General features: G+C 43.1%; 2 protein-coding genes and 1 pseudogene across 2 annotated transcripts; all 3 read right to left on the reverse strand.

Moving 5' to 3' along the window:
• Nucleotides 1–127,608: 127,608 nt before the first annotated feature.
• Nucleotides 127,609–236,898, reverse strand: LOC126456869 (cell division cycle protein 123 homolog). Its single transcript, XM_050092691.1, has 8 exons — nt 236,577–236,898; nt 173,892–174,110; nt 152,092–152,187; nt 151,893–152,006; nt 147,742–147,850; nt 147,374–147,496; nt 143,937–144,256; nt 127,609–127,884 (listed from the first exon to the last, which is right to left on the reverse strand). Exons 2-8 carry the CDS (start codon nt 174,096–174,098, stop codon nt 127,846–127,848), a joined length of 1,008 nt encoding a protein of 335 aa, XP_049948648.1. The 5' UTR covers nt 174,099–174,110; nt 236,577–236,898; the 3' UTR covers nt 127,609–127,845.
• On the reverse strand, nt 138,330–138,447 carry LOC126459661 (5S ribosomal RNA; annotated as a pseudogene).
• LOC126456870 (mothers against decapentaplegic homolog 3-like) lies at nt 226,030–237,067 on the reverse strand. Its single transcript, XM_050092692.1, has 2 exons — nt 236,976–237,067; nt 226,030–228,014 (listed from the first exon to the last, which is right to left on the reverse strand). The coding sequence occupies exon 2, from the start codon at nt 227,683–227,685 to the stop codon at nt 226,915–226,917; it is 771 nt and encodes a 256-aa protein (XP_049948649.1). The 5' UTR covers nt 227,686–228,014; nt 236,976–237,067; the 3' UTR covers nt 226,030–226,914.
• Nucleotides 237,068–288,358: the final 51,291 nt, after the last annotated feature.

Genomic DNA, 288,358 nt, shown 5'->3' on the forward strand with positions numbered 1-288,358 from the left:
GGAGGCCATCAGACAGATGTAGTTGATAGGAAGGGCGTAGGTTTGGAGTTTAAACAGGAGACCGGGATGCCGGACACGGTCGTAGGCCTTTTCGAGGTCAAGGGAGACAAAAATGGCGGAGCGATGGGAGTTAAGCTGGAGGGAGAGGAGATGAGTGAGGTGGAGGAGTTGGTCATCACCAGAGAAGGAAGGTCGAAAGCCACATTGGGTGCTGGGGAGGAGGTGGTTTTGGTGGAGGTGGTGATGGATGCGCCGGGAAAGGATGGATTCCAAGAGCTTGCTGAACACCGCTGTGAGACAGATAGGATGATAGGAAGAGGCATCAGATGGAGGCTTGTTGAGTTTGGAGAACATCAGGATATGGGAGGTTTTCCACAGGTCGGGATAGAAGCCAGTGGCAAGGGTGACATTGTAGAGGGTGGCAAGGATTGAAAGGAAGGAGGGAGGGCAGTGTTTGAGGTGGCGGTAGGTAATGCAGTCGTGGCTGGGAGCAGTGTTGCGTTTAGTGCGGAGTGTGAGGCTGATGCCCTGTGTAGTGATGGGAGTGTTCAGTTCAGATGGTGGTGTGTGGCCCAAGTACTGGAAGCTAGGAGCAAGGGGAGGAACAGAGGTATTCGTACGGTCCAAGACGTCAGGGAAGAGGGAATAATCAAAGTGGGGATCATCTGGAATGGAAAAAACATCGGAGAGGTGAGAGGCAAAGTGGTTGGCCTTACTGAGGTTGTCAGGAAAGGGACAGTCATTAAGGAGGAGAGGGTTCTAGGGGGTGGGGCGGTTCCCAGTAAGGCGGTGGAAAGCAGACCACTACTTGGAGGAGTTTATGGGGAGCGTGGTGTTGAGTTGTGTACATGTCTGGCGCCAGGCACAGCGTTTCTTCGCTGTAAGCAGGTTGCGGATGTGTCGTAGTAATTGCCGATGGCGAGTAAGTGTATCCCGGTCACGAGTGCGGAGAAAAGAGCGGTAAAGGCGGCAGGACTCTCGAAGGAGGAGGACGGCCTGTGGAGGCAGGGCGGGGCGGTGAGGGTGGATGGCTTTGGTGGGGATATGGGTGGCGACGGCGTCAGACAAGGTCTGGTGCAGGAAGGCAGCAGTGCGAGAGATGTCATCAGGAGATTGGAGGGTAAGGTCGTGGCCGGCAACCTGGGTGTGAATGGAGTCCCGGTAGGCATCCCAGTTGGCATGGGAGTAATCATGGGCAAGTTTAGGAGGGACGTCAGGGTGAGGAGTGTTGCGGGGATGGCGACCATTAGAGATAGTGAGGAGAACAGGAGCATGGTCACTGCCAATGAGGTCAAGGACATCTGCGGTGATGTGCCCAAGGAGGTTGGGAGAGGCAAGGACCACATCGGGAGTGGTGTAGGATTCGGGTCGGGTGTGCTGAGGCAGGGGAACCAGGTCTCCCTGGAGGGTGGTGAGAAACTGATGCCACCGCTGGAGGTCGGCAGGATCACAGCTGTGGATATTGAGGTCAGCGGTAATCACGTAGGTGGAGAAGGTGTGGTCAGTGTTGGCCACGAAATCGTATGGGATGGGGGTGCGAGGGTGGACATAAATGGTGGCACAGGTGATGGTAAGGGTGGGGAAGAAGAGGCTGAGGGTGAGATGCTCGGCAGGATTGTTAAGGAGAGGTTGGGGCCGGACAGGGAGGTGCTTGAGGTGGCCTATAGCAACTCCGCCACACGCCAGAGCGTACAGGTTGTCAGTGTGGTGAAGGGTGTAAGGAGGAGGAGGAGGATATTAGTGTTTAACGTCCCGTCGACAACGAGGTCATTAGAGACGGAGCGCAAGCTCGGGTTAGGGATGGATGGGGAAGGAAATCGGCCGTGCCCTTTCAAAGGAACCATCCCGGCATTTGCCTGAAGCGATTTAGGGAAATCACGGAAAACCTAAATCAGGATGACCGGAGACGGGATTGAACCGTCGTCCTCCCGAATGCGAGTCCAGTGTGCTAACCACTGCGCCACCTCGCTCGGTAGGGTGTAAGGAACCGTGGAGATGGAGATATGGGGTTGAAGGAAGGTTTCATTTAGGGCGAAGGCATCCACGCGGTGCTGACGGAGGGTGTGGAGGAAGAGGAGTTTGTGGGTGGGCAGGGAGCGAGTGTTGTGGTACAGGATACGGTAGGGTTGTTGTACCATGGGAGGGGAGAGTTAAACGAGGGTGGTGAGGGGGGTGAATGTGAAGTGGGCCTGGTTGTGGGAGAAAGTGGCATAGGTGGTAAGATGGAAGATGGAACGGGCAGCGAGGGCGATTTGGGAAAGGGTGTGGGAGCGCTGGAAGGGGTGGATGTTTTGGAGCACAATGGTGATGAAACGGATGATGTCCTCTGCAGTAGGTGGAGGGTGGAGCGAGTTGTTGGGGTGGATGGGGTCATCAACAGGACGGACAGGGACGGTGAGCTCAGAGGTGACTGGAGGAGGTTTCGCTTTACACTTCGAGGAGTAGGTAGGATGTGGTTCGTTGCAAGTGTTGCAGGAGGGAGGAGAGGTGAGGTTGGGGCAATTCTTGAGGAAGTGGGAAGCTTTACAGTGGGGACAAGTAGGGGGGTTCTTGCAGGCAGAGGTAACGTGGTCGTTGTAGGTGAGACAGCGTTGGCAGCGGTAGGATTGGATTGGGGAACGGGAGGGGTCCACCTTATGACGGCGACTATCTATAATCATATTAGAGCGCACATATTGCAATTTTTTTTTCATAGCGGTACCGACATCATCGGAAAAAACGCACACGGAGCAAATAGGACACTGTCTATAAGTTAACTAAAGAAGGTAATTCAAGGACGGTTTAATTTCAGCGTGTGCAGGACGGATGTTAGAAACGCGCACAAAAATCTTCGACGATGAGTGTTTCGAGATTTTCCGCCATCGCTGCTTTTGTGTTCTTCGTCGCTTTTGACGTAACAAGTTGTCCGGGCGCTGTCTGCGACAGCTATTTCGTAACAGGCAGCGCGGTGGGATGGCGCTGCCCTCATTAGCACAGACGTGGGGTCGACCTCGTTGGTCGCCTCACGTTATTTATCGGGCTTTCGGGTCGCAGCGCTGGCTCTGTCCGGCGGGCGTTCGTAAGCCCGTCACGGTCGCCGGCCGTGCCGCGGCTTTGCGAGCCACAGGCTGGCCACTGCGCATGCGCGAGTGCTCGTGCTCGTTCGCGCAGCGACTTGTCGGCCGCATCAGCCGCTACGACGCGGCGGTGGGACGCGGCAGTGGCGCACGGCCCTTGTTAACCCGCAACGCTAATCCGCGACCCGGCCAGCGCCGCTCCTGATTGAGTTGCCACTTGTACTAATTTAGCTAATTCGCCGCGAGCTCACCACCCACTCGACGCCGCCGGCGCTGGCCGGATCGCACCCAGGTCAGCGCTGCTCCGCGCACCAGCACGTCTCTCACGCTGACACACGTTCTCTTCTTATTACAGCTTCCTTCCCTTAATATCATATGCTACATTTTTCGTTAAAATTCGTGGTGAAACCTTGAGCTGTCCTTTATTTGGCATAGTTCGCTATCAGTTTCGCTCAATGACCATTATCAAGCTCAGCCTTTGACCCTGAATTTTAATCCCACTCTTGAAACTTTGTTTCATTTGCGTCATTCCTTCTTCGATGTGTAGACTGAGCAGTAGGGTCGAAAGAACACACCCCTGTCTTGCATCCTTTTTAATCCGAGCACTTCGTTCTCTGTCTTCCAGTCTTATTGTACTCTCTTGGTTCTTGTACATATTGTATATTAACCGTCTTGCCCGATAGCTTACCCCTATTTTTCTCAGGTCGCCGAAGTGGCGTCAAATCAAAAGACCTGCACCAGGCGAACGGTCTACCCGACGGGAGGCCCTAGCCACACGACATTTCATTTCAATTTACACTGTCGAACCCTTTTTCCAGGTAGACAAATCCTATGAACGAGTCTTGACTTTTCGACAGTATTGCTTGCAGTATAACCGCTACGCCAGAATTGCCTCTCTGGTGTGTACGGACTGAATTATGGAAGGTTGCCAAAAAATCAAAAAGTCGCTGAGGTATGAGTATTAGCTGTAAGTCTTTTAACCTAGCTGGAGGTGCACAGTGCAAGCAGCGTTCGTCAGTCCATTAGAGGCCATACGCACTGGGAAACGGCTGATTACAAGCGCGCTGATTGCGAACTGAAGGTCAAAAGCGATGTAGTCATGTATCATCTACAAGCAAACAACCTCAACACCGTTTATAGATGCTCTCAAGCGCCACAAAAGCGTATTTCAAGGCATCTAGTGACATCTGCCTCAGATTGAGGAATCTACAATAAAATCAGCAGTCAGACTCAATGAACTTCGTGCATGAAGAAGGACTTTCCATGTTTACTTGTACTTGCCTTTGTCTGTTTGTCACTTACATTGAGGCTAAGGGTTCGACTAGAACAATAGAATCTGGCTCCTCCATGGTTCGTGGTCTGTAGTACCATACACTACTGTGTAGAGCCAAATTTTAATCAAGTTGCAGGCCGGGTTGGCTATATGTGCCGGCAACTGAATGGAGAATCTAGTAAGCCTCATCTATGTTTTTATATACCAGTGTCTATGCTCTTCAGTATGTTCGTTGCTCACATGTGAAGAAAGAATAAAAATCAGACCAGTAAGCCAACCCAAAGTCTCATTTTCCACATCATCACCATATCTATTTCCTTAGCTTCACATTCTAGTCCTTCTGTATTGTCCTCAACCACAGAGACCTGAAACATGTCAGTATGACCCCGTCACTATTTCAGTGTCGTACGCAGCTGCTCGTATACCAAGAAACGGGTGACCAAAAATTCCGCTTCACAACTGATCTGACCGTGAACTTCTAAAGTAAGTATGTCGCCACTCACGTCGGGTTACAGCATATAAACCTGATGTCAGATGTGGGATTCAGGCTTCAATTCCTGGCTACCTTTGCTATGAAGTAAGCCGCCTTAGTGCATGGAAGAAAGGATTTTCTCTTAGAAGTAGCAAGCTCCATTCTTAACGAATAGACTTCAGCTTTCGAGGTAGGCCAGGTACAGTGCACAGGCAGAATAGACCTTTTTAGTGTACAGCAGGAGCGAGGCAAGAAGAAGAAGCCGAGAAGAAATCACCGTCCCACGATTCCAAGGCCGCAACAACCAGCCAACAGCTGTAAACAAGACAGGATGCCGTCACAGCAGTTACGACACCCAAGGTCGGGGCACAGACACTTGAATGAGCGGCACGTGTCTGATAGCCGCACCGGATTCCAACCGCACGTTTGCGAAGATGTCTGCACAGCACCGCCGCCTGACCGAAAAACAGAGTGGATGGATCACAACGTAGTATGGAAACGCGGTATACAGCTGCGAAAAAGGACAAAAAAACATGCAGTACGAATATGGAAAGTAGTGAGATTCCCGTTCAGCATATAGTCTAGTCTGACGAATTTAAGTTAATCCCGAGAGTTTTTGACGGAAATAAAAATGAACTTTACAGAATTCATGCCAACGGCCTTGCCGCAGTAGTAACAGTAGTTCCCGTCAGATCACCGAAGCTGTCGGGCCTGGCAAAGACTTGGTTAGGGGACCGTCGAGGGTCTGCTGAGCGCTGTTGGCAAGCGGGGTGCAGTCAGCCCTTCTGAGGCCAATTGGGGAGTTGGTTGACTGAAAAGTAGCGGCTCTGGTCACGAAAACTGACAACGGCCGGGAGAGCGATGTGCCGAACATATGCCCTTCCATACCCGCATCCAGTAACGCCCGTCCGCTGGGAATGCCACAGCGGTTGGTCAGTACCGTTGGGCCTTCCGAGGACTGTTCCAACGGAGTTTAGTTTTAGACATTTCGTAGAAAATTCTGACCTAGCGCTCGAGTTAACGCCAAGCCTTGGTCACAGTGTGCTATTAAAATTTGTTAAAACTAGGATTGTGGATGAAGCTCGGAGTAAACTACTCGTACGCCATTTGACAGCAACTTGCACAGATGTGAAAGGAATTTTATTGAAGAACTGTGAGTGAAAACGGCCTTGGATTACCATGCGTGTTTATTACGCTCTAGTTGACAGAAAATGCCGAAAGTATGCCAAGAAGGGTGAATACGTTGCAACTCCTATTTCGAGAAGACGCCCACGGAGTGATGAGGGCATCAGACATTCCGGGCAGCCATGCTCTAATTGGGAAGCCGGCGCGAGCAGAGTTTGTACAGGAAATGGAAGATGAGATGATAAAATCGGTGGTGAGAGCAAGAGGATAGGATTTAACGTTAGTGCAAGCAGTAGTTCTGTTAGAGGAAGCATCCATTGCGTCTTGTAAAGAAAAGTTTGATGAATCCACTCGCCCAAGAGATTACTGTTCTAGGCGTAAGGGAGGAGTCCACCATGCGAGGAATTGCAGTATGCCGAAGCACGTGAGGAAGACAGAGGCCATTCAACCGAGCTGTAATGGAACACAGAAACGGGCACCCTACCCTCCACCGCGGCCGAGAAAACTAGAGGAAACACTAGGCACAGGTCGTCACAGGGAAATTGCAAACAAGTCACCGACGGTGAGTTGTCGATGCGATTTTCAAGCGCATCAAGGACCTTGTGATCAGGCGAGACTTGTGATTTGGTACACTTAGTCCGAGAGTGCAATGCCGCTGCTATCCTAGCGAATACGAAGACTCTGAAATCTGGAAACACAGGAACGGTATGAGTAGGTCGTCGACCCGTGCCACAGAATTGTCACCAGTAGAGTGCAAAGGCAGGATGATTTTGTAAATATGACTTGCGCGCACGGGAGTGCAAGAACCACAAGTTTCGTTCTATATAGTGCTTCTCAGGTGTGTGTAATAAATAAATCAGCATTGAAGGATACGCTGGGCAGTAACGCCGATGAATGAGTAAAAGTTAGAGGGATGCCGAAAAGAAGTAAGAGACATATGCGGAAGAAAATTCATGTAGTAGAGGACGAATTTGATGTTCCGTATCAAGGATTTTTAGGCAGAGATTTCTGTGTGAGTTTAATATTACGCTACGCGATGAAGACGCTATGGGTCGAATCCAGACCGGTACGGTTAGAACAAAAGACGAACTGGCGAATCTTGTGGACCCAGAGAGAGCAGCTCCGAGAGGAACGAGTCGCAAGGGCAAAGGTAACGTCAGAGGCACCAGGCAGTGTCGGACTTAGTTCCGAAAGTGAAGAGAGACCTCCAAAGTGAGGAACCAGAAGAGATAAAAAGCGTTAGGACGACGCATGCAAGGGAAACGAGGAACTGAGATGAGCAGCAGGTGGAAAGGATGTTACACGAATACTTCTATGAGAACAAATTTTAGGGATTAAAGTGTCGAACACGTATCCGGCCGATGGGAGAGAAGCAGCACTTGCAAACGGGAGCACACTGATGAGCCAAAACATTACCACCACCTGCGCTTCATAACTTGTTTTTCCGTCTTTGGAACGAAATACATAACTAATTCTACATATCAGGGATCAGCAAGTTTGTTGGTAGGTTTGTGAACGTTGTAAGGTGGCTACAATTTGGCACCTACAAGAACTCATACACATACTTTGCCGTGAACTACAACGACAATTAGGTATCATTTGATAGGTTCTACATCATATATATCAATATTTAAAAGAGACTGGCATTGTCACGTAGGCCTTGTTAACACTTATTGCATGAAAGGTGCCGGATTGTCTTTATTATCAGAACAGCGTTATGAATGATTGCCTGAACTAGTAGAGGTTGGAACGCCAGTGGAGATGAATCGGCAGGCAGAACTCAAGCTCGGTTGGAAGGCCCCCACTTGTGTTGGTCCTGCTTAAACACAGGAAGTAGCCAGACGAACCTCGTGGCACCTGAGCTCTGGAGCACAGTAGGCTGACGGCTGGCCACTATTGTAGCTGGACCAGAGGGATAACCGGGAACTCTGCAAATCTAGGACGCAGGTGAGAGGAACGAAGAAGCGGGACCTCGGAAACCACGCAGGCTGGGTTATTTTCAAGGATTTTTACTCAGAAGCGTACCATTGAACAAGTATAGGTTTTTCCTCGCAAGCTTTCCGCGCTGGACGACAAAAGACTAAAATATGGTTGGTCGGCGTTCGGAAGAATATGTAGAGAGGGAAAATATTCCGTGGTTCGAGAATATGATTCGTTTTCGGAATTACGAGGGTGAGTAGCTGAGCCTTGTTGGGAAGCCAGCGGTGGAGAGACGAGGTCTTCTGTTGTGAGCGCCCATGTGTAACGGTCGTTCGGTATCAGCTTTGTTGGTACAGAGGGACTTGCTGTACCTCACCTCCGGGTTGAAAGTCGTCGTTGAGATTGCAGCGTTCAGTAACTGAGAGCACTTCTTCTGCCTATACTTACGTTGAGACGTTATCTGAACTCCGTCCTTCTGGCTTGGAGTTCGCGTTTGTCGTCAGTAGAACACAGAGGTGAGAAGACAGTATTAGAGTATAATAGTCGTCGCCTTCTGGCGTCCTAGTGTTGAAAGAGTTTATTTGTGGCTGGAGTTCTTCCATCGTCGCAGACGAGTACGAGAACCATCACTTCGATGCAGCTGACGCAGTACATATGGTGATATCGCAAATTACTTCGACTTATTAGTACTATAAAGCTAAACAGCTGTGATTACGTTAGTTTATTTCCACTGAGGTTCCACACCACCGTAGATCATCTTGGAAAGTAGTGTCTTCTAGTGTTTGGTACGTAGATGATGCTAGTCATTTCGCGTTATTGATATTAGATGGCGCAGTGATAATAATGGACAGAGTTGGGCAATTGGTTGATAATGTTAGTTAGGAAACATAGACAATTGTACTTAAAGGGTTGATTTTAACCCATAATAAACATATATTGAACAACAACGTTTATTATTTAGTGGCGGAAGTAAAGCTGTGAGGAGGGGGCGTGAGTCGTGCTTGGGTAGCTCAGTTGGTAGAGCACTTGCCCGCGAAAAGCAAAGGTCCCGAGTTTGAGTCTCGGTCCGGCACACAGTTTTAATCTGCCAAGAAGTTTCATATCAGCGCACACTCCGCTGCACAGTGAAAGTCTCATTCTGGAAACATCCCCCAGGCTGTGGCTAAGCCATGTCTCCGCAATACCGTTTCTTCCAGGAGCGCTAGTTCTGTAAGGTTCGCAGGAGAGCTTCTGTGAAGTTTGGAAAGTAGGAGACGAGGTACTGGCGGAAGTAAAGCTGTGAGGACGGGGCGTGAGTCGTGCTTGGGTAGCTCAGTTGGTAGAGCACTTGCCCGCGAAAGGCAAAGGTCCCGAGTTCGAGTCTCGTTCCGGCAAACAGTTTTAATCTGCCAGAAAGTTTCACGTATGATATTGACCCAAACGGCTTCCATTGGATTCACATCAAGTAAATTCCGTGGCCAAGACTTCAACATGACCACTGCTCTTCAAACCACGGTAGCGCGGTTCTGGCTTTGAGGCAAGAACAATTATCTGCTGGAAGATGACATTGCCAGCGGGGAAGTTATCAAGCTTGGAGGAGTACAAGTGGTCCACAGCTGTCAGCGTGTCTTCGATTGCTATTACGGGACCCATGCGAGCGCAGCAGAATGTCTGCCACAGCATAATACTCCTCCCAGCGCGGAGCACATTTCGAATCGCTGTTCACGTGCATGACGGCGTTTGTGGAGACGACCATCGATCTGCTGTAGAAAATCGTGATTCATCCGACGAGGCGACTCGTTTCCATTTACCCACGGTCCAATTTCGACGATACCGTGGCCACTGCAATCGTAATTGCCGATGTCGTTGGGCCAACATGTGAAAACGTAGGGACCGTCTGCTGCGGAGTCTCATGTTCAACAAGGTATGATGACCGGTGTGCTGCGAAACATTTGTATGTGCACCAGCACAGTGTGTTTTCGGTAGAGATGCCACAGGTCGCCACCTGTCCACTTTCTGTGAAGAGTCGTCCAACTACTTACCGCCAACTACTTATTGTCGTTCTACCACTTTCCGTAAATGTTCACTACTGTAGCACGTGAACATTCGACCGGCTACGCAGTCTTCGAGATACTAGTTCACAGGCTCTGGGTAATAATAATATCACCTTTGTGAAAATCACTTAGGTCAGTAGACTTCCCAATTTGTGGCAGTGTCATCACTAGAATGATTCCCTATCCGTCTCAGATCCACTAACATACTTTCCTTACCGTGTCACGTGCCCGCAACGCCACCGGGCGAATCCAACCTCACATTGGACAGTAGTCGTAAAATTTTCTCTCGTCATTGTAGGCCTATATTTGTTTGCTTGCAGCCTGGATGACTGTGCAGAGAGGTACATTTGACACAAGTATTTTGATTACCACAGAAGAAGACGTTATATTCGAATGTCCCAAAGTGCAAACAGAACAGAGAATAGAAGTGAGGAGGCAAGGCACGCCGCATGGGTAGCATTGCTTCAGTAGACCAAGATACAAGGTTGGGAATGAGCAGATTAAAGGAAATGGTACGAGTCGATTACGTAAACAAAGAAGAAACGACTTCGATTATTTACCTGTGTATTTCACCTGCCTGGATAAACATTAACGTACACTGAGAAGGGGAAGCATGAAATTCATTTACATCCACATCGTGCTCCGCAAGCCACCTGATGGTGTGTGGCGGAGGGTACTTTCGGTACCACTATCTGATCCCTCTAACCCTGTTCCACTAGCGAATAGTGCATGGGAAGAATGATAGTCCGTAAGCCTTTACATTGGTTTTAATTTCTCGAATTTTCTCCTCGTGGTCAATACGCAAAATGTGTGTGCGGGGAAGTAATATGATGTCCGATTCCCCCCGAAAAGTGCTGTCCAGAAATTTCAATAGTAAATCTCTCCGTTATGCACAACGCCTCTCTTATAACGTCTGCCAGTGGAGTTTGTTTGGCATCTCCGTAACGCTCTCACGCCAGCTAAACGATCCCGTGATGAAACGTGCCACTCTTCGTTGGATCTTCTCTACCTCCTCTATCAGTCCTACTTGATAGGGATCCCAGATATATGAACAATGCTCAAGAATCGGGCGAACGAGCGCCTTATAAGCCACTTCTTTCGTGGATGAGTTACATTTCCTTAAGATTCTTCCGATGAATCTGAGTCTGGTATCTGCTTTTCCCACTACCTGTTTTATATGGTCATTCCACTTAAGGTCGTTCTGGGTAGTTACGCCTGGATATTTTACGGAAGACGCTGTCTCCAGCTGTCTGTCACCAATAGTGCAGCTGTACAGGATTTCTTTTCCTCTGTACGCGCAATATGTTACATTTATTTACCTTCAGGGTCAGCTGCCAGGCCCTGCACCATTCAAATTTTCTGCAGGTCGTTCTGCAAATTCTTACTATCTACTGGCGTTGCTATTTTGGTATAGACGATTGCATCATCTGCGAATAGCCTTATAGAGCATCCGACGCTTCCTACCAGATCATTTATATGTATTGTAAACAGCAACGCTCCTATCGCACTTCTCTATGGTACTCCGAATGTTACCTTTACATCTGTTGATTTTGTGCCGTTAAGAGCGACGTATTGAGTTCTATAATTAATAATTATAAATTAATAAATTATAAATTCATGAATTATAAATTAATTTGAAACCAGAAATGCAAGGAAAAGTAATACATATCTGATCATATCGAGTATCAGAAGCCCTCCGAAACGGGATATATGATGTGTGAAGAGGAAATACCACTAACCCGAGAACAAGTGGTTGGAATTTTCCAATGTTGGTGATTCCAAAGGAGATATACGCTTTCGGAAGGCGAAAGGGGAGAGTAGTAGCGGACTATTGGGAATTGAATGACATTTGTATAAGCACTGTATTTTCGCAGCCCTGTATTGACGAGATTTTACATGTCTTAGGAAAAGCCAACTGCTTCACTACTAGAGGCTGTACAAAGGGGTACCACCAGATACTGTTGAGTGACGATTATAGAGTGAAAACCGCCTCCTCTACTCCAGAAGGACATTAAGAGTTCAAAAGATTACTGATGGGAATAACAGATAGTGGAACCACTTTTCAGAGACTGATGAACACGGTATTAACCAAACTTCAGGGATACAAGATGTTTGTATTTTATATGATGAGGTCGTGTTGGGAGCTACGTTAGAAGAGCATAATGCCACCTTCTAGATGCGTTTGAGAGGCTACAATTGCTAAATTTAAAATTGCCGGTTGACAAGTGTGAGTTCGTACGGAAAGAAGTAACTTACTTGGGTCACATAACTACGTCAGAAAGATTAAAACCCGATCCACAGAAGGTGAGGGCCGTAAGAGGTTGTTCAAGACCCAGCACCAAGAAGCAATTAACGAGCTTTATAGGGATCATATCATTTTATCGTAGTTTTATGAAGGACTTCAATCTGACAGCGAAACCGTTATATGAATTACTGAAGAAAGGAGCAAACTACGAGTGATCGACTAACAGGAAGCAGATTTCCAGGAGTTGAAAAAGAAAACAGTTAGCCCTCCGATCTTATAGCATCCTTATTTACGAAGTAGTTTATAATTACAATAGGCGCTAGCAAGCAGTCGATCAGTGCCATATTGAGTCAAGAAGAATTAAGACAGTACTGGACAGTAGCCCTTGCATCCACAACGCTGAACTGCTCCGAGAGTGGGTACAGCAAGATCGAGCGAGAGCTCTTAGCTCGTGTGTGGGCGTTGAAGCACTACTGATCTTACATCTACATCTACATCTACATTTAACTCCGCAAGCCACCGAACGGTGTGTGGCGGTGGGCATTTTAAGTGCCACTGTCATTACCTCCCTTTCCTGTTCCAGTCGCGTATGGTTCGCGGAAAGAACGACTGCCGGAAAGCCTCCGTGCGCGCTCGAATCTCTCTAATTTTACATTTGTGATCTCCTCGGGAGGTATAAGTAGGGGGAAGCAATATATTCGATACCTCATCCAGAAACGCACCCTCTCGAAACCTGGACAGCAAGCTACACCGCGATGCAGAGCGCCTCTCTTGCAGAGTCTGCCACTTGAGTTTGCTAAACATCTACGTAGTGCTATCATGTTTACCAAATAACCCTGTGACGAAACACGCCGCTCTTCTTTGGATCTTCTCTATCTCCTCTGTCAACCTGACCTGGTGCGGATCCCACACTCATGAGAAATACTCAAGTATAGGTCGAACGAGTGTTTTGTAAGCCACCTCCTTTGTTGGTGGACTACATTTTCTAACGACTCTCTCAATGAATCTCAACCTGGCACCCGCCTTACCAACAATTAATTTTATATGATCATTCCACTTCAAATCGTTCCGTACGCATACTCCGAGATATTTTACAGAAGTATCTGCTACCAGTGTTTGTTCCGCTATCATATAGTCATACAATAAATGATCCTTCTGTCTATGTATTCGCAATACATTACATTTGTCTATGTTAAGGGTCAGTTACCACTCCCTGCACCAAGTGCCTATCCGCTGAATATATTCCGGCATTTCGCTGCAATTTTCTAATGCTGCAACTTCTCTGTATACTACAGCATCATCCGCGAAAAGCCTCATGGAACTTCCGACACTATGTACTAGGTCATTTATATATATTGTGAAAAGCAATGGTCCCATAATACTCCCCTGTGGCACGCCAGGGGTTACTTTAACGTCTGTAGACGTCTCTCCATTGAGAACAACATGCTGTATTCTGTTTGCTAAAAACTCTTCAATCCAGCCACACAGCTGGTCTGATATTCCGTAGGCTCTTAGTTTATCAGGCGACAGTGCGGAACTGCATCGAACGCCTTCCGGAAATCAAGGAAAATTGCATCTACCTGGGAGCCTGTATCTAATATTTTCTGGCTCTCATGAACAAATAAAGCGAGTTGGGTCTCACACGATCGCTGTTTCCGGAATCCATGTTGATTCCTACAGAGTAGATTCTGGGTTTCCAGAAATGACATGATACGCGAGCAAGAAACGTGATCTAAAATTCTGCAACAGATCGATATAGGCCTATAGTTTTGCGCATCTGCTCGACGACCTTTCTTGAAAACTGGGACTACCTGTGCTCTCTTCCAATCATTTGGAACCCTCCGTTCCTCTAGAGACTTGCGGTACACGGCTGTTAGAAGGGGGGCAAGTTCTTTCGCGTACTCTGTGTAGAATAAAACTGGTATCCCGTCAGGTCCAGTGGACTTTCCTCTGTTGAGTGATTCCAGTTGCTTTTCTATTCCTTGGACACTTATTTCGATGTCAGCCATTTTTTCGTTCGTGTGAGGATTTAGAGAAGGAACTGCAGTGCGGTCTTCCCCTGTGAAACAGCTTTGGAAAAAGGTGTTTAGTATTTCAGCTTTAAGCGTGTCATCCTCTGTTTCAATGCCATTATCATCCCAGAGTGTCTGGATATGCTGTTTCGATCCACTTACTGATTTAACGCAAGACCAGAACTTCCTAGGATTTTCTGTCAAGTCGGTACATAGAATTTTGCTTTCGAATTTACTGAACGCTTCACGCATAGCCCACCTTACACAACTTTGACATCGTTTAGCTTCTGTTTGTCTGAGAGGTTTTGGCTGCGTTTAAATTTGCAGTGAAGCTCTCTTTGCTTTCGCAGTAGTTTCCTAACTTTGTTGTTGAACCACGGTGGGTTTTTCCCGTCCCTCACAGTTTTACTCGGCACGTACCTGTCTAAAACGCATTTTACGATTGCCTTGAACTTTTTCCATAAACACTCAACAATGTCAGTGTCGGAACAGAAATTTTCGTTTTGATCTGTTAGGTAGTCTGAAATCTGCCTCCTATTACTCTTGCTAAACAGATAAACCTTCCTCCCTTTTTTTATATTCCTATTTACTTCCATATTCAGGGCTGCTGCAACGGCCTTATGATCACTGATTCCCTGTTCTGCACTTACAGAGTCGAGAAGTTCGGGTCTGTTTGTTCTCAGTAGGCCCAAGATGTTATCTCCACGAGTCGGTTCTCTGTTTCGGATAGTGCACTCAGTATAATGTCACTCGATGCTCTATCCCTACCACCCGTCCTAAACATATGAGTGTCCCAGTCTATATCTGGTAAATTGAAATCTCCACCTAAGACTATAATATGCTGAGGAACTTTATGTGAAATGTATTCCAGATTTTCTCTCAGTTGTTCTGCCACTAATGCTGCTGAGTTGGGAAGTCGGTAAAAGGAGCCAATTATTAATCTAGCTATTAATCAGTCTATATCTGATAAATTGAAATCTCCACCTAAGACTATAACATGCTGAGGAACTTTATGTGAAATGTATTCCAGATTTTCTCTCAGTTGTTCTGCCACTAATACTGCTGAGTTGGGAGGTCGGAAAAAGGAGCCAATTATTAATCTAGATCGGTTTTGAGTATACCCTCCACCCATAATAATTCACAGGGACTATCTACTTCTATTTCACTACAGGATAAACTACTACTAACAGCGACAAAGACGCCACCACCGGTTGCATGCAATCTATCCTTTCTAAACACCGTCTGTCCCTTTGTAAAAATTTCGGCAGTATTTATCTCTTGCTTCAGCCAGCTTTCCATACCTATAATAATTTCAGCTTCGGTGCTTTCTATCAGCGCTTGAAGTTCCGGTTCTTTACCAACGCAGTTTATACAGTTTACAATTACAATACCAATTGCTGCTTGGTCCCCACATGACCTGACTTAGCCCCGAACCCTTTGAGGCTGTTGCCCTTTCTGTACTTGCCCGAGGCCATCTAACCTAAACGCCCAGCCGACGCCACACAATCCCTGCTACCCGTGTAGCCGCCTGCTGTGTGTAGTGAACGGAAGAAAATTCATCGTATGTACTGATCACAAATTCTTGAAATAGTTGGCACATACAAATGATCGGTCGTCAAGATCAATGATATTCAGGAACAAACTGGCAGATTACGACTTTGAGATGATACACAAGGAGGGATCGCAGGAAACAGTAGCAGATGGATTGTCCTGGACATAATATCCAGCTGCAGTCATTAGGAATGTGGAAGAGGTTGACTTGGAAGAACAAGACTACGTGCAACCAATTATTAGCGAAGAGGAGAAGCGAGACATACTGAAGCAATTTCATGACTCGCCAATAGGTGGACACCAAGGGATCATCCGTACTTATGACCGCGCTAAAAGGCATAGACCATGGAGAGGTTTTAAGAAAGACATAGAAGAGCATATTCGAAATTGAGAGAATTGCCAGAAAAATAAGATGAATCAGAATAAAGTGAAGATTCCCTTAGTGCTGACCAAAATACCCAACTCAGTAATGGCTCATGGTGATACTGACATAGTCGAGCGGCTTGAGATAACAAAGAATGGAAAGAAATGCATCCTAGCGTTTCAGGATGCCCTCACGAAATTTATGTAGCAGAGCCTATAGTACAACAGGATGCTACTAAAATGTAAACTTTCACGGCCGGAAATATCATGTCCATTATAATTATCCGGGCTGTTGTGCCGTGGTCGGTTGATGAATTCTGTGGGAATCACCACAAAATTCATTAACCGACCACGGCATAACAGCCCGGATAATTATAATGGACACAACAGGATGCTGACATAGATGAGCGAGTCTTAGTACAGGGAATAATTTGAAATTATGGAATACCGCCAATATTATTGAGGACCAAGGAACAAAATTCCTAAGTGACATGTTAAAGAGGGTTTGCCGTTTACTGAAGATCGATAGGATTCATCTTTTGTGTACCACCCCCAAACGAATGGACGCTATCAGAATATCTACACCATAATGTGGGAACAAAGGACTTGGATGGTTGATACATTTTGCCACTTTCGTATATAATACCTCACCTTATTCATCAACTTGGTTCACTCAGTCCGACTTATTTTTCCGGAAAATATGCAACATACCCGGGATCCTACAGTGGGAATCGGCCAAAGTACAATGTAACTACGATGATTATATCCGCAGCTCGTGGTCTAGAAGATAGCGTTGCTACCTCTGGATCACGGGGTATCAGGGTCAAGTCCCAGCAGGGTTAGGAATTTTCTCTGTCCGGGGACTGGGTGTGTGTGTTGTTCTCATCATTTCATCACCATTCGTGAAAGTATCTAGATTGGACTGTGTACAGACTGGGATTTTGTACGGGCGCTCATGACTGCGAGTTGAGCGCCCCCGCTCCCCCCCCCCCCCACCCCCACCCCCCACCCCAAAAAAAAAAACTGAACATCATCATCGCTACGATGATTACGTAACGGAACTAGAGGATGGGCTAGATGGCAAAGAGTTTTAATATGAAACGTAAGGAGAAGAACAAGGAGTAGTATGACTATACTCAAAAACCACACGGAATTAAATGCAGGAGTGACAAATGACAGATTATTATTACCCAGAGCACGCGAACGAATATCTCGAAAACGGCGTGGCTGGTCGAATGTTCAGGTGCTACTGTAGTGAGCACCTACGGCAAGTGGTAGAATGACTGTGAAACTACCACCGGGTGATACGTTGTTAGACGTCCACGACTCTTAACAGAACATGGGATTTGCTGGCTCGCCTGCTTTTTATAGCAGCATAGATGGCGTTCTGTGGTCAGAAAAGCACAATGCTGGTGCTCGCATAAGTGTTTAAGAGCACACCGTTCATCGTACATTGTTGAACGTGGCGCTCCGCAGCAAACGACCCTTATGTTGGCCCAACGACATCGTCAGTTATGATCGCAGTGGCCACAGGATGGTGGAGATTGGACTTTGGATCAATGGAAATGTGTCACCTCGTCGGATGAATCACGTTTTTGCTACTCCAGGTCGATGGTCGACTCTGCAGACGCCGACATCCACGCGAACGGTGGTTCAAAATGTGCTCCACGACATGGACACAGGCCGGTGGGAACTGTATTACACTATGGGACTCACAAGGGACCTGTGGTACTAATCGAAGACACACTGACTGCTGTGGACCACCTGCACCCCGTCATGCTTGATGTATTCCCCACCAGCAATATCATCGCCGAGCAGGATAACTGTCCGTGTCTCAAAGCCAGAACCTTGCGGTAGTGGTTTCAGGAGCATGATAGTGTACTTACTTTGATGTTCTGGCCACGAAATTCACACTCATTTGGGTGGTTATCGGGCGCCGTGTATACAAATCAGCGGGGTGCATGGACATCTGGCGCAACATACCTCAACAAACCTACCAATGAACTGTCTAATCCATGATACGCAGAATCGTTGACGTATTGCTTCCCATAGATGGACCAACAACTAATTAAGCAAGTGGTCAGTGTTTTGTCTTGTCAGTGTATGCGTGTGAGCTGTGTATCAGCTAGTGGAAACATCTCACAAGAAGTGTGCCCCCTTAAGTGAACTTATTCCTAACTCCAGTGCTTTGTCACTGGATACACAAGTTCACTGATGAAGACTGGAGAAGATGTGATTACTTATTGTACATATTTGTGTTCCAATGATGTGTTAATTGTATCAGTAGCAAAATCTATGTATGTATGTTTATAAGAGGTTCATTCAAATGAAATCCGGTCAGTGAATCAAGGTAGCATCACGTAACTGCAGGTATGGTGCCACCAACTATTAGTAGAGAGACTGACACGTGTGCACCATTTGATGTTACATACTGCCAGTGTGGTTTCACGCCGAAGAGAAGGTGGTCACACAGGTTATCGTCCACTACAGAACATGTAGCAGAATAAGCAGGAACAACAAGGAGTTGAGAGAGGGCAAGTCATTCTCTCACCTATTTTTCGTATACGGAAAATTATTAAAGATTTTATTACAACCTGATGCACCTTGAGCGAGACTCTAGAAAGTTAATGGCCTGAGCAGACGTTGATGGAGCTTGGTAGAGCGCTAAAAGCATGAGGTATTTTTATGGTTCTTAGCTCATAGAAATGGCGAGTTTGGAGTTGAAAGCAGTGGCGAGCCCATTCCTCAGTAAATCTTGCTGGACAGGTCCACAGCCATACAGGGCATACAGAGCAGCCCCTCATCGAGACAGGTCTCCAACAGAACAATGCCGCGATACCTGCATTGGCGCCACCCGAAGGCTCTACTGGGGGGGGGGGGGGGGGGGGGGGCGACGGACCGAATGGAGTGGAGTTGTAAATCAGGCATTGGGTGTAGAGCCACGCCTAATAAAAATTCACAAGTTTTCATGTTTGCCGCTACTGCAAATAGGCCTGTGACCTACTTCCACTGGCCACCTCGGTTGTATAAGAAACTCTGGTGTCTGAGGGACGTTTAGAAATAGAATCTTTATTGCACCTGATAGTTAGTACTAGCAAGCTGCAAGGCACAGGCGATTTAGATAAAGATCTATAAGAATGTGTCTGTTCACTTGTTGCCATGGGAAGTGACGCAACTTCAGAGAAAAATATCTTCCCACTCCATGAAAACTGAAAAAGACCAGTAATTGGCGGTTTCCTTTTTTTTCCAGAGATGCAGGTTTCGTCACTCTTGCCCTGTTTCGACATGAGTTTGAGCTGTCATGTGGGAGGGGAGATTTAGCGCCTCTAGAGCACTATGATTGGCTCAAGACAGCGCGAAGGCGGTGACGTTCGGGGTGTCAGTCGTGCGCTTTACGGGAAAACGGATTCTTTTTTTCTGAAGAGGTGCGAAGCAATGGGGTGCTAGACTTTGGTCTGGTAAGAGCAACTTCTGGTCGATGCTCTGGCATGTGTGGTTGGTGCTTGGGACCTGTCCTCAGACTGATTTCACTTGTGGGTAGTTTAGACTAAGGAGCCTGTGGTGAAGTTCTTACTGTACCAACAGTGTGAGTTCAGACATCTCGGAATACTCGTTTGCCAAGGGCCACTTATTCGTTTTTGGTTTACCAGTCTTGACGTTTGGTATCCTTGTGTGCTCTGTTGTATAAGTGAGCCAAATTGGTCACACACTGAAATCTACCGTGATTTCAGGGCTCTGTCAGAGAGTAAATTGCGACCCGTCTGCCTAATCGCTAGACTATGAGATTTCTGCATTTCTTTCATGGCCGCGATCGATTCACAGGCGCTGCTTCACTTCTCATCTCCACCGCACCCATCTCGCCAGCTGCAAGTTACATGGCAGTACGAAGCAAACAGGGTAATTTACTGAAACTTCCCGGCAGATTAAAACTGTGTGCCCGACCGAGACTCGAACTCGGGACCTTTGCCTTTCGCGGGCAAGTGCTCTACCAACTGAGCTACCGAAGCACGACTCACGTCCGGTACTCACAGCTTTAGCCAGTACCTCGTCTCCTACCTTCCAAACTTTACAGAAGCTCTCCTGCGAACCTTGCAGAACTAGCACTCCTAAAAGAAAGGATATTGCGGAGACATGGCTTAGCCACACCGGGCGTGAGTTTACTGCTGCTCTGGCCTTATCAGGGTGCACAGATCTCAAACGCCACTTGCTCTCAGCTGCACCCATATAGAGAAAATTCTGTAGATTTGAACAATCAAAGTCTGCTCAGCCTCAGATCAATTCAGATTCCGTTACCCACATTTTTAGAGCCAGAGTACTTGACTCATTTCTGCCACCCAGGATCCTTGTCCATTGTGGTCTTAAACCACCTGTTAGTTGTTTACGGTATTCAGTCATAACTTGTTTAGCACAATTTATGTCTGCCTCTGTTTTGGGGAAATAAATGTTGTCAGCAAACTATATTTTGCATACATTCTGAATCATGTTATACAGGGTGTTACAAAAAGGTACGGCCAAACTTTCAGGAAACATTCCTCACACACAAAGAAAGAAAATATGTTATGTGGGCATGTGACCGGAAACGCTTGCTTTCCATGTTAGAGCTCATTTTATTACTTTTCTTCAAATCACATTAATCATGGAATGGAAACACACAACAACAGAACGTACCAGCGTGACTTCAAACACTTTGTTACAGGAAATGTTCAAAATGACTGAAATGTGCAGGAGCTCCATCGTGCATGAACCACATGTTGTGTCGTACTTGTAAAGGCACATGTTCTAGCAGCACAGGTAGAGCATCCCGTATGAAATCATGATAACGTGCTCCATTGAGCGTAGGTGGAAGAGCATGGGGCCCAGTCAATACATCACCAACAATGCCTGCCCAAACGTTCACGGAAAATCTGTGTTGATGACGTGATTGAACAACTTCGTGCGGATTCTCGTCAGTCCACACATGTTGATTGTGAAAATTTACAATCCGATCACGTTGGAACGAAGCCTCATCCGTAAAGAGAACATTTGCACTGAAATGAGGATTGACACATTGTTGGATGAACCATCCGCAGAAGTGTGCCCGTGGAGATCAATCAGCTGCTGATTGTGCCTGCACACGCTGTACATGGTACGGAAACAACTGGTTCTCCCGTAGCACTCTCCATACAGTGACGTGGTCAACGTTACCTTGTACAGCAGCAACTTCTCTGACGCTGACATTAGGGTTATCGTCAACTGCACGAAGAATTGCCTCGTCCATTGCAAGTGTTCTCGTCGTTCTAGGTCTTCCCCAGTCGCGAGTCATAGGCTGGAATGTTCCGTGCTCCCTAAGACGTCGATCAATTGCTTCGAACGTCTTCCTGTCGGGACACCTTCGTTTTGGAAATCTGTCTCGATACAAACGTACCGCGCCAAGCTATTGCCCCGTGCTAATCCACACATCAAATGGGCATCTGCCAACCCCGCATTTGTAAACATTGCACTGACTGCAAAACCACGTTCGTGATGAACACTAACCTGTTGATGCTACGTACTGATGTGCTTAATGCTAGTAATGTAGAGCAACGAGTCGCATGTCAACACAAGCACCGAAGTCAACATTACCTTCCTTCAATTGGGCCAACTGGCGGTGAATCGAGGAAGTACAGTACATACTGACGAAACTAAAATGAGATCTAACATGGAAATTAAGCGTTTCCGGACACATGTCCACATAACATCTTTTCTTTATTTGTGTGTGAGGAATGTTTCCTGAAAGTTTGGCCGTACCTTTTTGTAACACCCTGTATAATAGCCCCACAGGGTTAACTTTCTGAGTGATTCGAGTTTTGACGGCGGAGGGAATTGGAGGCCTTGAAACGTAGCGATGGATGAAGGCTGCGTACAGTGAGTACAGTCTGAGTCGTTCAAGGAATCAAAGGCCGTGCACGCCAGATCTGGGAAGGTCACTACGTCCTTCCTTTTTGACCACAACGAGCCACTGCCTGTCGAGTTCCTGGAACAGGGAACCACCATCAATGCCCAGCGTTATCAAGCCACATTACAGAACCTTAGACGAGCCATCAAATCGAAACGCCGAGGCATGTTGTCCAGAGGCGTTATCCTCCTGCATGAGAATGCCCCCACACACACAGCCAATGGTGACGACATTGTAGCAGTTTCGGTGGGAAACGCTGGGACATCTACCGTACAGCTCCGACCTTTCACCGTGTGACTGTCATGTGTCTCGACCTCTAAAACAAGCTATTCGCGGACATTGATTCGCAAAGGACGACAAAGTCTGTGACTGGGTCCAGCCCTGGATCCGACCGCAGCCCACTAGCATCTTTGAGGATGAAATCGACCGGCTAGTGTCGCAATGGGATAAATGTGCCAACAGTTTTGGCGACTATTTTTGAGTATGTGTGCCGTATATAACTACATTTTCGAGTTAATAAAATCTTTACCTTTACTTTACACTAGTGACCGGGGATTCATTTGAATGCCCCTTATATATAAACAGAATAGAGAAGCCCACATATTTATGTACGCACCAACGAAACTTTCATAAGAAAGGAGTGTCTAAGATTCAAGGGTGAATCTTCTCCCGATTAGGAAGGTGTAATGACTGAATCATAACAGGTTGCCAGAAAAAAAAGAAAAAAATCACCCAAGTACGAATATTAGCTTTAAGTCTTGTAACTTAGGAGAGACGCACAGTGCAAGCCGCTTTGGTCACTCCATTAAGAGGTAATACACACGGATAAATCGCTGATTTCACGTGCGCCGACTGCTAAATATCGTTTGTTATACATCACTTTTCCTGTCATAGGTGTATGGCACAAAGCCAAAAATACACATTAGCTGTACTTTATTGTAAGTAAATTTAAGTGTCATATTCTGTGAACGAAACGTCATGCTGCCGGCCGGTGTGGCCTCGGGTATGGATGTATGTGATGTCCTTAGGTTAGCTAGGTTTCAGTAGTTCAAAGTTCTAGGGGACCGATGGCCTTAGATGTTAAGTCCCATAGTGCTCTGAGCCAATACGTCATGCTCTAAGGTAACTAAAGTAAGAGAAGCCGTGGGATAGCGATATGCACATATACAGATGGTCGTAGTATCGCGTACACAAGGTATAAAAGGGCAGTGCATTGGCAGAGCTTCATTTGTACTCAAGTGAGTCATGTGGAAAGGTTCCCAACATGACTAAGGCCACATGACAGGAATTAGCAAATCTTGAACGCAGAATGGTAGTTGCAGCTAGTCGCATGGGACATTCCATTTCGGAAATCGTTAGGGAATTCAGTACTCGCGTTCCACAGCGTCAAGAGTGTGCCGACAATACCAAATTTCAGGCATTATCTCTCACCATTGATAACACAATGGTCGACGTCCTTCGCTTGACGACCGAGAGAAGCGATGTTTTCCTGTAGTTGTCAGTGCTAAAAGACATGCAACATCGCGTGAAATAACAGCAGAAATCAGTGTGAGATGTACGACTAACTTATCCGTTAGAGCAGTGCGACGAAATTTGCGTTAACGGACTACGGCAGCAGACGAACGACGCAAGTGCCTTTGCGAACAGCAAGAGATGGTCTGCAGCACCTCTCATGGGCTCGTGACCGCATCAGTTGGACCCTAAACGACTGATCAGATGACTCCCGATTTCAGTTGGTTGGAGCTGATGGTAGGGTTCGAGTGTGGCGCAGAACACATGAAGCCATGGACCCAAGTTGTCAACAAGGAACTGTGCAAGCTGATAGTGGCTCCATAATGGTGTCAGCAGTGTTCACGTGGGATGGACTAGGGTCCTCTGGCCGTGCGGTTAAAGGCGCTGCAGTCTGGAACCGCAAGACCGCTGCGGTCGCAGGTTCGAATCCTGCCTCGGGCATGGATGTTTGTGATGTCCTTAGGTTAGTTAGGTTTAACTGGTTCTAAGTTCTAGGGGACTAATGACCTCAGCAGTTGAGTCCCATAGTGCTCAGAGCCATTTGAACCATTTTTTAGGGTCCTCTGGTCCAACTGAGTCAATCGATGACTGGAAATGGTTATGTTTGGCTACTTGCAGACCATTCGGAGCCATTCACAAAAGAAGACGAAGTAAATATCCCAGAATTCGAGTCGACAACAGCTTCCAACATGAGTAACGTAGAAGTAAATATGCTCAGAGTAGTGAAGCAACTTAAATCACTTAATACATGCAAGTTTTCTGGTCCAGACTGTATACCAATTAGGTTCCTTTCGGAGTATGCTGATGCATTAGCTCCGTACTTAACAATCATATACAACCGTTCGCTCGACGAAAGATCCGTACCCAAAGACTGGAAAGTTGCACAGGTCACAGCAATATTCAAGAAAGGTAGTAGGAGTAATCCACTAAATAACAGGCCCATATCGCTAACGTCGATATGCAGCAGGATTTTAGAACATATATTGTCTTCGAACGTAATGAATTACCTCGAAGAAATCGACCTATTGACATACAGTCAACATGGGTTTAGAAAACATCGTTCTTGTGAAACACAACTAGCTCTTTATTCACATGAAGTGCTGAGTGCTATTGACAAGGGATTTCTGATCCATTCCGTATTTCTGGATTTCCGGAGGGCTTTTGACACTGTGCCACACAAGCGGCTCGTAGTGAAATTGCGTGCTTATGGAATATCGTCTCAGTTGTGTGACTGGATCTGTGATTTCCTGTCAGAGAGGTCACAGTTCGTAGTAATTGACGGAAAGTCATCGAGTAAAACAGAAGTGATTTCTGGCGTTCCCCAAGGTAGTGTTATAGGCCCTTTGCTGTTCCTTATTTATATAAACGATTTGCGAGACAATCTGAGCAACCGTCTTCGGTTGTTTGCAGATGACGCTGTCGGTTATCGACTAATAAAGTCATCAGAAGATCAAAACAACTGCAAAACGATTCAGAAGAAATACCGAAATGGTGCGAAAAGTGAGTGGCAGTTGACCTTAAATAACTAAAATGGTTCAAATGGCTCTGAGCACTATGGGACTCAACTGCTGAGGTCATTAGTCCCCTAGAACTTAGAACTAGTTAAACCTAACTAACCTAAGGACAGCACAAACATCCATGACCGAGGCAGGATTCGAACCTGCGACCGTAGCGGTCTTGCGGTTCCAGACTGCAGCGCCTTTAACCGCACGGCCACTGCGGCCGACAAAAATAACTAAAAGTGTGAGGTCATATACATGAGTACTAAAAAGAACGCGCTAAACTTCAGTTACACGATAAATCAGTCTAACCTAAAAGCCGTAAATTCAACTAAATACCTAGGAATTACAATTACGAACAATTGAAATTAGAAGGAACATATAGGTATAAAATGTTGTAGGGAAGGCTAACCAAAGACTGCGTTTCATTGGCAGGACACTTAGAAAATGTAATAGACCTACTAAGGAGACTGCCTACACTACGCTTGTCCGTCCTCATTTAGAATACTGTTGCGCGATGTGGGATCCTTACCAGATAGGACTAACTGAGTACATCGAAAAAGTTCAAAGAAAGGCATCACGTTTTGTATCATCGCGAAATATGGGAGGGAATGTCACAGAAATGATATAGGATTTGGGATGGACATCATTAAAAGAAAGGCGTTTTTCGTTGCGACGGAATCTTCTCACGAAATTCCGATCACCAACTTTCTCCTCCGAATGCGAAAATATTTTGTTGTCACCGACTTACATAGGGAGGAACGATCACAAACTTAAAACAAGGGAAATCAGAGCTCGCTATACGAGATTGGAATAATAGAGAATTGTGAAGGTGATTCGATGAACCCTCTGCCAGGCACTTAAATGTGATTTTCAGAGTATCCATGTAGATATAGATGTAGATGTAGATGTAGATGTAGATGTAGATTCATGGACTACAACGACGGATTTTTTATAGATGACAATGTGCCATGTCACCAGGCAAAAATTGTTTGAGATTGGTTTGAAGAACACGAGCGAAACATCTGGCCACCCAGATCGCCTGACATCAATGCCGTCGAATGTTTATTAAAGCAATCGAGAGGTCAGGACGTGCACAAAATCTGGCACCGGTAGCTCTTTTGCAATTATGGACGGGTATAGAGGCAGCAGGGCTCAATATATCTGCAGGTGTCTTCCAACGACTTGTTGAGTGGGAGCCACGCTGAGTTTCTGCACTACGCCGGACAAACGAGGTCCGACCCGATGTTAAGAGGTACCCCATGACTTCTGTGACCTTAGTGTTTGTGTGCAGTGAGTGCACTATGTGGGGAACCTGTAACCCCCATCGCATATTTTAACACATTAATGTTAGTAATCGATAAAAAAGTTTTTATTGGTAACTTAAATAATCAATACTACAGACCTCACAAGGGAACCTCCCCATCGCACCCCCCCCCCCCTAAATTTAGTTATAAATTGACACAATGGATAGGCCTTGAAAAACTGAACACAGATCAATCGAGAAAACAGGAAGAAGTTGTGTGGAACTACGAAAAAATAAGCAAATTATACAAACTGAGTAGTGCATGTGCAAGATAGGCAATATCAAGGATAATCCGAGCTCAGGAGCGCCGTGGTGAGCAACTCCGGAGCGAGAGGTCCTTCGTTCGAGTCCTCCCTCTAGTGAAAATTTTACTTTCTTGATTTTCGCAAAGTTACGATCTGTCCGTTCATTCGTTGACGTCTCTATTCACTGTAATAAGTTTAGTGTCTGTGTTTTGCGACCGCACCGCAAAACCGTGCGATTAGTAGACGAAAGGACGTGCCTCTCCAATAGGAACCGAAAACATTTGATCGCAAGGTCATAGGTCAACCGATTCCTCCACAGGAAAACACGTCTGATATATTCTTTACGACACTGGTGACGGCATGTGCGTCACATGACAGGAATATGTTGTCGACCCACCTAACTTGCACACTTGACGAATGGGTAAAAAGATTCTTCTACCTTGCCCGATTTAGGTTTTCTTGTGGATGTGATTATCACTCCCAAAAAAGTGTTGAAAACATAAGAGTTTGTGACATAAACTGCAACAAATGAAAGCAACAGTTTCACAGTCGCACAGTTTTCCCTGTGCTCTGTCAAAACATATGTTTTTTACGTTTTCAAATGTTTCCGTGCGTAGACCGTCAAATCCTGCATATGTCCAAGCAAATCTGAACATGTCCTGGAATTTTGGAGAGCGAAGTTGATTATGTGTGAGTGACTGAACTTTGATAATTATCTGAAAATAAAAAATTAAACTTTTCACTCGAGAGAAGATTTGAACCAAGGACCTCTCGTTCCGCAGCTGCCCATGCTAACCACGGGACCACGGCGCTCGCAAGCTGACACTCTCCTTGATGTTGCCTACCTTGCGCATGGACTACTCAGTTTGTATATTTTGCTTATTTTTTTCATGGTTCCACACAACTTCTTCCTGTTTTCTCGATTGATCTGTGTTCAGTTTTTCAAGGCCTATCCTTGTGCCAACTAATAACTAAATCTGAGGGGGGTGCGATGGGGATGTTTCCTTGTCAGTAATAAAAGTACACTAATGGGCATTAAAATTGCTACACCACGAAGATGAGGTGCTACAGACGCGAAATTTAACCGACAGGAAGATGCTGTGATATGCAAATGATTAGCTTTACAGAGAATTCACACAAGGTTGGCGCCGGTGGCGACACCTACAACATGCTGACATGAGGAAAGTTTACAACAGATTTCTCATACACAAACAGCATTTGACCGGCCTTGCCTGATAAAACGTTCTTGTGATGCCACGCGTAAGGAGGAGAAATGCATACCATCACGTTTCCGACTATGATAAAGGTCGGATTGTAGCCTATCGCGATTGCGGTTTATCGTATCGCGACATTGCTGCTCGCGTTGGTCGAGATCCAATGACTGTTAGCAGAATATGGTATCGGTGGGTTCAGGAGGGCAATACGGAACGCCGTGCTGGATCCCAACGGCCTCGTATCACTAGCAGTCGAGATGACAGGCATCTTATCCGCATGGCTGTTACGGACCGTGCAGCCACTTCTCTATCCCTTAGTCAACAGATGGGGACGTTTGCAAGACAACAACCATCTGCACGAACTGTTCGACGACGTTTGCTGCAGCATGTACTATCAGCTCGGGGACCATGGCTGTGGTTATCCATGACGCTGCATCACAGACAGGAGCGCCTGCGATGGTGTACTCAACGACGAACCTGGGTGCACGAATGGCAAAACGTCATTTTTTGGGATGAATCCAGGTTCTGTTTACAGCATCATGATGGTCGCATCCGTGTTAGGCGACTTCGCGGTGAACGCACATTGGAAGCGTGTAATCGTCATCGCCATACTGGCGTATCACCCGACGTGATAGTATGGCGTGCCATTGGTTACACGTCTCGGTCACCTCTTGTTCACGCTGACGGCACTTTGAACAGTGGCAGCTGAAGTGCGAGTGTTTTGGCTGTTGATGTATCCATTAAGTGGAACCATACTTCATCAATGACAAACGTATTGTTCGGCTTATTATTACGATAATTAAGAGCGGGTCTCTTAAACCACTGACAGTAGGCGACACACTTTTCTGAATCCAAAGGACACAGTTCTTGAACTACTCGAACTCGCTATGACCGCAACCTCAGACGTTTTGTGGCTCTGTGGCAGGTTGAATAAGATGCTCCAAGCTGTTGGGACTACTGACGAATTGATTTACCGAGAGATCGCAGCAGAGACTGTTGAATATGCTCCTAAAAGTATGGCGTTAACACGTGAGGCTGAAGGCTTCGAGAGCTTTCATTAACACTTCCTATTTATCGTGAAACGCATTACTCTAATGGCAATGCTTTTAAGATAAAGCTTTTTCTCGGCAACTGTAGCCAGACTTTTCTTAGTTTCGCAAGCAGTTCGGTGAAGATTACAGAGTTAACGAACGCTTTCTTTCATAAGTGTACAGTACACTAAAACACATTGTCATAAACTGTTGTTTTTCGTGAAATACGGACATAAGGGAACTTCTCGTGAAAAAGCTCAACGCGCCGCTTGTAAAATTTACCTGTACTTTTGCTTGAGCATCGTGGGGGACTTAGTAGCCGCCACCTTTTTACACCAGCGACACAAGCGCCAGTGCGGGGGGAATAATGCATTACTACACAACGATTCCCAAGGTCATCGCTATGAACAACAATCTGACAATCTACCCAGAGAGACAATTATTACTTCTGAAACAAACTGCGTAAATATTTATGGTTCTGACTTACCTGAATCACCCTGCCATTACAATATTCTCAGGAGCAATGTGGATGCATGTAGTTCGAAATAGTTGCGCACAGGGAAGTTTGGAGAAGGATTTTATCCAGCACTCGATATTGAATCGTCGATGATGTAATATGTCGGTGCAAGAAAAATGGAAAAAAAATCTGTGAAGTAAATAAATTAAAATTGTTGTTGTGGTCTTCGGTCCGAAGACTGGTTTAATGCAGTTCTCCACGCTAGTCTTCCCTGTCATAGCCTTCTCACTTCTGCATGACTGCTACACCCTACCACCATTTGAGCCTGTTTGCTGTAATCAAGCCTCCGTCTACAATCCCCTTGCCCCCTTTGCCTCCCCCCCCTCCCGGTAGCCCTTATTTGTGAAAATGTATGTGAAATCTTATGGGACTTAACTGCTAAGCTCATCAGTCCCAGCCCTTAATTACCAAACTGCCGATTTCTTCCATGACGCCTGAGGATGTGTGATATAAATGAACTCTTCTTTTAGTCAAGTTGTGCAATAAATTTCTTTCCTCCCCATTTCGAGTCAGTACCTCTTCATTACATAATCTCAGCAATCTTGTGTAGCACCACATTTCAAAATCTTTTGTGCTCTGTATTGCCGATCGGCCACGTTTCACTTCGCTACAAGGCTGCATTACAGATAAATTCTTCCAGGAAATACTTTCTAACTATAAAATTTATATTAGATGTTAAAATGTCTCTTTTTCGGAATCGCTTTTCTGATGGTTCCACTTTGCGTTTTATGTCCTCTCTGCTTGATCGTCTGTTATGTAGTTGTCTAAATATCAATTCTCGCCAACTGCTTTAGTCTCATTTGCTAATGTAATTTCCTCGGCCTCACCTAATTTGTGTTCACTCCATTAATCTTTCTATTATTTTTGTTCATGTTCAGTTAATAGCATCTTTTCAAGATACTATCCATTCTCCTCAAGTGAGCTTCCAAATCGTTTGCCGCCTCTGGCAGGATTACGCTGTCGTAGGTTAACTTCGAAGTATTTTTCTCCCTGAACTGTAGCTCCCTTTTCAAATTTTTCCTTAGCTTTCTCTACTGCTTTCTCGTTGTATACATACTGGAAACCCCCTTTACCCTTCTCCCTGCCTACTGGGATATTGGCTGAAAAGAAAAGAATATGTAGTTCTGCAACAACCCACCAAACTCTCCTGAGTTAGGAAGTGAAATATGTGTAAAAAAACTATTTGCTTTGTATAGCGCTTCTGTGTATTCCTTCCACATTAATTCCCTTCTCTGCTTAGTACATCTGAACATTTCAGCCTTTGATATTTCATATGGCTGCTTCCCTTTTCTCTAAATGTTTCTTTAATTTTTGTATTGGCATCATCTACCTTTCTAATAGTCATGCACGCTTCTACAACTTTACATTTCTCCTCTAGCGATGTCTGTTTTGTAATTTTGCGCTTCCTGTCTTTCTCATTTTATTATTAATCTTTCCTATTGCTTTCTTCATTTGCAGTATTGTAATATTTTCTCATTTCGTCGATTAATTTCAATATATATTCTGTTATCCAAGGATATCTATAGCGCTCGTCTCCTATTGCACGCATTTCCCAGTGTTTTATTAAATCGCTGACTAACGATCCCTATGAAACTCTCAACAACCCCTCAGGTTCATTCAGTTTATTTAGACCCCATCACATTAATTGCCTCACTTTTAATCTGCATTTCATTATGAATTAATTGTGCTGAGAGTCCACATATGCGTTAGAAAACGTTTTACAGTTTAAAATCTGGTTTACAAATCAAGAGATTACGTAATAAATCGGAAACCTTCCTGCGTGAATAGGTGTATTACACGTATACAAAGTTGTTGCGAAATTCTACAAGGCAGCTTCTCGTTTCATTCCTTCCTCCCGGTCTATTTTCTCCAGCTATCTTTTCTTCTCTTCTTTTCCCACTATCGAGTTCCAGTCCTCCGACAAAATTAAATAATCGTCACCCTTAACGAACTGAATAATTTCTTTTATCTCACCAGACATACTTTCAAGCTCTTCGTCATGATCAAAATAAAGTATTTTGATGAAATTGTACTAATTAGTGGATTGGAAAGAAGATGAAAAGAAAGACAGCGATGAAAACTATTAACAACAACAAAAAATCAATCTATAGGACACTGAAACACTACAATACATTGGTCGTACTGTTTTAAAATGTGATAATACGAGGCCTGTTCAGAAAGTAAGCTCCGATTGATTGCCAAATTGAAACCACAGTGAACATCAGAAATGTTTTACTTGTAACAATTAGCTACACCTTTCAGCTACTTCTCTACGTAGTCGCCGTTCTGACTTAGACTTTTGTCATAGCGTTGTACCAACTTTTCAATAGCCTCATCATAGAAGGCAGCCGCCAGTGCTTTCCGCCAATTCTCCACGCTGGCCTACACCTCGTTGTCTGTGTCAAAATGTTGTCTTCAAAGACAGCGGTTCATGTGACCAGAGATGAAACTCAGGGGGAGACAATTGCGGACTGTATTGTGGGTAATCTAACATTTCCATTTGAAAACGATGCAGGAGCATCTTCATTGCCCTTGCAGAATGCGGCTGAGAATTGTCGTGAAGACGAAACAGCACGACAGTTATGTAATGTTAGCTGCATAGCTTCAGGCGAAATTTCTCACCAGGCCCTCGTACTTGGCGGCAGACACTATTTTCTAGACATCTTTACGCACTCACTGCGAGCTCAGAAATGAGAAGAGCGACGTGATGCTAACTGGGGTTATACTAGAGACACTACCCAACACATCTGTGCAAAGCTTTATCGGATTTTCATAGTCGTTTCCATTTCGCGACCGATCGGAGCTTACTTTCTGAACGCCCCTCGTATATGAAAGGTTATAAGTGAAAGAAAGAAAGAAAGAGAGGAAGAAAGAGTGCGGGAAATATTTTAGGAAGTATTCAACATTTCAAATAGCAAGTGACAAATACCAATAATCAGTATGTCGCGGAAAGTAAGTTGCCTTACTCACTTGCTGTTGAAAGTCACAGACCAATAAATGAATGTTGGGTGCCGGCATGGGAATCCCACATTACTGTCCTGAACAAGCCATAGTTGAGGTGGTTTGTCGTTGTCTTCCTCCGATAACGTCCCTATCTGACGGACGGATTACCATTGACAGCATTACATGCCACCAGTTCATGTGACGCTGTGAAGAGAGTTGCAGTTTAATCTAGAACACTGGTGCAAAGTCTGTTAATTAGGGACTTAACATCTTCCTCCCCTTACTAGTCAAATACTAGAAGTGGTGAAAATTTCTCCCACCAGCAGGATTCGGAGCAGCTGCTTGACGTAGAGAGCCACCGCTGAAGTGCATGTTAGTGACTTCGGCTACAGCGGTTGTGTCACTTTCTGTCTTCGTCGGTAAATATTTTTGACATTAAAATACCTCTACACTGGGAACACAAAATTACTCTTCAAACATTTTGTTAATTGTGTGAAACAAAACGTTTTCGGGCGACAGTGAGCTAAGACGTACTGTCCTACGCATTCATCAAATGAATATCGGTGCGTAATGGTAGAAATACTTGTGTGAATCACAGTGCACGTTTTACTTCTTTACTGAGTGGAATGAGCTTGATATCATGGGAAACAAGCAAACAATAGATGAAGGGTTATTTGATATCGAGATCAGCTTTGTCACAAATTATAATGCTGAAATGAGCGAATAAATGGGTCGCTAAGTATGTGCACATCGTACCACAGAACCGGTCGCAGCTGGTGAATGGGCCATGTGGCAGCAGAATAGAAATTACTGTGAATGGTAGGCGACATTTCTGCTATAAACTGATTCTCTTTACCAATAAGCAACAATGCAGCTCTCTCAATACTCTTCCGCAGCGATGGCGATCTTTTCGTAATGGAAATGCGCGAGTCATCAGCGGGAGGAAACTCGTTTACGCAAATGACATGATTCACAAGGCCTTCTAGCCGAGATGGCAGCCTCGGTAATAAGGATTATGTGCGGGACCAGCGGCGTAATCCTCTTACGCGCAGCGGCGTGCGTATAGCGCTTCAAAGAACCGACCGGCGCCTATCACCTCGGCCTGTGGCCGCGTGGGGGACGAGGGGATGTTAATCCTGTTTGGACGGACGCACTGCCCTCCCAGATGGCAGGCTGCACTTCTTCTGCGTGGCTCTGTGGCGGTCAGCTTAGACACCAAAGATTACATTTATCGGCGGGAAATTAAGTGCTTGTGGCACGCTGCAGCCGGCAAAGGACGATACGCTCTGCCTCAGGGCTGGCCATGCTGTTCCCACTGAACAATGTGACAACATAAACTGCGCACACTTAACCTTTACTGGTTTTAGAGTCATGAGTGGAGAGCACAGGAAGGGACCTCTCTCTTGTTCATGGAGTGCTGAGGTGGGAGAATCGGTGTTCAGGGAGTAAGCTCCAAGTACACCAACTAGCGTTACGAATGAGAGAAATGACACATACTATCTGAGTAGTTTACAACCTGGGCGTAATTAACCCCTGTATTCTAAAATGAAACTTTCTGCACCGCTTAAACCAAAATGATTTCTTGTGTTTGTCATCAAACTAAATTACACTACTGGCCATTAAAATTGCTACACCAAGAAGAAATGCAGATGATAAACGGTTATTCATTGGACAAATATATTATACTAGAACTGACATGTGATTACATTTTCACGCAATTTGGGTGCATACATCCTGAGAAATCAGTACCCAGAACAACCACCTCTGGCCGTAATAACGGCCCTGATACTCCTGGGCATTGAGTCAAACAGAGCTTGGATGGCGTGTACAGGTACAGCTGCCCATGCAGCTCCAACACGATACCACAGTTCATAAAGATTAGTGACTGGCGTATTGTGACGAGCCGGTTGCTCGGCCACCATTGACCAGATGTTTTCAATTGGTGAGACATCTGGAGAATGTGCTGGCCAGGGCAGCAGTCGCACATTTTCTGTATCCAGAAAGGCCAGTACAGGACCTGTAACATGCGGTCGTGCATTATCCTGCTGAAATGTAGGGTTTCGCAGGGGTCGAATGAAGGGCAGAGCCACGGGTCGTAACACATCTCTTAATTATCTTAATAATAAGCCGAACAATACGTTTGTCATTGATGAAGTATGGTTCCACTTAAATGGATACATCAACAGCCAAAATACTCGCACTTGAGCTGCCAATAATCCTCACACATTACTTGAGACTCATCTTCACCCACAAAAAATTGGAGTATGGTGAACCACACCTAGGCAGGGAATTGTTGGACCAACATTTTTTAACACAACTATTACATCAGCTGTTTATGCACACATCACAAATCAATTTATAGCCATGCCTGAAGTGAATGAACGTTACTGCTGGTTTCTACAAGGCGGTGAAACGTCACATACTTCGTACGAAACGATGACGATGCTTCGTGAGTTCTTCGGTGGAACATTAATCTCCAGAAATATGTAGCCCTTACGCTTACCAGAGCTGACTTCCCCAGACTGCTCTTTGTGTGGCTACCTTAAGGAGAATGTGTACTGCAACCACCAGAGGACGCTGAAGGATTACCTCTGCTATAAGGGAAGCCACAGTCGATGTACGAAGACGGGTATATGCTAACATTTACTACAAAACGAAGAACAATTTTATTGTTGTCGTGTTCTTCAGTCCAGAGGCTGGTTTGATGCAGCTCTCCATGCTACTCTATCCTGTGCAAGCTTCTTCATCTCCCAGTACCTACTGCAACCTACATCCTTCTGAATCTGTTTAGTGTATTCATCTCTTGGTCTCCCTCTACGATTTTTACCCTCCACGCTGCCCTCCAATACTAAATTGGTGAGCCCTTGATGCCTCAGAAAATGCCCTACCAACCGATCCCTTCTTCTAGTCACGTTGTGCCACAAAATTCTCTTCTCTCCAATTCTATTCAATACCTCCTCATTAGTTATGTGATCTACCAATCTGATCTTCAGCGCCGGCGGTGTGGTCGAGCGGTTCTAGGCGCTTCAGTCTGGAACCGCACGACCGCTACGGTCGCAGGTTCGAATCCTGCCTCGGGCATGGATGTGTGATGTCCTTAGGTTGGTTAGTTCTAAGTTCTAGGGGACTGATGACCTCAGAAATTTAAGTCCCATAGTGCTCAGAGCCATTTTTTTTTTATCTTCAGCATTATTCTGTAGCACCACATTTCGAAAGCTTATATTCTCTTCTTGTCTAAACTATTTATCGTCTACGTTTCACTTCCATACATGGCTACCCTCCATACAAATACTTTCAGAAACGACTTCCTGACTTCCTGGCACTTAGATCTGTACTCGATGTTAACAAATTTCTCTTCTTCAGAAACGCTTTCCTTGCCATTGCCAGTCTACATTTTATATCCTCTCTACTTCGACCATCATCAGTTATTTTGCTCCCCAAATAGCAAAACTCATTTCCTACTATTAGCGTCTCATTTCCTAATCTAATCCCTGAGCATCACGCTAAAACTTGCAGCTGGTGTGGCCCTTTTAGTGTTATTGTAAGATCTATACCGTTCTTCTGGAGGGCTCTATCTTTCAACATGGGCTGGGGGGTAGTCCTGGCGGTTACTTTTCGTGGTGGGGCAATGTTTTTAACGTTTGCAACGTAACAGATACGCGAAAAAGTCTCACGCTAAAACTTGCGGCTGGTGTGGCCCTTTTTGTGTTATCGTAAGATCTATACTGTTCTTCTGGAGGGCTCTAGCTTTTAACATGGGCTGGGGGGTGGTCCTGGTGGTTAGCGGGGACGTGGGTGTCCGTCCCTTATCGTAGGGCCTTCTAGCTTAACACGGTTCTGCTCTCGGCTTCTGTTCTCGTTTCTCCCCTCGGAACTGCGTCTGTCTCACGGTGGGAAGGTATGACATGCATTTAGGCATTCTTGTGTTAGTCTGTGGTATTCCATTTGCTCACTCGTTAATTTAATTTAATGTCACGATTAATTCGGAGTTATGGGACATACTACTGGATTTGCTTATCATGTCAGGGTTTTCATGGAAGGTGTTGGATTTGCCTGACACCTTACAGATATGGTCTTGTGAAATAGAGTATATATGTTAACCTTTCGTAAGTGTGGCTTCAAAGCCGTATTGAACTTCTTGAAGGAAGTCATTTTCACGAGTGAGATTTTTTATTTTATTTTGAAATAACGCGTTATGTCGTATTTCTTAATTACCTAATTTCGCCCCTTTGGGCATTATCAAGCTACATCACAGACAAAAAAATGTACTGCATGTAGCGTGATATATTCCACACATCTGTGTGGCAGAAGCAGCATTAATGGCGTCCCTAATAAAAGTTTCGCACCATTATGGTAGTTACAGGCGATATATATGTGACATGAAATAAACATATAAAGGGGAATAAAAGTAACCTGATTTTAAGACGCTGACCAAGCCAGTACATTCTTATTTTCAAAAAAGTGAGGTACCCAGAAGGGGAAAAGGAAACAAAATGAAATTTCACGGGCTGAGAAGTTATATGATGTTATTTTAGTAGTTACAAAATCGTGCCAACTTTACAAAGAATTTGGCAATATGAGCGCGGTAATCAGTATGACGTTGCACCCCCCCTCTGGCCTGCATGCATACACTGATTCGGTTGAGAAAGGAGTCATAAAGTATCCTCCCCGCAACTGTTGTAAATGGTCCTTGATACTTTACTCTGGATCGGAGCCCTTCATATTCTGGATAACGGCAATGGGACGAAGTTGACGTCCGAACTGTTCTCATACATGTTCCACTGTGGACTGACATGGGCATCTTAATGGCCACTGGTGTACCTCAACATCACGGAGATAGTTTGTAGAGACTCGTGCCATGTACAGACGAGCGTTGTCCTGTTCAAAAATGGCACCACGATACCATCACATTAGAGGTAACTGACTGGCCGTGACGCACCGTTGAGCCGTCAGAGTTCAGTCTGTGAGGAACAGCCGTGACCTGAAGTCATACCCGACGGATCCGCATACCCCAGGAGTAACTACGTTGTTTCCCTCCAAATTATTAGAGAAATAGTACATTTCCATAGGTCGCCGTCATACTCGCCGACGTTGGTCGCAGGGTAGTGCAGAACTGTGATTCATCGCTGAACACAATGCGACGCCTTTCATCAGTAGTCCATGCATCATGGTCACGGTATCGCTCCAGACGCAGCCGTTTCTGTCGGGGTGTTTACGGCAGCCTACGCATGGGACGGTGATTCTCTATTCCGTCAGCGACCTACAGGTGCGGGATGAGACAGACTGTTCCAAGGAGTCTATTACATGTTCTCGGATGGCAGGCGCATATGTGAAGGAGTTACGATGTGCCAGTTGCGCGGTATAGCGATTCTACCTTACAGTGGTCAGATGGGTCGACTGCAACCTTGACGAAAAGTATTCATGCAAAGTATTCATGCCCTCTCGTTCCCATGCAGTCCAACGTCGGGCCAGTGTCACATCAGCATGCTCCACAAATCTGGAGATGGGACGATCTTCCCAGCCGACCCAACTGGGACCCACAATTAGGCCCCTTTAAAATTATCAGTTGCTAAAAGAGTTGCCTCGAACGAGTACACCGCATCTCTGAGTCATTCACGTGCCAAGATGCAAGCGTCCGTACTGGAAACTCTTAGCTTTCAGTTTACAGACTCGCAGTTGGAATGTACTAAGGTACCGACCATTCCTCTGGCAACATACCATCTGACTTTCGCAAAAACATCATGCACACAATTCCGACGACTGCAAGAGCTGACAAGTACGAGAATTACGCACAATCAGCTTAACAGCTCATGCATCCAATTTTCTGACAAGAATAATGTACGGAAGAATGGGAAAAAATTGAGGATGTGTTGGATGACGATCAATTTCGCTTTAGGAAAGGTAAAGGTACCAGAGAGGCAACTCTGACGTTGCGATTGATGGTGGAAGTAAGGCTAAAGAAAAATCAAGCCAAGTTCACAGAATTTGTCGACCTGGAAAAAGCGTTCTACAAAATAAAATGGTGCAAGAGCCAACAGGGGATAATAAGAGTGGACGACTAAGGAGGAAGTGCTCGGATTAAAAGGGTGTAAGACAGGTATGTAGTCTTTCGCCCCTACTGTACAGCCTGTACATCGAAGGGACAATGATGCATATAAAAGAAAGATTCAGGAGAGGAATTAAAATTCAGGGTGAAAGGATATCAATGAATCGCTGATGACATTGCTATCCGGAGTGAAAGAGAAGAACAATTGCGTCATTTGCTGAATGGAATGAACCATCTATTGAGTACAGAGTATGGATCGAAAGTAAATTGAATAAAGACGAAAGTAATGAGAAGTAGCACAAATGAGAACAGAGAGAAACTTAACATCAAGACTGATGGTCACGAAGTAGATGAAGTTAAGGAATTCTGCTACCTAGGCAGCAAAATAACCAATGACGGGCGGAGCAAGGAAAAGATCAAAAGCAGACTAGCGGCAAAAAGGGCATTTCTGGCCAAGAGAAGTCTGCTAGTATCAAACATAGGCCTAAATTTGAAGATGAAATTTCTGAGAATGTACTACTGGAGACCAGCGGTGTATGGTAGTGAAACATGGACTATGGGAAAACCGGAACAGAAGAGAATCGAAGCATTTGAGATGTGGTGCTAAAGACGAATGCTGAAAATTAGGTGGAGTGACAAGGCAAAGAATGAGGAGGCTCTACGCAGAATCGGAGAGGAAATGAATATGTGGGAAACACTGAAAGGAGAAGAGACAGGATGATAGGACGGCTCAATTGGCTCTCAGCACAATGGGACTTAACATCTGAGGTCATCAGTCCCCTAGAACTTAGAACTGCTTAAACCTAACCAACCTAAGGACATCACACTCACCCATGCCCGATGCAGGATTCGAACCTGCGACCGTAGAGGAAGATAGAGAATGGAGTACAGCCAGCAAATAATTGAGGATGTAGGTTGCAACTGCTGCTCTGAGATGAAGAGGTTGGCACAAGAGAGGAAGTCTTGGTGGGCCGCATCAAACCAGTCAGAAGACTGATGACTCAAAAAATCACCTTTTTAAACAGGGAGTGTAGCTACATTAACTTATTTTAATGTGCCGTATGATATCACAGTGACAAAACCCATATAATGGACGTATTTATTCATTTTTATGAGGAACGGTCAAATGAAAAAGAAACATATGGAAATAGGTAGGCAAATTGTTTTTGTTTATAAAAGTAATCGCCAGAACTGTTAATAGATTTATTCCAATGTGAGAAAAGACAGTGGCTGCCTTCAGGGAAAAATGTTTGTGGTTGCCTACGAACCATGATTGTACCCAAGCGAGCACTTTTTCGTCCGAAACAAGTCGGTGGCCAGGAATGTCTTTCTTCAGGGCACCAAGAACATGGAGAGAAATCGGGACTATATGGAGGACGTGTAACGGCTTACCAGCGAAACTTCTGCAATGTATTCGAAATAACCTTGGCAACCCGTGGGACCCGGGCTTAGCAGCGAAACTTTTGCAACGTAACCGAAACGATCTTGGCAACATGTGGGACCCCTTACACAACCTCGATACAGTCCCAATCTGTTTCCATGCGATTTCTGTATTTTTGGAGAGCTGAAGAAAGACATTCGTGGCCGTCTATATGCTTGGAACGGAGAGCTGCATACCTGGACACAATTGTGTCTCCGTAGGCAACCTCAGAGGTTTTTCCGTGACGATTTTGACTGCCTTGTCTCATACTGGATAAATGTATTAACTGTTATGGCGATTAGTGTCGAAAAAAAGTGAACAGTTTTCCTACGGTTTTTCCCATCTGCCTCGTTTTCATTTTACTGACCCTTCTATGTAAGAATTTTTCGTCTGAGACTGTTGAGCCCGTAACCACTGTGGTTGTGAGAAACCCTTATTGCCGGCCGGTGTGGCCGAGCGGTTCTAGGCGCTTCAGTCTGGAACCGTGTGACTGCTACGGTCGCAGGTTCGAATCCTGCCTCGGGAATGGATGTGTGTGATGTCCTTAGGTTAGTTAGATTTAAGTAGTTCTAAGTTCTAGGGGACTGATGACCACAGATGTTAAGTCCCATAGTGCTCAGAGCCATTTGAACTATTTTTTTTTATATTTAGAAACCCTTATTACGGACGCCATCACATGTTACATCCACCGTACAGGTGTGTGGAGTATAATATGTAATAGGCATAATATATTTTTCACTGTGTCTAAGTAATGCTCAGGGAGGCGAAATTAGCTAACTGCTAAATATGAAATAAAGTGGTTACTTCAAAATAAAAGTCTACACAGGAAGCTGACTTCCCTCAAGGACACTGTGTATATTAGAATAAAAATGAGAAAGAAGGTTCACGTTACGTTTGTAGAATTCGACAATACAGCACAAATTACTCTTCAAATGTTACTGAGAACGTTTAATATACTTTATATTAATAATCTGTACAGACATGATACAGAGGATACGCAAAATAATGTGAACACCTGTACTTACTTCTGAATGGTTTATTAATAAGGGTTGGGGCCCCATTTGCCCGTAATACAGCTGCGATTCTTCTTGGAATACTGGCATATAATGATTGTATAGTCTCCAGTACAATGTTATGCCACTCTTCGATCAGAACCTCTTCTAACTCCTGTAGTGACTATGAAGGTGGAAATCTGCTCCGAAGTATGCGTCAATACTGCCCACAAGGGTTAAAAAAATGGTTCAAATGGCTCTAAGCACTATGGGACCTAACATCTGAGGTCATCAGTCCCCTGAACGTAGGACTACTTAAACCTAACTAACCTAAGGACATCACACACATCCATGCCCGAGGCAGGATTCGAACTTGCGACCGTAGCAGCCGCGTGGTTCCGGACTGAAGCACATAGAACCGCACAAGGGTTCGATAATGTTCAAATTCGGGGACTGTTCTGGCCAAGGAAGACGCTGCAGTTCAGTTGCATGCTCCTCATACCACGATTGTACTGTCCTGGCTGCGTGAATGGATGCATTATCGTCCTGAAATATGCCATCATTGATAGGGAACAACATTTGAGTCATGGGGTGCACCTGATCACCTAAAATTTTCACATAATCGTTTGAGAGTAATGATTGGACCAGCAGAATACAGTGATATGACTGCCCACACCATCACACTTCCACTCCCATGCTTACCCGTTGGTGTCAAGCAATCAGGACTGTAGACTTCTTTTGGCGTTCTCCAGACGAAAACTCGGCTCTATGTTGGAAATAACAAAAACGTTGACTCCTCGGGCCATATGAAATGTTTCCACTGGTCAGCCGTCCAGGATTTATGCTCCAGACACCATGTTTTACGCTTCTTTGCGTTGGCTGTCGTTACTATTAGTTTCAGTATAGCAGCTCGTTCATGAATATTCGCTTTAGGCAGACTGTCGATAGATACGGGGTATCGAAGATGGGTTTTGAGCTCTGCACTCACTTAAGCCGTCGTAATTTTGACACAATTCGTGTTACCGTCAGTTTTGATTTGCGCCCACTATAACGTTTGTATGGTGATGTCTTTCCATATTTTGTGTAGCCTGCCATGAGATGAAACAGTTGCTCTTGAAACATTCAATAAGTTGGCCGTCTTGTTTACTGATGCTCCAGCTAATCGGGTGCCCACAATCTACTCTCTTTGTAGCTCTGTTAGGTCTTGAGTTGCACGTCGACCTCGTCCTCTGACTGTAAATACGAAGTGTGTGCTACTCGTAAACAACCTGCACTGATGCCTAGTCCGTACTGAACACGCACGGTCCAGCCTTACACGTGCATTTCCTGCATTGTTGACCGTCAAATACAACCATCCGTATCACTGTTCACATTATTTTGCCTATCCACTGTATGTGGAACAGCTGCCAACTCCCTTGTTCTATAAAAGGATATGATCTGACGATCATCAAGGCAACAACATTTCTCAGTCACTCACGAGCTTGATCCGTCCTTTCTACCTTTTGCCTGTATGTTACCGAAACTGTACGAGAACTACAAAAAAATGGTTCAAATGGCTCTGAGCACTATGGGACTTAATTGCTGAGGTCATCAGTCTCCTAGAACTTAGAACTACTTAAAGCTAACTAACCTAAGGACATCACACACATCCATGCCCGAGGCAGGATTCCAACCTGCGACCGTAGCGGTCTCGCAGTTCCAGACTGTAGCGCCTAGAACCGCTCGGCCACTCCGGCCGGCCGAGAACTACACATCGCGCCATAGTTTTCTAATTTTCCGTTAGCAATGCCTGGCAGCTCGCACGGCTTTTCACCTGCGACTGCACTTACCGATTCGACTGCCGAGGAGAGCTTCCGCCGCTCTGTTGCCGGCGGGCGTGCTGTGTTCCCGGAAATCCGTTTACTCTTTCCGGCGCGGCCCCCCTCGGAGGAAGCCACCCCGCGCCGGCTCCCGCGGCGGCCTAAAGCGGAGCTTGTTAGGGAGCATAACAAACAATGTTTTTAACGGGAAACCGCAATCTAAATGCCACCCGTGCTTGCTGCAGGAATGTTTCCACCCTGTTAAGAGAGGAGGCGGCAGCTTGCGAGGGAGTAACTTTATAACTTTACACCGCGTGCGTGCGTGCGTTCGTGCGTCGGTGCGGAGACCAGTTGTCGCAGCCTACGCATTCCTCTGGCGGGCATACAAAGCCCTGCAACGAGGCGGCGGCAGCAAAGCTCGCTCTCCAGTGCGCCGTCTCCGAACCACCGCAGGGGGGCGGAGCCGTCTGCGTTACGCCTATCGCTACAGCGTCGACACTGTACAGCAGAAGCAGCACATTTATTGTGAATATCTATTGCGAACCTCTACTGGAGTGAACAACCACTTTTGACTAAAAAAATAAGAGCAGCAGTATACTGATTTCCAGAACGCAAATGGTCAGAGATTAGGAAATTTTAACATCAACACTTTATAAAGCTCTGTTTTTGTTTTACACAGTCACTTCTTGTGACACAGTCATCCCGGGTTCTGTCTCAGAATGACGATCTTCAGATGGTGCAACAGGAATGAATATTACACTACTGGCCATTAAAATTGCTACACCAAGAAGAAATGCAGATGATAAACGGGTATTCATTGGACAAATATATTATACTAGTACTGACACGTGATTAAGTTTTCACGCTATTTGGGTGCATAGATCCTGGGAAATCAGTACCCAGAACAACCACCTCTGGCCTAATAACGGCCTTGATACGCCTGGGCATTGAGTCAAACGGCGTGTAAAGGTACAGCTGTCCAGGCAGCTTCAACACGATACCACAGTTCATCAAGAGTAGTGACTGGCGTATTGTGACGAGCCAGTTGCTCGGCCACCATTGACCAGACGTTTTCAATTGGTGAGAGATCTGGAGAATGTGCTGGCCAGGGTAGCAGTTGAATGTTTTCTGTATCCAGAAAGGCCCGTACAGCATCTGCAACACGCGGTCGTGCATTATCCTGCTGAAATGTAGGGTTTCGCAGGGATCAAATGAAGGGTAGAGCTACGGGTCGTAACATATCTGAAATGTAACGTCTACTGTTCAAAGTGCCGTCAGTGTGAACAAGAGGTGACCGAGACGTGTAACCAATGGCACCTCATACTATCACGCCGCGTGATACGCCAATATGGCGATGGCGAATACACGCTTCCAATGTGCGTTCACCGCGATGTTGCCAAACAAGGATGCGACCATCATGATGCTGTAAACAGAACCTGGATTCATCCCAAAAAAAGACGTTTTGCCATTCGTGCACCCAGGTTCGTCGTCATTGAGTACACCATCGCAGGCGCTCCTGTCTGTGATGCAGCGTCAAGGGTAACCGCAGCCATAGTCTCCGAGCTGATAGTCCATGCTGCTGCAAACGTCGTAGAACTGTTCGTGCAGATGGTTGTTGTCTTGCAAACGTCCCCATCTGTTGACTCAGGGATCGAGACGTGGCTGCACGATCCGTTACAGCCATGCGGGTAAGATGCCTGTCATCTAGACTGCTAAGGATGCGAGGCCGTTGGGATCCAGCACGGCGTTCCGTATTACCCTCCTGAACCCACCGATTCCATATTGTGCTAACAGTCATTGGATCTCGACCAACGCGAGCAGCAATGTCGCGATACGGTAAACCGCAATCGCGATAGGCTACAATCGGACCTTTATCAAAGTCGGAAACGTGATGGTTCGCATTTCTCCTCCTTACACGAGGCATCACAACAACGTTTCACCAGGCAACGCCGGTCAACTGCTGTTTGTGTATGAGAAATCGGTTGGAAACTTTCCTCATGTCAGCACGTTGTAGGTGTCGCCACCGGCGCCAACCTTGTGTGAATGCTCTGAAAAGAGTCTTCTTCCTGTCTGTTAAATTTCGCGCCTGTAGCCGTCATATTTTTGGTGTAGCAGTTTTAATGGCCAGTAGTGGAGGTTGGTTGATACGTTCATAGTGTTTTTCCGTAAGTTCAATATACACAACAGATACTCATTTTGAAGCGAAATCACATTTTGAAGCGAAGAACTCGTCGATCCATGTTCGGAGCGCACTTTCATCCAGAAAGTCAGATCTTTGGACGCTGTTCTATAGAGAACGGGAAAGGTGAAAATCTGAGGGCGCAAGATGAGGTGAATCAGGTGTGTGCAGAATGACTTCCCAACTCAACTCCTGCGTAGTGTTTTTTGTCAGTGCAGCAGAATGCCAACAGGCGTTGCCGTGGGATAGCAGTCGTCCTGGTCTTTTTATTTGCAGTGCATCTGCAAGACGCAGCAGTTGTTAACAATAAAATGTCAGCAGTGATGTTTACACCTCGGCGAAACAATTCGTAGTGCACCACACCGCCGCTGTTCCACCACATTCATAGCATTTTGTTCTGTGGATACGGCAGGTCTTTGTACGAGGAACTGCTGCTTCGTTTAGGCTCCGCCATTCCTTTCTTTTCCTTATGTTAGCATACAGGTACAGTTTCTCATGGTCAGTAACGATTGAGGATAGGAATGGTCGAGGTTGTTCACGATACAATTGATGATGAGAGGTAGAGATGCACATATGGCCACCCTCTGATTTTTATAATTTTGGCTTAGAACTGTAAGATGGCAAGAACTATGCCCCTTACATGAAGTCATTAAAGATCACCTAACTCACGTTGAGCGAGCAATAGGGCTGAACAAAATGACTTACAAGGCACAATGCATCTTGTAGAGGGTATAGTATGGATGTAGTGGAATAATTAATGTCGGATGATGGTTTTAAAGTAAGTCACACAACATGAAAACTTTGTGGAAACGAGTCGATTTACTGAACGCTAGTTTACCCCAGGGAAGCATTTAGAGTTGAGCGTGGCCGACCGGGGCAGAGGCTAAGGGAAGCGACAATAGGCAGCTTAGGGCAGCTCAAGCTCTGAGAAAGCTGTAACGGGGTGTGGCCTCCAGCCACCTTAAGATGAGTGACAGTGAGTGGGTGGTTGACCCCAACTCCATGCTGCTTTACCAGGAAACAGATGGAGAACTTTACACCTGTTGATAAATGTCCGTCATCCCGTTTTCTGTGAAACATGCGAGAAAGCCACGCAAAGCTACGGTGGAGCAGTCAACACAGGTCAAAATATGCGTATTCGTGACTATAGCAACTTCACGGTGAATTCACAGTCTGCAGAGCCTGAAGTAAATCAGGTGAAGAGCGACAGCATGAAATACGCCGGCCTCCGATGGGAACATAGGACCGAGGAATTTGAAGTACTCTCCTGGGAGTCAGAATTCCGGAAAACTTGGTGTTTGTGCAGACGCTAACCTTGATGGGTGGCCTGGGGGGAGCTAAATAGAAGAAGTGGAGAGGAAGGGAAATTTTGTGGGAATTTGTACACTTCCCAGAGCAGGCATTGGTCGGCGCTGGGAAGCGACGCATAATTAATGCGACTTGTGCTGCAATTGGCGTAAGTGATTTTGCTGGAGCCGGCCGGAGTGGCCGTGCTGTTCTAGGCGCTACAGTCTGGAGCCGGGCCACCGCTACGGTCGCAGTTTCGAATCCTGCCTCGGGCATGGATGTGTGTGATGTCCTTAGGTTAGTTATGTTTAATTAGTTCTAAGTTCTAGGCGACTGATGACCTCAGAAGTTAAGTCGCATAGTGCTCAGAGCCATTTTTGATTTTGCTGGAGGGGAAACCGAGGCGAAGAGCGGACTGGCAGAAGTCTCAGTATAGGTCTTCCGTTCCCAGCTTGCCAAGAGTGCGGACGTGGCGTTCTTGACAGCTTGCCTGAGAAAGAGTGAGCATCTCTGCAGTTTAGGACTTAGCAAAGGGAACGATTGAGCTTGGAGATAGGAAGTTTTGGTTCAGGTATGTACTGAGCAAGATAGCTAGGAGTGAATAGACGAGCGCAGCCTTGCAGAACCACGAGGTCGGTCGACGTCCACACAACGACGCCGCTCCGCCACGCTGAATTCGGTGATATTGCGCCCGCTCCGGCCACTGATTAATTTGTTGGATCACGTCGGCAAAGTTTCCACGACGGTTTCATGGGCCAAGTATTGTAGAATTCTTCTCGCACTTCGCATTACGCCTGGGTCAGTCGATAGGAATTACTTTTGGTTTATCGCGCTTTACTCCACGCAAACGCAATTTATTACCACTTCCTGTTAGGAGAATCATGTAATGTGATGATTGAAGGTCGTGAGTTAAAATAAATCTGTGCTAATCGACTGCATCTGTTTTCAATCAAGTAGTTGAAATCCCAAGTCAACATTTGCATCTGGTGTTCAATAGCTGAATACAACATCGATGTGCACCCCGTTTTAATTAAAAGGGATCAATTCTGAATCAATTAATGTCAACACTGCCACCGCAGTTCAATCAGGAGTCACAGGGCCTTATTACTTCCTTGGCGTTATCCGGTATTGCGTGAGTTTTGCACTCTCTGTTGATCTGTTAGTCAATTAACTGGGGTGAACACACACCAAAACCAGGTAAGTGACGGGTGGGTTGTTACAGACCATGCGGCACCCATACATCCGACTTGTGAACCGTCCCGTTGCATGAAAATGTCGTATGCTGGTCGAATGATCACAGTCAGTTATATTTGCCAGTTATCGAGTAGACTCACGTGGATCACTATATATTAATGCCTTTATATGTAAACTAAAGATGGAGAGGGTGCGAGCTAACATCTTATAGATGTTCGGGTTCATATTCGGTTCCTCTTCGTCGAAATGTTTTGGCTCAGACTCGTCTAGGGGTTGAATCGCACGTGTCGCATTACACGCCCTAAATTAGACACTTGTGACCCTTTGGTTAAATTGTCTGATGCTGGTAAGTTAGCGAAATTGTATGAACCATTCAAAGTTGATATAACATATAATAACAGTAATAGTAATATAGGGAACTAAATTACAAAACCCATAAATGATGTAGGCCACACAGTTGCGATTTGGTTAGAATGATGTCTATTCAGAAAGCAAACTAATGGCGAAAGTGGTCGTATTTAGAGTTACTGTTACACTCGAGCGCATATCCATTTGACACAGTTCGATCATTCACAGTCTCGTCGCGAATTACGAGTCCAATACTCCACTTCGTGAACTACGCCAAAAGTTAGAATTCACATCAGGCGCGCGGCTGCTCATCAGAAGCGCGGCTGCTCACCGCTCAGAGACTATAAGTCCCGCGATACCACGCAACGCGAAATTTTCTAAGTCGTTTCACTTCCTAGCTGCCTAAAGACTGGCCGTCCGCTTTCACGTCTCCACCAGCACTGTACCCTTTGGTGTCCAGCCCAGAACTGAACTGTTCGCTTTCGCATCTGAACCAGCACTTTCCACTTTGGCCGTCTCCGGCTCCGTCTCTCGCGTGCCGAACCTCGTCGCACAACTGACTAGTGCAGTTCCCTTCCCTGAAGCGGTCCATCTACAGCTTATTATATATTATTTTACATTTTAACATGTTTAAACAATCAAAGCTTGACCACTTTCACGCTCTAAATAAAGTAACAATAATATAAAGAAAGGGTTGAAATGGCTCTGAGCACTACGGCACTTAGAACTATTTAAACCTAACTAATCTAAGGACATCACACACATCCATGCCCGAGGCAGGATTCGAACCTGCGACTGTAGCAGTCGCGCGGTTCCGGACTGAAGCGCCTAGAACAATAATATCCATTACATAATCAATGTTAAATTCTTTTACATAAAACCAATACAATTTCCTTCTTAACTATGAATGTCAGGGCCAGTAGCCTTGCACCAGTGTGCTTTCTGATAAATAAATAAAGAACAAAAGTAACTATTATGCACTAAACTTTACAACAAATGTTCTATTATCTAATGATTCAATAAGGTGTCATGCTGTCATCGTTCAATGTGTTTTGTGTGGAGGAAATGATGATCTGATGTTTAACTGAAAATACTGATAATTTAAATTTACTATATATTTTAAACAAATAAAGTTACAGAGTTGATATTTATAACGTTTGTCATTTTAATGATGCGCTTCTATATGAAATGTCGATCGTTAATATCGACCAAAGCGTTCAGATTTTAGCATTCAGGTCTTTGTTACAAAACTTGTTAATTTCACTGTAACAGTATATCCTAAATTATTATAGATATGAACAATATTCAAGTTTTATTGGATGAAAATTTATGAAGCATGGTAGATTAAAATTACTGTGGCTTCATTGCCTAAATTACTACAGATTTAAATAGTTTTCATAAATGTTTCCCTTTATGGCCGATATAGGTCCGCCATATTTAACACTGCTACGTCTCCCTGGCCACAAACGACTTGCATGGGACATTCCTATGACGTAGGTTCTAGTCTGTCTCACTCACACACTACAGCGTTTAGGCCTCATTCAGCGCAATAGACGCCTGTGAATTTCCCCATCTCGTGGCGAATCTGCACTCTTTGTGGCACACGGTCCTGGACGACAGGGTTCGTTTCACAATTCCTGAAGGCTGACTCTTTCGGCCATATATTTAAATAAGAGCGAAATGCTCGTTAACTCACAAGGGGAAGAAAGGAACAGGAAAGGAAAGAGATCACTGCTGTCAGCTGCATTCGGACACTACGCGGAATCGGCGGCGACAAGTGAAAATGTGTACCGAGCTGGGATGCGAACTCGGCATCTCCTGGTTAGTAGGCAGGTATGGTAACCACTGCGCCATCTGGGACACAGCGTTATCGCAACTGCACGGACTATCACGGCACGCCTCATGGCCGATCCACACCAATTGAGCGCCACCTACCCGCACCCCCTGTCCATTTTCTCTATATTCGCTCTCCCGAGATTCCCACAGGAGGTCAGATATATTTGATCATACGCACTGAAGAAGATGTCTTCATTGCCCAGCTAGGCCTATCAAAATATGTGAATGTGTGGTGTATGTTCTTTCGGATGTCCGGAAGAATATACACCATACATTCATATAATTTAAAGCGTTTAAATGATCTTCATCAAATCCCGAAGGCCTTCTTGAACGTGAAGAGTTACTGATGTCAAAATGACCGTCCTTTTCTTGCCGTGATCTGTCCAGGGGCATTATCCCCATACACGGTGCAAACGTTTCTAGCTGCCTCCGCTGCTGTCACCCCTCTACTGAAATCAAACAGAAGAATATGTCTCAAATGTTCCGACTACTCCACTTGGCACTCCATTTTCTGGCGTCCACGACTCACTCACCATCTCCAAATTAAAAAATGAGAATATGTCAATCCAAACAGCAACAGTGAGCTATAAATAAAAAATGACAATAACGATAAATACCCATAGCAACCGGAATACCAACGTGCGAAACAAAAGCGCTACGAACTTATGCACGAACCAAATAAAAATCTTATGTAGACACCCTAAAAAGTAAAATTATTTTGCTAAGCCTACTGAGAGTTAAGTAAACGTCTGTTTGAATATAAACGTGGCCCAAGTAGTCTGCATTATTATCCGTGCAATAGGCCAATTGCAACCGTGGGTAATTTTCAATCACATATTTTAAGTTTCACGCTTCATTTTACATAATAATATATCGCTGTACAACCCATGTGATATGAAGCGTGAACTTTAAAATATATGCTTGAAAATTACCGACATTTGAAACTGGCCAGTTGCACAGATAATAAGCAGAATACAGCCTACTTTGACCATGTTTTCATTCACAAACCACGTTGAGCTCGTGGACCCCCTGAAAAATAAAATTCTATTTAAATACATGTTGCTCATATCTTTGGGTGGCATTTGGTGAACAAACGTTCATACGTTGTCAAGCTGAACAGAGAATCGTACAGATGAACTCTAGTGTATTTTTCTTTTATTCTCTGATTACGATTTTGTGGTAAAATGTAATTGTGTCAAAACTAAACAGAACTTTGAGTCAATCAGCAGTCGGTTTTGCTAACCAACGGTTTATTTCATTGCTAATTTTCAGTTGTTCGTAAATAATATTTTGCCTCTATTTGTATCGCTATTTGTGTTTAATTACCATTTTTGTAATGATTATGAACAATTTCTATGCATATAATGTAATCTGCGAAAATATTGTGTGGCACTTGGAATGTATAGAGTTGGCTCCGGCCAGAGTCGCCGAGCGGTTCTAGGCGCTACAGTCTGGAACTGCGCGACCGCTACGGTCGCAGGTTCGAATCCTGCCTCGGGCATGGATGTGCGTGATGTCCTTAGGTTCGTTAGGTTTAAGTAGTTCTAAGTTCTAGGGGACTGATGATCTCAGAAGTTAGGTCCCATAGCGCTCAGAGCCATTTGAACCTTTTTTTATAGAGTTGGCAGTTAGGACCGCAATAATGTGATATAAAAAGCTGGAGCCACATCCCTCGATGTTAAGGATGCAAAAGCGAGCGAATAGGAAAATTGAAAAGTGCGTCGCGGATGAGGGTTGGAGTTGGGGAGACGTGGGGGACGTCAGCTGAAAACAAAGGACAAGTTAGTCATCAGCTGTCAGACTGTGCACGTCCTGGCTCGGATACGAGACTAAAATGTTTACAGCTATCGGGATCGGCTGATGGGACATGTGGTGTCACCGCCAGACACCACACTTGCTAGGTGGTAGCCTTTAAATCGGCCGCGGTCCGTTAGTATACGCCGGACCCGCGTGTCGCCACTATCAGTGATTGCAGACCGAGCGCCGCCACACGGCAGGTCTAGAGAGACTTCCTAGCACTCGCCCCAGTTGTACAGCCGACTTTGCTAGCGATGGTTCACTGACAAATTACGCTCTCATTTGCCGAGACGATAGTTAGCATAGCCTTCAGCTACGTCATTTGCTACGACCTAGCAAGGCGCCATTATCAATTGCTATTTATCTTGTGATGCATGTACCGTCAGACCGATGTTCACCAATTATGGATTAAAGTTAAGTATTCCAGCAGCTACGTACTTTTTTTGCTAGTATAATTACTTTACCTGTTCCAGACCTCACGCCAGCCTGCGTGAGCTTATACGCGTGCCTTTCGGCTACCCGTCATAGTGGCTTGGCTGTCTTGCCAAGTCACAACAGGACACATACTGAGGCAACTAGGAATCATTTATTTTAACTAAAAGAAGGAATAGGTTTGTATTGATAGTGCCTGTTTGGCAAAGGCGGGAGGTGTGTGTGTGTGTGTGTGTGTGTGTGTGTGTAAGGGGTCAGGGGTGATTTTAAAATTGTAGAGGGGGGGGGGGGTAGGGCAAGGTTGACTACAGTAAACAGAATGAAAGAGATGTTGACTATCATAAACAGTATGAATTAGATGTAGTAGTAATGCAGACATGAAGAACGATACACTGGACAGACTAGCGTGGATCACAACAACAAAGAAACACATGCTCAAAATTAGAGTTACTCTTGCGGAGTGAACGAGGCGGGTATAGAGAGACGACGACAAAAGTAAAGCAAGTGAATAATACGCAGAGGTCTCCAAGAGAATCACCGTATTTCTGCACCTGCCAGTATTGTTGTCGAGCCGTTTCACAAATGAAGACGAAACAGTAGCAAGGAAAAACCTATGCTTCTCATTACTGCCAGCACTTTCAAAAACTTGCAAGAAGACCAAAGAAAATGAAAAACAATTTATAAACACTTAGTACTCGTACATGTGACACATAAAATCAATTTTGTGCACTCCAATTAAAAAAATACCGTACTGACTCGATATATGGAAATGTCGTGTGGCTAGGGCCTCCCGTCGGGTAGACCGTTCGCCTGGTGCAGGTCTTTCGATTTGACGCCACTTCGGCGACCTGCGCGTCGATGGGGATGAAATGGTCATGATTAGGACAACACAACACCCAGTCCCTGAGCGGAGAAAATCTCCGACCCAGCCGGGAATCGAACCCGGGCCCTTAGGATTGACAGTCTGTCACGCTGACCACTCAGCTACCGGGGCGTAATGTGCCGCCCCCCCCCCCCCCCCTCTCCTAAATTTCGAGGGGAAAAAAAGAAAAGAAAATATTGCCGGAAATAAGCCACACTGAATGAGAAGAGAAAAATTATCGGACATATGCTTCCTGCATGTAAGGCGTAGGTGCGGCACCTACCTTACTGGTACCATATTTTATCTTATCTACTCTCAACCCCCCCATGAACCATGGACGTTGCCGTTGGTGGGGAGGCTTGCGTGCCTCAGCGATACAAGCGGCCGTACCGTAGGTGCAACCACAACGGAGGGGTATCTGTTGAGAGGCCAGACAAACGTGTGGTTCCTGAAGAGGGGCAGCAGCCTTTTCAGTAGTTGCAAGGGCAACAGTCTGGATGATTGACTGATCTGGCCTTGTAACAATAACCAAAACGGCCTTGCTGTGCTGGTACTACGAACGGCTGAAAGCAAGGGGAAACTACAGCCGTAATTTTTCCCGAGGACGTGCAGATTTACTGTATGATTAAATGATGATGGCGTCCTCTTGGGTAAAATATTCCGGAGGTAAAATAGTCCCCCATTCGGATCTCAGGGCGGGGACTACTCAAGAGGACGTCGTTATCAGGAGAGAGAAAACTGGCGTTCTACGGATCGGAGTGTGGAATGTCAGATCCCTTAATCGGGCAGGTAGTTTAGGAAATTTAAAAAGGGAAATGGATAGGTTAAAGTTAGATATAGTGGGAATTAGTGAAGTTCGGTGGCAGGAGGAACAAGACTTTTGGTCAGGTAATTACAGGGCTATAAATACAAAATCGAATAGGGGTAACGCAGGAGTAGGTTTAATAATGAATAAAAAAAAATACGAGTGCGGGTTAGCTACTACAAACAGCATAGTGAACGCATTATTGTGGCCACGATAGACACAAAGCCCATGCCTACTACAGTAGTACAAGTTTATATGCCAACTAGCTCTGCAGATGATGAAGAAATTGATGAAATGTATGACGAGATAAGAGAAATTATTCAGGTAGTGAAGGGAGTCGAAAATTTAATAGTCATGGGTGACCGGAATTCGTCAGTAGCAAAAGGGAGAGAAGGAAACATAGTAGGTGAATATGGATTGGGGGGAAGAAATGAAAGAGGAAGCCGCCTTGTCGAATTTTGCACAGAGCATAACCTAATCATAGCTAACACTTGGTTCAAGAATCATAAAAGAAGGTTGTATACCTGGAAGAATCCTGGAGATACTAAAAGGTATCAGGTAGATTATATAATGGTAAGACAGAGATTTAGGAACCAGGTTTTAAATTGTAAGACATTTCCAGGGGCAGATGAGGATTCTAACCACAATCTATTGGTTATGATCTGCAGATTGAAACTGAAGAAACTGCAAAAAGGTGGCAATTTAAGGATATGAGACCTGGATAAACTGAAAGAACGAGAGGTTGTAGAGAATTTTAGGGAGAGCATAAGGGAACAATTGACAGGAATGGGGAAAGAAATACAGTAGAAGAAGAATGGTTAGCTCTGAGGGATGAAGTAGTGAAGGCAGCAGAGGATCAAGTAGGTAAAAAGACGAGGGCTAATAGAAATCCTTGGGTAACAGAAGAAATATTGTATTTAATTGATGAAAGGAGAAAATATAAAAATGCAGTAAATGAAGCAGGCAAAAAGGAATACAAACGTCTCAAAAATGAAATCGACAGGAAGTGCAAAATGGCTAAGCAGGGATGGCTAGAGGATAAATGTAAGGATGTAGAGGCTTGTCTCACTAGGGGTAAGATAGATACTGCCTACAGGAAAATTAAAGAGACCTTTGGAGAGAAGAGAACCACTTGTATGAATATCAGGAGCTCAGATGGAAACCCAGTTCTAAGCAAAGAAGGGAAGGCAGAAAGGTGGAAGGAGTATATAGAGGGTTTATACAAGGGCGAAGTACTTGAGGACAATATTATGGAAATGGAAGAGGATGTAGATGAAGACGAAATGGGAGATAAGATACTGCGTGAAGAGTTTGACAGAGCACTGAAAGACCTGAGTCGAAACAAGGCCCCGGGAGTAGACAACATTCCATTGGAACTACTGACGGCCTTGGGAGAGCCAGTCCTGACAAAACTCTACCATCTGGTGAGCAAGATGTATGAAACAGGCGAAATACCCTCAGACTTCAAGAAGAATATAATAATTCCAATCCCAAAGAAAGCAGGTGTTGACAGATGTGAAAATTACCGAACTATCAGTTTAATAAGCCACGGCTGCAAAATACTAACACGAATTCTTTACAGACGAATGGAAAAACTGGTAGAAGCGGACCTCGGGGAAGATCAGTTTGGATTCCGTAGAAATGTTGGAACACATGAGGCAATACTAACCTTACGACTTATCTTAGAAGAAAGATTAAGAAAAGGCAAACCTACGTTTCTAGCATTTGTAGACTTAGAGAAAGCGTGTGACAAGGTTAACTGGAATACTCTCTTTCAAATTCTGAAGGTGGCAGGGCTAAAATACAGGGAGCGAAAGGCTATTTAGAATTTGTACAGAAACCAGATGGCAGTTGTAAGAGTCGAGGGGCATGAAATGGAAGCAGTGGTGGGAAAGGAGTGAGACAGGGTTGTAGCCTCTCCCCGATGTTATTCAATCTGTATATTGAGCAAGCAGTAAAGGAAACAAAAGAAAAATTCGGAGTAGGCATTAAAATTCATGGAGAAGAAGTAAAAACTTTGAGGTTCGCCGATGACATTGTAATTCTGTCAGAGACAGCAAAAGACTTGGAAGAACAGTTGAACGGAATGGACAGTGTCTTGAAAGGAGGATATATGATGAACATCAACAAAAGCAAAACGAGGATAATGGAATGTAGTCAAATTAAATCGGGTGATGTTGAGGGAATTAGATTAGGAAATGAGACACTTAAAGTAGTAAAGGAGTTTTCCTATTTAGGGAGTAAAATAACTGATGATGGTCGAAGTAGAGAGGATATAAAATGTAGACTGGCAATGGCAAGGAAAGCGTTTCTGAAGAAGAGAAATTTGTTAACATCGAGTATAGATTTAAGTGTCAGGAAGTCGTTCTGAAAGTATTTGTATGGAGTGTAGCCATGTATGGAAGTGAAACATGGACGATAACTAGTGTGGACAAGAAGAGAATAGCTTTCGAAATGTGATGCTACAGAAGAATGCTGAAGATGATGTGGGTAGATCACGTAACTAATGAGGAGGTATTGAATAGGATTGGGGAGAAGAGAAGTTTGTGGAACAACTTGACTAGAAGAAGGGATCGGTTGGTAGGACATGTTTTGAGGCATCAAGGGATCACAAATTTAGCATTGGAGGGCAGCGTGGAGGTTAAAAATCGTAGAGGGAGACCAAGAGATGAATACACTAAGCAGATTCAGAAGGATGTAGGTTGCAGTAGGTCCTGGGAGATGAAGAAGCTTGCACAGGATGGAGTAGCATGGAGAGCTGCATCAAACCAGTCTCAGGACTGAAGACCACAATAACAACAACAACAACTCTCAACACTATCATTGACGGACTGGTATTCAGTTTATTACTCCCTCTCTAACTCCCATCGTTTTGACAAAAAGGCATTGCGCGTATCTACCAAATTTTAATTTATTTCTATACTGGTACAAGCAGTTATTAAAAATAACGTTACTTTCATTAACAAATTATGAGTCAACATTTGATAGCTAACATTTTCGCTTTTAATAAACATAGAATTTAAACAGCAGTTAAAAATTTGCTACTAGAGAAATTCGATCCAGTGATGCTACAGTTGGATCGGTTGCGGTCGATTCTTATTTTGATATCTTTGGTGTTGTCCTGTCTTCACGATCTTGCCTCCTTGGCCGGTTTCGGTTTTTAATTCGGCGAGGGGAGGGGTCCTCTCCAACTCCCATCGTTTTGACAAAAAGGCATTGCGCGCATCTACCAAATTTTAATTTATTTCTATACTGGTACAAGCAGTTATTAAAAATAACGTTATTTTCATTAACAAATTATGAGTCAACATTTGATAGCTAACATTTTCGCTTTTACTAAACATAAAATTTACTACTAGAGAAATTCGATCCAGTGATGTTACAGTTGGATCGGTTGCGGTCGATTCTTATTTTGATATCTTTGGTGTTGCCCTGTCTTCACGATATTGCCTCCTTGGCCGGTTTCGGTTTTCAATTCGGCGAGGGAAGGGGTCCTCTCCAACTCCCATCGTTTTGACAAAAAGGCACTGCACGTATCTACCAAATTTTAATTTATTTCTATACTGGTACAAGCAGTTATTAAAAATAACGTTATTTTCGTTAACAAATTATGAGTCAACATTTGATAGCTAACATTTTCATTTTTAATAAACATAGAATTTAAACAGCCGTAAAAAATTTGCTACTAGAGAAATTCGATCCAGTGATGCTACAGTTGGATCGGTTGCGGTCGATTCTTATTTTGATATCTTTGGTGTTGTCCTATCTTCACGATCTTGCCTCCTTGGCCGGTTTTGGTTTTGAATTCGGCGAGGGAAGGGGTTAGCAGCGAGCGCTTGGACAGTGGACAGTGGGCGTTTTTCGGCAGCGAGCGTGTGAAGAATGGTGTTTTGAGTTGGTGGCCTTTGAGTGCCGCAAGTGGAAGCTTGCTGGCTTTCCGGGCCAAATTGTGGCTGTATGGCGTTGGTTGGCCACCTTATGCTAGAGGACGCGCAGCTCTGTACGAGTCGGTGGGCTTCGCTAAAAAAAAAATGGCTCTAAGCACTATGGGACTCAACATCTGAGGTCATCAGTCCCCTAGAACTTAGAACTACTTAAACCTAACTAACCTAAGGACATCACACACATCCATGCCCGAGGCAGGATTCGAACCTGCGACCGTAGCAGCAGCGCGGTTCCGGACTGAAGCGTCTAGAACCGCTCGGTCACAACGGCCGGCGGCTTCGCTAATTCAACCCGAAGTGGTCTTCTGCTGTTATCAGCCGCCGGCATAAAGTTGTAACTCGGGATGTTGACTGAGTGTTTTACAGCCATAGGACCTCTTTGGCAATTCTGACTGTTTGAAATCAAATAGCAGTTAAGCTTGCTGTTTTGCGCCAGGTTTATCGCTTTGGTGATCTGGTACTCGCTCAATCTCACTGTTAAGTTCGAGTTCCAAGTTGTGGTCTGTATACTGTCTTACTTAAGGTGAATGGTTAGCCTATTTTTGGTTGAGCTGTGATCAACAGTTTGTTTTAATCACCAAGTAAAAGCAAGTTATCATTTACTTATAAGCTCAGCAGTTCAAAATAGTTTTCTCCTTATTTGCCGAGACCTATACATAAACATCCTCATTATCATCCACGTAGAAACTAACTGGTGTTTTTTGCATGTTATAGAGCTCAACTGTAATTTGGTTTGTGGCTGTTCTGTGTCAGCGTTTGTGTGGGGGTCCTAGTTGGGCTGCCGGCGGGTCCGCTGCGTGGATGTGGTCCGATGGTTGTACCGATCGGAGTGGCCCTCTTCTACGCGAGTTGGCAGTTCAATGAACGCTTGTGCACACATCGTTAAACGCAGCCTTATTGAGTTACGTTATTCACTTATATAGTTTCCTTATTGTAGTCTTAAATGTTTTACTTAAGTATTAACTGCTGTAGCTACTGTAATTTTGTTGTTTTGATGTTCTGAGTCTCCCGATTTTATGTTTTCACTTTGATCTACGGCTTTTTCCTGAAGGTAAAGATAGCCCCGATAAAAAGGAAACGGTTATCTATTTCCTGGTCCTTTGTATGGATTTATTTTACTGCCTTAAGCAAAACTATTGCCTGATCGTCTTTTTTTTTCTCTTTTCTCTCTAATATTTGCTATTGGTAATCAGGTATGGGACTACACTTGAGTTTCCAGTACAGTTATTTCAATTTACATTAATTGTGTTAATGAAATGTCAAGGTAAATGATGTTCAATTAAACCATCTCGGCCAGTCCTTCCATGATTCCTGCTTCTCAGGCTTAACCACTGCTGATACCTGGTCAGGTGTTAATTACTATTGAATCAAATGGTTCAAATGGCCCTGAGCACTGTGGGACTTAACATCTGAAGTCATCAGTCCCTAGAACTTAGAACTACTTAAACCTAACTGACCTCGGGACATGACACACATCCATGCCCGAGGCAGGATTCGAACCTGCGACCGTAGCGGTCGAGCGGTTCCAGACTGAAGCGCCTAGAAGCGCTCGGCCACTCCGGCCGGATACTATTGGTTCAAATGGCTCTGAGCACTATGGGACTCAACTTCTGAGGTCATCAGTCCCCTAGAACTTAGAACTACTTAAACCTAACTAACCTAAGGACATCACACAACACCCAGTCATCACGAGGCAGAGAAAATCCCTGACCCCGCCGGGAATCGAACGACCACGAGCTGCGGACGGGATACTATTGAATGTTGTATGTTTTTTAGGAAAGCGGTACCATAGCAGTACGAATAATGTCAGACACCCATACTATGCAGTCTTGGGCGTTAGCGCTAGAGGTACATATAATCTGTGTCCACGAGCTCGACTCCAGTCCACCACCAGCAATGCAAGGAGAAGCATTGACAATGCCAGCCACTCGTGCTGGAGAAACGTCAGAAAAATCGTCAAACAAAAAAATGGTTCAAATGGTTCTGAGCACTATGGGACTTAACATCTGTGGTCATCAGTCCCCTAGAACTTAGAACTACTTAAACCTAACTAACCTAAGGACATCACACACATCCATGCCCGAGGCAGGATTCGAACCTGCGACCGCAGCGGTCGCGCGGTTCCAGACTGTAGCGCCTAGAACCGCTCGGCCACTCCGGCCGGCAATCGTCAAACAAACGTCAACCAAAAAACCTGAGGCAGAAGCCAACAGGCAGTTCGTCAACAAGTGGCCAAGAAAGCTTCAATGATTTTGTACTTATCTCCTGTGTCTCACGCTTTGTCTCCAGATCTTTAGTAATTAACAGCGCACTTGACGTACTTGGTGATTTCCCCTAAACTCACTCCGCCATGGCCCCAATGGTCACCGGAGGCCGGCAGCTCATGCTAGAAAAATCGGTGGGAAATGCCAGCAGTCCGATCAACAGCAGGGACGGAGAGTAAAGCCAGCAGATTTTCATCAAAGAAACAAAAAAACATTCTTGCGCGCATGCTTTGATACTGCTTCATATACGCCATGACTAGACGTATCCCCCGGCTGGAAAGCGCCTCCCAGAAGCTAGAAGGGAAGCAAACAGACGCTGGGCTAAAATCCTGACTTTGGGAACGCCGGACGAAGACCGTCTTGCCAGCGCTACTTGCAGCGAGTAGCCGCGGCGGCGCGTCGCGTGCTCTACGACAATATGGCGCACCTCGGTAACGTCCCACACCCAGCGCCGGCACCAACTTCTGCAAAGTGTGCCAGTCAGACCACAGTGTAGTGAATTACGTGCGCACGAGCGCAACCACTGAACTCTATTTCTCCACTGCAATTTCCGTCCTGGTAAGAGCCGTGAACGCGTCCAAGTTTGCACTGTCAAACACTGAACGACACGAAATTACAGTTATAATTTAATTGCGTGTTATTGTCACCCCTAAATACTTATACGACACTAGCGGACCCGACAGACGTTGTTCTGCATGATATTTCAAGCGATTAGGATGTTAAACAAAGTATGAAGTGAAAGACAAATAATAATTTCATTCTTCTTTATTTTGAAATAACATCATCATCATCATCATCTTGGACAGTTTCCAGCCACTGGCTGGGTCTGTCGGGAACACAAGCCTCTCCATCGTGTTCTGTCTTTCCACCACTCCCCCTCTTCCACCTTCGTCCAGTTCTCTCCTCTTCTCGTCACACATTCCTTCACTCCCTTCACCCATCTATCTCTTGGTCTTCCTCTGGGCCTCTTCCCCTCCAGCTGCAGATCAAACATCCTCTTTGGAATTCTTCCCTCATCCATTCTCTTCATGTGTCCATACCACTGCAGTCTTGATTTTTCTAACCTGTCCTGTACTGGTTCCTCCTTTAGTCTTTCCCTCACATACACATTTCGCAATCTGTCTCGTCTTGTTACACTCAACCTGCTCCTCTGGAACTTCATTTCACTAGCCTGTATTCTACTTTTGTCGCTTTTGTGCATTACCCATGTCTCACTTCCGTATGCCAATATGGGGACAAAGTAGGTTCGGTATATAATTCCCTTGGATTTCTGCGGCACCTCCTTGCTCCAAATAAGCCCCCTAATGCATTTGTAGAACTGCCCTGCTTTTCTGCACCTTTCATTTATTTCCATTGCGTTTCCCCCCTTACTTTCAATCATGCTTCCCAGGTACTTGAAGTTCTCTACCACTTGTAGTTTTTCCCCTCCACAAGTTATATCCACATTTGGTCTATTCTTCTTCCATGTTGTGACAATTATTTCATTTGTGAAATAACTTTTGAAATAACATCAATTTTTCTAAAAACAATTCGTTATAATCAATAATGCTTGTTTAATTTCATCTTAATGCGAGTTGATGAACAATATTTTTAGTCAATTCCTGAGGAGTATAAATTAATAAACTTGACGGTTTTCCAACTCGAGAACACGCCACATATACTTGGCCATGTGAAAAGACCGGATTTTCTAGATCCAAACCACAAATCGACATTGTTTGACCTTGCATAAAAATAAAATATTAGGTAATGGCATGTGTAGATTGTACCTGTTGCTGGATTTCCTTGTCTGATATTTAAATTATATCCATCTTCTCCTTCCCAAAATATCAATGGATATTGCAAAGCATCGTAAGAGCGATGACTGTCATCAATCGTATGCACTGTGTTATCTCTGTGTTGGATTCGTGTATCTCGACGTTCAAATGCGTCGCCAAACATAACAACTGCTACTTCATTAACGGTCGGTGCTTTATATCGGCCAGCGTGCTTTGATGACGATCGTATAGTTGTCGTTTTGCAGTCTGTTTGAAACGGTATTGAACAACTGGACCAACTGGCTGTGATTCTGTAAAAACGGTTCTAAAATACCCACAATTTCTCGCTCCTCGATCTGCTCGATACGGTTGTACTGGCAGCGTGCGTTTATTTGCTGCTCCTCATCACCCATGAAGTAGATTTGCAGAAGTTTTGAGTTGGTATCAGGCATCGGCATTAAAGAACCAATTTGACGATACACTTGGCCCTGAATCTTAAACATTGATTGAAAATTACGACCATCTTCATTCTGAACGATTTTTGTTGCTCCGAATGATGTCATTTGAAAGCACTGACTGAATTTACGAATTTTACGCGAAAACAATTTAGACTGAGATATACACTCCTGGAAATTGAAATAAGAACACCATGAATTCATTGTCCCAGGAAGGGGAAACTTTATTGACACATTCCTGGGGTCAGATACATCACATGATCACACTGACAGAACCACAGGCACATAGACACAGGCAACAGAGCATGCACAATGTCGGCACTAGTACAGTGTATATCCACCTATCGCAGCAATGCAGGCTGCTGTTCTCCCATGGAGACGATCGTAGAGATGCTGGATGTAGTCCTTTGGAACGGCTTGCCATGCCATTTCCACCTGGCGCCTCAGTTGGACCAGCGTTCGTGCTGGACGTGCAGACCGCGTGAGACGACGCTTCATCCAGTCCCAAACATGCTCAATGGGGGACAGATCCGGAGATCTTTCTGGCCAGGGTAGTTGACTTACACCTTCTAGAGCACGTTGGGTGGCACGGGATACATGCGGACGTGCATTGTCCTGTTGGAACAGCAAGTTCCCTTGCCGGTCTAGGAATGGTAGAACGATGGGTTCGATGACGGTTTGGATGTACCGTGCACTATTCAGTGTCCCCTCGATGATCACCAGTGGTGTACGGCCAGTGTAGGAGATCGCTCCCCACACCATGATGCCGGGTGTTGGCCCTGTGTGCCTCGGTCGTATGCAGTCCTGATTGTGGCGCTCACCTGCACGGCGCCAAACACGCATACGACCATCATTGGCACCAAGGCAGAAGCGACTCTCATCGCTGAAGACGACACGTCTCCATTCGTCCCTCCTTTCACGCCTGTCGCGACACCACTGGAGGCGGGCTGCACGATGTTGGGGCGTGAGCGGAAGACGGCCTAACGGTGTGCGGGACCGTAGCCCAGCTTCATGGAGACGGTTGCGAATGGTCCTCGCCGATATCCCAGGAGCAACAGTGTCCCTAATTTGCTGGGAAGTGGCGGTGCGGTCCCCTACGGCACTGCGTAGGATCCTACGGTCTTGGCGTGCATCCGTGCGTCGCTGCGGTCCGGTCCCAGGTCGACGGGCACGTGCACCTTCCGCCGACCACTGGCGACAACATCGATGTACTGTGGAGACCTCACGCCCCACGTGTTGAGCAATTCGGCGGTACGTCCACCCGGCCTCCCGCATGCCCACTATACGCCCTCGCTCAAAGTCCGTCAACTGCACATACGGTTCACGTCCACGCTGTCGTGGCATGCTACCAGTGTTAAAGACTGCGATGGAGCTCCGTATGCCACGGCAAAGTGGCTGACACTGACGGCGGCGGTGCACAAATGCTGCGCAGCTAGCGCCATTCGACGGCCAACACCGCGGTTCCTGGTGTGTCCGCTGTGCCGTGCGTGTGATCATTGCTTGTACAGCCCTCTCGCAGTGTCCGGAGCAAGTATGGTGGGTCTGACACACCGGTGTCAATGTGTTCTTTTTTCCATTTCCAGGAGTGTAGCTCCAGCCAATAGTGTTTTCAATGGTTCTGGCGGCGAATTAAATAGTGGCCACACAACTGTTCCAGACGTGCAGCGGAAACCGGCAGATTCGCCTTTGTATTTGAGTGCATGACAATGTTGGCATTGTTTATTCATAGCACCGATTACAATTTGTGAATGTGACAAATAGTCGATGTCCAACTCATATTCAAACGCAAGGCGAAGAAGTGGTGCGCGCGTCAATGCGCGATACCCTTGCAAACGCTGTTGTTCACTTGCTCTGAGTGTGTCGGTGACTCGTTGACGGGCCAGTCTTTGTCTCAGTGCATTAGCTCGAAGGCGTTCGTTGCGTTGCTCTTGACTTTCATTAGCACGCCTGATTGCAGCATGGTTTCTTAAATTTTCATTGCCCGTCAGTTGATCTTCTGCCGATCTATTTAACCGACCGTTCTGGACTAATTGTGAATTCCGAGTCCGTCGACCAATATTTCCTCCTTGTCCACGAGGACGTGGCGTTGTTTTATGTATGTAACTTATATGCGAATATAATACACTTAATACTCACGGAAATGCGACACCTGAAATATCAAAAGACACCATACAAAAAAATTAAAATGTCAAAATAACAGAATACACTTAATATAATACACTCAAATTAAAATGTCGAAAAATAAACGAAATCCTATACACGCAACTTATATCTGAATATAATACGCTCAATATTGCAGACAAAAATGCAACGCCACCTACCGTGCTGAGTTAAGAATGTAAATTTTCCAGGGCCCCACTTGAATGCATACACAAAAATTCATTCAAGTCGATCCAGCCGTTTAGTTGCAGTGTAGATAAATAACCTAAATACCGACTGCAGCGTGTGGTGTTTTTTTTAAATATATTTTCATCAAATTATTATTCCCTTGTGAAGATTCAGAAATCTGTTGAGTTTTGCACCACTTCTTGGAGGGGAAGGGCAAAGACTTTACACAAAACTTAAATACTGTAAGTTATAGTTTATCTATATTTCACCTGCAATCGTTTGCAGAAGGCGTAGCGTTCTCAAGATTAAGAACAGAGTTCGCATTGCCACTTGATTTATTTGTGTCGTGATCATGTTCGATCACGACCGGATATGAGACATAGCAACTACGAACAGAGAAACCTAAGGGACCAGACAGAGCTGGGATTTTCTTTGCTATACTACACCACCCATTAAAAGAAGTTGGATTTAAATCACAAACAAGGTAACTAGCAATGCGCCTTCTGCTTTAACTATGACGTTTGCCGACATGCAGTCGGTCCCTGGCAGCTGTATGAAAACTATAAAAACTCCGTGATTGCTGTTGCCATTAATAGGAGATGGATAGTATAGAAATACTTTAAGTAATAAGTAGGCACTACAGCACTTGAGAGCACAATAACCAATTTAATTACCTTAGTCAGTGTTTCTAACAATAGGATCCGTACATTTCAATTTTATACCTTGCTGGCCGTTTCTTTAAATAAAGTTCTTTAACATTTTGCGACATTTCATCTTAGTTGCACACATAAATTCTTACATAGCACTGCACAATAGTAATATTTTATATGTTGTGGACTGGCAAGACAGCCAATCCACTATGACAGGAAGCCGAAAGGCACGTGTTTAAGCTCACGCAGGCTGGCGTGAGGTCTGGAACAGGTAAAGTAATTGAGACTAGCAAATAAAGTACGTAGCTGCTGGAATACCAAACTTTAATCCATAATTGGTGAACATCGCTCTTGACAGTACATGTTTTACACCATCAATAGTAACTGGTAATGGCGCCTTGCTAGGTCGTAGCAAATGACGTAGCTGAAGGCTATGCTAACTATCGTCTCGGCAAATGAGAGCGTATTTTGTCAGTGAACCATCGCTAGCAAAGTCGGCTGTACAACTGGGGCGGGTGCTAGGAAGACTCTCTAGACCTGCCGTGTGGCGGCGCTCGGTCTGCAATCACTGATAGTGGCGACACGCGGGTCCGACGTATACTACGACCGCGGCCGATTTAAAGGCTACCACCTAGCAAGTGTGGTGTCTGGCGGTGACACCACATTATCATAACTAATTAGTGATTGCGGACCACGCCATATACGCGTCAGCCGTCTTTAAAAAAATATCACGACTGAGTTAACAGAAGAGGATTTCAATTCTTCAGCTGTCAAAAAATAAGAAACACAAAATATCTCTATCGATACAAATTATGAACTCAGCGACGATCTAAGAAATTTTTACACAGATGGGTTTTATGAACCTGTATGGTTAAATTATCGCATGTAAGTTTATTTAAGCTATCGAAACAGATATTAATATTACAAGCGCCATCTGCCAGGCTGATTTGTGAATCTAAATCATCAAGGCCCTCACTTGAATACATTCACAAAAATTCATTCAAATAATGGATCCAGCCATTTAGTTGCAGTATAGATAAATAACGTAGATACCGACTGCAGCGCCATCTTCCGGGCTGATTTGTGAATCTAAACCATCCAGGGCGCCACCCAAACGCATACAAAAAAATTCATTCAAAACGGTCCAACCGTTTAGGAGGAGTTCAATGACATACACACGTACAGTAGAATTATATATATAAAGATGACATGTTTAGGATGTATCCTGGATACTATCGAGTTCTTCTCTTTGTTACAGGTATTGTCTTGATATTATTCACTTCTGAAGGCACTTGACATTCATTTTACCAAGTGCAAATTTTATGCATGACTTTCTGCTTCAGAGCCGGCCAGAGTGGCGGAGCGGTTCTAGGCGCTACAGTCTGGAACCGCGAGACCACTACGGTCGCAGGTTCGAATCCTGCCTCCGGAATGGATGTGTGTGATGTCCCTAGGTTAGTTAGGTTTAAGTAGTTCTAAGTTCTAGGGGACTGATGACCTCAGAAGTTGAGTCCCATAGTGCTCAGAGCCATTTTAACCATTTTCTGCGTTCCTTGCGACCATTCAGCGACTCTCCTTTCCTGAACACAACAGCATCGTCAACAAACAATCTTGACTGGTGTTGATCCTCTCTGATAAATTTCTATCCATACTGAAAACATTAAGGGTCATGTTAAGCTTCCTTGGGGCATGACCGATGTTACCATTGTTTCTGTACAACACTGGGAGACCTGTATAGTGTAATGGGTTTTGTTAATTAAATATTCCTCGAGTCACCGACGTTTTCCCCGTTTCCAAATAAATATCTGACAAAAGCAGAGTTTATAAATTGAGGAAAGCTTTCCCCGCCTTTGTCAGTTTTCTTCCGATATACAGGGTGCATCATAAGCAATGCTGTAAACGCATACAGTTGAAAATACGCGATACTAGAAGCAAAAGAGTCTCAGTAAAGATAGATCTGCAACCGATTGTGACTTTGTGGTTACCAGCCACCACTGATTTGATTCTAAGTAAACGTCGTCCCAGTTAGGAGAAGGTAACGATACTTACATTTCGCGAAAAGACCACAAAGATAAGATAAGAGAGATTAGGGCTCGTGCAGAGGCATATAGGCAGTCATTTTTCCCTCGTTCTGTTTGGGAGTGGAACAGGGAGAGAAGATGCTAGTTGTGGTACGAGGTACCCTCCGCCAAGCACCGTATGGTGGACTGCGGAGTAGGTGTGTAGATTTACAAAAAGTTATTAAAGATACTTTGGTAGAATTGCAAGTGTTCTGCATAAACACGGCAACAGATACATGACTGTACTCGTACCTGAAGGAGGAGTTCGAAGTGTTGTTCTCGTACCTGGACGCAGGCCTGTAGCTGTCGCAGCAGTGAGCTTCGAATCCTTTCGAATCATTTCGAAGTACCTGACAAACATTGAGAAATCATTGCTCCAGTTCTTCAAGCATGTTGACCGAAGTGGCATACACTACACTTCTGAGGTAGCCCAAAACACTGAAGTCCTTGGCGTTCAGATCAGGTGATCTTGGAGGCCACGGTGCATGTTCTCCTTGTCCAGTTCGTCTTTCGACATATCGGCGAGTTAGATGTTTTTTCCATCATAGCAGCGAAACGTGCCAGTGATCCATCACGCTTGTACCACATCCTCTGACGTTGCTCTAAGAGAACATCCTGAAGCTATCCTGCAAGATGATATACCAAAAACCTAAGTTAATTCCTTGCACTGAGTTTGTTTGGTAACATGTGTGTCCAAATAAGATGTTCACCCAGTACCTCTCACCACATTTCAGTCTGAAACGTCGCTGATTTAGAGACCCATGCACAGCATGTGGGTTGGAGCCTAGGTGACTCCAAACGTAAGAAAAGTGACATGCCATCTCGAGTGAATCCTGCTAGGGTTGCCTGCAACTTCTTGTTGCATCCGGTCACAGAAAGTTAGTCTAGGACCGAAGTCCGCCCTACTAAGACGATATGGGTACATTGCACTGCGATGCATAATTCTGCAAGCACTACTGTGGCTCATTCCAGGAATTTGTATGTCAAGTCTTCTTGTCGAGATTCCTGGAGAATGAGCGACTGCTTCCAACATCAAATTTTCTAGCACATTTGTAATTAGTGCACGCCTACCTGCTTCCACAGTATGTGCAAAGTTCCCAGTTTCCCGAAGCCGTTGATGCACTCCTGTAAACGTTCGACGCTGGGGGTGCCTTCAAGCACAGTATGCTTCTTGGTGCAAGCGTGCAACTTCCCGTGCATTGGATTTGGCCTTGTATTGTATTGTATTGTATGTTAACGGGGGCCTAGAAACGACGGAGAGGCTCCGTCCCGGCCTCAGCCTTAGTGGTCCACAACCCCACGACGACTACCACAATCCACTTCACCCCTCCGCCGCCCCACAACGAACCACTGTTTCAGGTTATTGTGAGGTTCGGCCCCCGGTGGACAATCCCAGGGAACGTCTCACACCAGACGAGTGTAACCCCTATGTCTGCGTGGTAGAGTAATGGTGGTTTATGCGTACGTGGAGAACTTGTTTGCGCAGCAATCGCTGAGGCGGAATAAGGGAACCAGCCCGCATTCGCCGAGGCAGATGGAAAACCGCCTAAAAACCATCTACAGACTGGCCTGCTCACCGGACCTCGATATAAGTCCGCCGGGCGGACTCGTGCCGGGGACCAGGCGCTCCTTCCCAATGGGACTTGGCCTTACTACACATGAAACGCATGTTCATGGAGTCGCTAGGGTAGTTTTCCATGTGACCACCAGCACTCGTACAACGCAACTAACACTCCACAAACAACTGACATGAGTGACACTCTGATTGTTTCCTGTACTATCGTATCCATTCTGTTTACAATTCCACGTCTCGAAACTGTAAACAAGGACCACCCACGTACCAGCATGCGGTGTTAACCCAGAACCACGTCAGCAGCAGCTGGTAACCACAAAGTCGCAATTATGTCGTAAACGGTTCGTTTGCGGACCTATGTTTACTGCAACATTGTTGCTTCTCGAATCGTGTAACTTTTAGCTACATGCGTTCACGTCACTGATACGCCCTATATTCCGAGCTTTGGCCACCTAACTTACTCTCGATTTGCAGTCAGTAGTATTCTTTGGTTCCTTCGATTACTGTGTCGTTTCCAGGTTTTGTGCCATGTAAGGCATTTCTTTCCCCGATACTCTTCGTCACCTTCATATATGCACCGTTTATGTGTGACCCATATTCCTCGCTCAGAAGGCTGCTCATTCTTTTCAATATGTCTCCCAAGTCCCACTTACACACTGCCTTACGGCTACGTCGTTGGCGAACCTCGGCACCGATAACACGCCGTGTACATCACATTTCGGTGCGCCCTTACTGTCCACGGCTTGCTCTTGTCGACGCGCGTGTCCCGCACAGGAACCTGACACCAGGGCTGCGGTATTGGGGCAGGTCAGCGCCTGCGGCACTCGGGCGGAAGCTGCGGTGGATTACGGCCAATACGGGGGCACAGCCGCCCCGCCAAATGGTTTCCCTGGGGAAATGTCGGCTGCACCGAGCTGCGTCACGCCGCGCCGTGCCCTGCAGATACAACGAAACACTCTGTAATTGAAAATAAACTCTGTTGCCCGCGCAGCTATTAATAACCGCTGCAGGCGCCCGATGCACGCCGCTGGCACGAATCCCACAAGCATAGCGGTGACTCATCGCCTGCCCGTGCGCTCGTTGTTACCTCAATCATTCACCCGCGGTGATTCGCTGTACCTCCTAACGAATAGTTACTTTGTAGAGGGAAAAGCTAATACAACCTAACAGCAAACGACTCTGAATTGACGGTATATACATACGTTGTGCAGCCTCACAGAATTCTTGACCCTAATGTTCAAGTATCTGCTGTTGGCACAGTCACAGCTAACGCCAAATTTAGCTACGATCTTGTAATATGTATGGCGAAGTTAATACATGCCCTGTTTTACAGCATTATCATTATTATAATACACTAACGAAAAAATTTGCAACACCGAAAACGAGTTGTACGACATAAATGAAAGTTGGTGGGCGTATTTCTACATCGGAAAGATGATGTCTATCCAAATTTCGTGCCAGTCTCATAAGAGTAGCGCCACTATGAAGGTGCGGATCTGCTGTGCTTTAAATACATGCTGTAATGGTCGTGCGTTAGTTACCTTTGAGACTGGGCGTGTTGAGTTGGTGTTAGTCAAGAATGCCTGTAAGGCGACAAAGAAGACATTATCAAGACCTCAGTGAGTTTAAACTAAAATACCTCCTCCCGCACAGGCTATGAAGGCCCAAAGGTACCGACCGGCCGCCGTGTCATCCTCTGCCCACAAGCGTCACTGGATGCGGATATGGAGGGGCATGTGGTCAGCACACCGCTCTCCCTGCCGTATGTCAGTTTCCGAGGCCGGAGCCGCTATTTCTCAATCAAGTAGCTCCTGAGTTTGCCTCACAAGGGCTGAGTGCACCCCGCTTGCCAACAGCGCTCGGTAGACTGGATGGCCACCCACCCACGTGCTAGCCCAGCCCGACAGCGCTTAACATCGGTGATCTGACGGGACCCGGTGTTACCACTGCGGCAAGGCCGTTGGTCAGTGAGTTTGAATGAGGTCGTGTAATGCCGCTACGAGAAGCTGAATGCTCCTTCTGCGATACTGCAGAAAGATTGGCAGGAATGTATCCACTGTACATGATTGCCAGCAGTGGTGGCCACGAGACTTTACAGTCGCAAGAAGACGCCCACATGGCACTACCGGGAAGGAAAACCATCATTTTCGACCTACGGCTTTGGCGCATCGCACTTTACCTGCAGCAGCAAGTTAAGCAGCCAGCAGGTGGCACCACAGTGACAGAACTAACTGTTGCAAATCGCTTACTTCAAGTACATCTCCGAGCCAGACGCCCTGTAGCGTGCATCCCACTGACCCCAAATCACTGCCAGTTGCGAATTCAGTGGTGTCAAGCGAGAGCCCACTGGAAGGCAGGTTGGAGGTCTGTTGTGTTCTGTGATGCAAGGTGGTTCCGCCTCGGCGCCAGTGATGGCTGTGCGTTGGTTAGCAGGAGCCCACTTGAGGGACTGCACCCAGCCTGTCTGCATGCTAGGCACCCTGGACGTACATTTGGAGTTACGCTCCGGGGTGCAATTTTGTATGACAGCAGGACCACTCTCGTGGTTAGCCCGGTATTACACTATCAAATTTCTTTGTCAAAGTTGATATGTCAAATATTTTTGTCAAAGAATTTTGATGGCGTAATAGAGCACTTTGTCAAATCTTGTCTGTCGTCAAATAAATTTCATCCAATCTAGGGCCTCGCTGTAGATATGATCATAAAAGTCGCTTGTCTTCTGTTCACTGCAATGTGACATGTTACCACGTGAAGCGCTAGCATCGCTGCAGCGTTCAGTCATCTGTAGTGTGTTTATAAACATGTCTAGTAAATACAATTGGTATGTACCGACAACTAAAAAATTAATAGAGATGTATGCAGCTGATGAGGCGCTTTACAACGTGAGGCACCATGAATACAAAAATAGGTTAAGAAGATTGGAGACCTAACCAAACCCAACCCTCTCCTATAGCAAGGAATCGGAGTTTTACAGTGAGCCTGTCTTCTGCAGATATAGCAGTTCTTAAGCGAGTATTGTGCTTTGTGATATGAGGGTACACTTCACTGAGCAAATACTGAAATGTATACTATCCATTCTTAAGTAATTTATGTACGACTTGACGTCCTCCACTACAAGCTCACATAATAAGTTTTGTTGAATGCTTTTATGGTCTCGTCGTTAAACCCACGACTTCACCCACGTACGTTTCCTTTTTTCCCCCCGCTTCTCTTCCACATGTGCACACGGTGCAATTGTGGTACATGCAACTGCTGCGGTTAATAACAAGTTGTTGTTGTCAGCCATCTTGAACTTTGACGAAAAATATGATGACAGTGTAATACCCCTTTTTAGCACCACGTCAAATATCTTTGTCAAATAAATTTGGTGAATATTTCATCATATCTTTGATCAAATCTTTGACAAAGAAATTTGATAGTGTAATACGGGCCTTATTCCACACACCCTGACTGCAAATATGTACGTCAGTTTGTCGATTCGACCTGTTGTGTTGCCATTCATGAACAGCATTCCATGGGATATTTTCCAACAGGGTAACGATCGACCGCATGCCGTTGTTGTAACCCCACATGCTCTACATAGTGTCGACATGTCGCCTTGGCCTGCTCGATCACCAGATCTGTCTGCAATCGAGAACATAAGGGACATTATCGGACAACTACAGCATCACGCACAAACAGCATTAACTGTCCCTGTAATTACGGATTGGTACCATACTATTCATTAACCCTTTTAGACCTTCTGGCTACAATTGTGTACATTAAATTTTACTGTGTCTTAGCAGCAACGAAAGTATTTTTACCAGTGGAAATCTGAGGTACAGATTTGTGAATGTTCAATCTCTTCACCACGCACAAGTGATGCCAGCTGTTGCGCATCACTATGAAAGTATCAGCAATTCAGTGTAACAGTGTGCAGTAGCTTGTGACCGCCAGAAAAGACAGATGTGGTTGGTTCGCTATATTCCACTGTATAATTGGATATTGTTATCGTTATTTTGCATGGTAATTATTGAATGATCATTTTACTATTTGTTACAATAAACAATATTTAGTAATTACTTATTTTAACCATAAAATGAAGCCAAGTATACAAATTATGTTTTGAAGATACGGATACATGTTTTTGTATAAATCTAGCATCTAAAGTCATTAAAAAATCACCTAAGAGCATTTTCATAAAAAAGGAAAAATTTCCTTCGTCCAGAAAAAATTCAGGTCTGAAAGGTTTAAATTATTAATTTTACCACAAAAGTACATCTGTATTTCAATACTCAAAGCTGAAAAAGAAAAGAAATGTGATCAAAACTGTAGTTTAAATATTCGTATGTTCCATCGTTAGAGAAACTCTTCGTGTATCAATAGCCTTCTCATTGATGTTTTCCATCTCCACTTAGTATCATTATAAAGTAGTACAAAACTTTTCATTCAACAATACAATCTATGTGCAAACATGTCTCATAAACCTGGAATATATGCATGGTAGCCAAATTTGTTTTCATAACATCATATCTGTCATAATCCGACCTGAAGAAAAAAAGATGTGCAATTAGTTACAAAAGAAAATAGTATATACTTCATCAGGATAATGCTCTCGTGTGTCATACTCAACGAGTCAAAAAATGATCACAAAACATCATAAGCACCATAAAACGTCAGGAACGTATGCTAGGCCAGTAACGACTCAGTATAGTTTTCAAAACAGTCTACCACAACCGTAGCTGCAGAAAAAAACACACAGACGTCATAATAAAAGAACAAAAGCAATAAGACTGTTTCCCAATACAGAATAAACCAATTCCACAATTGTTGCTGCATCTGAGCAAAAACGACAAGAATCTTGAACACATACGCATTTGAAACAGAAACAATAACATTTACAAAGATGTTTATGTATTAGAAAGTCGAGTGAAGTGTAAGACTCTGCAAACACGAGTGTCCCGAAAAAGTTGTACGTGTCGAGGAAAGTACCTGTCATAATAAGAACATGCAACAAAAGAAATATATTCTTCTCACGCATGAAATATGTGTTTATATTCTTTTGTTTTCAGTGAAGTTAGCTGCAATTACACACATTCGAAAGTATTTCTTCATCATTAAGTTGTAGCTTATCTCACTGAATCAAGCAAATTCGGTTGTTTTTACGAGTATTTCATAATCATTCATGTCTTGACAATGTAATAATGCTTGGATCGCAAAAATATAATAACTATTTCGCTAATTAACTAGAAAAATGATTAAAAACAAACTTTAATTTTTCGGCTGCTTTCTCGCCGCTAGTGCCGCACCAACTGTCAGATTGTAATAATTTTCACAGCAATGATTTTAGCGATTGTTTTATGTTAGACTCCGTCCACTAATCGAGCAGCGAGCTCATGCATCGGTATCCCAGTGCAATAAAGCTGTATTATTTACAATGGCAGAAAACATACGAAAACCTTACGTGCCTAACTAAAGACTGCACCATTCTAAACAAGCTGTCCCACCTTTGTCTGTTTCTTGTTTCCAACTTACCTGCACAGAATTCACGTCACCAGTTTTCTGTTTGAAACGGACGGCATCTTTGAAAGCATAAGTCTTTCAAGAAAACACCGCAACTTCATTTTTCAAATACTCGGCACAGAAAATATGTTTCAGGTCTGTGTTCGAAACTTTAGTAATACAAACATAAAACTGAAAGGATTGCGATGCCTGTCCTATTTTAGTGCGTCTGTCAGTGAAACGTTATTAAGATTCTGGGGACTTCATGTTAACTCAAATGATGTTTTCTCGTCGTAGTTCTTAAGAAATTCCCCATTTCGCCCAAGACAAAGCTATGACTGGCTCGCCCTGCTACTGCCGTTCTGCTTACCGCACACTATTTTTCTCAACAAAGATTTTCTTAATAATCAGAGACGATGTATCCTTTCATGTGTTCAAGCTTTAAAAATGTATCTATGGTAGTTAAAGTCGATCTGTCACACATCTGACTGATAAACTCGTACTATGGAATATTATGCCTCAGTAAATCGATAAATAAAAGTACAGTCAAACTATTTTTAAAAATAAAATTTTGTCATGATATAAGTGGCGGACAATGTGCTTCTCTAAGATTGTTCTACAATAGCAGTCAAAGTTATCTATAAAATATTTCACTATCATGCAAAATATGTGCTTTATCTTTACACGAGCCTTTGACAGCTCCTATAACAGATACGACTGTAACATGCATTCTTGCTAAGGTAAGGACTGAATGAAATGCGAACCCAATTAAATGGCGACTAGATCCAAAAGTTCACATTTAGAATATACCTATATTAACCAGGACAGTACTTCATAGTGGCCCGCATATATCGTGGTCGTGCGGTAGCGTTCTCGCTTCCCACGCCCGGGTTCCCGGGTTCGATTCCCGGCGGGGTCAGGGATTTTCTCTGCCTCGTGATGGCTGGGTGTTGTGTGCTGTCCTTAGGTTAGTTAGGTTTAAGTAGTTCTAAGTTCTAGGGGACTTATGACCACAGCAGTTGAGTCCCATAGTGCTCAGAGCCATTTGAACCATTTGAACTTCATAGTGAAGTCAATCACGACTTGTAAACATACTTCCGCAATTACTTCCCAGTCTGGTCGGCTTTTTACTGGAAAATTTTTGCTCTGTTGTTGTATCCATTCACACGTGTCAGATTTCACCACTAAAGAGAACGTCACGAAAATTAGGAACCTCAAGATCACACCCTCTCCCTGCAATCCGCCGGGACTAAGCGCTCTGATTCGCCCGCCTCATAGTTTTGCTGTCGCATTTACAATGATAACAGTGCATTAGGTCAGCTGAACATTCTGTGTTTCCGTGCGATATAGTGAGTTCAAGTGTGATTTTAGACTTCCTTGGAACGATGCATTGACGTGCGGTTGACAGTGAACGAAATGCAGGAGCAAATGCCCACATGGTGTGCTACTTCGGTCGGTTTGCGTAAAGGGCGACAAGACATTCGAAAACAATCTAAAACTGTCGCATCGAACGTAATGAAGATTTTGCGAAAGTTCATAACATGACAAAAAACCTTGAGCTATTTTCGAATCGACTGTCCAAGAGTGTAATAACATCGGTAGAATCTTCAGATGCGAGCACGTGTTTTGATTCTCCAAGAAAGGGATTTAAATCAAACCGAAAATTACAGATTTTGTCGATTTTGACAAATAGTTCGTGCGTACAACTGTACTTCGCTACGATACCAGAGGGAAGCATCCGAGCGTTAGAAAAATGGAGAGTGATCTCCGTGAAAAAATAATTATTCTGCTTCAGAGACTTCAGTTCTCTGCGCTCACTTGATTTTTGATTCAGGAATTACGAGTATAACCATGGAGCAAAATTTAAAATGGAATGCAGAGACATTGCAGCAGCAAGAACGAGGTTTTGTGTATAATGCACTTACTGCCTGCTGAGGGCAATAGGCCTGCACTACATTTCGATAAATGTTGAGTTCACTAAACCAGAAACGAAAATGTGTTTTGCTCGACTTCAGCGGAAATATTGCCCCGCAACTACCTACAGTTACTTTTGTATAGCCGTATACCTGTGATGTGGGTGGCGGTATAGCGACGAAGGGACAGTAAAGGGCTGCAAATAAATTTTTCATTCCTCGTCCGTATGCTAGCCACGTTGTTCTGTCTGTACTATGCATACATAAAAAATTTAATATCTATGGACATGTTATAAGGCAAAAAGGGGAGTACCATGTCCAGTCAAAAAGAAGACCGGCTAATAACATTTCCATTACAAACAGTGCAAATACAAATTTACATTATTTCTCGAAATAAGATAGGAATTGTTTCGCAGTCTCACTTTTTACTAACTTTCAGACGTCATTCCTACTTGAACCCTGTTCCTACTCAAGAGCAGAACCTCTGCAACATGTGAGATACAAAACTTAAAAAAAGACAGTGCAAAATATTTTACTGCAAGCTGTGTTGTATATAAACTCAGAAAGGGTGTATTTATATTTACATATAATATATTTATATATTATAGAATATACTTTTATTAAACGAATAGAGAAGTTTCAGGACCTATTGGAAAACGCAAAAACTAGTAAAAAAATATTTGGATCCAATGAGACGCGAACCACTATTACATTATTCATCTTTCAGTTCTAGGGCTCTGTTCATCGCGCTACATCGATCACTGATGTTACATGTCCCTAATTTGCATCTTACCGTCTCCTGAAAGCTTTAATCGTAGATACGTTATTACCTCAAATTTAATCATAACCAACTGTACCAAGAGCATTGTGATTCTTATGGATCCTCAGTATGCCGCTGCCTAAAACGATACACTTTCATAATACGCAAATAATGTAATTCTTGATCCTACACTACGATGTTCCTCGTCATTTTACTGCAACATATCATACAATTAACGACGGGTTTTCGAGAGATTCTCAATTTACTAATGCTTCAGCCGTCGCACACGGACCGTCCTTTTGAACGTGAACGTTACGCATGCCTAGTTCAACGTGCTATTTGTACAAAAGCTACGTGGGCCCCAACATGGTACACGCGATCGCAACGCGCTCCAGCGGCAGTTGTCGGCTGTATCTAGCTCGTAAATCGCACCGTTTACGAAATGGATCGGCGTAAAATTCCTGTGTTAGCTCTACTAAAACTTACATTTCCTCCCTTGTCCATACGCTAGTCGCATTGTTCTCTCTGTAACATGCATAAATAAAAACTCCGATATCCATGAAAATGTTGAAAGGCAAAAAGGAAAGTACCACGTCCAGTCAGTAAGGACATCGACTTATACACTATAGAACCAAAGAAACTGGTATACCTGCCTAAAATCGTGTAGATCCGCCGCGAGTATACAGAAGTGCCGCAACACGGCCTGGCATGGACTCGACTAATGCCTGAAGTAGTACTGGAAGGAATTAATACCATGAATCCTGCAGGGCTGTCCATAAATCTGTAAGAATACGAGGGAGTGAACATCTCTTCTGAACAGAAACGTTGCAAGACATCCCAGATATCCTCAATAATGTCTGGAGAGTTTGGTGGCCAGCGGAAGAGCTTAAACTCAGAAGAGTGTTCCTGGAGCCACTCTGTAGCAATTTTGGACGTGAGGGGTGTCGCATTGTCCATCTGGAGTTACATAAGTCTGTTGGAATGCACGATGGACATGAATGGATGCAGGCGACCACACAGGATGCTTACATACGCGTGACCTGTCAGAACCGTATCTACACGAATCAGGGGTCCTGTATCACTCGAATCCACACGCCCCACACCATGACAGAGGCTCCACCAGCTTGAACAGCATGCAGGGTCCATGGATTCATTAGGTTGTCTCCATATCCGTACACGTCCATCCGTTTGACACAATTTGAAACGAGACTTGTCGGACCAGGCAACATGTTTCCAGTCATCAACAATCCAAGGTCGGTGTTGAAGGGCGCATACGAGGCGTAAAGCTTTGTGTCGTGCACTCATCAAGGGTACACGAGTGGGCCCATATCGATGATGTTTTCTTGAATGGCTAATACGCTGACACTTGTTGATGGCCCAGCATTGAAATCTGCAGCAATTTGCGGAAGTATTGCACATCTGTCACGCTGAACGATTCTCTTAAGCCGTCGTTGGGCCCGTTCTTGCCGGATCGTTTTTCGGTCGGAGCGATGTCGGAAATTTGATGTTTTACCGGATGACTAATATTGGCAGTACACTAGTGAAATGGTCGTACGGGAAAATCCCCACTTCATCGCTGCGACGGAGATACTATGTTCCATCGCTCGTGTGACCACTATAACACCACGTTCAAACTCACTTAAATCTTGATGACCTGCCATTGTAGCAGCAGTAACCGATCTAACAACTGTGCCAGCCATTGTTGTCATATAGGCGTTGCCTACCGCACTGCCGTATTCTACCTGCTTACATATCTCTCTATTTGAATACGCATGCCTATACCAGTTTCCTTAGCGATTTAGTGTAAAAGCGCTATTACTAATAACGCGATACATCATCATTCTCACTTTTTGGTAAAACCCTAATGTCATTCTTACTTGATCATTGTTCCTATTCACTAGCAGAATCTTTACAACATATGAAATACAAGATTTAAAAGAAGAAAGGGCAAAATATCTTACTGCAAGTAGTGCAAGCTTTTCTATAGATTAAGCCAATCGAACGAACTCATTCCTCAAAAAGTGCACCCTTATATTTAGATAACATCCAATGTTATAGTATATAGTTATATTAAACTAATAAGAAAGTACGAGAATTTATTAAAAACGTGAAGGTCAGTAAAAAAATTTGATGTAGGGGGACTGAACCATCAACAGTTCACACTTACCTACCAAATCTGTGAGTCTTCTGACTATGCTAAACGATCCAGAATAGTTTTGCAACTGTACCTAGCATGTCACGGTGCTGGAAGCTTTATTGGTAGTTATGTTACTAACTGAAATTTAATTATGACATATTATACCAAGAACAGCCGTTTATGATAAATCATCAGTGCGCCGTTTGCCTGAAAACGGCATACTCTCATAATACGCAAGTTACAGTAATTTTTTAACCACGAATATGACGTTTCTCGGTATTTTATTACAGCGAATCATCAAGCTAACGACGGGTTTCTGAGAGATCCTCAGTGTGCTGGTACTCACAAGGGAACCTCCCCATCGCACCCCCCTCAGATTTAGTTATAAGTTGGCACAGGGATAGGCCTTGAAAAACTGAACACAGACCAATCGAGAAAACAGGAAGAAGTTATGTGGAACTATGAAAAAAATAAGCAAAATATACAAACTGAGTAGTCCATGCGCAAGATAGGCAACATCATGGAGAGTGTGAGCTCAGGAGAGCTGTGGTCCCGTGGTTAGCGTGAGCAGCTACGGAACGAGAGGTTCTCGGTTCAAGTCTTCTGTCGAGTGAAAAGTTTAATTTTTTATTTTCAGACAATTATCAAAGTTCAGGCACTCACACATAATCAACTTCGCTCTCCAAAATTCCTGGACATGTTCAGATTTGCTTGGACATATGCAGGATTTGACAGTCTACACACGGAAAAAATTGAAAACATTAAAAACATATGTTTTGACAGGGCACAGGGAAAACTGTGCGACTGTGAAACTGTTACATTCATTTGTTGCAGTTTATGTGACAAACTCTTATGTTTTCATCACTTTTTTGGGAGTGATTATAACATCCACAAGAAAACCTAAATCGGGCAAGGTAGAAGAATCTTTTTACCCATTCGCCAAGTGTACAAGTTAGGTGGATCGACAATATATTCCTGTCATGTGAAGCACATGCCGTCACCAGTGTCGTATAGAATATATCAGACGTGTTTTCCTGTGGAGTCCTTCCGTCCACTAATCGCACGGTTTTGCATTGCGGTCGCAAAATACAGACACTAAACTTATTAGAGTGAACAGAGACGTCAATGAATGAACGGACAGATCGTAACTTTGCGAAAATAAAGAAAGTAAACTTTTCACTCGAGGGAAGACTTCAACCAAGGACCTCTCATTCCGCAGCTGCTCACGCTAACCATGGGACCACGGCGCTCCTGAGCTCGCATTATCCTTGATGTTGCTTATCTTGCGCATGGACTACTCAGTTTGTATATTTTGCTTATTTTTTCATAATTCCACACAACTTCTCCCTGTTTTTTCGATTGACTTGTGTTCAGTTTTTCAAGGCCTATCCACTGTGCCAACTTATAACTAATTCTGAGGGGGGTGCGATGGGGACGTTCCCTTGTCAGGAACGGCACATATACATATGGGCTTCAGCTGAAAGCCAATGTGGCGCCTCGCGACTTTGTACTGAAGGAAGATGGCGTGCATGTGACACAGCTGGTGTTCTGCCATGTAATTGGTCAACGTTCAAACACACGTTCAGAATATCTGTCATGCTAGATATTGCTCTGCACCTTCGGAAAGACTCCCAACGTGCTTTTTCCGCGCCAGGACACCAGAAACTGGGCACGTTCAACATTCGACTGCACGGTCCGCGTGCCGACGGTTTAGGTCTTAAGCCGTCGGCACACGGACCGTGCTGTCGAACGTTAACGTTGAGCGTGCCAAGTTCAACGTGCTGCTGAGCGCTCAGGAACGATGCGACTTGTGCATACGGTACGTGGGCCCCAACGTGATACACGCGATCGCAACGCACTCCAGCGTTAGTTGAGGGATGTTTCTAGTTCGTAAATCACACTGTTTACTCAACGGGCGCGCGTAAAATTCCCACGTTAGTTCTATTAAAATGCACATTTCCTCCATCGCCCACGAAAAGGAAAGTACCATGTCCAATCAATAAGGACACAGGCTTATTAAAGTTCCATTACAAACAGAGCGGTACAAATTTGGAATACTTCTGTGCATAAGATAAACATTATTTCATCATTCCCACATTTTAGTAAAACCCCAAGGTCAGTCTTACTTGATCACTGTTCCTACCCAGTAGCAGAATCTTTGCAACATGTGAATTACGAAGCGTAAAAGAAAAAGGAGCAAAATATCTTTATACAAGTAGCGCAAGCTGTCCTGTAGATTAAGCCAATTGAACAAGGTCACCTCTCAAAAAAAGGTGAACTTATATTTACATAACATCAAATATTATAGTATATACGTATATTAAACCAATAATAAAGTATCAGAACCTAATAAAAACGCGAATGTTAGGAAAAAAATTGAAATGAGCAAAACGCGAGCCACCACCTCAATAAATAACTCAATATAGGACCATTACGCTACTCATTACGCTAAACCAACAACACATGCCTTACATCTAATCATACTTATCTTACCCCATGCTGAAAACCTCAATCGTAGATATGTAACTAATTGAAATTTAATTATAACAAATTGTACAAAGAACAATGCGTTTTGGGTGGATGTTCAGTGTGTCGCTGCCTTGAAGTAGCCTACTCTCATAATACGCAAGTTACAATAATTCTTTTGCCACGAATATGATGTTTCTCATTACTTTATTGGAAAGATTCACACAATTAACAACGGGTTTTCCAGTGATTCTCAATTTGCTGGTGCTCAGAAACGGCATATATACATATAGGCTTCAAATGAATGCCAATATGGCGCCTCACAACTCTGTACTGAAGGGAGACGGCGTGCGTGTGACGTAGGTGGCGCTGTGCCATCTCATTGGCCAACGCTCAGACGCACGATCAGAGTATCTGACATGCCAGATATTGCTCTGCACGTTCGGAAAGACTCACGAATGTGCTATTCGACACTATGAAACTCGGCACGCTCAACGCTCGGATGCACGGCCCGTGTACCGACGGCTTTACACAGGCCTGCACGCCGGCGCGGGACAGGCAAGGGTGTCTGCGCGGAGCAGATGCGCGCTGCTTTGGCGCGTCGGCGCTGGCGCAGCCGAAATAAACGGCGACTGTCGCCTGCAGTGGCCGTGCAGGGCAGGGCAGGCACGATAGCTGCCGGCTTAGCGCCGTTACGTCGCCACGTGGCCGGCGACACGTGCGGCCCCGTAATCAACGGTTAACGAGCCGCCGCCACACGCCCAGCCTCCGCTCTTACACCACCCATTCCCAATTTTTCATGGCCCGAAACTGGAGGGAGCCTCTCTGATGATACGAGTGATAAATCTATCCCGCTAATCGGCTCTGTGCCTTTTAAAGTCAATCTTTTCAACGATTCACAGCAATAAATACAGATCAAAAGCCGCCTTCGATCCACTATCAAGCGGTATTTTCAGCCTTACAAACAAGGCAAACTTCTCGAAAACATTGATCGCAACTAGGGAATTGCAACTACAGTTGGGCATCAGTTATCCGAATAACTGGAGACGAGGAGGGGGAAGTGGTGTTCGGATAATTGAATTGTTCTGATATTGTGACAATTGCAAGGGTATATAGTAGTGTAAATCACTGTAAGGGTAGCGTTTCTACGATGTTGTTGTTGTTGTTGTTGTTGTCTTCAGTCCTGAGACTGGTTTGATGCAGCTCTCCATGCTACTCTATCCTGTGCAAGCTTTTTCATCTCCCAGTACCTACTGGAACCTACATCCTTCTGAATCTACTTAGTGTATTCATCTCTTGGTCTCCCTCTACGATTTTTAGCCTCCACGCTGCCCTCCAATACTAAATTGGTGATCCCTTTATGCCTCAGAACATGTCCTACCAACCGATCCCTTCTTCTGGTCAAGTTGTGCCACAAACTTCTCTTGTCCCCAATCCTATTCAATACTTCCTCATTAGTTATGTGATCTACCCATCTAACCTTCAGCATTCTTCTGTAGAACCACATTTCGAAAGCTTCTATTCTCTTCTTGTCCAAACTATATATCGTCCATTTTTCACTTCCATACATGGGTACACTCCACACAAATACTTTCAGAAATGACTTCCTGACACTTAAATCTATACTCGATGTTAACAAATTTCTCTTCTTCAGAAACGCTTTCCTTGCCATTGCCAGTCTACATTTTATATCCTCTCTACTTCGACCATAATCAGTTATTTTGCTCCCCAAATAGCAAAACTCCTTTACGACTTTAAGTGTCTCATTTCCTAATCTAATTCCCTCAGCATCATCCGACTTAATTAGACTACATTCCATTATCCTTGTCTTGTTTTTGTTGATGTTCATCTTATATCCTCCTTTCAAGACACTGTCCATTCCATTCAACTGCTCTTCCAAGTCCTTTGCTGTCTCTGACAGAATTACAATGTCATCGGCGAACCTCAAAGTTTTTATTTCTTCTCCATGGTTTTTAATACCTACTCCAAATTTTTCTTTTGTTTCCTTTACTGCTTGCTCAATATACAGATTGAATAACATCGGGGAGAGGCTACAACCCTGTCTCACTCCCTTCCCAACCACTGCTTTCCTTTCATGTCCCTCGACTCTTATAATTGCCATCTGGTTTCTTTACAAATTGTAAATAGCCTTTCGCTCCCTGTATTTTACCCCTGTCACCTTTAGAATTTGAAAGAGAGTATTCCAGTCAACATAATCAAAAGCTTTCTCTAAGTCTACAGATGCTAGGTTTGCCGTTCCTTACTCTTTCTTCTAAGATAAGTCGTAAGGTCAGTACTGCCTCACGTGTTCCAGTGTTTCTGCGGAATCCAAACTGATCTTCCCCGAGGTTGGCTTCTACTAGTTTTTCCATTCGTCTGTAAAGAATTCGTGTTAGTATTTTGCAGCTGTGACTTATTAAACTGATAGTTCAGTAATTTTCACATCTGTCAACACCTGCTTTCTTTGGGATTGGAATTATTATATTCTTCTTGAAATCTGAGGGTATTTCGCCTGTTTCATACATCTTGCTCACCAGATGGTAGAGTTTTGTTAGGACTGGCTCTCCCAAGGCCGTCAGTAGTTCCAATGGAATGTTGTCTACTCCGGGGGCCTTGTTTCGACTCAGGTCTTTCAGTGCTCTGTCAAACTCTTCACGCAGTATCATATCTCCCATTTCATCTTCATCTACATCCTCTTCCATTTCCATAATATTGTCCTCAAGTACATCGCCCTTGTATAGACCCTCTATATACTCCTTCCACCTTTCTGCTTACCCTTCTTTGCTCAGAACTGGGTTTCCATCTGAGCTCTTGATATTCATACAAGTCGTTCTCTTATCTCCAAAGGTCTCTTTAATTTTCCTGTAGGCAGTATCTATCTTACCCCTAGTGAGACAGGCCTCTACATCCTTACATTTGTCGTCTAGCCATACCTGCTTAGCCATTTTGCACTTCCTGTCGATCTCATTTTTGAGACGTTTGTATTCCTTTTTGCCTGCTTCATTTACTGCATTTTTATATTTTCTCCTTTCATCATTCAAATTCAATATTTCTTCTGTTATCCAAGGATTTCTACTAGCCCTCGTCTTTTTACCTACTTGATCCTCTGCTGCCTTCGCTACTTCATCCCTCAAAGCTACCCATTCTTCTTCTACTGTATTTCTTTTCCCCATTCCTGTCAATTGTTGCCTTATGCTCTCCCTGAAACTCTCTACAACCTCTGGTTCTTTCAGTTTATCCAGGTCCCATCTCCTTAGATTCCCACCTTTTTGCAGTTTCTTCAGTTTTAATCTACAGGTCATAACCAATAGATTGTGGTCAGAGTCCACATCTGCCCCTGGAAATGTCTTACAATTTAAAACCTGGTTCCTAAATCTCTGTCTTACCATTATATAATCTATCTGATACCTTTTAGTATCTCCAGGGTTCTTCCATGTATACAACCTTCTTTCATGATTCTTAAACCAAGTGTTAGCTATGATTATGTTGTGCCCTGTGCAAAATTCTACCAGGCGGCTTCCTCTTTCATTTCTTAGCCCCAATCCATATTCACCTACTATGTTTCCTTCTCTCCCTTTTCCTACACTCGAATTCCAGTCACCCATGACTATTAAATTTTCGTCTCCCTTCACAACCTGAATAATTTCTTTTATTTCATCATACATTTCTTCAATTTCTTCGTCATCTGCAGAGCTAGTTGGCATATAAACTTGTACTACTGTAGTAGGTGTGGGCTTCGTATCTATCTTGGCCACAATAATGCGTTCACTATGCTGTTTGTAGTAGCTTACCCGCATTCCTATTTTCCTATTCATTATTAAACCTACTCCTGCATTACCCCTATTTGATTTTGTGTTTATAATCCTGTAGTCACCTGACCAGAAGTCTTGTTCCTCCTGCCACCGAACTTCACTAATTCCCACTATATCTAACTTCAACCTATCCATTTCCCTTTTTAAATTTTCTAACCTACCTGCCCCATTAAGGGATCTGACATTCCACGCTTCGATCCGTAGAACGCCAGTTTTCTTTCTCCTGATAACGACATCCTCTTGAGTAGTCCCCGCCCGGAGATCCGAATGGGGGACTATTTTACCTCCGGAATATTTTACCCAAGAGGACGCCATCATCATTTAATCATACAGTAAATCTGCATGCCCTCGGGAAAAGTTACGGCTGTAGTTTCCCCTTGCTTTCAGCCGTTCGCAGTACCAGCACAGCAAGGCCGTTTTGGTTGTGATAGATAATGTCGAAGCATACATGTGTCAAATTTATTGTGAAAATAACAGTATTATGAAAAGGACAGTTGCCACTCACCATACAGCAGAGACGCTGAGTCGCAGATAGAATGTGTGTGTGTGTGTGTGTGTGTGTGTGTGTTGCCTATTTCCGACGAAGGCTTTGTTGGCTGCAAGCTCGGTTTCTTACAGTCTTTTTGTTGTGCCTATCTGCGACCCACCATCTCCGCTATATGATGATAACTATCCTTTTCATAATATTATTACATTTCATCGTGGATTTCCAGGACGGATATTAGTTTGGATTCCGTAAAAATGTTGGAATATGCGAAGCAATACTGAGCCTACGACTTATCTTAGAAGATAGATTAAGGAAAGGCAAACCCACGTTTCTAGCAACTGTAAATATAGAGAAAGCTTTTGACGATGTCGATTGGAATACTCTCTTTCAAATTTTGAAGGTGGCATGGTAAAATACGGGTAGCGAACGGCTATTCACAATTGGTACAGAAACCAGGTGGCAGTTATAAGAGTCGAGGGACATGAAAGGGAAGCAATGGTTGAGAAGGGAGTAAGACCGGGTTGTAGCCTGTCCCCAATTTTGTTCAGTCTGTATATTGAGCAAGCGGTAAAGGAAACAAAAGAAAAATTTGGAGTAGGAATTAAAATCCATGGAGAAGAAATAAAAACCTTGAGGTTCACATGGCTCTGAGCGCTATAGGACTTAACACCTGAGGTCATCAGTTCTGGTGGAACCACTAGAACTTAGAACTACTTAAGCCTAACGACATCACACACATCCATGCCCGAGGCAGGATTCGAACCTGCGACCGTAGCGGTCGCGCGGTTCCAGGCTGAAGCGCCTAGAACCGTTTGGCCACACCAGCCTGCAAAAACCTTGAGGATTGCCGATGGCATTGTAATTCTGTCAGAGGCAGCAATGAAACTGGAAGAGCAGCTGAACGGAATGGACAGTGTCTTGAAAGGAGGATGTAAGATGAACATTAACAAAAGCAAAACGAGGATAATGGAATGTAGTCGAATTAAATCAGGTGATGCTGAGGGAATTAGATTAGGAAATGAGACACTTAAAATAGTAGATGAGTTTTGCTATTTGGGGAGCAAAATAACTGATGTTGGTCGATGTAGAGAGGATAAAAATGTAGACTGGCTGTGGCACGCGACAGTGTTTCTGAAGAAGAGAAATTTGTTAACGTCGTGATTTAGGTGTCAGGAAGTCTTTTCTGAAAGTATCTGTATGGAATGTAGCCATTCCATTGAAACATGGACGATAAAGAGATTAGACAACAAGAGAATAGAAGCTTTCGAAATGTGATGCTACTGAAGAATGCTGAAGATTAGATGGGTTGATCACGTAACTAATGAGGAGGTGCTGAATAGAATTAGGGGAAGAGGAATTTGTGGCAAAACAAGACTAATAGAAGGGATCGATTGGCAGGACACATTCTGAGGCATAAAGGGATCTTCAATTTAGTACTGGTGGGAAGCGTGGAGGGTAAAGATCTTAGAGGGTGACCAAGAGATGAATACACTCAGCAGATTCAGAAGGATGTAGGTTGCAGTAGTTACTCGGAGATGAAGAAGCTTGCACAGGATAGAGTAGCATGGAGAGCTGCATCAAACCAGTAAAATTACGTTTTGTTATTAAAATCATAATAAAATCGTTTGGTCAGAAACTTTTCCTAAAGAGGCCAAACGGAGGCGAACTCTGTATATCTCTCGCTGTGTGGAAAATGATATGGCATTTCATTTCTTCTCGCCGCTCTGTGGCGTCTTTTCTTGCCTGCCTGTTGCAGAGTAAGCACACGTTTCCATGTACCTTGCCTTTAGATAAAATATGAGATTTTTTTATATGTGTAATTGGAATTTAATTATAGTATAAAACATGATAACATACTATCATAATAGTACTGTACTAGACCTTTCTTTTGTACAATAAATTGCAGAGAGAAACATTTGAACACGCAGTTGTCAATGATGCGTTGTGGATGAAGTAGTGAGTGAGAGAGTATCAGAGAGAACCACCGGTTAACTGTGTTTGTGCCTGCGCTGACTGAGATGCAACACATGCAGTATGCGTATGTTTATGGCTTCTGCGGTGGTAGTGCTCCGGTTGCTGCCGAAGAGGCCGGCCGCTGTGGCCGAGCGGGCCTAGGCGCTTCAGTTCGGAACCACGCGGTTGCTACGTCGCAGGTTTGAATCCTGCCTCGTGTATGGATGAGTGGCGTCCTTAGGTTAGTTAGGTTTACGTAGCTCGCCGGCCGCGGTGGTCGTACGGTTCTAGGCGCTCCAGTCCGGAGCCGCGCTGCTGCTACGGTCGCAGGTTCGAATCCTGCCTCGGGCATGGGTGTGTGTGTGATGTCCTTAGGTCAGTTAGGTTTAAGTAGTTCTAAGTTCTAGGGGACTGATGACCACAGCAGTTGAGTCCCATAGTGCTCAGAGCCATTTGAACCATTTTTTTTACGTAGTTCTTAGTGTAGGGGACTGATGACCTCAGATGTTAAGTCCCATAGCGCTTAGAGCAATTTGAACCATTTGGGGTGCCGAAGAATACCGTCGGCGCTTTCCCACACGTCGATGTCCTGATCGTAGTCTGTTTACCAGAGTTATCAGCACATTGCGTGGAACAAGTACTCTTCCAAATACCCATTTTTCTTCTGAACGTGTTGTTCAACAACCTGTGCAGAAACAGCAACACACTGAGGAAATGATGCAGCGGTAGTCCTGCTACCAGAACATACTGGTTTTTTGCACATGTTAATATCCCAATAACGCACGTAAGGAGAACGTTATATGCAAAAAGCTTGTGCTTATTTCACACACAGTGCGTCCACAATCTTCCCATTAGCGACAATGCAACACGACTTGAATTTTGTCACTGTTTAAATGATAATCGTCATTTGCTTCCGTTAGTACTATTAACTGATGAAGCCAAGTTTACGTGGAATGCAATTAACATCGCACGTAATAATCATCGATGTTCGCAGGAAAATCCAAACACTCGACAGTGAAATCAATTTTCAAATTATTTTTCCGATCAGTGTTTGATACGGCGTGATCAATAACGTGTTGATAGGTCCAGTGGTTTTAGAAGAGCAAATAATGGAACAAAATTACTTGAATTTTTGCCGGCCGCGGTGGCCGAGCGGTTCTAGGCGCTTCAGTCCGGAACCGCGCGACTGCTACTGTCGCAGGTTCGAATCCTGCCTCGGGCATGGATGTGTGTGATGTCTTTAGGTTAGTTAGGTTTAAGTAGTTCTAAGTTCTAGGGGATTGATGACCTCAGATGTTAAGTCCCGTAGTGCTCGGAGCCATTTGAACCATTTTGATAAGTCCCATAGTGCTCAGAGCCATTTTCGAACTTGAATTTTTTGAAAGTTCGTTTGTTGAACACCTTGAGGACGTTGCCGTGGCCACGCAGACTGCAGTGTAGTTCCAGCATGACGTAATCCCTCAACACATTAGCAGACGTGTGAGGGAACATTTCAGCCGCACAACCTCATCGTTGAACAGTCAACTGGTCACCACGATTGCCAGACCCTACTACCATTAGATATTTGTTTACGTCAGGTGAACTGCTTGGTCGCATCATGGATATTACTGCCATTAGGGATCGTACAGAGACACTTACACAAGCAACACAATATGTTCCCCCAAGAGAGCAGAAATGCACTGAAGCTGACGGCGCGATTTTCGAAGATCTATTGTGAACACCACAACAGTTGTAACGTGGGTGCACAATAACCCTTAGAGTTGAATGTGTTCAAAATACGTAATTTTCAATTGATGTTTTGTAAAACGCACATTGTAATGTTTAGTAACAGTTGTACATTTGTAGAAGTTGTGAGGGGTCCACTTGTACTTGGAGCTCGATTTTCTAATATATTTCATGAAAGACGACATGTAATGGGTATCACATGTAGAAGAGATAGTATCTTTGATGCCACTTATAACAATACCTCCACTAACAGTTAATTAGTTCAAAAATTATGACGTCGCGCTCTGAAAGTATGATCTTTTTATTGCGCAACTAAAAAGTCTTAATGTGGCAGGTATTGCTACATCAATTGATTACAGTCACTGAAGAAAATTAACAATAATATCACTTATCTTGTATTTGCAATCCAACAACGATCTCGCTCTGGCTTTGGCTCGTAATTAAAATTGTTGTCTAGGTAGCATGACTATCGCTGTCGGCGCGAAAGGCACTCGGATGTTATTTACACTGACTTGGAAAAAAAATTCACATTTATTAAACTTCTCATACTTTCGCATGTTCAAAACATTACTTCATCATACAACTTCGCAACCGTTACTGCACTTAATAAAACTCACAACATTTTTCATTGTCCACAACTCAGACTCATCTTTTCATTTCCAACACAAAGTCAAGACAGTTCATATTATTCAACACAAAAAAACTTGACTGCTCCGTACGCTTCCGCGCCACAAGTCACAAACCAGCCTCAAAGATAACAATAAGTACAAAGATATTCACACTAGATATTATATCGATTTCAACATCTCGAAATATCGACGTACCTACATATAAAAATGAAACCAAATTTGAATAGAGTGAAAAATATGAGACATTAGGTAGAAAAATATTCATTAACCTACGGTATCGAAAAATTTGGGTTTGCGGGTGGTAATGGTTTCGCAAAAAAAGAACCGTTACACACTGAACCAAATATGTTGCCTGACTGGCAGAATCGATTGTAAGCAGGGGTGCGCGGAGTGCAGCAGCAGTTGCCGTTGCACTCTGTTAAAGGTAGGATGTAAGAATTTAAGCTAGTGGCTAGATGTGAGAATTTAGCTGTAGGCCTATGAGTGCAGCATAATACAGTTCTGTAAGCTACTTACAGGACAGGCTGTCAGTAGAACGCATTACGTCTTGCTTAGTGGTAATAACCTGAACACAACAATATCAAATTTAAATAGAAGGTTCTCTACAAGGTTATTCTTACTACTACACCGTGAAGTTGGTCAATATTACGACAAATCAGCCGATTCCGGTTCTAAGTTTGGTACTATATAGGATGACAATCAAGTCTATGGAGTCTGGTTAGTTTTTGTGACAAGATGAGCAAAAGATAACTCAAGGTTGCTCGAGTTCACAGTGGACGCAAGCTGGTGAACCAACAAGTTTACGCCTCTGCTAGTGGCATTTAACTTAGCTGCAATGAGCTGTCGGCTTCTGGGCTGCACTCGCCCTCTGAAAATCCTATAAAAAAGCTACCAAAATCCTTACTGATTTTATCGGCAGAAACTGTCCATGTTTCTCGTTAGGCGAAAATACATGCAGTCATCCCTAGTCTGGAAATGTGGCGATATACACGTGTACAGATGGAGCAGCATATACACTACAATGCCCTCTCAGTTCTTGCAAGAACAATTAACAATGCGGCTGTTTCATTTCTCCAGTGTTGGGGCTCAACGACTCTTCAGGTAATTCCTAGCTGAATATCAGTCGCAGTGAACGCAGTGTTCACACAAAATTCCTCTTTTGGCGTCGTACAAAGCGTGATGTGCCCTGGTCTGCACTTGACGCTGGTTCAGAGGAGAGTCGCTGAAGTCTTCGGTCTTGTGTCTTTCGTAGCGAACTGTCCCCCACCTGTGTCCTTCCATGTTTCACAATACAGCTTTTTCAGACCAATGGGAGCATTCCTTTCATCTTGTGGAAACTACCTCTGCCAATCGCAAAGGGCCTACCTTCAAACTGCGTCGAAATTTCGCCTCTTTCTACTCCTTCCAAGTTTATTCCAGCCAATCGGCCATTTTGTGCCCGCTCCTGACGCCTAAAAGTTACATGCGTGCATCACGAGCGCACTACGGGCATTTCACATGATCAAGTGCATCGCTGGTCTGTGTGTATCCATCTGGAAATTCCGCAATGCAGTTTTCTAAAGAATTTCTCTGCAGCGAGCAGCGCTGGCCCGCTACCTGCTCTCCTTGATGTATCGCCTGGCACATTCGTTGTCCTTTTCGCCACAGGTCACCAACCCTTTGAACTTGGGCCGTGACGGCACAACTCACATCTGTTCCCAAACTAAAATGTTTCCTCCAGCAGCTTTTTTCATCTTTTGCTCACTGATATGCAGGATTTGGGTTTGGTGTGTTAATACCATCGAATTAAGTGTCATCCCTTTGCATTACATACTGTACATTTTATTAGGCAAATCTGCTCATTATTGTCGAAGTATGTCAGATGACATACTCATCTACTTGTTACGACATACAAAGTCTCTCATGTAAGGTGCGAAATTGACATTCATTCAATCTGCCACCTCACAAGCCTTATTGCTTATAAGGCATCTGTTAGAGGCCTTCTTTTTCTCCTTCACTTTCTGGCAATATCGTCAGCCCACCAAAATTTTAAATTTTCCAAACGTATTCTCCGAGACTTTCAAAGGCAGTGTCATGAGTAGCTCTCACAGTTGTCTTATATGCTACGTCCACTGTTGTACATCGTAGATTTGCGGTAAGATGTTATGGGACCAAACTGCTAAGGTCATCGGTCCCTAAGCATATACACTACTGAATCTAATTTAAACCAACTTACACTAAGGACAACACACGCACCCATGCCCGAGGGAGGACTTGCACCTCTGACAGAGGCAGCTGCGTGGACCGTGGCAACGCACCTCAGACCGCATGGCTACCCCGCGTTTGATGTAGCTTCCCACTCAGTCTGTGCTTGTATAAGAAGGCAGTTGAAAAATCCTTAGTAAGCTTAACTTGTACTGTGGTTGGTCCAGTTTCTCTCCATTCTTATTACAATTGTTTTGGCACCCAGTAAATTTTTTGAAAGGGGAACCAAAGTGAACACCGCAGCAAGAAGTGGTCAGATCCGCTTTCTGCGTCCTTGAAGTCTCTGCAGTCCTTCACCTTTGTACAAACTTTGTTTCCCTACGGAGCAAACAATTATAAATTGTAGCTTCCTTGTAGGTTGTTTCCAGGTACATTTACAGTTCTCTTTGTGTTGCAAAAAGCCGCCCCATATCTTAAGATTGTACTGTCCATGCCGGCCTATGTGGCCGAGCGGTTCTAGGCGCTTCAGTCTGGAACCGTACGACCGCTACGGTCGCAGGTTCGAATCCTGCCTCGGGCATGGATGTGTGTGACGTCCTTAGGTTAGTTAGGTTTAAGTAGTTCTACGTTCTAGGGGACTGATGACCTCAGATGTTAGGTCCCATAGTGCTCAGAGCCATTTTGTACTGTCCAATCATTTCTAGCAGCCTCTCTCCATTCACAATATCAAGCCCAAATTTGCCTACAACCTTGTTAGCATCCTGCTTCCCCATTCGTTCATTAAAATCTCCTGAAAGATACAGCTGCTTCATATTGCTAACGCCATCTAGGAGGGTTGTCAAATCGTTGAAGAAATTAATCTTCTCAATGTCAGTAGTATTATATGTCGATGGATATGATGCAATCATTGCTACGTCGTATCCGTTTTGCTTCATATCCACATGCATCAGACATTAGTTTACACAGTCGCATTTCTTAATGCAGCCGTTCCACTTTTCATGTACCGGCATGGGTATCCCTTTTTTTGTCCAACACTCTTCGTTCACTGCACTATAAATATGAAAATAATCATGTATTTCCTCTACTCTTTCACCTTTCTTTCTTCTTTCTGTTAGTGCTATTACATCTGCATTGTTCCAATGAATTTCACTGAATACATTTGTTTTTCTTAGTTGCGATTCCCTAGACGTTCCATAAACCAAAATTTATATGTCGTTTTTATTTGCTGGGTCGATTCCATTTAATTACGATCTATTTCTGAGGATTTGCTCTAGAGGACGTAGTAATTTCTTATCAAGGTTTTCTTCCTTCATACCGATAGTCATTTTCGGCTTAAGGTCTCGGTTAATCAGAATTTCGCTAGCTCCACTGTACAAAGGTTCATCCTAATGTCACCGCCGTTGGAGATAGAAAAGCAAAATGAAAGACCCCCCTCGGGGCTCGAAACTTAATACGATTGGGACCAAGAGAGACCGAGAGAAAAGGAATCAGAAGCAGCCTGCCACAAGTAAGAGGAACTAATGGCAGACTTACCTAAGGGCCAATGTGGTTGCCATCGACGTAGTCTGTAGAAGAGAGTGCTCTAAGTGGGACTATGTCTGAAGTCTCACCAACTGACCAGTCTGGCTAGGATGACCCTACCAGGAGCATTTCTCCCGCCAGCATAGCTGAGACACACCAACCTCCCTACAAACGTTATGGTGATAGCCCATGGTTAATACTGCGGTATAGGAATCATTTTAGTTTTCTTTAGAGCGGTCGAATGGAATTTAAAAAAACAGTGGGTATCTCGTGTGATAAAAGTGAATGATGTGTCTGTTCATGTATGCTGAGTAGACATTATATCGACGTAGGAAGATTTTTTATGAATTGACAATATGATAAACACAGTGACTACTATTAACCGGCTAACTTCAAGATTCCAATTCTTTACAGTGTGTTCATTTGAGTCAGATATATTGAAGAGAGGAAGTCACAGGTCAAGAGCACGTACCTCAGATGACCACACAGTCATGGATGTTTTTAGAGTGATATCTTATGTATGTCTCGGGAGAAAGTTGTCCGGAAATGCTGTCGAAAAATAATCTGATGCCAGATTAGTACGACAGCAAAGCACAGGCCCAACTTAGCGTTCGTAGGAATGTGAAACAAAGAAACGACGAATTAAAAACAAAAATGTGCCCAGATATTTTGTATCATTCGTCTTACAATAGCAAAGAGAACTGTATACATAGCCTAGACTGAAAAAGTAAAAATGACTAGCGAAGTACGCCTAGAGTTTAGGAAAAGAAGCGTAAATTTGTGTTTGCCTCAGAGCTGAGACTCGTTTTACTGTCGGTAAACCTTGTAAATGTTTTAAAATCAACAGCTGGACAGCATCACGTTCTTCATGCTCTTGTAACTTCTTCTCATCCGTCTCAATGCACTGGAAAGCGTCCTCGCTGGGTGGAAGTTTTCCATCACAGGCGTTGTCGCTAAGCACTTCCTCTCGGTCATCAATATCTGATAGCCAGCATCAGCAACACCATATACCAACGAGTCTTGAATATTTTCGCACCGGGTAAGCCATAAAGAGACTACTATATGGACAGAGGTGCAGACCACAACACCAGCAGAGATCACATACGATACCAATGTCAAGAGGCTGAAAAAGGGAATGAATTCCTACAACGACCCGTATGCATTAAAATACGTTAAGTAGTGCAGTGTTTAATAATTTAAATGATTAGCGTGTTCATGAGAGTAAAGGCTATTGTATTTGCATCTTGTACATAGAACAGTGGAAGTGTAAAAAGTGGAACGCTAGAGTCGTAAACGAAAGGCAGCAGACGGTGCAGCTGGCACTTGCTGAGAGCTTCGTGGGTGGCCGAGAAGCTCCCTGGAAAACGACGCCGCGGGCGCACACCTGCTAGTGCAGCGTAAAAGCCTGGGAGGGGGAGGGGTAGAAGGGGTGGGAGGGGAGGGGAGGGGAGGGGACGTCTAGTGGAGACGGAGTCGCTGCAGTCGACTGTCGCCTCTGTACGCCGTGACGTGGTGGCTTGAATGTTACTCATTATTTCCTCTTCCTAAAGCACATTCTCCTAGTCGCATCTATTATTTTTATTGCACAATAAGCAGTCAACATACCATAATTTGTATTATTTATATTACATAATGATTACAAATCCCTAAAGGTCGTTTGCATGAAGCAGTTGTTCGCGTAAAATCAGCTGTTCCGATGAACCGTCCGTAAAGAGCAACAGAGTCGAACTAGTCGCTGGATTTTCTTATATGAATACCAGTGAACGATCGAAAATTGTCTTTTCACTAACTCATTATATGCTGAAGTTTATGTCACGTGCAGCACCAATTAGCTCACATATGACTGAAATTAGTTTTAGACCACATTTTAGATACATGTCAATAAACTAAAGATCAGGATTTTCCAATGTTATTTGATGCTGAAGATGTCCTCCATCTTTCCCTATCTTGTAGTAATCTTTTCGTGTCCACGTAGCTGTTACATCCACTACCCTCTGTAACCTGTTTTGCGTATTCTTCCTAATCTTCCTTTCTACTGCTGCAGCCAGCGACAAGATAATTGTTCCTGGATGTCCTTCTAATCTGCCCTTCTTCTGGGAACGACTTGCGCACTATATCGATAGAGGCTCCACGAGGGCAGTAAAATGTGTACGAATCTCACGCGCTGGCTGTCAGATGGTAGGGGCTTGCACTAGTCTCTTACAACGCAAACGGTGGGAGACATGCCCTTAAGAGAGAGCAGTACAAGATGTTAACGATCTATCTTAAGAGTTTTTCAGATAGTAATGGTCAAGCGGTAACAGAGGAATTGCTCTTACCTGGACTTGGTGCGTTCTCGTAGTTGCAAGATTAGCTGTTAAGCTAACTGATGGCTATTAAGTAATTGTAGTCATCAGCCAGTAAGCCTTAGAGGCAAATTTAAGAGACCTGTACCTCCTAAGGATATAAATGGAACAAGGTTCTTGAAATGATTACAGAGACAGTTCAGATCGAGGTCGTCTATTGAATGAAAACAGTAATTACGGTAGCTGTAGCCGGATCGGCGAGAAATGCGAGACTCCTAGACGGGCAGGGTAGCAAAAATCGCAGAGATAAATTTGAGACGCCAACTCCGATAACGAGACTCACATGTCGATGCGACCGTTGCGTAACGCGCTCGAACTCGCCACAGCGGGGGGCCAAGTGAAGCTTTTAGGACCGAAAAATTGAAAATTAAATGAAACAATACGAAGGAAGATGAGTGAAAATAGTCCGATGTGCCGAGTTTGGCGGACGACAGATATAGTATCACGTGACTGATTCAGAATCAGCAATTACTTAGCACCGAGCTGCTACGACAGGGACTTCCAGTCCGAAGCGTCACGTCGTACGACCTCTCGCTACGTACGCACGCCGCCTGGTCATAACCCCCTATCTCGATCACCACGCGTGAACGTCATCATTTCTACGAGGGATGTCCAGTAATTAAAGAGACAATTGGATCTAGAAAAGAAAACTATACTACTGGCCATTAAAATTGCTACACCTCGAAGATGACGTGACATGAAGAAGATGCTGTGATATGCAAATGATTAGCTTTTCAGAGCATTCACACAAGGTTGGCGCCTGTGGAGACACCTACAACGTGCTGACATGAGGAAAGTTTCCAACCGATTTCTCATACACAAACAGCAGTTGACCGGCGTTGCCTGGTGAAACGTTGTTGTGATGCCTCGTGTAAGGAAGAGAAATGCGTACCATCACGTTTCCGACATTGATAAAGGTCGGATTGTAGCCTATCGGGATTGCGGTTTATCGTATCGCGACATTGCTGCTCACGTTGGTCGAGATCCAATGACTGTTAGCAGAATATGGAATCGGTGGGTTCAGGAGGGTAATACGGAACGCCGTGCTGGATCCCAACGGCCTCGTATCACTAGCAGTCGAGATGACAAGCATCTTATCAGCCACGTCTCGATCCCTGAGTCAATAGATGGGGACGTTTGCAAGAAAACAACCATCTGCACGAACAGTTCGACGACGTTTGCAGCAGCATGGACTATCAGCTTGGAGACCATGGCTGCGGTTACCGTTGACGCTGCTTCACAGACAGGAGCGCCTGCGATGGTGTACTCAACGACGGACCTGGTTGCACGAATGGCAAAACGTCATTTTTTCGGATAAATCCAGGTTCTGTTTACAGCATCGTGATGGTCGCATCCGTGTTTGGCGACATCGCGGTGAACCCACATTGGAAGCGTGTATTCGTCATCACCACACTGGCTTATCACCCGGCGTGATTATATGGGGTTCCTTTGGTTACGCGTCTCGGTCACCTCTTGTTCGCATTGATGGCACTTTGAACAATGGACGCTACATTTCAGATGTGTTACGACCCGTGGCTCTACCCTTCATCCGATCCCTGCGAAACCCTACATTTACATGTTACAGATCCTGTACGGGTCTTTCTGGATACAGAAAATGTTCGACTGCTGCCCTGGTCAGCACATTCTCCAGATCTCGCACCAATTGGAAACGTCTGTTCAATGGTGGCCGAGCAACTGGCTCGTCACAATACGCCAGTCACTACTCTTGATGAACTGTGGTATCGTGTGGCAGCTGTACCTGTACACGCCATCCAAGCTCTGTTTGACTCAATGCCCAGGCGTATCAAGGTCGTTATGACGGCCAGAGGTGGTTGTTGTAGGTACTGATTTCTCAGGATCTATGCACCCAAATTGCGTGAAAATGTAATCACCTGTCAGTTCTAGTATAATATATTTGTCCAATGAATAACCGTTTATCATCTGCATTTCTTCTTGGTGTAGCAATTTTAATGGCCAGTAGTGCATTTACTTTTACGAAACAAGATGAACTAGTGTCTTTATACCTGACGCAAGGAAGTCTGTCTTGTTGTTACTTTCCTTCAAATTTTTTGACCACCTCGTTCCTGCTGAAGACCAAACATTTGAAAATCCGAAGGATCCAAATCTGGACTGTTAGAGGATGAGGTACTATATTCCAGTCTATCTTCCAATGGTTTTTTGGATCAGCTGGAAGGTGTGAGGACGAGCATTGTGGTGTAGCTATTTCACGCTGCGACGTTTTTCTCTCATCGCTGTGTTTGCATTCGGCCGGTTTCTAGTGACAGAGTTGACATTTCAACTGGCCGGCCAGGACGTGCTCGTCTGTCACTGAGGTTCGACAGTTTTTGATCTGTCTACCCATTTGTCAGACTTCCTGCAGTTTGTGCAACTTTCAACATACTGTAACATTATTCGAGAAAAGATTTTAGCTGGCTTTTCATCTTCAAAAAGCAAAAAATTGATCAGTGAACGTTATTTATCTAATGTGGAAACTTCAAGCAGATACGCCGTCGTTAAATCCAATACTGAGGTTAGGAAGAAAACAATTTTTAACCTTCAACTGTTTTCAGGTCGTTCCAGTAGAGCCAACCTAAAATCATAAAAGTACAAAATTACCCCTTTAAATTGTTTCTTGTCTACATCAGTTTGTCTTTAATTATTGAATGTCTCTTGTAATCAGCAGGTTTCGAGTTAGCCAGTCACTGAGGCGTTCTTGCAGTTTCCAGAGTGAAGATATTGCATATTGAGATGAAATGGATAAGAATAATGTTTTTGTGGCTAGACGACTATTTACTGGGTCCTACACAGACTTTCATGCCTAACTATTTTTTTCATACTTTTCGTTTCATACTTTACTTGTCCCCAACTTTTAACATCCTTTCTCTAGCTTTACATTTCAGATGGTTCTAGTATCTACCGTCCGAATCCCCCATGTCCACGATTCACTTTCATTTCATGCAGTGCTCCACACGAAGCTTTTCGGGAATGTCTTGCTCATTTACATACATTATTTGATCAAAAGTATCCGGACACCTATTAGTAGACATTAATATCGGACGTGCCCACTCGTCGCCTTTATTCCAGCATGAATTGTGCTGGGAAGTGTTTCAGTGAGGTGCCTGAATATCTGTAGAGGAATGACAGCCCATTCTTCCACAACAGTCGAAACCAGAAAAGGTGATTCCAGAATGAGATTTTCGCTCTGCAGCGGAGTGTGCGCTGATATGAAACTTCCTGGCAGATTAAAACTGTGTGCCCGACCGAGACTCGAACTCTGGACCTTTGCCTTTCGCGGGCAAGTGCTCATTCTGGAAACATCCCCCAGGTTGAGGCTAAGTCGTGTCTCTACAGTATCCTTTTTATTTCAGGAGTGCTAGTTCTGCAAGGTTCGCAGGAGAGCTTCTGTAAAGTTTAGAAGATAGGAGACGAGATACTGGAAGAAGTAAAGCTGTGAGTACCGGGCGTGAGTCGTGCTTGGGTAGCTCAGATGGTAGAGCACTTGCCCGCGAAAGGCAAAGGTCCCGAGTTCGAGTCTCGGTCGGGCACACAGTTTTAATCTGCCAGGAAGTTTCGGAAAAGGTGATGTTGGACACTGGAGTCTAGTGCGAGGCCGATGTTCTAACTCATCTCATCCCCCGTCGGAGGTTCGAGTCCTACCTCGGGCATGGTTCTGTGTGTTGTCCTTAGCGTAAATTAGTCGAAGTTAAAATTAAATAGTGTGTAAGCCTGGGAACCGACGACCCCAGCAGTCTCGTCACATGGGAACTTACCACCAGCAACCTAACTCACCCACAGGCGTTCCATTGGATTCAGGGAGGGATTCGGCGCAGATTAGTCCGTTTCTGGGACGTTTTGACCACAAACAGTTGCCTCACAGAAGCTAGTTTATGTCACTGTACATTGTCATCCTGATACAATCATCGTCTCCGAACTCTTCCTCCGCTCTAGCACTGTGCCGCACTCGTAACTGCTAAAACACAGTAATTGTACTAGCTGGGCATCTTGTAGCTCTTTGGATCTCACGAGTCATGCGACTTTTTACAACGCAGTGTAACCGAACCCTGCGATTTCACGTGTCTCATTTCCCCATTTCTTGATGCAAGAAATCGCCTGTATTGAACCTGATAATTCCGTTACAGTGTTTTTTTTACTATTACATAACTACTAATCACTTAATAACATGCTTAACTGTCACGCTTTACAAAACTTTTAGCATACATGGTGCAAAGTTCTCGCTTGCAAGTCGTTACTGCCGATTTTTCGGCCAATCGCGCGCCCTCGGTGCCTGACCTTGGCTGGCGGTGTAAGGCAAAAGTCTGGCCTCGTTACAAACCGTTCAAAAAGCTGTGCAACCCTATTTCGCCCAATTGAATGTAGGCATTTATCTTGCACTGTGCAAGCACATTATTAATCGCTATTTTGAATAACTTTGATCGTACGTAGTTCAAACTGAAATTTTATTATTTTTAAGGCGATCGATTATTTCTTTCCAAAGTGTGAGATGGATATTGGTTTTGATCGTAAAGTATAATGCACACAAATATTTCACTTCACTGTCTATCTTAGTTATCGTGCAGGTAAATTGGTTATATCCACCAAACCAACACTGGTTTTGTTAGAAAATTGGATGAGAACTTAGCGTAACTTGAAATAAGAATTAAAGTAAGAGAAAAGGTCGCCAGCTCGGAAGGAGCAAATTTTAAATTAATTCTTCTGGAATTTACATAAAGATTATCCCGTCTCTAATGACCTCGATATCGACGGGATGTTAAACCATAATCTTCCTTCCTTCCTTCTTTTGAAATGATGAAGCCAAATGCATAATCCAGTCCAGGCGCGGCTTGTAATTAAAGGCTCTGAGGCGGAGCCGCCCCAAAATATATGTTAAAGTAAATTTCGCAAGAACGTATTACATAATTTAAATTATTAGGATGAATTTCGCATAATTCCCATTCCAATTAAAGTAACGACGGTCAACGTTTTTGGAACAGTTTGTATCAGTAGATGTTTTCTGAACGCTTAGTAGCGTTTAGGCTGCGCCTTGGAACGTCCGTAAGTCGCATGTAGTAGCGGTTTGGGGGCGTGGCTCCTACATAGTACTGCTCTTTATGGGCGACCCGAAGGCGCAGAGTTTGCAGCCTAAGGGTGTCATACCAACCACCACACGTTTTTCGTTCCACTATCTATGTTATAAAGGAATGTAGAGTGGCCGAAACTTCGCTATCCAATCTCTGTCTCTGCACATCTCTACTACGCTTCGATGCGTCATTAATCGACGTTTAGTATTATTGTTTTGATAATGTTTTACGTAGTTCTTTTGTTTCTGCCATTGGCTATTTTATCCACATTTAGAATAAGTTTGCAAATATCCCGCCAGAGTGCACTAGACTGCAGTAACATAACAGTACTGCCATCTAGTGAGAGTTTCATAAGTGATTAGAGGACAATGCGCGCGAAATTTGTCCCATTACTTAACTTTCCTTGTTTGCTGATCGACTGCTTTTGTTGATATCGTGTGATATTAGCAAGTTTCTTTTTCGGAGTGTATTTTGCAAGATTTTAGTGAGTTTTACTTGCACAAGACCTGTGATGTCACCAAAACATCACAGTATCGACATGCGAACTCGTAAACTTCGAGCTTTGGAGGTAAATCACAATAAACGCCTTAAGTTTAGAACTGAAAACACCTAAAATATTAAGCAGCCGCAAAGTTAACATTCATCGCATTAAAGATCTCTCCGAAACGCGTCTTTTCGTATGATTTGCTGCAAAGTGTCAGAAAATGTAATGATGACGTTTAAAAACACTAACGAAAGATTTTAACTCGAAGTTAGCTTCTAATGATATTTAGTACCTGATTATAGAAGATACAGTACGTAAAATTATGGGTAGAGAGTGATATCCCCACCCCCCTTAGTTGTTTATGTCAGACTAATCTGTAGCATGACCCGAGGTCTATGTTGGCTCCGATCGATAAATACTGCAGCCTTCCCCAGTAAAGAAACCACGAGCCGCGCCTGGTCCAGTCACATTAATGTGACCACCGATGTCGACGAGTAATAACCACTCACAGACGACAGGTGACAGTGCTAGCAATGGAGGGTATATAAAACGTGTCGGTGGACGCGGAAAAAAGTGCAGTCGTTGTTGTAATGCTGACGTCTAGAAAGGCCGGAGCATTGGCTTTCGGACCAACGGTGGAAGCATTTACGAAATGGCTAAGTTCGTAAATAGTCCGCGTGCCGCAGCGGTTAAATTACATCTAGCATGGCAGAATGACGCTATCCAAAACTGGCGCCGAGGCAACCACGGGCCATGGATAACAGGGGTGAACGACAGCTGCGGAGATGTGTACGAGAGAACAGAAGTGCAACTGTCAAGAAACTGAACGTTCAGATGAACCAATGGGCTACCGACAGCGCTCAGCGACCGTTGGGCCTTGGCAGTGGGCGCCTGGTTGACGCACCCATGCTGAGTGCTGTTGATCGGTGACGAAGGCTGGAATTCCGACGCCAGTGCCGCAACTGGACGTCCACTGAGTGGCAGCAGGTGGTCCTTTCAGATGAATTACGTTTATTACGTATAGTCAGAAGGGTCCAGGCCGGAGAAGGAGGCCGGTCGCTGTAACCGAGCGGGTCTAGGCGCTTCAGCCCGGAACCGCGCTGCTGCTATGGTCGCAGGTTCGAATCCTGCCTCGGGCATGGCTGTGATGTCCTTAGGTTAGTTAGGTTTAAGTAGTTCTGTTTAGGGGACTGATGACCTCAGATGTTAAGTCCCCTAGTGCTCAGAGTCATTTAAACTTCTTTTTTTTTTTTTTTTTTTTTTTTTTTTTTTTTTTTTTGAGGAGGGAGGCTTATGGTCTGAGGAGAAATGTTTCATAGCATTCCCTGGGTGATCCCGTCATTCTGGAAGGTACAATGGATCAACACAAGTAAGCATCTATCTTTGGGGAAGATGTCCACTCCTACATGCAGTTTTTCCCTCGGCATCAAGGGATCACCAATTTAGTATTGGAGGGCAGCGTGGAGGGTAAAAATCGTAGAGGGACACCAAGAAATGAATACACTAAGCAGATTCAGAAGGATATAGGCTGCAGTAGGTGCTGGGAGATGAAGAAGCTTGCACAAGATAGAGTAGCATGGCGAGCTGCATCTAACCAGTCTCAGGACTGAAGACCACAACAACAACAAACGATGACATCTACCAGTAGGGCAACGCAACGTGTCACACAGCTCACAGCGTACGTGCATGGTTCCGAGATCACCTGGCTGAGTTTACCATACTCTCCTGGAGACAAAACCCCCGGATTGAAACCCAATCGGGAATCTGTCACAGCATCTTGATAGGGCTGTTTGCACTGTGGATCCTCATCCGTGAAACCTGGCGGTGGCACTGGATTCGGCATGGTTCTGCACCCTTGTCCGTGCCTTCAAGAATCTCATTTGCTCTCTTCGTACACGTCTGCACTACAAATGGCGCGTATTCAGACTTTTGATACGTGGTCACATTAATGTGATCGGACTGTGTATCTCTTATCGAACTGATGCTACAAGAAAAAGAAAATGGATGAAAAACAAGATGTGGCCACATGTTCTTAAAACTCTGCTTTCTTGCTTGGTTAGGAGTAAAGTTGTAAATAAGTTTGAGAATTCAGCATGGCGTGAAGTCCTCACTACCTTTAAACGTTAGGACAGGGGATTAAAAACAACCTGTATATGTCTCTCTAGAGAATTTCCTCACACGCGGTTTGTATGTGGATCCACGAAGTTTTAGCAGTGGCTGCACGACGTTGGCGAATAATCTGTCGGCCAAGAGTATCCATAGTAAGTTAAATAAATGAAATGTCATAAAAACGAGAAAATCAGTGAAACAATGGTACCTGCTGTTCTTTGGGCAAGGCTTGCTCATTCCTCGCCAGTATGGATTCGATATGTTGGCCGTAAGCGAAATTGGTTTTGCGCGCCGGGGAAAACTTTCGAAAGCTACACTTCCTTTTTTCAAAGGCAAAACACCATTCGAGGGCAGAGAAGTGACGTACGATTTGCTGAAAAAATCGATTTGCTCAATAGACTAATCGTATTATGAAAAGCAGATTTTGAGTGAGTGAAGTTAATGTCTCTTCGGAGAGTGTATGCACCCAGAATGCCCAACAGAGATGAAAGAACTGATTTTTTTTAGAAGTGGATTTAACGGCGTGAAGTTCCCAACAGGGAGTAAATCTTTTTCTGACATGTTTTAAAACGCTGTAAGACACCAGTGAGCCTTGACTCTTAAATCTTTGCCAGTCAAGATATCAAGGCATAACTGCTAGAAGAGCTGTCCAGAATTATTAATGAAGTACAATGGACTAATGGAGTTGTGATTAAGGAAATGTTCACCACTGGGATCTTTTTGGCTGCGAACAATGTCCTTGGAAATTCCTAATGGATATACCGAATCTGGATGGTGAGAGCAAGGACGTGCTCATCGCGGATATGGAACCATTCCGCACACTTTTCTATATTGAAACGAGCATGAACAGTCACAACCGCAAGGAATCTTTTTTTATGAGTTTACCGGTTTCGATACGACTGCACTGGGCAGTTAGCGGTCATGGAGTCGTAGCGCATGCTCACTTCACAGCCACTGTGTACCATCGTGGTGTGTGGTCCGAAGATGGTCTAAAACAGACCGAAACCGGTAACGTCAAAAAAAAAAAAAAGAAAGGAAGTTTCTTGCGGTTGTGACTGTTCATGTTCATTTTAAGCAATAAAAAAACCGCTGTGCTCCAAGTGGGGCGACATAAACATGCATGTGCACCGAAATAATTCCTGAGTATCGTGGCTCACAATGCTTGACACATGAACAAGTGAACTATAGTTGTTCGAGCCGGTACTTTCCTCATCGAGGGATGCTGTTGATCGGATTTCTCTCCGCTGAAAATGCGAGTACGACGGGTAATAATGACGCCCGGGCCGTAAAAGGTCGTAAAAATGGAGATCTTGTGCCACAGCGTCGGATTTTGAGCAATAAGTACACACCCACTGCACCCAGAATGAAGACAAACGCCACGGCAATTATTTAATATGTGACACTCAGGTGAAAGTGTGACACTCATTGTGAAATCAACACTAAGAAAACGAGTGCACGCACGTGCGACGGTAGCAGCTGACATTTAACCGTTGGCGACTTGTTCTTTGCCGCCAAATCCGTCAGTGCGCAAGCTCGTAACCCACCCAGCAACGAGAATGAAACAAACTGAACGTTATTGTTAGCGCGCTACATTCAAATATATAATGGACTAACATATTATGTATATAATCTTTTAATTTCTTGTAGAACTCTAACATACGTAGGATAAGCTGACGTATCCATTCCATTAAATAAAAGAGAAGCCGACAAATAAAAGGCATCGACCCCTATCGGCAAATGTAAACATGTACAAGCAAAAAAACGCTGTACATCTCCATACCAAGTCAACGCAAAGTGTAGGGGCAATTGTGTAGGTACATGATGGAAGACCCCCAAAATATAGTAAAGTTAAAACTTATTAAAAACAAAAAATGAAACACCGATCGACCATAAGCATTGGCAAGGACGTTAACTATGAATGCGCGGTAAGGCGCAGACAAATGAAAAAAACATCATTCAATTTTTCGTACATGACTTTGTTTCTCACTCTCTTGCTGTTAAGAAGTGTCGTTCGGAAATATGACGGGCTACGAGTGTTTTGCATCACACATGTTTCAAAATAAGAAAAACTTTGGTACCAGTATTAAGTATTTTTTATTCAAGTGATGTGAAACCAAGTAAGGAGGATTTTCTTAATTACGACAAGCACTGATGTGCTTGGAGTCCGCTGCCTGGACATGAAATGTAAGAGAAGTAGTCCGATAGCCTAAAAATTTCGTACAAGCACAGAACATTTCTAATAACGCAATTTTAAATATTTTTCGTATGTATATTTATTTTTTATTATTATTTTTTATTCACGACACACTGTTTATGTTCATTTTAAGTCATAAAAAAACCGCTGTACTCCAAGAGAAATGTTCTCAAAAATTACTGATTTTCTATATTACTTAATGTATGTCGTAGCAATGCCTGTCTGATTTCGCAACGGTCAAAAATAAGGACGAGCAGTCAACGCAGCTGGAAGTTAAGGCTGCAATAGCAAGTAAAAAGACCCCTTGTCCTCATGATGATAGCCCGAAATATAAAGGGGTGAAAATCACATCAGCACATGGATTTCTAGGATATATGGAGAAGAAAGATCGTCAGTGATGATTTCAGGTCGTAACTTAGGTATGTAATGGACAAGAAAAATACCAGTTTCAGACAGTAATTTATACTGAGCAACATATCTTATCAGCATATTATGAAAAGGCTTTCCAAGATAGTTACTTAATTGATTACGAGGCTACGTTGAAAGTTCACTCCCAAATAGCCAGAATGTCTTTCGAAAGAACCGTGGCACTGTTGTAGCAGCTTCATCTGAGACGTTTTGAATAACATTGTGACTTGCATACCCGCTGTAGTGGGATTAGGCAGGCTTTTGACAGAATGCACATGATACACAAAAGATAAGCTATTCACCTACATTTCTGTCGAAGGTCAGAAGCCTTCACGAAGAGATGCCATCAAGATTTATACCAATGGTGCTCTGACTGTTTAAGACCAGGTATGGTATGAACTAAGGATCGTCCTCACAACACGAACTTTATTAGCGTAATATACAGAACTAATAGGAATACCTCTAATTTGCAAAGGATCCTGAATTGCAGGGTAACTCAACCTTAATCTAACATAAAGGGCGACGTATATGACGCTGAGACAAGTAATTTAATCAAATGGACATGGGGCCGCAAATGTCGGGAAATACCCCACACGTAAATGACAAATGATCTACGTGTGACGTCACCAGATGACGTACCTCACAGCATGTGCAGAGGCTGTGTCCATCGCTCTGTCGCATCTCATCTTCCCAACCTTTCAAGCACTCACGCCGCTGTGGCTTCCGGCTTACGTGCGCGACTTGAGCGCTTGCGGCTCAGATTTCAACCGGCGGTACATTTCGCACTGCGTTAGACAGTTACAGTGAGTTGTAATTATTTTAAAAAAAACTAAGTATGCGTCACGTGAAAGGGAGGGAACATTAAAGTGTGAACATATAGTCATATGCAACGAACGATAAGTCATTTTAAATGATGGACAAGGAAATAAATACATCCATAGCGATAACAAATTTGACAAATTTTTTTTTAATTTACAATCTGAAAATATGATTTCGGTTACAAAAATTAATATTTAGTGGGGTTTGGTTCAAATGGCTCTAAGCACTATGGGACTTAACATCTGAGGTCATCAGTCCACCAGACTTAGAACTACACTCCTGGAAATGGAAAAAAGAACACATTGACACCGGTGTGTCAGACCCACCATACTTGCTCCGGACACTGCGAGAGGGCTGTACAAGCAATGATCACACGCACGGCACAGCGGACACACCAGGAACCGCGGTGTTGGCCGACGAATGGCGCTAGCTGCGCAGCATTTGTGCACCGCCGCCGTCAGTGTCAGCCAGTTTGCCGTGGCATACGGAGCTCCATCGCAGTCTTTAACACTGGTAGCATGCCGCGACAGCGTGGACGTGAACCGTATGTGCAGTTGACGGACTTTGAGCGAGGGCGTATAGTGGGCATGCGGGAGGCCGGGTGGACGTACCGCCGAATTGCTCAACACGTGGGGCGTGAGGTCTCCACAGTACATCGATGTTGTCGCCAGTGGTCGGCGGAAGGTTCACGTGCCCGTCGACCTGGGACCGGACCGCAGCGACGCACGGATGCACGCCAAGACCGTAGGATCCTACGCAGTGCCGTAGGGGACCGCACCGCCACTTCCCAGCAAATTAGGGACACTGTTGCTCCTGGGGTATCGGCGAGGACCATTCGCGACCGTCTCCATGAAGCTGGGCTACGGTCCCGCACACCGTTAGGCCGTCTTCCGCTCACGCCCCAACATCGTGCAGCCCGCCTCCAGTGGTGTCGCGACAGGCGTGAATGGAGGGACGAATGGAGACGTGTCGTCTTCAGCGATGAGAGTCGCTTCTGCCTTGGTGCCAATGATGGTCGTATTCGTGTTTGGCGCCGTGCAGGTGAGCGCCACAATCAGCACTGCATACGACCGAGGCACACAGGGCCAACACCCGGCATCATGGTGTGGGGAGCGATCTCCTACACTGGCCGTACACCACTGGTGATCGTCGAGGGGACACTGAATAGTGCACGGTACATCCAAACCGTCATCAAACCCATCGTTCTACCATTCCTAGACCGGCAAGGAAACTTGCTGTTCCAACAGGACAATGCACGTCCGCATGTATCCCGTGCCACCCAACGTGCTCTAGAAGGTGTAAGTCAACTACCCTGGCCAGCAAGATCTCCGGATCTGTCCCCCATTGAGCATGTTTGGGACTGGATGAAGCGTCGTCTCACGCGGTCTGCACGTCCAGCACGAACGCTGGTCCAACTGAGGCGCCAGGTGGAAATGGCATGGCAAGCCGTTCCACAGGACTACATCCAGCATCTCTACGATCGTCTCCATGGGAGAATAGCAGCCTGCATTGCTGCGAAAGGTGGATATACACTGTACTAGTGCCGACATTGTGCATGCTCTGTTGCCTGTGTCTATGTGCCTGTGGTTCTGTCAGTGTGATCATGTGATGTATCTGACCCCAGGAATGTGTCAATAAAGTTTCCCCTTCCTGGGACAATGAATTCACGGTGTTCTTATTTCAATTTCCAGGAGTGTACTTTAACTAACCTAAGGACATCACACACATCCATGCCGGCCTGCAATACTTTATGAACTAGCTCTTGTATTACATTTTCTATTTTGCTAACCCTGCAGTCGATTTGGATGTAGTTTTTTCCTTGCTTTTCAACAAAAATTACTTACCGAGGTACTTCTTATATGACTGGCTCTTTAGATTTTGTATACATTTCTTTTCATGTTACACGGACTAAAAGATATGCAGCTAGACGTATACTTTTTGGACTCACTGTATGTGTTTATATTGAGGTATTATTCATTATTTTATTTAGCGGTCTTGAGGTTTCCGCTGCTTAATAGTAAAGTACAAAACAAGTAAACCTACCGTTTTACGTCACAAGTAAATAGGTATAAGCTTCCGTGTTGCATCGTTACCAGTAAATGAGTTACGTGTTCTTCACTAAATAAAGTCAGTAAAAGAGAGAAGAAGGGGCAAAAGGAAAGAAACGCAAAATTAGAACATGCTTGGTTACAGCGAGAACAATAACTTTCTAACTTCAACACGTACAACAGATCACATTGACAAAAGGTCTCCGAAAACAGAGTAGGCTAGCGGAGCTGTGTGTAGCACTGCCCCCTGCCCGTGAGGGTAGATCTATAAGCCCAGTTGTTGGACGAGTGGCGAGGTACGTCAGTTGGTGACGTCACATGACCAACATTCGTCACCCACTTTTGAGGAATTTCCCGACATTTGCCGCTCCATGTGTTTTATATTAATTATTTGTCTTGGCGACATCTACGTCGCTTCGTTGGGTTTTGAATGTTAATATGAATCACCCTGCATACACTGACGTTAGCCTTTAATATAGCCATAGTTCCCAGAATGAGATTTTCACCCTGCAGCGGAGTGTGCGCTGATATGGAAATTTGGAAGGTAGTAGACGAGGTACTGCGGAATTAAAGCTGTGAGGACGGGTCGTGAGTCGTGCTTCGGTAGCTCAGTTGGTAGAGCTCTTGCCCGCGAACGGCAAAGGTCCCGAGTTCTAGTCTCGGTCCGGCACACAGTTTTAATCCGCCAGAAAGTTTCATAGCCATAGTTGGATGTATGAGAGAGGGAATCTAAGACAGTGTAAACAGGTTTCACAAATAAACATTAGTTTGAGCCTCAGAATCAAAGTAATGGAAAGGTAAGTAATGGCCTGTGAAATCTTTTCTGAAGATCACGAAAAATATACTAGTCTAAATTAGCGTGGTCAGTTTTAAGCATTAGGGTAGCAATGTAACGTCAAAACACTAGGATGGCAGTGACGTTCTTAGTCAATGGGGCAGTAGCCAATGCTTTGGGAAACTTAGATGATATCTCTTCCCATAATCTGTAGTCAGAACGAAGTTATTCCTGGAGTTTTCCCGGCACACAATATTCTGTCATTTTTCTGGCGTGCTTCCGAGACAACAGTATTTCCTCCTCTGATATGTTCTCTGTGAACCTTACAACTACCTTTAAAGCGGGTGGCTGACTGAGTTCGGAATGTCCAGGCGTGATTATTTATGTGCTGAAATGCTAGAACCACGTCATTCAAAGATATACGGTGGAATAAAAAGCGCGTCCGTCACAGATAACAGTATCGGCGCAGCAGTGCCAGTCTCAGATAAAACTAAAGCGTCAAAGATGGAAAAGTTCCAAGCGCCGAATATAAACAAACGTAGTGAAGCTATGGATCCTCAGTGCTTACCAGTTTCAAATTGACTTTCAGAGCTCTGTTAATCAGATACTGCAAATATCTATTTTCCTAAATACTACCTCCAGAAACACGCTTTCAAAGCTGAAGCATAAATGTCAAGCTGAAATACGAACAATAAACAACAACTGGTAGCAACAAAAAAGCGAAGGAAGTCCAAAGTCTGTCGGATGCTAGGGACTTTCAGAATTGGAATAAAAGAAATATATTGGCCTTTTCGTTCCTCATCAGGGACCCTAAAACCGCGGACAGTATGACCGTCCTCACTGACAATCAGGACATCTTGACTCGCTGAAATGAGCATTTCAGTTCATCCTTAAACCGTAGTTCTAGAGCTGCTGACGACTTTCTCAAACATGCCTCACAATATCCGACACAGTCCTTTATGGCTGTGCGACCGACATTTCATGCGTTCAGCAAGGCTCTAGATAGTACGAAACCGAGAAAGGCAAGCGGACCTGACAACATCCCCTTGTAGATCATTGAAAATCAGCCTCTTTTCTCAAATGGTTCAAATGGCTCTGAGCACTATGCGACTCAACTTCTGAGGTCATCAGTCGCCTAGAACTTAGAATTAATTAAACCTAACTAACCTGAGGACATCACACACATCCATGCCCGAGGCAGGATTCGAACCCGCGACCGTAGCGGTCGCTCGGCTCCAGACTGTAGCGCCTAGAACCGCTCGGCCACTGCGGCCGGCTCCTCTTTTCTCAGTTTCTTCTAATGTGAAAAACACGTTAAGGTATCAGCTGACACAAAGAACGCCACAATTGTCACCATCTTCTAAAAAGGCGACCGAAACATCGGTGGTAATTACCGTGGCATATCTTTGCTCTCCGTGGCTGGTAAAATTTTTGTTAGAATCCTATTCAATCGCCTCCAGACTCTTTCCGAGACCGTACTTCCTCAATCTCAATGCGGGTTTCGCCCCTGCAGAGGATCTATTGATACGATTTTTTGTGCACGACAATTGCAGGAGAAGTGCAGGGAACAACATCAGCCTTTACTATTTGTGTTCTATGACCTAGAAAAGGCCTTTGATATAGTGTCCATAGAAGTTATGTGGAAGATCTTGAACCTTTTGGTTGTCCTGACCACTTTGTTTGACCGGTTCCGGCTTTCCATGATGACATGTCTGGGTAAGTGCTACAGCAGATTGAAACATGTCAACTTTACTGTCACTAATGGACTCCAACAAGGATGTATCCTGCGTCAACGTTCTTCGCTCTGTACCTAGCATCCATGCTTTATGAGACGTCGTCTATAAACAACGCAGGAGTAGACGTAAACACATATTTGATGGAGGACTAATGAATTTTAAAAGGTTTACAACTCTCACTCAGGTAGCTTAACTACAGTATGCTGACGACAATGCTTCTCCAGCTCACACGCTTGCGCAGCTGCAACTGTCTGCAAATTGTATCAGTAAATACTGCACAATATCCAAATACAAAGATTAGCGTTTAAATTCCATTACCATTTCTAAAATTTATATAGTTTAAATAACACATTACATTTCCACTGTAAAGATAATATATTTATATTTACCGTAAAGAAGACACGTGAAGTTGCAGACTGGCACGATTAAAAGTCACTCACATGTCTGCAACCTGACGTGTCTTCTTTATGGTAAGTAGCAATCTATCTTTTCCTACATTGTTGATATTCCTACCTCGAATTTCCATTGTTTGATATATTTATATTTATAATAATTACCAGCACATCCAGCTCCTGTAACCGCATATCTGGATTTCAGTATCTCTATTTTTGGAAGTATATCAGTTCTTCACTGGAACAAGTACATCGCTTCCTGCATAGGAAGTATATTATCAAATAACTGCTGATCGGAAAAGGACGTGGAGAACAGTATGCATGCCGCACATGTCGCTGTTGGACGCCTCCTATATCGGGTCATCCTGAACAAAGATCTGACACTATGCACCAAGCTGTGGGGTATTAAGCAGCTGTTGTTTCTACTATGCTCTATGGTTGCCAAACCTCGACACTGTACCGCCGTGATCTTAAGAAAATATAACACTTCAACCAACAGAATCCTAGATACAGTATGAACATCAAATGTATTCTATAACATTATAACTCCGTATTAAACACTACTTGTTCTTCCCAAAGCAAAGATGTACAGTGTAGAAGTCGCCGTCATTCATCACCAATTCAGATGGATTGAGCATTTCCAGCGGATGAGAAATAACAGCCTTCCTCGAAAAATTTTGAATGTTGAAGTGAGCACGGGTAGAAGGCCCTGAGGTACTCCTGTGAAGCGCTTTAGGGGCCAATCAAGAAAAACCTAGAGTCTAAAAATTGGAAGTAATTAGTGCGCCGTAGCAGAAGATCGTAAGTATTGGCACACGACTACTTCAGCTGCTGTCTTACATTTGGAGAAGGAACCTGAGAGGGAGGAAAATGAAAAATCTCAGGGATGCAAACTTCGCCAAATTCAGCCATGCCCTCTACCCTCTATTACGTGTAATGTATATGGATGCATGTTTCATGTCAGGTTTGGTCTGCTAAGCCATCGAAGGCATCTCCATACCTGAACTGCGATGCAGTAACAGAAATGAAAGAGAAAAATGAGAACTCGGATACGAGAATCAATCGACGTCCCACGCCGTCAGGGCCAGAACTACGAGTACATGGCCCCTGTGAACTAAGCTTTAAGTACACTTACAGTTCACGAAGGATGGTGGCAGATGGACAGCAATATGTCTTTGACAGAAATTCTAGTTTCTGCGTAATTAAACTTGACCACCCTGAAGCTGACAACACTACGTGCCGCAACGATCTGTGGAGGGAATGTTCTCTGCTGTCTTAGCAGGAATTACGATATTGCTGGTGGTCCAGTGCACAATGGTGTGCATTATACACACGAAAGCCAGCGATTTAAATCTGTATACATATTCAGAAAACTTCTGTGAAGTGCATGGCAGAGGATACTTAGCATGGTACCACATCGAGCATGGAACACAGAAAGGAACCTCCTTAAAAGTCTCTGTGCGTGTTGTAATTAGTCTAATCTTAAGTATGGGAATGATGCACAGGGCCATGAAGAACAGATTCTTCACATAATACTGCGAGTCAACAAACCTGTGATAATAGCTTTGCACGTGCAGTATCCCCGGTTAGTACTATATGGTATGGGTCCCACACATTTGAGCAGTATTATAAGATGGCATGTAGCAGTGACTCCTTTGTAGACTGAACGCATTTTCTAAGTGTCCTGCCAGTGAACCGAAGTCTGTCATGTACTGAGGCTGTGTGAACGTTCCATTTCATATCCCTACAAACTGTTGCACCCAGGTAATTGTATAACTTGAATGACTCTACTTTTGGAACATTAATGCGCTAGTCACAGAATGCTAAATTTTTCGTTTTAAAAATTGCATACTTTTAAATTGTAGTACATTTAAATCAAGTTGCCAGTTTTTGTCCTCACTTTCTCAAATGTGTAACTTTATACACTGGAAAAAAAAAATCCACGCACCACGAAGGAATTACTCGAATGGGACGGGAATCGGTAGGTGTAATGTACATGTACAAACAAACAAACGATTACAGTTTCAGAAAAATTGTATGATCTATTAAAAGAGAAAGAGCTTCACAAATTGAGCAAGTCAATAATGCGTTGGTCCACGTCTGGCCTTAATGCAAGCTATTTTTCGGCTTGACACTGATTGACAGAATTATTGGATGTAATTTTGAGGGATACCGTGTCATAATCTGTCCAACTAGCGCGTTAGATCGTCAAAATCCCGAACTGGTTGGAAGGCCCTGTCCCTAATGCCCCATACTCTCTCATTTCTGGAGAGCTCCGACGGCCGTGCTGGCCAAGGTAGAGTTTGGAAACCACAAAGTCAAGCAGTAGAAACTCTCGCCGTGTGCGCGCGGGCGTTATTTTGCTGAAACGTAAGCTTAGGATGGTTTGGCACGAAGAGCAAGAAAACGGGGCATAGAATATCGTCGACGCACCGCTGTGCTGTAAGGGGTCCTACTATAAAAAGAAATGGCACCCCAGACCGTCACTTCTGGATGTTGGGCCACACGGTGGCCCATAGTCGGGTTGGTATCCCACCACTTTCCAGAGAGTATCCAGGCACGTCTTCGCTGGTCATTAGGGCTCAGTTTGAAGAGGGACTCATCACTGAAGACAATTCCACTCCAGTCAATAAGATTCCAGGCCCAAAACATGTCTTGAGACGCCCCTGAGAGCGGTGGGATACCCACGTGACTGTTGGGCGCCGTACGGTCCGACGACCAGTAGTAATGGTCTGGGGTGCCATTTATAGCAGAACGCCTTTGGATGTCATCCGCGGCACTCTTACCGCACAGCAGTACGTCGACCATCTTCTAGGCCCCATTTCGTTGTTCTTCGTGGCAAGCCATCCTGAGCTTTTATTTCAGCAAGTTAATGCCCGTCCGCACACGACAAGAGTTTCTACTGCTTGTCTTGGCGCTTGTCAAACCCTACCTTGGTCAGCAACTGGCCCGAATTGAGAGCGTCTGCAGCATTATTGGCAGGTCCCTCCAATCAGCTCGGCAATTTGACGATGTAACAAACCAATTGGATAGAATTTGGCACGATGTCTCTGGGGAGGACATCCAAATATTCTATCAATCAGTGCCAGGCTGAGTAAGTTCCTGCATGAGGACCGGAGGTGGTCCGACACGTTATTGACGTGCACAATTTGTGAAGCTCTTTTTCTAGAATAAATCGTCAGCTTTTTTGAAATTGTAATCCTTCGTTTGTCTGTACATGTACATCACATCTACTAATTTCCGCCCCATTCGACTCATTCCTTCGTGGTGCCCTTTTTTTCCTTTTCTTAGAATGTATTTCTGTATATCTAGAACATGTTACCAACCTTTGCACCACTTTGAAATAATATTAAGATTGAATATTTCGGTAGATTTTTTTCATACAGTACTTCCATTAAAGATAGCTGCACCATTTACAACTCTCCTTGAGTAAGCATTGGGACAGGATCCGCCCCCGATCGAACTGCGAAGAAGCGACACAGGTTTGAATGTAGCAGTCTCGAAAGACCGCTTTCGATTGGCTTAAGGAAGCTCTGGCGTCATCGCCAGTGTTAACTACTTCGGATTTTAGTCAGCAATTCATTGTCCAGACCAATGCTCCGTTAACAGCGTTGCTACTGCGCTGTTGCAAGAAGTCAAACATGGCAGTCGACTTGCAACGTTTGCCTCTCCTTGATTGTCAACGTGCGGAAAAAGTATTCATTGTACGAGCTGGAGATTCTGTTGTGACCTGGAACATAGACCATTCCAGCTCGAAACCGATAATGAGGCCGTCAGTTTGATTTTGTCCAATCCTAGATGTACAGGTAGGATAGCTAGATGAGCTACTAGTATCTCAGTATTCTAGTTCTAAGTCAAGTATGTACCAATTTTAAGAGCCAGGAAGCCGAGAGTGCGGCCGAAGATTTTCCGAATTCCGGGTTGTGAAACGATTTCATGGAAGTTTCCGGCGCTGTTTAAAGATATCAGAAATATCAGAAGCGGGATGAAGCCCTGAAGTAAATAAGTGACAATGTGGGCAGAGATGAAGCAAAGCTATATTTAGTGAAGAATGAGATTTTTATATTGTAAGGCCTGGGATTATCGTCCACAAAGATATGTATTCTGACCTAAGGACTTTGATACGGGTTTGTAGAACTTCTACTATTAATAGACCTCCATAGGGCACTTAGATAAGAAGGTTTTCTTTGTAGCCAACAGAGAAGCTATTAGAAAAGATATACGTGGACCTTGTAGGACAATTGCCTCGCTGCCTTTTGGGAAACTTATGCCTGGATGCCTACTGGTGGTTTTCTTGACTGTTTTCACCCATGCAGCTACATCGCAGGGGGCCATTTGTTGTTTAAAACGCCTGTTCGGTACCTTTGGTCCAGGTAGATCTTTGAAATCGGAAAACACTACCGCATTTACTTCGAGAGTATTCGAGCAGTTCTGTTTCGGCTTGGAAGTGAGGCAATCTACCGCCACTCCATAACACTCGAACCTCTCCTTCACTGAGAGGGTCAACTGGAATCTTTGTACAGTCTAACAGCGTACCACCGCCACGGCCAAGATGGTACTCATTGGTATGAGAAATTGGAGTGGTTTATTTATACTTTCAGCATATCCTAACGTGAGACTCATAAGTGGGGCTAAGAAGGGCTTACGTATGCTTTTAGGCCGAATTCACGCCTATCTGATTTGTAGCCTACTGACAATTTATTACCCAGTAAGAGGTATCTCTTGAGGAGACAGAGGTAGTGTGGCATCAGGCTAAGAAAATTATTCATGCAGTCCATATGCCAAGTTGTAGGGGATTGTGTTTTACTGAAAAACTTTGGCAGTTTTAGTAAGGGCTACTGTAAACGAAATTGTGTGACAGCTACAGAGAGTTACAATCATAACCTATACGTGTCCTGAATAATATTGACTACTCTCACATTACCATATTCCTTCATATACGCCTCTGCACGCTGCATTTTGGTAAATTTTTCATGTATTTTCATGCTGGACGTGTGGAATATCACCAGAACTAGAAAACTGACAATGAGACCACACCGCAATCGGATTTTTGTAATTTTTTATATTTATGGTACATGGAGTTCAGAACTCAAATATCACTCTTCCCAAGCAGTTCGAAGAAGCTCTCACCAACTCTCGAGAAAATTGACTTTGAAGTTTTCCAAGCATGCTTAATACCCAAAGGTAAGATCGATTTTTTCGACAGGCAATGTGGCCTCCTGGATAGACTTAATCGTTTGTCCCATTGGGAACTTGGGTTCGATTCCTCGCCGATGGAAATTGTTAAACAAAGGTGCTTGTTCTGTGAGCATTTCCGTGAAGTACATTATAGAAGGTGACAATCATTAAACTATATGAAAAAAAGCGTAAATTAGTTATAAACTACGGCATGCACACACACTTTATTCAACATGTAAACGTCACTACAGATATTCGGATTTATATCATGACTTGTTCGATATGCCTGCCAATATTGGCGATGATGTGGCGCAGGCGAATAGAGAAATTCTGCATGACCCGCTGAAGTGTCGGGATATCGATGCTGTCAATGACCTGAATGGCTGTTTTCAGCTCAGCAATGGTTTTGGGGTTATTGTTGTACACCTTGTCTTTAATATAGCCTCACAAAAAGGAGTTGCATGTGTTCACGTACGAGGCCTACGCTACTGGGTACCCCAGAGCCAGAATGCGGCCCCCAAAGTGGTCCTCCAGGACATCAAACACACTCCTTCGATGGGGTCGAGCTCCGTCTCGCATGAACCACATCCTGTCGAAATTAGGATCACTTTGGATAATGTGGATGAAATCATCTTCCAAAACCTTCACGTGGTCAAAGTGCCATCAAGGAATATGACACCGAATATTCCGTGGCTGGCCATTGCATACCACACAGTCACCCGTTGACAGTTGATGGTTGGAGAGATAACATCACAGTTACAGAGAGTCTGCGTAAACCTGTTATGTTGGCCACTGATGTATCGTGTATACCGATCTCTTCAGCATCAGCTAAGGCCTGGTGATGGGGCACTGAAGCGCCGAAATTGGAAACCATACAAGAAATGACATCATATGGATTGCTGTAGGTATGTCATTTTCTTGCCTTAATTTTATGGGTGCTTCGGGATGAAAAGTTAATATCATCCAAAACAGACGATGAAGGTAAGCCCATCAACTTGTGACCTTTCGCTCTCGCTGTCGCCTAGCCCGTCTCCTTCGCCTTCGCAATCTTTTTTGTAAACAATGAGACCGATTTCTGCCGCAACCTCAACACCATATCAATCGCAATCTCCTACTCTTCCATCTTCATTAGAACCTTTGCTCGAAGTCTGTGTTTATTACTGGAAGCAAAAGCAATTAAAAAATTTAAAAATCGGTTATTTCAGAACCCGGTTATTTTCAGCGGTTTTAACTGTCAGATTGAAATGGAAACGAAAAGAACCGGTGTAACCGAAAACCGGTGGTTTCAGCGGTAACCGCCATCCCTATGTGGAAGTCAAGGAGGGAGCGACGGAGCGACCAATGCGGGGAGACTGCGGCAGGAGGAAGAGGAGGACACCAGGCTACGAGTCGTGTGAAGTTAGCACCCCTTTTTCGAGAAATATACATTTTTTTTCACAGTTCTTGTTAGATGTGCCATAGTTCTAGAGTTCTCTGTACAAAATTTCAATAGTTCTGCAGAATTTAGCGAAGAAAACAATATTCGAAAAAATTTTCGTATCGAAAACATTCTTCGTCAATTTTCGCAAATTGTAAATAAGTACAAGAGTTCTGAGCACAGTTCTGAACAGAGCTCCAAGAGTTCTATCGAAAACCCAAGTAACATTTTTTTGTGCAGCTAATAGTTTACGAGATAATTGCAATTTAAGGTGAAAATCTTTTCACTTACTGTGAAGTTGGCACCCTTTTTTTCAGAAATGTATACTTTTTTCAGATTTCTTGATAGATATCCCATAGTTCTAGAGTTCTTTGTACAAAATTTCAATAGTTCTGCAGAATTTAGCGAAGAAAACAACAATACTCGAAAAAATTTTTCTATCGAAAACATTTTTTGTCAATTTTCGCAAAAATTAAACTTGTACAACAGTTCTGAGGACAGTTCTGAACAGAACCCCAAGAGCTCTATCGAAAATCCTAATAACATTTTTCTATGGCGATAATTGATTTAATGTGGGACACACTTTCTCTACAGAAAATATAAATATATTCGTACAACAGTTCTGATGACAGTTCTGGACACCACGTGAAGAGTTCTATCGAAATTCCTAGTAGAATTTTTTAGTGCAGGTAATAGTTTATGAGGTAATTGCAGCTTAATTAAGAACCCAATAAGTGCCCCCTACCGTGAAGCTGGCACCCTTTTTTTCAGAAATATATATTGTTTTCAGAGTTCTTGATAGATAAGTCATAGTTATAGAGTTCTCTGTACAAAATTTCAGTAGTTATGCAGAATTTAGCGAAGAAAACAACATTATATAACATAGCTGATTCAGGAACCCTTTCCTTCTGATACAATTCTTACTGTTGCCACAATAAATCACTTGTGCATAGATTCCAACTGTACTGATCATTACAAAAATACAACCATTGACCAGCGGCGCACATTTCGTGCAGCGTTGTACAAAGCATTCGGCTTATCCGCTGTGAAAATACCACACTTAACGCTATTTTAAAATTTACGGTGGATGGCTTCCGTTTATCTACACTGATAGCAAACTCTAGAGAAATCTCCACGCTTGTTTTTCTTCATCATGCCAACATAAGAAAAATTCTCCCTTCATAGCTCTATTATCATTCCAGTACTAGTAAACCAGTTGTCCGCTTTCACATTTCGACCTGACTGATATATAGGTTTAGACAGTCACAGAACAACATCAAAATGTTTATTGCTCAGTTGGTAAATCCTTCTGGTTGCAACACAGCGTATATTTCCAAATTGTACAGGTAAAATACTTTAGAATCCACACTTAAGAATCCACACTCGTTTGGTTTGATTGATACATATTGGCGAAAACTGTACCTTCCACAGAATCCTTCCAGCTTCTTGTCTACTGTAACATTTTCTCCAAGGGTGTAAGATTTGTGGTAGTTGCGTACAAACACAGTAAATATTTCCCGAATAGCTGTTAGCTTGTCTGATTGTCTCCTTTCATCACGAATAGCGCGACTGTAAAATCTAAGGCTCTCCAGAATAAATTTGAAACGTTCTATGTTCATTTGCGAGGTGAAATTTTTCAATGCCATCACCATCAGTTCCACACAGATCTTCCAGGCTTTATCTGTTACTGTTGTGAACAACAATTAAAAACAAGAGACTGATGAAGGCTTTCAATTCAATATCATGTATTGATTTTACCCCTCTCTCACGCTGTTTGATGCTCTCAAAATTCTGATTGGAATACAAAACTACAATAGACAAATATCGTTATCTATGAGGTAATTACAGCATCACAAATGCTGCTTTGGCTGCACCTATTGGTACAGGTAAATTTCGAATAATATTATGCTCTTCGAACAATATGCTTTGGATTTCTTCAACATTATCTAGTACTTCCCACTTACAATGAAAGGCACACATGAAGTGTATATTTTTAGAATCAGGAAGAACCAGATGAATTTTATTACGTAAAACAGTAATTGTTTTGAGCTCTCATGACATTCAGGACCCACTAACAGCTAAAAATATGCCCAGGACCCTCATGGATGAAAGTTATGTGGCAACATCACCAGCCACTAGGATACATAGAAACATGTGCTGTGTGTAACGAATAAATTTGAAATTGCTGTCGTTAATATTGTTGCAAACATTTGTTCTAGTTATAAAGGAAGTGTGGAAGTTTGATGAGTTACACTACAGCGAGAGTTAAAAGTCTTTACAATGTATAGAAATGTAAGTATATTTACTGAATATATCGTACAAACGAACTAAGTAGTATGTTTAAATCCTAATTCAATACATGACTGATAGAGGTGTTATAATGTTGAGGGGATACAGTATTAAAGTTAATAAAAAGTTCGAAATTTGTAAATAAGAACCTCGTTTATTTGGTCCTCAGTAATCCGGATTTCCGGTTTATCCGGATTCATATTTTGTGTCCCTTGGTATTTTTCTCTTTTTTTCTTATAACACGAAGATGTGTAGTCGGTGAGGTACATAGGCTGCTTATCACTAGGCCGGTAATTTAGTCTAATACTGAGTGATAAGGAACTCGGAGTGTGTGAATGACATTGTTTCTCAAGTATTGTACATTAATATAACGGTGTATTGATGCCCATCAAGTAAGTTGCATAGTAACCACGCCAACAGCACTCCACCACAGCTCATTGTACCTCTGGTGCGCTTCTGGACAGGTGTGACACCATCTGGTTAGTGGCGCGTGTGAATGTATCTGCTCTCTCAGCCATCTGTTTGTTTTGCACTGACGAGCCTTCTCTCCTGGAATCATCTAAGCGTGCACATCCCACGCTTCCACCTACAGTTACTACAGTCAGTCTTAAGAAGGTGTACTGGCATTTGTATAGTGCTGAACATTTAGACTTTTTGTATTTAGTAGAATATACATCCGGGTTTTCGATTTTCGGTTTTCCAAAATAAAAGTGAGAATTTACGATCGTACTCATAGCTGTACTCCCAGCAGTACTTCATCTCCTGCGTTCCCAATTGCGCAGAAGTTGTCCTACGAAAATTGCAGAAGAAGCACTCCTGGACGAGAGGATATTGTGAAGATATTCTTTCGTCACAGCCTGGGGTTAGAGACCCGGTCCGGCACACAGTTTTTATCTGCCAGTAAGTTTCACATCGGCGCACACCCACTGCAGAGTGGACACACAATCTATTTCATAATCTACTGGCACCATGAAAATGTTATGAGGGTTTTTAAAAGAACTCATTCGGTGCTATCCAGAACTGTCAGCAAAAGGGTTGTGCCAATTTATTATAATGTAGACCAAGTGGGTTTCTCGAAAATGCTATTATCTCATTAACTGTTATCCCCACAAAAAATGTTATTACAGTTGTCGGTGGAACTCTTAGGGTCGTATTAAGAAATGCCATCAGATCTTTTGTACGAATTTATTACTTTTACATGACAAAAGTGAGTCCCACATTAATTATCTCATATAATGTCATCGTCACAAATAATGTTATTATAGTTTTTCGTAGAACTCTGTGGGTGATATTCAGAACTGTCATCAGAACTATTCTACGAATTTTGCTATATTAGATAAAGTATCAGATTAAAACAATTATTGTATAAACTATTATCGCCACAAAAATGTTCTTATCATTTTCAATGCAACTCTTCCGGTGCTATCCAGAACTGCCAACAGAACTGTTACACAATTTTTTTTTTCCAAACTGACAAATTACTTTTTACCATACCAAAATTTTGCCGAGTTACTATTTTCTTCCCGAAATTCTGTAGAACTATTCGTGTTTTGAGCAGGGAAATCTAGAACTATTGCATATATATCAAGAATTGTGAAAAAATTTATATTTATCGTAAAAGGGGTTCAAACTGCACGGGAAATGCTCATAAGCATTCCTTAATAAAGGCAGTTACTACGTAAACAATTACCTGCACAGAATATGTTACTAGTATTTTCGATAGAACTCTTACAATGCTATCCAGAGCATACGAACAGACATAATTTTTTTTTTTTGACTAAGTGTGCCCCACAATTAATCAATTACCATACAAACTATTATAACCACAAAAAATTTTATTATGATTATCGATAGAAGTCTTGAGGTGTTAACCAGAACTGTTCATCAAAACTGTTGAACGAATTTACTTTTTCTGTGGAGAAAGTGGGTCTAACATCAAATCAGTTACCGTATAAACTATCATCGCCACAAAAAGATATTATTAGGATTTTCGATAGAGCTCTTGGTGATCTGTTCAGAACTGTTGTACGAATTTACTTTTTGCGAAAATTGACAAAGAATGTATTCGATACGAAAAATTTTTGGAGTATTGTTGTTTTTTTCGCTAAATTCTGCAGGACTATTCAAATTTTGTACAAATAAGTCTAGAACTATGACATTTCTATCAAGAACTCTGAAAAAATACATATTTCTGAAGAAAAGGATTCCAACTTCACAGTAAGTGAAGAGGTTCCCTCCTTAAATTTCAATTATCTCGTAACGTGTTAGCTGCACAAAAAATTGTAATTAGGATATTCGATAGAACTATTGGGGTTCTGTTCAGAACTGCCCTCAGAACTGTTGTCCGAATTTACTTTTTGCGAAAATTAATAACGAATGTTTGCTATACGAAATTTTTTTCGAGTATTGTTGTTTTATTCGTTAAATTCTGCAGAACTATTCAAATTTTGTACAAAGAACTCTAGAACTATGCCATATCTATCAAGAACTCTGAAAAAAATATATATTTCTGAAAAAAATGGTGCCAACTTCACAGTAAGTGAAAAGATTTTCTCATTAAAATGCAATTATCTCGTAAAATATTAGCTGCAGTAAAAAATGTTACTTGGATTTTCGAAAGAACTCTTGAAGCTCTGTTCAGAACTGTGCTCAGAACTCTTGTACTTATTTACATTTTGCGGAAATTGCCAAAGAATGTTTTCGATACGAAAATTTTTCAAGTATTGTTGTTTTCTTCGCTAAATTCTGCATAACTATTGAAATTTTGTACAGAGAACTCTATAACTATGACTTATCTATCAAGAGCTCTGAAAAAAATATATATTTCTGAAAAAAAGGGTGCCAGCTTCACAGTAGGAGCTCTTATGGAATTCTTAATTAAGTTGCTATTACCTCTTAAACTATTACCGGCACAAAAAAATTTCACTTGGATTTTCGATAGAACTCTTCACGTGGTGTCCAGAACTGTCATCAGAACTGTTGTACGAATAGATTTATATTTTCCGTAAAGAAAGTGTGTCCCATATTAAATCAATTTATCTCAAACCATTATCGCCACAGAAAAATGTTGTTGGGATTTTAGATAGAGCTCTTGCGGTTCTGTTCAGAACTCTCCTCAGAACTGTTGTACAAGTTTAATTTTTGCGAAAATTGACAAAAAATGTTTTCGATACGAAAATTTTTTCGAATATTGTTGTTTTCTTCGCTAAATTCTGCAGAACTATTGAAATTTTGTACAAAGTACTCTAGAACTATGCCATATCTATCAAGAACTCTGAAAAATATATATATTTCTGAAAAAAAGGGTGCCAACTTCACAGTAAGTGAAAAGATTTTCTCATTAAAATGCAATTATCTCGTAAACTATTAGCTGCACAAAAAAATGTTACTTGGATTTTCGAAAGAACTCTTGGAGCTCTGTTCAGAACTGTGCACAGAACTCTTGTACTTATTTACATTTTGCGGAAATTGCCAAAGATCTTTTTCGATACGAAAATTTTTTCGAGTATTGTTGTTTTCGTCGCTAAATTCTGCAGAACTATTGAAATTTTGTACAAAGAACTCTAGAACTATGCTACATCTATCAAGAACTGTGAAAAAAATGTATATTTCTCGAAAAAGGGGTGCTAACTTCACACGACTCAGGCTACGACTGTGGAGGACGCTTCGTTGCTGGTGGCACACTATGAAGGCGAACGAATGAGCAATACAGGAATCCAGTGGCCGTCTAGTTTTGAGAACATTACAAACACAGTGAGTGCAGCACCAAGTGGTCGAGGGAGTGGCGGCTGGAGTCTCCAGGTCCCTCTCTTCTCCTGCTGCCCGCACGATTCTTGGTGTTGGAGAAATCGGGCAGTGCCTGTCACTGTGCTGCGTTGCCATGTACTTAATATTCCACAAGTAAATCGTGTCTTTTCGTCGGTACCGCTGTTCTACTGACAGTCCTGTGCGCAGGTTACCTCCGTCCGAACGGGCCTCTGAACGCCCAACGCCACCGACCGACCGCCGTGTCATCCTCAGCTGACAGGCATCACCGGATGCGCGTGTGGAGGGTGGTGTGGTCAGCACATCGCTCACCCAGCCCTTGTTAGTTTTCATGACTGGTGCCGCTACTTCTCAAAGTAGTTCCTCAATTGGATTCCGCTGGCTTAGTGCACCCTATAGTTCAATTCTTTTTTTCTTGGCGGTTCGCGTATGCCCGCCCAGACGCGGGAGATTGCTGCATTGCCAGTTGTACGCGCCAAGAGAAGCAGCGCCATAGTACAGGGTTATTACAAATGATTGAAGCGATTTCACAGCTCTACAATAACTTTATTATTTGAGATATTTTCACAATGCTTTGCACACACATACAAAAACTCAAAAAGGTTTTTTAGGCATTCACAAATGTTCGATACGTGCCCCTTTAGTGATTCGGCAGACATCAAGCCGATAATCAAGTTCCTCCCACACTCGGCGCAGCATGTCCCCATCAATGAGTTCGAAAGCATTGTTGATGCGAGCTCGCCGTTCTGGCGCGTTTCTTGGTAGAGGAGGTTTAAACACTGAATCTTTCACATCACTATGCGTGAAACTTGCCCGCACGCGTTCAACCGTTTCTTCGCTCACTGCAGGTCGGCCCGTTGATTTCCCCTTACAGAGGCATCCAGAAGCTTTAAACTGCGCATACCATCGCCGAATGGAGTTAGCAGGTGGTGGATCTTTGTTGAACTTCGTCCTGAAGTGTCGTTGCTACAGAGACGTGCTCCCCGCATTCCGCGCTGTGCACGATTTTGTCATCACTGCACTGCTCGCCTGTGCAGACACATGGTGTTTCGACTGCTTTGACACACTTATCATTCGATTTCACAAAAACAATTTGGCCCAATAATTTGATTTTTACACATCTTCTTGACTGATACCTTCCCCCCATAAATGACTTAATTTTGTTTCGATGTTCAACGCAGTTATTGTGCAGCATTAAATGTAGTAAACCACTGCACGAAATGTTGAAGAGTTTACAGAGGTAAAAGTCCATAGCGTATACCTTCCGTATGGTTGATCTCAGTTGCCAATAGAAAGTTCAAAAAATTAGATTCAAACGAATAAAATTCATGAAGTAAGACACTTCGATATTGTTTTTAAACAAAGAAATAATTAAGCACAGAAGACGGTTTGAACTCAGAAACTTCCGATTAGCAGCCAAACACTTTAACCATTACGCTAACGCAGCTCATCATTCAACATAGTCCTTGGAGGACTTTAAACTAGGACGCAAAATACCGACAAACACTGTTGGTATGACTATGTATTACTCACGTTTCGTCGAAGTACAATAGGAAATAAACAATTACCGCTGTTCTTTATTGCATAAAAGCGATTAGTGAGGTTAATACAAACACCTTTCCTTGCTATCATCTGAATTAGGAGGCTTATGGCTTGTTTGGTTTAATTAATTAATAGAATATGAAGCAATTGGTATAAAGAATGCTTTTTCCAAACTTTCTATAAAAGAAATTCTGCTATCAAGACATTGCTTTCGTTCAGTTACTTTATTTATGACTGAACGTTTCTAAAACTGAAGACACTCGTCCGTGCTCTGCACTGCAGTCGAGCTCTGGCAACGTCGTTCTCTGTTCATTGGCTGACTGTGTTCTGTGACGTCAGATGCGCAAAACGAACCTAAACTCGGCCGCCGTCATAAATGACGAGCACTTTAGTTGCCAACAGCGCTCGGTAGACCTCGACGGTCACCCATCCAAGTGTTAGCCAGGCCCGACAACGCTTAACTTCAAACGGGAACCTATGTTACCAGTGCGGCAAGGCCGTTAGCGAAGGTTGCTTTGAATTAACTCAAAGTACAATCTGGCAGGTTCAAATGACTCTAAGCACTATGGGACTTAACATCTGAGGTCATCAGTCCCCTAGACTTAGAACTACTTAAACCTTACTAACCTAAGGACATCACACACATAAATGCCCGAGGCAGGATTCGAACCTGCGATCGTAGCAGCAGCGCGATTCCGGACTGAAGCGCCTAGAACCGCTCAGCCACAGCGGCGGATTTGATGTTAAAGGATTAGGCAAACTGTATTTCTCTCCGTAGTGCTTCTGCAACTTTTTCTCCATCACAGTTAGTATATTCATTCCATTTGCTTTTTTTTTTAATTATTATTATTTCATCGAGGTATATGCCATGTTAAGTCGCAGGTCTCTTGAAGAAATTTAAGTTGTAATCTCATGCCCGTTTTTTCAACACTGCTTATTTCGCTTCAGCATCTTGGTTGCAGCTTTTTTGTCATATTTGTTTAATTAGCAGGTTAATTTCTCGTGTGCAAGAGAGCTATGGATCTATTTGGGTTATTTCTAAGTATTTGTGCTGCTAATTAAAGGCCGAGAACGCAACACCGCCGCAACAAAAAGCTCAGTCCTTCCACTCAACAGTCCTAGCGCTGCTGCATCACTATAAACCTTTTTCTTTTTATAAGTATTTGATCACTTTGATGGAAACTTTTCTTGCTCAATGATTGATTTCTGCATGCAGGCATCTGCAAGATGCACTACTTCTTCAGTTACAATACTATTGACTTTTTATGTCGTATAACTAGCAGTCAGTAAGTAAAATAATGAATCTGGATCACAATGAAAACAGTATATATTGCATTGTCTTTTCGAAGGCTACTGTCTTGAAACTCAGGCAAAATTACCTATTTTTACTGTTCCTGCGTGCTAAGATATACACCAAATCTGTGACTATACTACTAAACAATGATGGAACTTCTTTTCTGACATTCACCTTCTTGTTTATTTGTCGTATTGCACACACTTCGGTCATTACAAGCACAAGAGCACACTGCATGTTCAACCTGTGGAGAGTCGCTTATTAAGAAAGAGCAGTTGCTGTGTTAATGAGGAATTTCCAGGTCTTTCATTGTAATCGACTGTCTGAATTTGCTCGTACTGTAGTGAAAACGTTATTTATTTTTTCTTAGACAGGAGTAGGTAATAGGATGTAAAGAAGATGTGAAAGCTGTAACCGAAATAATCTCTATATAATTCATTTCAAGACTATTTAACATACAGGCATTTAAATGAAAAATTCTTCCAGATAATTATTATATTTTTATCTGACAGTGAATCTCATAAGCTTAAAAACATTAGCCACATGTAATACCACAGAATTAATTGACCATATAATAAAACGTTCACTCGGTTTTCTCTCCTCACAGTTTATAATATCGACAGATCCTCCTCGCTTGCAAATCATCGCTCAGCTTTCTTCAGTGCGGCCGTTCTGTTGCCTGACAGCCTGTAAAGAAAAACGGAGTGTCATGTACTTTAATACTGTGAAAAAAAATATAGCTTTAACTTAGTGCTGTACGAAATTATTTAAACGTCATGACTCAATACATTATGGTGCGATTTGGAGCAAGCTGTAGTAGGCTATAGACGCAAAGTAAAGACTGGAAGGTAAAGCGACCCTGTTCGCTGGTGACATTATGCGTCTTGAATGGTTAACGAATCCGCAGACAAAGACGTAATTTCTATTCCTAAGGTCCAGCCCGCACTGAAGAACTTTGTTGTAAAACGTTCTATGGAAACAGTTCAAAAATGTTTTGTGGCAGTTCAGAAACAGCACTTCCTTCCGCCCATCCCCTCACCTCTTCCTACATCTAAAAAAGTCAACACGTGTGCTGTTATGACGATAATGTAAATATTTTGAATGCCTTAAATGTACTTAATCTCAATATGGGACACAAAACTTCGTAATACATGTAACATAAAGAGTAATGAACAGTAGAAGTTATAGTTGCAAGAGAATAGTTTATTAGTTGATGAAAAATAGAAGAAAAAACTAAAGATTACTATCAGTTCATTATTTCGAATCTGGATGACAAACGGCAACTGTGATTTAAATTATCGGTTGCCTAGGTACGATATGCAACCGTTCGCTGATACGATTCATTGTACCTTGTCAGACATCTTTTCTACTAATGCCGGCGTGTTACAAGGTTGCATTCTCTCTCCAGTACTGTTAAATACGGTGACCACGTTATGGGGGCAGGTTCTTTCAGACCTGGTATGACGACATCGTTGTAAGGGCAGGAAAATTAAGCAGGGAGATGACATTCTGATAACTGCAACAGACGAGCATCAACTGGAAAGCATCATGCGATGGCTGTCCGAACGACAGTTATAGTAGAAACGGCGACACAGGAGGATTATCGAAAAATAATAGAAAAGACTAAAGACCTCGGCACTCTTATTTGTGAAGGACCGCGAAAACGCAAGCCACTAGTGGCAGTATATCACGTGCCCAATAGGCTTACCGAGGAGGAGTTTCTAGAAAGCCTTTACGAGCAGAATCTAAGCGGTGACACCACGAAAGGAGACTTACAGAGAGAAGTCAAAAGAAGATTTTAAACACGGCCTAAGTGAAGGAGTTCCTGTCATCAGGTACTGGAGGTCAGCTAACACCTGTACAGATTCCTTACACGAAGACAGATTGTCTACACAGACTTCGAATCACTCTCTGTGGAAGACTATACAGTAGTAAACTAACGTTTTAAGTGTTGTGACCTAGGAAATAGGACTAAAACCTGCTGAAAGTCCGACGTTACCTGTGCCAAGTGTGGCAACAAACGACACAAGCGCACTGAGTGGACATTCGAGGTTTGCGTCTGCGTCAACTGCAAATACAGAGGCCGTGTCTGCAATAAAACAATAGGAGGTGATTGTCAGACCTATAAAGAATTGCATGACCGGCTCCTGGACAGTATAGACAATGGCAGCTAAAATCAGCACGCACACAAGAAACGCGAACATCCAAAGCCAATCACCCAAAACACATAAATACAAATCACTGTCAACATTACAGGGAAGCTACCAAAGAGCAATTTTCTGGAGAAGACAAATGAATCTTCTGGCGGGGAATTACTACGATAATAAACTCATCGCGGCCCTCACACTCTCAACAACGTTACAGGATAGCTCTATTAATGCGATAGAATATATAGATGACATGACAATCGGTGGCTCCATCCACTACGAGGCGGCAAAGCAAATCAAAAGACAATTACACCGCTGGATAAATAACATTAACGTAGAGGATAAATGAGTTGGAAGATGAGTTTACATATATTGCACACAAAAAGATGTACAAACAAAACCGACAAACTCATTCACAATTTCTCCCAACCGAAGTACATCACATCATACACACAAGACGAACACAAACCGGAATCATCATCACATGGAAAACCCTATGACACACGTAAATGTGAGCAGTACATCAAGCCAGTCAAATTTGTCTCGTGAGGCACTCTTCACCCCAGACAAAAGGAACAAGGAATAGAGAGATACATAGAGCCTGAATCAATAGACACCGAAACAATCAGACCACAAATCAATACAAAACTCAGAACTACCGGACCCAGACTTATAAAAGTAGACAAATTAGATGAGGACAAATCTGATGGAGACACATGTCACATTTGCAACGATGTCAACGTGCGTCAGGAACAACCACCACTACTAACATCAACAAAGACACCATAACACATACAGTCAGTCAGTCCCACACACATCACCACCATCGCCGACACCACACCAGCAACATCACCGACATCACTGAAAAACGTGTGAAGGCAAGAAAGCATTGAAAAAGCGTGTGACAAAATGAAGAGTAACCATACGACATCCAAAGAGATCTTAAAATGTCTCCCAATCAGCGGCCAACACCAAACCACAATCCATCTAGTACCACCACAGAAACCGCAACAGAAACCACCACCAACAGGAAGCCAGCTACGCCTAATTATGATAATTTAGAATTTAACCTACTTTTAAGTAGGCTAGAGAAAAAAGAGATACTGCAGACAGCGTAGCGGATGATACTTAGATTGTGCCATCCAAAGGGAGATTCTCTCCGTTTTCCAGTAACTGAGCAGACAGAGAGAATCATCCTAAGGACAGAAAACGTCAGCAGAGCCGTTACTCGACCGCATGCTCCAGGTCTGCTTGCGCAGGTCAGAATCATTCGACTTGGACAAAATATGTACAGATCATGTAAGATCACAGACGAACACATTTTGATTACTCACAGACAGGCAGTAAATGACAAGTTTATTTGTGTGGCCATCCTCCGCAGCAAGCATATAAATACTTGTTTTGAAAATAAAGCTGCCTTTTCCTGCTGCTAGTTACTTTATTTATCCCACACTTAGATTGTACCATCCAAAGGGAGATTCTCTCTGTTTTCCAGTAACTGATTCGCTGATCTGCGTTTCCTCACATCTGGTCTGGAGGTCGCACTACCACTTTTATCACTGCGATATAATCACATCTTTGTGTTATCGCCTTCCACACACTGTCCGTACGTTGTGAAAAACAGTGTATCGAGTGACAAAAGAACAGTAGACAGCCACAAAAAAGAGTGAGAAACATGGTGAACAGCAAAGATTCAGGAGAAGCTACTGTGTAAGCGCTTGCAAACATCCAGAGCTCTCAGGCGTATGAGCGAACACCAATTCGGCTTCGGAACTGGCAGATCAATAGATGATGCCATCAACCAGGCTCTACTTGTAGATAATACTACAACACAGAAATACGCCATGGCAATAATGATTGACAATGCCGGGGCATTCGATAACCTCTGGTGGGCCGCAATGTTTCAGAGGTTAAGACATCCGGAGGTACCGCAATCACTGTACAACAGTTTCCTAGACTTCTGTAAAGACCGAGTAGCCGAATATCAGATGCACAGCCGGAAGATAGTCAAAATAATTACCAAAGGCTGTCCTCAAGGGTCGATCTGCGGCCCCATCTTCTGAGACATAAAAATCGAGCCTCTGCTACAACTTCTAGATGGGGATGACAGGTCAGACGGAATTATCGCTTACGCAGATGACCTATTAGTTGTAGTCACTGCAAACAACAGAGCCCAGTTAGAAGAGAAAGCCAATGGACTACTACAAACAATTACACAATGGCGTCACAACAATAAACTCAGGATAGCCGAAAACAAAACAACATACACGTTACTGAAAGGATCACTCCAAAGGAATTCTTCAGTTAAAACTGGGGACACAAACATCAAACGAGCACACGTTACGCGCTATCTTGGGGTACACATAAATGGGAAATCGAATTTCCACGAACACAAAAGGTTAACAACAGACAAAGCAGAAAAAAATACTACACAAATTGGTGAGGCTACATTCAAAACAGTACAGACTACCACTACCAGTCATACGGACATACCACTGTGCGCTCTTCGAATCAGTACTCAGCTTCGCAGCTAACACGTGGGCACACAGACTAAACCTGGTCACCAACAAAGCATCAGTCGGACGATGGCAGAGAAGTGTTGTACTTAGGTATCGGCACCACCTCAGTGGATGCACTGTGTGGGTGCTCGGAATATGCCTCATAGATATCACGATCAAATACAGAGCTGCAAGGTACTGGTTAAAGATGGGGAGACTAGGTAAGGTACACACAATAACTGGTGTGCCGATACAGACGATATGTCACCTTAAAAGGATACATGGGAAGGTGAGTGGGATGTAAGTGATCAGGGACGTAAACTGCACGACTTCCTCCCTGATATAAGGGAGCGGTTGAGAACGAAACATATCGATCTCAGTCGCGGTATGGTAGATTTCTTAACCAGACACAGACCTTACCCACGCACTTGAACCGCGTTTTCTAAGGCAGACACCTAAATGCACATCCATGGAAGAAGATTCACCAGAACACACTGTCTTTTTCTGCGGACAGTACGCGAACAATAGACATATACTTCACTTAGACTACACAGAAACAGATGAAGAACAATGGGCACAATTAAGCTTATTGACAAAGAGTATTTCAAAACAACACATGAAGAGTACGTGCGGACATTACGTAACACACATGCCTGTATGCAGCGTAACAACAATCTCCGGAGGGTGGACGCCGAAATTCACAGTGACAGCGGAAACATTGATAATGAAGAGGAACAGGAGGAGGAGGACGAGATGTGACAGTAAATAAGCGTAAGATGCTGGCGATCTAGCCAAGAAATCACCAAATGCTGTACACGGATGAGCACCTAAAGTTAATACATAGGATTAGCAATACATAGGATTAGCAATACCAATAATCAATTGTTTGTGTGTGTGTGTGTGTGTGTGTGTGTGTGTGTGTGTGACATGCAGTCAACAGCTCGAAGAAATCTTCCCGAGGTATTCGGCGTCAGTCACAATCGGTGATGGCACTAACAAATCTCTCCTCTATCCTATCATCTTTTTATATTCTTCTTGAAAAATACAACAAAATTTTATTTATATTTCAACCTTAAATTACTGTTATTTTGAAAAGTGTTATTCTTTGTAAATGTTGCGGATAAAACAAAAGAAAAGAAAACTGCAAAAGGCTGAAAAACGAAAATTGTAAGACGTACGACCTATTTTAAAACATCAGGTAACAGGTCTATAATTTGGCAATAAATAAATAATAAAAAGAAACGTCCAAACGAAGCACAGAATATGGTCCTTGAAAGTAAGAACAGAAATACCAAAGTGATTACTGCAGATCTTTCTAATGACAACTGACCTGACATCACAAGAACTGCTGCTGGCTACGAGGTCGTCAGTCACGTAGAGTATTTATGATCTGTTGTCACTGATACAGGAGATATATTCGATTAAGATAAATTCTACAGCAAATCTTGCTCGTACCTGGAAGTACAGCTCCATTACTTCCAAGGCAAAGAACACCGTCGTCCGAACTCTAATCTTCCCTATCGTGCCCTATGCAGCAGAACTTGGACGACGAAGACGGTGGATCGTCGCAAGATCGAAGCTCTGGAATTGTAGTGTTATAGAAGTTTACTCCCCCCCATGAACAATGGACCTTGCCGATGGTGGGGAGGCTTGCGTGCCTCAACGATACAGATGGCCGTACCGTAGGTGCAACCACAACGGAGGGGTATCTGTTGAGAGGCCAGACAAACATGTGGTTCCTGAAGAGGGGCAGCAGCCTTTTCAGTAGTTGCAGGGGCAACAGTCTGGATGATTGACTGATCTGGCCTTGTAACATTAACCAAAACGGCCTCGCTGTGCTGGTACTGCGAACGGCTGAAAGCAAGGGGAAACTACAGCCGTAATTTTTCCCGAGGACATGCAGCTTTACTGTATGATTAAATGATGATGGCGTCCTCTTGGGTAAACTATTCCGGAGGTAAAATAGTCCCCCATTCGGATCTCAGGGCGGGGACTACTCAAGAGGACGTCGTTATCAGGAGAAAGAAAACTGGCGTTCTACGGATCGGAGCGTGGAATGTCAGATCCCTTAATCGGGCAGGTAGATTAGAAAATCTAAAAAGGGAAATGGATAGGTTAAAGTTAGATATAGTGGGAATTAGTGAAGTTCGGTGGCAGGAGGAACAAGACTTTTGGTCAGGTGATTACAGGGTTATAAATACAAAATCAAATAGGGGTAATGCAGGAGTAGGTTTAATAATGAATAAAAAAATAGGAGTGCGGGTTAGCTACTACAAACAGCATAGTGAACGCATTATTGTGACCACGATAGACACAAAGCCCATGCCTACTACAGTAGTACAAGTTTATATGCCAACTAGCTCTGCAAATGATGTAGAAATTGATGAAATGTATGACGAGATAAAAGAAATTATTCAGGTAGTGAAGGGAGACGAAAATTTAATAGTCATGGGTGACTGGAATTCGTCAGTAGGAAAAGGGGGAGAAGGAAACATAGTAGGTGAATATGGATTGGGGGGAAGAAATGAAAGAGGAAGCCTGCTTGTAGAATTTTCCACATAGCATAACTTAATCATAGCTAACACTTGGTTCAAGAATCATAAAAGAAGGTTGTTTACCTGGAAGAATCCTGGAGATACTAAAAGGTATCAGATAGACTATATAATGGTAAGACAGAGATTCAGGAACCAGGTTTTAAATTGTAAGACATTTCCAGGGGCAGATGTGGATTCTGACCACAATCTATTGGTTATGAACTGCAGATTGAAACTGAAGAAACTGCAAAAAGGTGAGAATTTAAGGAGATGGGACATGGATAAACTGAAAGAACCAGAAGTTGTAGAGAGTTTCAGGGAGAGCATAAGGGAACAATTGACAGGAATGGGGGAAAGAAATACAGTAGAAGACGAATGGGTAGCTCTGAGGGACGAAGTAGTGAAGGCAGCAGACGATCAAGTAGGTAAAAAGACGAGGGCTAATAGAAATCCTTGGGTAACAGAAGAAATATTGAATTTAATTGATGAAAGGAGAAAATATAAAAATGCAGTAAATGAAGCAGGCAAAAAGGAATACAAACGTCTCATAAATGAGATCGACATGAAGTGCAAAATGGCTAAGCAGGGATGGCTAGAGGACAAATGTAAGGATGTAGAGGCCTGTCTCACTAGGGGTAAGATAGATACTGCCTACAGGAAAATTAAAGAGACCTTTGGAGAGAAGAGAACCACTTGTATGAATATCAAGAGCTCAGATGGCAACCCAGTTCTAAGCAAAGAAGGGAAGGCAGAAAGGTGGAAGGAGTATATAGAGGGTTTATACAAGGGCGATGTACTTGAGAACAATATTATGGAAAAGGAAGAGGATGTAGATGAAGACGAAATGGGAGATAAGATACTGCGTGAAGAGTTTGACAGAGCACTGAAACACCTGAGTCGAAACAAGGCCCCGGGAGTAGACAACATTCCATTAGAACTACTGATGGCCTTGGGAGAGCCAGTCATGACAAAACTCTACCATCTGGTGAGCAAGATGTATGAGACAGGCGAAATACCTTCAGACTTCAAGAAGAATATAATAATTCCAATCCCAAAGAAAGCAGGTGTTGACAGATGTGAAAATTACCGAACTATCAGTTTAATAAGTCACAGTTGCAAAATACTAACGCGAATTCTTTACAGACGAATGGAAAAACTGGTAGAATCGGACCTCGGGGAAGATCAGTTTGGATTCCGTAGAAATGTTGGAACACGTGAGGCAATACTAACCTTACGACTTATCTTAGAAGAAAGATTAAGAAAAGGCAAACCTATGTTTCTAGCATTTGTAGACTTAGAGAAAGCTTTTGACAATGTTAACTGGAATACTCTCTTTCAAATTCTGAAGGTGGCAGGGGTAAAATACAGGGAGCGGAAGGTTATTTACAATTTGTACAGAAACCAGATGGCAGTTATAAGAGTCGAGGGGCATGAAAGGGAAGCAGTGGTTGGGAAAGGAGTGAGATAGGGTTGTAGCCTCTCCCCGATGTTATTCAATATTGAGCAAGCAGTAAAGGAAACAAAAGAAAAATTCGGAGTAGGTATTAAAATTCATGGAGAAGAAGTAAAAACTTTGAGGTTTGCCGATGACAATGTAATTCTATCAGAGACAGCAAAGGACTTGGAAGAGCAGTTCAACGGAATGGACAGTGTCTTGAAAGGAGGATATAAGATGAACATCAACAAAAGCAAAACAAGGATAATGGAATGTAGTTAAATTAAATCTGGTGATGCTGAGGGAATTAGATTAGGAAATGAGACACTCAAAGTAGTAAAGGAGTTTTGCTATTTAGGGAGTAAAATAACTGATGATGGTCGAAGTAGAGAGGATATAAAATGTAGACTGGCAATGACAAGTAAATCGTTTCTGAAGAAGAGAAATTTGTTAACATCGAGTATAGATTTAAGTGTCAGGAAGTCATTTCTGAAGGTATTTGTATGGAGTGTAGCCATGTATGGAAGTGAAACATGGACGATAACTAGTTTGGACAAGAAGAGAATAGAACCTTTCGAAATGTGGTGCTACAGAAGAATGCTGAAGATAATGTGGGTAGATCACGTAACTAATGAGGAGGTACTGAATAGGATTGGGGAGAAGAGAAGTTTGTGGAACAACTTGACCAGAAGAAGGGATCGGTTGGTAGGGCATGTTTTGAGGCATCAAGGGATCACAAATTTAGCATTGGAGGGCAGCGTGGAGGGTAAAAATCGTAGGGGGAGACCAAGAGATGAATACACTAAGCAGATTCAGAAGGATGTAGGTTGCAGTAGGTACTGGGAGATGAAGAAGCTTGCACATGATAGAGTAGTATGGAGAGCTGCATCAAACCAGTCTCAGGATTGAAGACCACAACAACAGAAGTTTACTTCGAATACCATGGACAACGCACAGTACTAATGAATCGATCGTCAAGCAGCTCGGCATGAGAAGAAGTGTCGATTCCTGTCAATCAAAATCAGTTGAAATGCACTGACGGAAAAAAAAAATCACAACACCAAGAAGGTGTGCGACGTAAGCGAAACTTGCAGGCGCGTTTCTATGCCTGTCAGATGATGTCTATTCAAATTTCGCGGCAGTCGCATAAGACTAACGCTGGTAGCGGCACTACGAGGATGCAAATCAGGTTTGCGTTAAATACACGCTGTAACGGTCGTGAGCATTAGTTACCTTTGAGACTGGACGTGGTCAGCTGATGTTAATCAAGAACGCCTTCAGGGAGACTAAGACGCCATTGTCAACACTGAGTTTGAACGAGGTTGTGTAATAGGGCTACGAGAATATGGATGTTCCTTCCGCGATACTGCAGAACGACGTGGCAGGGCTGTAGTCTCTGTTCATGATGGCTGGCAGCGGTGGTCACTGGAACATACAGTCGCAAGAAGACCGGGCTCCAGATGGCTGAGTGGCACTGCCGAGAGGGAAGACCATCGTGTTAGGCGTATCACTCTGGGGCATCGTAACTGCAACTGCAGCAGTAATCTGAGCAGCAGTTGGCACACGGTGACTCTACATCTGTTACTTCAAGGACGACTCCGAGCCAGACGATCTGTAGCGTGCTTTTCACTGACCCCAAACCACTACCATCAGCGACTTCAGTGATGTCAAGCGAGAGCTCACTGGAGGGCAGGGTGGAGGTCTGTTATGTATTCTGATGAAAGCTGGTCCTGCCCCGGTGCCAGTGACGGCAGTCTGTTCTCGAGGAGGAGGCCAGCTGAGTGCATGGAACCAACCTGTCTGCATAGATTTTATATGAGAGCAGGACCACTATCGCGGTTATCCCACGCAGCCCGATTGCAAATCTGCACTTCAGTCTGTTGATTCGACCTGTTGTGCTGCCATTCATGAACAGCGTTCCAGGGGCTATTTGCCAACAGGAAAACGCTCGCCCACATACCCGTGTTGTAACCCGACATGCTCTACAGTGTCGACATGTTGCCTTTGCCCGTTCGATCATCAGATCTGTCTTCAATTGAGTATATATGTGACATCATCGGACGAAAACTTCAGCGTCATCCCAAACAGCGTTAATTGCCTCTGTATTGTCTGACCAACTACAGACATGGAACTCCAGCCCACAAACTGACATCTGTACAACACACTGCATGTACGTTTGTACGTTGGCATTCAACATTCTGGCTGTTACACTGGTTATTAACGTACTAGCATTTCACATTTGCAATGGTTTATTTCGCACTTACATTAACCTGTGATCCTGCAACGTTAATCACTTGAATGTGTTACCAAGATAAATGCACTCCGTCTTCAGGCCACAAGTGGCCCACCGGGACCATCCGGCCGCCGTGTCATCCTCACTGAGGATGCGGATGGGAGGGGCGTGTGGTCAGCACACCGCTCTCCCGGTCGTTATGATGGTTTTCTTTGACCGGAGCCGCTATTATTCGGTCGAGTAGCTCCTCAATTGGCATCACGAGGCTGAGTGCACCCCGAAAAATGGCAACAGCGCATGGCGGCCCGGATGGTCACCCATCCAAGTGCCGGCCAAGCCCGACAGCGCTTAACTTCGGTGATTTGACGGGAACCGGTGTATCCACTGCGGCAAGGCCGTTGCCTACCTAGACAAATGTATCCCCGAAATTTCATTACTCTACATTAATTATTTTCCCGTCAGTATATTTTGGTCACATTGCCAGAAGGCAAGATGCAATGGAAAGAACTATGATACAGGGAACAGTCGACGGCCGAAGACCTAGAGGAGGCACCATTGCAGTGGATAGATCAGATTAAACGCCTGACCGGGGTGGGCTTGCTGCCAGCAGGTCAACATGCCCAGGTCAGAGCTTCGTGGAGGTAGGTCGTCGAGGGGATTACCACGTGATGCAACTAAACCCTTGCGAAGGGATGGACTAAAGAGAGGGAAGCAGTTTTCGAGTCACAGCATGCTCGTCACTAACTGGAGGTATTACAGGAATATAATTTTTGGACTCCGTGCAGCTACACGCTAGATTCGTGGTGATTTTATTGCATCTTAGTACCAAAGAAAACAAAAATTAAAGTGTGTGTGTGCTTGTGTGTGTGTGTGTGTGTGTGTGTGTGTGTGAGAGAGAGAGAGAGAGAGAGAGAGAGAGAGAGAGAGAGAGAGAGAGAGAGATGGATGATGGATAAAATGTACATCATCGAAATGGAATTTGTCATGGATATCAAGATGCCATGCTATCACCATGACCCACGCGTCCCCGGCGTCTAACGGCAAATGCTCCAGAAAATAACGTTCCTGTAATACCTCCGTCTGGCGATGAGCCTGCAGCTGATTGATCGAACTACAATACTGTTTGGAAAAAGTGGAACACCAAGAGCGAGAGTTGTGATCACAATGAGATTTATTCCATTGCTTAGCGAAATGACACTACAAAAATGATGAGAATTACAGACCTTTAAATGCATGTAGCCAGGCACCTCTTTCCCACTGGGCACGTGCCCAGGGCCCCGTGATCGACAGGGGCTCCCAAGCTCCTACCAGATCACCAAACGATAACCGATATTTACTCGTATCATCGTAAAACAAATTCATTTCGAAAAAATCGAACGATAATGACTGACTACAATAGCTACTTGCTTATTAGCTTTGCGCAGTGCACAGTTCGGCACGGAGCGAACAGCGACGTAAAATTAAACGCGACCTACCGACTTAAATAAACCGACTCGACGATCGGAAATTCTGAATTTGTCTGCGGTGTTGTGGCGTTTCTTTTGTTTGTAGTTGTTACTGACTCTGCTCCGAGGTATTTTTTGATTAAATCGTCGTTTGCCTGTTTTGTTTTGCGTTAGCGACTAGAAAATGAAAGTGTCGAAAGAAAATGGTGGTTGTACTCGCCTTCCAAAAACTTTGTATTTTGTTGTTCATACTGTTTATTTAACCCTTCTGATGTAAAACTATACTCTCCGAGTGGATGTAGTCATTGGAAGTACATAAATCACATAATTTTAACACATGAAAATAGCCCAGCACATAGGCAATCCATGATGACTTATCTGGCACGAAGCAAAGCAGTTTGTAGATTAGATATAGACTAATTATCTCAACATAAAAAAGAAGTGGATTACTGGAGATATGTAATTAAACGTAGTGTGGCCTTCGTACAACTTCTAACATCGAGAGGGCTTCCATTTCGCGGTGACAATGAAATTCGAGGATCTCACAACAATGGAAATTATTTGGGATGTATGGAATTATTGGGTGAATTCAATCCTTTTCTTGCAGATCACTTACAAAAATTCGGGAATCCTGGAAAAGGTAACACTTCTTATTTATCATCGAATATCTGTAATGAGTTTATTGACGTAATGGGAAAAAAGCTTCTGAAACTTACAAATGAAGTTAGATTAGCAAAATATTTTTCTATTAGCGTTGACAGTACGCCCCATCTGTCTCATGTAGACCACCTAACTTTTTTAATTCGACCGTGTTGCTGTTGAAAGGTTCCTTACATTTATACCTATTAAAGCCCATAAATCTGAGTATTTAGCGGAAACCATCTTGAATTTTTTGGATAATTATGATATTCCCACAAAAGATTGCAGAGGACAAAGCTACGGCAATGCTTCAAATACGGCGAGGAAATATACTGGTCTACAAGCACGAATCAAGGAGAAATGTGAATTTGCCACCTTTGTACAATGTGCGGGACATTCACTAATCTTGGTAGGTCTCCAAGCTGCTGGGTGTGTATCAGAGCCAACAAAGTTTTTCAAATGGTTCAGAAAGCGTACAACTTTTTGTCGAGTTCTACCCAGCGATGAAATATATTAACAGAACATTTAGGTTAAAAAAACTTATAATAAATATTTCACAAATCAGAGGGACGGCCCGAGCTGATGCAGTAAACGCCTTGCATTAAGGTCAAAAACAAATCATAGAAACTTTGATGCCCATCGCACAAGATATAGGACAGGCAAGACGAACCAGAGACGAAGCCCTTAGTCTGTCCAAAAAAATGGAAAGCTGGAATTTATTATTTAACGGAAATTTGGAGCTCTATACTGGAAAGAATATACAAAACAAGCAATTATCTTCAGAAAGAAACAATAACACTGCACGTTACAACTAATTTGTTCGCTTCACTTGATGATTTTATCATTAACGTCAAGGATAAATTTTACTTCGGATCGTCCGCCAAAGAAAGCAACCCGGAATCTGACTACAAGGACCTACCTCAAAGAACAAAATGTAGAGACTCACGCCAGAGTTTTTTTGATGGCTCTGCACCGTCAGTCAAACTGAATGGAAAAGAGAAATTCAAAGTAGAAACCTTTCTTCCCATAACTGATACCTTGAGCGTTCATCTAAAACAGCGATTAAGTTCGTATGAGAACAGTAGTCAACGCTTTGGTTTATTTTTTCGCTGTTAAACTCTGAATTCCGAAGAGCTGAGACAAAGTTGCAAAGAATTTTCTGAAATTTGTTATGAAGACGTTAACTAGTAAGAGTTAGAAACGGAATGTCTGCATTTAACAGGATACTTGAAAATTGTTCACGGTAAAAACGGAGGGACTAACAGTATATGGGGAAAATATCACCTTTTGAAAGAAAACAAAACTGAAGACACATTTCGAAATGTAGAAAACGCATTGAGAATCTTTTTAAGCATGATGGTAATCAACTGCAGTGCGGAACGCTCCTTCTCCAAACTGAAAAAGAATAAAAAAGTATGCTCAAAAATAAGAATAAAAATGTATGCTCAAAAATACAGATTTTGAACAAGTGATTAACCATTTTGCTCCTCTCAAATCTAGAAGGGTACCTCTTCAATCAACATAGATTTCAGGCACTAACCTGTGAATGCTGAAAGAGTTACTTTTATGGGTTATATTATATTACCTATTCACTTAATGTTACTGTAAAGAAATAAAAATATATACAGACCCTCGCTTATCTACTTTCCTTGTCTATTCTAACAAAATAGTGCTCTATCAAGGTCATAGGGACCCTAATGTCCCCAGGGCCTCCAATAGGTTAAAGATGGCCCTGACTGTGGCTGCGGATATTCAGTACGGAGTAGCGTCACAATGTGCTGCTGTCAGAGCCGCCAGACGTCGTGGCTTGGAATCAAAGAATGCTTGAAAATTATGCTGGGGAATACTCTGCCATGTGGTCAGCACGCGCGTCCACAAGGCACCAACTGTAGCTGCTGGAGAACCTGAACGAACAAGCTGCCGACCGACCATATCCCAGGGCGACATGTCAGGCGAACGAACCGGCGAGGGAAGCAATGGTACCTAACTTTGTTCGAAAAAGGTTGCACAAACCTCGTCACAGGCGGCCATGCATTGTCCTGTTGAAATATGGTAAGTGGTACGGCCTACAGGAGGGGCAGTGCCTCGGACTGTAAAATGTCCGTGATGTAGCGGTAGCGGCTCAGATTGCCCTCAAGACGTAGGAGGCGAAATGCCGTGTTATATGCAATAACGCCCCAAACCATCACACCCGGCATTTGTCCGCTACGCCGCTCGACAGTCTGCCCAAACGCGTTCACCACAGCGGCGTCGAATGCATTTGCGGCCATCACTGTAGGGCAAGTTGGAGCCGGACTCATCCGGAAAAATATTTTGCCATTCAGCGCGCCAGTGTCGGCGTTCACGTACCAATTGCAGTTAGTGGGTTCTAGTCAACGGAAGGCGACGCATTGACATGCTTGCTACCCGTCCACCCTGCAGAAGACAACATCGAACCGTCGACGCAGACACGTCCACACCCGTTGCAGTGTCCCAACATCGCGCCAAGTCTGTGGACGAAACTGTTCTGTCCGTCACGGCCAAATGGACCACCTCGCGCTGTGGTCGCATTGTGTCGTCCAGCACCCTATTGGCGCCGTGTACGGCACCTTCTCTCCTCTGGTTCCACATACGCCTCGATGTTGAAGCAGCGTACCCTGTACGAGCCGCAATATCATGGAACGACAGACCCGCCCCTCGGTAACCGATCATTTTTGCCCCCTCGAACGCACTCACATGCCGATATTCCACCCTGTGATCTCGGCGAGGCATAGTGGCACTCGGTTACACGTTTCCACTTGTATGATAGCTCCGCATCGACTGAGCGTTACGTCACACTGACCTGGCCGGTCACACAAGAGAGGGCGGTGCACAGGCCTACGTGCACGCCACATCTCTGCCATATAAGGCGCTTATTATGGTTCCACTGTTCTACTTCTCCTCTTATCGTCGCTTGTTGCTGACCATTGCTTCTGACAAGGGAAACTCCCCGTCGCAACCCCCTCATATTTAGTGGTAAAACAGCCTAGTAGATAGAGCGTCAAAAACTGAACACAGATCAAGCATGAAACCAGGGAGTACGTGTACTGAACTGTGAAAAAAGGTGTAAAATGGAAACAGTGAGTGGTCCATATTTTTTTTTTTTTTTACAAAATTATGAACCGTCCGCTTGTCACTGGTGTGTCTGTTCGCTGTATTCAATTTGGTGTCTGTGCCATGGTGTAATGTCCGTTTGCAACAGCGACGCGTAAGCAAGGGACCTCCAGACAGACGTACGTACGTACATACATAATTACCTCTTATTTGTTCTACTCAAGTATTACATGTTACGACACTTGCGGTCTGTTTTAGAAGTTTTGACTCTTGAATTCCTTTTTGTATTTCACACCTGTCATTTGTTGTTTTCATTTCTGTGAGAGGTTCAAAAATGGCTCTGAGCACTATGGGACTTAACGTCTGAGGTCATCAGTCCCCTAGAACTTAGAACTACTTAAACCTAACTAACCTAAGGACATCACACACATCCATGCCCGAGGCAGGATTCGAACCTGCGACCGTTGCGGACGCGTGGTTCCAGACTGAAGCGCCTAGAACCGCTCGGCCACTCCAGCCTCAGGCACGGATGTGTGTGATGTCCTTAGGTTAGTTAGGTGTAAGTAGTTCTAAGTTCTAGGGGACTGATTACCTCAGAGGTTAAGTCCCATAGCGCTCATAGCCATTTTTTCGTTTTCTGTTTGACAGAGAGCACACTCCAGATTACACACACTACAGATTAGTTTGTATGATTGCCATTTTCTGATTTCATGCCATTCAGATGTAAGTAACCTACCTCGGTAATGTGCTCGATGATGGACATGGACTCCTGCATGCTGCACAGGTCAGACACCTCGAAAGGGACGCCGAAGTGCTGGCACTGGTTGGGCTGCAGCCCAGGGTCCTCGCCCAGGAAGCGGAACTCGGGGTCGAAGGCGGGCGTCTCCGCCGCCTCGGCGCCGCCCGCAGACGCCGGCTGCGGGGGCGTGCGCGCGGCCAGCAGTTCCTGCAGCTCCGGCCACGTGAACAGCGGCGTCTTGGCCGACCGCTCCGTCAGCGGGCCCACGTCCAGCAGAGTCACCCTGCCGCGGCCCTCTCGCACCACGTCCAGCGTGTCTGCGCACCGACCAAACCACACTCCAATATATATAATAAATCGGAGGTGGAAGGAGGAGAAGGGAAAGGAAAGGGAAGGGAAGGAATTAATAATATCAACTGAATCGAGACTTTGCGTGGAATCAACGGCGACGAATGAAAACGTGTGCCGGACAGGGATCGTAGTTACATCGTAAGCCCATGCTCTGAGGAAATTGTTAGTTTTCAGTTAATCATTATTAACTGTGTCGATATTATCATTTTACGAAGTTTAGCAAATAAATACATCATAATGGTATCCCTTTTGAACGTTATTCCGAATAATACAGCTTCCCACTTCGTCACTTAGAATCACAGGAAGTAGAATTGCACTTTACAGCGAACTCAACGGCGTTGACACTGGACATAAACTTCGAGAGAGTCAGGTAGAAGGAACCCTACACGACGACTCACTAAGGTAGCCGAGGACTGATCGTCTTAATTACCGCAAAACTAGACTGAAAAAGCACGGCCATTCATACTGTACACCTCTTATACCATCCTCTACGGACTCATTGGCTAAACTGAGTTATTTCTGGAGGTTTAGTACAAGTGGGGTGGGGGAAAATGTGGGTTCTAGCAGCATTGAAATAAGGTGCCCACCCTTTATGACTGTTTGAGCTCTGCTCGGTACACTCTCAATAAGGTGTCTCGATGTTTGTAGAGAAGTGGCAGCTCACTCTTCAAAAATGGCTCTGAGCACTATGGGACTTAACATCTGAGGTCATCAGTCTCCTAGAACTTAGAACTACTTAAACCTAACTAACCTAAGGACATCACACACATCCATGCCCGAGGCAGGATTCGTACCTCCGACCGTAGCGGTCACGTGGTTCCGGACCGAAGCGCCTAGAACCGCACGGCCACAGCCCACTCTTCCCCAAGAGCCGAAAGCAGAGAAGGTAGTGATGTTGGTCTGGAGTGAAATCGACGTTCTAACTCATTCCACAGCTGTTCCTTTCGGTTCGGATCGGGACTCTGGGCAGGCCAGTACATTTCAGGAATATTACTGTCCACAGACTATCGCCTCATAGTTGTGATAGGATGCACTGTAGTACAGATACAAACATGCACCATTTTCGAACTGTTCCTTCACTGTACTCAGTACACCATGCTGTAAAAAGTGATGATATCCTTTCGCACTTAGCGTTTGCTTATGCATAATATCAGGACCGCAACCTAACCACGGCATCGCTTAGTTGGGAGAAAACCGTAGGCCACCAAAGGTTATCCAAGGAGCCTCGTATGTCCACCATTATAACTACAGTATACTTCCCACATGTGGCGACCTCCACACGTATAGCCCCGTTACTGACGTCATCAACAGATTTCATCATTCTAAATTCAAACTGACAGCCGGTGAAGCTCTCTGTGAGCTCACAATCGGTCACACATAAGCCTCTCATGGGCTTTAACTACATTGTTCAAAATGCGTACCTCTTGGGATCTCTTGAGTCTTTATCACTTTCTGTTTTAATATACAGTGTGTCCCAGCTATCTTGTCCACCCAAAATATCTCTGGAACAATAACAGCTATTGAAAAACGACTTTCACCGGTATCAATGTAGGGCTGGGTCCCATGAATGTACATATTTGGAAATATTCTAAAACGAAAGCATATGTGTTTTTTAACACAAACTTATGTTTCTTTAAATGGACCTCCTATATTTTTTCTTCAGCAATCCATAGCATGACAAAGCACATACACAATGGCGTTGATTGCATCGCAATATTCCCATTACATCCCGAGATATTGAGACGCGAATTTGACGCTTGAAACACCCGACATGCGCTGCTAGCGCACGTCCTGAGGCTCAGGCGTGAACCCCATGCTGCCCGTAATCGCGATGTGATTGACATGTGTAATCACACCTCCATACTTATCAAGAGGTCCGAAACGAATAATACGGTCTGCTGCCATCAACTCTCATAAGCACATAATGGTTTCCCTCTTGCACGTTTTACGTATCTACGTACACAATATGAACCAGTACCGATCGGTGTACACCCGTCAGGTTGTCTTATTTATCCTGCACACCCAAAATAAGGTTTATCTAATGCGTTATATGACCCATTGTACCTGTCGCGCAGGGCCTGGCTCTACCTAGTCAAGTGTCCAACGTAGTTCCCACTACTGCCACAGTTACCACTTCGCCTTGTTTATGATTTGCGTCCCATGCAAACTCCTGTACTCCACCACCCTCCGAGCATCCCACTTGTTGTTGCTTTGGCGTGCAGTACACCGCTTGCCAGTGTAGTCGTGCATCAGAGTAATCTAGTGACGGCACGGAGGTAGTACACATTGTGAATAAACGTTGTGTTGTGGAACTTATACTGTACAGTATAATGTACACACATGAAGATATGGTAGAAATGCTGCTGATCTATGGAGAATGTACGTTGACGGGAAATACGTTATGAGATTGCTTGTTTGTTGATAGTACTGTTAGCGAACATTATGATTATTAAGTTAATATGTCTGTTTTCTACCCTACTCTATATACCTGTACTGTACCCTGTTGTAGGTGGACGAAATGCTGTTCAGGCAGAACGACTGTACAGAAGACGATTCCCTGACAAGCCATCGCCTTCGCGGCGGATGTTTGGTCGTCTCACATCTCGTCTACGTGAAACGGGAAGCTTAAATCCAAGACCTCGACATCGCCCTACAACACGCACAGATGAACGTGCTGAAGTTGCTGTGCTCGCTACCATAGCTGTGAATCCTCAAGTTCCAGAGATATTTTGGATGGACAAGATAGCTGGGACACCCTGTATACTGCTTATACTGTTTCCCAGATCTGCAGCATATGCTCATCAAAAGAGAGTCATGAAGAACGAAAATTAAAAAAAAGAAGGTACTATCTGAGGAGCTTCATGCTGCAAGATCCCTTGATAAATATCAGCACCTGGAGGCCTTCCTTACTTGATCTCACAGATGAATGATGCCGAAATCGAACAGCCCAATATGGTTAGTCATATAGTTAATGACGAAACATAAGTCAAAAAGTAGCCCCTAAATGTTAGAATAATCTAGTGTTATTTTTAACAATGTATAGACTGTATACAAGGACATAAATATATGGCTGAAACACTTACAAGTTTCCAGTGGTGCCTTCTTATGTATATTTCTTCTGTAAAACTGGACTAAATCGTCCAGTATTTCGAACTTCAATTTTTGTATGTGCTCATAGTATGAAGTACAGTCTCGCTGTGAAATTGCTGAAACAGTGAAACACTTTACTTTTTTTATATTTCAAGTGCAGAGAAGACATTTATGTAAAAATACAGATGGTTTGAAAAATCACACGTTTTCTGGTCCGATTACACATATAAGTGAAAATATGTTTTATCCAAATATCAGGACTATACACAATCGATATCTCACTTGTAACTTGCGATAAATATATATGACATATATATACACCATTCTAATGTATGATCACGTAATTTCGTAGATAACCTACCTATCAACTGGTTTTGGATAACGAAGCATCTGTATTCCGTTCCTGGATGAATGTCTTTCCACTGCTTTAACACTACGTAATAACCACTGCCACCGCTGCTTTGTCCACCCTGTAATTTCAGCACACGTTACACTTCACACACTATCATTTTACCAGATCAGAGCACATGCAACCGCTTTCAAATATATTTGAAAACTTGGTATATTGTCAACATGAGAAAGTACGTGACAACTTATTTGAACAAGGGTCGTTCAGTCAATAAAGCCCCATTTTTTTCCCCTTACAACATATTTGTTCCTAAGAGTTACAATTAGGTGACAGTACCAATCAAAATTTCTTTTATGTACACTGTTTTTCTGCACAGTGTCTACCATGTTCTACGGCCTTACCTCAGCCTTCCGTAGAGCATGTCTTCCCTGTTGGTAAAAGCTCTTCTCTTGTGCTCGTGGCACTGTTGTTTACTGCATGAATTTTCATCATCTTCAAAGTGTGTATCACATACGTAACCCTTAAATGGCCGAAAGAGATAGAAGTCCGAGGGCGCCAGGTATGCTATGTTCAACGGATGAGGCAATCTTGTCCTGTAAAATATGGTTATGTCTCTGCTGGTTCTAAGAGTTGTGTGTGGGAGTGCACTGTTGTGATGAAGCAAGATTCTTGTCAGACCGAAGACATCGGAAACTGTTGTTGAATTCGTTCAGATTATTCACAGAGCCGTGATGCTCGATTCGATATATCGCTCGTGGACTGGTTTATGATCTTTGGAGGGTTTCACTGGCCTCAAAAAGGGAGAAGTTCGAGAGAGGGTACAAGAGTTACGAGTGGTGGCAAGTACGGGTGGTGATAAAATAACGACACATCGATACATTTTCCAAAAAATATCGACAAATGCAGTATATTGGCTGTATTCTTTTACCGATATATCGATATCGAACCGGCAATACAGAGTGCCAATATTTTTATTTTATAATAGATACACACATCAAAATAACTTTTGATCACCTCGGTTCAGAGAGTACCGGGACCTGAACAGAAAATTGGAATACAGATCGACATAAACATCATTTCCGCCTTTTTATTGCTCATGAAAACCACACATTGTATGTTGTACCACCATACAGCGAGACCTTCAAAGGTGATGGTCCAGATTGCTGTACACACTGGTACCTCTAATACCCAGAAGCACGTCCTCTTGCATTGATGCATGCCTGTATTCGTCGTGGCATACTATCCACAATTTCATCAAGGCATTGTTGGTCCAGATTGTCCCACAACTCAATGGCGATTCAGCGTAGATCCCTCGGGGCGGCTGGTGGATCACGTTGTCCATAAACAGCCGTTTTCAATCTATCTCTGACTTGTTCGATAGGGTTCATGTCTCGAGAACATGTTGGCCACTCTAGCAGAGCGATGTCGTTATCCTGAAGGAAGTCATTCACAAGATGTGCACGATGGGGGCGCGAATTGTCGTCCATGAAGGCGAATGCCTCGCCAATATGCTGCCGGTGTGGTCGCACTATCGGTTGCAGGATGGCATTTATGTATCGTACAGCCGTTACGGCGCCCTCCATGACCACTAGCGATTTAAGTCGGCACCACGTAATGCCATCCCAAAACAGCAGGAAACCTCCACCTTGCTGCACTCGCTGGACAGTGTGTCCAGCCTGACCGGGTTGCCTCCAAAACGTCTCCAACGATTGTCTGGTTGAAGCTATATGCGACACTCATCGATGAAGAGAACGTGATCCCAATCCTGAGCGATCCTTCGGCATGTTGTCGGGCCCATCTGTACCGCCCCGCATGGTGTCGTGGTTGCAAAGATGGACCTCGCCATGGACGTCTGGAGTGAAGTTGCGCATCATGCAGCCAATTGCGCACAGCTTGAGTCGTAACACGACTTACTGAGGCTGCACGAAAAGCATTATTCAATATGGTGGCGTTGCTGTTAGGGTTCCTCCGAGCCATAAACCATAGGTAGCGGTCATCTACTGAAGTAGTAGCCCTTGGGCGGCCTGAGCGAGGCATGTCATCGACAGTTCCTGTCTCTCTGTATCTCCTCCACGTCCGAACAACATCGCTTTGGTTCTCTCCGAGACGCCTGGACACTTCCCTTGTTGAGAGACTTTCCTGGCACAAAGTAACAATGCGGACGCGATCGAACCGTGGTACTGACCGTCTAGTCATGGTTGAACTTCAAACAACACGAGCCGTGTACCTCCTTCCTCGTGGTGATCGGCTGTCTGACTCCCTCCGTCTAATAGGCGCTCCTCATGCATGGTTGTTTACATCTTTGGGCGGGTTTAGTGACATCTCTGAACAGTCAAAGGGACTGTGTCTGTGATACAATATCCACAGTGAACGTCTCTCTTCAGGAGTTCTGGGAACCGGGGTGATGCAAAACTTTTTTTGATGTGTGTATTTTTTTGGCAATTCAAAAATGGCTCTAAGCACATGTTGAGGTCATCCGTCCCCTAGACTTAGAACTACTTAAACCTAAGTAACCTAAGGGCATCACACACACAGCCATGCCCGAGGCAGAATTCGAACCTGCGACCGTAGCAGCACCGCGGTTCCAGACTGAAGCGCCTAGAACGCTCGGTCACAGCAGTCGGCTTTTCGCAACTGTCGGTAAATATATGAAATCATTCTTCTGAAACTGAAGTTGAACATAATTTGACTTTCACTTACTTTTTGAGCTCCCATCATGTCCAGTCTTTCACTGACTGTGTGAAGGAAGTATAGGTGTCATAGAGAGGAAATCCAGTTGCACCGGAGGGTGGTGGTGTCTACGGAATAACAAGATTCCAGATGTGAAGAAACAGCACACCAGTTGCGTCAAAAACAACTTTTAACGCAACTAGTATGATATTTCATCTCATCTGTATTCTTAAAAAACAGTTGCTGAAAAAAAGAGGGCCCTAGTCTAAATGGCAAGATTGGTTTTTGCGGTAGGTGGAGACGCGTGCGGGGATATGCTTACGTTATCGGCGCTTGGCGCTACCGACAGAAACTGCAACGTTCAGCTTCAGTATGCAATTTTGACACTACAGCTGCTAGGTCGCTGGCGTTTGCAGAAAAAAAAGAGGAACCAGGGAAGTCGGCTTGAAGTGTTCCAGAAAAATCCGATATGTGGCTAATCCGAACGACGGACCCATCGAACATCTTTCATTGTTCCACTTACATGCAGATACCATTGTTAGCAAAGTGGTTATCGCCAAGCGCGAACGTGCATCGGCATCGTTTTCTTTTCAATTCTTGCTATGAGGGGGATAACCAGGCAGCCAGCTTGTTGATGCACAGAACATCTAATAATTAATCAGTACTTAAATATACATATCTAAAACCGGCAATATATTTACAATGTGAATCCGATATTTTTATAGGCTGATATATAGATTTTTTCGTTAATATGTAGTTAATTTTTTCGGCTATCGACGTCCGATAGCATTTTTTAAATATCGATATATAGGATTCCCGATATTTTTAAAAATATCAACGTTCTTAGCAGGGAGGCTAATGAGGGCGCGGGAGACAGGGGGAGCCCTGCTCTGCGGAAGGAGGTCTGTACCATATTGTCAGCCAATGCAGCGGGTTGCGGACGCTGAGCCGAGGAAAGACACCGGGCTATTTTCATTTGGTTGCGGCCTTCGTGTTGGCGTGTGTCGTGTTGGGACGCCAATAATACCGCTGGAGGGAGCGACAGCCTTCTGGGTTTGCCTTTCCACCTAGGACTTCAAGCGATCACCTGTGACCAATTCCATTTTCTGAATGTGGTGAGGCATTTGTCTGATGAAAGCATGTTTATGTGTAAAGGAGAACGCCCAGTACTCTTTGAAGTTCTAGTGGAGGTCGGGGACAAACATGTCAAGTACTTAGTAGTGGTGTAATAAGCCAGCCCTTGAGACAGGCAACGTTCCGAGACAGTATTATCTTTGTAGTGAAGATGTTATGTGACTTGTTCATCTTATATACTGTGAAAAACATCTCTCCTACTGAACAAATGTTTATAGCTCTTACGGTATGCATTTTACAGCCCATGTTTACTAGACGTTATTTTCTTGTTTTGGTGTAAGGAACCTGTCCTCAAAGCCTGTACAGGGAGTTTAATTACACTCTGCGTAATCCAACAAGTCCAGTCTACTCTTCCATACCTCAAGTTGATAGCTGAGATCGTTGGCAACAAAGTCGGAACTTTTGAGCAGTAAATATATTTCTTCCAGTCTCCGACATTTAAGCGACTTATTCGTTGCTATCCATTTTGCATCCTGAAACAACAGTTACCGTGAGTAATAAAGTTAAACATACGCTGGTTGTGGAGAAAATCTACAAAAGTCTTCGGTATGTGGTTACCTTCGGAGCGCTCCAGTTGGTTTTGATAAACACCTCGCCTCCCAGTTGATTCATCGCATCCTTCAACTGTGCGCTGAACGTGGGGAAAGACGGTTGCTGATAACAGAGATAATCACATAGTCTGATTACTGTTTCCGGTATGCGTTGCTTACTGAATTACAAAAAATACAAACATATTTTTATGACACTTTGCTTCTTCTAGAAAGGCGCAAAGCAGGGTTCACTGTATGTAAATTGAAGATGGAGAGGAGAAGAAAGGAAAGCGAAGGTAGGTGATCACTGCTTTCAGCTGCATCAGGACATTACGCAGAATCAGCGGCGACGAGTGAAAATGTATACCGGACCGGGATTCGAACCCGGGATCTCCTGCTTACTAGGAAGGTGCGTTAAGCACTGCGTCATCCGGCACACAACGTTATCGCAACTGCGCGGACTATCTCTGCACACCTCACGGCCGATCCACACTCGCATCGAGCGCCCCTATCCGCAGTCCTGTCCATTTCCACCATATTCGCTCTCTGATATTCCCACAGGAAGTCAGACGGATTTGTGCATCTGCACCCAAGAAGGTCGATCCATTGCCCAGCTAGGCCATTCAGATTATATGAATCCGTGGTGTCCGTTCCTCCGAACATGTCTGAAAGAACTGACAACATTCATCAATATAATAGGGTTTACTGCGTCCTAAATAACTTAAACTCATTAATTTAGCACATTCCATAGACATTAATATTATAAAACACGAAGAAAACACTAGATGACCCAGTGAACCAGCAATTCATGAAATACAGTAACACTTCCATAATACTATGAATAAAAATTCCACTTACCATACTTTAGAGAATGACTGTATTCTTGATACATGTCATTTCAGCTAAAACTATCACTGCGATTATTTCCGAAAAGAGATAAGCAAGTGATGTGTCGCTCACAAAAGCTCACAATGATAGCGCATAGAATCAATCCACCAAAGAGTTAAGGAATGTTTAATAACAATAGAAGACATTTCTTAAGTAGAACGATGCATATTTTTATTGCGACGCTAAGAACATATGTGATCTGAATCACACGAGAGATAGCTACCGGGTTCTTTTGTAAACAGTACATGATGTGTCGTTATTACACTCAACGGAATAAAATTTCCAGGAAACATTTACAGGGTGTTTCAAAAATGACCGGTATATTTGAAACGGCAATAAAAACTAAACGAGCAGCGATAGAAATACACCGTTTGTTGCAATATGCTTGGGACAACAGTACATTTTCAGGCAGACAAACTTTCGCAATTACAGTAGTTACAATTTTCAACAACAGATGGTGCTGCAAGTGATGTGAAAGATGTAGAAGACAACGCAGTCTGTGGGTGCGCCATTCTGTACGTCGTCTTTCTGCTGTAAGTGTGTGCTGTTCAAAACGTGCAAGTGTGCTGTGGACACCATGGTTTATTCCTTAGAACAGAGGATTTTTCTGGTGCTGGAATTCCACCGCCTAGAACACAGTGTTGTTGCAACAAGACGAAGTTTTCAACGGAGGTTTAGTGTAACCAAAGGACCGAAAAGCGATACAATAAAGGATCTGTTTGAAAAATTTCAACGGACTGGGAACGTGACGGATGAACGTGCTGGAAAGGTAGGGCGACCGCGTACAGCAACCACAGAGGGCAATGCGCAGCTAGTGCAGCAGGTGATCCAACAGCGGCCTCGGGTTTCCGTTCGCCGTGTTGCAGCTGCGGTCCAAATGACGCCAACGTCCACGTGTCGTCTCATGCGCCAGAGTTTACACCTCTATCCATACAAAATTCAAACGCGGCAACCCCTCAGCGCCGCTACCATTGCTGCACGAGAGACATTCGCCAACGATATAGTGCACAGGATTGATCACGGCGATATGCATGTGGGCAGCATTTGGTTTACTGACGAAGCTTATTTTTACCTGGACGGCTTCGTCAGTAAACAGAACTGGCGCATATGGGGAACCGAAAAGCCCCATGTTGCAGTCCCATCGTCCCTGCATCCGCAAAAAGTACTGGTCTGGTCCGCCATTTCTTCCAAAGGAATCATTGGCCCATTTTTCAGATCCGAAACGATTACTGCATCACGCTATGTGGACATTCTTCCTGAATTTGTGGCGGTACAAACTGCCTTAGACGACACCGCGAACACCTCGTGGTTTATGCAAGATGGTGCCCGGCCACATCGCACGGCCGACGTCTTTAATTTCCTGAATGAATATTTCGATGATCGTGTGATTGCTTTGGGCTATCCGAAACATACAGGAGGCGGCGTGGATTGGCCTCCCTATTCGCCAGACATGAACCCCTGTGACTTCTTTCTGCGGGGACACTTGAAAGACCAGGTGTACCGCCAGAATCCAGAAACAATTGATCAGCTGAAGCAGTACATCTCATCTGCATGTGAAGCCATTCCGCCAGACACGTTGTCAAAGGTTTCGGGTAATTTCATTCAGAGACTACGCCATATTATTGCTACGCATGGTGGACATGTGGAAAATATCGTGCTATAGAGTTTCCCAGACCGCAGCGCCATCTGTTGTTGAAAATTGTAACTACTGTAATTTCGAAAGTTTGTCTGCCTGAAAATGTACTGTTGTCCCAAGCATATTGCAACAAACGGTGTATTTCTATCGCTGCTCGTTTAGTTTGTATTGCCGTTTCAAATATACCGGTCATTGTTGAAACACCCTGTATCAACCACACGGTATACAACGTCTGGCAGTAGGAGCTGGCAGCCATCATAATTATGCCACCAGTTTTTCTCTTTGTAGATGACTGCCCTTTATGTAGGTCAGGAACGCTGTCGCGCAACAACTCAAAGCAGCCTCGACACTTATCTAGACGCCTACATTAACGCTCACGCGAGCCGAGCTGACACTGACTGAGACCACAATTAACTATAATCCTATTAATCTGTTAAACGTGCAGGTGTCCATAGTTAAATTTCCAATTTCAAAACGCTGTAGAAAGAGAACAATTGCTCAGAATGACGTCAAATTTGTACAGTATATTGCTGATGCAGGTGGAAACGTTCTGGGTCAAAAATGTAAAAACAACGAAACGTCAGAATACGCATACCAACAGACACACGACCCGCGGCTGTTCCTCAGTTTGCGTCCTACACGCCCAACAGGACTGTCTAAATGAAGGATCCACGCTGCTGGTAAGGCTCTTTTTATAAGAAAGGAAACTGTGCAGCAGTTTTGGACACTCACGGGTGCGAAAAAAAAGCATTGGTACCATGTATGCTAAGTGTCCGGAGAAAATGATTACAGAATTCGAAATGACAAGTTCTTTCGAAGATCACTGTGGCAGAGCAAATAAAGTACGAGGGCAGTTCAATAAGTAATGCAACACATTTTTTTTCTGAAACAGGGGTTGTTTTATTCAGCATTGAAATACACCAGGTTTTTCCCCAATCTTTTAGCTACACAACACTATTTTTCAACGTAATCCCCATTCAATGCTACGGCCTTACGCCACCTTGAAATGAGGGCCTGTATGCCTGCACGGTACCATTCCACTGGTCGATGTCGGAGCCAACGTCGTACTGCATCAATAACTTCTTCATCATCCGCGTAGTGCCTCCCACGGATTGCGTCCTTCATTGGGCCAAACATATGGAAATCCGACGGTGCGAGATCGGGGCTGTAGGGTGCATGAGGAAGAACAGTCCACTGAAGTTTTGTGAGCTCCTCTCGGGTGCGAAGACTTGTGTGAGGTCTTGCGTTGTCATGAAGAAGGAGAAGTTCGTTCAGATTTTTGTGCCTACGAACACGCTGAAGTCGTTTCTTCAATTTCTGAAGAGTAGCACAATACACTTCAGAGTTGATCGTTTGACCATGGGGAAGGACATCGAACAGAATAACCCCTTCAGCGTCCCAGAAGACTGTAACCATGACTTTACCGGCTGAGGGTATGGCTTTAAACTTTTTCTTGGTAGGGGAGTGGGTGTGGCGCCACTCCATTGATTGCCGTTTTGTTTCAGGTTCGAAGTGATGAACCCATGTTTCATCGCCTGTAACAATCTTTGATAAGAAATTGTCACCCTCAGCCACACGACGAACAAGCAATTCCGCACAGATGGTTCTCCTTTGCTCTTTATGGTGTTCGGTTAGGCAACGAGGGACCCAGCGGGAACAAACCTTTGAATATCCCAACTGGTGAACAATTGTGACAGCACTACCAACAGAGATGTCAAGTTGAGCACTGAGTTGTTTGATGGTGATCCGTCGATCATCTCGAACGAGTGTGTTCGCACGCTCCGCCATTGCAGGAGTCACAGCTGTGCACGGCCGGCCCGCACGCGGGAGATCAGACAGTCTTGCTTGACCTTGCGGCGATGATGACACACGCTTTGCCCAACTACTCACCGTGCTTTTGTCCACTGCCAGATCACCGTAGACATTCTGCAAGCGCCTATGAATATCTGAGATGCCCTGGTTTTCCGCCAAAAGAAACTCGATCACTGCCCGTTGTTTGCAACGCACATCCGTTGCAGACGCCATTTTAACAGCTCCGTACAGCGCTGCCACCTGTCGGAAGTCAATGAAACTATACGAGACGAAGCGGGAATGTTTGAAAATATTCCACAAGAAATTTCCGGTTTTTTCAACCAAAACTGGCCGAGAAAAAAATGTGTTGCATTACTTATTGAACTGCCCTCGTAGTTGATCCGACGCGTGCCGAAAATGTGGCCACAGCACTGCAGGAGGGGTCGAGCGGTGGTCTGCAAACAGGCAGTGCACGGGGAACTGCCCGAACGCTGGACATGCCTGCGAGCACGGCGCATAAGACTGTACGAAACATCCGGTATTTCTACCCATAAAAAAATCACCCACATTGAGAAGTTGCTTCCTGCTGACCTGCCCGCAAGACAAACGTTCGCTGTGGAATTTGTCGCTCGCTTGGAAGTGGACAATTAATGGCCATGTGGACAGACGAAGCGCATTAAATTGCATAATATGGGCAACGGAAAATCCGCACGCACATCAACCGGTTTCACTTTATTCTGAAGAGGTGACTGTGATGCGGGTTGACGGCATCATTTATCGTTGGGCCGTGTTTCTTCCGAGGAGATGAGCCCTGTGGGTCCTGTTGCCTGTACCGTCGCTGATAAACGTTCTGAGGGTGCTTTGCGCACTAACTTCATTCCAATCCTTCAACAGCGCAGGTGTGTGGGTAGGATCATTTTTCGGAAGATGGCGCTCCTCCCTCACATTGCACAGCCAGTGAAGCGGCTGCTGCATAGACATTTCGGAAATGCTAGAATTACCAGCCGTCATTTCCCTACAGCCGGGGCATCCAGATCACCTGATCCTTATCCATGTGACTTCTGGCTGTGCGATTATCTGAAAGATGTTTTGTTCAGTGCTGCAATTACGATCGTAGATGAACTGAAAGCACGCACTGCGCAAAGCATTCTGAACATGACCCCCGAGACACTCCAGTCTGTTGTACAACATGCTGTTTCTCAGTTTCAACTTTTTACGTTAGGAAGATTATAGTACCGTCTAATGGTTACATTTTTTTCCGTGAGGTTTCCCCCTGCGTCAATACTATGCTGTTCAAATAAGATGTCATTTTGTGCAGTGGTTCTCTTTCTACAGAGTTTTGAAACTGGAACTCTTATCGACACCCTGTACTTCAAATCCTAATATTAACTTTATTTCGATGTCTGTAAAATTTTATCTACAGATTAAACATTTAAGAAAAATCAGAGAGAAACGTAACAATGGCAGCCAGACTCCTTACACATCTGAGAACAGTTCCCGGAATCCGATCTACGGTACGAACGTTCTGTGAGTAGTTACTATCTTCATCGAAATGGCGACAACCGTTAGTACCCACTAAAAATGTGAACGAAATGACAATTAACTCAAGACGCTACGCTGCCGACAGGCGTTGATATACATCAACGGGGACAGTTGCAAATGTGTGCCCCGACCGGGACTCGTACCCGGGATCTCCTGCTTACACGGCAGACGCTCTGTCCATCTGAGCCACTCAGGGCACAGGGGATAGTGCGACTGCAGGGACATATCCCCTGCACGCTCCCCGTGAGACCCACATTCCCAACTTAATGTCCACACACTACATTCGTAGTGCCCCTGCCCATTACTCGCGGCATACAAAAGATTTTCGTTTACTGATTCTGCCAGTCTGGATTCCCATTCTTGACACTTTTTTTTGTCGAGATACCCTGATTATCGTTTATTGGCTTCGCTCTTTCCGTATACTTCTCTTTTCGATGTTGTGTCGTATGTGTCAACGCAAATCTTTTAAACGGTATGTATTTCGGTATTTTGTTTTACTTTTAAAGCATTATACTTACGTCACTATTGTTTGTTTCCCCTGTCCAACTTCCCTGCCCTCTGCAACCCCTCCCCTATTGAAGCACTTTCTCTCAATATGCCTCATTACACTGCATCTGTGTAAATCCGTGCTAGACTCGTCCGCATGTTACACGGAGTGTCCAATGAGGGATGGCGACTATTCAGTGATATGACAGGCACGATCATTCGAAGCAAAAAGTTTTGTAAACATTGGCTTTAAAATGCATACCTCAAGAGTTGTGAGCATTATTTCACTTCTTCGATACTGTGAAACAAATCTCTTCTAATGCAAGCAATTTGCTTTCCATATTTTGGTAGAACGTAACATGAAAAAAAGTAAATTAGAGTAAATATGGGCTCTAAAGTACATACCTAAGAGCTATGAGCACCTGTTCATCTTCGTTACTGTGAAAAACACCTCTTCCAATGAACAAGTGTTCATAGCTCTTCAGGTACGCATTTTAGAGCGTATATTAAATGGTTCAAATGGCTCTGAGCACTATAGGACTTAAGATCTGAGGTCATCAGTCCCGTAGAACTAAGAACTACTTAAACCTAACTAACCTAAGGATATCACACAGATCCATGCCTGAGGCAGGATTCGAACCTGCAACCGTAGCAGTCGCGCGGCTCCCAACTGAAGCGCCTAGAACCGCTCGGCCACCGCGGCCGGCAGAGCGTATATTAACTAGACTTCTCTGCTTCGAATGATCATACTCCTGAATACTGACCGTTCCTCCTGGGACACCCTGTACATTTTACCTAGACCTTAATATTGGACGACCTGTTGTACATCATTATTCATTTTACTATACTGTCGTCTGCTGATGACGTTTGTCGCTAATTTCTTTTCATACAACTTATTGCATTTGTACCTTCTTTTTACATTAATCAGATAGCCGCTTGCTAACAGCCTTCGTGGCCTAAAACCGGTCGTGACGCTAGCAAATAAAATTGAAGCTGATGCTGTAATTCGTTTCCAGCTAATTACTCCAGTTGCGGATATTCTGGAAGAAAGAACGAACCAGGAAGTCTCCCACATGGCTTCTTGTTCAGACATCAGCACGCGGCTGCTTGTTGTGGACATTCCACAAGTTCGTATTTTATTAATCCAGCGACAGTGACGGACTGTACTGAATGCATGCCGGATGTCAACAAATACGGAACCCTAGGCTTCGCTACCTCCTGCCTACTGGACTCAAGGGTGACGCAGAGGGCAGAGTTTTACAAGAGTGCTGTTTGCGAAATCCACACAGATTTGTGTAAACGTTATTCGGGGCCATATGCCGATTCCTATAAACGTTATTTGGGGCTATCAAAAAGGTCGTACTACGCAACCACTAAACGTGTTCCATAATTCTACAGCAGATTTACGTCGTCGATATACGACTGCAGGTACACGCATCTGACGACTCTTGGAACGCTTCATTGCTCCAACAACCAACGATAAACGTTTGCTAAAGCCCTCCCACCCCTTCCATCCCTTGTTACAGCTCCACGTAGCGTTCCACGACATTTCGATTGCGGCAGATCGGAGCAATGAAGCTTCCGCCATGCTCACCGTAGCATGCTACTCCGGAAAACCTATCATAGCAGGGCCTATTACTGTGATGACCGTGGTAAAAATGAACACGGTGGTCTGAGAAGAGACTCCTCAACAGCTAAGGCTGAAATCTATTTTTTACTTTCGTACACTGTCGGGTAGCTTGGCTTCACTCGCTGTCTTATACAAATCATCTGCTTTTGCTCTCTTATTTATGTAGCAGTTCTTACAGCCAACGTTAGCTCTGATTTAAACTACGGACATTCTTGGATCCAGTATCTGATGAAAACACTCCTTCTTGAGTAATGTTAAAAACGAATGTGGCGTTCTTCCTTCCTTCCTGCCCGATGCCCTTTATCCAACCAGTCCTGGGTCGGGAATGGTATGGGACTTCTCAAATATCGCAGAGAACCAGTACATACAGGTAGTGGTCAAAAATATGGGAACCCCAAGAACACAAAACAAAGCTGTAGCACTTCTGAAGCCTGGAAAAGAAACAACGGATCCTAAATATTTCCGACCAGTTTATCTTCTTTACCAACTGTATAAAGTCTTGGCAACGCTAACCCTTACTCACATCTCACAACACGTCGATAAACACCATATAAATGAGCAGTCACATTTCCACCCAGGGAAGTCATGCTATGGTCAATCCTTAATGTGACTCAGCAGATAAAAGATGGATAAAAAAGACGACAGCTAACAGGAATGGAATTCACAGATCTGTCAGCAGCGTATGACACCTTCAGCCACAAAGTCGATCAGAAAAGTATGTTCAGTCACAAAAGACTACCATTTAGCACAAATTATCCCGTGTTTGCCGGAAAACAGGAGGCTTTTTGTCACTCTGCATTATAAGAAGAACAGATGGGAGGTCTTAAGGAATGATCTTCCTCAGGTTAGTGTGTTGGCGCCCCTGCTGTACATTATCTACAGAAACAACGAACCAATCAACCCAGGAACAAGAACACTTATTTATGCAGATGACACAGCAACTGCAGCTCAAGGCAAAACCTTTGAGGAAGCGGACATGAAGCTGACAGGAGTCCTTGAAGATGTCTCTACATATTACGATGATACCCACCTAAAACCAAATCCCAGAAAGACACAGTTCTGTGCCCTTTCTCTGAGAAACGGGGAAGCCAGAAGGAAGTTAAATTTTATGTGGAGAGGGAAACAACTATGTTACTACGAATACTCCAAAATACATTGGAGTAAATTTGGATCGCAATCTTACATTCATAGATCATTGCCAAGAAACAAAGCTAAAAGTATCTGCATCACCCGTGAACTTACTAGCACCATCAGGGGCTCACATTCAGACATGCTTCGTACACGAAAGGTGTTTAAGGAAGAATGTTAAATATTTTAGGAGGTGGTAGTATAGACGAATTGCAATAAAAAAATCCATATAACATTTGTCCTATTGAGTCCTACAGAGACACAGCCGAGTTCAGTGTATTTTCGTTTCGTGTGTTGATACAGCGGTTGCCATGGACGTATTTATCGAATGTCAGCAGTAGAGCGTTGATGTTCACGTTGTGAAGTTGTGATTTAATTTACATTGAAGTTTTCATTGTGATTTGTTGGCCGATTCTACTGTATTGTAGTGTGTAAACATGCCGCACGTATTTACACACGCTGAGTATGGCGATTTGGTTTTTATGGGTTTTGTAATGGAAACGCTGCTGCTGCTTGTAGACAATACGGCATACGATTTCCTAATCCCAGGCTACCAGATTCAAGAGTGTTTACTCGTGTGTTCAACACAATGCGTGACACTGATACAGTGCCCAGCAGTGATTTTGCATCTGAACGTGTAAATCAACAAAAACGGCTCTGAGCACTATGGAACTTAACTTCTTTGGTCATGAGTCCCCTAGAACTTAGAACTAATTAAACCTAACTAACCTAAGGACGTCACACACATCCATGCCCGAGGCAGGATTCGAACCTGCGACCGTAGCGGTCGCGCGGTTCCAGACTGTAGCGCCTATAACCGCTCGACCACTCCGGCCGGCTGTAAATCAACAGACTATGGATGAAACAGAAGACATAATTCAGTCGGTAGAAGTTGTCCTTCAAGAAGCGAACGTAGAATTTCTGCATGTATCGGTGTTCCACATAAAATAGAATGGTGGAATTACGTACGCATGGGTTCCACCTGAATCATTTTCAGCTCACTCAGCATCTTCGATCAGGAGATGAAGACAGACGACTGGAATTTTGTCATTAAATACTTGAAAATCGCCAAGTAATCTCATTTTCACTCATCACTGATGAAGCCACTTTCACTCGTGACGTCATCAGTAACACTCGTAATTCACATCAGTGGTCTGAAGAAAACCCACATGCCATTGTAGAGACACATTTTCTAGAGCGTTTCTCTGCAAATGTGTGGTGCGGTTTGATAGACAATCAACTGATTGGGCCTGTTGTGTTACCGCTTCGTCTTACAGGACCCCGTTATCTACACTTACTTGAAAATGAGCTTCCAGCGTTATTGGAAGAGATCCCTTTGGCTACAAGAATGCTTAAGTTCATCCAGCATGACGGGGCTCCTATACATTGTAGTAGTAAGGTGACACATCACCTAAACCTAACATTCCCCGGAAGAGGGATCGACAGATATGGGCACGTTTCTTGGCCACCGAGGTCCCGGACCTCATCCCTTTGGGTTTCTGCCTGTGGGGATGGTTGAAAAGCGAAGTCTACAAAGAAAACGTAATTACAAGAGCCGATTTGATCGTTGGAATTATGAGTACTGCAGCCCTCATAAAACAACGCAAAGACGACCTCAGAAGAGTTACACGTGGTGTTATGAAGAGAAGTCAAAAGTGCATTGAAGTTGGCAGTGGAATTTTTGAAAATCAACTGTGAACGTCCTCATTTGCCTTTACATTACGTTTGTTTGGGTTACATATTAACAGCTGTATCTCTGTACACATCTTATATGGCATTTTAATTGCAATTCGTCTCAACTACCACCTCCTACAATATTTACTATTCCTCCTGAAACACACTGTATGCCGTGGCACTGGTGCGTCTCTGCAATAGAATACGTAGCACCAGTGTGGCGAAATTCCACACATCCCAAACATGTGGGTACGGCGTTGAATGAAACTGGATGCATTCTGACTGGTGGCGTATGGCCAAACCCTGTCACTGAAATTTATCAAATTATGGATATAGCGCCACCTGACATCCGCAGAAGCACATTCGCATAAATGGAGAAAAGAAGCGGGAAACCGATCCCAGACACCTCATGCTTGGATACGAACCACAAAACGTTAGGCTGAGATCAAGGAGGGGCGTTATGCCCACAACATTAGCAGTTTCATCAGCGCCTGTAACTCGCCGAACAGAGCTATGGTGAATTTCATTAATCAACAGGGTAAGGGAGAACGTCAAAGAGGAACCTGCTGTGGGCTTTCATCGACATTATGTGACATGGAAGGCGCTACACCGACTGAGGACACGAGTGTCACGAAACAAGGCGAACCTAAGGAAGTGAGGCTTCATGACTGAGGATGAGTCCTGTGACTAGCAGCCAACGAGAAATTAACAGCAAACTATCTTATAAGGAATACCTAAACCAAGATATGTACGTGGAATACCCAAAATTAAGTAACAATACTACTCCATTGATGGCTGACATCATTCCACAATTTATAAATATTTATATACGTAACATACACAAAAATAAAATCAAGCGCCTCATGAAAAAGCAGTACCCCACTGCCAAAACTAAGAGCACAATATCCCCGTTCAATTTTCACAACAGAACCATCAACATGGCTGAAATTTCTTTCAATGATCAAGAACAAAAACTACTGAATAAAGAATTAAAGTGTACTATCAAATACAGATTACACAACACACAACAAAACAATTAATAGCATCTGCAAAGGTAGCACTATCTTAGAAAATGTACCTATACAACAATATAATGAAATTACTATGAAAATAGCGAATGAAATAGAAAGAGAGCCCAAAATCATGAAAAGCTACAATACGTATTCAGATAGTAAAACACTGCGCCAAATCAACAAGACTCACTCACGGCAGGGGTTGAACTGTTGTGCACCCACGTTAACGCGCCACTGTCGCGAGACAGCGCCGGCAGCGACAGAGGTCGATACTGCTGACGTTCAAGGAGTAGATTTGGTGGTGCCACGAATCCGCAAGGTGACGCGCAATTGTGCTGGTACCGCCTTCGGTTCGGTTATCAGGCGAGCAGGTGTTCATCACCGTGCTCTCACTCAAATGCGAGCAGCGGACGGTAGTAAAAGTGGTTCAAATGGCTCTGAGCACTATGGGACTTAATATCGGAGGTCATCAGTCCCCTAGAAATTAGAACTACTTAAACCTAACTAACCTAAGGACATCACACACATCCATGTCCGAGGTAGGATTCGAACCTGCGACAGCAGCGGTCGCGCGGTTCCAGACTGAAGCGCCTAGAACCGCTCGGCCACACCGGCCGGCGGACGGTAGTAGGTGCAACAGAAGTCCACCAAGCGCCTGCTTGCCACTGACAGTGGTTCCGGCATGAAATTCTTAATATATACCGGTTAGGATCTGAGCATACTGTCTCGAAAGCCTGTTGACAACTCCTCAATCACGAAGTACAGTACTCAGCGGACGGAGCTCACCTTTGACTGCACCACACGTACGCGTGGACCTTCAACGAGGTAATCGTTGGAGCTGACCTCCTGGTGCAGTACCGACTATTTCCGAACGTCGCGAACGCTCACTTTGTGAACGGCTACACAGGCTTAGCACTTAACAGTTTCCACCGCACCACAGCAACTCACAACGCTAAGTTGATGCAGGCTTCTGGGGATGAGTACACTGAGTTGTTGAGCAATTACTTTAGTCTGACCAGGCCGCCCGGTGCTCCTAAGCGCATACCGCATGACACAGTGTGCCACACCAAGACGACAGATGGACCACCTGCAGCATTTCGGCCAAGACGTTTGGTTCTGGACTGCTTAGCAATTGCGAAGGCCGAATTTGATTCTATGAAACGTGGAGGCTTTATGTGACTGTCTGAAAGACTGTGGTCCTGGGCACTACACTTGATGCCTAAGAGAGGTGGAGCGAAAGTCGGTTAGTCAAAAGAAGAGATAAACCCGACAAAACCAGCATCGCCTTTGCATTTTAAAATAGACACAGCCTCAGACACAAAACCTACGAGGGAAGCTCCATATATAACAATCCCGGCATCTATAAGATTTCATGTAACATATACCACAAATTCTACGTAGGAAAACCGGCAGCCGGCGGCGGTGTCCTTGCGGTTCTAGGCGCTTCAGTCCGAAACCGCGGGACTGCTACGGTCGCAGGTTCGAATCCTGCCTCGGGCATGGATGTGTGTGATGTCCTTAGGTTAGTTAGGTTTAAGTAGTTCTAAGTTCTAGGGGACTGATGACCTAAGATGTTAAGTCCCATAGTGCTCAGAGCCATTTGAACCATTTTTTGAAAACCGGCAGAAAATTCCAACATTAGATACAAAGAGCACATCACGGACAGTGAAAAACCCCATCCACATTGAAGAAATGGAGATAATTCACAGGCACACAATAGCCCTCTAAATTTACTGAAGAAGCCGACCTCAGTCACCAAAGAATATTGAAAACTTTATTGATATTAAAAGCAGAAAAACGGGCAAAATAAACTCAAGATACTAGGTGACACGTCCATAGTAACAGCATAGATACCGTACAACAAAGATGTAACACGAAGAAAACATCACAGCCTATTATTAACCATAGCAAAATTATTACATAAAAAATAATCTCAACACAAACTGGGCACAATTTCAGGTAAAAAACATAATCAGAACCATACATCAGAAAAAAATCAAAACATCACCGAATTTCCACATATCACCTACTTCTAGTGGTAACTATGTAAACATGTAATATCGCTGGTCCACTATTATCCAAGCTATCAAGAGGGAAAATAGCGAACAAAAACTGACTAATCTACATCTAAAAATCAAACATAACAGTACACCTACAACGAACGTCCAGTTGCGTCTAAAAACAAAGTCCATCAAAGACGGTATATGGCAGCGTGGATATTACACGTAAGGCAAAAATAGCAATCGAATGTATGATACCTTTACGATCATAGTTACAGTTTACAGTATCAAGCCTATCATCTGTTAACGCATTTACAGGACTCCTGACGATGGCAATAAACCGAAATGAGCTCATTGTGATTTGCGCAATGAAATTCATATAAAAACAGTGTAATTGGTATATCATTATGGTAATCATGTCACTACAAGACATATTTCGCACTGCGGATCCGAAAGAAGGCAAACTTCTAAACATCGCTGGAACCGTACTAGTGCACTCAAGATGCCGAAAGGCAGACGCTGATACAGGTAGAGACTGAAAGGTGTATTAACCACTGCTACATTTTCAGACTCTTCATGCAAGGGAATCTGCAGTTATGCATCTATGGGGTAAATCTTCGAGAAATATTGGCTACCACAGTTACTGCCTGAGTAGTTCTCCGGGGTCTTGAATAACGTAAACATCGGTAATTGCCTGTGAATTGACTGTAGTTTGACACAAAGTTACCACTTTGTATTTCGATTATCACTACCGACATTACTCACTGACTGGAAGGTGTTTGTCTGAGAACGCGCTGCTGTTCTAATCGCCTCAGTTTAGCCCTAACTGCCTCTTTTAATGCTATAGGAATGGGTCGAGAGCGAGAGAAATGGGTGAGCGCCAATGTCCTGAACGTGATATGGTCTGCATGGTTAGTTGTAAAGGACAGGCTGGGTGCAAATACAGCAGAAAATTCTTTATATGGTGCCTCTTACTGAAATGGAATTTCGTCCAATACTAGGTTTACTGTGTCAGAGATAGTAAATCCAAAAGCTGAAAAGGCATCTAGTCCAAAAATATTCCTTGTCGCTGTGCTAGCAGTATGTCCATACTTCGAGCGACATTCTAGTCGCCAACATCCACTAAATACAGTCCTTTGAGCACAATATGGTGGTTGCCGTATACGACTAGCATCCTTGCAGAGCTACCCAAGCATGACTCACGGCCCGTCGCAGGAGAACTTCTGTGAAGTCTGGAAGGTAGGAGACAAGGTACTGGCGGAAGTAAAATTGTGAAGACGGGTCGTGAGTCGTGCTTGGGTAGCTTAGTTGGTAGAGCACTTGCCTGCGAAAGGCAAAGGTCCCGACTTCGAGTCTAGGTCCGGCACACAGTTTTAATGTCCCAGAAAGTTTCGAAACCAGCGCACACTCCGCTGCAGAGTGAAAATTTCATTCTGGTAGCATCCTTGCAGTTTGCAACAGTGCTAGGGTCCTTAGACGCTGGAAGATTTCCAACTGACTGGCTTTGCAGATGTACCTGTGTCAACCTGAATTTTTTCCCTCTGGCTGCCTAGAGTTAGCTCCACGATCACTCGTATTTGTTGTCTACCTGTGCGCGCTTTCTGCAGCCTTTATATCAATACGTTCGAAACACGCATGGCAGTCGCCAATGGTTCAAATGGCTCTAACCACTATGGGACTCAACATCTGAGGTCATCAGTCCCCTAGACTGAACTACTTAAACCTAACTAACCTAAGGACATCACACACATCCATGCCCGAGGCGGGATTCGAACCTGCGACCGTAGCAGCCGCGTGGTTCCGGACTGAAGCGCCTAGAACCGCTCGGCCACAGCTGGAAGTCACAAATAGATGTGACTGTAAGATATCTTTCAGGTTCACACTTGCCACAGACTATCTGCAGGGCGGCAGTTGAATCGTTTTGAAACAGTCTTCACATGATGCGTATGATCAGCAGAGATGGTCAACAGTCAAGTGATTTGATGACGAGGAAGACTCCGAGGAGGGGCGGAAATGATGCAGTTGCTGTGGTTTGATCTGTGCTACTTACAATGGGGCCAACGTTTGCAACATAGCAGCTAGTGAAAGAATGAATGAATGAGCGAAGCGTAGGACTTCTTCCTGTGAGGTGTCTGGAAATTTTAATGTCTCACCGCGAAGCTATTCATTGGTGAGAATCCAATTACAATGACCTGGGTGAGTGAATCAGCCTACGACTAGTTGCAATCTGAGCTGTCACACATAAACTGATACTTTTGGCGAAGGGCATGAAGGTCAGCCGTTCATGCTGAATATGAGAGGTCTGGGCTTTTTTTTGTATTGATTACCGCGCATCCTGGCCGACATTATATGGTTTTGGTGACGATAATAAGTTGGCAGTAAGTTACACAACTCTTCACAAGGTTGGGCCACCAGATCTGTTAATTGGGGCAACTAGGGCTTAGACAATGATAGGAAGTAGGGCTAAGACAATGATAGGGAAAAGGCTCTCTGCTACCTTAAGGGCTGTGAAGTGTTGGGGAAGATACGCATCTCAGTCCACTTTTGATTCCTCGCAGGGTGGAAATAACAGACTGACGCTGATAGGAATGAGACAATAAAGTGTTTCCATTCAGCATGAAGTGTCTGCCAGAGCTGCTAGGAGGTCCATCTGCTGTTGGTGCCGACACCCTTGAGTTGCTAATTTTTGTTGTAGCAAGGTCATTTGAAACTTGGTCAAAACCAGGTGGATATTTAAGTCCTTTTTGCTCGTCGCAAATTTTGGATTTTACACTACTGGCCATTAAAATTGCTACACCACGAAGATGACGTACTACAGACGTGGAATTTAACCGACAAGAAGAAGATGCTGTGATATGCAAATGATTAGCTTTTCAGATCATTCACACAAGGTTGGCGCCGGTGGCTACACCTACAACGTGCTCACATGAGGAAAGTTTCCAACCGATTTCTCATTCAATAACAGCAGTTGACCGTCGTTGCATGGTGAAACGTTGTTGTGATGCCTCGTGTAAGAAGGAGAAATGCGTACCATCACGTTTCCGACTTTGATAAAGGTCGGATTGTAGCCTTTCGCGTTTGCGGTTTATTGTATTGCGACATTGCTGCTCACGTTGGTCGAGATCCAATGACTGTTAGCAGAATATGGAATCGGTGGGTTCAGGAGGGTAATACGGAACGCCGTGCTGGATCCCAACGGCCTCGTATCACTAGCAGTCGAGATGACAGGCATCTTATCCGCATGGCTGTAACGGATCATGCAGCCACGTCTCGATCCCTGAGTCAACAGATGGGGACGTTGGCAAGACAACAACCATCTGCACGAACAGTTCGACGACGTTTGCTGCAGCATGCAGCTCGGAGACCATGCCTGCGGTTACCCTTGACGCTGCATCACATACAGGAGCGCCTGCGATGGTGTACTCAACGACGAACCTGGGTGCACGAATGGCAAAACGTCATTTTTTGGGATGAATCCAGGTTCTGTTTACGGCATCATAATGATCGCATCCGTGTTTGGCGACATCACGGTGAACGCACATTGGAAGCGTGTATTCGTCATCGCCATACTGGCGTAATAACCGGCATGATGGTATGAGGTGCCATTGGTTACACGTCTCGGTCACCTCTTGTTCGCATTGACGGCACCTTGAACAGTGGACGTTACATTTCAGATGTATGACGACCCATGGCTCTACCCTTCATTCAATCCCTGCGAAACCCTACATTTCAGCAGGATAATGCACGACCGCATGTTGCAGGTCCTGTACGGACCTTTCTGGATACAGAAAATGTTCGACTACGGCCCTGGCCAGCACATTCTCCAGATCTCTCACCAACTGAAAACGTCTGGTCAATGGTGGCCGAGCAACTGGCTCGTCACAATACGCCAGTCACTACTCTTGATGAACTGTGGTATCGTGTTGAAGCTGCATGGGCAGCTGTAACTGTACACACCATCCAAGCTCTGTTTGACTAAATGCCCAGGCGTATCAAGGCCGTTATTACGGCCAGAGGTGGTTGTTCTGGGTACTGATTTCTCAGGATCTATGCACCCAAATTGCTTGAATGAATGGTGAATGGCTCTGAGCACTATGGGACTCAACTGCTGAGGTCATTAGTCCCCTAGAACTTAGAACTAGTTAAACCTAACTAACCTAAGGACATCACAAACATCCATGCCCGAGGCAGGATTCGAACCTGCGACCGTAGCGGTCTCGCGGTTCCAGACTGTAGCGCCTTTAACCGCACGGCCACTTCGGCCGGCTATATTCCAACAATGCAGGAGCTAACTCCAGGTTGGAGACACCCTCCATGAAATTTTGTATACAGCTCCATGTTTACTTCTACGTCTGCATTAGTCGACCAAAATATTATTTAACCTGGGAGAGAGGCTGTTTCGGTCTGCTAATCGTCAGTTAGTGTAACTTGGGTTGCGGTGGGGAGGAAGGATGGGACAGCCACAGTTATGCAATGAAAACTGTACTAACCTTCGTGATTAGAGGTTTCAAGTGGATGGTCAATCACACAGGGGTTACACGCCAAGTCTTCCACTAGCTTTATCTGTTTCACTGAAATCCGTTCCAATTTCATCTGCCATGTCAGTTTCCATAACACTGTCCTTGTCATGTACTGCACATTCATTTTCACTTTCCAGACCAAGAATGATTATGTTCTCCGTTGCTTCTTCCGTTAACCCATCTGTATCCCAATATTCATTTTCAATTCATCTGACATGTTTGCAAGATTTAACCAACCATTTTCGTAACCTTAGACGAACTCTTTGGTCATTTGTTTCATTTGTTTTAACGTAGTTTAGCCGGCCTGGGTGGCCGAGCGGTTCTAGGCGCTACAGTCCGGAACCGCGCGACCGCTACGGACGCAGGTTCGAATCCTGCCTCGGGCATGGATGTGTGTGATGTCCTTAGGTTAGTTAGGTTTGAGTAGTTCTAAGTTCTAAGGGACTGATGACCTCAGAAGTTAAGTCTCATAGTGCTTAGAGCCATTTGAACCATTTTTTAACGTAGTTAAATTCATAGAAGAAACTTTTTTCTGCAGTTTTTTGTTTCTTTGTATTCCAGAGAGTTCTACACTGTTCAGATCACAGTGGTATGGTGGGAGCCTCAGAACAGTACATCCTTATGCTTCAAAACGGGATCCGCTTCAAAAACAGACTTCGGATTATTATAACACACAACTTGAAAAATCTCATTTCTTTTTAAGCTTGGTTCTAAACTGATTTCGTTCTGAATGAGCCATTCAATGACGTCCTTCTTGCGAGTTGCGGTAGTGGGTGTTTTATTTCTCTGAACAGTATGGTACGGTGGGTTATCAAGAACGACATTACTGCCAGCTGCGATATTAGGAATCACTTTTTCTTCTAACCATTTGTGGTAATTATCTCCATTCATATCATCGCGATAATCTAGGGGTGAAATTGCGAATCATAAATTAATTCTGCTCCATCTAAGAAACCCATTGCTTCTCCAGAGTGGACAAGAATAGCTCATTCGCCTAAACTGCTGTTAGTGTTTACACCCTGAACTACTTCACGCTGCGAGCACATTTTCACAGTACAATGCGTATGCACTCACATTTCGTCCGTGAATACCATTAGTTTATTTGGGTACTGCTGCTCTGATTGCTGTCGGGTATTTCGCACGTTTTCGAACAATGTCGGAACGTTCAGATAGGATGGTTCGATAGGAAATCTCATCTCTTTCAAAATTTTAGGACATTTTTTTCTTCTCCCTGAAAATTTATGTCTGTTTTTGAAAATATAAGCAGCTCTCTGTACGTTGAGATTTCCTTCTTATTCTCGTAATACCCCAAAAATTTCTTGGAACACGCTTTTTATTGCAGTTACCTAGAGAAACTACTTTTGTAGGACGCCTTTTTTTTCTACTAGTTTACACTTTCTCCCCGGTTTGTTCCACTTTTTTACGGTCCTTCAAAATGTATTTTACTGTTCTTTCTGACTTCCCTACCAATTTTGCCACCCATGAAATTGGTTTCTCTTGCGGTACCTGTGTTTTTTATTCTCTTCGTGGCAAAACTGTACAACTATGAATATAAACTATTTTTCACCTGAATGTGCTAACTTTCGCGGTGTATCCCTCTGCTTTCCATTCTCAAGAGTATTTATGATTATGGACAACACTGTACCGCACCACTGACGATACTTTACGAGGACACGCTGAAGTGAACTACTACAATGGAAAGCATTGTACTTGCAGTGTCCTCTAAGTGAGTGTCACGAAAATAGTCACCTCAAACTCACCCTTACCTCATTTTCTGACAGACGCATCATGTGTCATAATGTGTCAGGGGGAGACAGAGTGGTTGAAGGTGACAGAAAACAAACTGCAGTCGCTCTAATCGACCACGCGGGCATGGCGGGCTTCATGTTAGCATCATCGTTGGGAGGAGGTTCTGCTTACCAGGCTGAGCATCGGACTTAGCCCTTTAACACAGAGCTCCCTCCTCCGGCGGGAGGATCCACCACTCTGCGAAGTTTGTGGTGTGCCATTTTCAGTTCAGCATATTTTCACAACGTGTGTTTTATATACTGTCATCAGGACATCCCTCAGTGTCGGAGGAGATCTGCCCACCATCCTCGCCAATACAGTTTCCAGTGTTACAAGAGTGGTGACATTTTGTGAACTGTCAGGCCTCGTCGCTAAATTGTTGGGGAAGAGAGGCAGACTTTAATGCATTTTAAACTGCTGCGCATGTGGGGACAGCCTTCGTCCCTACCCTTGAGACTGGCATGCTGACTTTTCGTCGAGGCGCTGGTGGACCATGATGTTGAGTGCCTCTCACCTAAAATCATCATCATCACCATCATAGCTACACCCGCTCCCTGCTGTCCGCCGGCGCTAAGAGTTCTAATTCGCATGTATACCTAACAGCACAGTTGGCCAATGCCGCCTGTGTTTCCGTGCGGTATCGTGTGTTCACGTATGGTTTCAGTCTTCCATGGAACGGTGTTTGGTAGTGAACGGGCCTACGTGCAGTGCTATTCCGATAGTCACCACTGTACTCCTTTACTGTAAGGTCACCACGTACTTCAGATAACTGTCAAAAAAGGGCAAGTGCAATAGTTCTGTGGTTGGGTAGTGGACCTGAAGCAGCACAGTTTCTGTCATTGTGGTCTGTCTCGGGAAGCAGCTCCATATTTAACGTCATCAGTCTCCGATTCGGATACAAAACATTCTCTATCACATATTACACTGACCAGCGTGCGTCATTATCGTGTGGAAATACATTTCACTGCGTGGCGGACAGAATTAGTCATTTACTATGTGTTGGCTGGTCAAGACGCCTTGTAGCTGACAATATAGAAAGACAGAGAATCAAATTTGTTGAAATTTTGTGGATTTCTTTACAAAATTTGTGCCCCTACCACTAAATGTCAGCGACCTCGGCCCATGGTTAGTTCTCCTATACGATAGAGCTGTCCCAGCTGAACAGGCGGCTATCTCTAGCAATATCGCTCATCATCTCATCAAGTTTTAGGCCTTCCTTTGTTTAGCATGTTATGGTACCCATCGCTTCCTCAGTCTTCCTTGACTTCTTCTGCCAACTGCCATAAATCTGCTTATCTGGAGAGTTTCTACTGACGGGACACCATCTCGTACAGCCGAGGAGGTTTGCGTGATCTGGATGTGCAGGGCTACTGTCACCCAAGCCGGAAAGGCCGAAGGGGAGGAGCCAGACGAAGTGTATCCCACAACAGCTTATTGGTTCCTTTCTCCTATCCTATGTGTGTCCTTATCATGTCCCTTTTATGGTCATCTCCTGTTACAAGGCGTAGGGAAGCCAGGAGGCTGGTTCATACAAGAAAATCAGGCCAGTTGGAAGGCCACAAAGTGGCAGCCCACTATCCAACTACACTTGGACTGCTCTCGTAAGGCGCCCAGGTGAATTTTCCCAATTACTACTAGTACCCAAAACAGCCTAGCAACACTACTTGGCAAGCAAATTCGCTACTGACACTCTGGGCGCACCCTGAGCGCTTAAGCAGGGCCCGTGACTCACCTCAGCCTCGTCAGAGTCAGCGTCCGAGTCGCTCCAGTCGGAAGAGCTGGAACTGCGCTGCCTGGGTGGCGGCACCGCCTCCTTGGGCAGGATGAGGCTTCCCTCGCGGAGGTACGTCAGCACGTCGTTCTGGATGGGGATCGCTATAGACTCGACGCTGTGCCTCGAAAACCTGGGGTACCAGCTGGTGAATGAACATTCCTCCATCTCTGGTCTCACCTACAAAAGAGAAGCCAGTCGTAAAAAGTAAACACTTCGTCCTAAGGGGATGTCAACAAATAAAAAGAAATACGAAATATTTTACATGTTTAAAATAGGGATTGGCAAGCGGAAGTCCCACAAGCATTGACTCTCTTAGACACACGTCAGTAGCTCATTGGTCGAACACATTTTAGAACTATTTCATGTTGATCATGCTCTGATACAGATAGTTGTAATTCATGTCATTTCCAATGATGGCGTACCAAATGTGTTTAGTGTAATTTTCTATATTATTTATTGTCTTGTTCCACGAGCCAATATTAGTCTAGTTACTTGGTCATATGACAAGATACTACAAATATAACGCACGGGATGCTATTAAAGTATAAAAAAAATCACAGGAAAGCAAGTGGTTTGCAGTGGTATACAGTGCATTCCAAATGACTTTTCCTCGGACACGGTGTCTCCAAGACGTTCCGGGTATAACGCAGCTTTCACAAACCTGAAGTGTAGCTTGCAATAAACGTGTTAATTTTCTACTTTTTTTATAAATTATTAAGATGAACTAATTACTATGTAGAGAAAAACATCTCATAAAATATACAGGGTAGAGCAGAGGGCCGAGCGGTTCTAGGCGCTACAGTCTGGAACCGCGCGACCGCTACGGTCGCAGGTTCGAATCCTGCCTCGGGCATGGATGTGTGTGATGTCCTTAGGTTAGTTAGTTTCAAGTAGTTCTAAAGTTCTAGGGGATGGATGACCTCAGCAGTTAAGTCCCATAGCGCTCAGAGCCATTTGAACCATTTTCGAGCAGAGGAAACGCATGTTTCTCACTATTGAATGACTGGGACACGGTCTGATAAAAATAATTAAAAAAAGCAACAAGTGATCGATTTTTAATGCAGTTTTGAAATATACGTACTTTAATTAGGTTCGAAAAATAATGTCTTGCAGATGACGTCCTTCTTGCTGGATACAAATTTGGATCCTCTCGTAAAAGTTACGCATGGCTCTCTCCAACATTTCATGCGGCACGGCTTCAATTTCCTGACGAATGGAATTCTTCAGGTCATCGATTGTGTGAGGCTTGTTCATGTAGACTTTTGATTTTAAATATCCCCCCCAAAAAAGTCGCATATCGACAAATCGGGTGAGCGAGGGAACCAGTAAACATCACCATATCTCGAAATAACATGTCCTGGGAACATTTGTCGAACCACTTCCGTGGATGCTCTCGCCGTGTGAGCTGTAGCACCGTCCTGCTGAAACCACATTTCTCTCATGACCACTTGACGCCTTTCAAGTTCTGGGTGAAGAAAGTTGTTTAACATTTGAACGTAGCACGCTGATGTCACTGTAACTGCAGTTCCTTCCTCCTCAAAAAAAAAAAAAAAAATAGCGTCCAACAATCCCCACCTTTGAAATGCAGCACCACACTGTTACATTTAAACTGTGGTGAGGTCTTTGGTGTAAATGTGGGTTCACCGGGGCCCAATACCGACAATTTTGAACATTGACGTAACCGTCTACATAAAAATGTGCTTCTTCACTCATGAAGACTGTAGCATCTGCATCTTCCCTAAAAATTTCGTCCATTACGCGACTAAAGTCTCTGCGCTGCACAAAATCCCCTTCACTAAGCTGCTGGACGATCATTTTCTTGTGACGATCATCATGTAAGATGCGGTGAAGTAAACGACGTGCCATACCAACCGCTACAGCCTGTCGTCTAGCCGATCGTTTCGGACTAGCAAGAACTGCTGTTCTCATTCGGTCTACATTTTCCGGAGTACGAACTGAGCGGGGAAGGTCAGGTGGTTTCTTTTTCGTCACATATCTAGTACTTCTAAACGCTGCAACCCATTGGAGTACAGTATTTCGATCAGGCACTGCACCTCGACGTCCAACTCTAAAATTTTGACGGAATAGACGTTGCACAGTGACTACGGAATCACTATTTCTAAAGTACTGCTCGATAACGAACACACGATGCTCTACGCTCCATTGCTCCATAGCGACTGAAACTGCATTGTATTGGCAGTCTGCCAACATTCATTCAAGGTCAGTACCCCCTCTCGTCGCCGCATACTAGCTGTTCAAAAAACATGCGTTTTTTCTGCTCCACCCTGTATAATATATTAAAAGCCAATGAGTCCATGTTAAATGAAGTGCACAGACGTGGCAACAGAGAAGTTAAAACGATAGTCTCTGTGACGCTTTCACTTTTTAAAACAAAATATGATGTAAAGAGTTTTTCCTCTCATACGTTACTTCTGCTTTTACGGACGTCATGGGAGGTATATTCCAGAGCACTCTACACATTGCACAGTATAGTGAATAAAAACCTTAGTCTTATTTAAAAGGTGTCTGCAAGTCATTTATAGAATCCCATAATAATTTATCACATTAATATGCTGTATGACATTTTTCATGTTTCAAATATATGTGTCATGACTGTATACTCATTGTTTGAAAGCAGAACGACCGAATGCTATATTGCGACGTGTCGTTTAAATATTACTTTCATACGAAATCACACCTGCATACTCTCTTTTTGAAGTCCGATATCATACTTATTACTACAGTTTTGCGAGGAAGTCAATACAGTATTTTCCCGGTCAAAAAATGCTTTCAAACAATGAAGACGTACAACAGCCACCAGAGCCTGATAAATCAAAAACAGTAGGTAATTACGATGGCATTTGTATGGTACGGAAGAAGCTGACTAAGTTATTTAGGATATATTCATTGTTATTCGATGTATGCTATAGTGATAACTGCATCGTTCCATCGCACTTGCGATGTACCTTTCATGAGGCAAATCATTCTCAAATGCATTGCAGACGTTTTGTAACATTCAAATATTTACCCAAATTTCATTCTTCCAGTAAGGAAAGCTGCGTTACGCACTGTTAAGGGTGAATTAAATGGTTAACCCTTCATTGCTTGGAATTTTTATTGGACGTGGAGGGCGTGAAGTTCAAAAATGCTATCACTGAATAGAAACATCAAAAATGGACATTTAAAAAAAAACAGTTGTACCAATTCAGTGATATCACGAATTAATATTAATCGCGGTATAGACTGTTTCACCAGTGCTTAAAGACACAAACATAAATCTTGTAGGGTAATGGATGTACTTAAAATAATATTTTGCAGTTGCAGGTACGAAATAATATTTTCTTAAATTTCTTAATTTTGGATACTTTAAATTTAAAAAATAATGTTTGAATTGAAATAAATAATTTTGCTTAAAATAGCTAAAAACATATTTCTATTTTGACTAAGGCATGGTGGCCAGATGTACTTAAAATAAAACATATTCCTAATTCAAAGAATTTTTTATTTGTTGTTGTGGTCCGAAGACTGGCTTGATGCAGAGCTCCATACCACTCTATCCTGTGCAACACTCTTTACCTGAGAATAATACTGCAACATACATCGTTCTGAATCTGTTTACCGTATTCACCTCTTGGTCTCCCTCTACAATTTTAACCCCAAGACTTCCCTCCAATACTAAATTAGTGATCCCTTGATGTCTCAAAGTGTGTCCTGTCAACTGATCCCTCCTTATAGTCAAGTTGTGTCACATTTCTTGTCTCCCCAGTTCCATTCAGTTCTTCCTCATTAGTTACGTGATCTACCCATCTAATCTTTAGCATTCTTCTGTAGCATTATATTTCAAAAACTTCTACTGTCTTCCTGTCTGAGCTGTTTATTGTTTGCCTCGTGATGACTGGGTGTTGTGTGATGTCCTTAGGTTAGTTAGGTTTAAGTAGTTCTAAGTTCTAGGGGACTGATGACCATAGATGTTAAGTTCCATAGCGATCAGAGCCATTTCAACCATTTGTTTATTGTTTACGCTCCACTCCCACACACGGCTATACTCTAGAAAAAGACTTCCGACAACTTAAGTCTATATTCGATGTTAACAACTTTCTCTTCTTCAGAAACGCTTTTCTTGCTATTGACAGCCTACATTTTATATCCTCTATGCTTCGGCCATCATCAGTCATTTTGCTGCCCAAATAGCAAAACTTATCTACTGCTGTAAGTGTCTCGTTTCCTCCTCTTATTCCCTCAGCACCAGCTGATTCAACTGACAAAATTCAATTATCCTTGTTTTGTTTTTGTTAATGTTCATCTCATATCCTACTTTCAAGACACTGTCCATTCCGTTTAGCTGCTCTTCCGAGTCCTTTGCTGTCTCTTATAGAATTACAATATCATCGACAAACCTCAATATTTTTATCTCTTCTCCTTAAACTTTAATTCGATCTTCAAATTTTTCTATGGTTTCCTTTACTGCTTGCTCAATGTACTGATTGAATAACATAGGGGATAGGCTACAACCCTGTCTCACACCCTTCTCGACCACTGTTTCCCTTTCATGCCACTCTATCCTTGTAACTGACGTCTGGTTTCTGCACTAGTTGTAAACCGTCTTATATATATATATATATATATATATATATATATATATATATATATATATATATATATATATAAGTATGGCTCTGAGCACTATGGGACTTAACATGAGGTCATCAGTCCCCTAGAACTTAGAACTACTTAAAACTACCTAACCTAAGGACATCACACACATCCATGCCGACGAGGCAGGATTCGAACGTGCGACCATAGCGGTCGCGCGGTTCCAGACTGAAGCGCCTAGAACCGCTCGGCCACAGCGGCCGGCTAAATCGTCTTTTGCTCCCTGTATTTTGCTCCTGCTACCTTCAGAACTTCTAAGTGAGTATTCCAGTCAATATTCTCTAATTTTAAATGTACTGCCCAGCCATTTAACCAACTATATTATTATTTATTATATTCACTAACAACTTAATTATTTGATATATTTATAGTGAATTTTCTGTACATTGCTCTCATTCTTAATTTTGTACGTACAAAACACAGAAACATGTCCACTTTTTAAAAAATTTTTCTTCAATAAGTAAAAATATGTCTTGTGTTGAGGATATACATAACTGACAACTGTATGGCAGTTGTCGTTTCATTGGCTTTACCGTTGGAGATAAATAACTAATACAGACTAGGGATAAACACTAAGAATACAAATAATCCGTTAATGAGTAAATGACTGCAGACGGTCTTTTCTTCTGTCATCCTTTGATCGGTGTCCACTAGTCTAATCAAACAAATAATGCTGTTGTCTTGGAGTTCGTCCATCTTGTAATTTATGGATGAATATCCCCTCCTTGAAAATATCCTGCAATGTGGACATAGATTTTCGACTGCTGAGAGAGGTTCATAACACTTGTGAGTAGGAATAATTCACTGCTTGAAGACTGCTTTATGACGTTTGATCTTATAACCGTAGCAGCGGAAACAGCAGAGCAGTGGCTGGTTGACATCTGACGGATAACGTTGACGATGATCTGCCGGCTGAGAGAGGGGACAAAACTTAACTCATTTTAATTATTTTCCCAGCATACGCATCGAAAACACAGATTAGCAACATTGCCCTACAACGACAGATCGTAACCCCAAACATGACAGCCACTGTCAACTGTAAATGTGTTTTCGGAGAACGCGAAGTGCTCGAAAGCAGGTCACGAATGTGCTTAAAACAACGCGAGAACTACTTTCCGCGTATGTTACTGTAGCCGGAAACTCGATCAAAATGTTCTTCTTTGCTGTCAGTTGTCACCAACCACAAAATCGCAGAACGAAACTGGAAAATAGGAGAAGTACTGACGGAAGCAGGTCTGTAAGGGCGGGTCGAGAGTTCCAAATCACTAAATCGATAACGTATTGAAGGTATTTATCGTTCCCTGTCGTGCTCCTTGCGAAGGTAAAGAACAGTAGATGATTTAAATATGTCGTCAGCTTAGTTGCTGGTCGGTGTTTCACTGCCTCTCACACCACACAGCCATGGTACCCTCAACATGTCAGCTACTGACTATTAACGGAAAAACCTTATTGTCTTCACTAAAAATATCTACGCAAGAAGAGTATTTAAAATGGCAAAAAAATTCGTTACTTTAGAATAGGAAATGTAATGCCAACTATTTTTTCTTCGCTGCAACAGTCACCATGTGTTTTGAAGAACATCCAGTATCCTTAAACTCTACGTACGCCGCTAGTGCCAGAAAGATGGTTTTGATATCAGCGAATCAGTACAGCAAAGCAAAATAAACTTCCACACGAAAAATATTCAGTTTTTAAGCTCTGTTACTCCATACTAATTTTGAATCAGGTTCGCATTTTAAATTCTGAAGAAAACCGCTTTCTTTCGGTTTTCAAATGATTCCAGGCATTTTCTGTGTCATGATTCAATTAATCCTTCACGATTTACATAAAGCGGATCTGATAAAACACCAGGCAGATGGCTGAAATGGCAGGTGTCGCACATGCGCTATTTTATTTAAGTAACAGAGTACAGCAAAACCCTCTCAACTAATGGGAGGAACTCTTGTACAGAATAAAAAGGGTGCACCACAAGACACTTTGCAACTCACATTTAAAAACATTAAATTTCTTACTTAAAATTTCGTGTTCTAGTTGAAATGCTCTGAAAGTTAAACTTGTATAACAGTACGCACCCCTCTGTACGGCGGCTAAGAATGCGTTAGTCACGAGTAAATCGTTTTCCTGTCTGGTGACCGCTGAGCGAATGTTACAGTCTCTTTTGACTTGGTGCGTATTATTAACTACAAACCCGCTGATGGCGTATGTGTACAGAGGTGGCACAGTTAGCCTTTCCAAGACGTGTGGACAACGGTCTGCACGTATTTCTCGAGCTGTCACCACATATCATGATGGATGGATGGATTCATAATCGTTGGGCACTAAACGTCGTAGTTATCAGCGCTCTTCCCAAGATCGTGGTACTGGTGGACGAGTAGTTACTCTTATTGAAACGAAAAGCAACGACCATAGAACTATAGGCAGAATAATAAAAAAATTCACATACAAACTCCGGTATACATGTTCATACCACTGTCATACTTTATAGCATAAATAAAACAGTAGACGGTATTCCGATGACTGGTTGATCGGATAATTAAGAGGGCGAGCCAGCCACCACAAAGCACATTAAAACATTCGTCCAATTGAATTAGGAAGAAATCACGAGGCCACACATAATGCCAACAATTCACTTGCTATTGTTTCAATACCATCTAAAATTAGGGCAAGTACCTCGATAGATCAAAGGCTTTCTCCCCAACAGCATAAGAAACATACGGCGCTAAAGCATGGTGCACCGTAATGGGACACTGCAAGCACTGCATTCCGGTGGGTCTTCATGCCGCAAGAAACAAGCATGCGCCATTGGGCAGCGTCCGATACGAAGGAGAGTGAGTATCACTTCGTCGTTCTTGGGGATCGAACGGAAGTGCACCATGGCCAGGTAGTTGGTTGGATCAATCACAGCTTGTTGTCGGCAACATCCAGCCACAGCATTTTCCACTCGGCCAGTACTATCTTTGTCACTCACGAAATGAAAACTTGTAAGAGGACGTTAAGGTGAACTGTGGCATTTTTCTGGCAGGCTACTTTCAATGCTCTGCCAGCTCCCTCGTTCTCCTCAAAGCCGATGTGTCTAGGGACCCAACAGAAGGTCACCTCTTTCTTCTGCCTGTGCAGGAACTGACTAGTGTCCTGGACAATTATATCTAATGGGAAAATTTGTTGAATAGCCTACAGAGCAATAGGACAGTCAGTGCAGACAAGAAATTTTCCTCCAACAATAAGCCTTACGTGCTCCAATGGCTTCTTGACCGCCCACAGCTCTGCATAGTACAACGAGATGTCACTTCGTAGACAAATTTTAATGACAGAATCTGGTAAGATAACAGAACATCCGACAATGTTCCCTTGCTTTCAACCATCGCTAAAACCTACCACGCACTCGCGATATTCCGACAAAATAGTTAAAAAACCTTTTTTAAAACTATAGAACGAGTGGTGGCCTCGTTTGCACTCCGTCATGAGCAAGTTAAAAGTGGGCCTGATAACCAGGAAGAGTATTTGCTCCAAGCATGTTTAAAAATTGATATGTCTGCTATAGCAAGTTGCTCGAGACAATCCTTCGCATGGACAGGAAAAAGGCTTACTTGCCGGCGAAAAGTTAACCTCCATTTCATGGATTGTTCAGTCCCAATACTGACAACTTGATGTTCTGAGATGCAGCTCACTTTGTGTACAACTCACACCATGGGGATTTCTGGCTAGATGCTGAGAAGCGGCTCAGCAGCCTCTGAACAGAGGCCAGGAATGGGACTGGTTTGGTAGTCTCCTACAGCCTGTCTAATGCCTGTGTGGTGGACAGCATCCAATATCTTTAAATAGGAGGGCCTAACTGAGCCACACACTATGCTGCCACAGTCAAGCCATGTGCAAGAGAAGTTTGTATAGAATGTGAGCAAAGTGGACCAATCTGCTCTCCACTTCCTACTGCTAAGACATTTTAAGATGTTTAGTGTCTTCATACACCTACATCTGTAATCATCAAGATGTGGCAGCCTCTGATCATAGATAAGGCGTATAAAAAATGATCCCCCTCAAGCAGATCTCAGGGTAAGTAAAGAAATAACATGAAATATTAAAATACACAGAAACAATTTCTTCTGCAGAGTATTGAAAATCAGTTATATCCCCTCAATCCTCCAACCACTTAAGGGTCAGCTGTAGCTGATGTGTATTAGTCATGAGACTGGAGGAAGAGCAGAATGCTGCAAGGCCATCCACAAATAAGGAATATTTGACTGGGCTCCTTAATGTGGAGAAGATGCTATTAACTGCAATAACAAACAGGGTATTGTTCAGAATGCTACCTTGAGGAACACCACTCTGTTGAGTGAGTTTTTAGTCGAAGCTGCAGCACCAACTCATGAAGTTGACACACGACATTATGTCTCCAAGTGGTACCACATGCTTTCTCTAGATCGAAGACGATACCAATAAAGTGCTGTTTGCATAGGAATGACCGTTATATCGCACCCTTTAATTGGGGCGGATGGTTAAGCATGGATCAGAATTTGCGAAACCCAGATTAGAAACCAAGGGATTGCTCAGCCGTCCAGAGTCCATACCAGGCGTCGGTTTGTCATCTGCTCAAGGGTCTTACCTATACAGCTAGCGAATTCAACACTCATGCAACTATCAGGAGACAATCTGTCCTTCGATGGCTTAAGGTGTTGTATCACAATTGCCTCCCACCATGGACCTGAATAGTAAGCTTCAGCCCATATTTTACTGAAGACCCATAGATCGTCTTGCGCTAACAACGTCCTTTGTGAATCTCAGAGCGTTAGTAGGACTTTCATCTCTATGTAGTGACCTAGTTCCTTACTAAACCTGAAGGTAGTAGCCATACGAAGTTAATGGAACTAATAGTGACAAGTGTGTGCACATTGCAGTAGGTTTGTGTTGTTGACAACGGTGAAAGGCAAAGGTGGCCACATGCCAGCAGAAACTGTGGAGACGTTTGCAACGCGCTTGGCACCTCTTAATGTTGAATGGCCCCGGAAAAGAAGGTAACCGCTCTCGAGATGAAGCAGGAAGACACACTGTTCCATATACTGTGAAGAAGACTGTTTTATGATCAGGAAAAAATATAATCGTCTCTTATTCCACAGGTAGCAAAAGTTGGTGAAGAAAATATCTTCCACCAACACCACTTCACGAGTGGGTGTCTATCACCCTAGTCTCCGCAAGAGAGCAGTGGTACTAGTGGTGGTGGTGGTGGCGGTAGCAGTAGTACGAAGTAGTAACAGGGGTAAGTTACGGAAGACAAAAATCACTCGCAAATTTGAATTACTTGAATTCAGACTACGTGATGCGTGAAACCTTTGCACTCTAGCGCGTCCAGAATATGAGTAAACTGCCTGCACACTAATCAGTTCCTGCGGAATGCGAGTCCAGTGTTCGAGCTATTGCGTCTTCTCGCTCCCTTTTCCAGATTTCACATTTAGACGGCATCGTTTACACGACCATGGCGTGGCAAGCCATTCGTGGCTTTCACTTCTACACGCCATTGGTTGCTGGTACCGTCCAAACGGCGCACGGCAGCCATGGAGCTACCGGGCACTCCCACATCAGTGGACGGCTGCCGTGTAGTTATCATCGTGAAGTGTGCAGAAGTACACATTGGCGCCTTCACATCTTTCAGGAATTGCACGGCATTCTTCGAGGAAACAGCAGCGTGTTTGCCAGTTCATTCTTACTACCGGTTTTTGACTTTTTATTTTCGTAATGTCTTCTCATAGTCTGATTCTTGATTTGGGACACTAATCATCTCTAGCATAGGCATAATATACATTGAGCGATTGATTCCTTTAGTGGGAGAACGTCCTGTTTTGTGGTAGAAAACTCTAGAAAATTACAAGAACAAGACTGAAAAAAATCTTCTCGGTTTACAAGCCGCGTCATTTCGAATAAAACACCCGAGCTTTCGACAGCTGTCACCACCATCGTAATCACGAGCTGAAATCATTGACTGCCGGGACTGGCACGGTGTTCTGCGTATATAGATGTAATGGCAGCGTCTGGAACCTTGCACAGAGAACGGGCGAGAGTGACGCATGGAGGGAATGCAAGTTGGGCAGCTCCTAGCGGCTCCGTCACGCCGCGTTACCGAATGACGTCACACGGCGCGAGGGACCGCTGCCACGTTTGAGTTGCCGCTCCCGCGTCCCTTCAAGATTCAAGCCTACGTCTTTTCTTCCGTTTAATGATCAAAGCCCGCCCCCACGCCCTACTAAGTGTGCGCCCCTGGCCTCTGTTACAACTGTTGCTGTTTATTCTAATTTTCACCGCTTCTTTGATAACAGAATCTAGTATGATGTTGTTAGAGCCAAAACGCTCACTCTTTCAAATCGTATTTTATGCCCGTTTTCTAGACAATGTTCAGCCATGGCCGACGTCTCAAGTTCCTTTTGTCTGGTTTGTCGTGAACGCTAGGCACAACTCTTGATGACAGTACTAATGACTTGACTTATATAAATACTACCACATTCACAAGGAACACCATACAACCGAGGAAGTCAAGACCTATGTTGGCTGTAACGATGCGTAACATATCTCTCATCTTGGAGGCGGGGCGGAACACTGGTCTCAGTCCATGTCTCTTCAGTTAGTAGTTGCTCCACATTGTGGAAGGAATGCAGGTGGCTTGGCCTCTTCCTTCGACCCTCCCTTGCTGTAACCATGCGAACTAACGTGTTAAGTGCCGCTTTGTTGTATGTTGGCTAATGAAAACTGTTAGCATTTAAGTAGCTGTCAGTGTGCGTTGATTTCCTGTACACTGAACGGCCAAGCCGGCCTACTGCTGCCTTCCGTTTAACTAAAACATCCAAGAACGGAATGTAGCCATCCCTCTCCAGCTCGACAGTAAATTTAATGTTGGGATGGATACCGTTCATGTGGTCGACGAACTGCTGCAATGCATTTTCAATATGAGGCCATAACAAGAAGGTGTCGTCGACGTATAGTAGGAAGTAAGATGGTTGCAACCTCGCAGAATTCAGAACCTGCTCCTCAAAGTGCTCTACAAAAACATTTGTGACGGTCGGAGACAGTGGGGATCCCATGGCTGTGCCATCCCACCACGGAAGACACAAAAACAGGGTTCATAAAAATAACGAGTCCATCGATTTTTTCAATCAGTTGACTGGAACAGTTTGAAACATGAACGACAAGGGAAAAAAATGAATGCCCTAAGACGTTTTATTGTATCATATTCAAAAATGTCTTTGTACTGAATGGAGTAGTAATAAGAGTCTTTCCAAAAAAATACATATTATAAAACTGCAAGTTCACAGACGCAGCTAAAATAAAAAAGTATTCACTGTGCTGCTCGCATTATTTGGTGGAACTCCTCCACTTACCTGTCTAACTGCCCGCACTCGATCAAGTGCAGTTATCGACAGTGTATCTACTGTTTCATAGCTGTCGCTGCCACGCACATAGTTATGATTTTAAGGCATCTACAGAAAATCAGGATCCAAGTTCTGGGTCTGTACTGAGAGACTGTTAACGAATAATATGGAAGGAGCTACCGTGCCGTCCAGCTGCTGCGGCGTCATATCCTGTACAGTGTACACGGTCCCGTACGGATGGCTGCCGCACGAGTGTGAACTGACGAAAAGAAGAATAGAAAAGGAAGCAGCGATTGAAAGGACAACAGGAAAGGTGCCCAATATACTAAAAAGTTACACTAAGAATGTGCATATCAAATAAGGAATAGGGAACAAAATGCAGTGGCGCATGAAACTTAATTAATTTTCCAGAGGGGAAGAAGAAGAAGAAATGTACGTTCAAAAAAAATGGCTCTGAGCACCATGCGACTCAACTTCTGAGGTCATCGGTCGCCTAGAACTTAGAACTAATTAAACCTAACTAACCTAAGGACATCACACACATCCATGCCCGAGGCAGGATTCGAACCTGCGACCGTAGCAGTCGCGCGGTTCCGGACTGAAGCGCCTACAACCGCTCGGCCACCGCGGCCGGCTGATTTCATCTTAAAAGCAATAATGGCACCACAGGATACGCAGTTAATCGAAATCCATTAATAGGAAGCCAGCTCATATGGACTTTTATTTATATGCAAATAGCTGCCCCCACCCTTGGAAATGTTCTTATGGGAGCAAACTGCTGAGGTCATCGGTCCCTAAGCTTACACTCTACGTAATCTAACTTACGCTAAGGACGTCATACACACCCATGCCCGAGGCAGGACTCGAACCTCCGACGGGGGAGCCGCCCGGACCGTGACAAGACGCCTCAGATCACGCGGGTACCCCCACTCCCCCCCCCCCCCTTTCCGGACGATGAGCGTTCCCAGAACTTTTGTTCACAGACCGCTCTGCTGTTGAAAGCAGTCTGCAAATGAGCTTATACACTCAAAGGGAGTTTCTGAAGCAAATGTGTACGTCTGCAACGGATACGTAAGGCCTTACGAATAAAAGCTCAGTTGGACATAAGGAACGAGGACAGATTTAACTCCATGGCTTTCCTGCCATATGTAAGAAGCCTGTCGTCAAAAATAGGTCCGGTACTCACAAAATTAAAGTGATCTTTCACCCTCCGCCGATGATGGCAGCACTTCTGGATTCCGTCAAAGATGATTTGATGCTCCCCAAGGCTTTAGTTTACGAACTACTCTGCGATTGTCGCCTTTCGTACACTGGGCAGACGATGAAAATTCACGGAACACTGGCTCTTACAGCCAAGTAAAGCGGCTGTGGCACAGCTCTGCATCGATATCGGTCAGTCTATGCCAGTGGTTCCCAACCTAGGGTAATTACCCCCTGAGGGGTAAGATGAAATTTTCTGAGGGGTAAAAACAAAACGTTTAGATTCTGTTTCAGTCACGAAACTAAATTGTTTTCAGAAGATCATTACTAAGACTCCGTAAGACTCTAATACTTATTATATAAGTTATCAATAATTACTTCTTCTCAATTAGTAACATTAATACAGTGGAGGTTACAGGTTCCTCACATTGTCCACCCACTAAACACATATGCTGTACTTTGTCCCATACAGCGCTGATGATAAAAGTGACACATATACGTAACAAAGGCTAAATACCTGAAGAAAATGTCTTAAGTTGTAGATAGTACCTACAGTAATCCAGAAATGGCTTCATTACTCGCTTCGAAACAGATAAATGAATTATCTGGCAGCAAGACAGAGCATTAAGTTAACATAAGGGCTACTACAGTGCTGTACACAGAATTATTATTATTATTATTAATATTATTACCATTACTATTAGTGGCTGTGGTAAGACACAAAGCATTAACAGCCTGAAGTCTTCCAATTTCTGTCAGTTCAGAAGTAAGGAGTGCAGCAATCAAGTTATTTACAAACAGTAAGTATAGTGCACGCACTTTAACTCGGTTGGCTTTAAATGGAGTTGCAGTGTACAGGTCAAGTAAGTACCGCAACGGAGAGGAGTAATGTTTTGTGACAAGTGTGGACAGTTAGCTTTCTTATCTGAGAAGGATTTGTGGGCAGCACGTACGCTGAACGACGAATTGAATTCCTTCATCATTCATTCAACCCCCCCCCCTCCTCCTCCCCCCTCCCACACACACCCACACACAAACAAACTAAATATCATTCATCTTTCATCATTTAAAAAATAAAAGAGTTCCAATAAAAGTCTTTCATTCTACAGTTTAGTTAGGTGCTAAAGTTGGTGATAATGTGTGGGAGAGGAGGGGGGAATAATAGCCTATGTCTGATTGCACAAGGGGTAATGGTCTAAGAACGGTTGGGAACCACCGCTCTATGCGGTATGGAAATTTCGAAATTTTTTTTTGGGACACATCCAGTGTCGATACTTTAGACATTAATATCATCAACGAACAATGTGACACCGCTCCGAGCTATTCCGGGCAACTATTGGAAAAATTCTTCAGCAGAATCCTGCGGAATTCCCTACCATCGAGACTTGATCTTCTCGGGTGGAACTATTCATGATAGTACACTACTGGCCATTAAAATTGTTACACCAAGAAGAAATGCAGATGATAAAGGGGTATTCATTGGATAAATATATTATACTAGAACTGACATGTGATTACAGTTACACGCAATTTGGGCGCATAGATCCTGAGAAATCAGTACCCAGAACAACCACCTCTGGCCGTAACAACGGCCTTTACGCCTGTGCATTGAGTCAAACAGAGCTTGGATGCCGTGTACAGGTACAGCTGCCCATCCAGCTTCAACACGATACCACACACAGTTCATCAAGAGTAGTGACTGGCGTATTGTGACCAGCCAGTTGCTCGGCCACCATTGACCAAACTTTTCAATTAGTGAGAGATCTGGAGAATGTTCTGGCCAGGGCAGCAGTCGAACATTTTCTGAATCCAGAAAGGCCCGTACAGGACCTGCAACATGCGGTCGTGCATTATCCTGCTGAAATCTAGGGTTTCGCAGGGATCGAATGAAGGGTAGAGCCACGGGTCGTAACACATTTTAAATGTAACGTCCACTGTTCAAAGTGCCGTCAGTGCGAACAAGAGGTGACCGAGACGTGTAACCAATGGCACCCCATACCATCACGCTGGGTGATACGCCAGTATCGCGATGACGAATACACGCTTCAAATATGCGTTCGCCACGATGTCATCAAACACGGATGCGACCATCACGATGCTGTAAACAGAACCTGGATTCATCAGAAAAAATGACGTTTTGCCATTCGTGCACCCAGGTTCGTCGTTGAGTACACCATCGCAGCCGCTTCTCTCTTGTGATGCAGCATTAAGGGTAAGGACAGCCACGGTCTCCGAGCTGATAGTCCATGCTGCTGCAAACGACGTCGAACTGTTCGTACAGATGGTTGTTGTCTTGCAAACGTCCCCATCTGTTGACTCAGGCATCGAGACGTGGCTGCACGATCCGTTACAACCATGCGGATAAGATGCCCGTCATCTCGACTGCTAGTGATATGAGGCCGTTGGGATCCAGCACGGCGGTCCGTATTACCCTCCCGAACCCACCGATTCCATATTCAGCTGACAGTCATTGGATCTCGACCAACGCGAGCAGCAATGTCGCGATACGATAAACCGCAATCGCGATACGCGACAATCCGACCTTTATCAAAGTCGGAAACGTGATGGTATGCATTTCTCCTCCTTACACGAGGCATCACAACAACGTTTCACCAGGCAACGCCGGTCAACTGCAATTTGCGTATGAGAAATCGCTTGGAAACTTTCCTCATGTCAGCATGTTGTAGGTGTCGCCACCGGCGCCAACCTTGTATGAATGCTCTGAAAAGCTAATCATTTGCATATCACAGCATCTTCTTCCTGTCGGTTAAAATTCGCATCTGCAGTACGTCATCTTCGTGGTGTAGCAATTTTAATGGCCAGTAGTGTACCATGGTTCAAAAATGGCTCTGAGCACTATGGGACTTAACAGCTGTGGTCATCAGTCCCCTAGAACTTAGAACTACTTAAATCTAACTAACCTAAGGACATCACACACATCCATGCCCGAGGCAGGATTCGAACCTGCGACCGTAGCAGTCGCGCGGTTCCGGACTGCGCGCCTAGAGTGTACCATGTGCGGGACTTCTTTTCGTTACTATCAGCATCGTTTACATAGCTGGAAAGAGTTAGGTCACTTCCGTCACTATGTATACAGCTATTTACTAAATGTTCTCACGCAAAGCACTCAGAGGTAGTCCTGTACAAATGGATGATGTTCATCATAAGCGATACTCAGTGACCTTATATTTGAAGAATTCCCGCAGTCGCTAAATCACTATGGTACTGTGCTGCCCCCCTCTGTCACCTTACGCACAACGACGAAGCTCTCACTCGTCTACTGGTACGCGTCATTGAAAAACGACAAAGGGCCTCGGGTTCTGTTTCGGGCAACCCTCTCCGAGTTTTCTGGGGCCAAAAACAGGAAACAGTCGGCCTCGTGTGAACTATTAAGAGTCTGATGTGATTCTTGAGTTTCTCCCGGCGTATTTGATAGTCAAAATATCCACGGGTGTGCTGCCGGTCTATAGTGTCCAACGGGCACAATATTTCGGCGATCATACATGTCGCCATCATCAGGTGAACTGACGGACTGAGCTCCTGTGAACGTGCCGGCACGGAGATCCGTACGCTATGGCTGCTCAGAGGGAACTGGGTTCGGTCGCGGCGGCGGCCGATTTAAATACCCTCCGCCCGCGGCGCGCTCCCTCCGCCGTCCGCGCCCCGCGCCAAGGTCGTGCGGTGGAACAGATTGCGACGGCGTCTGAGATGACGTCGGAGTGATGGCTCTGTCCGCCGTGGTCGTCACAACTATACGTTTGCTCGATTTACTCTTTATTAACCCGATCGCTGGTTCCCAAGCCTTGCTAAGATCATAGCCACAGTCACGGTTTATGAGGTCGTCATTGGTGCGAATTTCGATGGCCTCTCTAACAACGCTGTCCCAGTATCTCGACGTCTGTACCAGAATCCTCGTGCGGTCATATTCCATGGCGTGATTTTCCGACAAACAATGTTCAGCGACCGCCGACTTGCTCGGATACATCAGGCGAGTGTGCCTCTGGTGTTCACGGCATCGATCCTCGACGGTACGCATCGTCTGACCAATATACGACTTGCCACATTGACACGGAATCTGGTACACGCCGGCCTTCCTCAAACCGAGGTCATCTTTGGCGCTCCCCACCAGTGCACGAGTTTTATTTGGAGGACAAAACACAGTTCCGACCCGGTGTTTCTTCAGAATGCGAGCGATTTTCCCCGAGAGTGCGCCTGTGTATGGAATAAATGCAGTGCCTACCTCCTCCCTCGTGACTTCATCCATCTCAAGAGGTTGTGCTGCAGTGGTTGGGCGGAGAGCACGTTGAATCTGCCACTCTGAGTACCCATTTTTTCGAAATACAGTTCTCAGATGTTCCAATTCCTGGGGTAGACTCTCTGCGTCAGAGATAGTGCGCGCCCTATGTACTAGAGTTTTAAGTACCCCATTCCTCTGTGAAGGGTGGTGGCAGCTGTCTGCGTGCAAATACAGATCAGTGTGCGTAGTCTTCCGATACACCCCATGACCTAGGGTGCCGTCAGCCCTTCTCTTGACCAAGACGTCAAGGAAAGGTAATTTACCCTCCGTTTGACTATTAAGAGTCTGTTTCAATTCGTACGAAGCGAAATCGACGTGCAACCTAAAAAAGCGGCCTCACATCGAAAGGGTTGCTCCACATTAGGAGCCAAGAGGCATCTTCGCCCCACTCTGCAGCAGAGTTTGTAAAAACGCGCTTCTGTTCCAGTGTTGGACTTGGGAACAGATGTCTCAAGTTCTGGCGGCAGAAGGAATTTTAATCGCCATTTCATGGCCTGCAACAAATTCGAAACCTCTCCGTAGTTTCTCTATGGGTGACGGTGTGAAATAATGTTGATGGTAAACCATAAATCGGGTTGACGTGTTAAGCAGATCGCCCCATGAGTCGGTTATGTGAAGACACCGGGTTACGTGTCATACTCTATCATAATCGTCGTCGTTGTCATGTATACTGGGTCCGCCGCCACAAGCACCACCACCATTACCAACAGCAACAACAGTAACAACAGTAAAAAATCTTTCATAAATGCAAGGAATACGCTCAAACTGCAATTGACCAAATTCAATAAAGGATATCATCGAGGTACTGCAGTACACTATCAAGGATTTATATGGAACGAATTTTATAAGACATTCGTTACCAAGTTCTTTAACGATGTAATGACTTAGTAACCGAAACCACAGTTAATCTTCCAGCACGTCGGGTGTGTGAGCTGCCAAATTGATGCCCAGTAGAAAGCACCAGGCAGTCAGCCGACGGAAAGTGGAAGCAGCGGAGTGAGAGAGTAGAGGGGGCGGGGGACACGACGAAGCGTTTCGACTGCCATGCTGTGAACATAGCTACGTGGTAAATCCAAACCCGCTCCAAGCTGTCTAGCTAAATATAAATACAGAGCTAAATGCTGACGATATAGCTCTTCCTGAGAGTTGTTTCCACATGTGCAAACCATTGCCACAGTTGAAAAATTCCTAGAACGAAGAGCAACCGAGCCTTGTGTCGTTGTAAATGTAATCTGACAGCTTTTTAATCACGAACGTTCTCAGAGCTTTGGTTCACAGAGATGACTCTCAGTTAGTTAGTGAGTGAACTGTCTTGTGCATCATATCGTGCAAGAAAATGTCAGCAACAGATTTTACAATTCCGAATGCAGAAGGTGTGTTTCTTTACCTTTGATATTTTTCAGATCCTTAATGTTTGTTATACCGGCTTAAGAATACGACTAGAAAGAAAGAAAATGTTTCAGCTAAAATTTACTCGAACAACCATACGCGAATGAATACAAATGGCGGCAGGAAGTTATTCGTATGGTTATAGCTGTGGAATGGACACAGACGTAACTGCAGTGTAATGGAAAACTCTGATTTCCTTCACTTCTGAGTACTGCTACTAAACCTCAAACAGTTATCGGCACTGAGTGTCACTCATATTTATAACGTACGAGGCCTGTTCAAAAAATTCCGGAACATTCGTAATTCCGCTTCAATGGTGTGTTGGAGCGAAATGATGTTGGCATCCCCGCACACACCTGCGTTTAACTGCCGGAAGTTTCATTGTTGTATGTCTGTTAGTTATTGTTCAGTGCTGTATTGAGTAGAACGTTATGTCGCACAGTTTGCGAATTTCGAGACGGCATAGAGGAGCAAAGCGTTTGCATTAAATTTTGCGTGAAGCTCAAGAAAACCTTTACAGAGGCACACCAAATGATGCTGGAAACCGACAGCGATGAGTGCTTAAGCCGTACTCGGTGTTACGAATGGTTCACACGGTTTAAAAGTGGCTGGACGGAAGTTTAAGAGATGACCCTCGCTTACGACACCCTTCGACGTCTACCAACGACGCTAATGTCAGGCACGTCAACGAATTGTACTTGCCAATCGAAGATTGCAGGAGAATGTAACATTTCAGTTGGATCATGTCATGAAATCCTGAAACAGTATCTTGGTATGTATCGTGTTGCCGCCTAGTTTGTCCCACGGTTCATGAGTCAACACCAGAAAGACTCGCTTCGCAGTCTGTGAAGAGTTTTTGGATCGCGCAAATGAGAAAGAGACGTTCCTTACGAGAATCAAAACTGGTGATGAGACGTGGGTCTACAGTTATGATTTTGAGACCGTGGTTCAATCCTCCAAATGGGTCGGGAAAGATTCTCAAAGACCAAAAAAAGTTCGTCAGGTCAGGTCAAATGTCAAAGCCATGCTGACCTGACTTCGAAGGATTAGTTCATCATGAATTCGAGCCACAGGGACATACTGTTAATCGACGGTGCTGTCAGGACGCTTTGCGAAGCCTGCGAGAAAATGTAAGAAGGAAACGGCCTGAAATGTGGCGAGACAGTTGATGGCTCTTTCAGCACGATAACGCTCTCGCACATTCATCCCTGTTGGTGCGTGGCTATTGCACAAAAATCGAAATCACTGTGCTGCCTCATCCTCCGTACTCTTCAGATCTGGCTCCTGCGGACTTTTTTCTTTATTTCTGAAGTTAAAAATCCCGTTGAAAGGAAGAAGATTTGCAACGGTACACGAGACAAAAGAAAATTCGCAGACGCCACTTCGCGCGATCCAGCACGAGGCGTACCAAGACTGCTTCCGGAAGTGGAAACGGCGTTGGGAGTGGTGTGTCAACTGAGGAGGAGAGTGTTTCGAAGGAGACCATGTACAATAAGTAAAACATAAGCGTAGAAAAATTTTGTAGACAAAGTTTCGGAATTTTTTGAACAGACCTTGTAGATAACGAAGGAAAAAATCCACGTCCCAAAGTGAAACGAAAGAACAGAAACGTGAACACCAAGTCACGATGTCTGAATCAACATTCGATAACTATTCCTCACGGCACGGGTTTCTCCGCCATACACATCTGCTATACAACTTACCTTTTCCTCGCCGAACTGCAAGAGTAAGCGTGCTACCTACCACGGCCGATGCTTACCATTGCGGTTACCTACTGTAGTAATCCAACAGCTAATTTTGTACATCATAAATGTACGTGCATAAATATATATTCAAAGAATCTAATTACTGCACAGTTATAGTTTTTGAACGACGCACAATGTGTTTCATGAATTTAGTCCCATTTTCGAGTGCTGTGAGACACACGTCTGCTAGAATGTGCCATCTGTTTGAGAGTTATTCCAAATTTTAGGTCGGCCGCCCTTCATATCTGCACTGGAAGCGAAAAATAGTTGCGGAAATGCAGAATGTACTGGCACACTGAAGCTATGAGTGTAGGTAGATTAACAGATAAGAGCGATCTCCCTGAAGGCAATGGTCTGGATATGAGTTCAGTTCAGACAAAGTGTTTTATCGCTCGTGGAAAAGTTGAAATTATCGAAACTTTACTGAAGGGCTCTAAAAGGAATCGTATTTTAGGCGTGGGTCTTGCAATTCGTTACTCAGTTCCCAGAACTATCAGCTTTGCGTTAGAATACAACATTTTCTGAAATGGCATTTTCATTATAGACCATTTTTAAAGCGTGTTTAATTTCTTACTATTAGCGCAATGGTACAAAATCACCCAACACTCATTTGCGGCATATACGAATGCAAGTAGACTATATAATTTTTCAAATGTGTTCAAAAATTTTCCAATTATTAATGGCCAGCTTCCAGGAGCTATGCTGAATTTCCGTTTCTTCTTCCATAATTTCCTGTCTGATTTGTTCGTGATCCCGTTCTTGGAATTGATGAATAACACAATAACACAACAGAGTTTGGCATAGTGTTCTAAGTTGGCACCAAGTTAACACTTCTTGAATGAAATACTTGTTATTTTGAACGTATTCCAAGAACTCGAAACACACACTGGATCAGTGCTTTTTCCCATCGAACAGTCTTAATATACTGTATTTTTGTGACATTCATACCCCCCAGATTCGTTCTCCTCAAGATAGCTAATGACATTAATAGCGATTTCATGTCAAACAGCTTCATAGCATCTTTGTGGTGTAAAAAGCTGAGTCCAGTGTGGGCGTCTAACCGCGCCGCTCTGCACAACAAGAAGCACGTTCCGCGCAGTGTAGGTACATTAAAGGAAATGATTCGATCGTGTGGGCTCTGTTTTGATGGCGTCTCTCGTTTTCCATTATTATTGGAGGGCGCGCGTGCGCGCGCAAACACACACACTGGAACACTGCCGCGCACCAACGAACACTGCTCCATTCTGTGCACCCTGCCCTTGTCTGTGCGCTGCGGAGCGTGGTACGTCCGGTGTGAAAGAGACTTTATGTCACAAATTTTTGCATTCGTCATTTTCACGTTTTCGTTCCATTTTCTCTGAGTCTCGGACGACTTACTGTGCATAACTATTACTGCAGTTTTGTTTCTTCACTGTTGTACCATAAAATGCTTTATATTTAGGAGAGAAAAAAATGCTTCGCGGCTTTCTTAATGACTTTTGAATGCAGATAATTACGGATGTAGCAGGAATACTTGGATATTCAGCATGTTGTAGGTGTCGCCACCGGCGCCAACCTTGTATGAATGCTCTGAAAAGCTAATCATTTGCATATCACAGCATCTTCTTCCTGTCGGTTAAATTTCGCATCTGCAATACGTCATCTTCGTGGTGTAGCAATTTTAATGGCCAGTAGTGTACCATGGTTCAAAAATGGCTCTGAGCACTATGGGCCTTAACTTCTGAGGTCATCAGTCCCCTAGAACTTAGAACTACTTAAACCTAACTAACCTAAGGACATCACACACATCCATGCCCGAGACAGTATTCGAACCTGTGACCGTAGCGGTCGCGTGGCTCAAGACTGGAGCGCCTAGAACCGCTCGGCCACTCTGGTCGGCATTTGATGTAACTAAACGAAACTATTTTACATATAATTTGATATCCAAACTACTTTTCTATGCAGGCACCGTTTAAATTTAGGCATTTGTCTTACCGTTTTACCAGCTTTTCTATCCCGACTGCATACTCAATTGTCCGCCAAGTTGTTAAACCGCAGATTAACGACTTTTTTAATTTCGTCATTTCCGCAGCGTTATCCACTCAAAACATCTTTCAGTTTGGGGAGTAAGTGACAATCGCTTGGGGCTACGTCCGAGTTTGGTGGTGAGTGTTGATTTACTTCCCACTGAAACTGCCGAAGCAAGTCCTGTGACACTCCTGCTGCATGCGCACTTGCATTACCGTAAAGGAGGGCGACTCCACTGGTAAACATTCCGCGTCGCTTGTTTTTAATGGCGCGCAAAGTCCAAGTGTTAGACAGTAGGAAGGTGCTTTTCTGGTTTCGCCTCTAGGCACGAAGGCGACGAGCATGACACCTAACACCGTGGCCATAATCCTTCCAGTGATCAAAATTTGTTTTGCTTTTTTTGGTTTCGTTGGGATTGCGAATGATGCCATTTCACTGACTGGCTGTTTGCTTCTTGTGTGAAATGTGATACCCAAGTGTCACCACCAGTGACAACGCAATTCAAAAATTCGGCACCATCCTTTTCATAACGACTGAGAAATGCAGCTACCATTCGTTTGTTTGTTCGTCTGACAAAATTCGATGAACCCACATGGTACACACTTTTTTTTTTATAGCTCAGATCTACACCAACAATCTCGTACAACATAGTTCTTGATATGTCGGGAAAGACTTAGTACACTTCACTGATTGTGAAACGCCTACATTCTTGGATTCTTGTTTCAGTCCTTGCTTTTAGTGCTTTAGTAACCACTGAGGGCTGAACATTCTTCCGTCCGCGATTACACATGATACACCACTTCCGAATTAGCGTTTCGTTCATCACGTTACCGTGAACCTCAGTTATCTGTCAATAAATGTCGATGGTTCGGACTGCTTCTGCGTTCAAAAAGTGGATGACACTGTGCATCTCACACTTGGAGATTTTTTATAGTCAATTTTGTCACACATTTAAAAATCGTACAGTTAACCAGTAATCAACGCTACTGGATCGTAGCTGCCGCCAAGCGGATGAGTACGAAGGTCAGTGGTGGTGATGGCGGCAGCGGCGTTTGGGGGGGGTCAGGTCACATTTCGAAACCAAACGTTCTTTTCTTTCCGAATTAACCTCATACAAATTATGGCTTGTAAGTGTCCCAAAGAGAATGCAACAAAGCTGTGCACTGGCTTTTTGTAAGTCACTATGAGAGCCATGTAAGCACCATCTCATCATTATCAATTTGGTCACTACGCGAGCACAACAAACTACACCATGACATGCAAAGCCGGCTGCAAAGAAACGGTTCATGGCAACTGGATCTTTTTACCACCGAGTGCAGGATTTGTCTGAAGTTTCATCATTGTGGAAGAGGGTGAAGGTAACTAGGTACCAATCACGCCTCAAGCATGCATCCCACAAGTGTAGCAGGAAGTTGAGTCAGTCATGTTTTGGGCCAAGGTCAAGCACTGATGTCAGATTGAGGGCTCGCATTGGTATCAAGAGTAATTTGGAGGCCGTGTAGTACTCAGACTGATACTACAACCTTTTGTCCATCTTTAAAGTCATATTTCACTGACGTTTTCATGTTTCAAGATGATAACACCTGAGCACACCATGCGCACGTCACAAACACCTTCCTTGAAGAGAGTGTTGGTGTGAATCTGACGGACCTTGCTTGGAACCAGTTCAAACTTGCAGAATGTCACCCTACTAATTTTCCCCGCACACTGTCACTGAATAGAGGACAGGTTTGAAAACAATGTGCGAACCACCTGGTGAACAATTTGCCAAGAAGGAGCCAAGCATAGTGCAGTATGTGGGTGGAACAATTCAGTACTGAATGTTACATGAATAGTAGACTTTATTTTCATAAATGTGCAAAGATCTTCACTTTAAAACATATTACCTTTATTTATGTCAACGTTTTGTGTTTATTTTACAGTGACATTGTTTCTCCTCTCATTTCTTTTATAGCCTTAGTCTTTCATTCTTTGCTCCCATTGAATATAAGGCTGCATGTGTACATAGCTACACAGGTATTGGAAACCATTTTTGTCAGTTTATGGTTGCGAATGAATTACCTTTCTAAAATTTCTTTTCTTAAGAGTTGCATTTTTTCTCATGAAGTGAAAGAATTTTCCAAAACCTATACTGATGTTACTTTGTATGACTCCTGAAAATTTCTAAAATGAGCACAAGTGTGTTAAGTAGTCAATGTTCCTCCAGACTTCCATTATCATAAATACACAGTAAATAAAAAATAAAACAAAACAAATAAAAAAGAGAGATGAAGTAAAATGACTTGAAAAAATAAAATGAAATCAAAACAATATGCACATTACAGTCCATGAATTATTATAGGACACAGAACCAATAACTCTGTAGATTAAATGTTCTGGAAATCCATCACATTTGCTATGAATTATGGGAAAACTTTTTTTCAACCTCTGTGGTGTTTGATACAAATGTGTCAGGATTCAGGGTCCATCATAAATGATAGTAATCAATGATAAAGAAGTTTGCATTATCTGTAAAAATATACAAAACACTTTAAATGGTTGCATACAAAAAGAGAGAGAGAGAGAGAGAGAGAGAGAGAGAGAGAGAGAGAGAGAGAGAGAGAGAGAGAGCGTGTAAAAAGCCATATGCTAATGATCTTTCTTGGGAAGGCAATGAGTGACATAACACTGATAGCATGAAACAGTCAGTCAAAGTTTACATGGTGACAAAGGTTTCAAATTAAAAAAAAAAAAAACGTTTAATCTTCAAGCCAGCGATATGGGCACTTATGTACAAAAAGTCTACTTATGAAGTTTCAAGAACTGGCTTTGAATGATGGCTCTGGGAATATACTACAATCCCCTATACACTACTCCCATTGGGCTTGTGAGGACAAGATTAGACTACTTACAGCATCGAAAGAGGCACTTAAACAATCATTCTGTCCATGCTCCATAGTGACTGGAACGCATAAAAACCCTAACAAATGGTACAATGGGACACATCCTCTGATATGAACTTCACAGTGGTTTGCAAGGTATAGATGTAGATTGAGGATGAAAATATACTATTGACCTACATTTTTCTTAAAATCAATAATTCATGGAATGCTCATATGGAACTCATTATCTCCATACAGGGATCACAACAAAAGTTATCACTCGAATTCAAAAAGATTCAAAACAGAGCTTCAAAGCAACACACATCCTGCAAGTCTAAACCTGCAGTAAGTGCTCTCAAATTACATGACAAATGGTGTCTTTGATACACTGATAATTAGTGAGTTTTGTTTTATGGACACTGAGCCATGATCCAAGGCACATTTTTCTGTTTAACATTTCATCTTCCATTATCAGATTTTCAAGAACTCGGAAAGTGTTTACAATCTTAAACAAGTTGAACTGTATATGTATCCACCGAAAGATTGGTTCACGGCATCAGAGTGTCACTTAAGATTGCAAAGTCACGTCTAAGTGTGTTCTTGAGCTGGAAGAAGGCTTAAGGAACACAAGAGCAACTGTCATCTGGGTAGCACAGATAAATTAGCAATAACAGATCATGCACAGGGACCAAGGAACAACTAAACAAATTTCATCAATGATATGATATTATCAAGATCCAATCATTACTATGCTGGGCTATATGCAGAGGTCATAGAAATTCAAAAGCACAAAATAACAGAAAGGAAGAGGATTGAAATTAGACAAGTTGAGTATGGGCCTTAATGCTAAATGAACCAAAAAGCACCAACTCTTCGCCACTATTAGCTCTGTAACCCAGGGTGGCAAAACTACGCGATCACGGGTAGTGATCTGATAATGCCACAACCTGACGTTTGTGTGGATACGTATAAATGGTTCAGTTTACTGAATTTGTTTGAGACTGTAACTGCTTTCCAAGTTGTTATAGCCTTGATGATGTCTCCAGCATTGGAAGATGAAATGTTAGGCACATAAATATGCCTTAAACCACAGGTTATTGCCAATAAAACAAAAATCACAAGTGATTCAAATACCAGCCATGAAAGTCTACAATTACCACCATACTGCTCCACCCAATATAAATTAATGCAGTGACTTTTGGGCTGTGGTCTGGTCATAATATTGTCTATGATTATCCAAAATCATTCGAGATGATTCCTTGCATCTAACATTAAATCTTGGTGAACTGTAAGATGCCTAAAAACTTAACAGTTACTGATCAAAGTATTCACCATAACATATTCAGCCTCTAATGAGAATTACTAAATTAAAGGAACACAAAGTATCTGTTGCTCTTAACATGCAATAACATATTTTTACACAATGAGAGTCTCCGGCTCATTCAACCACCTCTCAAAACCATCCCTTTTCCATGGGTAAATAAATGTCATTTGGCCGCAAGCCCAATACAAGCTATTTGATTTGATACCAGAATGAGGTTTTTCATGTTTATTCACTGCAAAATGTGGAAAAAAATTGTGTAAACCAAACATACCTCACCAACTGAAAGTAAAAAATGCTATATTGTCATAAGACGAGGAAACCGCTGTCTGGCAGAGAAAGCAATCAGATGTTCATATGAGATTTTTCTTTGAAGAGAAAGCATCTGCAGCCTCCCTGCCTCCTCTACCTCCTCCTCCTCCTCCTCCTCCTCCTCCTCCTCTCTCTCTCTCTCTCTCTCTCTCTCTCTCTCTCTCTCTCTCTCTCTCTCTCTCTGTGTGTGTGTGTGTGTGTGTGTGTGTGTGTGTGTGTGTGTGTGTGTGTGTGTGTGTTTTATCACATTATTGTGACATCTGAAGACAAGATTTATGTATGACTCTAGGATCTCTGACGACGCAATAAAACTTCCGTTGGTATCTCTGTAGGTAAAGTATAGCTTTAGTTACCCTCAAAAGAAGAAAATTTATTAATGTTAAACTGCTCCAAATGTCTTCATTCTCCTGTCTCATTACAAATACAACAAACCCTCAATAAACCACACTACAATGGAGGACTAGGGCATAGAAGTCATATTGTGGTTGTTCTGCACCTGTTTCAGAACTACAAAGGCTGCACCCTCCCCATCTGCTTCCCAATCAAAACTACCTTTCTGTATTTTTTCCCTTCACATATTTAGAATTTTTAAAAATTTTCTAGTTATATTTAGTAAAATAATGGACTGTTGAGTAATATTACCCTATGTAACTGTAGTAAATAAATTAACCTTTCTAAGAAATTGAAAGTAAAATAAAATTTATATTTTATCGTTTATGGCAACTACTGCAAACTTGTTTTAGCATGTTGTAATTAAAGATCAGATTTCGTTTCCCAACCAATAATTATTAATAATGCATAAATTATTAATCAGAAATAAAGAAGGGCCATAATTGAGAGTTGAGAAAAATTGTATTTTCATTATAATTTTACTATGCACTGACTTGCTTTCTGTGACACAAAGTCTTTAGACATGTCATTGAATCCAAGTTTAGCAGTTGTATCTGTCTCTATAGATAAAGAGAAAAATTTAGCAGTCTGCTTTCAATCATACTCTACCATGCTGAAACTGCACTCACAAGATGCGACAGTCACTGACATTGTCATAAATAACCTCAACACTATTTTGGTGTTTCCATAAGTGAAACATTCCAAGTGGGAAAAATATATCTAAAACAAAGATGATGAGACTTACCAAACAAAAGCGCTGGCAGGTCGATAGACACACAAACATACACACAAAATTCAAGCTTTCGCAACAAATGGTTGCTTCATCAGGAAAGAGGGAAGGAGAGGGAAAGACGAAAGGATGTGGGTTTTAAGGGGGAGGGTAAGGAGTCATTCCAATCCCGGGAGCGGAAAGACTTACCTTAGGGGGAAAAAAGAACTTTAACTTTTGCTTTATTTCCATTTCCGTTTCTCTCACATCACTGATCATTTTTAGCCGCTTCCCACAGGTGGCCTTCACAAATGTCTGCTTGTGTCTGTGTATGTGCAGATGGACATGTGTGTGTGTGTGTGCGAGTGTATACCTGTCCTTTTTTCCCCCTAAGGTAAGTCTTTCCGCTCCCGGGATTGTGTCCAGAATGAGATTTTCACTCTGCAGCAGAGTGTGCGCTGATATGAAACTTCCTGGCAGATTAAAACTGTGTGCCCGACCGAGACTCGAACTCGGGACCTTTGCCTTTCGCGGGCATGTGCTCTACCAGGAGTTTCTGTAAAGTTTGGAAGGTAGGAGACGAGGTACTGGCAGAAGTAAAGCTGTGAGAGAGGGCGTGAGTCGTGCATCGCTAGCTCAGTTGGTAGAGCACTTGCCCGCGAAAGGCAAAGGTCCCGAGTTCGAGTCTCGGTCGGGCACACAGTTTTAATCTGCCAGGAAGTTTCAAAGATGATGTGACTTACCATACGAAAGCGCTGGCAGGTCGATAGAAACACAAACAAACACATACATACATACACACAAAATTCTAGCTGTCGTCAGGAAAGAGGGAAGGAGAGGGAAGGACGAAAGGATGTGGGTTTTAAGGGAGAGGGTAATGAGTCATTCCAATCCCGGGAGCGGAAAGACTTACCTTAGGGGGAAAAAAGGACAGGTATACACTCGCGCACACACACACATATCCATCCGCACGTACACAGACACAAGCAGACATTTGTAAAGGCAAAGAGTTTGGTCAGAGGTCTATCAACCTGCCAGTGCTTTCGTATGGTAAGTCACATCATCTTTGTTTTTAAATATATTTTTCCCGCGTGGTGTAGCACATTTGTCACAATAAGATACAGAGCATCATTTATGATGTTCCCTGACAGTATATTAAAGTCAACTGAAATGGTATGAGATGTGAGAAATCTGGCAGGTCGACAGACACACAAACAAACACAAACATACACACAAAATTTAAGCTTTCGCAACAAACTGTTGCCTCAACAGGAAAGAGGGAAGGAGAGGGAAAGACGAAAGGATGTGGGTTTTAAGGGAGAGGGTAAGGAGTCATTCCAATCCCGGGAGCGGAAAGACTTACCTTAGGGGGAAAAAAGGACGGGTATACACTCGCACACACACACATATCCATCCACACATATACAGACACAAGCAGACATATTTAAAGACAAAGAGTTATACATATATATATACACACAAACACACACACACACACACACACACACACACACACACACACACACACCAGCAACTTGAAAACAGTTATTTAATCAATTAGCTCCACTGTGTCAATGTCTCTGCTATATTTGGCACCAAAATCAGTAGCACATTTGTCACAATAAGATACAGAGCATCATTTATGATGTTCCCTGACAGTATATTAAAGTCAACTGAAATGGTATGAGATGTGAGAAATCTGATTTCCAAGAAACTTATTGTCCCAGAAAATACTTTGAAGCAGTGTACTTCATTCAATCACACTCCAACCCTAAGTTGGCAGAAATCGGCAAAAACTGCAAGTCTCTTTTCTAATAGAGCACGTGCTTCAGCACTCATTTGTCCACCCTTGACAGCCTGCAATACCATACCAAAATAGCAACAAGAACATCACTGTAGAACATCAGTAAGCTGTTTAGGTGGCAGCTGTGTGAACCAGAATGTTTCCATATAAACTGTTTTAGTGATAGTTGTCTGCTGAACAGCACATCAGCAGTCATTTTTTGATGATGAAACTTGGACAAAATGACACTGAGAATAGTGTGCATTTATAGTAACAGGCTTAGGGAAAAACATTTCTCTGCTGCCTTAGCCTTTTTCCAACCAGTTTTGCACATCCTCTGTGCCTATGCCATTGGTAAGGGACTATTTCATCAACCCTCCATAAAGCCCTGTGGCAAGCAATAATTCGTATCACTGTTAACCTGTCTCCACTTGTCAAGGAATTTACACAGGCACATGCCCGTAACTTATTTCAATATTCTGTAGTCATCTACATCTATGGCACATGGTACGTCCCACTGTTCATACCATTCTATTCACTTAAGGAGCGCAAGAAGAATGATTGATTGAATGGCTCTGTGCATGCTGTAATTATTCTAATCTTATCATCACAATCCCTATATGAACAATACATAAGAGGTTTTAATATATTCCTAGAGTCATCATTTAAAGCCAGTCCTTGAAACTCAGTAGGTTTTCTCATGATAGTTTACGTCTGTCTTAAAGAGTCTGCCAGTTCAGTTTCTTCAGTACCTCTGTGGGACTCTCCCATGAATCAAACAACCCTGTGACCATTCATGCTGCCCTTTTTTGTATACGTTCAATATCTCCTGTTCGTCCTATTTGGTACGGGTCACATATATTTGAATGGTATTCTAGAACTGGTGGCCCAAATGATTTGTAAGCAATCTCCATTATAGGCTGATTGTATTTCCGCAGTATTCTACCAATAAATCAAAGTCAACCACCTGCTTTACTCATGAATAAACCTGTGTGACCTTTCCATTACGCAGGTATTTGTACGATTGGCTGATTCCAACTTTCGCTCAGTTGAATTATAGTCATACGGTACTATGTTTTTTCGTTTTGTGAAGTGCAAAAATTTTACATTTTTGAGCACTTAAAGCAAGTTGCCAATCTTTGCTCACTTTGAAATCTTATCAAGATCTGATTGAATACTTTGTGAAGCTTCTTTCACACAGTATCTCATTATAGATAACTGCATCATCTGAAAGAAGTCTGAGGTTACTATTAATATTGTGTGCAAGGTCTTTAATATGAAACATGAACAACAACTATCCCAACACACTTCCCTGGGCACACCTGAAGTTACTACTAAATCTGACAATGACTCTCTATCCAAAGTAACATAATGCATGCTCCCTACCACAAAGTCCTCAGTACAATCACAAATTTGAGTTGAGATCATACTTTTCATAATAAGCATAGATGTGGTACTGAGTAAAATGCTTTTCGAGTATCAAGAAATGCTGCATCTACCTGCTTGATCCAAAGCTTTCAGTATGTCATGTGAGGAAAGTGCTAGTTTTTGGAACCCATGCTGGTTGATATTGAGGTGGTCATTCTGTTCAAGATACCTCATTATGTTTGACCTCAGAATATGTTCCAAGATTCTACAACAAATTGATGCCAAGGATATTGGACAGTACTTTTGTGGATACTCCTACTACCCGTCTCGTAGATGAGTATGACCTGAACTTTTTTCCAAGAGCTGGGCATGGTTTTATGTTCAAGGGATCGGTGACAGGTTATAGTTAGGAGAGTGTCTCACTCAGCCGCAAATTCAGCATAGAATCTGATACGGATTCTGTTGAACCCTGTAGATTTGTTCAGTTTTAAGGATTTCAGCTGTTTCTCAACACCACTGACACTAATACTTATTTTATTCATCTTTTCAGTGATACAAGGATTAAATTGGGGCAATTCTCCAGAGTTTTCCTTTGTAAAGGAACATTTGGAAATGAAGATAGCATTTCATGTCATAGGCAGTCATTATCATCTGGATACGTACCCGCTGTATGACTCTAACCTGTACAGATGATTATTATGTCTTCAACTACTCATATTAAATTAATAACTATATTCAGAGTGAAATTGCTTAGTATAAGATTACATTAAAAGAACTGAGATATAGAATGCACTCTTCTGCCTTATGGAAAAGAGAGAAAAAAATATGAAAACCAATATACCAGTAATGCATTGTTCAAATAATTTATAAGAATGCAGCTGGGTGATGTCAGTCACAACTGCCAATATTTCAACTGGAGCAAGACTTCCATTTTCAAGGCAGTTTTGCCTTGAAAATGGCATGGGGTGTGGTCATTTTGAAATGTGGTTGTTGACGATTTCACCCCGTGGCATTCCCTTAAGTTATTTGAACATTGTATACACCAGGAGAAGCTCACGTTGGTATTGCATTGTTTTCAATTAGTTTTAATGACAACTGTGCTCTTAGAACATTCAGTATGACGACACACTAATGGACACCACTGTGGCACATTCATTATCAATAGTTAGCTTACTCATTTAAGAGAGTGTACAGACCTTGATCAACAGACTGTGTGTCCAGTTCCTAGGCCTTTCAGCAAAGCTTCATGTGACAGTGATAATGACAATATTTATGATAAATGGCAACATTGAATTTTGCTTGCTCTTTGGTATTATTTGTGAAGAATGGGTAACCTGCCATCTTCCTTCATTTCCAAACATCATCAATAACGCAACTTACATATGCTCATTATAGTTACCCACAACACACTTCACACATCACACCAAGAAAAGAACAGAATCTTCCACAAGCATCCATAAAAACGGCTAACATTCATGTTCGAAATAACTAGCATGCAAGCAGATAGACAAAAATTCCCGATGGTACGAAGCTGGCAACAAAATGTGGCAACAAATTTCTTTATACAAGAGAGCAAGTGGGGTACATCAATTATTTAACTTTTATTGCTCTATGAACACAATTCAGTAACATTGAACAGTAGGCTTAAGAGATTTCTCATGAAGAATCAATGCAGAAAGAAGATGGATACTGAAGTACTCTTAATGTAGTGGTGTGTTTGAAGTTATAAAAGGCTGTAGATACTGTAATAACAAATACCACACTAAGCAGTTTAGTTGAATGGGAATGGACACTTTTTTTAAAAGCAATCTCAGAAGTTGATAGAAGAAAGGAAATAATAAAGAAACTTTGGGCAGCATAAAAAAAGCTCCAACTGATTGACAAAAGAGGTACATACATAAAGAATCACAGAAATACAGCAATATAAGTCACATAGGAACTAAATAAATAAATAGATAGAAATTGCAGTGAAGCTAAAGCAAAATGGCTGTGGGAAAAATGTGAAGTTGGCAAAAAGTAAGAAATTGTACCTATGACAGATTCAGCACACACAAAATTCTAAACAACCTTCGGTAAAAGTAAAGGTAAAGGTGTCAACCTTAAGAGAGCAGGAGGAATTCCACTGTATAATGCACAGGAGACAGCAGATAGATGGAAATAGTATACTGAAGGCCTCTAAGAGGGGGAGGAACTAGTTTGTGATGTGGTGGAAGCAGATATCGGAGTTGATTTGGAAGAAATAAGGAATCCATTTTTCATATTGCTTTTTTCCCCCTTCAGTTAAGGTGAAGCAATACATGATTGTGCGGATACATGCTTAGGGGATGTATAACAACTTGAGTGTCGTAGTAAATGCCTGACAATGAGGCCATCAGTGATTATAAATTAACTGAAATAAATAAAAATCACCTTGTACAGCCATTCGGAATTAATTCCAAAATAAATACCCTAAATAGTTATTCTATGCAACAATAAGGAGTCCAGTAGAGGAGTTGGAAGAGTTTAACAGTAATCAGAAAGGGTAGATAACATGTCTTATGAATATCTAAAGTTTCTGAGGGAATGGCTAACAAACAACAATTCAAGTTGGTCTGTAAAACAAAAGAGTGGAGATATACCATCAGACTTTCAATATAATATCAACAACACAGTCACTAAGATGTAAAGTGCAGATAAGTGAAAAACTATTGCGCATTCTGTGTAGTCCTTCAAGCATCAAAGTTGCTGACAAGTGTAATATACAGAAAGATGGAGGAGAAAATTGAGGCTCCATAAGATAAGAAGCAGTTTGGCCTAAAGAAAGGTAAATGCACCAGAGGACAACTGTGACGTTGCGTTTGATAAAGGAAGCAAGACTTAACGAAAATCAAGACACATTCTTAGGGTTGTTGACCCAGAAAAAGGGTCCAGCAATGTGGAATGGTTCAAGACATTCAGAATTTTCAGAAAAACGTGTGTGTGCTGTAGAGAAAGCACTTATTATACAATACATAAAACAACCAAGAGGAATACTAAGAACCAAGTATTCTCATTAAAAACTGTTTAAAATAAGGTTGCACACTTTTGTCCCAACTGTTCAATTTATGTTCGAGTAAGCAATGATAGAAATAAAAGAAAGGTACAGGTGTGAATTTAAAATTTAGGGTGAAAGGAAAGTAATGATAAGATGTGCTGGTAACATTCCTAATCCCAGTGAAACTGAGGAACAATTGTAGGACCTGCTGGATGCAATGAACAGAGTAATGAGCACAGAACATAAATTGGCAGTAAACAGAATAAAGACAGAAGTAATCACAAAAAATAAAACTAAGATTAGCAGTAAACGTAACATTGATATTGGGATCAACAAAGCTGGGAAGTGCAGGAATTGTGCTATCGTGGAAGGAAAGTAATGGATGATGTTTTGTTTTGTTTTGCTTTAGGGTGCAAAAAACAACTGCGGTCATACATGCCCAAGTCAGAACTATATAACACGAACACGGAGAGGAGGTAAACGACTATGCATCAGTCCCAATGGACAGAATAGGAGACAGCTAAAAACAGGCACGTGGAAAAAGGGCTAAAAAAAGAAACACCATACAGAAATGGTCCAAAACTAAAAATTAAATGGCCTTCGCCCAATTGCTTTGGGGGATAAAAAGTTAAAAGTGGTCGACAACCCGTGTGTCATTCACTAAAACGGCTGATAAATCAGACGGCAAACGCAAGCTGGAACGTGAATGGTTAAAAAATGGGCATTCCAGCAGGAAGTAGTGGGCAGTTAAAATTTGGGCACAATGTGTACAGAGTGGTGGGGTAGTGTCACTTAGCAAATGACGATGGCTAAAAAGGCAGTGCCCAATACGTAGCTGAGTTAAAATATTCTCCTCCTGGCAGGACGGGCGAGAGGAGGTTATCCAAGGCGCCGGGAGAGGCTTAATAAGCCTAAGCTTATTCCCGTGGAGGGAAGACCATTGGTGATGCCAAAGGTACACCACCTCCTGACAGACGGCAACGCAGAGATCATCGGAGAGAATACAGGTACTCATGGGTTAAGGTACAAGGGCTGCAGCCTTGTCAGCAGCCTCGTTTCCTAGGACACCAACATGACCAGGGACCCACAGAAACATGACACTGGCTCCACCAAGAGTGAGCAAGTGACAGTTTTTCTGGGCCCGCTGCACTAAGGGATGAGCAGTGTACAGCACACATAGACTTTGGAAGTCACTGAGTCTGAGCAGAGGGCACAATTGGGAAGGCTGTGTCGCCAGATGTACTCCGTGGCCTGATACAAGATGAAGAACTCGACTGTAAATACTGAGGTGTGTGCCAGAAGCAGATACCTAAAGACACGGGTGCCAATGACGAAGGCACACTTGACTCCACGTCAGTCCGAGAGCCATCAGTATATACAAAGCTACTACTGCGAAGATCCATGTGAAGGTCATGAAACTGGAGGCAATAGACACATGTCAAGGTCATGAAACTGGAGGCAATAGACAGGCTGGAGTAGTGTCCTTAGGAAGTGAACGAAGGCCAAGGTTAACAAGGGCCACTTCACGAAGCCAAGGTGGTGAAGGGTTCACACCCACTGGGAAAGTTGCAGGTAGTGTGAAGTGAAGTCGCTGTAGCAAATGGCGAAAGTGGACTCCAGGAGGTAACAGAGAAGAGGGACGAGTCACATACTGACGATCAAAGGAATCATCAAAGAAGGAGGCATAAGAGGGGTGGCCACACGTGGTAGACAAACAGCATGCATACCTGCTGAGGAGAAAGTCACGGCGGTAGAACAGTGGTAGTTCAGCAGCTTCAGCACACTGACCCTCAACCAGGCTGGTGTAAAAGGCGCCCACGGCCGAATGGGTGCCATGATGATGGATAGTGCTGAGACGGCGTTAGAGGGATGGGTGTGCAGATGCATAAACAAAGAACCCATAGTCGAGTTTCAAACGGACAAGGGACCAGTACAAATGGAGGAGGGCGGTTCAATTGGCATCCCAGGAAGTACCATTGAGGACATGTAGGAGATTGAGGGACCGCATACAGTGGGCTGCCAGGTAAGACACATGGGAGGACCAAGAGTGTTGCCTATCGAGCATCAGCCCCAGGAATTTCATCATGTCAATGAATGGAAGGGCAACAGGCCCAAGTTGTAGAGATGGTGGGAGAAACCATTTGCACTGCCAGAAATTCATACAGACGGTTTTGTCAGTGGAAAAGCGAAAGCCATTATCAATGCTCCAGGAGTAAAGATGATCAAGACAGCACTGAAGATGCCACTCAGTGAGACAGGTCTGTGGAGAATGGCAAAATCATCAACAAAGAGAGAGCCAGAGATACCTGGCGGGAGACAGGCCATTATAGAATTAATAGCGACAGCAAAGAGGATGATGTTCAGGACAGAACCCTGAGGCACACCGTTTTCCTGGATAAAGGTGTCCGACAAGGCAGAAAGCACACACACCTTGGAACCTCCATCTTGTAAAAATGCCCAAAGAAAACAGGGCAGGCACCCACGGAAGCCCCACGTGTAAAGAGTACAGAGAATACCAGTTCTCCAGCAGGTGTCGTAGGCTTCCTCCAAACCGAAAACCACAGCCACAGTCTGGGATTTCCGCATAAAACCATTCATGACATGGGTGGACAAAGTAATGAGATGGTCAACTGCAGAACGCCATGCTTGAAATCCACAATGTGCATTCGTTAATAAACGGTGAGACTCGCGCCACCACACCAGCCATGCATGAATCATACCTTCCATCACCTTGCAAACGTAGCTGATAAGAGAGATGAAGAGGTAGCTAGAAGGAAGGTTTTCGTCCTTACCGGGCTTAGTTATGGGTATGACGGTAGCTTCACGCCAGCATCCGGGAAATGTTCCCTCTGCCCATAGGCGGTTGTATGTGTTAAGCAGAAAGTGCTTGCCCGCAAGAGAAAGGTGCTGCAGCATCTGAATGTGGATGGTGTCAGGCCCTGTGGCAGAGGATCGGGCTGAATTGAGAATATGATCAAGCTCCCTCATAGTAAATGAGGAATTATAGCACTCACGATTCTGAGAAGAGAAGGGTATCGCCCGAGCCTCCTCCACTCATTTCCGATGGAGGAAGGCAGGGTGATAGTGGGAAGAGCTTGAAACTTCCGCAAAAAGGCGCAAGGTGTTGGAGATAGTAATAGGATCCACTGACATTGCCAGTGACTGTCAGGAAATCAGAGAATGGATCTTGGTCCCAGAGAGTCATCGGAGGTTGGCCCACATTACCCAGGAAGGTGTGGAGCTGTTAAAAGAACTAGTTAATGAAATCCAGCTAGCTCTTTTGCTATTTCGAAGAACATGACGACACTTTGCACACATCTGTTTATAATGAATGCAGATTGCCAGTATATGGTGGCAGTTAAAAACACGGAGAATTGCATCACGGCATGCCTCAGTCCACCAAGGGACTGGGACACAACGTGGTAAAGAGGAAGTGCGAGGAATGGAACGTTCTGCAGCAGTAAGGCTAACGTCTGTGAGATATTCGACCTGGTCATCACATCTGGGGAAATCTTGTTCCTCGAAGGTTGCCAGGGAGGAGTAAAGCTGCCAGTCAGCCTTAGTAAGCTGCCATTTAGGCATGCACGTGGATGGGGTAGGAGTCAGCAAACAGATAGCACACGGGAAATGGTCACTCAAGTAGGTGTCAGAAAGAACGGATCACTCAAGACAAGGGGCAAGCTGGGCAGTGCAGAAGGCTAGAGCTCAATGGGAATAGGTGTGCGAGGAATCGGAAAGGAAAGTGAGTGCTCCAGGGTTAAGGCAGAAGAGGTTAAGTTGGTTAAGAAGGTCAGCCAAGAGGGCACCTCTCTGACAGGTCCTGGGAGAACCCCAAAGGGGGTGATGTGCATTAAAGTCACTGAGTAGCAAAAGTGGTGGAGGTAGCTGCCCAATAAGTTGAAGGAAGTCTGCCCTGGTGACAGCGAATGACAGAGGGACATACACGGTAGAGAGGGAAAAAGCCAGGTGGGGAAGGAAAAGGTGAACTGCAACAGCTTGAAGATTAGTAGTCAGGGAGATGGGTTGACTATTAATGTCATCCTGTATGAGCAGTATGACGACCCCATGAGAGGGAATGCCAACCTCACGGGGAAGGTCAAGACGAATCAGTAAGAAATGTGAAAGCTCAAAGTGGTCATTAGGGCACAATTTCGTTTCCTGAAGGCAGAGTACAAGGGGACATTGCAACACTAAAAGCAGCCGTAAATCATTTTTGTAGGACCAAAGGCCACGAACGCTCCCTTGAAGGAGAGTCACGATGAGGAAGAGGTGAATGGGTGTCACCTTGGTGGCGCCCGAGTGACAACAGGGGAAGAGGCGCTACTATAGGGCACAGAAGCAGGAGGATCCTGCTCCACGGGGTCCACAGAGGCGTCAGCTTGCTTGTGCAGTCGGTCTGTGGAGGCTAACACCGAGAAAGGTGTGGTGACACTGAGGCTGGCCGGGCTAAGGTATCACGTGCCGACACCATCAAAGAGGATCTTCGAGATGACAAAGGAGAAGACCATTTGCCGTTGGTGGACTTCTTCGAGCCTTTCCGGTTGGATGAAGACTCGGGTGTTGTTTGGCTGGAGGGAGGGAGGGAGTCTTCTTGGGAGTACTCCTTCTGTCCTCTCTGGCCTACCGTTTGTGCAGCTGGTGGTCTTGCCCCTTGAGGCGAGTGTTTGACGGCTTGTTGCACAGCTGGACAGGGGATGGCGATGCTACCTTGACAATGGGTGATTTCACAACCTCAGAGCTGAATTGGACATCGCATGTCTGCATAGCCATGTCCTTCACGGTGCGAGGGGTAACATGAACAGAACTATAGGTACCAGAAAGCAGAGTGCAGGGTTTGCAACTAGCCATTAACTTGCGAGCGACTGGATAAGGTACCTTTTCCTTTACCCGGATCTCTTGAAGAGCCCACTCATCAAGATACACTGGACTCTCCTGAGAATAGGTGGCATGGTTGCCATTGTAGTTGATACAGCGGGCAGAAGGAAGTGGACAATCGCCCTCGTGCGCATCCCTGCCACAGGTGACACATTTGGCTGGGTGTCGACAAGATGTTCTAGTGTGTTTGAAACAACATCACTGCTAGCAGTGCATCGGGTTCGGAATGCATGACCGGACGGTGATAATTTCACAGACTGCTTTGAGCTTGGATGGAAGCACCACCCTACCAAAGGTGAGAAGGAGTGTGTGGGTGAGCACAAAGAGGAGTCTACCATTTTCATTACACAATGAACAGCAATGACACCCTGATCAGTGAGGTAAGATTGGATGTCAGCATCAGTTAGACCGTCGAGCAGCCTGGTGTAAATTACGCCACGGGAAGAATTCAAAGTTCTATGGGCCTCAACACAAACAGGGTAACCGTGGAGAAGCGAGGCAGTAAGCAGTTGTTGTGCTTGAGAATCAGAAGTTGCTTCCAAAAACAAAGTGCTATTCCATAAAAGAGAGCAGGATTTCACAGAGCCAGCATTTGCACCAACACCTTTCTGAATAATAAACGGATTGACTGTGGCAAAGGACTGACCGTCTTCAGTATATGAGACCACGAGGAACCATGGTGCAGCAGGTAGGATCTTCAAATCATTTGCCTCACTCATAGATATTGATTGGGAGGATGATTGACTCATCACAAGGAAATCCCCCATGATTGCCAGCATCTCCGACGGCGTGCTCCTTCCAACCAGGGGCCCTCTTCACAAGGGGGCGCACCCGCCTTTGGTGATTGTTCGCATCTCAGGTCATACCTCCCGAACACCTGACAGAGGGACAAATTGGCAATTTGGGAATGGAATGTTACAACTCAGGCAATCACCCCTCCCTGAGCCTGGCCCGTACCAGGGGGCACGTGCAAACTCTACCTGTCGAGCCGAGGCTGGGAATTATGTATTACCCAGTCACCTATTACATGTCAGAGGCATGGGCCGGCCTTCAGGAGCGCACAGGGAGGAAGAAGAAGAAAGAAGATCCTCAAACACAGAAGCATAGGAATGACGGGAGAAGGGAAACAAAGAAAGGAAAGGGAGTGAAAAGCAAAGGTGAGACCGTTCGCATGTCAGCGACAGAATGCAGAACATTCCCAATAATACCCCAGACATGTTCCCCAATGGAGGGGAAAAAAGAAAAGGAAGAGGATAGATGTGCAGCACAGAAGGGAAAAAATGCTGCAAAGGTTGGGGGCCCGCGGTAGCCAAGCGCGAAACTGCCAAAGAGTGAGCCCCCGAGGGGGAGGAGGGGGAGGGGTAACGCAAGATACAAGAAGTCACACGTACATAAAAAGCAGACTAGTACAGGCATTGTACTGTGGGAAAACCCGACAAATGAGAAACTAAGCATTTGAGATTGATTGCTATAGAAAGATGTTGAAAATTATGTGGTCTGATAAGATATGAAGAGATTCTCTGCAGAATTAAAGGCAGCAACATATAGAAAACACTGATAACAAAAAGGGACAGGATGATGGGATATACATTAAGATGTCATGTACTAACTTCTGTAGTACTAGAGGGAGCTGTACAGGGTAAAAACTGGAGGAGAAGTTAGAGATTTTAATACACTCTACAAATACTTGAGGGTATGGGGTGCAAGTACTAGTCCTCTGAATTCAAGAGGCTGGTGTGGGAGAGGAATTTGTGGTTGGCAGCATCCACTTAGTGTGAAGCCTTACTGGCAGGGGCTGAGGGTGAGAGGAGGACTTACAAATATAAGAATGAAGAACTCTACAACCTAACTGGTGCTGTCAGGAAAAGCAGAAATTTTTTTATGATCACTTGGGTCGAATCAACTGGAAGGGACTGACTGAAAAGTAATTGTCCATTTTGACAAAATCGCAAAATACAAAATAGTTGGTTCAGGGAAGTGAAAAAGGACTTAGCAGAAATGAGTGTTACAAAACCATAAATTCTAGACAGGCCAACATTTCAAAACAAGATTACTAAGTCTACAGGTTTTCAGGAAATGATCAGTAAGTGCATCATCATATGGACAGATGAAAGAAAAAAAAGACACAGTGAAAGAATGAAGAAATACTGCAAAAACTGAAAAGCAACAAAGAAGACATCATCATGAGTAAGTTACTTCAGATAGTCAATAGATGGCCAAAATCAACAACAGAAGAATGTACTTATGTCAGACAAATATTTTCAGTTATTATGTAAATGCTTATGATTTGTCAATTAATACATAAATGCTTCTGATTTGTATAAGTACAGATGTCTGAATGAATTGTTACTGTAAAAATAATGTTGATGAAGCAGTTCACTTTCTCACTCTACAGCGTAAGAGACACTATTTTAAGAGACACAATAGTGCATGCAACAAATGTTACTGCAAAGAAAATTACAAATCAGCTACCCTAAATCTACAGGTGAGTCGGTGTAAGCTGATCTGTGACAGGTGCAGTGGACTGGGCGTGGCAGCTTTGAGAGCCTACCTCAACCAACAATGTAACTCGAAACAATGACAACTTGAAACTTTCAGCACACGGCAGGATCATGTAGAGGAACTATGGCTCAAGTTTAAAACAATAGTTGAACATGTACTCGATGTATATGTATCCAGTCGAACAGTTGATAATATGAGGGACCCTCCATGGTATACAATCACTGTAAAGAAACATCTAAAGAAACAGAGATTACTGCATAATAGGTACAAAACAAAGCACAGGGCTACATACAGAGAGATTCTGAATGAAACATGTTTGACTGTCACAAGAGCAATGTGTGATGCCTTCAATGACTACCATAGCAGAATACCATAAATGACATTTCACAAAACCCAAAGAAATTCTGGTCATAGTAATGGTGTTACTGGCACCATAGGTAGTGACCAGACCCTAGCAAATGAAGAAGGAACTTCAATTGAGTGTAGTGAAGCAAAAGCTGAAATGCTTAACTCTGTTTTCAAATGTCCCTCCATGAAGGGTAACTTTAGAGAACTGCCCCAATTTAATCTTTGTACTACTGAAAAGATAAATGAAATAAGTATTAGTGTCAATGGCGCAGAGAAACAAGCTGTAATCATTAAAACTAAATAAAGTTCCAGGAGCGGATGGAATCCCTGTCAGATTCTATACTGAATTTGCGGCTGACTTAGCCCTCCTTCTGAATATATCTGTCATGATCCCCCAAACAAAAAACCGTGGCCAGTTCCAGTAAAAAAGCTGTTACACTCATCTACATGATGGGGAGTAGAAGTGATCCACAAAACTATGTCTAATATCTGTGACATAGATTTACTGTATAAGTTTCGAACATATTCTGAACTTAAACGTAATGAGATAGGTACTGTGAACAGAATGGTCTCCTCAATGCCAACCAGTATGGATTCCAAAAAACACTGAACACGTGAAACCCAAAAAGCACTTTTCTCACATGATGTACTGAAAGCTTTGGATGAAGGTAGTCAGGCAGATGCAGTACAGCTTAATTTCCGAAAAGCATTTGACTCACAAGGGAACCTCCCCATCGCACCCCCCTCAGATTTAGTTATAACTTGGCACAGTGGATAGGCCTTGATAAACTGAACACAGATCAATTGAGAAAACAGGAAGAAGTTGTGTGGATCTGTGAAAAATTAAGCAAAATATACAAACTGAGTAGTCCATGGACCACATAGGCAACATCAAGGAGAACGTGAGCTCAGGAGTGCCGTAGTCCCGTGGTAGCGTGAGCAGCTGCTGAAGGAGAGGTCCTTGGTTCAAGTCTTCCCACGAGTGAAAATTTTACTTTCTTTATTTTTGCATAGTTATTATCTGTCCATTCGTTCATTGATGTCTCTGTTCACTGTAATAAATTTAGTGTCTGTGTTTTGCGACCGCATCGCAAAACCGTGCGATTAGTAGACGAAAGGACGTGCCTCTCCAATCGGAACCAAAAACATTTGATCGCAAGGTCATACGTCAACCGATTCCTCCACAGGAAAACACATCTGATATATTCTATACGACACTGGTGACAGCATGTGCGTCACATGACAGGAATATGTTGTCGACCCACGTAACTTGTACACTTGGTGAATGGGTAAAAACATTCTTCTACCTTGCCCGATTTAGGTTTTCTTGTGGATGTGATAATCACTCCCAAAAAAATGATGAAAACATAAGAGTTTGTCACATAAACTGAAAATAAAAAATTAAAGTTTTCACTCGGTGGAAGATTTGAACCAAGGACCTATCGTTCCGCAGCTGCTCACGTTACCACGAGACCACGGCGCTGCTCACGTTACCAGGAGACCACGGCGCTCCTTCGGTCCCAGTGTCCTTGATGTTACCTATCTTCCCATGAACTACTCAGTTTGTATATTTTTTCACAGTTCCACGCAACTTCTTCCTGTTTTCTCAATTGATCTGTGTTCAGTTTTTCAAGGCCTATCCACTGTGCCAACTTATAACTAAATCTGAGGGGGGTGCGATGGGGAGGTTCCCTTGTCAGTACCACATCTACGCTTATGGGGTATCATGTGAAATTTGAAGCTGCATTGAGCACTTTTTGGTAGGGAGGACGCAGCATGTTATCTTGGATGGGAAGTGTTTTAGGACCCTTGCTGTTCTTGTTTTATATTAATGACTTGCAGACAATACCAATAGTAACCTCACACTTCTTGTAGATGATGCCATTATCTATAATGAAATACTGTCTGAAAGAAGCTGCATAAATATTCAGTCAGATCTTAATAAGATTTCAAAGTGGTGCAATGATTGACAACTTGCTTTAAATGTTCAAAAACATAAAATTTGCACTTTGCAAAACGAAAAAACAGTATCCTATGACTATAATAACAGCGAGTGGCTGTTGGCATCAGCCAACTCATACAAATACCTACATGTAACACTTTTGTGGGGATATGAAATGGAATGATCACATACGTTCTGTCGTGGGTAAAGCAGATGTTAGACTTCGATTTATAGGTAGAACACTGGGGAAGTACAATCAGTCTATGAAAGAGATTGCTTATAAATCACTCGTGCAACTGGTTATAGAATATTGCTCTAGTGTGTGGGACCCACACCAAATAGGACTAACAGGCGATATTGAGAACATACACAGAAGGGCGGCACGAATGGTCACAAGTTTTTTTGATCTGTGGGAGAGTGTCACAGAGATACTGAAGCAACTGAATTGGACGACTCTTGAAGATAGATGTACGCTACCCTGAGAAAGCCTATTAAGAAAGTTTCTAGAACTGGCTTTAAATGACGACTGACAACTCTAGGAATATTCTACAACCCCCTATGTATCGCTCACATAGGGATCGTGAGGATAAGATTAAAATAATTACTGCATGCATAGAGGCATTCACACACGCACACACTCTTCCCACGCCCAATACATGAATGGAACAGGAAGAAACCCTAATAAATGATACTATTGGATGTACCCTGTGTCATGCACTTCACAGTGGTTTACACAGTATAGATGTCAATGCAGATGTAACACAATATTGTAAAAGTCTCTATGGCACATCTCGGTGTTTAGACGGTGCTGCAGACAGCTATCATTTTCGCCTGCAGCCACTCACATTTTGCAGCTGAAAGCAGGCAACAGAGTTATGAACTGATGTGGAGTTTCTTACGCCATTTTGACTATAGACAAATGCTCCCACACAAGGAGGAAATTACTGACAGAGCAGAAGTGTCCAACACAAATGAAGCAATGAGCACAAGTAGTGACTTATAGAATAAGAACAAAAAACGCCATTCACAGTGGCAAGTGCATCTCAGGTGATGCAGCAAATGAAGAAAGAGTGAAATAACAAATGCATCTTACTCTCAGAATTGAAAAGTATTATAGCCAAAAAGCAGAGGACAACCTGTTCTGTGTCAGTGTATCTGACTGTCATCACAGAGCAGGCTAAGGGAGGCACAATAATCACAGCTCTAATACTGTACAGTTTTCACAGAAAGTGAAACCCTGTGCAATAAAATGGAACAAGAGAAAACAAAGCAGCATACGAGGGAAACGAAAGTATGACATATTTTAAAAGTTAATAAATTTTCAATCAAAATGCCCGTAGTCCATTAAAATGCCACTTCATTACAAAAGACTAATCTGTCACCTCCACACAGTTCTTTGAAATCATTTATATCTAATAATATAAGCTATACCAAACATAAGACACTTGGATAAAGGTTTCACGTTGTTGCATGACAATATGTTACTACAGATAGCAATAGATACTACAAAAGTCATGAAATACTAGTATTAGGAGTAGCTCAATCATCTTCCATGTAATACGGACTTACTACCTCATGACTTCCAGGTTTTACGAAACTGAACATTGTAAATGGAGGATGCCAGTTTGGTGCTAGATGGAGGAATACAGAAGCAATGCAGTATCGGTGTGTTCAACATACAACATACAAAAGATTACGGTGATCATGGTACACAAAAAATTGTGAGCAGGCAGGATATTTCACTGAATTACAGTGTTACTTATTTAGCGAAACAGAACTGCTCCACTTTGAAACAAAATAGTTCTCATTTTAATTTGACTTATGCTTATATTATTCAAGCCATGAACTGGTATCTATTGGACTTAAAATCCAAAAATCAAATGATGATATGTCACGCATTGTGAAACATTATTCACCTGACGTAGATAGTGTGTAAACATAGAAAGAAGTGAACACACACAAGACTAAAGCATCAGTAATGCAAATATTGCTGCTTTCATGTAAATATATCTATCCCGTACAAAGTTTAACTTCTGAATGTAACACAACAAAAGAATCAAATAAAACAATCACAAGATATCTTCCTTTATGTGGACCTCCATCCTATTGAGAACTGCATTCAAACTTTGGTCATCGTGAAACTGAACAACAAGCATCATCATCTCCACTTTGACAGTTGCTGTCTCTTTCACATCAAATGCCCTTTTCCCTGCAACCTAAATATCTGTGGGAAACAAATCTGTTCCAACAGTGAACATTTGTACCAAAACCCTTTCACAGCCTTCCCATTCCTTTGAACTATCTCAATAACCTAGTTCAAATATAATTTCCTGGACAGTCTCCTCCTATACCCTCCTAGCACAGAACACAGAAGCAGCCTTCCCCAAATTGCCAGTATTATGCAGGATCTGAAGTAACGCAATCCCTCACTACCCTCCCCACACCACACACTCTTATCTTTCATCACACACTCAACTTTCGCATCATCGTTGTCAAACAAGCCAACATTCACTGAGCGTAATTCTTTCCCTTATGTTACTACCATTGCAACCATTCCCACTGTAGAGCCTACCTCACACAATGATACATTTCTGCCTACTCTGTCCACATCTCCGATGAAATGTACTACATTAGAGGCAAGGGAACATGTGACACAGCACACTGTTTACTGGCTGATAAGCGTTCATTGCACAGATTCTACATGGGAATTACCCCGTCAAACTGTCAGAATGCCTGAATCGACACAGATGATGTGTCAGCCTATGGGATGACCAATACCCAGTTACTGAACATGCTTTATATACTGAATCGAGAGACCTGAAGGTCAGTTACGTTATAAACACCATCTGAATCCTTCAACAAAATGACAGTTTCCTGTGCTCTGGACATTAGAACTTGCACTCCAGTACTTCCTCAAACCCGATCTCCTGGACTACATTACCTAATCCCTCCGGTTTTTCCATCCTACATTGTTTGTTGTCAATAGTGTACATTTAGAGAACAGCATTGTCTGGTAGTGAAACGTGGACCACGGAAAAACTGGAACAACGTCGAAAATTAGGATGACTGATAAGGTAAGGAATGAGGAGAGTCCCCCAAAGAATCAGCGAGGAAGGGAATATATGGAAAACACTGACTAGAAACAGGGACAGCTATAGATGGTAAAAACTGTACAGAAAGACAAAGGTTGCAATACAGAGCGTCTCACTCAAACCTCCCTGATTTCAAAGACCCGAGGGGGGGGGGGGGGGGGCAGAGCTCCATCTCGTTGAAAAATGATGTTGGGTTGCAAGTCTTGTATCTGAGGGTACACAAACAGCTCCAACATGTCCAGATACACTGACCGATTCACTCTTTGTTCCACAAAGAAGAATGGTCCAACAATCCTGTCGTGCATTAGCCCGCACCAGACGTTTAGTTTAGGGCTATCCCGAACATGTTCAATGACAACGTGTGGATTTTGCAAACCCCAAATCCAAACATTATGCCTATTAACCCTTCCTGATAGGTGAAAGGTTGCCTCATCTGAGAATAAACATCTTTCCAGGAAGCTGGCATCCGTATCAGTATGCTGCAGCATATCCGCAGCAAATTTGTTGTCAGCATGGTTTGTCGTTTGGTGTCAGATGTTGAAGAATTTGCACTTCGTAAGCACACATACGAACACGCTGGTGAACTACACGATGCAATGTTGATCGAGGTACATCAAGTTGCCTAGATTCTTGATGAATTGACTTACGTGGGCTTCTGAGAAATGTTTGTCTGATGTCCCTCTTCTGAAACTCCGTAACGTGCACCGCCAGAATCTTTCAGAACACTTCCTGCTGCCAGAAGCTTCCTATACCATTCCTTAATTGTTATCACATCAGGTGGATAACGTTCATACACACGACAATAATTTCTTTGCACAGTAATCGACGATTTTGATTCTGCAAACCACACTACTGCTTGCACGTGCTCCTGTGCAGTGGCCATTTTCACTTCATGTGACCATGCTGCACTCTGGCGATGATACTTGGCACTTCTGATGCGGAATGCTCCACAATGTGGTGCATTTTTCATTGTCATATCTACTGTGGTTTTTCTCTCCTGGGTCCTCGAAATCAGGGAGGTTTTCATCCAGCAAATAACTGTGATCATAGGTTGCAAGTGCTACTCTGAGATGAAAAGCTTGGCACAGGAAAGGAATTTGCAGCAGGTCATGGGCAGCATCAAACCAGTCAGAAGACTAAAAAGAAAATCATCATTCTGTTCTTATTGATTTAGTATATTTGAGATATTATTCATTTATTTATGTGCTGGAGGAGAGAGGCACCGAGTCCAAAGACTAATAAATTACAGAAGCAGTTAAGTAAGTAAATTCTAGTTTTGTTCATGAGTAACTGGTGATGACCAATCTCCTGCTTTATGTCTACTAGCAACCTGTTAAAAGTTTTTTGACTGGTATACAAAACTCCATCCTGACTCCACACACCAGCGGGATGTGTAGTATGTATAAATTTATTTTTACTTTAGTCTTCTGGTTGTAAATCACACAGCTCATGTTAAACCCATTCTTTTTATAAATCACAGATACCATTAGAGAGAAAATGTATTGCATGTGACTGTAAGAATCCCAAGATTGCTGAAGAAGCTTCTGCAAGATGTTCGATTATCAACATTTGCGTAACATCCTTATTGAATGCTTCTGTAGAATAAATACTTTCTGACCAGAACTCTTTTGTCCCAGAAGATTATTCCATAGGACAGTAGTAATTTAAAGCATGCTCGTGATTCTGTCTGCAGGTCAACACAGTGAGAAAGGTATCCAAGCAAAACAGAGCTGTTTTAGTTAAGTTACTCATGTACTAGGACCCTCTCCATTTCTTTTTCCATCTGTATGTATAGGCATTCCACATATACAAGTTTCATTTAGTGTTTATCCATTAGCCTCTACATCTCTCACCTACAAGTCATTTTGATTTTTTCCTAAGTGCTTAGTATGAAAGTTGGCGAGATGAATAGTTGAGATGTGAAACAGTTGTAAGCATGTTACTTTCCTGACTGTATCTGGAATGGGTGTGTTTTGGTCCTTCATCTGTAGTCCTCGTATAATATGCAAACTTAACTACTTTTGAAGAGCCAGCCACTGACTATGGTAAATTATGTATGTGGGATCATTATTGGAACAGGGCTAAGTATCTAACCTCTTGACACCATATTTAATGTTTCCCCATTCCAAATTCTGCAGTATCATTTTTCAATATGACACACTCATTTCTGTTAAAACATTACTCCATACTTACTACGGAAATGCATTTACGCCATCTCTTTCAACATTTTTTCCCGCCTGATATGAGTCCCTCTTGACCTCAGTTCTGAATGCAACCCTCAATTTCCTGCTTGCTGTAAGGAAGGAGAATTTCTGAGGTTCTAGAATGTAAGAGTATTGTCTTTTACCTTTATGTGTCTGTTGGCAACATTGGAGAAGTGGCTAGTAAAATTAAGCATCAACTACCCAAATTTCTTCTTGATTTTAATAATATTAAAGAGAGATTAAGAGATGAGATTTCTGGGGTAAACAGTTGTTGGGTTAAACAGTTGTTCTTGTTAACAACATATACACAATTGAAAAATATAACAAAGTTGTGATGAGTCTTTTCAGATTATAAGTTTCAACACACATTAAAAACTGTGTTACATGGACCATTAGTACAAGAAATACTTCTTTCATTGCCATTATACACTCCAACATATGCATAAACCTGTCATCTCTCTTGTACTTTCAGATTTTCTTAAAACTGTACCATTTTTCGGATGAACCAAATGTGTACATTTATTCATATCAAATGAATTTTTCACAATTTGGACACATGTGCAAACAGGGAACCGACAGTGATATTTCAGAGGGGGGGAAAAAAAGGTCAATGTATTTCTTCCTCTTCTCCTTCCGGTGTTAGTTACTTTCACAAGCAGTCCATACCATACCATTATCTTACACCAACAACTATTACCCACTCACTTAAAAATGCAGGAAAAGTCTGCATAATTCAAGAAACACAAGCTTCAACATAATCATATTGGAGTTGAAGCTTTAACATACTATGTGAAAGATAACATAGCACACAGTACCATTTATTTTTTACCGAATCAAAATAACATTCCATTCTCTGCTATGGTTTTTAAATCATCTTAAAAATGACACATTATTAAACCTGCCATTAGCACAAAAGTTTCAGCTATTACAACTAGAAGTCAGACAGCAATCATTTCAAAAACTAAAACTTAATGCTATCATTGACAATTGCATAAAAAAAGAGGGTAGTGGACATATTAGGATATTTTCCATTACTGAACTGTGTAAGGTGCCCATAGGAAAGCAAAGTAGTAGTTTTCTCTGATATTTTTCTTGTTCAGCAAAGTTTTATTTGTTGCCATGAACAAAATGAATTCCCAGAATGAAATAAATTCATATTATATAAGAAATTTGCACACATTTTCAAAATTTGCAAGTGCATTCTTCAACACAAATAACTGTATTTTCGATATTTGTATTTTTTCCATCGCTAAAATATCATAGGCTACATATGCTTATATGCAGGGGATCCACAGACTTTTAACCATCTTTAAACGCCTGGACAAGGCTTTGACAAAATTTTCTTTAATTGTAACTTTTTTAAATTTCAAATGAAATTGAAAATTACATAAAATATCATTTTTCTCCCATACTGAGCCGACCTACATTTTCAAGTTTGTCTAAATTCCAGTCGTCATGTCAGTTTGTCACAAGTGAAACCAATAACAGTTCACTAACATTGATGATTTGATTGGAAATACTTTTACCACAGTTTCAACGATACTATGGGAAGAACTATATCCTGTGAGAACACTATGAGCAGAACAAATTCTGTGGATGGCACATAGTATATAAGAAAAAACTACATTAAAAATTAATATCCAAAACGTAAAAGCAACTTTATCCTAAACACTGAATGAACACACTTTCCTTTTTGTAAAATATTGGATGTTAAACATGCAAAAGACTGGTTGGAAGAGGAATTTGCATACAACTCTCTCTCTCCTTCCCCCCCCCCCCCCCCCCCACACACACACACACTCTCTCTCTCTCTCTCTCTAAACAAAAAGTGTGTTTTGGTCATTACAGTCAGTTAATGTATGAGCAACCAGTAATATATGCAGTTACAGAGAAATGTAACAGTAATTTTAATAGAATGAAATAGTAGTGCAGATGACTCATTTCTTTATTTCCTTAAGTTTTTATAAGTTAGAATATTCATAATTTGTTGGCTGCTCAGATTTCTGCACTGGGATTTTTAATATTGCTAATCACTCACAAATTTACATCTTTTACGGTGTTCTTATTTTTATATTGCATTCATTAAACTCAAACACAGGAAAGGTTGGAAATGTCGTAACAGGGATTCATATTGCAAAACCGTCACAAAGGATTTGACAAAATGGTATTTTTTAATACAAAATACACACTATTTTTGATGCAACATATCTCAACACAAAGTGGAAACATGCTATGTCACATGTAACATCAGGAAATTATAATATACATTATTCACATAGTTTTCAATTTTCAGTTAAATCAGTAGCACTTAAAAGACTTATTCTCAAAAACTGAGAAGAAATTATTTGCTTCAACTCAAATATCAAATCTTCTACACAAATTACTGCTACAGTACCAGTATTCTCTGTGTTACAACTTAATTAATTAGGCTTTTCTTGCTCACATTCTGGCTTTATGGTACTAAGATCCATTATACAGCACTTGTTTTATAACCAAGAACTTTCAAGGCACTTTCCTCAGGACATGAGTTGCTCTACATAACTGGACAGTTCTGTGTCAGTCATAACTAATAATCTCTGTACAAAATACCCAAATTCCTTTTTTTATACTCTGAGCTTGATCATTTCACACCATACTGTTCATTGCTTTCCAAACAACAACAAATCACAACAACATACAATAAAGTTCTTTAAAAAAAAAAAAAAAAAATGATGACATACTGGCAACTGGAAGTATGTTACATTTGTAATATTTGTATAAAAATTTATTATGTCAACAACTGCACAGTCACAAACAAAATATTCAAATTACCTGTATGGCAAACAGTTACCATCTTCAGATGTGCTTAATCAACTAAAAGGCTTCATACAGACAAACACTTCCTTCATAAAATTATTTAACATTTCAATGACTGCACGTCATATTGTCACATGGTAAAAGAGTGAATTTTTTATAATGTGGTGAAATGATGTACATTCATTGAATCGTTAAGTAACTTCATGACGTTCAAAGTGCCTAACTACATTTGTTTGGCTGTACGAAGCTTTTCAGAGGATTAAGGACATCTGAAGATGACAACTATTTGCTGAAACCACTAATGTGAATATTTTTTGTAGATTGAAGTGACTATTGATGTAATAAATTTTCATACACAATGAATTGCTACATAACTTCTGTTTCATACTGGGCAGTACAATGATGCCTTTTTTTAGTTTCAGGTTAGTTGAAAATAACCATGGCATCATGAACAAAAAAATTATAATTTGTAACAATTTACACACAACATGAGTTTTTAAAATAGTTCACACATACAACAAAATATATATTTATAAAGCAACAAAAATAAATTCTGAAGTATGCATCTACACGAGCATTTTAAGTTTAACATCCTTTACACTACAAAACACAGGAACCAGAAATTGAAAGCATGCAGAAGAACTGGTTGTATTAATTACTATGAGCGTTTTCTATGCATGGTACCATTTCATACTATAAAAACTGTCACTGATAAAACCAACATTTCAGTCGCAGTTACAGTGGTCTTCTCAGGTAGAACCAAAACACAACTGGCTCTGGTCACAGGATCCTACACAACTATAATGGGTGCATCATTTTTTTTTAGGACATTGAGCTGCAAGGTAATCTTGGTGAGCCCATCTGTGTAAGAACTCTGTCTAACCACTGAAGTGGACCATTCAGATGAAGTTCTATCCAACAAGGAGTAGATGTGACAGTCTGACGGCGATACTCAGCTCCCCAACCTTTGACAAAACTCATTCGAATTGTGCACATACGAGTTAGCTGATACACAGCCTCAAACCCTTGGCTCACCGACTGGGACAGCAGCACTGCAAACTCCTGATTGTTGAAGATTTTTAAGTTACAGCCAGGTGGTATCTTGCAGACTGTAGCAGGATGCCACCCATACCGCTGATTGCAGTTAGGTGATTGTACAAAAATGGATGAATCACTTAGACACTCAGCAAACACTTCACCACCAATGTAGTACAAACGAACACCCTTCCCTATATGACGTCTCGTTTGTTCCACAACTGCATTACGATTAACATTTGACAACAGTCCAAGACAGAATCGTTCTGAATTGCTTGGGTCTGTGAAACCATCTACTGTTATAGAAGGCTGTGAAGCATGAAAAGTTTCACCAACACGAGTATTGAGTTCATAGTAACTAATAGAGCACCAAAAGGCTGGTTCACAGTACATCACTGGTTGGGCATCAACAGGAGGTAAGGGTTCAAGCTGGGACATATTCATAGTTTCACTTCTGTCAATGCTGTCTCCATCTTCTGACATGTACTGAAGTGGAGGACTCTCTGTTGCAGACATTGTAGGTGTGGTTGCCATGCCTGGAGATGGTGTGAATGACATCTTGACTTGTTTCACTTTTTGTTCATATATTTAAGTTACATCAAGAACAAAGCAATACACACAGCCTGAGTCCAAAGAAACTTAAAGGAAGTGATTCGTATCTTTCAAACTTCCAGTCAGTAGTTTCATAACCTTGTGACAAGGATACTGTTTTTATGTATTAGCACTGCACAATCTTTTAAAATGTTTGTTACAGAAACACATAAGCACCTCAGTGATGTGTTTTTTGCAACTTTCTGGCTGAGCCTCAGTCTTCATGTTTGCAATTTGACTTTTTTTTGCCCACTGGCACTGTCCTTCCAATCCTGTTGCATTTAGGATGGTCCAGTCTGGAAAAAGGGAGCACATACATCACCACCATAGTCATACTAACCTATAGTTAAACCCAGTTTTGATTTTATTCGTACAGCAAACTACTGTAGATTAGTAAAGATCTTAAAAGGCTTAGAGCCTAGCATTCATTCTATTCCAAATAAGCATATAAAACAATACAGTAGATTTCAAACAACAAACTGTGTGTCATAGAGCTTGCATTTAAAAACCAAGTTGCCCTTACCAAAGTGCAATCAAGTAAATATAAGAGCTCATCTGAGTCTAGGAAATGAAATGCTAAGCAACAGAAATGTTCCAAAACCGCAATAGATGGCTATTATTGATTTTTAACTAAATATTTTTATGAGAGAGAAAAAAAAAAACATAATCTCAACTCTAAATTATAGTTAACATACGCTTTCATAAGCAAGAGACATCTAAATTTCATTGAATTTTCTTCTCTACTTTTACATTACCACAAATATATTTGTAATTCATATTATATTTGGAATGGACAGCAGGAGATGGACATAACATATTCACAGTACCCAACATAGCAATGATCAGGTTGTAAGTGATTGGCATTTCCTCAAACCAAATCAGAACAGATGTAAAGCTTTCTTTATAATGGCTAAAAATGTTTGGTTTTGTGTTATTTTTAATACTGGGGTTAGCACAAAAAAAAAAAAACAAAAAAAAAATCAAAACCATCAGGTGATGAAAGATAAGAAAGCTTAGAGCAAGTAACGTGACAAGATGTGGCACTATGTATTCAGTCAAAAAGGCAGTAAGTTCTGTCTAGGATTACATTCTACAAGACACTTATCACTATCAAAGCTCTACCACAGAATTATATTTAAGAGTACAGCACTTGTATTACAGATACTCAGCAACAGAAATATCAGAAACTAGGGTGTTTGGATGATACCTTATGACAGAAGTACTTGCTAGTAGAAACACATCACCTGCCCAATTATAACAGTGTTTCCCCCTTGATCACTATTTATGGCTGGATCAACCAAAAGTTGTGATTCCACCTGTCTGCTTTGACCTGTGATGTAACTACATTGTGTTGTGTGACTTCATGGCAGTGCAGTGTTTTGGATTGAGTGGTGTTTGTATATGGCATGTTCAGTATTTGATGGCACACTCTTATGTTGGATGTTTATTATTCGAAGTAGTTTGTTATGTATACAAATGAGTCATTTGACATTGTGACTTGAGTGCAGCAGGTTGTTATTGGAAGAGTGTGCCGATTTGTTAGTGAGTTACTTTGTTTCTGCAGAGCGTAGTTGATGGATTCATGTTTGTGTTTGGAATGACTAGTGCCTTGTGTTTCTTATGTTCTGAGATTTCATATTATTTTCCTTTTTATTTTTGGGCATGTACACGAGACACAAATTTATAGGTAGGTCACTGCTTGTTGCAATAGGTGAAGAAATGTTGTCTGCAATTGAATTCCTGCAGTTATTTGAACTGACTGTGGACAACTTCGTTTTGTTTCATTTTCTAGAGTGCAGTTGGCCAGCCTAAATTTATCTCAGGGTAGGTTTGGTTGGTAAGTATTTTTCATCTTATTTTATTTTATATATTTATTTATTTATTATTGTAATACATATGATCAGTTTGTTGCTGTTTATAGTTGTTTAAGTATATTGAAGCCAATTATGATGGAAGCACTCATGAATTTTGGGGTTCTTCTTGACAGTTCATTAATTTAGTTGAAAAGTGGTTGGCAGGTATCATTAATGCTGGTTCATCATCATTAGTTAGGTTACATTTTTGACATTACTTATGCTTTCATTTGTTGTATTGCAGACTTACTTTTAGATACATAGAGTACGTTAAGAGTTTGGATAAGGGATTTCACCATTTGATGTGTTGATTTTTGGTACTGCAGGCTTGGTTTTGGCTGGTATATATAGGTCAACTGAAGTTTATGGTATCAGGTTTTGATTGTTGGTTAGTTGATTTGGGGGAAGGGACCAAACAGCGAGGTCATCCGTCCCATCGGGTTTGGGAAGGATGGGAAAGGAAGTTGGCCGTGCACTTTCAAAGGAAGCATCCCTGCATTTGCCTGTAGTGATTTAGGGAAATCACAGAAAACCTAAATCAGGATGGGCGGATGCGGGATTGACTCATCATCCTCTTGAATGCAAGTCCACAGTGCTTACCACTGTGCCACCTCGCACAACAGTATCAGGTTTTGGAATTGTGTGTGGGTTCATGGTATTGAATTTCCAGCACCAGGTTTCCAATTTGTGTGTGGTTTATTGATATCATGGTCTTCATTTGAGCTGTATAAGTCAAGTGAAGTCCATGCTACCAAGGATTTTTGTTTTTGCATCTTCTGGTTATTGAATATTGAGAAATTTGTGTGCTTGGGTTTTGGATTAATATTTATTTTGGAATGGTGGCGTCATTTTTACTGTCATATATTTAGTTTGTTCCTACTCAAAATGCATATTTCTTGTTACTTTCATTCTACTGCTGGAGTTAAATATTTCGCGGTTTTTTGTGTATGTTGATGGGTTTAATGAGTGACACCATGGTCGTCTTATTGTTTATGCTTGGAATTGGGGCTGAGCAGCTGTAAGCTCCTTACAAACACTGAAATAGGGGTGTCCACTATGTTGATGATGTCATGGGTCAAAGCAAATGGATTAAATTACAACTTTAGGTCTAATCATTCTGTTCTTTTGCAATTTTAAAGTGCTTCTTTATCTTTCACTTCGGTCTGCACTTGACAACTTTTTTTCCATTTTAATCTCTTGTTTTTGCTGCTGATTACCTATAACTAGTTACAAGTACAATTTTAGGTGATTACGCCAGTCTTGTATTTGTCTCCCTTCCCACAATCTGCCCCTCACACAGTAATTTTCAACCTTACATTGTGTTCTTAGATCAGACTGTAAAGGTTTCCACTTCTTTTGTTGCCTGTAAGCCTACCTCCAAACCCTCCTATTTTGGCAACTTAACATGAAAAATCTGTCTCTTCTACACCACACACATGGTAATAAAACTAAATACAAGAAGTATAGCATCATCATCATCATCATCAGTTTTCTGCTATATTAGCAGGTCCTTTGCCTCTCCATTTTCTGCTATCCATTGCTTCCTTGTTAAGGCTGCTGTATGTTGTGCGATCCATCGAGTCATCCAGTGTCTAAAATCTCTTCCTTCCTCACTTCCTCTTCTCTTCTACATAACCTTCTAAAACTGTTTTTATCAGACCGTCATTCTTTCTTAATATATGCTCAATCCAATTTCTTTTTCTTCTTTTTATTACATCTAGTAACTGTCTTCTCTCTCCCGCTCTTCTCAGTACCTCTTCATCTTTTACTCTGTCCATCCTCTGCCATGTCCACATCTCAAAAGCCTCCAGCCTTTCTCTGTCTTTCTTCTTCAATGTCCATGTTTCAGCGCCATACAGAAGAACACTCTATACAAAACTTTTTATGAGTCTTTTCCTCGGTTCTCTCTCCAGACTGCTGCAGAAAATTTTCCTTTTCTTATAAAATGCCTCTTTTGAGATTGCTATCTTCGTTTTAATGTGTATGCTGCACTTCCAGTCGGTGTCTACCCTGCTTCCAAGATACTTAAAATTTTGCACCTGTGCCATAAAACTAAAGTAGTGAAACATGTTCTTTCATATTTAACACTGGACACTTTCACAAGACTTTTTGCTTTTACAATAAGTAAAGGAAACAATAATACCACATTACAAGCAAAATGTGTCCTTAGAAACAATAAGATAAACACTTGAAAATGTTCACAGTAACGAATGAAGAGATGAACTGCTGAAAGTTAACAATTTAATGGTAAAAAAGAGTCTTTGCAGTAGTTAATAAAAAAGAAATTGTTTCATAGTGACACCTGCATTCCATAAATTTCCACAAAAGTTGTGGATGAAATCACGAGTTTCAGGCAAACATACTGGAAACTCTGACCAATGAATGCTGATAATGAAGCCTGAACAGCAGACAATAATGTACCAAGGTTAATTTTTTGGCCCAGTATAACAGAAGGTGGAGAATTTCTATCCAAGTGGAGATGAACATCCATCCTCCCAAAGAAAAAAAAAAAGGGGAAAAAAAAACGATGTCATGACATGAATGGTTGGATGGTTGACTGGGGGCAGTGAAGGGACCAAACAGAGGGGTCATCAGTCCCATGTACCAAGAGAGCAGAAATTAAGGGTGGAACAACACTAAAAGCACAGTCCAGTCAACAAGAAAGGAAAATGGTCAGAGGGGCAGAAGGAACCTCAGAGCAACAGGAAGGGTAAACAATGTGGGGGAAGAGGGGAAGGGAGAGGTAGGGAGCAGTGGACAACCCAGAGGCACTACATGCAATGGGGTGCCAATACTGTTGCTGATCCATCCCCATCCCCACACAATACCATAATCTTACACAATGGGCACAACACCAGGGGAAGAAAACACCAGAAAATGGGGAACAAAATGTCACAAAAGAAGAGACAAAATGTAGGGAAAAGGGAGGCGTGTGTGAGGAGGGGGAAATCTGTCTGGAATGGAGGCAAGGCCAAAAGCCTTCCGCATCTATGCCGCTAACTAAGGGACTCCAATACCATGAACAAATTCAGGTACTTAAATCTGGGAGGATAAACCACTTTCATGAAGAGCATAGACATAACCAAGCAAGTGACCTCTGTCTCTTCACCATAAAAAAAAAAAACACAGAACAACTCTGTGTAACATAGAAAACTAAGTGTACAGTGTTTTGGAACAGGCAAACATTCCAATGGAAGTTAATGACCCTAGGTGTACCAGGGGTCATAGATGTGTGATATGCTGCAATAATTGCAACAGGAAGTTTGAATTAAAGATCTAGTTTGCTTACCAAATGCATTCTTCAGAATGACAGCAGTGTTGCGTCAGTCATTACATCACAATAATGATATACGATCATGACATGCAACCTTAGTCAGCTGTTGATCACAAATCTGGCCAGTATTGTAAATATAGTGATAGATTTTCAAATTTGTGCTTTGTTTCTCTCTGCAACTTGTTTATTTCAGACAGCATAGTGTCTGCAACTATTATCAAAAGTAGGTCCTATATAAGAAATATTGTTTAAATTGAACACCATACTGCTCATTATTGGATAATGCAAGAATGTAGTGTACCCAGAATTGCACCTCTGTTACAGTCAACACTGCACAAACAGGTAAAAGTAAATTGTGTTCAACCAACAATCACTAATACTCTGATCCTACCACAGTCTACAAATATCACAAAATCAATAGACTAAAGCCTGCACCTTGCACTATCAATGGTATAGAGTATACAGACAATCGCTCACACAAACTGACTGGATACCATGTTTCTAACACAATGAGTTAGCTCACAGCTGCTGGACTTGAATTCAAATCAATAGTGTGTACTTTATCTGAAGCAAACTGCATGTAAATCTATCTGGTAAGACAATGACCTCATATTCGGAAGGACGGAGTTAGTGCTATCCAAGCCTCTTAATTTGTGTTTTCTGTGGTTTTCCTAAACCAATTCATGCAAATGCCAAAATGGTTCCTCCATCAAGGCCACAGTAGACTACCTTTCATATCCTTATAAAGCATGTGTATGTATTCTGTGTATATATTTTGAGCAACAGATTTTCATTGCATTACTGTGACAATTCGTATGTCATTGTGAGATGATCCCTGGATGAGTAAAAATAAACACACAAATCAGCAGCTTGGTCCTCTCATCCCAACCCACACTATAAGCATTTTGCACGGAGTACTAGAATTACTTACAATGTACTAAAGTGACAATACTGTTGTTTTACCAAAGAAGAATGCATAAACATGCAACACACATAGCAGCATGTTCATGGACCAAGAGTAACAAGTAGATATCTGTAGTGTGGGCAGCGCAAAACTATGTTTTTATTATAAAATATCTAATGCAAATCGGATATGATCATGAGAACATTATACAGTAGAGACCAACCACATGAGGGAGTGCAGTTGTTAAGAAACTGACCTAATATAAAGAGGGTATAGCTTGCTCCTGATATAGGTTTTCTTGTACTACTTATTTTTGTTGTATTTTGATGACAAATGTTTTCTTAGGAATGCACACAGACTAACATCTTTTACCACATCCTAATTTACTGAACTAATGACAGACCATGACACAGTTATGGTAAGAAACCCTTCAAGTCGCAAGGCCATTAACTTAATTCTAATCACTTTGAAAAAATAGAGACATCAGTACAGGGAAATATGTCAGTTTTATCTACATAGATAACTGTGACTGAATACTGTTAGCTATTTTTAATTTCTTTCCAATAGGCCTATATTGATAATGCAACAACAGATGACATGATGATACATTTGCAGGCTCTTCCGCTTGTGCCACAATGCAAGAGGATCTAGTGGTTCTCAAAACTTCCTACATAAACAAACAGGGGACTGCTATCTATCCGATTAAGAGATTGTTTATTTTATATTTTATTCCTTACTACCACTGACACACTGTCGTAGAACATTTCATTATATTACTTTACATGAATAATATTTACTGCAGTATTAGAATGGAAGCAACTGTGATCAAAAGCACCTAAACAAGTGTAGCTCAGTCAGGTAACAACCTACAGTCCTTACAATAAAAATAATTTACTGAGAATTTCTTTCACTTCACCATTACTCTTGTTTAAATGCATGTAGGTACTCATAAAGAGAACAGAATGTTAGGAGGAAAGGGTTCACTTGGCTTGAAAACACGTGGTTTATCATCTACTGCTTTCTGTTTTTGTGGAAGCATATTTAATAATTGTCTTGCATCTTATTACAGATCACCCTGAACTTGAAAACAAAATGCCTGCCACATTCTCACAATTCAGAAAATATGCAATACCGCAGAATAAAAGTTGATATTATCCTGTAGAAACAGTCTTTTGTCGTATGATAAACATACTGTTTCATTTTTAACTTTTTATGCTGTAAGTTAACCACTCAACACAAAGTATATCCATATATGAACATAATGGAGCTGAATAGCAGGCCAACATTCCATGTGGACATTCTGCATGGAACTGATCATAGGTCATTTCAAAAACTGTTCTTACAATTCTGAGAAGCTATCTGCTGGACGCTCCTGCTCTCTCATCCCATACTACAGACATTTTACACAGAGTGCTAGAATTATTCACAATAGGACATGCACACTGAATTGTGAAAGACTGCTGTTCTACCAAAGGAGAACTCATAAACAAAATGGGAGGAATTTTGGGGGGGGGGGGGGGGGGAGGTCCAATAATAATGATCTTTCACCATACATCATCATGTCCACTCTCATCAAATATGAATGTAATTAGACATAGCAACATTTTCTGCAAGATACTAAAAGACCTAATCTTAGTATATTATAACTGTATAATTGTAACATGTTTTCACAGTAATAAGATCACTCACATGAATCATGTCAGTTCCAGTTGAAACATTTGAAAAATTCTTGCTATTAAGAGAAGGAGAGAGAGAGAAGGAAAAAGCTACTGTCAACCTCTGAACTGTCGTAAAGAATATCAATTGTTCTTTTATTATTTTTAATGATAAAGTTTCCCTACTTGTACACATATCTAATTTTATTGAAATGTGGTGAATATTTCATTCTGTAGACAAGTCTCAGGACAATTTCTTCTTGAACTGATATCAAAAATTCTGTAGTCATTTTACAGTAAAAAAATTGTTTCTTAGATCAGCAAGTAGAGATGAAGCCTACCTAACTAAATATGGAGTATTAATAAAACATGACCATTAACTGAAGTACATGCTACTACATGTTCCCAATGCTTTGTTATGCATAATATTTAAAGCTTAGACAAGATAGCAAAAGCAAAATTAACAACAGCTATATCTTCTGCCAGTTCAAGATTTAATAGGAGTGGTTTGTGAAGACCATGGGGCAGACAAAGGCGAAATCCTACTTGTTGAATTAAATGAAACAACTATATTCCATTCTCGCATCAGTCTATAAAATCACACACGCCATACGTATGTTCAACTGTTGGCCTGATAGGCCTGTTTTGTATCTTCATGACAAGTATACAGATTTCAGATGAATATATAATTTCACATGATTTTTGGCAATGTGGCAACAAACTTTCATCTACGAATAATTTTCAGCACATAAGTGAACATACATGAAAATATTTATCGACATGTGCCAAAACAACAGTTAGTTACTTTTCCCTTCGTACCCGCTCATAGACGAAGGGAAAACACTGACAGGACGGTGATACACACAATGGCACTAGAGAATTTGGTATTAAATAATAATAAATGAAATCTATTGCGAAAAGTGTAAGTTACGTTCATTCCTCACGAACTAGCTTTCATATTCGTGGTGCCACAAAACGGGTATATACGCAATAACATTCAATAAATATCGGATGTTTCGTATCTTTTATTTCCCATTCACAACTCGATGGACAACTTTTCGCAGACTTTACTTGCTGTATGCCAGAATATGCTCATTCTCATAAGCACAGTAAAATCATTCTTATTTACGTTACATACTCCACTAAAATTGTCAATTTATAAAATCGCTCACCTCACTGAGAATCCGCCTAATAAGAGGTGAAATCACTTAGAAACACAGCTCCTTCGGTTGTTTTCCTCACTTATTTTTCATGCACGTTTATAAACAAAGCGTTTGAGGTTATGAACAGCGCAAAAACAAAGATTTTCCCTAGCACAGCAGACAACAGGTCCGTAATCACGTGTAAACAGGAATTAAAGCGGCAACTATATTTTGTTAATATTGTGTTTTAAACTGAGCTTCACTGACGACGAAAACTAAAATTAAGCAGTAATTAATCAGTACAGACTATGACAAAACCAATGCTTTGAACTGCCATACGATTACTATTTAATTATCGGCAACGTCAGAGAAGAAGCTCCTGTCAGATAGTTCGTAAACAAGATAATGAAATCTCTTTCACTTCATTACCTTTATGTTCTGCGAGAAAGCGAAATCAAATTCTTATATCTTGATTTAGGAAAACAAGATAACTTATGTTACTAAGATGTTATGTAGCAGCTATAGTTACGCATTCGGCTGTATCTCCTACGGTCCAAAAAACCAAGAGGACAAATACGTTTAAATCGAACTCAAAACGGTGTTGCTTTGTGTGTTACTAGTAGCCAAGTTGTACATCAAATAAGAAATTGCCAAAACCTCACTTTCAGAGATTCGTTAACGCTGAGTAAAACATTTATACAGAAAGGCTAGAGACCGCTAAGAACTGGAAAAATATTTGCTTGAAGAGATGTAAGAAACGGTTGTCACGACGTACCGGTACCATTAGTAACGACGAGTAAAACCAATACATGTACATTCACAGTCTGCAAACCGCTCTGAAATGCATGGCAGATGGTATTTCCCACTGTACAAGGATTTCTCTCGTTCCAGGATGTCAAACTCCCTTCAGCCGTCAAATTTCCAACCGTATTTTATTTGGCAACCAGTTTCAGCGTTTTACTGCGTCATCTTCAGGCCCCTGACCGACGTGTAGGAAGAATCTAACTCTATCTGACGGCTGAAAGGTGTTTAATTTGACATTCTCTATCGAACAGCCGAGTCCCGCAACCACCTCTAAAAAGACGGGCACATAGAGACTTTTCTGGTTACGTTCACAAATGGAGCTCTGGAAGACCGACTGTTTAAATGACTCTGTGCGTATTGAAATTTATCTAAGCTTGTCCTCACAATCCCTTTGGGAGAAACACGTAGGGGGTTTTAGTATTTTCCAAGAGCCGATTCTTTCTAGGGATAATTTATGTCTACCAGTTTAGTTGTTTCAGAATCTCTGTGACATTCCTACTAGTTGAACATATCTGTCACTACACTGATGGTTGTCCTTATTCGCAACTGCGAATTCATTTCATGTAAATCTGTGACTGTTTGTGCTGCCCTTCTCTATATACGTTCAACATCCCCTGTTGGTACTATTTGGTGCAGGACCAACTCACTTTAACAATATTGTAAGATGGGCCACACAAATGCTTTGTCAGCAGTCTGCTTTGTAGACTGATTGCACTTCCCAAGTACCGTATTCTACCAATGAACCGAAGTCTGATACTTGCCTTATCCACGACTGTGCCCATGTGATCGTTCCATTGTCCCTAAAATGTCACAGACAGGAATTTATAGGAGCTGACCTATTCCATCTGAGACTCGCTGATGTTATTGTTATAAGATACTATTTTTTTCGTTTTATGAGGTGCACAGTTTGACATTTCTAAAAAATGAAAGCAAGTTGGAATTCTTTGCACCGCTTTGAAACCTCATCAAGAGCTGACTGAATGTTTACACGGCCTCTTTCAGACTGTATTTCATTATAGATAACTGCACCATCTGCGAGAAGTCTATCAATATTGTCCACAAGTTCATTAATATGCAATATGAACAGCAAAAGACGCAACACACTTTCCTGGAACATAACCAAAGTTACTTCCACGTCTGCTGATGATTCTTCATCCAAATAACGTAATGTGTCCTCCGTAACATAAAATCCTCAGTCCAGTTACAAATTTCGCTTGAAACCCCATACAATCGCACTTTTGATAAGAAGCGTAGGTGTGATGATGTTTGTTTGGCTTGTGGGGCACTCAACTGTGTCATCAGCACCTGTACAAAGTCCCAATTTTTACACAGTACAATTTTCTTCGCAGTCCAATATAGCCACTGTCATGAATGATGATGATGATGAAATGATGAGGACAACAGAAACACCCAGTCCCCGAGCAGAGAAAATCCCCAACCCGGCTGGGAATCGAACCTGGGACTCCGTGATCCAGTGGCAGCAACACTAGCCACTTTTTTTTTCATAGGTGCTAAACACAACATACAGAAACTAAAGGTGCCATTCAACACATCCAAACGTAAAAACGGCTCCTAACGCCGTCTAGAAAGTTTACTAGAAAAAGAAAGAAGAGAAAACGGGACCCTGCATCGGCCCTGTTGGAGTGTATCCAGGTCGGCTTCTCGCTAACTTAAAAATTATGTATAGTCTCCTGAATACATCAGGCTTGAACGTTAGTTCCTCAACGTTGAGCTATCTCCTCTTTTCACTTCTCATGCCCGGAACACCCCAAGTAGCCAGAGTCACTGAATAACGAACCCAAGTAAATGGAAAAACATGTTCTAGCATTTTCCTCGTTAGAAGCCAACAGTCAATTGCGGTGCAACAAACCAAATGGTGCTCGTCAGAGTCGACAACCGCGCAGTGGGGGCATATCGGCGAGTCGACCAGATGAATAGAGAGCAGTCGTTGACGGTTCGGGAATTTGCCGTTCACCACTATATACCACAATGCGCTTACCTTCGTAGGGAGAGAGGGAAGATGGCCCGCTGTCCATATTCTCTGCCACTGTATCGCCGGGTACTTCTGTTCGGCCACATTGCGAGATTGTTGCTGAAGGAAGCTTCGATATATGTCTTTCGTTGTGGGCAGCCTGGTCTCCGGCAAACTGTCCTGAACGTAACTGCAATCGACGAAGAAGTCCAGAAGGCGTGCGAGCAGTGCCGTGATGAGGCCTACATTGACTGGTGGACAGTGTGAATGGGGAGCCACTTTGTTGATCACAGCGCCCATTAAGGTGACGTGCTCAGTTCTCCAATAGCGTTGCATCGTACTAAAAAATAGCGCATCCATCGTGTTCTTCACGTTTACGAGTCCGATGCCTCCTCCTCTCAGTGGCAGCATCAAGTTATCGTAGCGGATTTTGAAGACGAGGTCAGCACTTACGAAATGTCCGAAGGCCGACTGTAGTCTTGACGCGATCGCGGTAGGCAACGGCAGCGTGTGTGCCAAATGACTTATTTTCGGTGCCAAGTAGACGTTGACATAATGTGCGCTCTGGAACATATCTATGGCGCGCAGTGCATGTTGTAGTATTAATTGGCGAGTCTGTCGCAGTAGCCATCGATAATTATCCGCCGCTGTACGTCGTATGTTTCCATGGAATACCACTCCTAAACACTTGAGTATGGGGACCTTGGTGATAGGCACTGCTGTCCCTGGAGACAGCCCTCGGCTCACTTCCACACATCGGGTCTTTTCGTAGGTTGATGACACTACCCGCCACATCTCCATACTTCTGGAGCCATTCCAGCTCCGCCTGGATTTGTTCTCCTGACTTGACCAAAAGAACGACGTGGTCGGCGTGTGCACCGCATTGGAAAGAGGCGGTCCGTAGTTGGACGCCTTCACGTCGTCGTCGGAGGCCGTGTAGTGCAGGTTCAAGAGCGACTGCAAATAAGATGGCCGAAAGGGGGCAATCTTGCCGCACTGAGCGCTGGATCGTGAAAGGTTCGTAGCTAACACTGTTCACCAAGACTCTCGAGTTTGCGCCACCTATCAACCTCATGATCGAGTCCACAAACTGGAGGGGATTCCCATCCGTCCCATGATCCCTTGGAGGAACACATGGTTCACTCGGTCGAAAGCGTGATCGAAATCCACTACCAAGAGGGCTCCTCGTAATAGACATCCCGAAATCAATGTTATGACATCCCTGTATGCCCCTAGCGCTGTGTGTATATTGCTCTTACCACCTAGACACGTTTGATCCAAATGTATTTTATCCTTTATCGCCGCTTGAAAGCGAGCACGCAGGATATATGCAAAGATTTTGTAGTTTCCATTCAATAATGTGAAATGCCGGTAGTTTGTGGTCTAAGACCACCACTTGGTTTTGGAACGGGTATCATTATACCCTCTGTAAACTCGGTAGGGACACGTAAGGACAAGGTGTTAAGAGTTCATTATACATCTGTACCCACGTCGGTCCCATCAGAGAAACAATGGTGTGGTAGAACTCAAGAGGGAGCCCATCTGGTCCAGGGGATTTGCTTAACGCACCACACTTTACGGCAGTGTCCAGATCATCTACGGCGATTTCAGCCATAAGGCTGCCTATTTCAGTGGGTTGCTCGTCCGCTGGCATTTCGCGAAGCACGTCTGTCAGTCCTGCTCTGCCCAGCTGGTCCTCCGCATAGAAACTACGGTAGTGGTGAGCAAAAGCACGTGCGATATCCTTCTGTAACGTGGCCCGCGATCCATCGGGCATTTCGACATCCCGTATAAATGTACGTCGCCGCTGCCTTCTTTCTCTCAGTATACAGGGTGGTCCATTGATAGTGACCGGGCCAAACATCTCACGAAATAAGCGTCAAACGAAAAAACTACAAAGAACGAAACTTGTCTAGCCTGAAGGGGAAACCAGATGACGCTATGGTTGGCCCGCTTGATGGCGCTGCCATAGGTCAAACAGATATCAACTGCGTTTTTTAAAATAGGAATCCCCATTTTTTATTACATATTCGTGTAGTACATAAAGAAATATGAATGTTTTAGACGGACCACTTTTTTCGCTTTGTGATAGATGGCGCTGTAATAGTCGCAAACGTCTAAGTACGTGGTATGACGTAACATTCCGCAAGTGCGGACGGTATTTGCTTCGTGATACATTAACCGTGTTAAAAAGGACCGTTTACCAATTTAAAACATTCATATTTCTTTACGTACTACACGAATATGTAATAAAAATGGGGGTTCCTATTTAAAAAAAACGCAGTTGATATTCGTTTGACCTATGGCAGCACCGGCCGTCGTGGCTGAGCGGTTCTAGGCGCTTCAGTCCGGAGCCGCGCGACTGCTGCGGTCGCAGGTTCGAATCCTGCCTTGGGCATGGATGTGTGTGATGTCCTTAGATTAGTTAGGTTTAAGTAGTTCTAAGTTCTAGGGGACTGATGACCTCAGATGTTAAGTCCCATAGTACTCAGAGCCATTTGAACCATTTTTGAACCTATGGCAGCGCCATCTACTGGGCCAACCATAGCGCCATCTGGTTTCCCCCTTCAAGCTAGACGAGTTTCGTTCTTTGTAGTTTTTTTAGTTTGATGCTTATTTCGTGAGATATTTGGCCCGGTCACTATCAATGGACCACCCTGTATAGTAGAATGACGGCCGTTCGTTGCGTAATCCGGCGAGCATCCTCGCACGTACTTCAACTCCTTCCATCTTCACTGCCGTAAGACGCAGCAGTTGTGCTTTGATACGTTGGACAGCCTGCTGACGGTCTTCAGACGGTGGTTGTTTCGCCAACTCACGTAGGGCTGTGAAATAAAGTTCTGAAGTCGCCCGTTGCCAGTGTGACTGGTGGTCTGTGAAGGCCGTAGGCCACACTTCGGCGTCAATCGTCGCCTTGCGTAGCCCACGTGACGCGCCACTAGACCACGAACTGCGGACAGAAGCATAGGTGTGGTACTGAGTCAAATACTTTTCGGAAATCGAAAAATAGTACATTTCACTAAATTCCTTACCCATGGCTTTCAGGATGTCTTGTGAGAAAGGTGTGGGTTGGGTATCACCTGGTCGATGCTTTCAGAAACCTTGCTGGTTGTCATGGAGGAGGTCATGCTTTCCGGGATACCTCATTACGTTTGACCCTTAATTTGACCTCAGAATATGTTCTAATATGCTACAACAAATGGATGCCAAAGATGTTGTATGGTAGTTTCATAGATCACATCTGCTACCCTTCTTGTAGATGGATGTGACCTGTGTTTGCTCCAATTGCTGGGCACGGTTTATTGTTCTAGTGGTCTACGGTAGATAGATATTCCATCGGGCGCTGGAGCTATGTTCATTTGTAATAACTTCACCTGCTTCTCAACGGCGTTGGCTCTACATTTATTTCGCTCGTATTTTCAGTAGTACAAGAATTAATGAGGCAGTACTCTTGGTTTTCCTTTTGTGAAGAAACATTTGAGAACAAGAGTTAAGCATTTCTGCTTTTGCTTTACTACTTTCAATATCAGTTCCTGTTTCATCCATGAGTGACTGGACACTAATATTAGCGCCACTGAAAGCCTGTACATTCGACCAGAATATTTGTGGGTTTCGTGAAACATACTTCAACAACATTCTGTTACGGTAGTCACTGCAGGATTCTCGCATTGCTCTCTAGAAAGTCAAACGCGGTTCCTTCAATGTCTCTCTATCTGTCTATAGCCCTATACTTTATTTTCTTACAATTACGCAGTAGTCGCTGTTTTTTCTTTAGATATTTCTTTGCAGTGACTGTATACCACACAAGTTCCGTCCCATCATGAACTGTTCTATTGAATACATATATATCCACGGCATTGTCAACTGTTATTTTAAACTCGAGCCATGGTTCCTCTACATTGCCCTGCCCTGAGCGACAAGTTAGAAGTTTTGAAAGATGGCTGTGCCTTTTGGGCAGGCCACTGCCGCTGTAATACCCGTCAGGTACCTCCCCTTTAATTTTGTTTCGGTGATTATCATTCAATTTCACTGACTGATGTTAATCTGATGGACTATTAGGGTTGGTGTAAGCCACTGATTGACCTCACAGTACTTGCATGACTTGAGTAGCAGAAATAGAATTAAACTCAGCTATAGAGACGAATTATTGGACGCTGGAGGTGACCATTGCATTAGGAGCAGCTATATAAGTTTCTCCCAGCAGCAAGCCAGTTAGCGGATTCCTTTGGAGTCACCGAAACGGGCCGTGGGTACGGCAGGGCAGTGGTTTATGGGCCGCTATTCTGGCTGCCGGCCTTGTTCCACTAGCGGCCAAGCAAGAGGGCGGGAACGCCGTGGCTGAGTGCAAAATGACACTTCTTTAGAAACGGCAGTGCCGGGCATCCTCGGGCCGGCCTAACTGCCTTATTAGCGAGTGGACGTGGTGTGGGAGTCTGGTCTCCTTCTCCCTGTGCGGGTCCAGGTAAAGCGGCGCCCGGATGGTGCCCGGCTAATGTGTTCATTACAAGAACAGCGTACCCTGTGAGACGGGACAACGAACTTCTCCGGAGGTCGTGTTTCTTACAAGGGAACCTCCCGATCGCACCCCCCTCAGATTTAGTTATAAGTTGGCACAGTGGATAGGCCTTGAAAAACTGAACACAGATCAATTGAGAAAACAGGAAGAAGTTGTGTGGAACTGTGAAAAAAATAAGCAAAACATACAAACTGAGTAGTTCATGGGAAGATATTTAATATCAAGGAGATTGGGAACGCAGGAGCGCTATGGTCTCGTGGTAGCGTGAGCAGCTGCGGAAAGAAAGGTCCTTGGTTCAATTCTCCCACCGAGTGATAATTTTAATTTTTTATTTTCAGTTTATGTGACAAACTCTTATGTTTTCATCACTTTTTTGGGAGTAATTATCACATCCACAAGAAAACCTAAATCGGGCAGGGTAGAAGAATCTTTGTATCCATTCGCCAAGTGTACAAGTTAGGTGGGTCGACAACATATTCCTGTCATGTGACGCACATGCCGTTACCAGTGTCGTATAGAATATATCAGACATATTTTCCTGTGGAGGAATCGGTTGACCTATGACCTTGCGATTAAATGTTTTCGGTTCCGATTGGAGAGGCACGTCCTTTCGTCTACTAATCGCACGGTTTTGCGATGCGGTCGTAAAACAAAGACACTAAACTTATTACAGTGAACAGAGACGTCAGTGAACGAACGGACAGATAATAATTACGCAAAAATAAAGAAAGTAAAATTTTCACGCGAGGGATGACTTGAACCTTGCTCACGCTACCACTGGACCACACCGCTCCTCCGCTTACATTGTCATGATGTTGCCTATGTATTCCATGGACTACTCAGTTTGTATATTTTGTTTATTTTTTCACAGTTCCACACAACTTCTTCCTGTTTTTTCAATTGATCTGTGTTCAGTTTATCAAGGCCTATCCACTGTGCCAAGTTATAACTAAATCTGAGGGGAGTGCGATGGGGAGGTTCCCTTGTTAGATGCCACCGCGCCCCGCCAAAACGGCGCCCACTAAATCGTTTAAGGACGAGACAGAGCTTGTTTTCACTAGGAAGTTTCCCTCATCTTGCGAAATGCGCCGGGGTTGGGCTGCAGGACCTCCAGGCTTTGTGTGCTCTTTTTTCGGAGAACAGAATGTGTACTGCACTGCAGTGATTGGTTGAGGAAGATCGGGTCTTCTCGATAGAAAACACGATTGGCACGGTAACCACTGCTGGGCCATGATAGGTTTCTTTGAGAACATTGGGGGAACAGCTGTTTTTCGGGGAGTTTTGAGCAAAAGAGAGAGGCGTGGACTTGCTTCTCGTCCGTCGTGAAGTACAGTTGTTACAGCTCTTCAGTTCCCATGGAGAGAGCAAGTAGTTATAAAGACATCCGGACACCTGATTTTGACGGATGTGAGACAATCACTAGCGGACGTGGGATCATCTTCCACAGTACAACACTTTGGCAGTGCCCGCACACCGACAGCGTCTCGTCTTTCACCGGCTACGTCGGTAACGTTGCGTGCGCAGCTTCGGCAAATTCAGAAGCCTATCCATCGTTTTCACGACCATCTTTTTTCATACCAGCCTTGTTGCCGCAGTAGTCACTCCCTGTGTCCATTGCATGCTTAATTGTATCTTGACACGGGAGACGAATCAGTGGAACGATACAGCAGCGTGTGCTTGCCTAGATTGACATCCTTCCACTCACTGTAGCCAGTCTCATTTACATGTAAATTACAGTTAGGCTCCCCACATCTATTGCCAACCAACCTAAGTTCATGTTAATGTAACGTTGAAGTTTCTGTTTATATGTTTGTTCTCTCTTGACCTTAGTATTAGTTAATAAATCTCTTTGATAGCGCAGGTCCTTGTTATTAATTTTTCAATGACACCCATTTCCATTCCCTATGAAGTCATTTATTTTGTTGTGAGTTTGAAGTAATTAAATTAATTTTGTGTCTGGTTAGCCAACTCAGGGGTGATACACACAGGGGCCACTGTTTAATGTCAGATTTCCTTGCGCTATTGATAAATGTGGCACCTCTTGGGTACGGTGGTTACAACTTTTTAGTCATTTGGCAGATGGAGAACTGCTGCCACCATAGGCTAGCTTGCAGTTTCTCAGTGAGATGACACTATTGCTGCTTTGTCTAATTTGCTGAACGTATATGAAGGGCTAAATGTTTTAGTTGCCCTTTGTACTTTGTTGTTATAATTGTTACTTATTACTGGTACTACAGGTTTTAACTAGCTTTCTGTGCCTTGTATCATGTGAACTACACTGCTTTTTAGGAGCACTTGAAACTCTGGCACTTGGTTGTGAATGCTTTAGCCATTATCCACCAGGATTTTAATACTCTCGCCTGCAAGGCGCATTTCTTTGGATCTTACACTAATACTTCTGGCATTCTTACAACTATCGTTAGCTGGGCTGGATAGGGAGTCACCTAATGAAACAAACTCTGTGCACCCACACTGTCAGCTAAATGGTTAGCTGCCCCTGATGTGTAGTGCACATCTTACCCATTTAGGGGGACTGTACAGTTCTCAGTCCTGTCACACACGTCTAGGAAGTCACAGTCCAACTTGTCACAGAACCTCCTCAGTCTCTAGTTCAAGCCTTTCACTCAACTCAGGTGCAGGCGGCCACAATCTGTTCTGTAGCGGCACCACCTTTTAAGATAGGAAAGTTAGATTCAGTGCAATATTTCTGAGCGCTCAAGTTAAGCCAGGCTCTGGCCTGTTGACAGTAAGTTATGCTACCAGTGGTTGTGAAGTAGAATGGAGGCCACAGGCCTGTAGATCTGCTGAAAAGAGTAAACACAGTAGTTTGCATGGTGCAAGTTACAGGCAGAAGGGACCCACTGGCAAAACCCATGTGTTATGAGTACATGACTCAGAGCGGCACGTTAGCAAAACAGAGATGCACAGCCGCTTAGGCATTCAAGTGTGATAGCTCTCCTGGATGGCAGGGCGTGTCACACAACCGGCTACATGCAGCAGCATATGGGGCGACAGTGTTCAGGTCCATGACAGGTCGCTGGTTCGACCGTCTGAGGCCAACGTAGGATCCACAGCCAGCCAGTGGCAGACCACGCCATGGCTCACTACTGCAGGCAGTCTTGTTGGCTCCCAACATACGCTGGAAGCATCCCGAGGCAAAGGCCACAGATTCGAACGCCAGATGGCAGGCGCTTGTTGTCGCCGCGATCTTAGCCATGATGGCGAGGAAGCATGCCGAGGGCCGCTTTTAGCTCCCAGCAGGCGGCGTTGAGGTGGAAGGAACAGAGACCACTGAGTCGACTGCCGGCGCATCCTGACATCGTCACAACTCCGTAACCGTACAAGGCCAACACACAGCAGTGTGCTGCATGGGTTGCTGAGGCAGCCATTCCGTGCCAAGCCCCTTTGGAGACAGCGAAGTGGTGTCCTCAGCATTGTGGGACCCGGTGATGCAGACCGAGAGGAAGAGGGGCACTGTAGCTGGAAATGGGGACACGGACGAGTTTTAATACAGCGTATCCTGACAGTTTCCATCCACGTCCCATATTCATCTACATTTGGTGTCAGAATAGTGGGCGCCGCCTGTACAGTATAACGTTCAAGCCCACCAACTGCATTACAGTCACAAAATGTGGTGAGCGTTGACCAATATTTCTTTTTAAGTGTTGGATGTTGTCTTCCTTTTTTTTGGTTTGTGTTTGGCTCCAGGCAGGCCATTTTAAATGTTTTGTGGAGGCATATTAGTTTTTTTCTCAGAAAAAGCATTAGTGTGTTTGGGGCAGTAAGATGTTGTTTTTTGTGGCATTTGATTACTTTTGTATTGGTGTATGATGATACTGAGTATGATGATACAGAGCTGTAGGAAGTCAGGTTATTCTTGTACTTAAATGTTTTGTTTCAGGACTAACTGGGAACGAAAGCAACTCAATGGCAGAGTCAGGGATGCAAGGTGCGCCGGAAGGTCCAGACAGGCACATGGGGTAGGGGTTTGTTAGTTATTGGGAGCTCCAATGTTAGGTGGGTCATGGAGCCCCTCAGGAACATAGTGGCTAGGGCGGGGAAGAAGTCCATCGTTCACTCGGTGTGCTTGCCGGGGGGCCTTGTCCCGGATGTGGAAGAGGCTCTTCCGGCGGCTATCGAGCGTGTGGGGTGCAGCCAGCTGCAGATTGTTGCACATGTCGGCACCAACAATGCCTGTCGTCGGGGTTCCAAGGAAATCCTTGGGCCCTTTCGATGGCTGGCTAAATTGGTGAAGGCGGCCTCCAGCTCTCTAGGAGTGGAACCCAAGCTGACAATCTGCAGCATTGTACCCAGGGTGGACCGGGGTCCTCTGGTTTGGAGTCGAGTGGAGAAACTAAACCAGAGGCTGTGTAGACTCTGTGACGAAAATGATTGTAGATTCTTCGACCTACATTATAGGGTGGAAGGTTGTAGGAGCCCCTCAATAGATCAGGGGTGCACTACACACAGGAAGCAGCTACATGGGTAGCACAGAACTTGTGGCGTGCACATGGGTTTTTTTTTTAGATTAGGTTCCTCCCCATGGGAAATAAACTGCTGGCCCGAAAAATTACCAGTTCAAGACACTGATGTGGGTGTGCCAACTGTAAAAATTCTTAGTTTGCCTAAACAGGTCATTCCAAAGGATTTAAATATGCTTAATCTCATGTTAGTTGGTGTCTGTAGCAAGATACCCGAGTTAATCTCCGAAATAAACAGTAGCAATGCCAATATTGTATTAGGTACCGAAAGCTGGTTGAAACCAGACATAGAAAGCACTGAAATTTTGAACTCTGATTGGACAATGTTTAGGAAGGATAGGACTGATGCTATGGGAGGTGGTGTGTTCATTGCAGTTAAAAGCTGGTTAAACGCAAATGAGATCGATACAGCGCCGGGCAGAGAAATACACTCCTGGAAATTGAAATAAGAACACCGTGAATTCATTGTCCCAGGAAAGGGAAACTTTATTGACACATTCCTGGGGTCAGATACATCACATGATCACACTGACAGAACCACAGGCACATAGACACAGGCAACAGAGCATGCACAATGTCGGCACTAGTACAGTGTATATCCACCTTTCGCAGCAATGCTGGCTGCTATTCTCCCATGGAGACGATCGTAGAGATGCTGGATGTAGTCCTGTGGAACGGCTTGCCATGCCATTTCCACCTGGCGCCTCAGTTGGACCAGCGTTCGTGCTGGACGTGCAGACCGCGTGAGACGACGCTTCATCCAGTCCCAAACATGCTCAATGGGGGACAGATCCAGAGATCTTGCTGGCCAGGGTAGTTGACTTACACCTTCTAGAGCACGTTGGGTGGCACGGGATACATGCGGACGTGCATTGTCCTGTTGGAACAGCAAGTTCCCTTGCCGGTCTAGGAATGGTAGAACGATGGGTTCGATGACGGTTTGGATGTACCGTGCACTATTCAGTGTCCCCTCGACGATCACCAGTGGTGTACGGCCAGTGTAGGAGATCACTCCCCACACCATGATGCCGGGTGTTGGCCCTGTGTGCCTCGGTCGTATGCAGTCCTGATTGTGGCGCTCACCTGCACGGCGCCAAACACGCATACGACCATCATTGGCACCAAGGCAGAAGCGACTCTCATCACTGAAGACGACACGTCTCCATTTGTCCCTCCCTTCACGCCTGTCGCGACACCACTGGAGGCGGGCTGCACGATGTTGGGGCGTGAGCGGAAGACGGCCTAACGGTGTGCGGGACCGTAGCCCAGCTTCATGGAGACGGTTGCGAATGGTCCTCGCCGATACCCCAGGAGCAACAGTGTCCCTAATTTGCTGGGAAGTGGCGGTGCGGTCCCCTACGGCACTGCTTAGGATCCTACGGTCTTGGCGTGCATCCGTGCGTCGCTGCGGTCCGGTCCCAGGTCGACGGGCACATGCGCCTTCCGCCGACCACTGGCGACAAGATCGATGTACTGTGATGACCTCACGCCCCACGTGTTGAGCAATTCGGCGTTACGTCCACCCGGCCTCCCGCATGCCCACTATACGCCCTCGCTCAAAGTCCGTCAACTGCACATACGGTTCACGTCCACGCTGTCGCTTCATGCTACCAGTGTTAAAGACTGCGATGGAGCTCCGTATGCCACGGCAAACTAGCTGACACTGACGGCGGCGATGCACAAATGCTGCGCAGCTAGCGCCATTCGACGGCCAGCACCGCGGTTCCTGGTGTGTCCGCTGTGCCGTGCGTGTGATCATTGCTTGTACAGCCCTCTCGCAGTGTCCGGAGCAAGTATGGTGGGTCTGACACACCGGTGTCAATGTGTTCTTTTTTCCATTTCCAGTTGTGTAGTCTGGATAAAGCTGTCAATCAGACAAAGATTGACCATTGTATTAGGATGTTTTTATAGACCACCAGCATCCGCAACAAACGTCGCAGAACGTTTCAGGGAAGGTCTTGAGTACATAGGAAGTAAATACCCAAATTATCCATTAGTTATAGGTGGAGACTTAAATTTAGCATCCATTGACTGGGAAAATTACACGTTTATCACAGGGGCAGAAGCAAAGATTCGTGTGAAGCTATCCTAGGAGCACTCTCAACATATAACCTTGAATAATTGGTTAGAAAACCAACTCGAGATGGGAACATATTAGATATCTTGGTGAGAAACAGAACCGATTTTTTTGCGGAAGTTAACCTAGAAGAAGGTATTAGCTACCATAATGTCGTTGTGGCTTCTATGCCAGTGAAAAAAAAAAAAAAAAAAAGAAAGCAACAGCGTAGCGTTTTCTTGTTTGGGAAAGGAAATAAAAGTGTCATTAATGAAAATCTTCATAGTCAGCTCCAAGCATTCACCGCGGGACACAAAGATATTGAGCGTCTTTGGTCGGAATTTAAAGGTATTGTCCACCATGTGCTAGAGAAGTATGTGCCTAACAAAGGTATAGGGAAGGGAAAGGATCCACCTTGGTACAACAAACATATTAGGAAGTTGCTGAGAAAGCAGAGAATTTTGCAAAGTCGTTTTATACGTAGTCACTGCTCCGATGACAAACAGAAATAAGAAATTATGTGAAATGAAAGCAGTTGTCAGAAGGACAATGAGAGACTCTTTTAACGAATTTGACAGCAATATTTTATATGCAGATTCTAAAAATAACCCCAAAAAGTTCTGGTCGTACGTAAAATCTATGAACGCAAGTAATTCAATACCTTCTCTTGCTAACAGTACAGGTAATGTAACTGATGATGATAAACAGAAGGCCGAAATTCTAAACCTAGCTTTCAAAAACTCGTTTAAGATAGAGGACTACAGCACCATTCCCCCTTTCATTTATCGAACAAACGAAATGATGGCTAGTGTTTAGTGTATCTGGGATTGTAAAACAGTTAAGATTCTTAGACGCCAGAAAGGCATCTGGCCCAGACGGTATCCTCGTAAGATTTTATGTTGACTATGCTACAAATATAGCACCATTCTTATCCGTCATCTACCAGAGGTCATTGGAATGGCGGAAAGTTCCACGGGACTGGAAGAAGGCTCAGGTCATAGCAATCTATAAAAAGGGTAGAAAATCGGATGCACATAATTACCGGCCAATTTCACTGACATCGATTTGTTGTACAATCATGGAACATATCTTATGTTCAGACATAATGACCTTTCTAGACTCTGAAAAGCTCATCTGCAGAAACCAGCACGGTTTTAGGAAACAGCGGTCATGCGAGACACAGCTGGCCCTCTTTGTGCATGATACACAACAGGGTCTAGATACCGGCTCTCAGGTTGATGCCAATTTCTCGACTTTCGAAAAGCTTTCGACTCAGTTCCGCACTGTCGCTTGCTACAAAAAGTGAGCGCTTACGGTCTGTCCAATGACATATGCGGTTGGATAGAAAGTTTTCTAACAGACACGGAGCAGTATGTCGTCCTGAATGGGGTAACTTCAACATAAACAAGAGTAACTTCAGGCGTGCCCCAGGGCAGCGTAGTAGGTCCTCTGCTTTTTGCTCTTTACACAAACGATCTGGTTGATAGTATTGACAGCGGCCTTTTGCCGATGATGCTGTAGTCTATAGGAAAGTAGTATCACACGAAAGTTGTGAACAAATCAATCCTCATTGATTTGCAGAAAATAAATGCGTGGTGTAATGACTGGCAGTTATCTGTCAATGTTAGTAGGTGTAACCTACTGCATATAACAAGGCGAAAATCCCCGTTAATGTATGAGTACAAAATAAATGATCACTCTTTGGAAGCGGTAACATCAGTCAAGTATCTGGGCGTGACCATTTGAAATGATCTCAAATGGAATGATCAGATTACACAAGTAACGGGTAAGGCGAACTCCAGATTGCGGTTTATTGGTAGAATCCTGAAGCGATGCAGTCCTTCAACAAAGGAAATAGCTTACAATACGTTAGTTCGTCCAGTCTTAGAGTATTGTTCATCTGTATGGGACCCTTACCAGTTGGGTCTGATTCAAGAGATTGAGAAGGTCCAAAGAAGAGCGGCAAGATTCGTGACTGGTACATTCAGCAATCGCAAAAGCGTTACAAATCTCACAGAAAGTTTGAAGTGGGACACACTTGCAGATATATGACGCGCTAAACAGAAGGGGCTGCTCACTAAATTCCGAAATCCAATCTTCACCGAGAATGTAGAGCATATATTATTACCACCAACTTTCAAATCGTGTAATGATCATCATTCAAAGATAAGGGAAATAAGAGCTCGTACTGAGGCGTTCAGACTGTCGTTTTTCCGTCGCGTGATCCGCGACGGGAACAGAGGGGGGTGGGGGGTGGGTGGGTGGAGAAATATGACTTTGGCGCGAATTGTGCCCTCCGCCACGCACCGCTTGGTGGCTAGCGGAGTATATATGTAGATGTAGATGTAGATGTAGAACCAGAAGCAGTACGGGTTCTGTTGGAAAAGGTAGCACAATTGACAGTGGACAATACGCAGTTGAGAAATGAATTAACATCTAGAAGTGAGCGGGGAACCGCATCAGATCAGTAATTTCTGCCTAGAGTGCCGCAGCGGGAGATCGTTCCAGCCGCTGAGAGTTTCTTATTCCGTTTCCTGGCAAGGCATCTGAGGATGTGCGTTTATTTGTGGAGGACTTGGAAACTTCAGCTGGATGAATGATTGGTCTGATTAACAGTTGTCACATGTAGCCAAGATTAGATTAACGGGTGAAACAAAGACATATGTAAGGTGTTCTGAGGTCCTAAGGAAGGCAGGACAGTTTAAGCAGTTGAAGGGTGGGGCTTTTACAGAGGTACAAGAAACAGAGTAGCGCTCGGTACTTCAGGGAGAGGTTGAGTACAATAACGAAGAGGCAGGGGGCGACGGTAGAGAAATTTGCGGACAGGACAAGAGAAATTAACTAGTATACTTACGAGTTGGGTCAGACCGATGAGGCAAATTGTGTTCTGTTGCAGGAGGCCGAGCAAAGGGCACTTGATGTATTTTTGAGGGGGTTACCGGCGCATACGTCGCGGAAAGTGCTTGAAGGGACTACAAAAGGTTTGTATTCGGCCATTCAGCTGGCAATCCAATGTGAGGAAATAGAAATGGCAACGGGTGTACGTGATAGACAGTGTAAACAGCCGGTATAAAATGTTATGAGTGAGGTCGTACGGGACATGTGCAGAGGCAATGTACCCCAGTCACCGAGGAATAGAGGAAAGGGTGGAAATCAGCAGCGTGGAGGATGGAGAAGTGGAGTTAGTAGAGATGGACAATCGTTAAACAGCAGAGGAGGCCCAAGACTCATCTAAGGAAGCTCTCGTTTAATTTCAATGTTACAAATACGTATGCAGAGGTGGAATGTTCAGTAGTAGGATCCATGGGAACTAAACGTTTAAGATTTTGTTGGACACAAGGGCGCAAGTGTCAGTGGCTACTAAGAGTTTAATGGGACTAAGGAAGTTAGACTCACCACGTTATATGTTGCTTGGAGTGGGGGATGATGATGATTTTTGGTTTGTGGGACGCTCAACTGTGCGGTTATCAGCGCCAGTACAAATTCCCAACTTTTGCTCAGTCCAGTCTCGCCACTTTCATGAATGATGATGAAATGAAGAGGACAACACAAACACCCAGTCATCTGGAGGCAGGTGAAAATCCCTGACCCCGCCGGGAATCGAACCCGATGGAGTGGAGGATAAGGAGGTCACACCTTTGGAGCAGTGACAGTTGACTTTCGCATAGGGAAAGTCCGATTTGATGCCCTCTTGGAGGTAGTACCATGGGTAGGGGAGGGCTACGACATGATCCTAGGAGTAGATTTCTTTTATCAACATCATGCCAAAATTGACCTTGGACAATGAACTGTGGAACTTGGTGGAATGTTATTCCAGCTAGGGGAAACTGTTGTCGATGTAGAGTTGCCGAGAGGGGTGTTCAACGTAATGGACAAACCAATTGAACTGCGGACATTAACATTAAGGCTTAATTCACATGAGTGTGTGTGTAGTGGCACCGGGAAGTCGCTTTGGGTAAGTATAGAGTCAAAATTACCTGTGGGTACGATATGTGTTATTCAGCCATTGGAGGACAATGAATTTTTGGATCCATTAGGATGTTTTGTGAAACGTAGTACTGTATATATACAAGAGGGAAATGACGGGCGAGTAGTATCCGTGAAAGTGGATAATTTCAGCGCATTTGAGAAAAGGAGTTTTAGTAGCGAATTTGGATGCAAGCATTTGAAAGGAGGAGAAAAAGAGCACATGGAAGAACTGTTGTGGGAATTTAAGGATTTGTTTTTTCCTCAACGGCCGTTACCAGCAACTCCATTAGTTCAACATAGGATACCCACAGGTAGCGAAGCACCTGTTTACTGTAAACCATACAGAATACTGAGGTATTTGCAGCCTATTGTGGAGGATTTAATTGATCAACAGCTTGCGCACAGCATTATAGAGCATAGTAATAGTTGCTGGGGATCGGGCATTGTCGTTGTGCCAAAAAAAGTATATGGATGGAACTAATAAATACAGGTTCTGTTTTGACTACCGATATCTCAATAATAATGGATGCATACCCCATTCCAAACATATTGGAGACTTTGTATCACTTAGGACAGTGCCAGCACTTTTCTACTATGGATCTGACAAGTGGTTATCATCAGTTAGAGATGGCTCCAGAGGATCGTCCAAAAACTGCTTTCTCTACTCCAGGAGGCCATTACCAGTACATCAGAATGCCATTTGGTTTGAAAAACGCCCCGGCAACGTTTCAGAGGTTGCTAGACAGTGTGTTGAGGGGTTTGAAACCACGACAGTGTCTTGTCTACTAGAATGACATTATAGGGTTTTCAAGTAGTATGGAGCAAAATAGACAGCGGTTAAGGGAAGTCATTATGACGTTAAGAACAGCTCGTTTAACGTTGAGCCTGGATAAGTGTCATTTTGCATTGGAAGAAGTGAAATATTTCGGTCATATCATCAGTAAGGACGGAGTGCGAACAGATCCGAGGTTGGTACAGGCTGTAACGGATTTTCGGGAACCGAAAACAGTTAAGGAAGTGCAATCATTCGTCGGAATTTGCAATTTCTATCGGAAGTTCGTGAAGAGTTTTGCAGATTTAGCACAGCTATTGACGCAATTGTTATGGAAGGGAGTGAAATTTGAGTGGTCAGAAGAGTGTCAGAAAGCGTTTGACAAACTGAAAGAAGTGTTAACATCAAGTCCGGTTCTTGTGTTTCCATATTTTGAAAAGGAATTTATTCTAGCATGCGATGCATCGAATGAAGCATTAGGGTGTGTTCTTAGTCAGGAAATTGATGGGAAAGAACATCCTGTAGCCTATGCGTCTAGGCAGTTCAATGCAGCGGAGAGGAATTACTCAACAACAGAGAGGGAGATGCTTAGCATAATGTATGGAATAAAATATTTTAAATGTTATTTATATGGGACAAGATTTCAGGTAGTGACAGATCTTACTGCGTTAAAGTGGTTGTTGGGGTTGAAGGACCCGTCCACTAGACTCGCTAGGTGGGCTCTGAGGCTTAGTGTACAAGCCTGGTAAGAAGCACAGTAATGCGGATGCACTGAGTAGAAAGGTGGCAAAAGTAGTAGGTTGTGACCTAGCAGTATGGCAAGAATTACAGGACACTGATGACGATTGTAAATTGTATCGGACACAGACACAATTCAATATGTACGATGGTCTTGTGTGCAGGTAAACGAAGTTAGGGCCAAGGGTAGTAGTACAGCGAAGCTGAGAGATGAGATTTTAAAAGAAGCATATGATCATGTGTTATCTGGTCATGGTAAGTGTAGAGCGACGAATAGGAGAGTGGCGGAGAGGCATTGGTGGAGAGGTAGGAAAGCAGATGTGGATCAGTATGTCAAGAATTGTATACCGTGTGCACAGAGAGCAGATTTGAGTCGGAAACAGATACAGCTACAACTATTGCCGGAGGCGACATGTCCATTTACTATGTTGGGAATTGATGTCTTAGGACCTCTCAGTCAAACACCATTGGGGAACAGATTCGTTCTGACAATAATAGACCATTTTTCGAGGAATGTGGAGATGGTGGCTATGCCAAATCGACAGGCAGCAATGGTCACGCAAACGTTAATAAGTAACTGGATTTTGAAGTTTGGTGTACTGGAGACAATAATTACTGACCAAGGGATCAACTTCATGTCGGATTTAGTGAAAGAACTATGTAAATTGCTGAATGTAAAGAAGTTGAGGATGAGCGCATTACATCCACATTCGAACAGAAGGACAGAATGGGTACACAAAACAATCGGGAGGATGTGAGTTTTTATGTGGACTCTCATCACTGTCAGTGGGACGAGTATTTGAAGCATATTGTAAGTGCATACAATGTGAAAGTCCATACCAGTACCTGTTTGTCTCAGTATGAGGTAGTGTATGGGCGAAAAATGCCCTCACCGTTTGGGTTAGTGAAGCTGCAGAAAGGAAGGACCAGTGAATCTGTAGGTCAATTTGGGAGAACAATTCGGGATGTTTGGAAATGGGTACAAAAGGCGAATATGAAGGCTTTGGAAAGGCAGGAAGACGCAGTGAAGTGGAAAGTAAGTTTACTGCAGTATAGAGTAGGGCAATGGTTAATGCTATCCAGCCTCTATACGCCAAAAGGGAAAACAAAAATTCATCACGAGGTATCAGTGGCCATACCAAGTAGTTGAAACCACATCCCCCATTAATGTTAAGCTTCAGCTGCCAACTAGAACAATGATAGTACACATTGGGCGGTTCTGGCCATTTAAGGGTTGTCCCATTGTGATTCCAGGGATGTCACAGGATGGGAAAAGGAAGAAAGAGAGAGTGAAGAGAGGTGTTCAGCACAGAGAAAACCAGGAAGATAGAGTACAGCATGATGTACCAAATGCTTCGTGATCCAGAAAGTAGTGGAGTATTTGTAGTTGTTTTGTTTTCTAGTTTTGTATCATTGCGTTTACGTAGATTAATTAGGCACTGTATTTTCATATGTTGTATGTGTTTGTGAGCGTGTTAGGGACAGCAGTCTTTTTGAAGAGGGAGGAAGGGTGATGGTGATCCCTGTTCTCAGGTCACTGAAAAGGAGAGTGTATATTTTGGTCTAATTCCCAGTTATGGGGAAAAACGTGAGGTTTCAATGTCACACAGTCCACCTGTATCCAGTGAAGTGGGGAGCATTGAGCAAGTTGGTAGAAGTAAAAAACTGAGGAGGTATTGCTCATCTGGCAGTTAATGGCCGGTATGCCGAGATGATGAGGGAGGAATTATGGAGCTGCCATAATGGAAGGTAACGGTATGTCCAGCCAGGGTGATAAGCACCAATCTGGACACGTGCACAGTGCAATTATTTTTAGGCAGTAGGAAAGAAATAGACTGTCCAAGGGACATCATGAAGCCAGAATTGAGCTTGCAATGGGTTGGGATGCATTGGATCTTCTCCACCTACAAAAAATTAGCAGGAATAGCAAGTTGTTTTGAGCAGGGAGTATTCGCCGAAGCAAAACGTATAGAGCTCGAGGGAAGCGGAATTTTAATCGATGGAACTAAGTGTAACATAATAGGACCAACCTTCCATCTGCCAGCGTCAATTTCAGGAGTCACTCAATTGAATGTCACACAGCCACAGCTGTACTGACCAGAAGCAACTTTAGAGTTTTTGCCAAGGCAGAATCTGACCTTGTTAAATCAGACCCTGGAGTCAGGTCTGTTGAGATCCATAAACCAGTTCATTTCAGAGGAAGAGGGGCATGTATCAGCTGTACAGCTTGTGCAGTATGTCGCTCAATATGGGGAAAGGCAACGTCAAGTAACGATCATTTTGAGCACATCTGAGCCAAGTGCCATATGAGCCTTAACTTTATTGTGTGTTGTTTTCATTCTGATCAGGCAGAGAGCCAATTCCGAGAGGGAACCGACGGTAGACCAAATCCCAGTGGATTGGATACCGAGGGCGTAAGACAGGTATCTAAGGCACTGATTGAGCATTAAGTGGAGCGTCATCCAGTAAGGAATTTTTACGTTTTGTCTCATGTCATGTGTTTTAAGAGGACTAGACCCCATCTAAGTTTTGTAACAGTAGTAGTAAATATGTCATAAGTATGTGCCAACCCAAACAAGTTTAAGAGTAGTTAGGGGTTGACCTGGGGACTGGGTCTTTCAAAAGGGGAAAATAATGTAGTGGCGCCACCATTTAAGATAGGAAAGTTAGATTCAGTGCAATATTTATGAGTGCACAAGTTACAGCCAGGCCAGTTGACAGTAAGTTATGCTACTAGCAGTTGTGAAGTAGAATGGAGCCCAGAGGGCCATAAACCAGCTGGAAAGAGTAAATGCAACGGTTTGCATAGTGCAAGTTACAGGTAGAAGGGGCCCACTGGCCCAAATCAGGTGTTATGAGTACATGACTCAGAGCAGCATGTTAGCAAAACAGAGGCGCACAGCTTCATGTAAATAGGCATTGGTTCACTAACAAGGCATTCAAGTGTGACAGCTCTCCTGGATGGCGGAGTGTGTCACACCACTGGCAACACGCAGCAGCAGATGAGGTGCCAACGTTCCAGTCCACAGCAGGTCGCTGGTTCGACAATCTGAGGCCAATGTGGGGTCCGCAGCCAGCCAGCTGCGGGCCACGCCATGGCTCGCTACTGCGTGCAGTCTTGTTGGCTCCCAACACAAGCCGGAGGCATCTCAAGGCAAGGGCTGCAGATTAGGACGCCAGATCACAGGCAATTGTTGTCGCTGCTATCTTAGCCACACCAGCAAGGAAGCATGCAGCGGACCACCTTGCAGCTCCCAGTGGGCGGCACTGAGGTGGCAGGGATGGAGACTGCTGATTCGACTGCCAGTGCTTCCTGACGTCGTCACAACTCCACAGCTTTACAAGGCCGACACACAGCAGTGCCAAGCCATTTCGCAGACAGCGAAGTGGTGTCCTCAGCATTGCAGGACCTGGTGACGCAGACTGAGAGGAATCAGGACACTGTAATAAATCACTTGGGAAACACGGATGAGTTTTAATACGGCGCATCCTGACAGTTTCCATACACGTCAGATATTCATCTACAGTTCTTTGTTGAAACTGCTTGAGCTAGGGTGGTATTCTCATCCTGCTCTGCTAGTCATTGGAAAGATCCAAGTATGGTCCCAGGGCCCAGACGGCAGGTACAGTATCTTCCAATGTGTACCACAGTCTGCAGTTGGTTGACCCCTACTTCCTCAGCAACTGTCGGAACAGTTTCTTTAATATGCTGAGTGAGGTCCACAGGTGAATACAATCAGTGCACCTAGTGCTCCTTCCCATCTCTTGCTACCATTTCCCTACTACCGTATGTTTGCCCACTATGAGTAATAGACTGATATTCATTTGTGTTTGTCTCTTCTTGACACAGGACGCTACAGGTTTCCCAACAGGTGAAGTGAGTCTCATTAGCTCACCTGCAGTGTCAGTAGAAGACAGCATCCTGATCTTGTTGTTTAGGGTGATGGATATAATATGCTGAGCTCTCCCTGGTTCCCGTCTCCTCTGTACATCTTGCCTAGACCTATCATTGACACGCCACTAATAGTCAACTGTACTAGTAGGGATGGATACGGTACTTCCTGCAGAAGGGACAGCGTCCACGGGAGTATTTGAGGTACCTTTGGTATCTCTGGTCCTCCCAACACATCCATTCGCAGCAGCTTCCAATCTCTTCACAGTAGTTAAGGCGATTTCCAGCTGCTTGCAAACAACAACCAGTCGCTCCCCCGCCCAAGAACAGTGAACACAGTGGCACTGCATATTTGACTGGGCAATAAACAAATAACGTTAGACTAAACTTGCTGATCCTCTTTTAATTAATGGGTTTGATATGCTACAAGTATTACCAGTAACCTTTTGGAACTAAAGCGGTTAACAGCCAAAACGAAATGTTTGTTATGACAACAGAAAAATTTGATAAAAGTTTTACTGTTTCGTTGAAATGTTTTCCAGATTATAGCCACTAACAAATTCGACAATAGAGTTAATTTACGGCAATGTAGGCAATATAAATTCCTGTTGAAAGAGAAAACTAATGTTACACGATCTGTTACTTACAGTAACTGAAAATCACAAACATAGATTTACTTTGAAACAAGTTTCCCAAATCCCTCATAACTTACGACAATTCTCTAAAATATACCTTTCTCATATAAATATGTAACTCACATAAACATGTAATGAAATTGGGGAACTGTTGATTTTGAGCGAAGATATTCTGAGAAAAATTTTATGAAAGGCACATGTTAAGTTTGCAATACTGATGATACAATACCACAAAATATATCACATTTCTAAAATTCAAAGGATAAGTTTACAATCGGCGAATTGATATACACACAATATATGACGACATCAGCACGAGGTTTGATAAAATCAGCACGGAAAACACATTTAAATTTTACATAAAGTTCTTGGGCTCACGTTTTCTAAAGGAAAGATTTTATCTGACGCGCATGATCTTACCTGAAGCCAGCAGAAATACCAGAAGCGGCTTATATGCCTAAATACCCACAAATAAAGATGGAAATTCCGTGGGCTTTGCATGGAGCTGATTTTGTGTCCTCTTTTACAGTGCTGTACCGAAGATGAACACTGCAACGTCAGTTTATCACATAAAACAACATGAAATGTGGAACAGAATAAACGCACTTTTGCTGGGGGTGAATAACTCTTAGTGTACCGGTAGCAAATACAGTGTACTGAACATGTGAACCATATTATCGGCACTGAAATATGTAATGATATTTCATCATCTCTTTCATTGTATTTTTGTTATTTATTTATTGAGATTTTCCTCTATACAAAGGTTTTTTCCGACATAACAAATACCCGGAAATTATTACATTTGTTAAATAAGATCTTAATTTATCTCCTCAGGAATGCCCTACAGGTGTTTCGATCTTGTATATCTTTTCCCTCTGCGCCAAGTCGTACATTTTAAAGTCAGGTCGTCATTGGGTGACCTCTTCTCTTCTTTCTCTCCGGTTCCCATTCCAGGATCATTTTCGATATTCTGGCTTCCTCCATTCTTCTTACATGTCCGAACTATTGTAACTTCCTTCTATCCATTGCGTTATCTATTATTTCTCTTACTTCGATTCTCGTTATTATTTGATCGTTTCTTATTTCTTCCTTTTTATAAACTCTTGCTGATATTCTCCTGGAGTCCATTTCTACTGGTTGCAATTTTTTAATTTTTCAGACTGGTAGTCCAAGTCTCCGTTCTATACATAACTATGCTGTCTACTGTCTGTTTATATATGATTCTTTTGGTTCGGTTTATTACATTTCTACTCCATAAGACTGAGCCGAGCAGCAAAATGACCTTTCTTCACTGCTCATTCTTTTATTAATTTGTATCTCTGATTCCCCCGCCCCCCCCCCCCCTGCCCCCCACCCAGCGATAAAATAGATCCCAAATAAAAGAAACTACTGACCTTTTTAATTTTCTTTCCCTCTATTTTTAAGTCATCTGGATTCTATTTTCTGGTAATTAAACTTCAGTCCCAGGCTTGTGTAATCCATTGCTAACTGGTTACATAGCTATATAATTCGTGTCCTCTACAGCTTGTGCTATAACCACTTGACTTATCAGCAAATAGTAGGAAATAAAATCCGTCTTTAATTTCTAGCCCCATTCCATTGCATTTACGAGACCATGTCTCAAGACCTATGTCTATATGTTGTTGTTGTTGTTGTTGCGGTCTTCAGTCCTGAGACTGGTTTGATGCAGCTCTCCATGCTACTCTATCCTGTGCAAGCTTCTTCATCTCCCAGTACCTACTGCAACCTACATCCTTCTGAATCTGCTTAGTGTATTCATCTCTTGATCTCCCTCTACGATTTTTACCCTCCACGCTGCCCTCCAATGCTAAATTTTTGATCCCTTGATGCCTCAAAACGTGTCCTACCAACCGATCCCTTCTTCTACTCAAGTTGTGCCACAAACTTCTCTTCTCCCCAATCCTATTCAATACCTCCTCATTAGTTACGTGATCTACCCACCTTATCTTCAGCATTCTTCTGTAGCACCACATTTCGAAAGCTTCTATTCTCTTCTTGTCCAAACTAGTTATCGTCCATGTTTCACTTCCATACATGGCTACACTCCATACAAATACTTTCAGAAACGACTTCCTGACACTTAAATCTATACTCGATGTTAACAAACTTCTCTTCTTCAGAAACGATTTCCTTGCCATTGCCAGTCTACATTTTATATCCTCTCTACTTCGACCATCATCAGTTATTTTACTCCCTAAATACACTCCTGGAAATTGAAATAAGAACACCGTGAATTCACTGTCCCAGGAAAGGGAAACTTTATTGACACATTCCTGGGGTCAGATACATCACATGATCACACTGACAGAACCACAGGCACATAGACACAGGCAACAGAGCATGCACAATGTCGGCACTAGTACAGTGTATATCCACCTTTCGCAGCAATGCAGGCTGCTATTCTCCCATGGAGACGATCGTAGAGATGCTGGATGTAGTCCTGTGGAACGGCTTGCCATGCCATTTCCACCTGGCGCCTCAGTTGGACCAGCGTTCGTGCTGGACGTGCAGACCGCGTGAGACGACGCTTCATCCAGACCCAAACATGCTCAATGGGGGACAGATCCGGAGATCTTGCTGGCCAGGGTAGTTGACTTACACCTTCTAGAGCACGTTGGGTGGCACGGGATACATGCGGACGTGCATTGTCCTGTTGGAACAGCAAGTTCCCTTGCCGGTCTAGGAATGGTAGAACGATGGGTTCGATGACGGTTTGGATGTACCGTGCACTATTCAGTGTCCCCTCGACGATCACTAGTGGTGTACGGCCAGTGTAGGAGATCGCTCCCCACACCATGATGCCGGGTGTTGGCCCTGTGTGCCTCGGTCGTATGCAGTCCTGATTGTGGCGCTCACCTGCACGGCGCCAAACACGCATACGACCATCATTGGCACCAAGGCAGAAGCGACTCTCATCGCTGAAGACGACACGTCTCCATTCGTCCCTCCATTCACGCCTGTCGCGACACCACTGGAGGCGGGCTGCACGATGTTGGGGCGTGAGCGGAAGACGGCCTAACGGTGTGCGGGACCGTAGCCCAGCTTCATGGAGACGGTTGCGAATGGTCCTCGCCGATACCCCAGGAGCAACAGTGTCCCTAATTTGCTGGGAAGTGGCGGTGCGGTCCCCTACGGCACTGCGTAGGATCCTACGGTCTTGGCGTGCATCCGTGCGTCGCTGCGGTCCGGTCCCAGGTCGACGGGCACGTGCACCTTCCGCCGACCACTGGCGACAACATCGATGTACTGTGGAGACCTCACGCCCCACGTGTTGAGCAATTCGGCGGTACGTCCACCCGGCCTCCCGCATGCCCACTGTACGCCCTCGCTCAAAGTCCGTCAACTCCACATACGGTTCACGTCCACGCTGTCGCGGCATGCTACCAGTGTTAAAGACTGCGATGGAGCTCCGTATGCCACGGAAAACTGGCTGACACTGGCGGCGGCGGTGCACAAATGCTGCGCAGCTAGCGCCATTCGACGGCCAACACCGCGGTTCCTGGTGTGTCCGCTGTGCCGTGCGTGTGATCATTGCTTGTACAGCCCTCTCGCAGTGTCCGGAGCAAGTATGGTGGGTCTGACACACCGGTGTCAATGTGTTCTTTTTTCCATTTCCAGGAGTGTAGCAGAACTCCTTTACTACTTTAGGTGTCTCATTTCCTAATCTAATTCCCTCAGCATCACCCGATGTCTATATAGATTTTAAAAAAAGTTGATGACTTGGGGCAATGCATTTAAATTTTAATACGAGTCATAGGATCGATAAACAGTAAAAGTCTTCAGTTGTATTTAGAGATGAAGACGATGGAATGGGACAAATAGTCACAATTCTACGGCTAATAATATACAGGTCACTGACATTATGCCACTTGCTTTTATCGTAAAAGCAAACAGATACTCGCTTTACTTCATAAATTCCAACAGGACCGTTAAATCAAGCGTAGAAATGGCTCTGAGCACTATGCGACTTAACTTCTGAGGTCATCAGTCGCCTAGAACTTAGAACTAATTAAACCTAACCAACCTAAGGACAGCACACATATCCATGCCCGAGGCAGGATTCGAACCTGCGACCGTAGCGATCGCTCGGCTCCAGACTGTAGCGCCTAGAACCGCACGGCCACTCCGGCCGGCTCAAGCATAGAGGAAGAAGGAATAGCTCTCTACTTCTTTGTGAATTTGGGATACCAACAGCGAAATTGTCAGCGCCTCGCTAAAATCTTTATAGAATAAAAGCAGTTTCTTTCTTCTTTTTCTTGCCATTGTCACTCCATGGTGTCACAAAAGTCTGTAGATAACTGCATCTTAATATCATGATGTAAGATGAGAACAAGGAGATTAAAATATAGTTAGACACCCGCAGACTAGCCATTATACCGAAAAAGTGAACCCTGCCTCGGCCGTATTGATAGTGGAGTGTTCGTATCACTGTTCTGCTCTTCAGTTTCACTTAAAACGAGAATAAATCGTTCGGTTCTTTTTCCGCAACGTACACTATTCTCTACGGGTGAGAACTGGCGTTAAAAATTAAGATTTCAACTCTGTGATGATGGGTATTCATCCACGAAATTATATTGTTCCAAAGTACGTTGTCAGAAGATATGGTCAATTTAGTTCATTAACCCTAAAAGGATAGCCTTAATAAGGGCTTTAACAGAGAAACAGACTTCTAAGACTCACCAAGTTAGCAGACTTCAACCAATGTCTGCTCAGCATGGTTAGTGCCATCTCCTAACCTCCGTGGTTGAGATGGAGCGATTAATATCGGCAACAATTTGTTGAAACTCTTCTGTGTTTCTGTAAGTGATGTACCTTGCAAATTTACAGTGTATACCCACAACAAGGGACTGCGTCTGACAGACTTAAATATGGTGTTATGGAACACCTCTTCAAGAAGGGTGAAAAAATGGAACTTACAAATTATGGGCCAATATCTCTTCTGACTGCTGTTTCGAACATAATAGAAAATTTCATATACACAAGAAGTTTGGAACATCTATATAGATTTAATATTCTCAGCAAAAGACAGTTAGGTTTCCAAAAGGATATGTCTCCTGAACAAGCAATCTACCAGTAAAACAAGCTGAGTACACAGCATTCCTTGGGAATGTATTTTCTCCAGCACTATTAGGCCATCTGCTGCTTCGCGCTTCTCTCTGTCCATTTCCTCCTACCCCATATTGTGTCCATCTCCTCTTTCCCACTTCTCTCTCTGCAATCCTCTTCCTCCTCCACCTCTTCCTCCTCCCCCTGTTTCTGTTGTTTCTGTGTTATCACTCCACCCCAATAGGAGGTTGCTGCCTCTTGCCCCCCCCCTACCCCCCCCCCTCCCCCCCACCTGACCTCAAAGTATTTCCTTCTAGATAGCAAGTAATATGTGTAGCAGCTCTGGGTGAAATCGATCCAGTAGTTGGGGATAAGATGTGGATCATACATCCAATTTAATTATATGTGTGGATTCCAGAGTCCCTACATGACAAAATTGTGACAGTAAGATTATTTTGTGATATATCAAAAACCTCTGACACTGTGAACCATCAAATACTATTACAGAAAGCTAGCATTTTAAGACTAGGTGGTGTATCAAATAAGTGACTATGGTGTCATACTTCAAAGACAGGAAGCAGAATGCAGTACTAAACAGTAAAGACAGTACAAGAATCATTATTGATCCTTTAAGTTTCTTCTCATTCGTAAACGACTTACCACAATGTATTTGGTTGATGCATAAGTTCATTGCGTTTTTCCAGACGTCTAATAAACAGAAGAGATACACGTAACAGAGACTTTAATTATCAATAATATGTTCTCCATCACTGTTTACAATAGTCTGTCAACGCTGAGGTAACTTCGATTCCGCGACTGTGGAAATCACATGATTTTGAGGCGAAGAACTCGTCCAGCCATGTTTCGAGTGTATTTTCAATAGGAAGTTTGTTGACGGTTGTTCGAAAGAGAGTGGAAAATGTGAAAATTTGGGGGCGCAAGATCAGGTGAATAAGGTCGATGCGAAATGAATTCCTAATCCAAGTCCTGAATAAAGTTTTTTGTCAGCCTATCAGAATACAGGCGGGCGTTATCGTGGAGTAGCCTCACTTCACGGAGTCTTCCTGGTCTTGTTCCTGGACTGCGTCTGCAAGACGTCTGAGTTGTTGACAATTAACGTCAGCAGTGATGGTTACGCCTCAGGGAAGCAATTCGTAGCACACCATACCGTCGCTGGTCCACCAGATGCATAACATTATCTTTTTTGTTTAAAAGTGAACGTGATCAGTCTCTACCGCTTGAAACTTCTTTTTTAATGAAGTTAGCGGTTTTGATCTTTTTTAGTCCATCTTCAGACCTCTTACCATGATGGTGGACTCAACTGCTCGCTTGAGGAGTTAGCGTTCTTGGAGTCGTAGCGCCTGCTCTGTTCACAGCCACCGCCTGCCAGTACGGTTTGAAGTCTGAAGATAGTTTAAAACAGACCGAAACCGGTAATTTCATAAAAAAAGAAGTTTCAAGTGGTAGAGACTGTTCATGTTCATTTTTACGTAATAAAAAACGCTATACTGCAAGAGGAACGTTCTCAAAAATTACTAATTATCTTCTGTGGATGCGCGCAGGTCTTTGTACGGGGTGATGCTGCTTTGTTTTGGCTTAGCAGTTCCTTTCTTTGCCTTTTGTTGGCATAGAGACTCTACCTCTCGTCACCAGCAATGGTTTAGCATGAGAGTGGCCCATGCTGTTCACAAGCCAATTAATGATGAGCAAGCAGAGATGCTCGTATGGTTACTTGCAGATTTTTGTGGGTTTTGTCTTAAATCATGCGTTACCTATGCATATGATTTTTGAACCTTCCACATTTCAAGTAAATGTCACACGACGATGGCATGAGCACAGTTAACAACATTTGCTAGTTCTCGAGTGCAATGACGAGGATCGTCGTGGATTAATGCGTTTAAACGCTCTTCATCAAACCCCAAAGGTCTCCCTGAAGTGGAGAGCCACTAACGTCAAAACGATCCTCCTTAAAACGAGAAATTCATTTTATTGCTATGCTCTGTCCAAAGGTATTATCTCCATACATGGCGCAAATGTTTCTGACTGCCTCCGCTGCTGTCATCCTCTACTGAAATCAGAGATAAGAAAATGTCGGAAATGTTCCGATTTCTCCACTTGGAACTTCGTTTTCTAGCGACCACATCTCCACTCACTACCCCAAGTGACAAAATTACAATACGTAAACTCAAATAGCAGCAGTGAACTAAAAATAAAAAGTGACAGTCGATAAATAAACCCATAGCAACCAGAATATCAACATGCAAACCAAAAACGCTGCGAATGTATGCACCAACCCCATACAAGGCTACAGTGTAATTTTACCATTTTGCTGACGACATCTACAATATCACTCATGGCTGTATATATGAAAATGTTTAAGGACCTATTAAAAATATTGTCATTGACTTAGTAAAATGGCTTAGAGTCAATGGACGGCCATTAAGCTTTATTGACTGCAGAGTAAAGTGGACTCATATAATAAATGTTCAGCTAATAGATTTTTGCCTTGTATTTTATATCTGAAAGTGGGAACTTAAACATTATGATGGCTGTCTATATGGATACTTCCATTTTCTAACGACGTATGGAATTATTTTTTTGGGAAACTAATCATTAGTGAAGAAAATATTCTTGGCCCATCAACTTTTGTTATAAGAATAATGAGTGGTGTAGACTCTAGAAACCTTTATCAGAAACCAAGAAATCTTCATACAACTTCCCAACATATATACAGAGCGGCCCAAAAAAATGTATCCACTGCTTAAAAGTCCATAACTGGCAAACTAATTGACGGAGTTGTCTCATCTTTTGTAGTGTAATAGTTTGTAGTTCCAGCAATCGCCACACAAGCGTTGCATTGCGTTGTTTTGTTTTGTCAGCTGACAGTCGCCAGGTAGTGTTTTGTTCTTAGTTGAACCTAGTTACTCGAGTAAACATGGCTGGCGCAAGGCTTACATTCGATGAAAGGAAGTCAGTTTTGAAGTGGTATTTTAAGTACGAAAACATTAATGAGGTTCAACGGCAATGGCGAAGTGAGTATCAAACAGAGCCACCGACACGTTTAACGATTCGTCGCATTCGTGACAAATTTGAAGCCGAAGGCTGTGTTAAAGATTTACAAAAACAACGACTGGACGACCCATAACAGTAACAAGTCCAGCTAACTCCCGTCGTGTGTTACAAAAATTCACTCACTCACCACAGAAGTCTGTGAGACAGTGTGCCCGTGAAAGTGGAGTGAGTCGCTCAAAGTGTTCGGCGAATTTTGAAGACAGCAAAGTGCTACATCCCACAATTGCTACATGCAATGAACGAGGACGACCCACATCGTAGAATGGAGTACTGCGAGTGGTTTACTAACATGGTGCGCAACGATGAAGAGTTTGCAGAGATGATTGTGTGGTCTGATGAGGCACAGTTCAAACTCAATGGTACAGTAAATCGCCACAATTGCATCTACTGGGCCGCCGAAAATCCGAACGTCCATGTAGGCAAAGCCGTGAATTTGCCAGGAGTAAATGTGTGGTGTGGGTTGTGTTACCGGGGCTTGATTGGGCCGTTCTTTTTTGACGGCACAGTTACCGGTGAGGTGTACCTTCAGAAGCTTCAGACATCCATTTTACCTACCATCCGAGGCTTGTATGGAGACGGAAGAGTTTACTTTCAACAAGATGGTGCCCCAGCCCACTACCAAAATCGTGTTAGGGCATATCTTCACGAAAATCTACCAGGAAGATGGATAGGCCGTAGAGGTGCTGTGGAGTATCTACCACGTTCCCCGAACCTAACTCGTCTGAACTTTTACCTGTGGGGAACATTAAAGGACGTCGTTTATCAAAAAATGTTCAAATGTGTGTGAAATCTTACGGGGCGTAACTGCTAAGGTCATCAGTCCCTAAGCTTACACACTACTTAACCTAAATTATCCTAAGGACAAACACACACACTCATGCCCGAGGGAGGACTCGAACCTCCGCCGGGATTAGCTGCACAGATTGTCGTTCATAGACAAAAGCCACGCACATTGAATGAACTTCGAGAATCCATCGTACATTCATGTGCAAATATCCAACTGAACACGTTGTAGTCAGTAGTTCGTGCTTCAGTTCGGCTTCATCGTTTGTGTGTGGATGTTAATGGTGACCATTTCGTACACCTACAGTAATATCTTTAAGTTGGACTTTAAGCTACACTTCCATCAAAAATGAGACCACTCCGTCAATTAGTTTGCAAGTTATGGACTTTTAAACAGTAGATACTTTTTTTTTACCCCTCTCTATATAGCTTTGCTTCCGCCGTTTTGCAATAGACGGCAGTAGCGGCAAGTGGGTTTCAGGTGGTTGGTCATAGGTGTAATACAATAAGCTTAGGTATCTGTTAGCATAATGCCATACAAATATTAGTCGATTTGTGATTGCATTATAAGGTTATTCTCGATTAAGTGCGTCAACTTACGTACCCATTTCTAGCCATTTGCGTGAAGTTTTAATTTTCTTCTTTAACATGAAGAAATCTGCGGCTGAGGCTCTTAAAATGCTGGGTAAGACCAATGGTGAGGGAACTATTAGTGGAAGATCGCGCAGAGAATGTTTTCAACACCTTCGGAACAGTGATTTTGATGTCGAAGAACGGCATGGCGGTGGAAGACAGAACGTTTTCGTAGCTCCTGAAACAGACGAAGACAGTCGTATGACATCATTATTGAAAGCAGTTGATGCCTTCGAGCCCAGCACTGAAACAGAAACGGCCTCAATACAGCGATAGACACGTAAAGGTAATTTTGCAGTAGGTTAGTGCTCGACCGCATGTCGCAAAACCCGTAAAAATATACATGGAAACGTTGAAATGGGAAGTCCTATCCCTCCCGCCGTATTCTCGATACTTTGCTCTCTCTGACTACCACCTTCCTCGATCAGTGGCATACAGTGTGGCTGACCAGCACTTCCGGTCATGTGAACAAGTGCAAAATTGAATCGATTCATGGATCCCCACAATAGACGCCCAGTTCTTCCGCCACGGGATTTGTATGCTATCCGAAAGATGGGAGAATGTAATGGCCAGCGATGGGCAATGCTATGAACCATAAATGTTTTGTACGTTTTTCACAATAGAGCCCAGAAATTAGAAAAGAAACGGTGGAAGCAAAGTTGTAGACCTAGTTTATATCTGTTGCATGGGGGCTTAATTATTTGGTTTGAAAATCATTTTTATTTTTCGTAGCTGTATGTCCGATTACGCAAGTCTCGTGAACGGTTGGCCCTGACTAATATTATTACGCAATCTGACTGCATAGAACAACAACAAAGAATGAAATGACAATTTTCTGTTAACACAATTAATTAATTAAGTCCCCAGCAACTATAAAACCTACGAAACCAAAGCACAAGTGTAATTGTTCTGTGTGTGGGAGTGTGACTCAACGTACACATCTGGCACGGTTCTTCTTCAACAAGACAAGAAATTTTAAATATCATTTATACTGAAATAATTAAAAAAAATAGAAATACTATAATTGCGCAAGAAACCCAGAATTACACTCTAATACAAGAACACACGCCAGATGCTTTGTTGACTGAACCTGTAATGACGCATTATTCAGGACACTGAAATAATGAGAGAGAAAAGAAAAAAAATTTTTTTTTACCTTCGTTTATATTGATGAAAAGCACTCTAGACATTACAATCTCTCCATACCGACTCGCTACTATCACATCTCAACAAGAACTTTTCAGTATCACATCTCAACAAGAACTTTTCAGTATCACATCTCAGCAAGCACTCTTCCCTACGACATCTCAGCAACCACTTTCTGCTACGAGTTCTTAACAAGCACTAACTACTACGAGTCCTCGACAGGCACTGCCAGTGGAGGCGGCTGAATAATACTCTTTGGCGCAATCTCTGGCGCTGTGGCTCAGTGTAGCCACCTTTCATATGCCCCTCCTCCACGGGCCAGAATTTGATGGTATTTTTGCCAGCATTGGTGGTGAAAATACCACCAAATTCGTCCACAAAAATACAGACAAAAATAAAAGATAATATTAATATCTAAATTTCACATAATTAGATAAAATTTTTGGCTTTGCACTGACCTTTCAATAACCTACTATATAAAATACAGTAAGCAATACAAATTCTTTTCATACATATGACTTTACATAATAGTTCACACAATGCACAAAAAATCAGTTTATACAAATGTTCACATAAAATGCTTTCAATGATTAGTTCCAGTAGTAGCACCCAGCGATGGTCAACAGGTGCAAACACCAACAAGTGACATCATTTTAGTAAAAGCAGTTTCATCAGTGGCACCCAGCAATGTTGAACAGGTGCAGACACCAACAAGTGACTTCATTTCAGTAGAAGCAGTTCCATCTGTGGCACCCAGCAATGTTGAACAGGTGCAAACACCAACAAGTGACTTCATTTCAGTAGAAGCAGTTCCATCTGTGGCACCCAGCAATGTTGAACAGGTGCAAACACCAACAAGTGACATCATTTCAGTAGAAGCAGTCCATCAGTGGCACCCAGTAGTGTTGAGTGGGTACACACAGCAACAAGTCACATTATTTCAGTAAAAAAAAACAGTCCATCAGTGGCACCCAGTAATGTTGAGCGGGTACACACAGCAACAAGTGACATTATTTCAGTAGAAGCAGTTCACCAGTGGCACCCAGTAAAGTTGAGCAGGTACACACAGCAACAAGTCACATTACTTCAGTAAAAAGCAGTCCATCAGTGGCACCCAGCAATGTTGAGCAGGTGCAGACAGCAACAAGTGACATTATTTCAGTAGAAGCAGTTCCATCTGTGGCACCCAGTAATGTTGAACAGGTGCAGACACCAACAAGTGACATCATTTCAGTAGAAGCAGTCCATCAGTGGCACCCAGCAATGTTGAGCAGGTGCAGACAGCAACAAGTGACATTATTTCAGTAGAAGCAGTTCATCAGTGGCACCCAGTAATGTTGAACAGGTGCAGACACCAACAAGTGACATTATGTCAGTAGAAGCAGTTCCAATAGTGACACCCAGCATTGTTGAACAGGTGCAGACACCAACAAGTGACATTATCTCAGTAGAAGCAGTCCATCAGTGGCACCCAATAATGTTGAACAGGTGCAGACACCAACAAGTGACATTATTTCAGTAGAAGCAGTCCATCAGTGGCACCCAGCAATGTTGAGCAGGTGCAGACAGCAACAAGTGACATTATTTCAGTAGAAGCAGTTCCATCTGTGGCACCCAGCAATGTTGAAGAGGTACACACAGCAACAAGTCACATTTCTCAGCAGAAGCAGTTCCATTAGTGACACCGAGCATTGTTGAACAGGTGCAGACACCAACAAGTGACATTATTTCAGTAGAATCAGTCCATTAGTGGCACCTAGCAATGTTGAACAGGTGCAGACAGCAGTCCATAATATTCACTATCACTAATCACACTGTTCATCAGCAGAAATTAAACATGTCCTAGTGGCACCAATCATGTAGAAAAAGTACAAGTAACAGTCCATAATATTCACTATCACTGATCACACTGCTCATCAGAGTTTATAAGCACAAATTAAACATGTCCTAGTGGCACCAATCATGTAGAAAAAGTATAAGTAACAGTCCATAATATTCACTATCCTAATCACACAGTTCATCAGCAGAAATTAATCATTTCTAAGTGGCACCCATTATGTTGAAAAAGTGCAAGTAACAGTCCATAATATTCACTATCACTAATCAGACAGTTCAGGCATGAACAATAGTTTGAATGCACATACAAATGCTTTTACACTAAACATACAAATCATAACAAACACTCAAATGATGTCAGATAATTGTCATATTAACTATTACAAATACTCAAATATCAGTAAACCTATAATATTTATGGGTGTCAGTGCAAGCCACTACAAACAAATAAAATAATATTTAGGAGATAGGTGGGTAGGATTAGGAAAGGAAAACACACAAAACACACTCACTCATCTTTCATCCACATTAAGTACTACTGTGTAATTGAATAGTGTTAACTGTGTAAATGCAATTCTGTCAAAATTTGATGTTCATCTTGTGTATCAAGTAGTAGTGGCAGCAATGTATAACAGTCAATAATAGTTAGTCAACGTCATAGTCATCATGTCAAGACCAATGTTTGCCAAGCCAAATCAAATGTACTGTTGCTGAACAACTGTCAGTGAGTCAAGATATGCAATTACTTCCTCGCTCCAAAAAAATACTGCTTAGTGATTTAACAAAGTGTGTGTAGACAATCTTCCTTCTACTTGAGTGTTCTAGTCTGCTATCGTCATCCTCCTTGTTCCATATAGACCAACAAAAAAAATATGCTCCTCACTTACTTTACTTCTTATACACCAAAACTCCAATAATCATAGCATTTACCTTACCTCTTGTCACACCAAAACTCCAATAATCATCAACTTCATATAATCTCAATACCTCAATAATACCTCTTCAATACGTCGATACATATAAACCTTATTACCAATATCATTTCACTTCCATAACAACTCTTTCCTCTAGTCAGTCTCCTCGAACAAGTACAGATAAAATCCTAATGCAAACCTCATCATCCCATACAATCCGAAGACACACTGTCAACACACAACCTCTGTGTAATCCATCTGACCCAAGTCTTCTACTCATTATGAATTATAAACAAAAGAAATGCATACATGACCTCTAACAGACTTAGTTCGAATAACTCTCAGTAATTAAGTACGATTACGGAGTGTGAATGATCATAATATTTCACAGTGTGTACACCACTTCAAGAATTATGGCAAACAGAAGCAAACATGTGGAGTATTTCTTGTGTCAAGTGTCACTTCCTATTTCAATTGCTCACGAAAAATGCAGTGTAATAACTGCCAATGGTCTAAACCTAGTTTTGGTATGTCATGTCGTTAGCTTCCTTCCTATTAGCATACATTTATACAGCTTTCATAAAACCTCCAGCTCATGTGACTTCTATGAAGTTTCTTGTGCTAATGTCGTTTATGTCGAATTATAGCAGTTCATTTTCCGATCTTAAAAATATAAGGCACTGAGCGTAAGCAAAACATGCAATAGCGAGTAAATATACCAGTAGTGAACAGAATGTCAACAAGTGGATGCAGCACAATTCTTACAACGAGGCTCTGCCAAGTGAACAATCTGTAACCTATACCATAGTGTAACCTAAACTCTATGTTCGTACACTGTACATCAGCATTGCTATATACCAAATTAAAGAGTAGTTGTGACGACAAACAGAAATGTATAAATATGCAATCCATACGCATAGCAGTAAACATATATCTTACGTAATAAACAGGTCATTAGCATCATATCAGCATAAGCAAATAAATGTTCATATGTCATCTTAATAAGTAAACATGAAGGCGCAAGCAAATAAATCACAAAGTATAACTTACATACATATCAGCACAACTAATCAGGTGACAATTATAATTTAAATAAATAAGCACAGCAGGCACATAATTAAAAAACATGACATCAGTGAAAAAGCAGTGCAGCCAAGCGATGCATAATATACACAAGTTACAACCCAGTTCATTAATAACCATTGTCAAAATCAGTTAACGTACGCAAGCACGTCGCTTCACAAGTAAATTCATAGAACATGAAATTAGCACAAAGTATGAATCACGTAATCGCGAGCAGCAAACTACGTCTAAAGTACGTACCTAAGTGGAAATATGTTACCTGAATAAATAAACTCAATTAATAGTTACCTTTTTAGTTTATTAGTTTCTTCTTGGAAATTACATTCTTTCTGAAATTTTCTCGATAGCAAGTCCTCTTAACGTCGGAGACACACAGAATTTACCTGAAGTTCTTAAATATTTTATACAACCGTATCCTGAAAAATACTGAACGTTAATAACATAATTCATCAAGTCACTATAGCTTTATACTGAATTTAATCGGAGAAATTAGACTGTGTATTTGTTTACGGCTGTCAGTGCATTCGCACTGAGCGCTCGATCAGCTGTAGGCGCGTGACGTAGGAAGCGATTGTTTGCGGTCAACGACTGCCCTGTGCGGCGCGCAGATTGTTGCTTTGAGTATTTGCCGCCGCCAAAACACAGCGCGGTATCCTTGTATTCTCTGCATGTTTACGTAAACTGTTGGTTTCTCGAAAGTATGTCATTCCACAAAAATTTTAACGTTTGATATATGATGTATTCCCTTAGAGCGTCGTGATTTAAGAGTTTTTACTTCAACAGTGTTATCATGAATAATTTTGCGAATTCTATATGGACCGTTATAAAGCAGAAAAAATTTGCGACACAAGCCTTTTCCTTTGTGCGACAAACGTTGAGACTTAATTAACACTTTTTGACCAACTGACAAGATTTTTAAACGACCAGGACGCTTAGCTGATTTCTCTCTTCTAGCAGCCGCAGATGCAATATTTTGCAGAGCCATGTTCACAACTTCAGAATGCCGCAGTTTCCGTGAAGGCGGAAAAGGAACGATTTCAGATATGCGATTTGTCGGTGCTTTTTTTTTTAATATCAGTATAGGCGGTAAAGAAGTTGAATCATTAGGAAGTTCATTCAGAATGTTTTGAAAAATATGAAGATACTGATCCCAAGTTCTGTGATTCTGATGACAATAAAGTCGACACAATTTATTGATTTCCTTCATCCATCTCTCTGAAGCGTTAGATTGAGGGTGAAAAAGTGAAATGAAGATTGGTTTAATTTTACGACGCCGTAGAGTACGAAGCCAAATTTTAGAGCGAAACTGTGATCCATTATCTGATATAACCTTATCAACATGACCCACTTCTTTAAGAAAATGTTTGATGAAAGCATTAGATACTAAACGAGCTGTTGCTTTGCGTAACGGTGTAAAACACACATATTTTGATGTCAATTCCACTGCTACGAAAATGTACACAAAACCATTAGTAGAACGAACCACTGGACCGAACAACTCAACTGCAGCCATCTCCTTTAATTTCGCTGGAATGATAGGAAACAACGGTGCTCTGTGAGAAATTGTTGGCGGCTTAGCCTTTTGACATAATTTGCATTTGGCCAGAACAGATCGAATACGTTTTTCCATATTACTGAACTAGCAATTTTCCCGTAATTTATGAAAGCATTTTCTGGGACCAACGTGTGCATAACTGAAATGTGTGTACCAAATCCGCTTATTACCCCACTCATCAGGAATACAAACTAACCAAACAGAGTTGTCGACCGATTTTCGTTTAAAAAGAACTTTCCAGATAGATCGCAAAAACGAGGTGTGGCCAAATTGTCCAATCTAACAAAGCGTCTAAGAAAATTACAGACACCATAGAAACTACGAACCTCATGTTTTGTAGTAGGAACAGCATAATTACGAATAGCGTCTAATTTCTCTGGATCAGGAAGAATACCTTCTGTAGAAATAATGTGACCGAGAAATTTCACCTGAGAACGACCAAATTCAGATTTTTCTAAGTTCACTGTAATGCCAACTCTTGCAAAGATACGTAATAATGAATCCAAAATTTTGTTGTCCTCACTCCAAGAACGTTTAGCAATAAGAACGTCGTCAACATATGAAGCAATATCGTCACGAAGATAAACAGGTAAAATTTCATTTAAACTAGGAATGAATGCTGCAGAAAATATAGTAAGTCCAAACGGTAATTTCCGAAATCACTTTTAGGTAAAATAGTCATATCAGGTTATTGTTTACTTACTCTCTAGATAGATTGATAGTCGAAGAGTTGTTTTGACAGATGCAAAGAATAGTAAAAGAGTAGGTAGCGGTGCAGAAAACTAAAAGGGAAATAGCACCACTACAGCTCGGGGCCCTATGCTCGCTACGGCACATATTCACTTAGAGTAGTGAATCCCCTGAGGACATTAATGGCTGCACATAATTTCCAGTTTGTGACTTAGTGGCCAATTTGGTGGAAGTGCGTACATAAATTGATCTAGCCATGAACATGGATGTATGTCATTCTTAGAATTACGAAAGATCTTAAATATCCGAACAGTCAAAAAGTGTTTATAGTCAAAGTTTTCGCCTCATGGCGACAAAGACCTGTCCCAGTCCGAATGTTGATTATTGTCAAGTTCGTGCGCCTGGCGCTCTCTTGTTGCTTCTCGTAAATTAAATAAATTACTTTCTTCATACCCCTCTGCTATCTGTGATTCTAAGTTTCTTCTACTGTCTTTTCCTACTATTTCGCCTTCAATTTGTTTGACTTGCTTTCGTAATGCCTCAAATTCCCTTTTCACGCGTTCATTAAATTTTCCCTGATTTTCAACATGTTTATTTATGTTCTGGTACTCTTCGGTTTCTGCGAATGGTAATGGAGCTGTATCATCCGAATCTCTGTCCCCATGTAAACTAAGATTTGTCAATTTATCTGATATCTCCTCAACTCTTTCCGCTAAATCACCAATTTTTTCTTTCTGTTTATTTACGTCTTCCGTAAGTGTCGCGACTCGGGTTTCAGTATTGACACATTTGGTAGTTAACTGTTCATATTGTTGTGTTAGATTATTTATTCTGTCATTTGGTACGGATTCCTCGATTCTCTCAAATATTTCTTTCTTATCGTGTGCACGATGTAAATTTAACTCTGAAAATTTTTGTACTATCACGCGATCTCTTTCTTCCTGTTCTCTATCCTGTTCCCTTTGTCTAATCTCTACTGCAATTAATCTATTATTGTGAGAATTCAAAATCGGTTGTACTTATTCTCTGATTTCTTTCTTTAACTCATCTTTCATATTTTTGAAACATGTCCCTATTCGTGAGTCTAACCGTGTTTCCAGTGTTCCCATCTCAGTTCAGATTGTTCCTATTTGTGAGTCCAAGCGTGTTTCCATTGTTCCCATATCAGATTTTAATTCAGATCCCAAAATTCCCATTTGTGATCCCAGTGAGTCTAACCGTGTTTCCATTGTTCCCATCTGTGTTTTTAATTCAGATCTAAAATTTAATATTCCACTCATCAACTGCTCCATATTAACTTCTTCGAAATTCCTTTCGCCCCTAACATTTCCCACAAAACCAGCTTCCTTCGTCATAGCTGTAAAGCTATCTGTGTTCGATACTATTCCAGAATCTTCTATCGTTAGTCTCGTATTCTGTGAATTTTCTGATTGAGAAAAATTTTGAAATGGTTCCGGATAGTCTTCCCGACTTATTAAATTGTTTTCAACTCCATTATTCGTCATACTGTTGTCCTGTGTTGGCGAGTTCGCCATGTCAACAATTTCGTCATTCTCACTATTAATCATTTTCGCCTTTTTCATCGATCGCGTAATCATTTACAAAACATACAAAACCCGTCACTGTACGAAAATTACACACAATGACTCTTTATCTCCAACAATACCATTTACACGAAATGTTTCCCTCAAACACGATTAATCGAACAATTGAAATAATTGCACTAAATTGTCAAACCCGTAGACAAGACAACACAAATTAAATTTTGAAAAATACCATTAGAAGAATGACAATTACCAAATCTACACATGCAATACAGACTACAATTACTAAACTCAAATTACTACAACAATACTACGGTATACTATTTTTACAATCAGAAGATTCCAAGGGACGATCCGTAGCAGCGGTCGCCACGTGCATGGGAGCTTAATTATTTGGTTTGAAAATCATTTTTATTTTTCGTAGCTGTATGTCCGATTACGCAAGTCTCGTAAACGGTTGGCCCTGACTAGTATTATTACGCAATCTGACTGCATAGAACAACAACAAAGAATGAAATGACAATTTTCTGTTAACACAATTAATTAATTAAGTCCCCAACAACTATAAAACCTACGAAACCAAAGCACAAGTGTAATTGTTCTGTGTGTGGGAGTGTGACTCAATGTACACATCTGGCACGGTTCTTCTTCAACAAGACAAGAAATTTTAAATATCATTTATACTGAAGTAATTAAAAAAATAGAAATACTATAATTGCGCAAGAAACCCAGAATTACACTCTAATGCAAGAACACACGCCAGATGCTTTGTTGACTGAACCTGTAATGACGCATTATTCAGGACACTGAAATAATGAGAGAGAAAAGAAAAAAATTTTTTTTTACCTTCGTTTATACTGATGAAAAGCACTCTAGACATTACAATCTCTCCACACCGACTCGCTACTATCACATCTCAACAAGAACTTTTCAGTATCACATCTCAACAAGAACTTTTCAGTATCACATCTCAGCAAGCACTCTTCCCTACGACATCTCAGCAACCACTTTCTGCTACGAGTTCTTAACAAGCACTAACTACTACGAGTCCTCGACAGGCACTGCCAGTGGAGGCGGCTGAATAATACTCTTTGGCGCAATCTCTGGCGCTGTGGCTCAGTGTAGCCACCTTTCACTGTTTATGCACAAAGAGGAAGCATGATTTCAACAGTGATTGCATGAATCTGACGATTGCGCAGAAAGGTATGCAGTACACGGGCACAAAAGCTTATAATGTTCTCCCTTCATAAATTACATGCAAGTTTGATACTAAGACCTCGTTTATGGAGCCTCTGAGGCAATTTCTTCTGGCAAGATTGTGTTACAATTTGGAAAAGTTACTTATTCACAATGAAAAACACTCTTAAAACTGTAAGCGTAGACCAGATGTGAAATTCAAAGAAATAGAATCGACAACAGTAAAAAGATGTATACCAAATAAATTAACAAACGACGAAGCTGGTCCCCATGGTACGCATAAAAAATCAAAACACTGTTGCAGAAACAACGAAAAAAGCATACCAAATTTAAAAGAATGCAGAATCCCCAAGATTGGCCACCGTTTACAGAAATTCGAAATTTAGGGCGGACTTCAATGTGACGTGCTTATAATCGTTTCCACAACAAAACTTTATCCACAGCAAAACTTTATTTTGAAACCTGGCAGGAAATCCAGAGATTGTGGTTGTATGTAAAGTATGCTAACGGCAAGACACGATCAAAGCGTTCTCTGCGCTATCGTAATGGAAATACTGTCGATGACAGTGCTGCTAAAGCAGACTTACTAACCACAGCCCTCCGAAACTCCTTCGCCGGAGAAGACGAAGTAAATATTCCCGAATTCGAATCAAAAGCAGCTGCCAAAATGAGTTACTTAGAAGTAGATATCCTCAGGCTAGTGAAGCAATTCAAATCAGTTAATAAAAGCAAGTCTTCCGGTCCAGACTGTATACCAATTACGTTCCTTTCAGAGTATGCCACTGCATTACCTTCATATTTAACAATCACACACAACCACTAGCTCGATTACAGACCCGTAGCCAATGATTGGAAAGTTGCTCAGATCACAGCAATATGCAAGAAAGGCAGTAGAAGTAATACACTAAATTACAGGCCCGTATCATTAACGTGATATGCAGCAGCATTTTGGAGCGTATATTGCGTTCGAACATTATAAATTGTCTCGAAGACATCTGATTTAGTATTTGTAGGTTTCCAAAAGGCTTTTGACACCTGCCTCACAAGGGGTTTGTAATGAAAATGCGTGCTTATGGACTATCGTCTCATTTATGCGACTGGATTCGTGATTTTATGCCATAGTGGACACGGTTCGTAGTAATTAACGGAAAGTCATTGAGTAAAACAGAAGTGATATCTGGCGTTCCCCAAGGTAGTGTTACAGGCCCTCTGCTGTTCCTGATCTACGTAAACGATTTAGGAGATAATTTGAGCAGCAGTCCTAAGTTACTCGCAGATGATGCCGTAGTTTATCGTCTAGTAAAGCCATCAGAAGATGAGAACCAATTGCAAAACGATTTAGAAAAGATATATGTATGGTGCGAAAATTTGCAATTGACCCTAATAATGAAAAGTGTGAGGTCATCCACATGAGTGCTAAAAGGAATCGATTAAACTTCGGTTACACAATAAGTCAGTCTAATGTAAAGGCCGTAATTTCTAGTAAATACCTAGGAATTACAATTACGAACGAATTAAACTGGAAAGAGCACCCAAAAAGTGTTGTAGCGAAGGCGAACCAAACACTGAGTTTTATTGACAGAACATTTAGAAGATGCTAAAGCGACTGCCTACACTGCGCTTGTCCGTCCTCTTTTGGAGTACTGCTCCACTTTGTGGGGTCCATACTAGATAGGATTAACGGAGTACATCGAGAAAGTTCAAAGAAGGGGACAGAGTGCCACGCACACGACGCGAGATTTGCGGTGGACATTACTAAAACAAAGACGTTTCTCTTTGCGACGGGATCTTCTCCCAGAATTGAAATTTAAATCACCAACTTTTTTCGCTGAATGCGAAACTATTATGTTGACGCCGACCTAAATAGGGAGAAACGATGATCACAATAAAATCAGGGAAACCAGAGACCGCTCGTTATGATATAGGAGCTCGTTTTCACCGCGCGCTGTTCGAGAGTGGTATAATTGAGAATTAGTGCGAAGATGGTTCGATGAACTCTCTGCCAGGCACTTAAATGTGATTTTCCGAGTAGCCACATAGATGTATATGAAGATGAAAATTGACCTCGAAATGTTTCCTTCAAATAAATATCCGAATGTTATGTTTTTTTCCGTGCAACGTCATTTTGGATCTTAAATCGCCATTGTATTTGATAGGAACCCATATGAGGGACAGCAACGTAAACACAGAGTGCTGAGGGATTTCGTAGGTCTAGAAAACATTCTTAGGTTGAAGTTTTAGTTGTATCGGTATAGGAAGTCCCTCACGGCAAATTTTTGTTCATTGAAAAAAAGCAAGAATTGCTTGATTACACTTCCTAAAAAAGAATTTTGAGAGTGTAGTAGTAGGTTGTAACAGGCACAAGAAGGTGCTGGAGTTGTGATTGTAACATCTGCCATTTCAAGAACCGACAATTTCGGAAGTGTGGTCACAGTGGTAAAAGATGTTGACCTCCTTGTGCTCGTGACTGGTTGAGGACAAGGCATCGAAAACTTATTTTTTCTAAAGCCGTGAAGAGCAAGTGCTGAAGACAAGTGGTTCTGCACTGCATTCTACAAGTTCGACAGTGAACATAGTCTGTTCACTCACGTCGTTGGTGGATGTGATACAAAATCCACGTCTGTCAACGAAATACAAAATTTTGCAACATTATTAAGAAACTTGAACACCTAAACGTACCATTTGCCACGTCCGAGAAACCAGACACTACCCGCGAAGAAATAATAAAAGCTGGAGAACAGTTTATTATCGCATTGCGTAATGGAGAGGCAGCAGTTCGCAGACACTAGACGTTTAGCAACAACAGCCATTAGCTAAGTATGCCGCAAAAAGCAAACTGAATCTTGCAAGGTTGCCACTCACAAGCGATGCTGCGCAACATCATTCGTTACGAAATTACCATCAAGTCCTAAGCGGAGCGGGCTCCTGTAGGAAAGCGTTTTAAATGTTCTTCCATTTGTAAGAACTGCTCTGGAGTCAACTGTGAAAATGTGCTAGAATTTTTAAAAAAATGAAGTAAAAGTAGATATTATGGAAATTATTGATGAAAGAGACGTCGAAATTAACGAAGTGGAAAAGGCTTCACAGTTGGAAGAAAAGGTAGATCAGGGATTGACTTACCCTGATTCCATTACTAAAGGCATTTCTGGCGACACCGAGGGACTTGGTCCATCTAAACATGGGAAGTATCTCACATATCTATCTCAAGTGAGCCGACGGTTGACGTACTCTGTCAGAAATATTACGCGTCAGGATATAATAATAAGTGTTAGTAAACGTTAATGCCTTTTTAATTATAATAAACCTACCTATGTTTCCTGTGTATTACTTGGCTCCTTTATATGATTATAACTAGCTACCGATATCGGTTTGCCTAGTTCAGCTAATTGTGGTTCAGTTTCCTGTTGCAGTTTACTTACTATGTATATCATAATGAGGAAATGATGTAGTTTTATAAATATCCATGAGTCAGACCTGAAATGCACTGGAGCTTCACTTGCGTCATTGATGAACGAATAACAATATATGGATGCCCAGGGATCACCCCCTTACACACAGAAGAACTGAATTCCGCGAAGTGAGATGTTCACTTCCAGTAAAATAAATTTCTACTACATAAACATAAACTGAAATAAAAGTGCTCAAAAACTAGGTATTTTGCCATTTTGCACAAAATTTGAAAAATGATAGCTGTATTTCACCAGCTGTATTGGTTACAGAAAAAAGGTGTAGTAGTCAAGTTTGTATAGAATTTTATGCTATTTTAAATAGGAAATAGATGTCAAAGCGGTAGGATCGCAAGAAACAGCTGTTGTGAAAAAATAACTGAAAAAAGTCCGAAGTTTTCAAAATTTTTGACTACAAAAAATGGCTCTGAGAGCTATGGGACTTAACTTCTGAGGTCATCATTCCCATAGAACTTAGAACTACTTAAACTTAACTAACCTAAGGACATCACACACATTCATCAACGAGGCAGGATTCGAACCTGCGACCGTAGCGGTCGCGCGGTGCCAGACTGAAGCGCCTAGAACCGTTCGTCCACAGTGGCCGGCAATAACTGGAGCAATTCGGGCTTAACAATGGCTCACTGGAGCCGGCTTTGACTACAGAAAGTTAAGTCCACATAGTTTTTGTTGGCAAAACTTGGTTTTCCAATCATCGATATGAACGACTTAAAATAACAAAAACTTTTTTCCCATCTTTTGCAAGGTTTATCTACTGTTTGACGGGATTATGTCTGCGTGCTGTAATTATTCTAATCTTATCATACGTACTAGGCTGAAGACTATCTTTAAATTCTTCACTTAATACTGGTTCCTGAATTTTGTAAGAAATCTTTCGCAAAATAGCTGGCGTATCTTTCAGGTTTTCCAACATTTCCGTATCCCACCCCGTGAGTCAAACAAATCTGTGAGCAACCGTGCCGCCCTTGTTTGTATACGTTCAGTATCCACTGTTAACCCTACTCAGTCCCACACACTACAACAATATTTTAAGATGAGACGCACAAGTGATTTGTAAGCTATCTTGTTCAAATGTGTGTGAATTCCTAAGGGACCAAACTGCTTAGGTCATCGGTTCCTAGACATACACACTACTTAAACTAACTTATGGTGAGAACAACACACACACACACCCATGCCCGAGGGAGGACTCGAACCTCCGGCGGTAGCGGCCGCGCAGTCCGTGACATGACGCCATAAACCGCGCGATCACTCCACGAGGCCAAGCAGTCTTGTAGGCTGACTACAATTATCCAGTCTCCTGCCAGTCAACCGAAGCCTGCCAATTGCTTTAACTACTACTGAGCTAATGTGATCTTTCCATTTCATATTCCTACGAATTGTTAGACCTAGGTACGTCCATCAGTTGACTTATTCTGGTTGTGACTTATTGATGTCGTAGTCACAGGATACTACATTTTCTGTCTTCTGATTTGCATCGTTTTACATTTATGAACATTTAAAACAAGTTGGCAATTTTTTTCACCACTTTTAAATACTACCTACATCTGACAGGAATCAGAGCAGCGTTTTCCATATAGTATTTCATTATGCACTGTCCAGTCACATTAAATGACCACCTCTCCAAAAGCCTGAATAATCACTATTTGCAGTGAGGACCACTGCAAGACTTGCACGAAGAGTGTCAATGAGGGTCGGGAAGGTACCGACAGGGATGTGGAGCCGCGTGGTCTCCAGTGCTGTGGACAGCTGCACCAGGTTCCCCGGGTGAGGACTTTTGGTGTGAACAGCCCGACCGAGGTGGTCCCACAAATTACACAGGTCTGCAAAAAAATAGTTTTTGAAAGTTGTTTGAAATTTGATAACTGACTTTTATGTACTTTTCAGCGTTGATTTCAAAAATGCAATCCATTTTTTTCTATCGCGTCAGCTTTTATCAGAAAAAAGGGAGTATTTTTTGATTTAAAAAATGCAGTCCATTTTTTTTCTATCACGTCAGGTTTTCTCAGAAAAAAGGGAGTATTTTTGGGTATAATAACCGAATTTAAGCAATTTATCACATTTTTTCCAATGTTATAAAATTTTATTTTATTTATAAATCATTTTCTAAATTACATTTCCAGTACACTTCCATTTCTCTTTAACCTCATAAGTCTTTATGATAACGCTTTCCCTTTCTGTCGAAGCTTTTTATTGCTTTTCCGGCTGTGGACTCGTTGAGGATCATCTCTTTTTATTATCCAGCAGCAGTCCACTATCATGTTGACGTTCCATCTTCATTGATATCATCTATCTTCCTTGATATCATCTTTCCATTTCTTTGATGTCTTGGTGCAATCTTTTACCCTGCTCTTCACTTACATCACCAAGGTTTCAGGGAAGCAGTCAAAAAATGAGTGGAGAAAATGAACTTTAATGCTCATGTTACAGCCCAGCTTCTTAAAGTTGTTGAGCATGTCTGCGACGATTGTCTTTTAGTTTGGATCTCTTTCGTTTCCTAGGAAACCACTAACAACTAATTTAAAAGATGTCCATGCTGCCTTTTCTTTTGTTTCCATTTTGTCCACGAAGTTGGGATCTGTCATTAGTTTTCTAATGTCTGGTCCGACAAAGGTTCCTTCCTTTACCTTTGCCTCGGATAAACCAGGAAACTGTCCACAAAGATATCTGAATCACTCCCCTTCTTTTGGCAATGCCTTAACAAATTGTTTCATCACCCCCAACTTAATGTGAAGTGGTGGAAGTAACACCTTTTTGTGATCCACTGACTTTTCTTCTCAACATTTTTAACCCCTACCTGTAAGGTTTTTCTCAAGGGCCAAACATTTTTATGTAGTGTTGCTTTCTGTCTCTACTGTCCCATTCACAGACAAAGCAAGGGAACTTTGTATAGTCACTTTGTTGACCAAGAAGCATTGAAATCACTTTTAAATCACCACATAATGTGCATTTGTGGTCTGAACAGCAGAGTTTGCTTATAACCAGTTCAAGGTTTTCGTAACATTTTTTTTAAGTGGAGCGAGTGTCGAACTGGTATAGAAACATACGTACTGAAATTGTGTAGAAGTACTGCTTTAAGGTTTCTTTTTGAAGAATCAATAAAAAGTCTCCACTCATCAGGAGCATATTCTATTTTCAAACGTGTCATAAGTCCAGGAACATCACTGCAAAACACCAGGTCACCTTCTTGAGAGAAGAAAGATACAAACCGCTTTTCCCTAGATCGATACCAAAAAAAGGATGTACCCGGAGTCAACATATGTTGTCGATTCTTTAGAAAGGCCTAGGTCTCTAACGAAATCGTTCAATTCAGATTGTGAGAGTGGGATGGGATAGGTTGTGCCAGGATCGTTGCAATCTCTGTCTTCTTCATTATCACCTTGGTGAGTCAATGGATCGTGATCATCTGTATCATCCAAAGAATCCTAGGAGGAGAGGGTATTGGTACTTCAGGTCCATGAGAAACAGGGCGAATGGCTGATTGAATGTTTTTCAAATTGAAACCTCGTTCGTGGCAAGAACAAAAATAGCAGTCATCATTATGATTTTTGGGCCCCCTCCAAACCACTGGTATTCCAAAACGTAAGGACTGCTTTTTACATTGAAACAATTGCCTCAGTTCTTCAACACACACTGATCAAACTCTGTGTAGGGCCCAAGGCTTATGTTGATTGCCTAACTTTATACCAAAATAGCCGAAATATACTTTTTCTACAAAATCGGAAATGTTCCTTTGTTGCTTTTTAACGGTATAGTTACCACAAATGTAGCAGAAGCAATCTGGCGAGTTTATACATCCTCTGGTAGCCATTGTCCAGTGTCCATTAAAAAAATTCACAAGAAAACAGTCAGTACTTTAAAGCACTAGTAACAACAACACGTGAACAGCACAGCGTGAAGAGGTACCGTGAACTGAAGCACGATAGCAGAAGCTCACTGCTTGGTGATGTTGGGGGAATGGGCAGCGCAACAGACAGGCACTGACATGAAAATACTGCTGGTTTCTCCTAATTACTCTTTATTTTACGTATATCTATTATAAAAACGGCTAAATAACAGTTTATGGAGATCCTTAAAACCAAAATTCAAACTCACTACAGTGATGAAATGTCGAAAACAGCGAAAACTAGACAAGCAGTTCGTGAAATAACTGTACGTGATGGAATTTTTTCACTATTTTTCCCGAAATCTGCGTTGAAAACACTATAAAAATCACTCAATAAATTTGAAACAATTTTTATGTCTAAGACCTGTGTTATTGATTGGGTTTCAATCCAGTGAGCTCGGCAGCCCGGGGAATACTGTAAACTTGTCCGGGTTCTCTACGAATCACGCACGGGCACCACAGGCTGTGTGTCACTTTGGATTGTTTTGATGGTAGACGCCATCGTGCCGAAGAGAAGACAAACTGCTTGTTGGAGTGGACACGATTGGCAAAGATAGATGCTCCAGAAGTTGGACCATTATGGAATACGGGGAGTGCCTCACAATTGGTTCACGTCTTACTTTAACAACAAACGGAACATTTTTATTATTCACAATGTTGAAAATGGCTGTGATGTGGGGTCTAAGTGGGGCACAGTCAAATGTGGGTGCCCCAGGGATCAATGTTGGGGCCACTCCTTTTCCTCATTTATATAAATGATTCGCCATCCAGTATTACAGGTAATTATAAAACATTTCTGTTTGCAGCTGACAGTAGCTTGGTTGTGCGCAACATTGGCTCTGTTTCAAATCGTGCAGCTAATGACATAATTTCATTGACTGTGGAAAATAAACTAACGCTAAATCACAGTAAGGCTCACTTTTTTTTTATAACACACAATTCAACCAAACCCGACGTTTTAATTTCACTGGATGGGCACATGATTAGTGAAACCGAACAGTCCAAATTCGTAGGTGTTCAGATAGATCGGAAACTGTCGTGGAAAGCCCACTTTCAGGATCTTTTTCAAAGACTCATTGCTGCCATTTTTACTATCCGAACGGT

This window comes from Schistocerca serialis, chromosome 2 (assembly GCF_023864345.2).
Source record: "Schistocerca serialis cubense isolate TAMUIC-IGC-003099 chromosome 2, iqSchSeri2.2, whole genome shotgun sequence".
NCBI lineage: Eukaryota > Metazoa > Arthropoda > Insecta > Orthoptera > Acrididae > Schistocerca > Schistocerca serialis.

Coding starts and splice junctions, on each gene's coding strand:
- LOC126456869 (XM_050092691.1), bottom strand. CDS start 174,098: ATGGAGGAATGTTCATTCACCAGCTGGTACCCCAGGTTTTCGAGGCAC. Junction 144,257..147,373: donor GAAGGCACCACTGGAAACTT/GTAAGTGTTTCA, acceptor GTCGGTGCGCAG/ACACGCTGGACGTGGTGCGA. Junction 127,885..143,936: donor TCATCGAGCACATTACCGAG/GTAGGTTACTTA, acceptor TTTTCTTTACAG/GCTGTCAGGCAACAGAACGG.
- LOC126456870 (XM_050092692.1), bottom strand. CDS start 227,685: ATGTCATTCACACCATCTCCAGGCATGGCAACCACACCTACAATGTCT.